Source organism: Pseudorasbora parva, chromosome 23 (genome assembly GCF_024679245.1).
Source record: "Pseudorasbora parva isolate DD20220531a chromosome 23, ASM2467924v1, whole genome shotgun sequence".
Taxonomy (NCBI): Eukaryota; Metazoa; Chordata; class Actinopteri; order Cypriniformes; family Gobionidae; genus Pseudorasbora; species Pseudorasbora parva.
The window spans coordinates 21,166,178-21,439,433 of NC_090194.1; the positions used below are offsets into that span (position 1 = coordinate 21,166,178).

At 39.0% G+C, this 273,256-nt stretch overlaps 2 protein-coding genes across 8 annotated transcripts; both read left to right on the forward strand.

Moving 5' to 3' along the window:
• Window positions 1-9,243: 9,243 nt before the first annotated feature.
• Window positions 9,244-198,272, forward strand: psd3l (pleckstrin and Sec7 domain containing 3, like). 5 transcript variants are annotated; one of them, XM_067432949.1, is made up of 16 exons: window positions 9,244-9,911; window positions 38,025-38,136; window positions 44,479-45,346; window positions 48,152-48,562; window positions 71,165-71,356; window positions 78,369-78,449; window positions 83,334-83,446; window positions 84,902-84,960; window positions 94,777-94,866; window positions 173,927-173,970; window positions 181,896-182,086; window positions 185,405-185,475; window positions 188,195-188,352; window positions 190,342-190,486; window positions 190,578-190,721; window positions 195,482-198,272. In XM_067432949.1, the coding sequence occupies exons 1-16, from the start codon at window positions 9,393-9,395 to the stop codon at window positions 195,680-195,682; spliced, it is 3,399 nt and encodes a 1,132-aa protein (XP_067289050.1). In that variant the 5' UTR covers window positions 9,244-9,392; the 3' UTR covers window positions 195,683-198,272. The 5 variants fall into 5 exon arrangements, with proteins under 5 accessions (XP_067289050.1, XP_067289051.1, XP_067289052.1 ...); XM_067432950.1 differs by lacking the exons at window positions 9,244-9,911; window positions 38,025-38,136 and adding an exon at window positions 14,852-14,971; XM_067432951.1 differs by lacking the exons at window positions 9,244-9,911; window positions 38,025-38,136; window positions 44,479-45,346; window positions 48,152-48,562 and adding an exon at window positions 53,398-53,642.
• A 23,561-nt stretch (window positions 198,273-221,833) lies between these two features.
• On the forward strand, window positions 221,834-230,990 carry fut10 (fucosyltransferase 10). Of its 3 annotated transcripts, XR_010901190.1 has the most exons (5): window positions 221,834-222,071; window positions 222,819-223,020; window positions 226,934-227,769; window positions 230,125-230,424; window positions 230,505-230,990. XR_010901190.1 is itself a non-coding variant. In XM_067432735.1 (4 exons), the coding sequence occupies exons 1-4, from the start codon at window positions 221,991-221,993 to the stop codon at window positions 230,347-230,349; spliced, it is 1,344 nt and encodes a 447-aa protein (XP_067288836.1). In that variant the 5' UTR covers window positions 221,834-221,990; the 3' UTR covers window positions 230,350-230,990. The 3 variants fall into 3 exon arrangements, 2 of the variants coding, with proteins under 2 accessions (XP_067288836.1, XP_067288837.1); XM_067432735.1 differs by having other exon boundaries at window positions 230,125-230,990; XM_067432736.1 differs by having other exon boundaries at window positions 221,854-221,964; window positions 230,125-230,990.
• The last annotated feature ends 42,266 nt before the right edge of the window (window positions 230,991-273,256 follow it).

The following is a 273,256-nucleotide window of genomic DNA, read 5'->3' on the forward strand; positions in this document are numbered from 1 at the left end:
GACACTTTAAGCAGAACATATCAAATGGAGATTTATAAAATGCAGCTTACTTGTATATTGGTGTTTTCAGATCATCCGCGCGCGAGAGAGAGCTTGCGTGCATATGGTTGCCAGATTGGACATGTTTAGGTAAAACACTGAATAGTATACAGGTTTTTTTCACAGAAAAGCTCTGTTTTGGAATGAATTACTGAAATCTGGCAACTGCTAACACGCGAGCTCTTTCTCGCGCACGGATCTGAAAACACCAAAGAAACAAGTAAGCTGCATTTTATCAATCTTCATTTGAGATGTTCTCCTTAAAGTGTCATTCAGTCGGTTTGTGTTCTGTCAGGACTCACGAGCTGAACAGCTGAACTGCTGTGAGCTGCTGAAATAAGCCAATCAGAGCAGAGCTCGACATTTATATTCATGACTCTTCCAAATAAGGCAAAAACAGAGCACTAGGGACAATTTATAGGGTTGCAAATGGACCTGTAAAACTGTATCTGGACAATTTTTGCCCTTAAATAAGTAAAATACCCTTTGGAGATGTAGATATCAGAGAACAATTTAACATATTGTTTCAAATCATTCTAGGGCACCTTTAACAGTCACCCATGGTTTGATCACTTGAGCCTATACATAACCCTAACCCATATCCTAATAATCTTCTTTCAGTAGAAGTTTTCATATATGCAACTTACACAATGTCACCACTCCGCAACAGAGCATTGGATCACATTATTGAGTTCCACCAGAAGGGAAGGAAGGTCAAAGCTGTTGACATAACTAACTGCTTTAGAGCACAGGGAGCGACTAGAAGAGATGGCAGTATCTCAGTGACTGAATGGATCCTCTGTGCGGGATTTGAGAGACTTCAATGTCAGACTCAGCTGGCCCTGAAATCCTAAAAAAAAATGAGTGCTTGTGTCTGTGTCCAAATAGAGAGTGTTTTGTCTTTATCAGACCATGTTTAATGGAACAGAGGTTGACTTATTCTTCACAGGTCAAAATCATTTTGTGCAGTTATAAAAGACATTTTCTCAGTTGGTCAGCAAGCACTGGGAGTGCCAGATGTCTCTAAGGCCAAGACTAGTGTTGGGCTGTCATTGAGATTCAGTTGACTTTGGTCATGTGTTGTGTTCCGCACCATTATGTGTTGTGTTCAGCTTTTCGGGCGATTGTGCAGGTTGAATTGGCGGCAGAACGAGAGAGATCAAGAGAGAGAGAGAGAGAGAGAGATAGAGAGAGAGAGAGAGAGAGAGAGAGAGAGAGAGAGAGAGAGAGAGAGAGAGAGAGAGAGAGAGACGTCTAACGAATTTGAACAAAATCTGTCTGTGATCTGTGATTTGTCTGAAAGCAAGTGCTGCTTTGCTCATGGCAGGGTTCCTCAAATTCTGTCCTGGAGGGCCATTTTCTTGCTGGTATTAGCTCCAACCCTGATCAAAAGCACCTGAGCAAGCTACTCAAGGTCTTCGGGAACACTAGAAAATCACAGGTGAGTTTGATAAGGGTTGGAGAGCTAAACTCTGCAGGCCAGTGGCCCTCCGGGACCGAGTTTGAGGAACCCTTGCTTACGGTTTGGTCCACATTATAGCTCTTTTGATTCCCTTTTTAATGATGAATACGGACTACTGCCACCTGCTGGTGTGGAGTTATTTCTTCTCACACACAGGCTACTTACTATTTGATCAGTGGATGTAGTCTTGTCAACTTTTTGGCCAAGTTTTAGGCGATGTAAGGTTACACCACAGTCGGCTTTCATCACCGCTAATGCTTTGATGATGTTTGGTGTGCTTGAGCATTTACATGGAACTGAGTTAAAGTATAGTATTGATCAGAGTTGAATCAGATGTGTTTGATTTAAGGAGACATATCAAATGTGCAGTGTTGGAGATACTCCAGGACCAGGGTTGGGAAACATTGGTAATTCCCAGGCCCAGGAGGAAAATATGAGTATCAGTGAGGTTAGCGTGTCCTGCTGTTCGAATCGATCCCGAAGGTGTTCCGTGAAGATCTGGTCTGGGATTTGAGCAAATCAGTCAAGTTCTTCCACTCATTTATATATGGACCTTGCTTTGCACACAGACTGATTGTCATGCTGCAAAAAAAACAAGGACATTTGTCTATATAATGTACAGTCATGGCCAAAAGTTTGTCAGAGATATACAATGTGTTTCGCAAGGTTTGCTGCTTTAGCTGTGGTGTTGATTCACATTGTTTTTAGATTATTGTGCAAAGTGTTCAGAGAAATTTTAAATAATTGCAAACGCTTCACTGGCCCAAAAATGGACCTTTATCACAAAAACCTATATTTCAATGTTTTTTTTTTGTGGCCCTGGCACATAATGACCAGCTAGCTAACATCGTTTCACTTTCATATTATCAGCTCATGGGAATGTGTAAATGAGTACTAGTCAGGTGAAATCATTGGCTTATAAATGTAAAAGGAGGGAAGAAGTCCTTCCCATCAATGTGTTCTTGTGTTAGCAATAGTTTCCTCCAAAGAAAGACATCCATCATTGCTTTGCTTCAAAATGGCCCCACAAGGAAGTTGCTGCAAAGAATATTGCACCCAAAATAACCAATCACTTGATGATCAAGAACTTCAAGGAGTGGTTTAACTGTGAAGTAGGCTTCAGGGTGGCCCAGAGTGTACAGCAAGCACCCAGAACCGTCCCCTCCTGAGGAGTCACTAAAGAATCATTCACCATCAGTGCAGAGCTGCTCGATATTGGCAGCAGATGGCATTTGCATGCCACAAGGCCAAGACTTTTGGACAATGACCATGGTGTCAAGAAGGGCAGCAAAGAAGCCACGTCTCTCCAAGAAAACATCAAGGACAGACTGAAAATCTGCAGGAAGTACAATGAAGACTAATGAAGCCCCCTTCTGACTGTTTGGGACATCTGGAAAATCCAGATGTTGATTTCACGAGTCCTGCTGTTTCGTGCCAACAGTGAAGCATCCTGAGATCATCCATCTGTAGGGTTGCTTTTCATTCAAATGAGCTCTCTCTTTTTTTTTTCCAGTATGGAAACGTGAAAGAAATGATCTACAATTACTGAAGCAGTAAGCTTTGTGAAACACAAAATTTATGTCACTGCCACGATGGCAACAAGCGTTCTGTGCCACAAAATTCAATCCGTCCAAACAAAAAATGAAGGTTTTTATTGGCATCTGTGGTTCCATGAAGAACCCTTAACATCCATGGAATCTTTCCATTGCACAAAAGTTTTTGCTGTTGTTTTTTTGTGTGGAAAAATGGTTCTTCTGATCAATAAAATGTTCTTCAAGCTAAGAAAAAAAATTCTATTAGGAACTGTTCACTGAAATGTTCTTTGGGGACCAATAGTGGATTTTACAGATACCGATAGCTAGGTTGGACCACGCTTGCCGATAACCGATTAATCGACCGATAGTTTTTAAAAAGATACTAGATTAAAATAATAATAATAATAATAGTAATAATAATAATAACAACAAATTATTCATATTAAATATGAATATATTAAAATTACAAGTTCTAACAGAAAAAAATCTACAGAAAATAACTAAAACATTAAAATATTACAAATAAATGTTTCTTTAGCTATAACCTAGAAACATGTAAGTGAATGTCAGGTAACAGACTGCAAGTCCCATTTGTTAACAAGGATTTATTAGCTTATTTAGCTAGCTTACATGAATGATATGCAATATACATTTTACACTGTGTAATAGTTGAGCAATACAATTGTATCTTAATCATTCATGTTAGTTGCATATGTGCATAAAAAAGGATAAAAAATAAAACTAACAATGAATAATACTTCTACAGCATTTATTAACCTTACTTAATGTTACAAATGGAATATTAGATATAATGTATTATAATGGATTACTGTATTATATTAAGTTTGCTTTTTTAGAACAGTTTGCTTTTTTAGAACACTTGACGGTTTTCTTATCAAAATAACAAAATATGTTTTGAAATCGTATGCGTTTCTGATGTGTTTATATTTCTGTCGGATGCATGACCATACAGTTCGGTTTCTTACATCACCTAGTAAGTGGTTACATCGCTTTAACTGCTTGAGGTAAATGTTACTGCTAATGTTAGCACATCCTCTCAGCCTCGACGACAAAGTAAAGTACATACATACTGCTGTTATTTCGCTGTTAAAGCATCTACTCACCCCCAAAAAAGAATACTTTATAATGATTTGGCAACATGGCAACTCTCGCGCTATATAATGCCAGCAGACCCTTCTCAGAGCTCTCGTAGGCTACTGTGTAATGACAGCACCCTTCTCAGCCACTCCCGCAATGGATGCAAACCAGAAAAACTATTGGTATTGATTTTTGACGATAACCGATTGTTCCACCAATCAGCTATCGGTGCCGATTAATCGGCAAATCCGATGAATCGGTCGACCTCTACCAAGAATTGTTCTTCCATCGCATCATTGCACTTTTATCACTTCTAAAGAGCATTAACACCACTAACTGAAGGGATGTAAATAACTGGATTCAGACAGCTGCAGATTTTGTCTGACTTTGTAAGGAAACAGTATGAAACTAGAGTGATATTCTGTGAACAGGAACTTTCAGACTGAGAGGCTCATTGTATTATCAGAGAAACAACATTTGCTAAAGTCAGCAGTGTCCTATCTGGAATGGAGCATGATGTCAGGTGCATTATGCAAATCTATTCTTAGTAGAACTAGTTCAAGTAATACGTCCTAGTACTCTTTTCACAGCTCAATCATAGTTTGACCCATTTATTTATTTTAAGACAGTCTGTTTCTCAAATAATCTTCGGCTTCTTATCCGTAGCAGGTTAATTTCAAAAGTAGAATGCCCTCATTTTCTGAACTGAAAGGTGACCCAGTTCACAATTTTAGACCTAATTTTGATCAACATTATCAGTCCTGTCTCCGTTCTACTTGACAGGAGGACTGCTTGAAACAAGGGTCAAGACAACACTGTAAACCTTTTCAGGTGACATACTAAACGCAGATTAAATGCGCTGTTTTCTGTCACGTAAAAAAGTATGCAAATATTTGTCCAAGACGTTTATCTGGAATCTCCTATACATTAACAGTGCCTGAAACACATAGCTCATAGTAACTGTATGAACACTGATTTAACATGATCAGAAAGGAAGATTCATCATTAGTACTGTGAGGGAAAACAAAGTACGATAGTCACATGAAATAGTCTTACAATACGTCCTGTTATACTATGCTAAATCAGAATTCTTAGTGAACAGAAGAAGACACCTTGATGATCTCAATGGACTCTGTGCAGTGAGATTCAGGTATGATCACTTTAATCCAATGTTTGTGTGTTTTAGATGTAAATTTGATTTGTCCTTTCAGTCATATGCCATCACTAAATATTGATGTAGCTACTGTAGGTTTATGTTGAATTTTCAGATTTACGTTGTCCAGGATTCCTTGCATTTCTGTTGTGTTTGTATTTATCCTTCATATATTGGATATCGATATTTTGCATGGCTGACTGTGTAGTTGACTGTTTTTAATATGTTTTAAGGCTGCAGTCAATGTTCCCTTTAAGTTTTGCTGTCATTTCCTGTACGTTCAAGATCAGTAATGGGTGTCATCTGACTTTGACAGGCTTTCTTCCCTTCTATAAATTCTCAGGTTTTTAACATTGTCGTAAAATGAAAATTCACTTTCTGTTTCTAAACGCATGTTATTTCTTATTGTGAATAAGGATTTTTTTTTTAATTAAAAGGTAAAAATCCCTCCAATTATTTGATTTGCTTAAAGGTGCACTATGTAGTATTTTTGCAGTAAAATATCCAAAAACCACTAGGCCAGTGTTATTTTGTTCAGTTGAGTACTTACAATATTCCAAATGTTTCCAACTATTTGTAAATTGTGAGAAAATTGCTATTTTAACCAATGAACCGAGACGTGTCAGCATAGCGTTTGAGGGAGTTGCCTGTCAATAGCGTCATATATGCATTTCCCTTGGTTTTATTGGGCATAAGCACTTTTCTCTTAGCAGTGTGAATATGTCACAGCAGCGCCGAGCAAACACACAGAGTAACGTCATAACATCATTTTCAACACACTTAAATGTATCTAATATGATAAACAGAGCTGCTTTACCTTATATTCATGACTGGAAAAGCGGAAATAGTGTGCATGCCTGGCGACTGCGTCCTGTCCCATCCCGTCATAATAAAAGTCCCGGTGTTCACGAGGCGGGTGTTTTTATAACAATCGCTTCAGCGGCTGTGCTCAGCTCCACAACACTCAGTCCTGCTCTGCTTTACACTACAGTAACTTTAAAGCTACACTGTGTAACTTTTTTAGTTTAATCTTAGCTAAAAACACTTAGTTCTTTCAAAAATATATGTGCTCATTAATGTATATTTACTTCTTTCAAGTAATAAAGTATTCTCGTAAGTTTATAATATGCCATTGAAAATACATACGGGTGAGGGGTTCGAATGCCGGTCGCCATGTTGCCCCTTCATCTTGAAAGTACATTAGCCAAAGAGGGACATACCCGTAAATTCAAGCTTTGCCTTTCGCGTTTTAACTCTCAATGGCACCCTGTCGAATGTGAAGAGGGGGATTGCCATGTTAATCTTGGACTAAATCGGCCACCGCAGGAGTTAAAACGAAATCAGAATCGAGAGGAACAGAAACTAACATTCACAATGGTCATATACCTTTACACTGCTAGATGGGGGAAAATATCACACAGTGTAGCTTTAATAACCGCATCCATGAACATGTTTTCTGCCCGAGTCTTATTTTCCACCAGATATGAGGTGAAGACCACATGTCCCTAGATGGTGTGCTCAACCTTGGCTTCATCAAACTATGACTTTTTTTTAAAATGGCGCCCTCAAGTGGACGGAAAGTTGCATAGTGCACCTTTAAAACCCTCCACCTTTCTTGCAATCCACTTCTTTGTGACTTAAGGTTGCTGAGATGATACAACAGATCAAAAATCACAGTCTTTACAATGGAGCAGACTCTTTTAGTCAAATATGTTACGATTTATGCTGATATATTTTGTTGTTTCATAATACAATAAACAGTGGAGGTCTTTGAGCAAGATATGTGAAATAAATATTGTTATGAACTGCTCTGACACACAGTTAGAAGATCAAAATGTAGCTTTTATTAGTGGCAAACCACAATCATAATCCATAGAGCAGGCATAGGGCCAAAACCACAGTGCAAACAATCCAGACATCAACAAAGTCCAAAACACAAGTAGATCAGAACATAACACAGAACATAACACAGAACATAACACAGGAAAACAAGATAGAGAGCACTCAGAAATGCAGTGTAACACTAACAAGACTTTGCAATGAGTGAGTGAAAACACAGAGCTCATAAAGGCAAACAAAAACAAGTTATTCACACACAGGTGGAAGTAATCAGATCATGGGTGCTTCATAGTTCTTATTTGTGCATCCTCGTTTCCTTTCCTAGCTTCCTTTCCTTGCTCCTTAGCTCCACCCCTTCAGGATACGAGGGAAGGACGCGAGGAAAAGATGCAAGGACGGAGGAATTGAATCAAATGAAATGATATATCCTCGCTCCCTTTAACGTCACTTTAAAGCGGCATCAGTTAATGATGACTCTGCACCGCTGGATTCAGTCGGGATTCTAGAACATTAGAGATAACTATTTATATTGTGAGCTTCAGCCTCAACAAAATATCACATTTGTCCATATTTTAATTAATATTACCAGTTATTAACAACGGATTCCAGTTATTAACTGCATTTTATTCATATTAGTTTCTATTAGTTTCTCTATTTGTTTTTTTCATTTTCTTGTGCTTTGATATAATTCTGCAACTGTCAGTTGTTGTTATTTGACAAACATTTGTGTCTTGTACATGTAAACACAACAATAATAATGAATAAACTGTGGCACAATATGAAGGGGGAGGAGAATTAATGCTTGCGTCACGTTTAGTCGATATAACACTTCCGCAAAGAATATTCCAGTGTATCCTTGCTCATGACTCCTCAGGAAGCCTCCTCACTCCTCCATCCTTGCCTCCTTGCGGTGCAATTAGAGAATTGAGATCTCCTACAAGATGGCTGAGCTCCATCATTTCCGAGTCATAGGATGGAAAACGGAGGAGCGAGGAAACGAGGAGGGATATTGAGAAGCACCCCAGGTGTAACAAACGTAGTCCAGTAAGAGCTGTGCCTGGAAACCTCACTCCCTTGGCCTCAAGAGGTGTGCTAGCAACTGACGCTAGAGGTTGCAGTCTTTAGCATCATTGTTAGTGCGCCTGCCTCCCACGCTGGAGACCAGAGTTTGAATCCCGCTCAGAGTGGGTGGAGTAGGACCGGTTACACAGGCAATGGAAATATAAGGGTAGTTTGTAATATAAGGCTATTTTATCAGATGGCAAAGGAGATGGGAGGAGTTAATTAAAGCTTTGCTGAAAAAGACACTTTCTACTTCTGTGAGAGATGAGGCATAATGAAAAATATCACAATACAATACAGAACCCTTTTATAATTTTTTTTTTTTTTTTTAACAAAGCTTAGTATATGAGTGCACAATTGATTTGCAAATTTATATGTTACCAGTCAAGCAAATGTCCCACCCTAATAACCATTTCCCAGACCTTCCTGAGAAATGCTTAAATACTCAACCGACATGCTTTAAAGCAGAGGTAGCTAACACTTTTCCTGGAGATCTATCTTCTTTCAGTGTCAACCCTGCTCCAACACACCTGCCTGCGATTTTCAAGTGACCTTGAAGCCACTTGAAGCCTAAAACCTTAACATTGTGTGCACTGTAAACATGATAAACATGCTCTCTGTTCTTCATAATCATGTTAAAATGTTATTCTTTGAAATAATACATTTCTCCAACTATATTTAAGTACTGTGTCTGCCTAGAGTGACAAAATGCAGTTTTTAGTTACCAACAATTAAAATCTTGGTGTACCAGTGCCTGGCCCTTATGATTCTGTGACATCTAAGCTTTCCAGAGCCCCTCGAACCCAACTCAAAAAGATTAGCTTCTCTTACAGGAAACTTGAGATCATCATCATGGTAAGACTTCCTTCCTCTGCGTCCAGCTACAGTCACCCTCCAGGGTCCATCAGCACCAGTCTCCTACCAGCTCACGGAAAGACCATCTGGAGAGCCTCTGCCAGGGGTCACCAAGACCCGTCTGTTCAAGGAGGTGCACCATCATATTAGAGTATCAAGAGGAATTTTGACATCAAGAGGAATTTTTTGATTATTGACACGTATAGCACCGTAGTATTGGATTACTGTGCTTCTCAAGAAGAAACTACAGAGCTGTTCACTGAGAATCAAAATTAGGACCGTCACAGTCGCCACTAGATGAGACACAGAATTTCCTAATTGGATTTTACGCCAAGGGAAATTTGAAAACATGAGCCAGATGAGTCCTGCTTCAGAGGGAAACTCTTCACTTTTACCGGTGTACCCCAAACTCACTTCAGCTGCTAGAGTGAGCTTCCTCCATCCAGGAGCAGGATCGGACACTACCGTCGGGACTCCAGGGATCAAACCTAAACTGAGCCCCAAACCTCTTGTTCTTCCACCAGTTCCTGCAATTCCAGTTGTAAACCCCAGCAAGCCGCGGCAGCCGCACACCAGCTGGGTGCACAGCGCCAAACAGAAAGAGGAAGCTGGTGCTCAGTACAGAGCAAAAGAGAGCAGGGGAGCCGATAGGATGTCCTTTCTGTCCGCTGTCATTGAGCGCACCTCAAAGCTTTATGGCGACAGATACACACCTATACTGCAACAGAGCTCCTCCAGGGAGACACCTGCCATGGATATGACATCACATCCTGATAAGGGCAGCGGCGAGACTTCACCAGTGACGGCAGAAACAACACAGATCACCATGGTGCCTTCGGCCAGAATTAGACCTGCAGTTCAAGTGAAGGTATATGTGCTTTTCACTAATGCTGCTTCTCTGTCTTATGTTGTATTATATTTCATTTACAACATATAACTGCTTTTGAGTGATTCATTTGCATGTCTTTAGACTGACAGCATCATCATAGATTGATCTAGTACTGTTTTAGACTGATTTGAGAAGCGCCTCTTTGGGATTTGAGCATTTTTGAGTATTGTTTGTCTCTCCACCCAGATGGGCTGATTATGGCTGATATCTGAATCCCATCTTTACCATACCTCACATTAAATGGACTAGAACCAATTTTCAACTTCCTCTTTTACTTTTTACACGTTGGAGAATTGTACAATCGCCCTAAAATGTATTTGGACATTTAGTTCATATTTAAAATGAGTGAATGTAATTGTATGGAGAAAATCAAAGTGCAATTTATCTTAAAACTATACTATGCAAAGGGTCTGTGGTGTGTGTGAACTTCCCTTCATTTTCTAATGTTATGCCATCAAGTGTGATTTAGGGTCAACATACTTTTTAGGGCAGTGAATCTCTCCTTTAAATTTCACTTCCTTAAATACAGCTAATAATATTCACAATAATTACTTTTTAAAGAATTTTTTGGTGTCACTTAAAAATAAAGATTTATGATTTAAATAATTCATTTTGCCTTTGAAACAATGTATCAGGTTTTTTATTCAAACATGATGTATCATGTGAAACTGAATTGAAACAGTTTAACAATGTTTTAGTTTAACAATGTTTTCATGTTAGGATATTGTTTCAATCAAGTAACTTGATTAAATATAGAAAACTCAATTACATAGATGAAAAATCTAGAGAAAAAAGAAAGACCTGCACTCTAAACCCGAATAAGTTGGGCTAACTCAAAAAAGTACTTTTGAGTTAGTACTCATGCATGTTAAAGAACAACTCCGGTGAAAAATGACCCTAGGTGTAATTAACAGATGGTTACAGAGTAGATGCGTTTTCATGGAAATCAAATGTAAAGAGTTTTATCTCTAAAAATATATTAGCTTATAACGCTAGTCTATGGGGCACATGGTAGTGAAATTAAATCGCTAGTTAATACCACTAACAAGGCTCAAAATAGCCTCACACTAACACTGTAGCATAATGAGGGTCCCCACATGTAAACTGAAGCATTGAGTACTTTGTAAGTGTACAAATAGTTTAATAAGAAGATATTTTATAAAGACAGTGCATTACGCGTTCACGGACAGGCACCATCTTGGAAAACAGTCTCGACTCGAGCCACTAAGTACATATACTTGAGTACTCTACTTAAAGGTAGGATAGGTAGGAATTGGTTAAAAAACTTTTTTTCCAAATTTGTTTAAACTTCTTTATATATCAATACATAATTAAAATGTAAGTACTCTGAAAAAGAAAGTATGAAAAATGAGTGTCTGTAGACCACTCACGACTGTTTTAAAGATTTCCATTCACTCCACCTTTCTCCCTTCTGGGCTCTTTCCAAAGCCACGCCACCAACATACATGAACACGCTACACCGGCAGCTCAGCTGGAAGACGCATTATTTACCTCAGACGAGCAGTGTGCATGTAGTGACATCATGTCAGAATCACAAGTAAAAAAAAATAAAAATAAAAAAATCGAACTTTATCGGTATGAATATAAACAAATAAGATGTCTTTTAGTACTCACTATCAAGCTAGAATACCGGTACTGGTAAAGTTTAAAATATATTTTTGTTTGATTTGGTAACGAGCTAGTTATATTTATAAGGCAAAGAAAACGGGTAGCATCATGCTTTTCCAATAACATCAGTTATACTGTAATGAAGATGAATTTCGTGTAAGATTCATAACATATACTGTGTTTTGCATGTAAGAGTTTCCATGATGAAAGCATTGTTGATCAGTAGTAGCTAAAGCTAACTTAGGGTGCGTTCACACTTGTCATGTTTGGTTCGATTAAAACGAACCCTGGTGCGATTGCTCGTTTAGTGCGGTTCATTTGAACATATGTGAACGCTGTCATCCAAACCCTGGTGCGCAACAAACAAGCGGACCGAGAACCCCTAAAACGATGGGTCTCGGTCCGCTTCCAAATGAACTCTGGTGCGGTTCGATTGATATATGAACGCAACACGGACCAAAGACATGTAAACGGACCAAAAACCGGACGTAATGTCAAGATGCGACGCATAGTCAGCTGATTTGAGGACGCGGAAAGATCGTGTATCCAAAATGAGTAACGTTAACGTTAGAGGCCAAACGTGGAGCAACGAGGAAGTGCCTCATCAATATTTGGTCCGACGAGTTCGAAAATGCTAGAAAAAACGCACAAAAAGCATACCTGGTTCTTCTCATCAAAGGACCTGTGTTGCCCATTATTAGCAGGGACAGACGACAGAACGGCCGTCTCTTTTCTGCACAACGGAGGAAATCCTGGTGCTGTTTTAAATTTTTTTAACATTTTATGAGCTCTTCATGAGTTCTCAACTGGTAAAAATAATTCCATATGTACACGCATAAAATGATCGCGTTTAATCCAGCACACAGCATCGTTTTTAATGTTCGGTAAGCAAGCTCCTACGTCATATAAGCCGACCAATCAGGTTATGACCGTCTCCATATGCCTTTGGTTCAGTAACTTTAGGTTCGCTGTTAAAAATGCCAGTGTGAACGCTAAGCGGACCAGGACTATATGTTTTGTTTTTGTTTTTTGGTCCGGACCAAACGAACCAAACTAACCGAACTACAAGTGTGAACTTGTACTTAGTTCTAAAAAAAAGTTCCTGGATGCGGTGTAGTAGCTTTTACACATGCATTTTGTTAAAAAGTTAAATTTTGCGAAATTCAACACAACAGCCATCAACTTGAGCTAAACATATTGAGTATTTATTATCCCTACTAATGGCTAAGTGTAAAACATTGTAACTTTATGCTAAATAATGTTATGTTAGCTATATAAGGCAGCTTCATGTGCTTTTGATACATGCTTCATGAAAACATAAACCAAAAAAAATTATAATCAAAATGAAAGATTACCTGTCCAGCAGAAATACAGTCAGCAAATAGTCGTTTTTCAGGTCCCTCAGTTCTCACCATCGTTGAAAAGCCACACAGATATTTACTTGCGTTTGATTTCTTTGTTTATCCAAAGACTTTCTGTGCATTGCCTTTTCTCGTACTGTTTTCCTTTTTTGCATCGTTTGCCTTCGCTGACTGTAAAACCCTGCACTGTGAATTTTGAATGCTCTTTCTCTGCCATTATTTTGCCTAGGTTTCTTGCCTCTTGAACTGCTCAAATCAAACAAGCGCGCGCATGTGGGCAGATCCTATAGCGAAAGTGGTGGTCGCCATGGTAGCGAGAGAGAGTGACAGTCGCCCAAGCCAATCATTTGTTTCGTCCCGAACGAAAATAATGAGCGGTGTTTATTGCAGATTAAAAAGTCTAGAGTCAATCGATTTTTATACTCTCCTTTTTTTTTTTTTTTTTTTTTTTTTACAGTACTTACATTTTAATTATGTATTGACATATAAAGAAAGTGTTTTAGATCAGTCCTACCTATCCCACCTATCAAGTACACTTTTTGAGTATCTGTATTTTACTTGAGTATAATTTTTTCTGAAAACTTATAACTTTAACTTCACTACATTTGAAAGACAAATATCATACTTTTTACTCCACTACATTTCTATTAAGATCCTCAAAGTCGAAAGTAGTTTCTGTAGCAGCTTTGAAAGTCAGTGGATTTTTTTCTTTTTAAAAGGTGTTTGGGGTTTTGCAGAATGCCTATCAGGAATAAGGAAGAAGCACAGCAATCCAATATTACGGTGCTATACGTGTCAATACAATTCCTCTTGATATTCTAATATGATGATGGTGTACTTCCTTGAACAGACGGAACAATGTCAAAATGCTCATTTTGTTGAGTATTCACATAAACAAAGTTGATTATGTCTTATGCTAGTATGTTGGATGGAGCATCACTGACTTAGCCTGACAAGCCAGACCCACATCAAGATGTTTGGTCTGGAAACTCACCATTGACAGGGCTCAATCAGAGGGGCGGGATAAACGGTTGTCTCAACTCCCTCTGCACGCAATAGGATAGTGCTACAACCTACCAGAGCAACGAAGGTGAAGCGGAGCTAGTTGACAGATTACATTTTCGCCGTATCCGGTCGGCAAAACTCCGAACACATCTTCACTTTTCAACCTCTGGCATGTTATCATGTTATACTAAAACTAAAATTAAAACTATATGGAAAAAAACCCTTAACCTGTAGAAAAAATAATAATACATTTTGACATCTCACAAGAGTATAAATGCTGTAATAATCATCAATAATTGTTTTGCTGTTCAGTAAACAAGAAGTTAATCCGGTCATTTAAATTTCTGATAAATGTGGCAAGTCAGTTTGTAAATTCTTTTCTCCATTAATGAAAAAGAAACCTATCGAATGTGGGCTTGAACATTGGGCCTTTTTAATAACAACAAGAGTGTATTCGAACCTCTTTTACATTGACATTTAATAATTTATCAGATGCTTTTACCGAAAGTGACTCACTAAATTGAATCATTGCAAGCAATTTATTAATAAGAAACAACAGTGTGTTTGCTACACTCCACGGCAAGTAGGATATAAAAGTATGACATAAGCTAGTAAAAAGTGAAAAGTTGAGAACAAGATAGGCTACGTGAAATGTGTAAGTCTTTGAGTAGGCCTAGCCTAGGCCTATGTATTTAATAATTACATTTTAAGTTGCTTAAAATGTATGCAGGCTCCTGCTATAATATTCATTTTACCACATTGACAAAACCTTAAAAAGGTACCATCAAAGAAAAGCCTCAGAAATCCTCATGAAGATTTAACATCTGGATTTCAAACAGTGCCATGCATGATGACGTCTGAACGCACACGCACGCACTCACACAGGACTGTACCAACGGACGCCAGACTGAGGGGACGCGGCGCGCAACAACAAGACACACACACAAGCCCACACCGCTGCTCTTATATTGAGCTGAAGTAAATCACTGTGATGCTCAACATCCAGCTTTAAATGACTGTTGCTGAATGTAAATCATTCTGTCGGTGAGTTTCGCTTTTTGTTTTACTGTTTCAATTCAGTGTTTTGCACGGTTACCCGATAACTCGATTCACGCGCTTTCACTTCTGTAATATTCCGTGTGTCACACACACATTCAGTTTCAATCTAAACGCGATCGTATGTGTTTTACAGAAAGCACATTTTAAACACGTTTACTGTTTATATGTGTGGCTGCAGCTGCCCGTTCAAATCTAGTAAGTTAGTGGAAATAGCAGACTTGAGCACAATGACACAAATTAGTGAAAAATAAATGAGAATCAAATAGTGATGAGGAGGAGGAAGAGGAGAAGCACACTGCGATTCCTGACTACATTCTATTTTTTCGTCTTTATTCAGGACGGAGCTTTATTGTTTGCTGGCTGGCGAGACGAACGATGATTTGTTTTCCATGTGACGATGCTTTGCATTTGACCTAAATGCGTGTTATAACAGTGTAAATATAGTGTAATTATAATAATAATATTTTAAATGAAACCAGCAGAGTTGAATTATCAGTGCTGGGTGAGAGTTATCATAGACCCTCAGTATAAACATCACTGTTCAGCCTTTGTGTTCATTGTCTGATGATGTTTGATCAAACCAGCCAATCAGCTGAGTGATTCATTGATATTTGGTCCTGTAGGTTTTGCTTCCAGAGCTACAGTCCTGTCACGTGTTATTACATCTTCAGTCCTGAGGGTTTGTGTTTTGGCATAGTGGTTATAGTTTGTGAATGGAATCTTTTGAGATTTGAAGCAGAAACCTTTTAGTTTCCATCTGTCATTACCCACAATACCCTCAGGTCACGATTCAATTTTAGGATACAATATTATCGCAATACTCCAAGACATAAAGTTAAAGGTTAACAAACCAATGTGCTGTTGATTAAAATGCTGAATTTGGTATTACACTGGTATTGGTATTACTTGGTGCTGGTAACCCAATGCACAGGGTTGGCTGACACCAGAATAAAAATATTCATGTTTCCGAAGCTGAAAATGCAGAATTATTTTAGAAGAATATGCTTGCATTCTGTCACTGACTAGATATATTTAAAATAATGAGGCCACTTTTTACTGTAAACATAAGACGTTTGGCATTATCAGGACCCACAAATATTCCCTCATTGAAATATTATGCATGCACGATTATGAGATTTTTTTTTTGATTATTTCCTTGAAATTGTAATAGCAATTGTTAAGTACAGCTATCAGAATTTACATTAAATGATTTTTTGAATATAGTATACCATTATTTGAAGCAACTGCATGCTATATTTTTTATGAAAATAAGACAATAAAGGTCTTCCTGAAAACTTTTGTTGCTTTTCTATAGCATTAAGCCTCAAATGTCAAGTATACATTGGTTTGATTTCTATAAATATGCATGGTATTATATTATACTATAACTCAAATTAAAACCTGAAAAAAACCTTAACCTGTAGAAAAACAAAACAAAAACACATCTTAAGCATGCAGAATATTGTATGAATAAAGATATAGAATAAAAATGAATACACTTTTGCAGAAACAATCAGTGAAAGGACAGGAACGCTGCGTGTAAGCGTCGGAGTTGTGCGTCTGGACTGCTCATAGTTCTGCCACAGTGCTTAATTGGGCTAGCTTTTGCTGCGTCAGAGAAATCGAGGGTTTGTAAGTTTTTTTTCCCTTTTCTTGTATTGCATCATGGTCTCTGCCTGGTTACATGCCACAGTTTCTCCCTGCATTTACATATTGGTCTTTTTCCCAGATGCTTTTACATCTACAAGCAATTGACAGTATCCTAATAAGAGGACAGACTCTATGGCGTAACCAGACGTTTCATGTCTTGTTCAGGCCAGGGCACAGTGGTGATAGACGAGCTTATGTGGTGCCAGTGCATGATTATCAAAATCATAATTGCTGATTTTTTTCCCTTGAGGTTGTAATTGCATTTAGTAATTTAGATGACTTGCGAATACTGGTCTATCAGGACCACTATTGTCTAATATGATTGACAGTTAGTATAATAGTTTGGATTGGCGGTATGGTTCTGTTCTGGGCAAGAACTCCCTGCGCATCCATGCAGTCTTGCATGGATGAAAGTAAGGGAGAGCAGTGATAAACCCCTAAGGGTAAACAGAACAGAAGCAACAATGTATTGCAGATATCATAAATGTCAATATTAAAATGTATAAACTAGGGATGGCGAAAACATTTTCTTGACTGACCACCGAGCCTCATTAGCCGATTGAAACCGGTTAACCGATTAGTTTAAAATATGCTGCGCTATTTGAAATAACAGCCGCGAGCCGCGCCTGCAATTTCGCAACTCTGTCGCATCTCTCTGCCGCTCTGCCTCCCGCTCTCACACACACACTGTCCCGGCGCCACCGCCTCCCTTCCACTCACTTCACTTTTTAAAAATCCCCTAGAGCGAAACATGAGTCCCGCAAACGCGGCGCCGAGGAGCTTGTTTGTAATCGGAGGACAAATGGCTCCTTAGTTTTGAAATGGTTTGGGTACAAGGTGATCGTGTTGAAAATAAAGGCATTTGTCTAGCGTTAGAAGCTCATTTGAAACATTGCCGCGGCTCATTTAAGAAAATGACAGCTGCGAAGAGAAGCCGCTTTAGTTCGAGGTAGTGCTTACAATAATAAAGAAAGATGATGACCAACACCTTATGTGTTAACACTGAAATGTAAATGTAACTTAATATATTTCCAAATGCAAGCCCATCTTATGCGGAATGCATGCTTCACAATGTCGTCTGCCCTGGCTCTAACCTCTAGTGTTTTAGGGTTAAATGTCTAGGGTTTTAGGGTTAAACGTCTCAACGTCTAGGGTTAACGTTGATACGGTCAACCATCGGTCAAACGGTCATCGGTTAACATCCCTAGTAAAAACATAATTCGGGAATTCAAGAGGAATCAGAATGCCAAATCCTGACTGACGAGTGGAGGAGCTGTGGATGGAGGAGGGTGATTAGCTCTGGAGAAATGCGACAGCTGCTGATAATACTGAAGGAGCTTGAGGCTGCGTCCGAAAACCTAGGCTGCTGACTCGTTGCCTCGCTGCCTTATCAGACAATGGCTTGTAAGGCAGCGTTTTGTGCACGAAGGAACCTCACAAAACTAATTTCGGACAGACTTCTAAGGCAGTGTAACAGTTTAATGATCTACAGCAAAATAGAGAAAGCTTTGTTTAAAAAGAATTAAACAAATTTAATTACTACATTAGTAATTTCTCGCTAGGAATGACATCAGAAGTGGAAAATGTTGGTAAAAAACGTACATTTACGCACAAATTGACCCTCAAACGCAACTTTTGGATGCCACCCCCCCAGCTCAACTCTCACAGAATGTAACTGACTAGCAAATGCAACTTTCGGATGCCATCTTTTTTCCCCCAGCTCAGATGTCACTGAATGGAACGCATAGGATTGTGGGATATCAAAGGCAGCGAAGGATACATATGTTGCCTTCAAAAATTGATCAGATGAATGTCTCTCAGGAGACGAGAAGTGAAGCTAACAATAGATTCGGACGTGCCTTGATGCCTTCCTGCCTTGAAATGTGTCCTCCGAAGCAAAGTCCTGCATAGGTCTCTTTTTGGAGACCCGCCCCCGCCCCCGCCCCTACCCGCAAAGTTCAGCACCAGATCCGATCCGTGACCCGCGAAAATATCAAAATTAAATACTCACCCGCTTCGTTAATATTTGGCCCGTTAGCGGAACCGTGCCCGCGATAAATCACACACACTAAAATCTTTCTAATTAAAGGGTCATGAAACCCCCCTGCTGCAGCGGTGTTTTTTCACACCTTCGATTTGAAAAGGCTTGTTAAAAGGGGAGTGGTCGACTGTGAAAAGGTGGGATGGTATTGTGTGGAAAGAGGGAATGGTTTGCATAAATAGGGGAGTGTCAGTAGGTGCATTAAGATTAGAGATACCAATAGCAGCAGTTACAGCTTCTGAGACATGTTCTTGGTTCACGTTGGCATAGTTTACCACAGTGAGATTAAATGAGGGATGAATACAGCGAATGAGAGAGCTATGAGTGGCGTGCAGCAGAGATCGCAAATCATTCAGCTCTTCAAACCAGCATAATTCAGTGAGAAATGAAAATAAATGTTATTCTGCATGACGAAATATTTTGCAAACGTGATAAAACTATATTTGTCCAAATATGCACGCTGTTTGGCAAGATGAACAACGCGCCGACGTGATCAGACAACGTGAACCACCCAACATGCGATGTGATAGAGATGTGTAATTCTAGATCGGGGTAAAAGCGAAGGGGTTTGAGGCTAGTCTTGACCTCGCATCTGAAGCACAGAGCGACGCGCACTGGGTTGCCGTGACGATCCGCGCTGTCTATCACTCGGCAGCTAAATCTATTTTTGTCCAAATATGCAGCACACTGTTTCACTAAGAGCCCGAACACATGCGGTTTAGTGCATGGCTGTGACCACAAATAAAACGGAGAGGACGTGGCTTTTGTTCATTATCCAACAGATTACAGATTGGTTATTTTGCACTCCTGACAAAAATTAGATAGTCAACGCTTGCAGGTTCGGCGTGCGATTGCTCAAGTTATTTTACTTTACCGAGCCTTTGTAGCAAAGGCTTCCACAGACGGCGCCGGTTACAGCTCGCTCGGCGCCCTTTACGTTACTTCGTATCAGCACAACGCCTAGCTTTCCTCCGTGACTTTTCCGCACGCTGCTTCCAAAACTTCCCTAACATATCTCTACAATAATGATGGAAGACGAGCCTGACAGAAGTGACTGTCTCATGCATATTAACTGAATTATCTTTTATGCATACAACAGCGCAGGGATTGGACTGAATGAGCTTTATGTCATGAATATATATTGAGAATCGCTCGGAGCGGTCGACGTCAGCATGTGCCCACCAGCCCATACATGGACCGAAAAGGCCGCGCCGACGTCAGCATTTGTGACGTTGCTCCGACTAAGCTTTTCAAACCGGAAGACAGAAATCGCTCTGAAAAATGCAAAAATAACTATTTTCACATATGAATACCATTAATGAGTACCCTTAGTGTTTTCAATGATGTGCAGCCTATACATATCTGTTTACATCTCAAAAAAAGTGTTTTGGGGTTTCATGACCCTTTAAAATGCTTTATTTTTTATCTTGTACCTCTCTCAACATCACAACAGCTTCATGAATGGGCTAATGAAACAGGCTAAAGTGCCTTTAAAAACTCGTTGTCAACAATTGTAAATGCACCACTCACAAACTTTACTTTTACTTCATCCATAGCTACTCCTGCAACGCTCGCTCCCACTTCGCAGTGGTGGTGACGTTAAGGGTGAAATCATGGCATATCGTTGTTGCGTATGTGTAGCGGTAATTTAGACATAGAAATATTACCCGCGGGTACACGACCCGTTGCAGAACTCTACTCTGAAGCAGAGGTGGAGGAAGTACTGAATCTCAGTAGTTAAGTAAAAGTACAAATAACCAGAGCCATATTTACTTAAGTAAAAGTAGAAGTACTACAACGACAATCCTACTTAAGTAAAAGTAAAAAAGTACTTGATTTTAAATGTAATTTAATTATTAAAAGTAAAAGTACTTGTATACAAATTTATTCTCTTAATGTCTATATTCTAATAATTAAAAAGAAGAAAACAGTATGGGCTGTGGCATTTTAATTAAGTTAGTTTTGGGTTAATGTATAGGATAATTAATATGCGTATCATCTGTTGCCCAGTTTACATTCTGACTCACAATATCAGGGTGATTTGCAGATTAATATCAATATTCAGAAGTAACATTTTCATCAGCTTTGATGTATTTAAATCTTCATATTTATGAGGATTAATCTTAAATATAGGATATGCTTCAGCTTTCCTTTTATATTCTTAAATTTGATCAATAAATTAAATTAGAATAACGCTATATGGTTGTTAAATTAAATAATTTACACTGACAAATTACAACTGCATTAAATAATGTTATGAGATTGTTTTAAATATATATATATATATATATATATTTTAAAACAATAAGAAACGTTGGAAAGAATGTTTAAAGGTCCCATTCTTCGCGTGTTTTTGAAGCTTTGATTATGTTTACAGTGTGCAATATAACATGAGTTCATGTTTCGCGTGTAAAAAAACACAGTATTTTTCACACAATTTACTTCTCTGTATACCGGTGTTTCCTCTGTCCTAAAAACGGCCTGATGATTTCCTTGTTCTATGAAGTCCCTCCTTCAGAAACACGTAACGAGTTCTGATTGGGCCAGCGCTTCCCGTGTTGTGATTGGACAGCAGCTTAGCGCACTTTGCCCGGAAAGGTCCCGCCTCTTACCATAATGGGGAGATGCAAGCGCTGAATGCGCGCTCTTCTCCACGTGGGAGAGCAACAAGACCACGCCCCCTTTTTTGCGTGTTCTTGTAGGCGGAGGGTTAGTCAACAAACGGTTCTAGTGACGTCATTACATCCCTGCACTTCCTGCTGTAGTCCAAACCGACCGTTCGCTGTTGGCTTTGAAAGGGAACTTCTGTTAAATAAAATATCTCGCTTGGCATTAAACTTTGAGCTTTATAATTTTACAGGTATTATTTATGCTCTAACAGCAACATTACACACTAACTAAAGTTTGAAAGATGGAATCGCGAAGAACGGGACCTTTAAACATGAAACTAAACTACCAGTAGGTGGCGACAGCGCAACCGTCAGTTCATATATTAGCCTATTATTATCCATTAATTATCCGAACAAACCTTAATCTCGAGCCCTGAAACTCATCAGAAAATGTAACGAAAATGTAATGGAACGTTGTAGAAATGTAGTGGAGTAGTAAGTAAAATATTTGCTGCAAAATGTAACGAAGTAAAAGTAAAAAGTATGCACTATTGATTCTACTTAAGTAAACTACAGATTTGTGAAAAATGTACTTAAGTAAAGTAACGAAGTATTTGTACTTCGTTACATTCCACCACTGCTCTGAAGGCAGCATTTTCCAGGTTTTGGACACAGGCTGTGTGTGCATGCTGATATAGGCATCGTATTCCAATAGGTAGACGTGATCAGCTGACAGTCAGCTGATGCGAGCTTTATTAACGTGACCTGCCATAACTAACGCTACGCTTGATTTATGTTAAGCAACTGCATGTTATAGGCTATTGTTTATGTAGCTACACTTTAAAAACAAACCAAGAACTCTTCCTGAATTAATTCTGTGTTGTTTTAAACATCACTCAAATCAGATAAGAAGCCATTGGCTCCTATAAGAAAGCAAATAGGTGCCAAATAGTTTTCTTTAAAGGGATAGTTCACCCAAAAATTTTAATTACCCCATGATTTATTCACCGTCAAGCCATCCTAGGTGTATTTGACTTTCTTCTTTCAGAGGAATACAATCAGAGTTATATTAAAACATGTCCCTTTTAGTGCAACATAAGAATATACATGTTTATTTTTTTAAACACTTAATTTGAGTCATCACATGTTTTCATCTGCAGCATCAAAATCACCTTTTTCATCCATTTTGTGGATGTCATGGTAACTAAGGTTCATTTAATGTGAGAACTGATTTGTTCTTTACACAGAATCTGAGCCAGTGTCACAGACCATTATGTCAGCATCACTTGGCCATTGAGTGTCGCTTGGCCTCCTCCTCAAGGCATCCTATAAACGTTGTCATATATCATGCACGCATCCAGTCTATTTTCTCCATTCATAATATCTGAGAGGTAAATTTGGTGAAATGCAGCTCTTCACATGCAATCATATAGGCGGCGCTGAATTATTTTTTTTAGCTCATACCATTCTTTTTCATCATGTAGACACAGGTTAAGTATAGGTTAAGTATAAATATAGTGCATATCTCTATATTTATTTTTTTCTAGCTAATTATTGAGTGTATAGTGACTGAATGGCTTTTCTGAGGTAAGAGTGGCGTTACGTGACATTGTTCTAAAGCTGTTTCATTGACGTCTTTCTGGGGATGAAATGCTGATTGAGTGATTACATAAGACATGATTCATTTTCTTTCATTCGTTTCTTTCAACATTCCGTCTGATGATCATTCATTTTTTATTTAGTGCTACAACAATCGCTCTGGTGGACATTCCTGCAGTAAGCATGCCAATAGCATGCTCCCTCAAACTTGCGACATCTGTGGCATTGTGCTTTGTAATAAAACTGCACATTTTAGAGTGGCCTTTTACTGTGGCCATGCTAAAGGCACAAATGCAATAATCATGCTGTCTAATCAGCATCTTTATATGCCACACCTGTGAGGTGGATGGATTATATTGGCAAAGGAGAAGTGCTCACTAAAACAGATTTAGACAGATTTGTGAACAATATTTGAAAGAAATGGGCCTTTTATGTAGTGTATATAGAAAAAGTCTTAGATCTTTGAGTTCAACTCATGAAAAATGGGGGCAAAAACAAAAGTGTTGCATTTATAATTTTGTTCAGTGTACATTGTTGCAGCTCCTCTCTTCCCAGTCTGTCAGTAATGCTCTGCTTTGTTCTTGTCCATATGAAGCCCCTCCTTCTGAAAAGCACAGTGTGCTCTGATTGGTTAGCTGGACCAGTGTACTGTGATTGGTCAACCACTTCAACTGTGTTTGGGAAATTTCCCGTGCCTTACCATAACCGCCAGTTTCAACATACTACTGTTTTTCCACTTTGTTTTGCGCAGGCCACTGGGAATTATATAAATGATGAATATTGTGACATGTTCATTCTTGGAAGACAAGACAAGACTACAATGGAGGCATTTCAGGGAGTTTAAAAAGTGCGCACTGATATAGAGAAAAACTTTGAACATAGTTGAACATGGAGAAAAGCATAATAGGACCCTTTGAAAAATCTCTTTTGATGAGTTTTCCTAGGCCGCATTCACACTGTTTTTGACCAATTCAGTATGACTATAAAATTAAATAATTATTACTTTTATTTTATTTATTATTATTAACTATAGTAAATAAAATAAGAAATATATTGTAGTAATACTATTGTACTAATTTTAATTTACTGTAAAATTACGATGCTAATATTTATCTATTGAATAATTCATTTTTCAAATGCTATATTATCAAGTTTTATAAATGTGTAAAAATAAATGTGCTGCTGGTTTCAGAGTGAAGGCAATATATGTTCATTTACATGCAGCTCAGCTTCTCAGAGTCGTTTTGAGATTCTCAAATACTTAATCATAACCTACACGTGTGTAAATATAAAATGCGCTTCACTCTGAAACCACACACGTTTACTCAATTAAATCGACAATCATATCACACGATACCGGTTTTATTTCAATATATTGTGCAATAAAACGCGGAAAACAATACCCTGGCTTTAATTATGCAGTCCTGCCCTCAGGTTTATGAATCAGCCATCAGGGTTTGAACATTTGACCTTTGGGTTACTGACCCTTCAACCGCTAACATACTACCATCACCCTACAGCCAAAGCATGTCCATGTTGCTGTTAGAACAGATCTACGAATTGAGTATTAATAGTGCTTTGAAATAAGCCTCAGCTCTTGCAGTTTTGCATATATGGCTTTTTATATCATGCATTTATACACCGATCAGGCATTCACTGAAGTAAATAGCGATGATTATCATCTTATCATGGCACCTGTTAGTGGGTGGGATATATTAGGCAGCAAGTGAACATTTTTGTACTCAAAGTGGAAAATGGGCAAGCGAAAGGATTTGAGCGAGCTTGACAAGGGCCAAATTGTGATGGCTAGATAACTGGGTCAGAGCATCTCCAAAACTGCAGCTCTTGTGGGGTGTTCCCGATCTGCAGGGGTCAGCATGTATCAAATGTGGTCAAAGGAAGGAACAGTGGTGAACTGGTGACAGGGTCATGCGTGGCCAAGGCTCATTGATGCATATGAGGAGGGAATGCTGACCCCTGTGGTCTGATCAAATAGACCAGCTATACTGTAGCTCAAATTGATCAAAATATTAATTTGGTTCAGATAGAAAGCTGTCAGAATACACAGTGCATCTCCGTTTGTTGTGTATGGGGCTGCATAACCGCAGACCAGTCAGGGTGCTCATTATGACCCCTGTCCACCGCCGAAAGCACCAACAGTGGGCACGTGAGCATCAGAACTGGACCACAGAGCAATGGAAGAAGGTGGCCTGGTCTAATAAATCACATTTTCTTTTACATCACATGGATGGCCGGGTGCGTGTGTTTCGCATACCTGGGAACACATGACACTAAGGAGGCACTATGGGAAAAAGGCAAGCCGGCGGAGGCAGTGTGACACTTAGGGCAATGTTCTGCTGAAACCTTTGAGCCTGCCATCCATGTGGATGTTACTTTGTACCTACCTAAGCATTGTTGCAGACCATTTACACCCTCTCATGGAAATGGTATTCCCTGGTGGCTGCGACCTCTTTTAGCAGGATAATGCGCCCTGTCACAAAGCTTAAATGGTTTGAGGAGCACAACAATAAATTTGAGGTGTTTACTTGGCCTCCAAATTCCCCAGATCTTAATCCAATCGAGCATCTGTGTGAAGTGCTGAACAAACAAGTCCGATCCATGGAGGCCCCACCTTGCAACTTCTAGGATTTAAAGGATCTGCTGCTAAAATCTTCAGGAGTCTAGTGGAGTCCTTGCCTCAAGTAAAAACGCTCTGTAAAATGGGAGCTAAGGCCAAGAGAGAATGGTGTTTCTTTTAACAAGCACTGCATCATGGTCTTCATAACAAAACACATACAGAAAACTCTCTTTGGCTGGCATGTAGAAAAATAGTAGTTTAAAAAAATAGTTTTCTTTGCCCTCTCTAATCCTCATGCTATCAGGCCAGGGTCAGGGCTGTTTTGCCAGCAAAAGGGGGACCAACACAATAATGGGTCATAATGTTATGCCTGATCGGTGTATATACAAGCAGATAAGTTCATCATTGCTGCGTTTGTCCTAGGCTGAGTCATTGGCAGTGTGTTGATCCTTTCCACCTTTTTCTTAGAAAATGCTTCCAGTAAGCATTAAGTATTAAAGTCAAATTGCTCCATTGCTTTTTAATGGAGCTCTTTTTGTTTGTCATCTGCAAAACCATGATATAAGAAGACAATTAAATGAGGCTGAGTTTGCTGTTTTTAAAAAATATTGATATTTCGATATGTACTGAAATATTTTGTACATAATTTCTACATTAGATACAGCGATACTAGCTGTTCTTTCTTGCTCTCCTCTCAGACCGGCAGTGAGTTGACATGAACCCTCTCATTCCCTCCGGTTATAGTGTTGGTGTGACTGAATTTTGTGGGTCTTAATACATTATATAGGCTACTCATCATTTACTAATGGTTTGATCATCATTTGTTCATGATTAACAATTTATTGAGATCATTTCAGTGATTAATAATATATTAACTAGTAACTTAACCATTTACTAAGGATCTGATTGATTATTTTATGAAATGCTATTTTTTTAAAGATAGGCCTAACTTATGACAGATTTGTAAATCGTTAGCATATTATTCATTTATGAATGTATAATCATGATTTGTAAATTATTAGCATTATCTACACTGTAAAAAATTATTTAGAAAAAAGTTACCTGGTTGCTTAAAATTTTGAGTTCATTGAAATTAAAATTTTGAGTTAATACAATGAACATTTTTTGAGCTTCGACAACCTTTATTCAAATATTATTAAAAGATTTTGTAAGCATATTGGGTAATTGTGTGTGTTTTATTTCTGATGATGCAGTGAAACATGCCAAATAGTGCTATTTTCACATATGTTTTATGTGGTTCGGATACAATAATATTTTGAGTTTCTATTTATTAAACAAATTTCCTTCATTGTATCAACTCAAATTTTTAATTTCAATAAACTCAAAATTTTAAGGCAACCAGGTTACTTACTTTTTTAAGTTAAACCAACAAAAAACAACCAACATTTATGAAATGCATTGTCATGTTTTGTAAATCATTAGTTCATCATTAACTAATCAATTGTAAATTACTTATAACTGAATCTACTAAATATATGTAAAATAATTAACAAATCACTCATTAATCATTAATAAACGCGTAGTCATGTTTCATAAATCATTAGTTAATTATTTACTAATCACTTGTAAATGACTTACAACTGAACGTTATTATAAAGTGTTACCGCATTTTTTTTCTCAGTGGTATCAAAAATTGTATCGAATAGCGATACTTTTCCAGGTATCGTATCGAAGTTAGAAATTCCAGTATTGTGACAACACTAGTTAGCTGTATTACATTCATTCATAAAAAACTAAAAACTGAAGGATCATAATCTCCTAAACATAAACGTCTTAATATAGTCATTTCGTAGAATCTCAAATGATGTCAAGTGTTTTAAAATGGTGATATGTAACTGATCAAATCATATAATGTATTATAAAGTGAAAATGGATCAAATCAAAAGTCATCCAATATAAAGTTGAGGATATTCTCTGAGGAATAATGACTGATTTGGTTATTTCATCCTTGGTGTATTGATTAGATGGTCATACGTGATAGATGGGTGGTTGGAGGGAATGGGTTGAAAAATAAGCAGTGATGTTTCAGAGGTTTCAAATTCTGAAGAATGATATCATGAATTTATTTTGATTTGTAAGCATCATAGACATAACTAGGTCATGTTTGATTCATGTGTCTGGTAGGGATTCACAATATGGAGGAAGAATCAATCAGTGTCAGTGATTTTAAGTTGATTTAAAACCAGAAAATGATGACATCCATTAACTTCCTGAGTATTAAAACCATCCTTATAGCTTATCTAGTGCAAAGTCTTTTACTGAAGGGACATTTTGTTAAAGTATGGTCTACTATTAATGACATTTTACTTGCAGATACTGAATCAGGACAACACATTTTTCTCTGGCACTCTTTACTTAAAGTGCCCCATTATGTTTTTTTTGAATATTTCCTTTCATGCGGTGCGTAATAGCTGTTTGTGACTGTAAACGTTCTGCAAAGTTGTAAAGCTGAAAGTGCACATAGTTATTGTCTTCCAAAAGAAAGAATTGACTCTGAACCGTCTTAATGAGTAGTTTTTAGTTCAGATCTTACTGCTTTACGGTTCTACATCACTAGAAGACACATTTGCATAATACCCGCCTATGATGTATGTTAAGCTTGCGAACAACTTGACCAGCCCTCAGACGTCATTTTACTGACTACTGCATCTTCATCATCAGAATAGCGCCTAGATTGATTTATCAATATGATATATCATATATGGTAAAATTTTCCCCCTTGTTGCTGTCTTTACAGTGTGTACAAATGCTGAGCTTTAGGAAGTCTTTGCAGTTGAAGTTGTTGGTAATGGACATTTATGGTTTTTGACACACGCTGTAAGCGGTAAACCTGTCACAACAGATTGAGCTGTCTGGCCAGTTAGAGCAGAATAGCTCGCGGAAAGGAGGGATCTAGAGAACTGATTCATCCATCGAATCGGTTGAAAATCATTGACCTTTGATGTATGTAAACCTTAGTCTAGAAATCTAGACGCACCCTAGCGGCAGCAAATCTAATCTGCCGCGAGTATCGTCTAGCAACTCTCAATACAGTTCTGAGCTGTACCAACCAAACTCTGGTCAGGCCAATCACATCGTGTATGGGGTCGGTGGGCGGGGCTTAACATAATAGCGGCCGAGTTGCGCTTGTGTGCTACTAGTAAACACAGTGGCTTTGACCGTGACTCTGGAAGACTTGGAGTTAAGCTTTTGTCTGAGAAAAGAACAAACAACGGCACTGAAATCATTCTTAAAAAGGGAAGATGTGTTCGGAGTTTTGCCGACGGGATACGGTGAATTTTTAATCTATCAATGAGCTCTGCTTCACATTGCTCTGGTTGGTTGTAGCGCTATCCTATCGTGTGCCGAGGGAGTTTGAAAGACAACCGTTTATCCCGCCTCTCGGATTGAGCCCTGTCAATAGTGAGTTTCCAGACCAAACATCTTGATGTGGGTCTGGCTTGTCAGGCTATGTAAACCTGTTTTAGGAGACCAAAACTAAACAAAATTAGGAGATTTTAAAATGACATAATAGAGGGGCAACTTTAAACTTAGAGCTGCAAGATTAATCAAGATGGTGATCTTGATTCAAACACCCACATGATTTCTAAATGACAACGATTTGCCTGTTTTTATTAAACCTTTGACAAGGAGAGCAATTGTCATGTATAAGTATGAAACTGCTTAAGTATCGTCTTTTCAGGTATCGTTATTTCTGTCTTACAAAAGCTCATATTATCACAGAAGCACTGGAATAAAAGTGTATAGATGTGATATAAACACTGATGTCTACAGTAGCGATCAAAATAGAGAAAATCACCTTTTGAAAGTAACATTACGCCACCAGGTTAGACTTTAAAGTAAACAGATGTATTTTTAATCGAATCATTCATTCAAGAAATGTGATCAAAAATGCTTATTCATCCAGTAATGAAACAAGTGAGGTATTTATGAGTGAGCCATTGAATCATTCATTCAAACAGATGAAACATTTTAAATAGACTGCAGCATTTAACATTTTGTTCAAACCTTTGGTAAATTACATACTGGTTTGTTTAGCTGATTCTCAGTTTATTTAGAATCATGCAGCTCTACTTAAACTGCGTTCAAAAAAATAAGTCTTGCATCAGAAAAACTGATATATAGAGAATATTTTTTGTTGTTGTTGCTGTTTCTTTTACTATGCACTCTGCTACCCACTCAAGTGGTTTTGCAACCCACCGATTGAGAAACACTGTTCTAAGCGAAGAGCCAGTTTAACTGGCTGCTTTAGTCCTGGTTTAGGAGTGTGAGATTTAACCATATTTGCAGACTATTTGCTGGACGCTGCTCTTATAGCTGGTTGTGCTTGAGCTGTTTGTTGTATTTTCCTTTTGAGGAAACACCCACAACCTGCATAATTGAGTGCACTCAGTTTAAAAGAAAAATACTCTCACAAGGTGCTTCCTCATTTTGACAGCAGGTTTGGCACTGCTTGGCCGTAATGACACGCTTTAGTGCACTTTAGGGGCCTTTCCCACAGTAGCAGCTGAACATTTATGCACCACTGATATTAAAAGTGCACTCAGTTGTTTAGAATTCTTGTTTTCTCTGGCTGACATGGCATTGGTCGTAGATTTAAAAATTATCCAGTATCATACAGACACAAAAGATGCCCTTGCAGAGATAGTCTTTTAAAAGGCACTTTGTTGCCCATGACCATGATTTATGCCACAACTAAAAGCATCTGAAAATGGGATAAAGTGAGTAGTATTGAGTCGTGAACAGGACAGTCACTATGATACAAACAAACACAAGTACATCTAATTTATTTTGGGGATTCTTTGCTACTTACTTTATCTTTAGGCTAAGTATTGCTAATAATGAGACTTGTGGCTAGTTTTACATATATATGCATTTTAAGTTGTAAGGAGTGTGACAATCTATATTCCATATATACAATATTTTTGTAATTCTTTTCTAATTTTTATACATGCAGTTTTCCTGAGCTCATTTTAAGTGACACATTGAAAAGAATATTTGTAATTTGTATTATGCCCTTTTATAAAGTCATAAAGCATATACTTTCATGCTTGATTGTTCAAAAAACATTATTTTTTCACATATCTGACATTACAGCACCGTGAGCTCTACTCAGATGTAAATATTAAGGATGGCGTAATTTTTAAAACCAATTCAAGGCTGATTCAGACTTCAGAATGTTAACAAACGAGGATCGTGCAGAATTGATTTCATGCACAGACTTTGCATCAGAATTTTCTTATGCATTTTAGATACGAAGTATCTGTCAGACCTGTCAGAAAACTATGGTGATACAAAGAGTAACTGATCACAAAGCCATGGTTAATTTGACCTCAACATTGACCTCTACTAAGGACAGTCTTAGCAAAGCGAGAGTTACAAAAGCTACAGTAAGCACTGTATCAACACTGTCGGATAGCAGTCGAGCGGAGCCAGGCAGCTTTTTGCTTTGTTTATATTGTAGCAACAACCTAAAACTTATAATTTGAACTGTTAATAATAGCGGAACTAGAAATAATAAGACATACTTACAATTTGTGATCCACAAACATCAGATTGTCCCGACAAAGTGGGAACTGCTCCATTTCAGGAGAAGCTTTTGTGTGTAGCCTGCATTGTACTCTCTCTTAGTTTCTGGAAGCTGTTCTCTGTAAATTGTGCAGCGCACAGATAAACTTTGAGGATATAATATTCAGGAACAGTGTTTAAAATTTATTTTAAAGAGTTTGTCAGCCTTAGGAAGGTCAAACAAATGATTTTTGGAAACAGGGTGGTCTTCTCTATTGGAGCTCAATCAGACCTTGCTTTTATGTGTATTCTGTGGCCAGACAAAAAGATAAAAAAAAATTGTGAGCAAAAATTGTGACCTTATAATAAATTTGGTGATCACAACAGTTATTTAAAGGTCCCGTTCTTTGCGTGTTTTCGAAGCTTTGATTATGTTTACAGTGTGCAATATAACATGAGTTCATGTTTCGCGTGTAAAAAAACAGTATTTTTCACACAATTTACTTATCTGTACAGCGCTGTTTCCTCTGTCCTAAAAACGGCCTGATGATTTCCTTGTTCTATGAAGTCCCTCCTTCAGAAACACGTAACGAGTTCTGATTGGGCCAGCGCTTCCCGTGTTGTGATTGGACAGCAGCTTAGTGCACTTTGCCCGGAAAGGTCCCGCCTCTTACCATAACGGGGAGATGCAAGCGCTGAATGCGCGCTCTTCTCCACGTGGGAGAGCAACAAGACCACGCCCCCTATTTTGCATGTTCTTGTGGGCGGAGGGTTAGTCAACAAACGGTTCTAGTGACGTCATTCCTGAAGGAAGTGCAGGGGTGTAGTCAAAACCGGTCGTTCGCTGTAGGCTTTGAAAGGGAATCTCTTAAAATAAAATATCTCGCTTGGCATTGAACTTTGAGCTTTATAATTTTACAGGTATTATTTATGCTCTAACAGCAACATTTCACACTAACTAAAGTTTGAAAGATGGAATCGCGTAGAACGGGACCTTTAAATTATATTTTGATTGTAAATTCCTATAAAATGCTGTACCATATTTAATGAAGTAGAAACATGAGCCTTGTTTAGCTGCAGCTCTTAAACATACTCAGAAATAGCGTGTTATTCCTGCTCAGAGAATAATTATTGTGTTAGAGGAGTGAAGATCACAGGCTGACATGCTGTCAATGTGTCTTAAATACATGTTTTACCCTGAGCTAAAAACATGTATCCTCAGTCTTTGCTCACTGTTGTGAAATATCTGGATTGTCAGAATTGGTTCATCCTCAGTTCACCCTTATTTTATGAACTTCTTGTCTTAAAGAAACACTGATTTTTTGGGACTTTAGCTTGCTCACTGACTGTATCCCCCAAAGTTAGATAAGTCCATACGTACCATTCTCATCTCCGTTCATGCCATAACTCTGTCTGACGCACCCACCGCTAGCCTAGCTTAGCACAAAGATTGGAGGTAAACGGCTCCAGCTAGCTTATTGCTTAATAAGTGACAAAATAACGGCAAGATTTTCCTATTTACATGTTGAGATGTGTATAGTTACATCGTGTACTAAGATTGACGGAATCTTATATGGCTAGGAACTATATTATCATTACTGCGTAATAATCCAGGAAATTTGCTGCCGTGCCATGGGTGCAGCGGCGCAATGATATTTTGCAGCGCGCATACATGAATGGTATGTATGGACTTATCTAACAATATTGTATATTTTGGTGCCTAACTTAAGCGTTTCTAATACTGTAGCACTTATAGGGACAAGAACATGAAACTTGTGTCCTTTTTACAAAAAAATAAAGGACACAAGTTTCATGTTTTTTTTCCTTGTAAGTGCTACAGTATAAGTCTAGTCACCTTTATTTCTATAGCGCGTTATACAATACAGATTGTTTCAAAGCAGCTTCATATTAACAAACAGGAAAATAACAATGAGTGATGCAAGCATTTTAAATGACAAGACAAGTCCAAACTCTGTTTTAAAGCTACTTTAAAAATACTCAAAGAATAGTGCCATTATTCAGCTAAAGTCAGTTTATAGTTGATTTCAGTTCAGTAACTGTAAAGTTCATCAGATATGTTCAACTCTATCTATTAGCAGCTCTACAAAAGACAATTTTTTTTTTTTTAAACTTTGAGTCAGTTCAATGTTGATTCAGTTCAGTTCAAAAACAGTGTCGATGTCGCAAAATTCAGTCAATTATAAAACAAGTTAAATCGACTATAAAGAAACTTTGCTAAAAACCATGATGTCTTTGTTCTGCTCAGTTCAGGATTTGTTCTCATCCAAAGCTCAGTGGGAAGACAAGTTCTCCTTTGATACCATCTCTATAAAATATAATGAACGCTGTGGTTTATGGGGAAGCACACTGGATGTGGCAGGTAGATGACATACAGCATCCTAAAATTCAACAAAATTATTACACTTATTTTTTTCTATGAAAGTACACATAGTGCCCAGCTATGAGGTACATCAATTTATTCCTCTCCATTTAGCTCCAATCACACATTATTTTGAATAACTTAATGTTTTCTCAAAACAAAGCTTTCAGACATTGTTACCAAGGGACACACATGATGTAGAATAAAAGATGCAATGTTTATAGGAGTCAAAATCTACTAAAAGAAATGTATTATTCAATAAAACAAATCATGTAAAAATATAGAAATTTAATACTGAAATATTAAAATTTGTATCAAACTTTTATAATTGCCTTAATCTTTTAAGAAACTGAGAAGATTCAAAATACATTATATAAAATTAATAATAATAATAATTTTGGCCAGAGGTACATCCCTACTCTTTTTCCGAAGGACATCCTGGGATTTTTAATGACCACAGAGAGTCAGGACCTCGGTTTAATGTCTCATCCGAAAGACGGAGGAGACGTTATTAAAATCTGAAATTAAAATTCATAATATGTAATACATCAGTCGAATTGGCCGATTACAGTGGCACATCTAAAGATCACTCATTTAACAGTTCATCTATTGCCAAAATTCTGGAAAAAAAATCTTTATAAAAAATAGAAAATCAGTGAAAATATTCAAATCAGGAATGTCAGAATCAGAAGGTGTAGTTTGTGCATAAAAATATTTCTGTCAAAACCAACACCTGTTTAGCTGCATTTTGAAGTTTCATTCAATTTCAGTGAGTGAAGTGCATTTGTAGTCTATTGAGTGAAGATGTATCACGTACTTTATGGTCTCTGACAGACTTGAAGCATCTCTGGCCACCATTTTCTCTCTCTTCTCGGAAAGTTATGATGGATTCAAAACATCCGAAAGTGCAGGTTTTCCAGGAATTGCGAATATTCCCTGGACTGCTGCTTTTCATAAAATACGGAAGGTAATAATTATTAATTTCTTGACCAGCAAGTATTCAGTTGAGTGATTGATGGCCATGCTTGAGTTGTGTCTGTTTCTACTTCTAATACTCCAACTGACAGCCAGCCTAAGTTTTTGACGGACATGATAGCATACACGTAAAGGGTGCGCAATGTTGGATTTTAAAACGTGTTATAGACATTATACATGCTTTATGCTTAGTTATTTTTTATTATCATTATACTTATTTCATGGAGTGATTTCGTGATTTTCGATATCACATGTTATTTAGAGACTGACATGTTTGGCTCTACAAAAAGATTACATTCAGCTGTTGCAAGTTCATTGACTTGGAAAAACAAGTTCCTTCCTTTTTTACCAGGAAAGGAGTGGTTTTGATGAAGTAGTCTCTTATAACAACAATCTTTTATTGAAACCCATGAAAATGCAGGTCCTGTTTAATAGTGAAAATCACATTTGTTGTTTCATTATTACCCCAGATTTTGACTCATAGGCAATGTGTCAGTATCAAGTTTGTTTGACAGCACAAGCAAAGCCTTGGCTGTATATACAGTTTCGTAATAAATGTCACCATTTATAATCTTTAATTTTGCACAGTTTCACCACCTTCAAGCTCCTCATTGTTCCATTGTTCTTTTTTGAAGAAGTGCAAAGACCTTTGTGAAACTTTATTCTGTATGAATGAAGTGTTGTGTTTGATACATGTGCCTTTACCTTCATATTGCATTTGAACAATCGGTTTTTAGGCTATATGGTTCTGAAAATATTTTACATTTAAAATATCTAAAAACATAATGTGTTGAAAGCATAATGTAATTAGTAAAAACATATTGGAAAAAATGTATATAGTATTTAAACTGTATATAGTATTTAAATGTAACTAAATGTAATAATTGTATCACATGACATTTTCCAACCTGATTATCAATCAATCAATCAATCAATCAATCAATCAATCAATCAATCAATCAATCAATCAATCAATCAATCAATCAATCAATCAATCAATCAATCAACTTTATTTAGAGCACTTTTACAATGACGATTGTTTCAAAGCAGCTTCACAGTGTTAAACAGGACAATATTTCAACAAAATTTAATTCGGCTGTACCGTTGTTCTGGAGAAAACCGTGATGTTATCATCTTATTTTAATTTATCATATAGCGACAATGTTGGCAGATACGTTTTATAGTTTATAGAATTAAATAAGACCTAATAAATGAATTTTATTTGTATATTTAGTTGAATAACTTAGATCATAATTTTAGTGTCCCCAACTGAGCAAGCCAAGCCAAAGGCGACAGTGGCAAGAAACCAAAACTCCATCAGGGCATGAGGGAGAAAAATAAACCTTGGGAGAATCCAGACTCAGTTGGGGTGCCAGTTCTCCTCTGGTCTATAATCAAACCGTGTATGATTATTTTTCTGGCAACCTTACAGGTCAGAAATCATATTAGATCGGAATATTAGAAATTTCTGGGTATCATGCAAGAGACGGGTTTATTGAGGATGCCGCGTCGATTACACAAGAATATAAATAATAGAAAGATCGTCACACCGTAGATGGGTTTATTGAGGATGACTTGCTGGATTATCCTTATTGACTAGGAGTGTAGGCATGTGCTATATAATATAATTTCCTGTTTTGTTTGTTTTTCTGCATGCTGTTCACAATGGATTGCACCTCAGGACATTTTGAGCAAGTCAAAGATGACAGCATTCATTCTATTCCTGAGTCTATGACTAAGAATGCTAAGTAACATCTTATGAGGTTTTGAGGTGCAGTCATAACGCAATAATGAAAGCTCAATGAGTGTTCTTCTAACTGCTCCTAGAACTTTGCGTTATTGTCACATGCCTGTCCTGTTTTGTGTGCACATGTGGGTTTTGTCATGTCTCCGGTCTACTGTCAACCCCGCCCTTCTTGTTATCTGATTATTGGTTAATTTTCTGTCACGTCACAAACAAGGGAAAATGGTGCGAGGACTCAAGTGCAGAAAATGATTAAATATTTATTTATAACAAATAAAACATAAATGCAAAACAAAACCCACGAGGGGGAAAACGTAACTAGAAAACACATAAACTGAAACTGAACACATACCACAAGGAAGTCACAGGGGAACGGAAGACGTAGACAGTACACAAGGATCCAACACAGACTGACAAACACAAGGAGCTTATAAGGGGAAGAAATCAAGAGGGAACAGGTGGGGCAAATTAACCAATAATCAGATAACAAGAAGGGCGGGGTTGACAGTAGACCGGAGACATGACAAAACCCACATGTGCACACAAAACAGGACAGGCATGTGACAGTTATGCTCAAAACTGTTTGAGTGGAATAACATTCAGTTTCATTTTCATGGCCATAAGGACATTTTGTACATCAGACAACTGAACAGAGATATCTCCAATCACAACTGACTGGAAAAGGTGACCTTTAAACAGATCGACTCAAGTCTTTTGTGGAGATCTTGGACTAGTCAATAACTGGATTTATCACTAGATTTTACTTCCTGACTCTTAGCTCAGGGAAGCTGCTGTTAATCTCAGTAATGGGTTTCCTCTGTCAGATCCGAAGCTGACGTTAAAAACACGCTCAGCTCTGAAGCTGACGTTAGACTTTGAGCTTGTTTTATAGATGGGGTCTGATAAAGATGTCTGAATCAGAAGGCACTGGTATTTCCACAGTCCGTGAACTCTGATCTTGACAAACAGGGGAAGACAGGCAAACCTAAACTCTGAGGTCAGACTTTCACTAAGACTGACTTCTCTTGTGAAATTGAAAGCGGAAACCGTTTTATTCCGCATGGAGTTCAGTTCCAGTAATTCCACATGCGCCGTCATGTGGCTAGATTGTGGTCAATTACTTGCCAGCTACAAAAGACACTGGTATTAAAAAATCAGCCCCGTTTCTGGAAAGAGAAACATTCCTGAGCCGCCTGGAGCAAGTCATAGCGACCGGCCTCCTGCGGGAGCGTCAGCGTGATGACAGGAACACTAGATTCACACAGACAGCCTTATACTCATGCCGCTGGCTGGATTTAAAGAAACAGTTTACTCTAGAATCAAAAAGGTTCATTTACTCACCATTGCCCCAATTCTGTATGACTGACTTTCTTCTGTGGAACTCTAGCAAATCTAGCACAATGTTCACTTTGCTCTTTTCCATACAGTGAAAGTGAAGTCCTCTGAAGGATATGTTTTCTGTGTGAGGTGCACATGAAAATAAAACTGTTCACAGAAATCTTTATTTGCATTTCTAAACTTAGTGCATTAGTTCGGCATCATTGTTGTGAAACCTGCTGCAACACGTTTTGCCTCAGCATATTTGAATATATACAACTGCAAACTGTGGAGGAGGGGAAAGACTTTCAAGTAAAATAAGTTAATTTTGCATGTTCTTTTTACAAGCTATCATATAACTCGGGAAGATCAATATAGCACACAAGACATATTTGTTTTGACCGCATCTATCATGTAAAACTGTACTTTGAGCACCACTGAATTTGGAAGAATTCCTCGCTTTGGTCAAATGCACAAATGACTCTTTGCAAAAACATATTTTGGGGCAACTCAGAATGAGCCTATATTGGAACCAGCCTTGTCTCCCTAAAAGCCAGTAAAGTTAATATTATATCAGTATAATGCATGGAAGTTTAACTGTGGTTTGTTCTTGCAGGGAGAAGCATTTGATCGTGTTGGCAGCTCCTCTGCACACGCACAGAGTGTTGCCAAAGCCAAGTACGAGTTTCTCTTTGGAAAGAAAGAAGACACAAGCTCATCAGATAGCGGTACTTTTATGTTTTTGCATATGTTTTCTTGCATGTGATTATTGTGTGTATTGTGTTACTGGTACATTGAAACTGTATGAAACACTTCACCATTTTCTCTATCACTTCTGTTTGTGATGCTATTTTTACTGCTGCTAATATTCTTCTCTTCTAAACGTGTGACATCTGTGTGGTTCCTTATGACGTAATCAATAAAAACACAGAAAAAAAATTATTCCATAGTTTTTTATTCCAAATACTACTTAAAGTAAATTAAACTAAATACATCCATTTATACCAACAAATTAATGTGTTAAATCAGATCATAGACCATAAAAAAGATGGATGACACTCATCTTTTTTTACTTTCTTACACTGAAGAAATGTCAAGTAGAGCCGCTATATTAGAACTTTGCTCAGAGAAACTGTCAATCATGACGTCACACTCGCAGTTTTTATTGCATCAAATAACAAACTAAAACCAAACTAATTGAACTAAAATGAACTAGCTAAAATGAGAGAAACCATCTTTGAAATATATATTATTTGAAATAATATTATTTGAAGTGTAATTTGATTGTTTCGTTTGTATCCCCTCCCTTTATATTACACGGAGAAGGCGGGTTTATGAGCTATACTGGGACCACCTGGGGGCGATCGAGACACTTTGGCTTCCCTTTTCAAGACTTGTGTGGCACGAGTAAGACAATACATAGGGTCAATAGGGTTATTTTTTATAGTAATAATAATACATAGTACCTTATACACAATGCACGTTTGAGAGTCAGTTCCAAAATTGCGATTTAATGTAGTGATAATTATAGCAACATTTAGGCTTTAGTTTAACCTGTTCGAAATCTGCTATTTTGATAGCCTTTTAAGCCAGACCCACATCAAGATTACCATGTCTGGAAACTCACCATAGACAGGGCTCAATCCGAGGGGCGGGATAAACAGTTGTCTTTCAAACTCCCTCTGCACACAATAGGATAGAGCTACAACCAACCAGAGCAATGAAGGTGAAGCGGAGCTTGTTGACAGATGAAAGTTTCGCCGTATCCGGTCAGCTAAACTCCGAACACATCTGCCTTTCTTAAGAATGACTTCAGCGCCGTTGTTTGTTCTTTTCTCAGAGAAAAGCTTAAAGGGGTACTTCAGCGCTGGGGAGATGAATCTGTATTTAAACTGGGTCATCAATGTAGCATATTTTTGAATTTGGTGCCTTCTAGTCTGAGAAAAGACAGAAAATGTATTTTTGTCTCATGAGGATGAAAGACTACAATTCCCAGAATGCTTCGCTGCCCTGTGAGGCCATTCCCAAAGCCACCTACTTGATTACTGTGACTGAGTTGGAGAAGACACTACAATTAAAAACTGAACGTGTCTGAGTGAGTCACCGTGCGAGTATCACAGCACTGAGCACTAACTGCAGGAGTCAGATAAATGAGCTGAATGAGCTCTCATGATGAGAGCTGAGGTAATCGCGACTACACTTGCGGCATACATTCACAACGCGAGTTCAGTCTGGCGCGTTTCAGTTCAGTTGAGCTGTGAGTGTAATCTCCCATCCCCCATGCGCGGATTCAAAACATGCGGAAAACTCTGCTGGCTGTAGTCTTTAGCCTTTGGCCAAACATTCCTCCTATGATGCTAATATCGTCAATTTGCATCATAGGAGGAATTTTTCCAGAAATAAAATGCATAAATCTGTTGTCTCAGGGGGATATGAGGGGGGAAAGCACAATCTTTTGAATATACTCAGGGTTTCTACTGATACAAAGCCATAAGCTAATCGCTGAAGTAACCTTTTAACTCCAAGCCTTCCAGAGTTGCGGCCAAAGCTGATTTGAAAGACCGCCGTTCGCCAGCTTCTGAGCTTACTAGTAGCATGCAAGCGCAACTCTGCTGTCATGTTAAGCCCCACCCACCGACTCTATACACGATGTGATTGGCCTGACCACACTTTGGTTGTTACAGTTCAGAACTGTATTGATACTCGCGGCAGATTAGATTTGCTGCCTCTAGGTTGCGTCTAGATTTCTAGGCTACTATTTTGACAATGCCAATGCAATTTTAAGTAAACCACTGACTCATGAAACTGCTTCTGTTAAACACTAGACAGCATATTTTCTTTCAGTGTTGCCATTATACTGTGTATTGTAAGTATCTTTGGCTTGTTTTTTCATGTAAGTTGTTTATAAAAATTCTGAAATACTATGGGTCTTATTTACAGAATACAGTAATGTATTTGGTTTCATTTTGGTCAGTGAAGTGGCTTATTTCGTCACACCCATTTTTTTTTTTAGCAAGATCTGGCAACACTGGTCTTTTGGGTGAGTAATGTATGGGATTTCCCTTAGACCACAGGGCTCATGAGAAACTTTGGTGAGAGAGACCGTATCAAAAAAAGATTCAGTGAAGAGATATACCTTTTGTTTTCTAGCATCTTATGTGTATTGGCATCCATTTTTGAGCTGCCTTTTTTTTGAAAAGAGAGTAAAGTCACTGCATTATCGATAAGTTGTTCCGATTTTATATAAATGTGATTGTCACTGGTATAATTCAGTTGTGTAATGTGGATATCACTGACCTCCACTGTATGAATGTGAGTAAACTCTCAGTAAAGGCATGGCAACTGTATTGAGCTGCTGTGTGTTTTAAGCACCACACACAAGACGCGCTCCTCCAAGATCTTAGTATTTCCTTATCACTGGTGTGTCATGCTTTCAGTGGCATTGGCGGTCATGATGAAACCTGTTTCAGAAGTGTAGATGAGTCACTAAGCTTATAGGCTCACAGTTTCCTTGTACTTCTATAAATGACACAGAAACCAACAGAGCACAGCAGTGACCTTACATCCCAGTTCATATAATCTACTGTGCACTTGAAGCAAAGCTTCTCGATCTGGACTCTAGGGACCCCCAGGGATTCTGCACAATATTTATGAAAATATATACTTCTGAAATATTTCTCACAAGTAATTTTAAGTCTTATAATGTTTGTCTTGATAGTAATTGTTAAGACAGTGAATTGGTAGACAAGCCCTGCTTTGTTGGCTGCTTTTAAAAAAGGTTAATTAAGAAACCAGTTTTTCAGATAGGGTTTTAAATGCTAAATCAAAATATGCTATCAGTGTCACTGTGCCAAAAATGCTGTCCAAAAAGCAGCATCATTCAGTTCTTTGAGAATTGCATCTGGTAGAAATTCTACTGATTGTACTCTAATAATCAGTGGTGTGAGTTTGGTGCAGGGCTACATTTCTGCCTGTCTATTTGTCTTTCTTCCTGTCTGCCTGTCTGTCTTATCTATCACTGTCTGCCTATCTTTCTGACCATCTCTCTTTCTGTCTGCCTGCTTGTCTGTCTGTCCGTCCATCTGTTTTCCTGCTTGCCTGTCTATCTATCTATCTATCTATCTATCTATCTATCTATCTATCTATCTATCTATCTATCTATCTATCTATCTATCTATCTATCTATCTATCTATCTATCTATCTATCTGTCTGTCTGTCTGTCTGTCTGTCTGTCTGTCTGTCTGTCTGTCTGTCTGTCTGTCTGTCTGTCTGTCTGTCTGCCTGCCTGCCTGCCTGCCTGCCTGCCTGCCTGCCTGCCTGCCTGCCTGCCTGTCTGTCTGTTTATATGTTTATCTGTCTGCCTGCCTGCCTGCCTGCCTGCCTGCCTGCCTATTTTAAATTAAATCTAAATTTTGTTCATTAGAGTCCATGGTTTTATCATTTCAAACCAGTCATCAAATGGCTTACTTATGCCTGTGAATTTTGTATCTCTTTTTTTTCTTCAATAAATGCCACTGGCTATAATATTTTATTTATTTTTACATTCAGACATTTCTAAGTGTGGCACAATTTGTATCTTAATCTTAATCTCACACACTGAACTGTATGAGCTGTATTGTAAACCTGATGCTCAGATTTTGATTATATTTTTATAGTCTGTTAAATCATCTTTAGTCAAATGCTGCCACCTGGTGAAGAGAGTTTCTGTTCTGAACAAATATGAATGATGCTTAAAGTTTCAGCAGGTTCACTGTTAGACAGTTAGATGTGTAATGTTTTATAGACCCTCACATTTAAACCGTTGCATTAAAAATACAAATCACACACATACATTGACTTGATTACACTTTTTTTCTGTATTGAGAGTTTAATTTCTGTATTAAAATTCATTTTTATTATTTTATCATAATCTTTCATTGTTAGTTCTTAGGGGTAAAAATGCTCATTGGTAAATTAAAAATGTCAGAAGTCTTTTAAAGGAGAATCATATGGTGTAACCCCCATGCAGATTGTCAAAGTCAATAAGTCTCTTAAAATAGCAAATAATTTGAATTAAATTATTATTGACCATTTCAGCAGGTTCTTAAAGGTGCAGTGTGTAATATTTAAGACAATCTATTGACAGAAATTTAATATCACATATAGACTGTAATATAGAGATAATCTATACAGATTATAATATCATATCAAAACTATGTTTTCAGTGGTTTAGACCTTACATAATGAACTGTTAGGTTTTTATTTCTTTAGAATGAGCCATTTCTATCTACAAACACTGCTGGTCCCCATACAGTGAAGTCACCATTTTGCACCGCCATGTTTCTACAGTAGCCCTAACAGACAAACTGCTCTACAGAGTGCTAGCTACTCTCTGCTGTTTCTTTATAAAATTGCTTTAAGCAATTTGTACAGCGCACCTTAAAAGGATTAGTTCACCCAATTACTCACCCTCGTGCCGTTCCAAAGCCATAAATATTTTGAAAATAAAATAATATTGATGATGAGTCTTTTGATATTAAAATTGTGTCTCACAAACTTTATTCAAATTGTCATTTCAGATGTGTTAGAACTTTTTCAGACTTGAGCATAGAAACGCTAGTTATTTATTTACAATTTTTACCTGACTACCAGATCTAGTGTGAGGAAATAAGCACAGAAAGGCCAGATACAGCTGCTGTGTGGTGTTAGCACATGATCACACTCCCCATCCTCCTCATCAAAGTAGCCGGTGTAACCCACATCTGGTAGCCGAGTGTTGTTCTTTGCTCAGGTTTTAAAGAAAAAGAAAAGTTTAAATCGCTTAAAACAGACGCGATAGTTGATTCGAACGAGTGATGTTCCACGGCGGTATCCATCTTTGTAATGTACAAAATTTGCTTTGTTTTTCTTCGTCTTCGCAAAATCTTGTAAAGCCCGCGCCAACGTTTCTGATTGGTGCCGCAATTTAGACGGATTAGAAATGGGCTTGAATGGGATCTTTGCCAGACTACTTGCAGAGTAAATCTAAATTTGCCAGAAGTTGTCTGGGTTTTACCAGGCTAGTTCCGAAGATGAACGAAAGTCTTACGGGTTTGGAACGACACGAGGGTGAGGAATTTAATGACAGAATTTTCATTTTTGGGTGAACTAACTCTTTAACATTCCACACCCAAACCATATGAATAGTAACTCTGAAAACGGCATGATTATGGCAAAATAATCGTGACCAATGTCAGAAGGGTTTCTGGCCTTGATCTAATTTCTTTCTAATTTGTCTGATTGATAACAGTATGATCTACCTAAAATGTCTGTTTTTCATTTGTATACATCAAATCCCATGCAAGTTTCTCTTTCTTTTGTTGTCCATTCTCTTTTACACTGGTTTTATATCAGGCAGACAGTCTTGCTCCACTTAAAGGTTTAGTTCGCCCAAAAATTCTGTCAATAATGACTTACCTAAATGTCGTTCCACACCCGTAAGACCTCCGTTCATCTTCAGAACACAGTTTAAGATATTTTATATGTAGTCCGAGAGCTTTCTGTTCCTCCATTAAATGTATGCTATGTACGGTATACTGTCCCTTTCCATAAAGGTAATAAAAACATCTTTAAAGTAGTCCATATGTGACATCAGTTGGTTAGTTAAAATCTCTTGAAGCATCGAAAATACATTTTAGTCCAAAAATTAAAAAAACTACGACTTTATTCAGCATTGTCTTCTCTTCCGTGTTTGTTTTTTAATCCGCAAACAAAGATTCGAACAGTTATGAATCAGCGGATTGATTCAGAATTCTTCAAGAGATTCTAACTAACCAACTGATGTCACATATGGACTACTTTGATGATGTTTTTATTACCTTTCTGGAAAGTGACATTATACTGTACATACATTCAATGGAAGAACAAAAAGCTCTCAGACTAAATATAAAATATCTTAAACTGTGTTCCGAAGATGTTCGGAGGTCTTACGGGTGTGGAACGACATTAGGGTGAGTCATCAATGACTATGGTGAACTAACCCTTTAACTTGATTTTATAGATTTGACTCCTGATGATCTCTATTCTTCATTTTTTTTGGTTTCTCAAACAGTCACCTCTCCGACCCAAGCGAAACAAGAAACCGGTTCAGGTCTTGAGGACGATGACATTGATGAGACGTCACTCTTCCAGGAGATTGACAGGGAGCTGGCGAACCTATTGAGCGGCCTGACCGCTCAGAATCAGTATGCTGCGGCCGAACAGGGCTCGACGTCAGGAGACGCCACCGCCTCACCCATGATTCCCTGCAACGGACAAAACGAAACCCCGCCGTCACAACTGGATATGGCCAAGCAGGGCCTAGACATTCAGAACGGCCAGTCTGAGTTAGCAGGAGACTCTGTCCTGACGTCTAGTCTGCTGTTCGACTCGTGGTGTGAGGCACTCATAAAGGATCCCAGCTCAGTTATGGCGGCCGCAAGCGAGCTGAGCTGCTTCAGTGCTGGGCCCGCTCGGGACCCCAGGAATGCACCGGCCAGCCAAAATAAACCTGACGCCAGCCCGACTCCAGCTGCACCGCACGTGGAGCCGTCAGTAGAGGTGCCCTCCCAAGAAAATACTGGAAAGGAGACGGAGGGCAAGAGGGCAGGGTCACCCTCCCCAAATACGTCGGACAACCCCTCGAAAGAACTCGTAGACGAGTCTCTGGAGGAATCCAATAAAATCCTGGCCGAGATCCCGGGCATCTTCAGCGGCTTTCTGGAAGGAGGCAAACTGCGGGACAAGCCACCGAAAAAGCTGCGGTTTGTGGAGAGCAAGGCAGAGAGTCTAGTGAACGGAGAGATGCAAAACGGAACACGCCAGAGCTGCAGCGTGAAAGGGGAAGTGAGTCAGGACACGCAAAGTTCAGAAGCCACAGGAGCGCCACAGGGGTGTTCGCTTAGACTCGATCACAGACCGACAGAAGACGCATCAGACAGGTACAGTACCTCTTCATCGCAATCCTTCACTTGCCAAAAGGACAGTAGAGAGTAGAGAGACAACTTATTTTCACACTTTTCTATTTAAATTCTAAAAAATAGTTAAACCTGTGTAGGTTCAACTGGAAACAACAGTGTTGGCAGGAAAACTAACATTTTTTTCTTATTATCAAGGTATTATTTTTGTTTTGTTTGCAAATTTTTTATGTAACGACTTTTTATTACTGCATTTTGATCTAATCATGTTTTTTTCATAGTAATCTTAAACTATTATTATGTGAGAAATTAGAAACAAAACTATAATTAAAAATCGGTTTTGCTAGGATGTCCACAGGTTTTCTGTGAAATCAGTCTCCTTTTAACGGTTGCCTCAGGTTGTTTTCTTTCCCGCAATTATTTGACATATTGCATAAATTGTATTTGACGGAAGTGTTTGTATTGAAATGTTTTACCCATTTTATACTCTACCAATGATAAAACTGTACTAGATTAGTTTGTTGAGAGAAAGACACTGGAAGGAAGCCTTTGATCTCCGGTGTGCTCCTTTATTTGCATTTGCATTTAATAATTTAGCAGACCCTTTTATCCAAAGCAAATTACAACAATAGAAGCCATCAACCAACAATTGGGAAACAATATGCAAGTGCTGTGACTCCTAGTTACTGCAACACAGTACTGTATTTTTATTGTTACTTTTTATAAATAGATTTATATAATGGTAAATGTTAGTATTAATGGGTCATGTGTTGAAGAAAAAGATATGTCTTCAGCCGTTTCTTGAAAATGGCTAAAGATTAAGCAGCTTGACTTGAGTTAGGCAGTTCAGTTTTGATATTTGGTATAGGTTCATTAGGCTAGTTTTGTTTTGCAGACCTAGCAACATTATTAATCATTAAAATATTCTACTCTATTTAAAAGCAATGTAACCATTCATTATTATTATTATTATACATGCATGTAATGTCTCATAGACAGCATCTTAAAGGGTTAGTTCACCCAAAAATGACAACTCTGTCATTAATTACTTGCCCTCTTGTCATTCCAAACCCGAAAGACCTTCGTCAATCATCGGAACACAAATGAAGATATTTTTGATGAAGTCCGCGAGCTCTCTGACCCTCCATAGACAGCAATTTAATTAATTAACACTTTCAAGGTCCAGAAAGGTAGTAGTAGTCCATGTGACTCAAGTGGTTCAACCTAATTTTATGAAGCGACGAGAATACTTTTTATGCACAAAAAAGAAACATAAATAATGACTTTATTAAAAAATCTCCTCTCTTCTGTGCCAGTCTCCTATGCTGTTGACAGAAAATACAGTGCAGCGTTTTCAAAATGCTTCGTCGGAACGGCGGCTTACCATTAGCAGATGCAGGAGCTAGCCAATGGTAAGCCGCCCGTTGAATTTTGAAGTCATTCGTTGTGTTTGTTTTTTGCACAAAAAAACTATTCTCGTCGAAGGTTTTACTGGTTTGGAATGTAGTTAAAGACAGAATTTTCATTTTGGGGTGAACTAAACCTTTAACTGCCATAAGTGCAACACTCTGCATAGGCAGCGACTCATGTTTGATGATTTTAGTTTTAAACTGACAAATTGATATTTTTATAATCTGAATTTTTCTTGACTTGTTTGCCATCTTGAAATTATTATTCCACTGACTGTCATATTGCATTTCGGTATTGCCACAATCTAGAAGGCAGTGTAATTTTGCTGTCTACCTTTAGGAATAGCTGTCACGTAAGAAGCACAGCTGTGACTCCTATGTAGGCAACTCACTGAGGACACTACAAGCCGTCTAGATAGAGAGACTCACAGCTGTACCTTACACAATACACAATACGGTTCAAGCATCCTATTCATCACTTCATCTACTTACTGGGTAACACTTTAGTATAGGGAACACCTTTTGCTTCATAAACTCCCAATGTAGTGCTTATTAATAGTTAGTAAGGTAGTTTTTGGAGCGTTTAAGTTAATGGGTATGATTAAGGGATGTAGAATAAGGTCATGCAGAATATGTGCTTTATAAGTAGTAATAAATATCCTAGTAATATGCATGATAATAAGCAACTTGTTAGTAGCGAGAATTGAACCCTAAAATAAAGTGCTACCAATTATTGTATATGCTCAGTTCTGTAATAAGTGTGATTATCTCTTTCACTTCCTTTGTCCTTTCTGCTTGGTCTTCATAAGAAATGATCTAGCACAATAGAGGAAGCGTTGTGTTCGCTTTCAGCTGCTAAGAGGAACAAGGCTTGTGGCTTGATAATGGAATCACGCATTTTTAACATCCTGTGGGTGACTCTCATGAAACATTTACAGATTATAAATAATATTTTGCGTAAAGAAAACAAAGCGTATTTTTTGCATTGTCATGGCAACTGACATTTTTGTTGTACGTCCTTTAAAATGTATAACAGTAATAAGAATCTAAATGTCTAAATGCTTTATGGGAATGATAGTTTGAGAGGAAATGTGCTTAATTGATGAATTAATGAAAAAAGGCTTTATTCTTTTTATGCAAAAACAATTTGATTCATTCTGGGGTGAGATGTGACCTACCCTGTGTTTGTGAGATTCAAAGATTCTTTGGGTGTTTGTTGTCAGATTAGCATATGCCGTAGTGCACGGTTGAGTTTTCTCTGACTTAAAAAGGGCTTAAAAGGGCTTAAATCATACTCCTTAAGCAGGACATGTAAACGTATGTCATAAAACCAACTTCTGTTTACATCTTCCTGTTTACATCTTCCTGTTTAGTCTCACACTGTGGTGTGCTGTTATTGAGATGCGTTTGTCTGTTTCAGGAGTCCTGAAGGTAAATCTGCCGCGGGTGAGTGTGACGCCACAGATGTCTTCAGCTGCCAGTTTGAGAACATCCTGGAGTCGGAGCGTTTGCGGGCGACTCTTTATAGTAGCATGGACTCGCTGGACACCCTCTCCACCCCTGCGCCTGAACCCAGTTCTCAAATCGCTCCGGAGCCCTCGTTTGCCTTTGACATTCCCCTCACTCCCATGATTCAGCAGCGGCTCAAAGACAGAAGCCTGTTCCTGGATTCCGCCGTGACAGACCTGAGCTCGGACTCTGAGGTGCTGAGCGTCACCACCACGAAGGAGAGCGGAAGGGCAGCTCTGGAGGTGACCTCGTCGTTTCTCTCAGCCGGAGCTGCACTAGCAAACGGTGTGAACCAGAGAGACTGGCTGCAGGGCTGTTTAAGGTAAGACCATACAGTTCACTTTCTAAAAAGGCTGCAAGAATGGACGGCAACAATTTGTCATGGTTGCTAAAATTGTAGATGTGTAGCATTTTAAGCACTAGGCATAGTTTCATTAATGTTGTTTTGCTGAAGAACTTGTGGGAGAGAGAAAACATGGAGGCTTAAGCTGATTATATGGCGCCCTCTGCTGAAAGTCTTATCAACTGCACTTACACTTTCAGACCAGGTTTATTAAAGTTAACTAAAACTAAAACCATCAAACACCTTCATTTTATTTCAGCTTGTTTCCTCTGTAGTTATTCTATGTCAATGTTTTATTGTTATGCCTGGGGGATAGCACGTCACTTTAATATCCCAGACTAGTGCTCCACTTGTGTGGTCATGTGTACAGAATTTGTGTATTTGTGTATGGCCCTGTTTATTATATATAATATTACTGCATGTCTGAGCCTCGTCACAATAATTTCAATGCCCAGTTTTGCCCAGCATTAACCGTGCAAATGACAAATAAATGCTTCTTGACTCTTGACATTTAAGGTTAACTTAATGTACTAAAATAAATAAAACTAAAACAGCTACATTAAAATAAATATAACTTAAAGGACATATTTTTAATAATAATAATAATAATAATAATGAAACACACAAAACTATTTTTTTTTTTAAATGAAAACAGAAAATATAGTATCTCAATGATGCTAAAATAACACTGGTTCAGAAAAAAAATTCTATACTTGAAATAAATCATTAAAAAAACTTATTTCAGCTAGTTGCCAAGGAAACATTTCTCATTTTTATTAAGATATACTAAAGTAACTCAAACTAAAATTGACTTATATTGAGTTCCTAAAGCATTTCCAGGTTTGGAAAAGTTTGAACATTTTTGTGTTTGCTTGAGTATTTCCCCATTGAGTTTTCTAAAATCCAAAATTAAGAATTACTAGTAAAAATAAATGTATCACACAAGCAAAATTGTTTTATTGCAAAAGTTTAGTTTAGTTTAGTCGAACCTTAATATGGAATTCAAGCCACACATTTTCTTCGTCTCTTCTGAACTTAAAGGGATAGTTCACCCAAAAATGAAAATGAACCTATTATCTACTCACCCTGAAGTGATTTACTCACCCTTAAGTCATCCTAGGTGTATATGACATTCTTTTTTCAGACAAATAAATTCAGTTATATTAAAAATGGAAGCTCTTGCAAGCTTTATAATGGCAGTGACTGTTGGGTCATTTTGGGTCATCAAGTCCAAAGCGTTTGTGTAAGAAAAATATCCATATTTAAAACTTTATAGAATAAAATAACTAGCTTCTGGTGGTCAGCGGTAGGCAAGTCAACTTCAGCAAAAGAGTAAACCCTGAAGCGATGTAATAAGAGCATCGCAAGCTTTGAAAAGTCACATTGATAGGGCTGCGCAACAAACTCTTGTCTTATTTTGAAATCCTCCACCATATCTCTTTAAAAATTCTTGTTTTAGACTCTAATTGATGTCCGGTGTTTTGTTTTGCTCTGCGATTTTGTGTTCGTTAGAAAGACTTTATTAACCCCCCGGAGCCGTGTGGAGCTAGCCTAGAAATCTAGACGCACCCTAGCGGCAGCAAATCTAATCTGCCCACGAGTGTCGTTTAGCAACTCTCTGAGCTGTAAATGCCAAACTCTAGTCGGGCCAAACATTGTGTATAGAGTCGGGCTTTAACATAATGACGACGGCTGAGTTGTGCTCGTGCTTCTAGTAAACATAGAAACTGCCGAACAGCGGTCTTTCTAATCAGCTTTGACCGTGACTCTGGAAGACTTGGGAGTTAAGCTTTTCTCTGAGAAAAGAACAAAGAACGGCATTAAAGTCATTCTTAAAAAGGGAAGATGTGTTCGAGTTTTGACCGGATACGGCAAATGTTTAATCTATCAACCATCTATGCTATCAACGAGCTCTGTTTCACCTTCGTTGCTCTGGTTGGTTGTAGCGCTATCCTATCGCTTGCAGAGGGAGTTTGAAAGACAACCGTTTATCCCGCCCCTCAGATTGAGCCCTGTCTATGGTGAGTTTTCAGACCAAACATCTTGATGTGGGTCTGGCTTTTCAGGCTAGTGTGGAGCAGTTATGTGACAGACAGATGCACTTTTATGGACTTCAAAAATGACCCAACATTCACTGCCATTGCAAAGCTTAGAAGAGCCAGGACATTTCTTATATAACTCTGATTGTGTTCATCTGAAAGAAGAATGTCATATACACCTAGGATGGCTTGAGGGTGAGTATATCATGGGGACATTTTTGGGTGAACTAACCCTTTAAACAAATATTTACTCAAATGCCACTCAAACCAGCAACCGCTAAAGAAGCAAACAATCATTTAATTCAGACTGCATTTTGTTGTTTGGTGTTTGTGCAACATCCGACCACACTTACAGTATCAAATCTGAGATGTAAGTCAGAGCTGAATATGTGCAGGCTGCAAAACATGACCTCACTTAAAAAAATAACTGAGAAAATGTTTACATATGATTGCACTATACAAAAAATATAATGCAATATAAATATAATATTATGTTAAATATTGCCTGAAAAATGTACAGAGAGGTTTGGAAATTTTAGTCTGGATTGGAAAAGTATAGAATTTTGAAAATGGCAACCCTGATTGCAGGGCATCATAAAGACGTACACTCACAAAAGCTGCATGTATTGGGTAAAATACAGTAAAATTTAGCCAGTAATATTGAGAAATTGTATGTGAATATATTGTAAAGTGTCATTTTCTGTGATCAAAGAGGAATTTTCAGCATCATTACTTCAGTCTTCAGTGTCACATGATCCTTCAGAATTCATTATATAATGATTTGATGTTCAAGACACCATTCTAATTATTATCAATGTTTATTATCATTTATTATCATCTGATTATTATCATTTCTGATTATTATCAAAGCTCAGAGCCAGCATTCTCAGCACCTTCAAAATAAAAGTCCCACTTCCAACACATGCCAATGCCGATATTCAAAAAAACCAAATATCGACCGATATATGAGCCAATGTCGACTACTTGTCAAGAGCTTTAGTAACTCCGCTAATACTAGAAAAGCTGTCTAGTACTGGAAAGACCTAAGCGGGCAGGCCTGAAAACAGACGGCAAGGTTGCATACTTTCTGTTCCATACGTGAGCAATATTGTTTTTGCTATGTTTCACAAAGCCAAGATATGCTGTTGTTGTAATGTTATCTATAGTAACAGGACAGACAGTCTCATGGTTTGTCTGGACCTGGTGTGCTTCTGTAGCCTGACAAGCCAGACCCACATCAAGATGTTTGGTCTGGAAACTCACCATTGACAGGGCTCAATCCGAGGGGCGGGATAAACGGTTGTCTTTCAAACTCCCTCTGCACGCGATAGGATAGCGCTACAACCAACCAGAGCAACGAAGGTGAAACAGAGCTTGTTGATAGATTAAACATTCGCCGTATCCGGTCAGCAAAACTCCGAACACATCTTCCCTTTTTAAGAATGACTTCAGTGCCGTTCATTGTTCTTTTCTCAGAGAAAATCTTAACTCCAAGTCTTCCAGAGTCGCGGTCAAAGCTAATTCGAAAGACTGCCGTTCGCCAGTTTCTGTGTTTACTAGAAGTACGCAAACGCAACTCGGCCGTCGTCATTATGGCCCCGCCCACCGACTCTATACACGATGTGATTGGTCCGGCAAGAGTTAGGGGAATACAGCTCAGAAGGGTATTGAGAGTTGCTAGACGACACTTGCGGGCAGATTAGATTTGCTGCCGCTAGGGTGGGTCTAGATTTCTAGGCTAGTGCTTCTGGTGACTAACAACCAAATCTTGTTTGTATACTCTTGTGTGTATGTACATTTTTTGTTCTTGCTTGGTTTTTGTTTGTCAACTTCGCTTTATTTTTCACTAAGGGTTATTTTGCTTCGCTGCAGCCATGATAAAGAGACATCCACACTTGCATTGTGTGTTTGTGCATTTCGGGGGCGGAGCAATGGAGGCAAAAGTGTGTTTGTTCAGGTTGATTTCAAACATCAACAGTGTTTCTTGGAAACCGCTTACTGCACCTTAAAGCATCTTTTTAAACATCTCACCACCCTGAGACTACAGGGCTGATGGGAAATGATGGTGAGTTTTCTCTGGTGTCAGAATGAGTGAGTCAAGACGTGATTTTAAAGAAGATAGTTTCTGAAAGAGAGTGACGTCACTGCATTAGATGCTATGGTTCTGTTCACATTATGTGAAGTGAATTCAGTTTTTGCAGATTTGGAATGAATGTTTTGCTCAACATGGTTGTAATTCCTGTACATAACCAATGTGTGTGTACAGTACAATATTAAACAGAGTTTAAACTGCACAGAATTGAAGGAGCTCATGTGTTTTATAGACGAGTGAATGCTGCTTATACACTTAATTAAACCTGATGTTTGTTGTGTTCATTCAACCTCTCGTGTATAATTGGATGAATCAGTGCTTATATATGGATATAATATAATTTGTAAAGCACCTTTGAGACCAACATGCAGCAAGAAAAACACACTGTACCCCACAGCATAACAATAGTGATCATAAACATGCATCCTCACCCGCACACTCGTCAGAATTCACGCTACATTTCCTCATCATCAGACCCATCAACCCTGCTGTTATTTATAGCTCCGGCGCAGCATCAAACCGCAGGCTGCAGCCTTGTGCCCTAGAGCATGATGGATGTAAATAAAGCACATCGCTCTATTGCTCCATTCACACACACACACGCATGTGTTTGGCCCAGCCCCCCTTCTATCCATCCGTCTGCCCGGCCGGCCCGCAGATGGAGTAAGACGCCGGAGTTGAGCGTAGCGGCTGTAGTGATGAGGCTTGCTACAGTAATGAATAAGCACAAACACACCGCCGTGTCCTAGCAGCCCGCAGGAAACCGCACGCGCCGTCTCCATGTAGGTCAGAGCCGAGCATCTGGCCCGGACGGAAGGACACATCAGGAGTTTGTCCACACGCACCGCCAGCCGACTGTCATGGGCTCCGTAGTGTCAGGCTGCTTTTCCCAGCCAGGCCTGTCCGACGCCGAGAGCGTGTCCGTCCAGTAAGTCTTGACCTTCGACTCGCATGACATGCTTCTTAAACGCTGTGGTGATTCACGCGTGCAGCAGCTCCCACTGCGCGTGTGAGTGTGTGTGAGTGTGTGTGACTGCAGTGACGTCTCAGCAGCAGCTCTCGCATCTGTCCGCTGTCAATGTCCTCTACAGCTGAAAGGTTGAAGCTTTCTGTCTTTGTGTGATTCTCCCCTCCCTCTTAACTCCAATGGGCTGATCCTGAAGCACATCATGAATGATAATAACTGTAAACACAGCTGATATGTAATAATCTATGTAAAGTTGCTTGTATTGTAATAGCATTACTCATCTACTGCTGAGTCATGGAACTTTTGCCTATATCCGCGGTTCATTTATTGCTGTGTAACTTTAAGAACTATTGAACAATTCTGCCTTGAGTGCAAATGCAGGCCATTTAATTGGGACTAAAAACAAACTCGTATTAGGGTAAAGGTTTTCCAAGTGAAATCCAGTTATTTCAATTGTGGTAATTTCATGCGAAGCCCAAAGATTTCCCCACATTCACGTAAAAAAAGGTCCATTGTCTATTGTCAGTAGTGTAGTGATTTATAAAGACAGCTCACACAGAAGTCACTTTCTTGTTGGTCATCATGACAAATTGTGTCGCCAACTTGAACCCGCTGCAAAATCTGTTGTAAAATCATGCAGATTTATACAATAAATGTGATCGCACCTTAAAGAGTTTGTTCTAAACTAAAGGCTTTGTCAAACCAACATTCAAAGCTTGTCTTGATAAACCGTTTTCTAATGATTTCATTAGTACAAGCAACTTCATTCATCATTAATGTAATGTAGTCTGCGACAGCCAGTCTAAATTTACATTAGGACTTTATAGTCTGCAGTATTTCAGTGAGATCTTTAAATGCACAAACATGCAGTCAATGCAAGTGATTATTTACTCCGGAGGAAGTAATGGTGCGTTTGTGGAATGGGGCCGTTTCTAAATCATCATGCTATTTATATTCATCAGCGCTTGTCCTCAGAACATAAGTGTTGTTCTCAGTAAGGCTGACTAAAGCAGTGATCAGCACTTTTGCTCTGTAAGGTGCCATCCTTTACTTCCACATGGTCACACACTCAGAGGTAAACAGTGTGTGTGGCAGGTGCTGATGTCATGTGACGGGGCATCGTGGGCTCTCAGCTGCTCTAGAGGAAGTGGCTCTCAGCAGCGCTCTGGGTTTGTTCCAGTGCTGGAGGTGTGAGTCAGCACCGGCGGACGGGTGCCAGGCGTCTGTCTGCCCACTGTCCTGCACACAGACCCGCTTCAGTTAACGACCCTTCATGTCTCCTCTCACAGGCTTTGCCTGTGGCTTGCCTTTCTCCATTCTCACATGCCTGTGAGTTTTTTTTAATTATGTATAGGTTGGAACAAAGTGGCCATTTCATGCATTTGTTTGATCGGATAGCTGTGCAAATGGCCTCTGAAATGTATTGTAGAAAATTCTAAAAATGTTCACCAGTGTTGATGCTGCTCTCTCTTATTGCAGTCTTTCACTATAAAATTACCTGATGGTAAAAAAAATTCTGCACATATATTCAGTTTTTGGTGATGCAAGCTCCAAATGATTTTGCATATACAGTGGGGCAAAATGTTTTTAGTCAGCCACCAATTGTGCAAGTTCTCCCAAGAGAGGCATGTAATTTTCATCATATGTACACTTCAACTATGAGAGACAAAATTAGAAGAAAAAAAAATGTATTTGCAAATTATGGTGGAAAATAAGTATTTGGTCACCTACAAAAAAGCACGATTTCTGGCTCCCACAGACCTGCAACTTTTTCTTTGAGAGGCTCCTTTGTCCTCCACTCATTACCTGTGTTACTGGTACCTGTTTGAACTCGTTATCAGTATAAAAGACACCTGTCCACAACCTCAAACAGTCAGACTCCAAACTCCACTATGGCCAAGACCAAAGAGCTGTCAAAGGACACCAGAAACAAAATTGTAGACCTGCACCAGGCTGGGAAGACTGGATCTGCAATAGGTAAGCAGCTTGGTGTGAACGAATCAACTGTGGGAGCAATTATTAGAAAATGGAAGACATACAAGACCACAGATAATCTCTCTCAATCTGGGGCTCTACGTAAAATCTCACCCCGTGGGGTCAAAATGATCACATGAACGTTGAGCAAAAATCCCAGAACTACACGGCCTAGTGAATGACCTGCAGAGAGCAGGGACCAAAGTAACAAAGGCTTCCATCAGCCAGGGACTCAAATCCTGCAGTGCCAGACGTGTCACTCTGCTTAAGCCAGTACATGTCTGGGCCTGTCTGAAGTTTGCTAGAGAGCATTTGGATAATCCAGAAGAGGATTGGGAGAATGTCATATGGTCAGATGAAACCAAAATAGAAGTTTTTGGTAAAAACACAACTTGTTGTATTTGGAGGAGCAAAAAATGCTGAGTTACCAAACCTACTGTAAAGCATGGGGTTGGAAACATCATGGGTCGGGGCAGTTTTTCTGCAAAGGGATCAGGATGACTGATCCATGTAAAGGAAAGAATATTTGGGGCCATATATTGTGAGATTTTGAGTAAACACCTCCTTCCATCAGCAAGGGCATTGAAGATGAAACGTAGCTGGGTGTTTCAGCATGACAATGATCCTCATGGAGGAACTGGCCAAACTACCAGCATCAGTGTGTAAAAACCTTGTGGTAACTTACAGAAAACGTTTGACCTCTGTCATTGCCAACAAATGGTATATAACAAAGTATTAAGATTAACTTTTGTTATTGACCAAATACTTATTTCCACCATAATTTGAGCTTTTTCCACTGTTAAAAACTTGGATTCAAATCCTAAAAATGGACAAAGTTTCAAAAACGAAGTTGTTTGATGGAGTATTTCTGTGTCAAAAATACTCCTTCCGGTTTCTCAAAATTTTCGGAGAGATTTTTTCGAGTATGGGTCCGCTTGACGTCAACAAGGCGGAATGTCCATGTATGGGCCGTACGGGCACTTCTCCCGGAAGGGTGCGCGCGACCAGAGCGAGAGAGCAAATTGCACGCCCATAAACACTGCTCTCAAGGTGCAGATCCACTTGTCCGTGCAACACTTCTGTGCTCCACTTTATTTCTATGGGTGATGTCAAGCGACTTTAACATGCCCGCATAACATTCCGGGAAGGCAGCGCTGCATTTGAACCGATCTGAACACAGAAATGACAGGAAGCGTCACAACATCATGCTTCAGTCGTGTCGCAAAAGTGTATCTCCACGGTCACTGCTGTCACCGGACTTCACAAAATCAACAATGTTACCAAAGAAGTGTGTTTTTGACGGAGCAGTCCCAACGATAAAGGTTCACGGTCCTGCTTTGGAAGCAGGTGGTGAGTAAAACTGCTTCAATTGTCTGTTGTTGGCTATCGTCACGTAAGTAAACATCAGTAAACAACACGATCGTGTATAGATAATTTATCAATGGAGCATGCGATCTGTGGTGTGTGTTTAAATACATTTGTTTAGCTGACCAATATAGGTGTCAGTTTGTTTATTGTAAAACCACCCAAACATAAACCTAGGGGACGCTCTCACAAAGCATGCTTCGTCATTCAAATGCGCTCCATTGTTGTTCTATGTATAATGTTACACTAGACTAGTCTGACAATTTTGGTGGAAACAGGGCTATAGTGTATGATTGCAGAAAAATATATATATTCATATTGAACATTGATGGAACAACAGATTTTGTGCGAACATACATCATAAAAGTGGTTAATTTTGTTTAAAAATCGTATAAATGTATGAGGTACTGAGAGGGGGCCTTTTATCCCACCCATTGGGATTAAAGGCTCACCAGCACGGGACAAAAGGCACACGGTATTAATATATATACTTAAGCTAAAATAATGTTTCTTGGTACTATTTTCTGTTTATTTCGATAAATAAAATATTTTTTTTTGTTCAATAAAAATACTGTCATTAAAATATGTCAGTATAAAAATATATTTTAAAAATACAGAAACAAAAATATTTTTAAAAGTAAAGATTCTAAAAAAGCATTGAATGAGATCCCATAATAATTTAATATGCATTTACAGTAGTAACAATAAATAATATTTTATTATATGATTTGATTAAATTTAAACAGTAAAAGCATTTGCTAACCCTTTATTTTAGTGTCATTGGTACGTTACATGCCGTTACTAAAATAATAACTCTAAAAAAAATGCATAATTACATGCAACTAACCCTAAACCAAACGAAAACCCTTATCATAACTCTATAGTAAGTACATGTAGTTACTTAATATTGCTCAATACTTAAATGCACTCAGAACTCTAATAATCATATCAACATTCATATCAATGTTCTAAAAACACCTTAAATCATACAGCAACCACAAAGAAGCAACCTCCACAACAATTATAAAATTATGTTAACCGAATTAGTAAAAATCTAGTTAAATGTAATCTTATAAACACATATATATCATCCCAGCCCATGAATGAGATCTAGAGACATTATGTAAAGCGCAAGAAGGGAACCCTAAAAGTATCAAAGGACACAGTGAGTTTTCTATTTATCAGGCTGATGGCTGATCTGTGCTGTTGGGATTGAATTAATCAGCACACACACCCTGCTAATCTACTGACCTGGGTGAGATCTGACCGGAGGAGGGATGCTGTGTGTGTGTGTGTTGGCTGACTCTAGCGAGTCTAAGTCATTGCTCATCAGCATCATATTTCACCAACCTGCCCTTCTGCTCAAGGCTGAGCATTTTACAGCCACCACATCATCTCATGATAAAGCATCACAAACACCCTTCGATATCCTAATGGAGGTCGACAACACGCGCGCACACACACATAGAAAGAAAGAAAGAAATACATACTGCTCACATGCTTTTACAGTGAATTTTGCTGCAAAAACTCTGGGAACTGTTCTTGTGGTAATCTGTTGGAAGAACAGGCTGTATCAGTTAGTGCGACGTCGTTTGCTGTTATTCCGGCATTCCATAGACGCCTGGGGAGAATCTGAGGTCAATCTAAGTGCTGTTGAAATGTGGGAGCAGTAATAGGGAAGTTAGAGAATGTTTGGAAAGGGTGGGAGGGCTTTTACTTCATACTTTCAGTGCGAGGGAATGAAGAAAAACTAACTTTGCTCAGTGCTGTTTGGCTCCACCACCATTCTGTAGTAAATGGAGGGAGGCGCTTTCAGACTTCAGTACTCTAGTCTGTTGCTATTGCAGAAGACTTTCTCTGGTCAACAAGTGTACAACCATTTTTCCCTTTTATCTTTTGGACAATAGTCTGTTCTCAGGTCAGTGCCTCAACTGTCTTCATTGGCGTGTCCTTTCCCTTACCCAGGGGCTGTTTGTACAGGTGATCTTCAGTATTTGTTCTGCGCGATCTGCTAGCTCTATCTCTCTTTTGTGCTGTTGTCTTTTTTGAGTGTTCTGTAACTGAATTAACTCTGTGGTCTGTTGTGGAAGACTTCCTGTTTGAGTAGTATCATGGGAGAGTAAATTATTTAATATTCCCACAATATAGATCCTGCTGTGATATTTGTAGAGGTCTGTGCAAAAAATGGTCCTCTAAATATATATTCTGAAACATGAAATAACTTTAAAAAGAATCAAAGTATGATTCTTGAAATTCTTGATTCTGATTGGTTGATTGCTGTAATTATATGTTTTTTGGGGGGGGGGGGTTAAAACACTCCTCCATCAGCCAATGCCAGTCAAATGCATCAATTTTAGTGAATTATTCAATTGGTAAAGTTTTATGAATTCAAATGATTCTTCAGTTGATTGTTTTTGATTAAAATTGAATCAATCCATTAAAATTGAATTCCAAAAGATTAAAATGGAAAACTTTCAGAATGCTTAATGCTTTATTTTATTAAATGAATATTCACCATCTAGTTTGTAAATTATTCATCCATAACATTTTTTACCTCTTAATTTTTAATCAGAGTGTCATAGCTCGATCTTCCAGTGAAAATGAAAGACAGTAGTGAGATAGTACTAGTGATGTAGTGATTCTGAAATTCTCCTGTAATTTAGACTGCTTAAACCCGCCCTGCCACAATTGACAGTAGGCCTTCATTAAGGTTTTAAACACAGTTTATAAAAAATTCACTCAACAACGATTGATAGAACCAAGTCCCTGTTCTACATGTAGGGGTGGAACAATTACTGGTTTTAAGAAAAGCCACAATAAAATGTACTGACGGTTAGTAATTTAATTTAAAATTAAAAATTATTTAAAATTATCATTAAAACAATGCTTGATTATATTGATCTTGAAAACTCGCAGTAAATCCTGTCCAGTCAGCATCAGTATGGTGCAGCGCGTAACATTGTTTTTTGAATGAGAAGAAATGGCAGAAGGCGGGACATTTTTCAGCCTTCCAATAGGACCAAATCTTAGCTGTTGGTCATATTTTGGCTTTTACAAAAGTCCTGAGGGAAACTTAATTGAGGATGGTCACCTTGTCTGCAGGACATGCACAAATAAAGTCACTGCTATAGGGGCAAACACTTCAAATCTGCCGTCGTCTGTCTTTGTGACCTCCCACTGTTGTATAGAGAATGTAAGGCAAGTGGACTTTGACCTCAATATCAAAACTTTGTCTGGAAACTAATTGAACACAAAGTTTTGAGTTTAAATATTTTCTCACACACTTGAAATTAACGTGAAGCTTCCACAAAGAAAAGTTTGCAGCAAGTGACTTTGAGCCAAATACGAACAAATAAGTTCAGACAAGACCAGGGCGACATTTAAAGGGTCCCCTCAGTGGAAATCACGCTCCGGGGGTGGGGGTCCCCCTCGGTAGAAATCGGGGTGGGAATCACGTTCGCGGGGGCACTGTAGTGCGATCGAAAAGGGCACTTTCACTTTCAACCCCCCTCCCCCCCCCGTGCATGCCACTGGTGCTACGTGGATGTGCGCTGTTATAATATGTTGCTATCGACGACGACCATTATAAGGAAGGAAATCCCACAGAATAGAATCATGCTTTAAAACGTGCATAGAGCCGCTTGTTTTATTTGTTATTTGTTGATTTGTTTTAACATAAAACTGTTCTTTTTGAACACTTTCATTTAATTGGAACAAAACCGTGATAATATTGATAATCGTGATACCGTAATTATCAAATAAAGACTAGGGCCTTTATTTACCTGAACTGCCGATGGGAACCGGCTTTTATTTGAAGCAGGCTTTTATTAGGGGCAGGCCTGTATTTCTAATTCCATCTGTTTAAAATATAACTGCTTTTAGTAAACCGTTTTCAATTTAAAGTGATCGTTCCAGTGGACAAATATCATTGATTTGTTTAAGAAACATTAGCAAAAATATCACCATACAATAAAATAATACGCATTTTTTGTAACTCCGCGCGCAGCTCCGCATCCGAAGATGAAAGAGTTCTCGGCGACTCTAGCTGAGCATGACGTCTCATCACACAAGCACCCAGTTTGCACATTAGGTGCTTATATTTACTGAATGAGCCTACAAAAGCAGAAATAAGCCATTTTAAATAAAGGTCCATGTTTAATCACATAAATAAATAAATCACGACACAAAAGGTTAGTGAAATTAGGAAATATTTAAAAGATCGTTAATTTAGTGCATATTTTGTTCTCATTTCACAAGTAGGCTAATAATATCAAGCCAAGGTTTACTGAAGGTTTTAAACGATTCTTTTGTGGTGTGTTTTTTGGTGAAATGTACTGAAATAAATATCATCACCTGTGTACATTAGCCCACTTCTTCTCGGACCCAGAAACGGCGTTCCTTACGTCACGACTTAACAAGCGGATTGAATATTACGATGAACTTGAATGCACATTAAATTAACGGCATTTAGGAGATTATCCACACCTTTGCCCCCGGCCTTTATTTGAGACCGACCTTTATTTGTTCGTGCTGACCACGCCCAGCTGACGCGCGAGTGCAGTCTCAAGCGCGTGTCATGTTTCTATGGCAACCCGAGCTTCCGCAGTGACTGTAATGACTTTAAAAATAATATGAATGAACCGTCTTGTTTAATCTTAAAGTTCTGCTAGTCAGACTCGGCTCAGAGAGATTATGGCAAATAAATAATGCTAACGTAAGCAGCCATGGCACTGAACGAGCAATAGTTATTAGTTCAAAAGGGCAAACAGTCAATGTTATTATGCGAGTTAACTCATAAATCCGTCACTGTGAAATAAAGTTGACTTTTACAGCTGAAATGATGAGTGAATTAAGCATGCTTGGAACAATTACAGAGGAATATTGTAATACATCACAATCAAGGTACAAGGAAGGGAGACAACGGCTATATATATCGTTAGGCAGGCTACGTAGGCTGACTGAGACAAAGTTATTTTTCGCAGCTTGTTTATTAACTTGTTAACAGCAGTTTATGGTGTAATATGAGACAATCGGGTCCAGTCGGGTCTGTTTCTTCCCGCCGGGTTCGGTTCTAGTTTTTGAAATAATAGACGGGTCCGGGTCGTTTCTGTGTAGAACATCGCAGGTCTCTTCGGGTTCGGGTACAAATTTTTGGACCCGTGAAAACCTCTAGTGTGTGGTTGTCTCTTATTAGCGATCGCTCCAGCAGCTTCATTACGCTCCATCGGCTTTCAGCCCCACCCTGCTTCATATGACAGTAATGTTAATAAATCTTTAATACATTAGCTCATCTGTTAATTGATTTCTACCCGAGTCCTGGATTCTTTTCCACCGGCTGTAAAGGATAAAGACAACAGCTCCCAAGATTCTGTGAAATTAAAGTGTCATCAAGCCTACGCCTTTGTTTTGAATAAGCGACCTCTAGCGGCAAAAATTACATATTGTGCCTTCAAGCTCATCCAGACAGAGCGAGTGTTTTGCAGTAAGGGAGGAGGAAATGTATTGTAATCTCAGACTCTTTTTTGACCCCCAAAATTATAAAAGTGCTCTCATCTCATGCAGCAGAAGTAGAAGTGGTACAGTCCAAATGCTGCATCTGTAACTGCATGCGAAGATAATATATGAGCCGTAAGTTTCCTGCTGACATGCAGCATTACTCTTCATCAGTTTTTAATGCTTTATATAACATCACAACCGACATAACAAATTAAATACTCTGAGTCAGATAAGTAAATGATTAAGTTTTCGATGTCACTACCAGGAAATAACCTAATTTATTAATACAGTCTTGTAAACGCTGTTTATTTGCGTTGTCAGGTTATTGGTTTGCATGCAAACCGAGACAGTGGGTTATTATTATTATAACGGGTTTGCTTTCAATTAAAATGACAACTTCAGCTGCACCTGTGGACTGCGTTCTTGTTTTTCCTCATGTCTGAGTGGACTGTACAGAAGAAATTAACCAGAGAAGGCAAAGCCTCAGGTTTGCACCCAGGTATAGAGTGGTGCAGGTGTGACATCATTTTGTAGGCAAAAAATGTGGACGTGAGTTCGCATTTTAGCACTTCCGGTTCCCTCGGCCCCGAAGTCAATCGTTTTTTTGAATGGGTTTTGTTTAAATGGCTGAAATAAGGTCTGTGGTGATCACAAGCTCATGGCACTTTCAAGTTTTCTTCTACGACATAAAATACACCAGTATTACTCCACTCGTTATTTTTTTAAGCTGTTACGTGTCTTGAAAAAGGCGGTTGCTAACAAGTGGCTAAATGGTACTACAGAGGCATCACGAGGCATCCGACTAAACATCACGCCGAACAGGTAAACTCAGTCTGCTTTTACTTTTGTTGATCACAGAGCTTGTTTTTAGCAATCATTAAAATATAGGAAAATTTAATTGTGTTTTTCTCAAGGGAACCGGTGTAATGCTAATTGCCGGTCGGCCTACAAAGTGATGTCATCCCTGCAACACTCTATTGTGTCATCACCACGGACCAATAGTAGTTTGAAGTAAAAAAAAAAAACATTCTCAAATTATTATGACAATACCATTCCTCTTGTTAAGCTTATTGTGGTATTATTTTTGCATAGCCCAACATTTTTAGCCCTGAATCTTACCAGTTGAAGTTCTGCAGAAGCTTCCTGAGGCCAGTAAGAAGGTAGACAGAAGCACAGCTGGCCAGACACTCCCTTCAGGGCCTCAGAAAAACCCAAAATGGTGTGGTCACTGGCTCCGACCATGAGAGATACACCACTGTTTCCCATCATGCATCATGTGTCTTAGCACAGAGCACTCTCTCTGCACTCTCTTTCTTTGAATTAATTGTTTAAATGAATATCTGTATTTCACATAGATCTTGAGTTAAGCTAAATACTGTCAGAGAAGCTTCCTTGTGTTTTCAATTTTGAATGAGAGGTGTGGTCACTTACAGTTTTTATAGTGCTTTTAAAATGAATGTAATGCTCTAGTTGTGGTTCTCACAGGCCAGAATGAAGTCACTTCTTTCATCCCAAAAAATGGCAAAATTAGCTTTTAAGTTTTTTTTTTTTTAACTTAATATTTCATACTGGTTAGCACCATAGACCGTAAAAAAATAGCACATGATCTCTGTAGTAAGTAGCATGGGCACAAGAAGAAGAAGAAGAAGAAGAAGAAGAAGAAGAAGAAGAAGAAGAAGAAGAAGAAGAAGAAGAAGAAGAAGAAGAAGAAGAAAAGTGCCAATTAATTTATCTACATTAATAACTGAAACAAAAAGAAATTATCTTAGTATAATGCCATATCTTCTATGTTTAAAGCTCCATCTGATCATGCATATATTGCACACACATTGGCATACTCCTTTCCTAGTAGCTGTAGAATCACACATTCATCTGTACTTAGTATTCTTTTAGTTGTTTGAAGAGTTTTGAGGAGGATGTTCCCGCTTTTCTTCTCCCTCCTCTGTGCGTTGAGGTCTGGCTGGGAGCAGCAAGGGCTTGTGGGAAATGCGCGAGAGATGGGAAGACAGACACTAGTATGCGCCGAACTTTAAACGGCGCTTTATTTTCGTACTTAAACCGGCGATGTTTGAACTTTGACGGCTGTTTGAGCTCGCGTCTCTGTCGGGATGTTAATGAAAGCGCTGTGTGAGAGTTGGAGGTTTGCGCTCTGGACGTGTACGTGAAATCTTCAGGTAAACAAAGACACTATTGAAAGTTTTGATAACAGCACGCGCGCGACGCGATACACCAGAACGCAACGCGCTCGTTATAATCGATAATGTTGTGAATAACTAAACGCCTATGCGCTTTTCATACAAACAACTTCGGTCATTTATAATGGGAGCGTTGCGTTCTATTGTGATTGGACGCGTCACGTCGCATGCAGGGTAAACGTTGGCGTGAAATGTAATTTTTCTCTTTTTAGTAAATTACATTGCACCACAACGCAGATATGAACTCGTGTCTTTAAAAAAACGTGATGTCAACGTTTTATGGATACGTATCACTACTATTTTATTGTGTCTGATCATGGCACAGTGAATTGTATACACACACATTTGTGTATGAGTCTCTCTCTCTCTCTCTCTCTCTCTCTCTCTCTCTCTCTCTCTCTCTCTCTCTCTCTCTCTCTCTCTCTCTCTCTCTCTCTCTCTCTCTCTCTCTCTCTCTCTCTCTCTCTCTCTCTCTCTCGACTCTCCATAGACGTAATGTTTTTTTATACTGTAGCCTACAAACTGTATATTCTATCTCTTACACTAACCCTTCCCCTAAACCTACGTCCATCACACAAAACTTTATTTAAATAACTCATTCTGAATGTTTTATACACACTGTAAAAAATAAAAATGTGAGTTAATACAATTAACATTTTTGAGAATCAACAACTTTATTCAAATATTATTCAAATATTTTGTAAGCATATTGTGTATAATTGTGTGTTTTAGTTGTGATGATGCAGTGAAACGTGCCAAATGATGCTATTTTCATGATTTAACAACATTACGTGGTGCAGATACAATAATATTTTGAGTTTATTTTTATTTAACCATTTTTCTTCATTGTATACACAATTATTATTATTATTTTTTAATAAACTCAAAATGTTAAGGCAACCAGGTTACTTACTTTTTTAAATTAAACCAACCAAAAATGTTTTACAGTGCACTTTTGTACCCATGGGTACCTCAATTTAGGTCCCCACAGTGACCTGAATTCCCATGAGTCAGGTTGAAGTCCCCAGCAGAATAGAAAAACATGTCCACACGTACACACGCAGTCTTGTTTGCTATCTTTGTGGGGACTTTCCATAGATGTAAAGTTTTTTTTATAATGTACAAACTGTATTCTATACCTTACACTCTACCTCTTAAACTTACCCATCACACAAAACTTTTGTATTTTATATTTACAGGGTGTTTACCTTTCGCTTTTTTGTGTCCTTTCTTTTTTCTTTTTACGTTTTAGTGATTTTAATGATAATGTAGTAATCATTTACAGAACTTTGCTCTACAATATTTGTAGTTTTGTAATGAAGATGCATACTGTGACATCAATATTAGAACAACATGCACTCATGTCTTCGAGAAATGCTGTTCATTTTCGAAAAGTCGTAAATAGAAACACGCTAATGTACTTTTAAGCACATCATGCACTTGTGCTCTAATTCTAGTTGCACTGCTGTGGCATTGTGTGCGATGTGAGAGATTAAACTGATACTGAGGGTGTAAAATACTCTGGTGAAATGTGAGGATCTGTCATTGTTTTCACATCTGCATTCATTTGTGCATGTTTTGATGTGCTGGTGTAGTGTGAAAACAGATGCTTTGCTGATCTATTATGCTTCTTTGACTGCCTCCCTGTGGTGAAACACTAGATTTACAACATCACCAATATCTGAATCCATTCTATATTTACTCTTTATGCAGCATTTGAGGAGTTTCCACTTTTAGAGTATTGATTTGCTATAGTTTTATAGTTTTGCATTTCCTGATACATACAGTATATTAGTTTAGCCTGAAGCCTATAATGGGGTTTTTCAGTTTATGAGTAAAATAAGGTCTGTGGTAAACAACTTAATGATACTTTGATGTTTTGTTCTACAAAGTAAATTACACACACCTATACTGAAGACGAGTTTTGAAGCAGTTATGTTTATTAAAAAAAAGAAGGTATGTTTCTAATAGGTAGCCTAACTAGATAACTATGTTTGGAGTGTAATTGGGTGCAGTTTACACTGTAGAACAAAACATCAAAGTGTCATCAAGTTATGTTTCCCACAGACCTCATTTTACTCTATAGGCTTTTTAGTATCAAAAATATCACTTCCTATATCTTCTGTTGTTAAAATCTATGTATAGAATGAGGCTGACAAAGACATAGTTTAATAAACTTTACATTAAGAAAAAAATACTGCTTGTTTCCTTTCTGGGTGGCTATTTTAAGTATTGTAGCTTGCGTAACTACCTGGCAACATTAAACAAAATAGTTCATAATAATAAGAGAGAGACATTTTAAATGCAAAAATAGGAGTTTTAAATAAGACTTTGCAATTGTCTACCTTTAAAAGAAAGCATAGTGAGACCGTAAAGAGAAGAAGAAATGTGATCGGGTCTTGAACCTGGGTCCACTATTATTATATTATATTTATAATTTTTTTTGGAATAAAAGTGTCAATAAACGTAAAAAAAAAAAAATATTAGCGATTGGCAACAACCTCATGTTACTGTACACACAATAGGTTTTGTGAATGTAAACTGGTAGGAGAAAAAGATCTAGGTCTTTTTTTGTTGTTGTCAAAAATACAATAAAATAGCAGTGTAATATATGCAGTTGCTGTTAATTATGACATTAATATTTGCAACAATATTGACTAAAGAAAGAGCAACACTGCATTAAATGCATTTCTTTGACTGTTTACTTGAAAAAAATACATTAAAAAGCTTGAAGCAATGTTAACTTCATTGAGAAACACTTGAAGGCGGAATAAATGTAAATGTGTTATTGATGGCAGTATTTAGACTGTATTTCACATTTACTTATGATATTATGAATAATTTTTGTTGCTGAAACATTTGTTGCATATTGAAGAAAACATTGCCTTCAGAAAGTGGAATTGAACAGCTAGTTCAAACAAACAGATGTACAGATATAGTGTGCTGCAACATCTGTTTCATAAGCCACTTTCACACATTAAACCTGCTAAATTGCTGTAAAATTGCCAAATTAGTAAAGGTATCACATTTGCTGTTTACACAAGCAACAGCTTTCGTTCTTTTACTGCTTTCACACATCAGCAGCAAAAAATGAGCACCAAACTATTTTTCAAATAATTTTTCATCCTCTTTAATGTTGGTGTTGTGTGTTTGTGTATGTTTTGTTGTGTATTGCTTCAGCTTTGAGTGCAAGGCAAATTACCTGAAAAGGACAGTAATGTACTCTAAATACTCGGAGACAACGGTAATTGGAAATTTTTTTAAATGCTGCAGTGTTTTCTTCATCCAGCCAGAAGTGCTTTAGTTTTCTGCCATCTGCTCAATTAAACACTTTTGGACTTCCAAGTCACAAGTGTTAGGAAGTGGTTCAGGATCACACATGTTGTTTGAAAATCGTATTTCTGGAAATCCGTTTCAGTCAGACTGCTCTGATCGGATTATGTGACTTTCTCACGCCACGTTAAGTGTATGGTCAGACGCTGTTATAGGACACGCGCTGAATGATGCTACAGAAACAAACTGGAAATGCAGAAAATGAAAATATAATGGAGACACTCCGCCTCACAAAACGCAGTAGTGCGGTGCATGTCGGCTGCACAATGTCATGTTGTAAATAAGATAACATCTGTATTGCAAACCCCTCTGTTTTGCAGTTGTTGTTGCTGTTTAATGCAACGTCATTGCTATAGAAACCAATGCAGATATCCCGGAAAACTTAAAATCTGCATGGACACACAAATCGGATCTGAATGGTTGCAATAATACGCAGTGTGGACAGCAATAATTTTAGATCAGATTCCAATCGGATGAACAAATAATAGGATTTGGACTGAGAGTGTGAACATAGCCAAAGTCTTGTGCAAGTGTCTCAGTCTTAAACTAATATAATTGTGTTTTGTAGGATATACCATTAAAGGGTTACTTCAGCGATTAGCTTATGGCTTTGTATCAGTAGAAACCCTGGAGTATATTCAAATGATTGTGCTTTCCCCCCTCATATCCCCCTGAGACAAGAGATTTATGCATTTTATTTCTGGAAAAATTCCTCCTTTGATGCAAATTGATGATATTTGCATCATAGGAGGAATGTTTGGCCAAAGGCTAAAGACTACAGCCAGCAGCTCGCAGCTACAGGCACTCATTTAAACGGAGCTATGGTGAGCAATGTAAGTCTTTTAACTTCTCAAATTAATTTCTATGAAAGTTAAGCTTGCAAAGGCATGAACTGAAATGCGCCAGACTGAACTCGCGTTGTGAATGTATGCCGCGAGTGTAGTCGCTATTACCTCAGCTTCAGCTCATTTATCTGACTCCTGCAGTTAGTGCTCAGTGCTGTGATACTCGCGCGGTGACTCAAACGTTATATTGAACAGACACGTTCAGTTTTTAATTGTAGTGTCTGCTCTAACTCAGTCACTGTAATCAAGTAGGTGGCTTTGGGAATGGCCTCACAGGGCAGCGAAGCATTCTGGGAATTGTAGTCTTTCATCCCCATGAGACAAAACATTTTTTTTGGTCTTTTCTCAGTCTAGAAGGCACCAAATTCAAAAATAATTTCACATTTCTACTACATTGATGACCCAGTTTCAATACAGATTCATCTTCCCAGTGCTGAAGTACCCCTTTAAGGTAAATTTAAATCCTGTCATTGTCTATTTTTATGTGCTATTACTATATTGGTATGCCCAGTATTTTCAATAATGAAAAAACTAGAATTATCTTATTGTCTAATTCTGTATTATGTATGGTACATTATTTGTGCAGTATAAGTTATGTTTCTTTTTTTAATGTTAAATATTAAACAGTTGGTCTACAAAGGTTTATAATGTTTCAAACTAAAATCATGGACAACTGTAAAAAAAACTACAACAAAAAACATTCTTCCCTAAAATAAAGCGATGAACGTTATTTGCTCTATTTTTTTCCCCTTCGTATTGTACTGTGGCCATGTTTCTAAACTAGGGAAACAGATTGTAGTGTAGGGAAATTTCTATTTGTTTTTGTGTCACTGTTTCTACCTTGAAGAATTGACAGCGCTCTTGTCCGATCAAAGTAGAGGAGCAGAAGGATCTGTTGCATAACTGCCTCCCCTGCCAATGAGCTGACCCAGTTTTTTTGTAATGTTTATTTTTTTATACAATATATCATGAACTTCTCTTTGTCTTTTTGTTGTCATTTGTTCAGGCACTCAACAGATGGCACTGTTAAACAGGAGGTGTGTGATGACTTGGGGATAACTGATACTGTACTAATACAGCAAATGAATAACAAACAAGATCTTCAGAAACCAACCCAAGTGAAGAGTACTATTAAATAAAGTTTTCATGGCCATTCATCTCCACCTGTGTTCAGAAGCATTTGTCTTATATCACATCTCTATGAAGTTCTGTGTGGATTATCATAACCTTCTTCATGACACAGCTAGTGTCTGTATTATCCTTCAGTGTCTAATGGCTCTGAAACCAGAATAAAACAGATTGGTCTCTGAGATCTTGGATGATGTTATTGATGTGGGAGGACAGCGGGTGATGGTTGTTACATTTGTCCGAGTTCTTTCTGGTGTAGTTTTGGCTTTCATCTCTATTGGCAGAGGCCTGTGGTGACATTGGCCTTCTGTATTGTCGTCCTGTGGATTTGGACTTTATGCAATTGTTTCTCTCTGGTGAAATGTGTCTGATGTTGCAGGCAGTGTGCGGTCTAGAGATATATTCAAATATGAATATGAGTCAGTAAAAGTCATCTACACAGAGTTTAATGGATGAACCGATTGAGATGTTTTGCTGGTCAGCGAATTGTTTAAAGGGGTAGTTCACCCAAAATGAAATTGATGTCATTAATGACTCACCCTTATGTTGTTCCAAACCCGTAAGACCTTTGTTCATCTTCGGAACACAGTTTAAGATATTTTATATTTTAGTCCCAGAGCATATGCAGTCTATACACACTTTACTGTCCATGTCCAGAAAGGGAATAAAAACATCATCAAAGTAGTCCATATGTGACATCAGTTGGTTGATTAGAATCTCTTGAAGCATCGAAAATACATTTTGGTCCAAAAATAACAAAAATTATGACTTTATTCAGCATCAGTTTTCTCTTCTGTGTTCCTCAAAAAAAGATTCAAACAGCAATGAATCGATCAATGATTCGGATCGCCAATGTCAAGTGATTTCAGTAGTTTGACACACGATCCAAGCTGCTGAAATCACGTGACATTGGCGATCCGAATCATTGATCGATTCATGGCCGTTTGAATCTTTTTTTGAGGAACACGGAAGAGAAGACAATGCTGAATAAAGTCATAGTTTTTGTTATTTTTGCATTGCCACTAAAATTAAATTAAAGCAGTGCCACTAAAAAATTTTATCCCTTGAAGGAAAAAAAATCTTTGAATAACTGACTAGCCGGTTGTTGTGTAATTGTAACTGTCTTTTGTGGTTGTGTGTTGTGTAGCAGCGATGCAGGGCTGAAGGACGTGCTGTCGGACTGGGACTCAGACATGGATGGTGTGGAATGTCTTAAGGACACAGATGTTCTCCACAATGGCAGCCGGAGCGACCAGGAAGCTGCCCGACGTCTGGCCAGGCGGCTTTACCACCTGGAGGGTTTCCGGCGCTCGGATGTCGCCAAACATCTGGGCAAGAAGTGAGTCCATTCAGCTATAAATTCAGTTTTGGGTTTTCTTCCTCTATTCTTTTTTTGATGTTGATTGGATACGTGTTATAACCACAAACCAGATTAATATTAGCTTCTAACTTGAACCTGAAGAAAGATTATTTTTATTATTAAAAATTATTTGCACTCAAAGCATGACTTCTGCTTTTTATAGCACAATTCAACATGGAATTACCATGAGAAAGGCAATCCTCTCTGTCATTGCACATAAAAACGTAGCAAACACAGCAATCTTTCTGTCTGTTTCAGTGTTGGGCCCAGTTGTCAATTTACACTAAAAGAGTGTGTATGCACAGTGTACATATTTGTGCAAGATTTAAAAAAAAATATTCCGACGTTTGTGTGAAAGTGGTGCATGAAAATTTCAATAACATTTTGTACATACAATTTCCAATTCAGGCCCCTGTAGTTTTACGTTGCTTGGCACAGTCAAGATTTTGACTTTCTAGCTGCTGACTTGGTGTTTACAGATAAACCCATTAATGCATAATTTTTATAATGATACTTTAAATTTAATTTAATTCCTTGTTACTGCAGTATTACTCTTTAAAGTTGCTTTGAAAAGAGCTTTATAAATGAATGGCAGAGGTGAGTCCAGTTGTAGATGGGGAAAACCTATTCCCACTTGTCCACGCCCTCAAAACAAATTTGACACCATATTTATGTTTTCATACCAAAGATCTTGTAACTACAAGTAGGTTTATAATGGACTTTATCAAAATAGCATCCTGTATAAAAGCACCCAAAACAACTCGATTTAAATTATCGTCTAGTTTACTATGGTGAACTGAGCTCATTGTTTTCTCAGATATGTTTATTTGCCTCTTTTAGATCTGTGTGTGACATTAGGTCAGTGACTGCACTAGAGCACTTAAACACCCTCAGTCCTCTTGAAGAACTGCCCTTAGCCCTTTAGCCCTTAGCCCCTTAGCCAAGTTCATCCCTCATATTCTCACACACAAAAATAAAGATTTGAACATACAGGCTTCATCCATATTCATAAGCACTCTCAGTGCCAGACACAGTACTCCAGAGGAGAGCATCATTACTCCAGTGTGCTCTCTAGCACCGCCTCCACAGCCCTGCACTCATCCTGTCTCACTCTCCTGCTGTCAAAAGACCATCACTGTCCACAGCCCTGCACTCATCCTGTCTCACTCTCCTGCTGTCAGAAGACCATCACTGTCCACAGCCCTGCACTCATCCTGTCTCACTCTCCTGCTGTCAGAAGACCATCACTGTCCACAGCCCTGCACTCATCCTGTCTAACTCTCCTGCTGTCAGAAGACCATCACTGTCCACAGCCCTGCACTCATCCTGTCTCACTCTCCTGCTGTTAGAAGACCATCACTGTCCACAGTCCTGCACTCATCCTGTCACACTCTCCTGCTGTCAGAAGACCATCACTGTCCACAGTCCTGCACTCATCCTGTCTCACTCTCCTGCTGTCAAAAACCATCACTGTCCACAGCATGTGCTCATCCTGTCTCACTCTCTTTCTGTCTGAAGATCATCACTGTCCACAGCATGTGCTCATCCTGTCTCACTCTCCTGCTGTCAAAAGACCATCACTGTCCACAGCATGTGCTCATCCTGTCTCCCTCTCCTGTTGTCTGAAGACCATCACTCATCACTGTCCACAGCATGTGCTCATCCTGTCTCACTCTCCTGTTGTCTGAAGACCATCACTCATCACTGTCCACAGCATGTACTCATCCTGTCTTACTCTCCTGCTGTCAGAAGACCATCACTGTCCACAGCATGTGCTCATCCTGTCTCACTCTCCTTCCGTCTGAAGATCATCACTGTCCACAGCATGTGCTCATACTGTCTCACTCTCCTGCTGTCAAAAGACCATCACTGTCCACAGCATGTGCTCATCCTGTCTCACTCTCCTGTTCTCTGAAGACCATCACTCATCACTGTCCCACAGCATGTGCTCATCCTGTCTCACTCTCCTGTTGTCAAAAGACCATCCCTGTCCACAGCATGTGCTCATCCTGTCTCACTCTCCCGTTGCCAAAAGACCATCACTGTCCACAGCATGTGCTCATCCTGTCTCACTCTCCTGCTGTCAAAAGACCATCACTGTCCACAGCATGTGCTCATCCTGTCTCACTCTCCTGCTGTCAAAAGACCATCACTGTCCACAGCATGGGCTCATCCTGTCTCACTCTCCTTCTGTCTGAAGATCATCACTGTCCACAGCATGTGCTCATCCTGTCTCACTCTCCTGTTGTCAAAAGACCATCACTGTCCACAGCACGTGCTCATCCTGTCTTACTCTCCTGCTGTCAAAAGACCATCACTGTCCACATCATGTGATCATCCCGTCTCCCTCTCCTGTTGTCTGAAGACCATCACTGTCCACAGCCCTGCACTCATCCTGTCTCACTCTCCTGCTGTCTGAAGATCATCACTGTCCACAGCATGTGCTCATCCTGTCTTACTCTCCTGCTGTCAAAAGACCATCACTGTCCACAGCATGTGCTCATCCTGTCTCACTCTCCTGCTGTCAAAAGACCATCACTGTCCACAGCATGTGCTCATCCTGTCTCACTCTCCTGTTGTCAAAAGACCATCACTGTCCACAGCATGTGCTCATCCTGTCTTACTCTCCTGCTGTCAAAAGACCATCACTGTCCACAGCATGTGCTCATCCTGTCTCCCTCTCCTGTTGTCTGAAGACCATTACTGTCCACAGCCCTGCACTCATCCTGTCTCACTCTCCTGCTGTCTGAAGATCATCACTGTCCACAGCATGTGCTCATCCTGTCTCACTCTCCTTCTGTCTGAAGATCATCACTGTTCACAGCATGTGCTCATCCTGTCTCACTCTCCTGCTGTCAAAAACCATCACTGTCCACAGCATGTGCTCATCCTGTCTCACTCTCCTGTTGTCTGAAGACCATCACTCATCATTGTCCACAGCATGTGCTCATCCTGTCTCACTCTCCTATTGTCAAAAGACCAACACTGTCCACAGCATGTGCTCATCCTGTCTCACTCTCCTACTGTCTGAAGACCATCACTGTACACAGCATGTGCTCATCCTGTCTCACTCTCTTTCTGTCTGAAGACCGTCACTGTCCACAGCCCTGCACTCATCCTGTCTCACTCTCCTGCTGTCTGAAGATCATCACTGTCCACAGCATGTGCTCATCCTGTCTCCCTCTCCTGTTGTCTGAAGACCATCACTGTCCACAGCCCTGCACTCATCCTGTCTCACTCTCCTGCTGTCTGAAGATCATCACTGTCCACAGCATGTGCTCATCCTGTCTCACTCTCCTTCTGTCTGAAGATCATCACTGTTCACAGCATGTGCTCATCCTGTCTCACTCTCCTGCTGTCAAAAACCATCACTGTCCACAGCATGTGCTCATCCTGTCTCACTCTCCTGTTGTCTGAAGACCATCACTCATCACTGTCCACAGCATGTGCTCATCCTGTCTCACTCTCCTATTGTCAAAAGACCATCACTGTCCACAGCATGTGCTCCTCCTGTCTCACTCTCCTACTGTCGAAAGACCATCACTGTACACAGCATGTGCTCATCCTGTCTCCCTCTCCTGTTGTCTGAAGACCATTACTGTCCACAGCCCTGCACTCATCCTGTCTCACTCTCCTGCTGTCTGAAGATCATCACTGTCCACAGCATGTGCTCATCCTGTCTCACTCTCCTTCTGTCTGAAGATCATCACTGTTCACAGCATGTGCTCATCCTGTCTCACTCTCCTGCTGTCAAAAACCATCACTGTCCACAGCATGTGCTCATCCTGTCTCACTCTCCTGTTGTCTCAAGACCATCACTCATCATTGTCCACAGCATGTGCTCATCCTGTCTCACTCTCCTATTGTCAAAAGACCATCACTGTCCACAGCATGTGCTCATCCTGTCTCCCTCTCCTGTTGTCTGAAGACCATTACTGTCCACAGCCCTGCACTCATCCTGTCTCACTCTCCTGCTGTCTGAAGATCATCACTGTCCACAGCATGTGCTCATCCTGTCTCACTCTCCTTCTGTCTGAAGATCATCACTGTTCACAGCATGTGCTCATCCTGTCTCACTCTCCTGCTGTCAAAAACCATCACTGTCCACAGCATGTGCTCATCCTGTCTCACTCTCCTGTTGTCTGAAGACCATCACTCATCATTGTCCACAGCATGTGCTCATCCTGTCTCACTCTCCTATTGTCAAAAGACCATCACTGTCCACAGCATGTGCTCATCCTGTCTCACTCTCCTACTGTCTGAAGACCATCACTGTACACAGCATGTGCTCATCCTGTCTCACTCTCTTTCTGTCTGAAGACCGTCACTGTCCACAGCCCTGCACTCATCCTGTCTCACTCTCCTGCTGTCTGAAGATCATCACTGTCCACAGCATGTGCTCATCCTGTCTCCCTCTCCTGTTGTCTGAAGACCATCACTGTCCACAGCCCTGCACTCATCCTGTCTCACTCTCCTGCTGTCTGAAGATCATCACTGTCCACAGCATGTGCTCATCCTGTCTCACTCTCCTTCTGTCTGAAGATCATCACTGTTCACAGCATGTGCTCATCCTGTCTCACTCTCCTGCTGTCAAAAACCATCACTGTCCACAGCATGTGCTCATCCTGTCTCACTCTCCTGTTGTCTGAAGACCATCACTCATCATTGTCCACAGCATGTGCTCATCCTGTCTCACTCTCCTGTTGTCTGAAGACCATCACTCATCACAGTCCACAGCATGTGCTCATCCTGTCTCACTCTCCTATTGTCAAAAGACCATCACTGTCCACAGCATGTGCTCCTCCTGTCTCACTCTCCTACTGTCGAAAGACCATCACTGTACACAGCATGTGCTCATCCTGTCTCCCTCTCCTGTTGTCTGAAGACCATTACTGTCCACAGCCCTGCACTCATCCTGTCTCACTCTCCTGCTGTCTGAAGATCATCACTGTCCACAGCATGTGCTTATCCTGTCTCACTCTCCTATTGTCAAAAGACCACCATTGTCCACAGTCCTGCACTCATCCTGTCTCACTCTCTTTCTGTCTGAAGACCATCACTGTCCACAGCATGTGCTCATCCTGTCTCATTCTACTGTTGTCAGAAGACCATCACTGTCCACAGCATGTGCTCATCCTGTCTCACTCTTCTGTTGCCTGAAGACCATCACTTATCACTGTACACAGCATGTGCTCATCCTGTCTCACTCTCCTGCTGTCTGAAGACCATCACTGTCCAAAGCATGTGCTCTGTCTCACTCTCCTGCTTTCTGGAGACCATCACTCTCTGGAGCTTGTGCTTATCCTGTCTCACTCTCCTGCTGTCTGAAGACCATCACTGTTCACAGTTTGTGGTCATCCTGTCTCACTCTCCTGCGGGTCAGTTGAGTGGTTCATGTAGGTTGTCTACAAACTGGAAAGGTTGGTGGTTCGATCCCCGGTTCCACCCGAGGTGTCCATAGACACCTAACCCCAGCTGCTCCCGATGAGCTCGATGGTGCCTTGCATGGCTGACACCGCCGTCGGTGTATGTGAGGCAAGATGTAAAATGGCTTTGGATGGCCATGGGTCTGTTGAAAGCACTATATGCAGTCCATTTACTATTTACTATCCTTCTGTCTAAAGATCATCACTGTCTGCAGCTCATCACGCAGATCTTCACACAAGTCTTTTCAAGCAGCCATTGACAAATAGCATGAGATCCTGTCTTTTAATACAGCAAAAAACAGCTGCCTCTGCTAAATGATCATGAGCCGATAATATGATTTACAATCAAAATTCTAGATAAACTAATCAAATCTATTTTCTAGCAGTCCTGTATTTGTGCCGCTTTTGAAAATTCATAGTAAATAAAAGTCATAGTAAATAATTTTTGGTTATACAAAAATTGTCGTCATTTACTAATTGCCTCATGTTGTTAAGAAGCTGTATTACCTTTTTCCTCTGTGTAACACATCATATATTTAAATTGCACATTTTTATCCAAAGCACAAAGCGCATTTTTATCATGCGTTTACTAGGAATTGAACCCATTATCTCTCTGCTAGCCTAACCATGTTCCAACTAAATGGCAGCAAAACTGCTTTGAAATGCAACATGAACACAAGTACACCTACAATTTGTACAAGAGAAAGCATAAGTATATAGTACTTAAAACGCCTAATATAAAGTGAGGCCATATCAACATAATTCTCAAGCCTATCCAGGAGAATGTCATTGTCTTTAGTGTCAAAGGCAGCACTAACGTCTAATATCAGTAGAAAGGAGATGTGGCTTTGGTCAGATGAAAGGAGCAAGTCAAAGGCAGTATAATTGCAACAATTTGCACTGGAAAGTAAATTAAAGGTAAAGTGTTTTAGTAGAGAAGGTAAAGTGTTTTAGTAGAGAAATAAATGGAGAATGAATACAATAGTAGGTATACGAACTACACGCCAACTGCAGTCCAAGCTTTACAGTTTCCTCAATTCTCTCTCTCATTCAATTCTATCTGTGTGTGTGTGTGTGTGTGTGTCCCTCCCCCATTGAAGTATCATGTTCGAATATATGAATACCAATGCTTAATAATTGCCTCTATATTAAAATTCATTGGTCAAATGGTGTGGGAGCCCTGAATGTCAAATCTCAAGCATATAGCATCACCACTGCAAAATGTCTGTCTGGCAATGTATGTAATTTTCTTTATAGTGCTATGTTTTCTCTTGTGCAACCCTCTCCATTATAGAGTCGTGTCAGGGTATATTAGTGTCTGTTCAGGGTTGTTCATCATAAACTAGTGAAACACTCTGAATTTCACTTTATTCAATCCCTGTCACTGATATTTCACTCGTACAGTCAGTGAGTATAAAAAGATTTGATGTGCTGTTATAATGCACAAATTTGATTGTCAGATTTCACAGAATGGAGGTCATGTCCAGTTGAACTGCTGCTAATGTGAATATCTTAGAGAATATCTCTTTAATAATGTAGTATATTTCTTGTGTTTGCATTTACAGTAATGACTTCAGTAAGATGGTTGCAGAAGAGTACCTCACATTCTTTGAGTTTACAGACCAGACATTGGACCAATCGCTCAGGTACTTCTCATGTCATCATGTTAGTGATGTGTGGCTCTGATGTGTGATTGACTATAGGGTTGACGCAGTTCAGAAATTTGGCTCAACGCGATATGTGGTATTACAAACATAATTTATCCTGATTTTACTGCATAAAAAGCAGTAACTGACAGAGAGACACGTTTTAAAACATTTATTTATTGTTAAATGCAAGACAGAAACATTCCTATTTAAAATATTTAACCACTTCAGCTCTGCAGCACAATTAGCATTTTTTAGAGAATTAGGCATATCCAAATTTAAAAGAGTGCCCTAACCACATTAGGGATGAAATGGTATGGAAATTTCACATCACAGTTACAGTGACCCAAATTATCACGGTTATCAATATTATCACGGTTTTGTTCAAATGAGATCAAGTGTTCAAAAAGAACCAATGCACACACTGAAAACATTTAAACAAGTTTTATATTTGAAAATCAACAAACAACAAATAAATCAAGCAGCTCTATGCACTTTTTAAAAGCAAGATTGTATTCTGTGGGATTTCCTTCTTTATATTGGCCGTCGTCAATAGCACCACATAATGCATAAATAATAATTTGATGTAAATATAATCTCTAACATTATCTCTATAAATATGTTCAAGCAGTATTCTCTTCAGTGTCCTATCAGCTGACACATTTAAATCTAGCATATGATACATTGAGCCCAAACAGTATCCCAGTAAAATAAATCATCCATATTTTCATATGATTTGACAGTTTATTTTATTAAATATCAAAAATCCAAAAGTGTGCATTATACCCGACACCTATGATCACTTTACAGTCAGTTTTATACAAAAGCGCATACCTATGTTGTACGAAGCGAGGCATTGTCAAATGTCAACAGAGCTCAACTGCACTGTGTTGCCAAGTCCGCGTTTTTTTCCGCGGGTTGTTTTCTATGTCCGCGGGTTGAAGCTATTATTATGTGATATATAGACCCATGAGTGCGAATTTTAGCAGACAACCTTGCCAAAATAACACACATTTTACCCCTCAAACACCATTTTTTTCCGGAGAACCCCCCCCCGAGAAGCTAATGTTTTGGGCTAGTAGTTGGCGGGTTTTGTTGTAAAAACTTGGCAACCCTGTCTGCACGTGCGCTGGAATAAACGATATTTCCCGATGTTGTAAAAAAAAATAAAAAAATCTTTTTTTGATACACAGAGTACTTACCCAACATGATCATAATTTTTGAGAGAAATTGTGAAGGTGAATGCATATACAAACAAGCTCTCCGTTTAGGATTCGAAAAAATATAACCCAAGCGCCTTTGATGACGTGCATGATTACGTTACTGTTTATCATCTGTTCATCATCGTCTAAAGCCCGCCCTGATGATTTCATTGGTCCGAACAGTTCCTGTTCGGAGATAATTACTCCTCTATGGATCGAGTCCAGACCGAACCGCCGGACCTAAACTTTTTGTGGGCGGGGCTAAGTTCGGCTGGCATCCAGACTATGAATCTCCTGCATACATCGCACATTCATCTCTGCTTTGAGTGCAGATTTCAATGAGTGAGAGTGCACTCTGAACAAAACTCTGGCTAATCTGAACGCATCTGATTATTAGACATTGCATTCACAAACTCAATAGAAACACGTGTGATATGTTATAATGCGCAAAGCGATTATAACAGATAGCTTTTGAGAAGCCTATAATAAATAGGTGACTCGAGCAACAGCAACGTGAGTGACTGTGTTACACGCCACAGCCGAAATACACCAAACAAACAGCGGGTGTTGTGTCAAGCCCTGATTATTATTCCTTAAATGTCACCCTAGTCATGCCTGAACGTGTTCGTTCGTCTTTGGCTTAAGCTTCACGTTATTATTTCCCATAAAACGTAGGTTTGGTATTAAGGAACAAATTCAGACTGTATTATTTTCTTCTATGTTTATAAATGCAGAAGTTATTGGGTTATTAAGAAAGTTGAGGTTCTAATCTTTCAAATGATACCATGTATGTCTAGTTTTGTTGTGCTCGAGTTATAGATTTTTAAAAATGATGAAATTTTGGACCCACGGTTCTTGTTTTTGTTTTTTCTTTTAATCGTTAACACTCTAGAAATTTACTTCAGCATATGATATATAACTTAATTATCAACAATTTAGGATACAGCATAAAAAAAAAGTTAAATCTTGTAATCATGCACAAACGACTTGACTTGACCATCTCTGAGAAAAGCTAGGTGAGATTTTGATACAGCAAGAGAGAAGACATTGATGACATGCTTTTCATTTATTTGGGAAAAAAAGGAGAATGTGTATTGCTATCTCTACAGGAACTTATGTGCCTTTTTTAGCACACAAAGATTGAACTAAAGAATTAACTTGCATTTAACAAACTGCCAACTTCAGTGTAGCTTTAAACCTCATTTATACTCGACGCGACCGCACGAGCGTGAGGGTGCACGCGGCAAAAATGACATCAACGCAGAGTGCTCGAGACCCCATTTGACTTGGTGCTGTGCACGTCAAATTTTGTAACTTTGCTGGCGGCTCTGGAACCGTCTCATTACGCCAGCCCCCGGTCTGCACGTCGGAATATAAACCTCCCCAAACGAGGCATGCGCGCGCAGTCAGCGAGAGTGACGAGAAAAACGAACAATCATGCAAATGGAAATTATCGCGGCCGGAAAAATTATCGAGCTAAATTTTTTTTTATCGTGAGATTAATTGATTTATTTACTGTAGCGACAGGCCTATTAATACTGTAATATCCGTCTACAGCAGTGGCTTGTAGTCAACAGCATGACATAGTGTGCAGATGCTGCTCAGTGTTCCTCACCAAATTAATGAGAAGGGTTTTTAATCTAAATAAAGGGCCATAGGATTGTAAAATGTGTCCGTGTGATTGATCATTTCATTATATTACGTTTTTAATAATCAAATAGGCTAACTAACAGAACGTGTCACCAATGCCACCTCAGATCTGTTATTCAGAATGTGTGGACGCACTCTTCTTGGAACAATGCGCTGAACACTACAACTAAACCCATTGAATTCACAACGATTTATTAAAATAGTGTTCTCAAAGTAAAATGATGTAATATGACAGTCCCAATCATAGTTATTATTAGCTGCGCATTGCTGTTTGAGCTGCACACGCTGAAGCGCTGAATGAACATCGGTAAACTGGAGCACTTTGCTAGCGCATTATTTGCTTGCTATTCAGAATGTATGTTTTTCAGTCATGTTGTGGAGCAATGCACTGAAACATGGCAGTTAAACCCAAATAATTCACTATGTTTTATAATAATATTGTTCTCTTTCTAATTTTATGTAATATGACCGTCCCAATCATAGTCATTATTAGTCATGCATTGCTGATTGAGCTGCCCGCTTTGAAGATAATCACTGGTTATTTATGTGCTGATTAATAAAAAAAAATCTTCATAATTTATGAAATGTATTTTTGTTGTCTGTACTGTAATATGTCAGAAGCAGGGTTGGGTACTGAAACCCGGTGCCTCTATAACCGGTATGTAACGCAAATTTCGGTGCCACAAAAATTCAAATGTGCTTTCATACTTTGCCTGGAGCCAAGCCAGAGACAGACATGCTCAGCGATACAACTAAATGATACATCTATGGCCTTTTTTGTGATTATTTCACATTGAATATATACATTTTTAAAGGTGTTAACTGTAATCTTACATCAAAAAATTATAACCTCATAGAGGATCAAAATTAGTCAAACATTTTGCCCTAAAACAGACAGTTAATCATCATAATCGTCAAAGTCCTTAAAACTGGCAATTAATCAGCATAACCACCATTATTTTTTGGACAATTAATCGTCAGCCATATTTCTTAATTGTGACAGTCCTAGTGCCAAATGCTATAACTTTTGATTACTTTATGCTATCACCATAAAATGTGATCCATATGCAACTCACATGTAGGGGGATTTCACCAAAAAAGACTTGTCCGGGTTTCCTTCATGCCAAAAAATAAATAAAATTATATATATATCAGACATGAATGAGAACTTGCGCGCGCTGTGAGAATATTTCTCTGTGCACTCATCTGAAAGAACACGCACGTCTCAAAGCGGAAATATTCTCTTTCAAGTCTCTTGTCGCTTGAACGGACAAACTCACACACAAAGTATGTCAACATGTCCATCCTGATGATTATCCAAGCAGACATATTCTGTAGGCTATATATGCCTTAAGATACCTTTATAGATTCAAGAAAGACTTAAAGGGGCAGTAACCCCTTTTGTTAATGTCAACAAATCACTCACTGATCTTGATCTTGATTGAATAGCTTTTGTAAGTTTAATAAGGATTAATCTTTCATTTAAACAGTTAAATATGCAGTTATTTTACATTTGATTACTTTATTCAATTTCTCTACCTAAAAACTAACGTTAGACTTACTTGAAAAACCTGAAAAGCATTGTTTATTTTATAAATATCTTTGCTCAATAGTATTTATTTGGGCTGCTGCTTGTATTTAAGTTATTTGTTCTTATTTTCTTTATTTTTATTTGACAGTAGTCCTTTTTTCCCTGAACATAGTAAATACAGAACCGTACTGAAACCGTGAACCTAAAACCGTGATACAAACCAAACCGTGAGCAATCTGTACCGTTACACCCCTAGCGTAATGTATGTGAGGGGGTGCCACAAAATGTTGAAAATTTTCAAGGGTGCCATGACTGAAAAAAGGTTAGGAAACACTCATCTAGGCAACGAAAGAATGATAAATATGTTTTTTAAATGAGTCTAAGCATATATGACGTGTGTGTGTTTATTATACATTTTCTGTGATTGTCTCTATAAACAAGAGGCATCATGTTCATGTGTCTTGTGATGGCCATGTTTATATTGCTGTTTTTCTGTTGCAGATGTTTTCTGAAAGCTTTCTCACTAATGGGTGAGACTCAGGAGAGGGAACGGGTGTTAATTCATTTCTCTAATCGGTACTATCAGTGTAACCCCACCGTCATCACTGCACAAGGTACTAGTGCATGTCAACCTCACACAACCTTTCTCGGTCACTCATTAATTACAAGATTAGTATTTTCCATCATTAAAAGAATATGTGATAGAGACTTTGCTCAGCTTTGTGTTTGCATCCTGATAACCCAGCTGGAGTTCATTTTACTATATTGACCATATGACTGTACGTTATTCTGCTTATTGTATGGCTATTTACCAAATAATACATAAATGTATAAGGTATCGATTTGATTTCGCCCTGCAACTCAGTCTGGAAACCTGAAAATTAATTTCCACTGCTTTTGTTACACTTTTGCGGGAACCAATCACAGACTGGCTTATCCACCTGGTGTGCTATTGGTTGGTAGAGAAGCGATGGGTCGTTGTCTGTTGATCACGCCTCTTGTGGTCTTATTGTTTGAAGGACCATCCAGTTGCATACGAAATCATTAAAATAATGCTCGTTTATCACACTTCTTGTGCTGTAGAAAATACATCCCAGACCAATGTTCAATTTTAAATTGAGCTTGTTCAGGTGATAACCAGACAATGATATATTGATACTCGTTGAAATTAATAATGCAAGAATAGGAGAGGGTTCAAATGTTAAACAGATTTTGATGAAGTTCTTTCCTGTCAATGTTCATTGATAAATAACATCTACATTTTCAATTTCAACTATTGCATTTCCATAAAACTGTGTATTTTATGATATATATTGTTATCAACCAAAATCTTATGAATAGTATGATACATGCGTATTTGGTTACACTTTTTAGGGTTCATTCTCACTATTAAATCGTTGCTTATTAGAATGCATATTACTAGGATATTGTCTGTTTATTAGTACTTATAAAGCACATATTAATGCCTCATTCTGCACGACTTTATTCTACATCTCTTAATAATCCTACCTAATATCCAAACTTAACAGCTACACTACTAACTATTAATTAGGAGTAATTAGTAGTTTATTTAGTTTATATAGTCTATTTAATAGTGAGAAATATAAAGTGTGACCATATATATATTTCTTTTTTATGAAAAGTAATACAAAAGACATACATCTGGCACAGCTAATACTGTCTGAAAGTTGCCTGAGGACTATTTTAGTGTTAACTGCTTTGAAATATAGAACTCGCTCCAAATGAAATATTGTGGTATTGCACAAAATTAGTTATCTCTTTGATCAGTTCAAATCCTTTCTTCACTAATTCTCATAAATCATGATTGTGTCTAATCGCTCATTCAGTATCACAGCATTTCCTTTCTTCCATAGCAACCATCTTAGTAACAGCTATGACCAGTATATGGGTAAAAAGCTAAACCATCTCCTTGTTGCTAAGACTGTTGCCATGGAAGTGATGTTAAATTTTCTCCTGATGCAGAGATGAATGTGTGTGTGATATCAGAATTTATGATGTTCTCTGTTTGACCTCTATGTGTGTTCATAATGTTTCATTGATATTTGCAGATGGAGTTCATTGCCTTACCTGTGCGCTAATGCTGCTCAACACTGACCTTCATGGCCATGTAAGTGACCTCTGATCATCTAGTAGAGTTGCTCGTATTAGCAGCTAAATGAAAAATGACGTTTTGTTCTCTCTTTGCCACAAGCACATAAAATCAGACGCCGTTTGACTTTATCGGAGCCTGTTATCTGCAAATTTAAAAATCTTGCTGGAGGAGGATATGTCTTGGTCAAATTCACTCTAAAATCAAAAGACAAAAAAAGGATGTCTGATTGATTTGTGTTTGATTTTTTTGTGATTTATTTAATAGTGGATATTATCTGATCAAATATTAAACCTGTCAAATCTGCAGCTGGTTTTAACCACAGGAAGAAAACAAAAAATAAACAATTCAGATATGCGCTGTCAATAACTACAGTGAAGAAAGAATAAAGTCCCCCCCACCCCCACCACCACCACCGTTTCCTAAGTGAAAAGTGTGGTGCATTCTGGGTTCTCTAAGAATAGCTCCTCTCATTGGTCTCCATGGAGTTTGATCATGTGTCTTGGAACTTTAAACAGGAGTTTGACACATTCAGTAGAACGCATGTGCCATGGAGACGTAGAGATTTCATGCCCACGCCACAGCACTTCTCTAGACGCTTTCATTTCAAACATTGTTTAGTTTCATGTCATGTGGGTGAATACAGCTGAAAGTTGCGCAGCCATGGATCCTTTCAGAAATGTATGCCAGACACCCACACACAGATGCATGGCTGCGTATATGTGGAGGGAAGCGTTATGTATATCCCACAGGTCATATGGAGACAGAGCAGGTGCAGATGAGGGAATCTCCTCAAAGCCTGTCCAGGGCCCATTTCACCTCAAAAAGACAAAATTCGAAAGACTCAAAAAGACATTTGTGCTTTACATTAAGAAAACAAAACTTTTTTTGTAGAACAATTTTTAGCCTTTTGTAATAACAGTGTTAACAACACAAACCACATGGAATCTGATCTTTTCAATTCTGATTTGGGCCACTTCCAAATGTGATAATGTCACTTATTACGTAAAAAAATCATAATCTATAAACTAAAGGCATTTTTCCTACCCTATTTTTAGCCTGCTGATTTGAATGCTCTGTTTGAAGGGGCATGGGGCATTGCTGTGGTTGTCTAACATCTTTGCATATGAAATAGCTAGTATTACATGTGGCACTCTCAAAAACTTATAGCACATTTTAACTATAGACTATTTTACTATATAGCTCTCAAGGTTAACTAATCGTGTAAAGTGTTGTTTTATAGCATCATATTTAGATTTATGACATTTATATTTAGATCATGGCATGAAAAGTTGCATTGATGTGCGTTGTAGCCGATCACATACATGTTAAGCGCATGAATGCAGTGAGCTTGTCATTGCAACTCATTTTCTGCACTCACAAATGCTTTCACCATAACTAACAGTGCAGTCACACTCTCAATAAGAGATTCCCTGATTATAACCAAAGACCATCGATAAAAGGGACTCAAAAGGGTGAGAGTCAGTCACTGATAAACTGATGGATTGACAGCCCCAGTGATTGTTAAGGGATATAATTTAATCACAGTGTTAGAAACAATGTGAAGTTGACCATTTATCCACTGGTTTGATTTACTGACACAGACAAAGAACCTTTGACTGTACATGAATCATTACATGTCACTGGTCTCAGATCAGACATTAGAATTAACATGTTTACTTACATTTCGCATTACTGTTGAGTAGGGGTGACCCCGAATAGTCGAAGATTCGATGCATCGATATGCGGAGCCTGATTCGACCACCGATCTCACGGTCGAATCTTTGCGGGTGTTATGAAACGAGGATCATACCATTTTGGCAATATGGGGGTGCTCAATATTTTAGGCACAATCGGCTTAAGAACGTGCATGTAAACGCACCCAAAGTGTTCTTTTCCTCACTAGGCAGGTATTTTATGTAGGTTTAATTATCAAAATGTTATTTTATATATTTGTGTGATGTTCTGTATTTCGATCGTGGCTTTAACATGTTATGAGAAAACGGTTTATGAATGTTTATCCACCACATTACCTTTTAGGCTATCTAAACCTAAATAAGAAAGCCATTGTCAGTTCGTCTGTCAGTTGGCAGGCAGTTTTGGTCGCTTTATTAAAAGTTGTTGCTGTGTGCAGTGTGTAAAGGAAAATAAAAATAGTTTTACCCTTCTGCTGACTAGTGTTGTGCCCCTCCCAACCCATTCACACACACTTTCAACTATCGGTCGACCATAGAGAGATTCGACAATTCTGGCTTGAATGTCTAAATCCTTAGTCGAGGACAGCCCTACTGTTGAGTCTTTATTATAAAAAGTCTGTTTGCAAAGCCTGCACCAGAATTGTAACTTCTTTACTAAAGAATCCAAAGTACAATGTACCAAATACAAATAAATAATGTTCAACCGAGACATTCACATTATTAAAAATAAATAATTACATGTTATTTTAGTGGAGTGATCCTGCATCTTTCTTCTCTTTTCGTCATCTCACTAACATGCCAGTGGGTGGGGCCAAAGTTGCAAAGGTGAAGTAGGCATTGATTTTCTTCTACAGAGGCGGTCTTTCACCTAAAGATAGGCACATTCCATAATTTGCTGGTAGTTGTGAAGTTTAGGTATTGGGTAGGATTAAAGGATGTAGAATACGGTTGTTTTCGCTGGGCTGGTTGTTTTTTTTTGTTAAAATTGTCCATGTGACTCCAGTTCAACCATAATTTTAGGAAGCGACAAGAATACTTTTTGTGCGGTACAGTGCAGCACATCCAGGACGCTGGCTTACTATTGACCGAAGCTGTTCATGTGAGCACCATGACGCATGCACATGAGGAAGCACTACACTGTTTACACTGTAAACAGTATAAGAGTCTGACAAAAGCTAGATATACTCGTCACATGGACTATTTTAACAGTATTTTTACCATCTTTCTGGTCCTTGAAAGTGTTCATTAAATTGCTCTCTATCGGTGTCAGAGAGCTCTCGGATTTAATCAAAAATATCTTAATTTGAGTTCTGAAGATGAAGAGGGTCTTACGGGTTTGGAATGGCATGAGGGTAATTAATGACAGAATTTTTGATTTTGTGTGTACCAAACATTTAAGTAAAATTAACAAAGAAAATAAGTAATGTTGACATGGCCAGTTAAAGTTTGTTGAGTAACTTTTACTTAGCTTAAGTTGACTTTGCAGTACTGTTTTTTAACACTGAATTAAGCCATGCTTTTAAAGTGTATGCTTTACTCTTAGAACATCTAAGTAAATAATACAGTAGATATTGTATAGACAACATATCTACATAATAGAAGTAATGTGGTACGTACTAAACACAGAGACCTCAATACTTGGTATGATACGCAATAACGGTAACATTTGTTGGATCATTTTTGAGTATGAATGTCATTTTGAGTGAAAAACAAACTCCAATTTCCCAAAACAGCAAGTTACTTTTAAAACTTAACAACAAAAACAATGATAAAATGGTATAAATAAAGCTGCAAAATAGTGAAAAATGCAATTATTCATGCCTCAGGGCATGATCTATGTAGGCCTTTGTCATGTCAGGTATGAGTCAGGGGGCGGGGCTACAGAATCAGGCATTGTTCATCTTATGTTGAGGCGGTGTTTCACCATACGATGACGTCAAGGCGTGGCATATTCTGAGATCGATCGTTTTCTGGGCCTGGTGTCAATAAAAGTTTTCTTTGATAAACAAGAACGTTTTCAGCTCTGAAACTTACAGGATATTCTTGTGTTACCATGACCTTTTATATATCAAAAGCTCAAGGGAAAGTTGATTTCTCAATTAATCAGCCCTTTATTCTTGCCTGAACTAACTTGCTTAGGTAGAAATTACATTTGTGTTTTCTGAAGTATTTAATTGTGTTAAGAGAAAGCTGTTATTTTTGGCTTGCTCAGTTGGGGACACTAACATTTCGATCTAAGCTTTCAACTAAATATCCAAATAAAATTAATTACTGTATGAACTGTATCAACTACAGATCTGCCCACATTTTCGCTATATGATAAATTGAAATGAACTGATAACATCACTGTTTTCACCAGAAGGATGTACAGCAGAATCAAATTTTGTTGCAATATTTTCCTGTTTAACACTGTGAAGCTGATTTGAAACAGTGTCATTGTAAAAGTGTTATATAAATAAAGCTGACTTTTCATTTGTAATAATATTTCACAATATTCTTAATGTATTTCTTGATCACATAAATGCAGTCTTGATGAGCAGAGGAGAGGCGGCAGTGTACATCAGTACAGGAAAACAAAACTGCACTCATCAAAAAATATCATGTACATTTATTTTTATTAGGGCATTGTTTGTGACAGTAAAATTAACTATATTCCCCCATAATGCAATTTCATTATACTTAGTGTAAAACATAATGGAAATACTTTTTTAGTAGCATAAATTATATTCAGTATAACAAATGCTAACATGATTCATTCAGAATGATATAAAATATGAAAATCCTTTCTTGCATTACAGTAATGAAGATAAAACATTGTGAACACACATTTCATAATGAACACATATTTGCCTTGTATTTATGAGTATGATGTCTGGTTACTGAGCAAGTTTAAATGTTTCTTTTAAGAATGATTTATTGTCCTTGCAAAATAGCGACTTTGCTGACTTTGTGATCTGTGTGCATTGCAGATCCATGTCAAATCATACAAAAAGAGAAAATTTGCTGGTAAAGTGATGGATGACGCAAGGCTATATCATCATTTTGCGATGAAACTGCAGTGTGAGATCTTGTGGAATCGTGTATTTGGAAGCAGATTGTGTCTCTCTTTGATTTCTTGTGCCAGTCTGAACATTTGTCAGTGCCATCCACCTACAAACTCGGCTGGTGCTGGCAGGAACAGTAAAGTCAGTGGAACAAACACCGTCTGCGCTTTATTTTAGAATGCAAGTGCCTGCTCCTTCAGTCTTTGTTATGACATTATAAAAGCAGCAATCTGATGCTGTGAAGGAGAAATCAAGGTTTAGACGGAGTAATTGTAGACGATGCTTAATAGCAGTCCATGTGTGTGCTTACTGTAGGTGCTTTTAAAAAGCTTAAAGCTCACTGTAAATCTTGAATTATATTGCAGATCTTGCAATCTTGCAGCGGGCTTCAGCAGGTTACAGTATTGTTCATATGGTGCGATTAGGGCTGTCAATCGATTTAAAATATTTAATCACGATTAATCGCATATTGTCATGAGTTAACTTGCAATTAATCGCACATATTTATCAGTTCTAAATGTACCTTAAAGTAATATTTTTCAAGTTTTTAATACTCTAATCAACAAGGGTATTGACAAAAATGCATGCATATTTATGCAAATGTACATTTATTATTAGTGAAACCATACTCAACAGAGCATGAAGACTAGACATGTATCAAAGGTCACAGATGTTTTTCATAGAACTAGTTAATTTCTCTTAAGCCTAAGCTTAAAAATTCAGAATAAGCAGTGATTTCTCTCATTTTAAGAATATAAATAAAGGGAGTTTTTACACTGGCAGTTTACTTCAGAACAGGGCACAGTTCGTATGAAAAATTGGAAATGTGAAAGCTGTCATGTAGACCTAAGAGAGCAGCAGTAAATGGACTGAATTTATATAGCGCTTTAACAGACCCTATGGCCATCCAAAGCGCTTTACATTTTTGCATCGCATTCACCCATTCACACACCAACGGCGATGTCAGCCATGTAAGGCGCCATCCAGCTCGTCAGGAGCAGCTGGGGTTAGGTGTCTTGCTCATGGACACTTCGACACTTGGTCAGATGGAACCGGGGATCGAAACCCCAACCTTTGTAGACAACCTACATGAACCACTGAGCCACTGCCGCCCGTAGTACCACACCATACCTGGAGGAGGTGCATATTCCACGAGTAGGAATTTAGTGTGGCCGCTCTAAGAAATGCGCATTCCCTATTAAACTGACAGTATTTTGTGTATGTGCGCCGTACTGTGCCATGATTCACGCAAACTGTGATAAACGCAGACTCGGGAGTACTCTTCTTCAGGAAAGTAACCTGCATATTCAGCCAGTTGTAATGTATTTAGTTCAATAAAACACGTACTGGAAGTGTTGATGGTGTTAATGATTTACCTCAGACATGAGCGAGAGTGAGCTTGTGGTGCATTGCACTTGGACTGCACTGAATGTGCTCGGTGAAAAAACACACTTTCGACCTGGAGTCTACTAAAAGTTAAGCAGAATTTATGTAGGCTATAACTACACTTGTTTCAGAGTAATGTTATTGTTACAGATATGAAAATGGTTCAGTGCATTTTTCCTCCACATTTATTTTGGTACTTTTGCTTTCTCACAGAACAAGAACAAAAAAAACCAAAAAAAACTATTGTGACCAAAACAAAAGAAAATATTGTAGAACGGGACAAATGCACACAAAGGTACTGTTCACACAGGAGAGAATAGTCCTGTATTTGAGTCCTTAATACGATAACATTCACTCACAGTTCAGTTATTTAATGGAGTGAGAACCACATTCTATATCTGCACTCACAACTGTACATTTTCAGGACTCACAACCACATTCTAGGAAAACCCGTGTTGTGTGAACGTAACCGAACTGGACATCTAGCCTAGTTTTCTGTCATGTCATACAGTCGAGAGAGTCGCTTTGTGCTGCAGAAGCGCCTTCAGAATAGCTCAAGAAAAGTGCATAGAGAGCTTCATGGAATGGGTTTCCATGGCCAATCAGCTGCATCCAAGCCTTACACCACCAAATGCAATGCAAAATGTGGTGTAAAGCACACCGCCATTGGACTCTGGACACTGGGGAAGAGTGGAGACGTGTTCTCTGAAGAGATGAATCACGTTTCTCTGGCAATTCGATGGACGAGTCTGGGTTTGCCGGTTGCCAGGAGAACAGTACTTGCCTGTCTGTTTTGTGCCAAGTGTTATGTTTGCTGGAGGAGGGTTTATGGTATGGGGTTGTTTTTCAGGGGTTGGGCTTTGTCCCTTAGTTCCAGTGAAAGGAACTCTTAATGCTTCAGCATACTTTGTGGAACAATTTGGGAATGGACCTTTCCTGTTCCAACATGACTGCGCACCAGTACACAATGTCCATAAAGACATGGATGAGCGAGTTTAATGTGAAGGAACTTGATTGGCCCGAGTCCTGACCTCAACCTGATAGAACACCTTTGGGATGGATTAGAGCGGAGACTGCGTGTCAGGCCTTCTTGTCCAACATCAGTGCCTGACCTCACAAATGCGATTCTAGAAGAATGGTCAAAAATCCCCATAAACAGACTCCTAAGCCTTGTGGAAAGCCTTCCCAGAGGAGTTGAAGTTATTGCACATTCATACAGGGAGTTTCCGAGATGCTGCTGTAAGTTACTGTGTTAATGGGATATTTCAAGACACCTGTGAGTAAATGCAGTTGTCAATTCCAAAAACTTAGATCAATTTTCATTGGATAATTAATGCTCTAACAAAATGCAAACTATTTTAGGTATTCATTGAAAAGTTACATTTTATTATTAAATGTTTTATATTGAAACATAAAAATGTATTTTATGAAAAAAATAGCTTAGAGCAAATGTTCATGGGCCATCAGTAATGAGTCATTAGTGAGTAATTACACACTACATTTAATCAGTTACAGTGTTGTAATTGATATCCTTAATCCTGTACATTTAGTTAAAGACATCGCCTCCTCAGCAATTTAATCAACTGCATCTGTCTGTGAATTATTACATGTGCTTGGTATTATATGATGTCAAATATATTAATTTATAAATAATCATTTGCTTTGCATCGAACAAGTTACACGTGTAAAGAGAAAGCAATCAAGTAATATGAAGTACTTTGCATTTGCCAAGTTATTTGTTGGATTATCCAAAAAGAGTTATTAATAAATACACACTACCATTCAAAAGTTTGGGGGTCTATATTTTTTCTCTTAATGTTTTTGAAAGAAGTCTCTTCCATTCACCAAGTCTGCATTTATTTGATCAAAAATACAGTAAAAACTTAATATTGTGAAATATTACAATTTAAAATATCTGTTTCTATGTGAATATAATGTAAAATGTTATACATTTATTCCTATGGTCAATGCTGTGGTATGTATTTTTCTTTAATTTTCAGCATCATTACTTGATTATTCAGTGTCACATGATCCTTTAGAAATCATTCTAATATGACGATTTGATGATCAGGGAACATTTCTGATTATTATCAGTTTTGAAAACTGGCTGATTTTTGTGGACACCTACTTTGTTCAGGTCAGGTACTTTGTTTGTGACGCGCTGCAGTACTTACACTGGCCTCACGGTTCAGTACGATTGCGATTATCATGTCATCGATTCGGTTCAATTCGATATCACGATGCATCACAGTGCATTGACAGTTCACTGCATCCTCATGTATAACATTCAGTCAGTTATATGAACTGAATCTTTAATTTCACCTGTTCAAAGAAAACACGCTTCTTGAATGTATCAAACAAAACTCAAGTCTGGGCACAGAAGACAACAGGAGCATTTAGAACAAATACAAAAAATACTAAAAGCCACTTCAGGAGGTGGTCTGGGTCACATAACAGTCAGTGCTAAAGTCTTAAAACATCTGGTTATTGAAACCACATATGAAAATTTGTGTACTTTGGGTAAAATGTAAAACTACTGCAAATTAAACCGAAAGTAAAGTCGTAGCTGCTCAACATACAATCATCGTCATTAAAAGTAAAGAAACAGAATGATCTTACCAGTGCTGTGTCCGTGCTCGCTCACATTGCGGTCTTTAATTGTGAAATTGGCTGATGATTAATAAAACGCAGCTCATATGTTGTTTAGACATTATGTGAACTCCATTAAATCGGCATGTAGTTTGGGAAATGAAGATCGGATTTATATCCGTTTTTCAGAGGCACATTTACGTGCCCAAGTGTAAATGAAATCGTTTTGATAAATCAGATAGCTTTGTTTTACACACAGCGCATGTGTTCTCCGGGTCGTGCTTACTGGGTTGTTCATAAAAGCCGAAAGATATCGGCTTTTAAAAGTAGTTAGTGCATTTTTAATCACTCTCACACGTCTCTCGCCTCCCTCTCCCTGTATGCTACCGCGACAAAGCACGTGACAAATAACATTGTACGTGACATCAGTAACATTATAATTGGTTATGGTCTATTACCGAACCAATACCGAATCTGCATTGCGATGCATCGAATAAACTATTAATTTCGACACCCCTACTGACAAGTGCTTCAGATTTGTTGTGTTATCGGTCTTGGCAGCAATGATCTTGTCGCAAATATTGCATTGTTCACTTTTGGCATCGAGCCTGTGGGTTAGGACGCTTGCCCCCTATTTACACTGCAAACGTCTGCTGTGCGTCATGGCTCCGACAATGTTTTGTTCCATCCTCCTAATATAAACAGAAGCATTGACTAGAGTGCTAGTCTAGCTGGTGGCCGTATCAGAGCTGTAATGCATAAGTACTAAAAAGTATCAAACTCGATACCCAGCCCTATATGTTACTGTCCCTTTGCTGAGTTTAATAGATTCTTACTGAATAATTACATTGAACTTTCAGCAAAGACAACTACATAGTGATAAATAATGTGATATAAGTGATATGGCTATTTTTAACGGCAGGTTCTGTTTAGTCTGTAAATCTGATGAGAACACAGAACTGACTGATTTACAGCCATCGCTGGGATGTCGGCAAGAATTCATTAGAGATCTGCTGTCAGTGGCGTCAGGTCGCTTTGGGCTCCCAGGGTTAAATCAGGGAGATGCAGTGCCATCCTGTCCCATTAACAGCCCAATAAATGTTTCCTATGCCCCACAGAATATTGGGAAGAAGATGACGTGCCAGGAATTCATCAATAACCTAGACGGACTCAATGGAGGACAAGATTTCCCCCGGGAGCTGCTAAAGGTAAGACTCAAACGAATCTCCCAGCATTCCTCTGTGAGATCACGTGTGAAAGTATACATTGTATTAAAAACTGGCATGATGGATACAGAAAGCTCAAAATGGAAATCAGCTGCTCCAGGTCTGTGGAGTCTATAATAGTCTATAACACACAATACCATCTACTTTCCCCCGTTTTCATAAGATCATCTGATCCTTATTAATCAATCACCATCAACCTGATATTTGTACACCTGATACAAGTTTAGGACAAAAGCACTATTGACTTGGATTCATTAGTAATAGATGCTGTTATTGGAGACCGGTATTGGAGGCCTGAACTAATGCAGCAGAATCCTGACAATGGTTAAAAGTGGAAACTAAAATAAAAATACTAATATATCTTGTGGTAATACTAAAAATGCAGAATGCAAAAATGTTATCTCAAACTTGTGTGGCTAGAAGCATCTGCATTCACATACAAAAGACAAAACAAGATCGAGAGCTGGAGAGAAATAATTTGTTTCATGGCAAGTGGACATGTTTTTTACTATAATTTTCCTCTTAATATGGAGTTAATTGTTTATGTAAATATTTAGGTCTTGAGTTATTTGAGATCATACATGATGCTCACACAGATTTAAATATATGCATGTGGAAGGTGCCAATCTAAAGCTTACATTGTTATTTGAGCTTGTTATTTAAGCTTTATATTAGATTGTCCCCACGATGTCATATAAACCCACACACACACACACACACACATACATTTAGGTTTGCCACTTATACCGCAATTGTCATATAATGAAAAAACTGCACTGTCACTGAATCAATATGTGAAATTATTGCTAGGGACAAATCAGTTTCACTGGATATTAGTAGGGACATGTCCCTAGCATCCATACTAAATTCTATGCCCCTGCCAAGGATGCCTCTGAAATGTCCGGTGCTGGCACGATCACTGCAGTCGAGCTCAATCAGCAACAGACCAAAACAGCCCCCCATGGACTCGAGCTCAAATGAGTGTGATCTGACAAAATCAGTGGACATAAATAATTCCCCCCAAACTACCACCTCTTCCGGATTGTGCACCTCCCGCCCCTTTCTGTCCCGCTTTATTAAAATGAATACGCATACTATCAGGTTGCGTATTGCATGCTTAATAACTTGGCAGTAAGTTCAATGAGCACTTTATATGACGTTATATAAAGCTGCACCAAAACCGAGTGCCCTTGCCGAGCGTCTGTCGTCTGTCCTCTGCCAGCTCCATGAGCTGCCTGCTTTTTATGAGCTTTTTATGGCCTTCTCACAGGTATCACAGTGCTGAATGACTCACTGGCTACTTGGCTTAATGAGGGAAGTGAAGAGTGCTGCATACTTGGTTCTTCAAGTTAATTTTGGTGTCAAATATGTCTTTTGGATGTTAGGTTAGGCCACTAGAATTCTTGTAATGGACACAGATAATCTTGTCTATGTTTAGTTAGTTCTGAGTTGTGGAATGAAGCAGGTTGCATCTTTTACAGATGTGCCTTAGACATCTAGCGAAACAATCAGACAAGTTAATTAAGATCTGAGACGGCAAAGACAGAATCATTTAAAGTTGTTCTCAGCCCATTTCAATGAAAAATTCGACAAGGTCATGTGAGTCACCGTCTTGTTTTCTGCAGTGAAATAAACCTGCCAAAGCCCAAAATATATTGATGGATTATTTTGTTCTGTCATATTTCTTGGCTGGCATCTGAAGTAACTAGGCGCTGCATAATATCATTGCGCCGCTGCACCCATGGTACAGCAGCAAAGTTCCTTGATTACGCAGGAATGATAATATAGTTCCTAGCTAGCTTGGTCTAGAAAATTGCAACTTTAATTTTCCGTTTAAAAACTTTAATTTTTCGTCACAACATGTAAATATAAAAATGTTGGCATTATTTTGTCACTTATTAAGCAATAGGCTAGATGGAGTTGTTTACTACCAGTCTTTGTGCTAAGCTAGGCTAGCGGTGGGTGCGTCAGACAGGGTTATGGCAAGCACAGAGACGAGAATGGTATGTATGGACTTATCTAATTCGGGGGGGGGGGGGGGGGGGGTATATGGTATATGGTTAATAAGCTTAAGTCATTCTACTATAAAAATTACTGCATGCTTTCCAAAAATAGCAAGCTGCTAAAATAACTCGTTTTCTACTTCCTCCACATCACGATGTCCCACTATGGAAGATATTTACTATCTTACTTTTACTTTTTTTTCACTTACTAAACCATTACCTTCCTGTTGCTACTTGTCTTTGCTACGATAGTCAGTGTTATTGGTGTTGCACGCCATGGTGTTCATCTGCTCACCGATTAGATCACTTTTATGGCGCCGCTGCCATAAATATTAGAATAAATCTTTTTATGGATTAACCATTTTGTAAATGCAATAAGCTCCATGTCGTGGTTTACAGTGAATTTAGAACAGCTAAGGAGGTTTTACTCCGCTTTTCTTCATGCTTAATATGCCCCTTAGCTGTTCTAAATTCATTGTAAACCTCAGCTTCACAGGGCTTATTGCTTTATTAAGCACTGAAACTGTTTTGTTAAAGGTCCCGTTCTTCGCGTGTTTTCGAAGCTTTGATTATGTTTACAGTGTGCAATATAACATGAGTTCATGTTTTGTGTGTAAAAAAAACACAGTATTTTTCACACAACTTACTTCTCTGTATACCGGTGTTTCCTCTGTCCTAAAAACGGCCTGTCCTTGTTCTATGAAGTCCCTCCTTCAGAAACACATAACGAGTTCTGATTAGGCCAGCGCTTCCCGTGCTGTGATTGGACAGCAGCTTAGCACGTTGCCCGTAAAGGTCCTGCCTCTTATCATAACAGGTAGATACGCGCGCTCAATGTTATTGCAAAAATGTCTATATTGCCATATCAATTTGAGCGGAATCAGACCCGGAGAATATCAAAGAGGATCGATTACAACCTGCTCAGGAAAGACTTTTGCTGAATGTTTCAGAATGGTAAGCTGTCTATTCAGTAGTTTAAACTGATCATTACAAACACCAACAATCGATGGTGTCTGAATGAATTACTACACTTTTATATGCTAAGTTTTTCGGATTAGTTTCAATTACCATCATCTAATGTTAGTTAACAAAGCTAAACAGCGTTGCACTTTGTGTAATGAGTTACATAAACTGTTAAATGGACAAACTTAAATAATACACTTACCGGTTGTGGTCCATAACAACGCCTTCTCCAGACAAAGAGGGAACTGCTTCATCTTTTAAGAATAATCTTTCTGCGAATCCGGCATTAAACTGATTGAGATTGAGGAAGCAGTCCTCAGCAAAATGTGCTGCACATAGTTTTAAATTGTGATTATAATTTTCCGGAACCGAGTTAACCATAAACTGTAGCCATTGATCTCTACGTACAGCGTCCGTGGGAAGGCCAAACAAAGGTGATTTGACTCTGGGATGAAAATAACAGCATTTCAATGGCATGGCGACAAACACACTCTACAAAAACAACGCTTCCTATTCTCGACCTGTGAGAGCAAAAGGACAACGCCCCCGAATTTGCGTGTTCATGTGGGCGGAGGGATCGTCAACAAACGGTTTTAGTTGCGTCATTAAAACAGGAAGTGCAGGGGTGTAGTCAAAACCGACCATTGGCTGTAGGCTTTGAAAGGGAACTTCTGTTAAATAAAATATCTCGCTTGGCATTGAACTTTGAGCTTTATAATTTTACAGGTATTATTTATGCTTTAACAGCAACATTTCACACTAACTAAAGTTTGAAAGATGGAATCGCAAAGAATGGGACCTTTAAAGTTTCTTCCTTTAAAACTGTAGAAGAACATGCCAAACTACTTTATACGGTTTTTCTTTCAAGAATTCTTGTAATGAGGCTTTTTCAATGTGATACAATGATTATTTGTGGAAAGTGTTATAACCCCGAGAAACATTGTGGCTTGTTAAGAGCATCTTTTCAAAAGGGCTATGGCGACAGACACAGATAGACTTGAAAGCATCAGTGTCTGTAACTGAGGGGTCGTGTGTGACTGTGTGTCCATTTGATTGCCAAACACTGTACACATGGGACAATTTGTCACATATCTCTTGCAGTCTGCTTTGATGTATCAAATATATCAGAGTATTCATATATAATGTATAATAGTTCAATGTTGCTGTTTTTATGACTATAGCCTTGATCAGCTGTGTATGTCACAAGTGAACTAAAGAGTTTTTTACTGGTAGTCTTTGACCCTAGTCAACCATAACAGCCTGGTTTGCTGATGGAACACACATTAGTGTTGCATTATTACAGCTGCTCATACTTAACTCTAAGGGTTTGTTCTCTAACTCAAAATAATACAGGGCGTTCACACTGACAGCAGTGTGTTAAGGTCTGTAAAGGTCTCTATCATCCTTGAGTGGATTTATTATGCAAGCTCAGCTTTATACTTCACCATGTAAGGAGGGACCTGAGCCACATCTAGAGATACAGACCAGAATATCACAGACTCTTCAACCGCCCACAACACCCTATACCACCATGAACACCCTAGCAACTGCATAGTGACACAACTGCCTAGCATCAATTCGGTGAAATTTACATAGGCAAATTTCATTTAAATTCTTCAGGAAATGTAAAAATCTTTTTATTGTTTTTATAATAATTGTTTTAAAAGTTTTAATAAAAGTTTTTTTGACTATATATTTCTCTACTCTTTTTGCAGTCACATTAGTTCTGTCAGCATCCTTTTTTTTACTTTTCACTCTTTTACTAGCATTATATGATCACACTCTTACTCTATTTATTCTTATTCACTTACACCATTCTGGTAGCCTGACAAGCCAGACCCACATCAAGATGTTTGGTCTGGAAACTCACCATTGACAGGGCTCAATCAGAGGGGCGGGATAAACGGTTGTCTTTCAAACTCCCTCTGCACGCAATTGGATATTGCTACAACCAACCAGAGCAACGAAGGTGAAGTGGAGCTCATTGACAGATTAAACATTCACTGTATCTGGTCGGCAAAACTGAACACATCTTCCCTTCTTAAGAATGACTTCAGTGCCGTTGTTTGTTCTTTTCTCAGAGAAAAGCTTAACTCCAAGTCTTCCAGAGTCGCAGTCAAAGCTGATTCGAAAGACCGCCGTTCGCCGGTTTCTGTGTTTACTAGAAGCACGAGCACAACTCGGCCGTCCTTATGTTAAGCCCCGCCCACCGACTCTATACACAATGTGATTGGCGCGACCAGACTTTGGGGTTTACAGCTCAGAAGTAAATTGAGAGTTGCTAGACGACACTCGCGGCAAATTAGATTTGCTGCCACTAGGGTGCGTCTAGATTTCTAGGCTACCATTCTAGCACAACAAGACACAAAAGAGAATGCAGTGCAGTACTGGTGCATCTGTGAATCTCCTGTATGTGACACACACACACACACACACACACACACACACACACACACACACACACACACACACACACACACACACACACACACACACACACACACACACACACTCACACATGAAGTCTTAAATGAATGTAAATAATTTTGATAAAATGTCTTGACCATAATCTGCGTCATGTGCAGCAGGTCTTAAAGTGACAGCAGTGCAATAAACCTTCTGCTGTGATGTCTTTCATTAAATGATAATCAAAGAACAAAAGAAAAAGCGAAAAATCACTCCTCTTGACTGAATAACTTATAGCTTTAATAAGGATTAATCTATATTCAATTTATAAATTTTGCAGTGAAGACTGAGAAGTGTTTGACAACTTAATTTAGTTTCATAATTTTAATTTCATAATTTTTTTTTCTGTATATATCCTACATGTTTTTAAATCTTAAAGCACTGTTTACAAGATTACATGGATCAAAAACAGTGAAAACTGTAACTTTCTGTGCATTTTGACAGAGCAAGTAAAAATCTGAATCTTACTGGGCCAATGGGAAAAAAATAGCCCTTTAGGTTTATATGAAGATTGTTTTAAGTTCACTTAAATTTAAAACTGGTTATATTTTTTAAAGCTTAATACATTTGAACGTGTTTAGTTATACTGTAATGCTGCTGTAATGCTGAATGGCTATAATTAATAGCTAAAATTAAGAAAAAAACTATTATTTAAAATATAGGCTACTGTCATTGTTTTGACAATAATTTTGAGATTAAATGTGAAATTACTGCAATATAAAAATATATTGTTTTTAAAAGGTAAAAAAAAAATTTATATATTTATATTATATTATATATATATATAAATAATATATATGGGTAAATCTCAACCATTGACCAGTTGACGGGGATTAATGACAGTAATGTTTGAATGTTCAAGTCCCAGCTCTTGTCCTGGTATGTCGAAAATCCTCGGATCTTTGGATTTGCTGGAAGTCTGGCCTTTGAAACAGAGACATGATTGACATCACGCCTCCGTGTAATCAGACACCGTAGCACTTATGACGCTTCTATTCTTATCAGACCTATTTTTGCTGAACTTAACGCACATAATGCTGAAGGTGTTCGCCAAGCTCTTGGGTAAGACACAGTGACCTGTGATGAATTCAGTAGAAATATAAACCTTTTCAACTCAACACCTATTGTATTTTTCTGCCTTATTTAACTGTCTCTACTGCAATACTTACATTTCAGTTTAATGTCTTGTTAGAATCTTTAATACACACATTGATTTGGTCCAGAAGTGTTTCATTCAATAGATATTGTTTGTCTTCATGGCAGGTTTTAAAATGCAGGCGATGTGACGCAGCTCTTCTGTCTGAAAATAAAGTGTTAAATCAAAGGTCAAAAGATTAATAACTGTATATTAGATGGAAAATCTCAGTGACTATCTTTAGACAACTGTTGCTTTACACAAGCAGAGGAGAATCCTTTCAGCTTATTCTTCAGTATCCCAGAACACAATGTTGTGATACTTTTATTTTACTGCTGAATGAGTTCAGAGGTATGAACCATGCATAGAAGGTATTCATGCTTTTTTACAGCATTTAATTGGATTTATATACAGTATCAGCAGATAAAGCAAACTTCTATAAAAGTAGATCAAATAATTCTCCCCAAGTTGTAAGTGATTTGAAGACTACATAAGAGTTCACTGTTTGCTGCATTTATTCTACCTTTACAAGCCCTCCAGATGAGAATGATGTGGTTACTGGCAACTGGTCAGTCACTTTTTTTGTTATTCACGTTTGGCACTTGATGCCTTTTGCTTTTGTCCGGTGGTAGGACTGATGGCTAGCCTCACGTGGTCATACTCAATTCTAGTCAGAATATGAGTCTGAAACTGCTCCATTGGGCTGTGATTATGGGGCCTGTTTCAACCGAATCAGGAAAGACCTCAATTGGATAGACCTACAACCAATCAGAGCAACAAAGCAACGTCAACAGAGCTCAACTGCACTGTGTTGCCAAGTCCGCGTTTTTTCCCCACGGGTTGTTTTCTATGTCTGCGGGTTGAATCGACTATTATGTGATATATAGACCCATGAGTGTGAATTTTAGCAGACAACCGTGCCAAAATTACACACATTTTACCCCTCAAACACCATTTTTTCTTCCCGGAGAACCCCCCTGAGAAGCTGTTGTTTAGGGCTAGTAGTTGGCGGGTTTTATTGTAAAAACTTGGCAACCCTGTCTGCACGTGCTGAAATAAACGATCTTTGCAGGCGTTGTAAAAAAATAAAATAATTTAATGATACACAGAGTACTTACCCAACATGATCATCATTTTTGAGAGAAATTGTGAAGGTGAATGCATATACAAACAAGCTCTCCGCTTAAGATTTGAACAAATATAATCCAATCCCCTTTGATGACGTGCATGATTACGTTACTGTTTATCATCTGTCCGTCATCATCTAAAACCCGCCCTGATGATTTCATTGGTCCGAACAGTTTCTGTTCGGGGATAATTACTCCTCTATGGAGCGAGGCCAGACCGAACTGCCCGACCTAAAAATGTTGTGGGCGGGGCTAAGTTCGGCTGGCATCCAGGTACATTCAGTGGAAGTGGTAATCTATTATTACCCCTGCTTTGTTCTTTTCAGTGTCATTTTCAGGGTTTTGCTTGGAGTGTTCTTATGTGGCCATGTAAGTGCATACTGTATGCATAGTTTGTGTAAATATGAACATAGCATTCACATCTTTTCTCACAGTAAATTACTTTCTGCTTTGCATGTAAACGTGCTGACTGTCTTCAGGAGGTTCCTCAAGGAGAATGGTGCTAAATCTGCTAAATGTTTTCCTGAGAAATCTAAATTGTATCTTTAGCCTAGTTGTAAAAGGTAACTGTCTCCAGAGAAGAATGATACTGAAATACTGTCAGTAATAAAGCTCACATTACTTGCATCTTAACCTGTCTAAGAACCAATGAATCGCTCATTAAACCATGTAATTGAAAGCAGTTTTTACTGAATACCCAAAGATTCTGGATCATTAAAAAATAAAATAAAAATTGGCTTCACATGAGGGAGACGATGCAGCATTTGACGTTAACATTTATTTTTAAATTTACATTATCCAGTCAGGTATAACATTATGACCAACTTCCTAATATTGTGTTGGTCCCCCTTTTACTGCCAAAACAGCCTTGACCTGTCAAGCCATGGACTCCTCTAGACCCTTGAAAGTGTTCTGTGGTATCTTTAGTATCAGATCCTTTGAGTCTTATAAGATGCGAGGTGGGGCCTTCATGGATTGCAGGGCTCGACATTAACACTTGTCAAGTGGATTTTTTGAAGGGACATGTGAAAGAATTTTATTTGCCTGACGAACAAGTTGATTAAAAAGCCAATAACCAAAAATAACTAAGGAATCACCAAAATACAAAAATAATTCTGCATTAATTTAGTGTAAGTGGTGATCGATAGTGTATAAATTATAATGATAAGTAATGAATTTAAAGTAACAATATTGCGCTGTTGACGCTTGTGCAGCCCCTCAAGGAATTTCTTTTTGAAGTTTTATATTTATAACATATGATGCAGTTAAACAACATCACATAACCAAGTGTGCTGTTTTCCTGAATACCATCATAACTGAACATGGCACTGATTTTATATGACAGTTCCATAAACAATTAATCGTAAGTCACTTACTTTTTAGATGCAATATTAACTGTTTTGGTTCAATTTCAGCAGCAAAATTAGTTCCAAACAAAGTTTCCAAGCAATAAAGTTCCAAACAGCAGAACCATAACACGTCTCACAGCAACAGTGTATGTTACTCATGTCATTCAGTGTTTGAATTAATCAATTGAGTCAAACATTTGCATATCTGTTCATAAGACTAAGACTTCGTAAGTTCATAATGTCCTTTATAAAATATGCAGATTTAAATATGGCAAAGCTGATTGAAAACTGGTGAGAATACAGCTTCAGAATAAATAATATTTACAACACATAAAATAAATAAAATTAAAATAAAAAATAAACCTTTTTTCCGGACAATCACATTTTTTACTCGGGCAAGTGAATGGATTTTCTTATCCGAAGGACAAGCACATGAACATGCTTAATGTCGAGCCCTGGATTGGAATTGTTTGCTTAGCACATCTCACAGATGACCCCACATTTGCCTGTTTTTCCTGCTTCTAACACTTCAACTTTAAGGATAAAATGTTCCGGCGGTGGGTATGTTATGCCTGATCGATATGTTTATATACAGCTCTGGAAAAAATTAAGAGCCACTTAACATTGATTTCTCTTTAATTTTTTCAGTTAATGCATTCCCTGGGAACTGAACCAATGACCTTGGCTTTGTTAGCGCACTTACAGGAAGGCCTCATCTGACATGATGGTAGTTTTTTGATTCTTTATGATGTTTCTTGTGAGAAATGACAGCAGCTGTGACATTCACAAAACTGCATCGGTTTTTATTGTGTTATGTGTGCTGCGAGAGGAATGCATCATACAGTGCTGTATGGCATGTACCCGGCACTATATATTGGTTGAAGCGAATGGTGGTTTATTCTGAGCAGCAGTGAATTGACCTATCTGTGTGTTCTCTGGCGTGTGACGCGCGGCACTGAGACGGGCTCAACTGCTGCCAGCGTGTCATCCTACACACCTGCATGTCCATACCATTTCACAGTTGCGCATAGAAAGTGCATGTTTTATTTGTATAGATTATACAGATGCTAAAATGTTTTCCTGTAGATTTTTGATAACCATTGTGTTTTCTATATGTATTTGTCATCTATACATTTAGCAACAGTGGTATGCTATCACCTGATGTCTAATAAAACCAGTTCTATGGTGGCATTCTGAAAGTGGTCAATATGTTGTTTAGAGTAAATCTTTCTCAATGCATGAGTGATCAAGTAGAAACAGAGATCTGAATTGCATGTGCGCTGCCCATTAACCTGTAGGTCACACTGAGCTGTTCCACTTTAATGAGGGTATAAAATAAGGTGAGTTTAATGGTCAGCAGGCAAATAAACAGACCCTATAAAGAGTTCATTCAATTAGAGTGCATAAGCTGTAAAGTGCTTTAATTCAGTATATAAGATGCTCTTAAAGGCACAATATGTATGATTTTTGGATAAAAACATCCAACAACCTCTAGAACAATGTTATATATTTTGTTGACTTGTGTAAATTTACATTATCCTAAATGTTTCATTTAGATGAAAATAATGTTTGAATCTAGTGAAATAAGCTATTTTAACCAGGATACGGACTGTGTCTGTGCGTCACCATATATTTTTCTGTTTGATGATTAGTCTACCATCAAAGCATGAATTTGAAGTATACAATAGATCTACATAATATTCACATATGCAGTTCAGAGGGCATGATGTATTAGCCCTACAGTTACAGCATGGAGTAATATTTAAACATATAACATTTACATGGATAAGATTTAAACCTGTAACACATTTTTATCTTTCCATTCTGACTTTATAACTCGCAACTGCCAGTATATCACAATTCTGACGAAAACATACAGAATAATGAGTTTAGATCTTACAATTCTGATATTTCTTCTCTTATTTGAGATATAAACCCAGAATTGTGAGGGGGAAAATATTAGAAAATTAAGAGATATAAACTTTGTGCCATGTGCCATGTGCCATTTTAAACTTAACTCTTTTATTGCGTGGCTTCCAGGTAGGCTCCGCCCACAAAACTCCTCATCACTGTTTGTAAACGCGCGCAAGCAGGAAAGATGAATCTGTATTTAAACTGGGTCATTAATGTTGTAGAAATGTGAAAATATTTTTGAATTTGGTGCCTTCTAGAATGTGAAAAGACAGAAAATGTATTTTTGTCTCATGGGGATAAAAGACTACAATTCCCAGAATGCTTCGCTGCCCTGTGAGGCCATTCCCAAAGCCACCGCTACTGGATTACTGTGACTGAGTTAGAGAACAGACACTACAATTAAATACTGAATGTATGTTCAATATAATGATCGAGTCGCCGTGTGAGTCTCACAGCACAACGGTGCAGGAGTCAGATTACATTTAAAGGGTAAGTTCACACAAAAATGAAAATTATTTCATTAATTACTCACCCTCATGTCGTTGGACACCTGTAAGACCTTCGTTCATCTTCGGAACACAAATGAAGATATTTTTGTTGAAAGCTGATGGCTGAGAAAGGCTTCAGAAAGGCCTCCATTGGCATTCAGTATGTTTCCACTGACCCACTCACAAGATCCATAAAAGGCGCTAAAAACATTGATACAAAGTCCATCTCACTACAGTGGCTGTACAATAATTTTACAAAGCGACGAAAATAGTTGTGCGCACAAAAATCAAAATAACTACTTTATCCACCAAGTTATTGACATGAACTTGACGCATGCGCGAGAATATGACGCAGCTCCACCGTTCAAATACATGACCCGGAAGAGGAGGAGCGCCGCTATCGCGTGAGTTCACGTCCGAGACCTACACGGAAGACAATAACTTGGCGAAGAAGTCATTATTCCGAATTTTTCTGTGCACAAAATCTATTTTGTTGCTTCATAGAAATATTGTACAGCCACTGTAGTGAGATGGACTTTGTAATGATGGACTTTGTAACGACGTCTTTTGTGCCTTTTGTGGGTCAGTGGAAATGTACTGAATGCTAATGGAGGCCTTTCTGGGGAAGCAAAGTCACTTGAATATACTCCAGGGTTTCTAGTGATACAAAGCCATATGCTAATAGCTGAAGTAACCCTTTAATTTTAAACTATGCTGCAATATATCCAGTTTTCCACTATATCATATTCATGTCATATTTACCGTGTATACAATTAGGATTACCTGGTCCTAATTTGAGAAAATAGGATGTTGGTGTTACAGTGTCTACTTGATTTTTATTCATGTTTTTATCATTTTTTTTATTTGTGAAAAATACTACAATAGGATTACACAATCAGGTATATTTTTCTATTTCTAATTTAGTAAATATTATGTGAAATAAATATAAATTCCATAGCAGCATGGGTTATTTAAAGATCTATATCAGCTTTATTTATTCATTGATGTCTTAAAAAAAACGAAACCATCGGTTTCTGCGAGAAACCGAACAGTATTTTTTTTTTTCATCATAGCAGGCGAATCTCTTCTAATATTCCCAATCCCATTACTTCCGCCAGAGAAGGTCAAAATTCTTCGCGATCATAGATATGTGTACATAGGTTCCTCATTCAAGCGATCCGCGCAGGCACTAATGATCAATGATCGTGCCAGATTTTGACCTTCTCCACCAGAAGTAATGGGGTTGGGAATACGAGATGAGATTCGCCTGCTATAAGGTAAAAAAAAAAAAAAAAACTGCATTTGAAAATAACAAATACTGAAACAGTACGTGTTTTAAGACATCAATGTATCATCACAAGCCACAGTGTTTAATATGGATTTGTATGTATGCGTTTTTTACTCTCGTAGTGGCATTATGCATTATACAGCAACAGTTGGATTTAAAAATCTTTATTTGTGTTCTACTTAAGAAACAAACACACCTACATCTTGGATGCCCTGGGGGTAAGCAGATAAACATTTTTGGGTGAACTATCCCTTTAAAATATTGGTATCGGCCATCAAAAAATGTATATCTTTCGACCACCAATTTTCGCGCATCAATTATCATAGCGAGGTATAAAAAGACGGATCAAGAGAGTGATCACTTGTTGTGCTGGTCGTGCCTATTTAGTACACAGTGTAATTTTGTCTCCGCACTGACAGCAATTAAATCATTCTACATTCATCTGCAGTGTCCAATTGCATAAGCTCCACTGTCTTCACCCACACTGGTGGCAGATGCTGTATAACCATGTAGCTCTACTCCTACATGTATTTATAGGTAAAATCATAACACTTAGGATCCCGCCTGTAGTCCCAAATTACATTTAAATGTCAAGTTGTTGTTGTTTTTTAAAAATAGAATGTGCATTAGCTGATCTGGCCTTTTGTTTTTGTTTTCTGTACAAGTTAATATTAAGCACAAAAGATTATGCCATTGTTATCTTAGGAAATAGCTGACCAAGGTCATTATGAATATGGACACTGAGTGAAATGACTTGATGTTCATCGCCACATCACTGCTCATTAGAAAGTTCATATAACTTAACTTTGTTGCATTGCCAGAGGTCGTTGTTGCTCATTTCAGCTCAAAACACAGACTTCCTTTGCTTTGTTTCTGTAGATCAGTATCAGTATGAACACCCCTTTAATGAGATTGCATGAATGCGGATGCTTTGCGTGACGTGGCATCAGTACTAACATAGTCTAAAATGTACACTTGCCAGGCACTTAATGCATTTATTAGATAAAATTATCCCGTTGAGCTTATCAATTTTTTTTTTCTAGGGCTGTCAAAATTAGCGTCTTAACACATGCGTTTCATTTGTTCAATTTAACGCAATTAACCCAGCATCAGTTTTTTCTATCGTCCTTCAGCTGTGCTACAGTACACGATCATGCATCATTCATTCAAGTGCTAATAAACCATTGATGCGCAATAAAATGCAAAACAATAAGGACACACAAAAGTGTGGCAAAATGTTGGGCATCGGTTGAATTTAAACAATTCAGATTCTGCAAAGCATTTCATTCTGGCTGAACAAAAATGAACAGGCTAAAGAACACTTTTGCCTATGGTTTAAAAATACTATAGCTAAAGAAGCCTTTAGCCCTGTTTCCACTGAAGTTACCTGGAAAAATTTGTACCAGGAACTTTTTTACAGGAACCTATTCCCCCTAGACCTGCTACTGTCTGCGTTTCCACTGCGGTCTAAAGTAACGTGAAGATGATGTACGACTGCTCCTCCCAGTCAGCGACGGACAGTAGTCATTTTGTGCGACGCTTTGACAGAATTTGGCGTAAAAAGAATGAGAACATAGATCCATCATGCCTTGTTACCACTGTGCAGGCTGGTTGTGGTGTAATGGTGTGGGGGATGTTTTTTTGGCACACTTAAGGCGGGCGTACACGATGTGATTTTTGAGGTCGTACGAACTCGCAGATGATTTTTTTTTCTCGGGAGAAATCGCGTGGACATCGTGGATGCTCGTATGGTCGCGGCTCGGCCCGATTTTTACCAGCATATGACTGTCCCCTATGAGTATTATTAGCTCAGTGGCTGCAAACATACAGCGTTCACACACACACACACACTCACACACACTTTCTCTCTCTCACGCGCACCCTTCTATCTCCCTCTGGTTGTTTCGCTACTGTTCTCTCTGCATTTCAACAAATCATTTGCATACATTTTTTATTTTATTTTTTGTATCTGAAGCTATAGCAGCAACATTGAAAGCTCCGGTTACTGTGTTTAACACGAAAGCTCGTGTGATCGCGGCCAGCTCAAGGAGCAAACAGTCGTGCCGTGTACCAGCGCGTCTGCAATATCTCACGACCTCCAGAGTGTCCGAATTCGCACAGTGTACACCCGCCTTTAAGGCCCAATATAGTGCCAATTGGGCATTGTTTAAATGCCACGGCCTACCTGAGAATTGTTTCTGACCATGTCCATCCCTTTATGACCACCATGTATCCATCCTCTGATGGCTACTTTCAGCAGCATAATGCACCATGTCACAAAGCTTGAATCATTTAAAATCGGTTTCTTGAACATGACGATAAGTTCACTGTACTAAAATGGCCCCCACAGTCACCAGATCTCAACCCACAAGAGCATCTTTGGGAAGTGGTGGAACGGGAGCTTCGTGCCAGGGATGTGCATCCCACAAATCTCCATCAACTGCAAGATGTTATCCTATCAATGTAGACCAACATTTCTAAATAGTGCTTTCAGCACCTTTTTGAATCAGTGCCATGTAGAATTAATGCAGTTCTGAAGGCGAAAGGGGGTCAAACACAGTATTAGTATGGTGTTCCTAATAATCCTTCAGGTGAGTGTATGTCATTATCAGCAATTATGGACATTGGCCTGTGAGATGGCTGAGACGAACGTGCGCCATCAGATGAAAGAGAAAGACTGAACGTAGAACAAACCTCGCAGAAGATTTTAAAAATGCCGGTTGAAATAAAATGCTGCGTGAGCTCAACCAGTAAGCATGTTCAGCGCCCCAGTCCCACCCTCAAAAGTTCCTGAACTTTGAAAAAGTACTACCTCGCGAGCAGGGCCGTTTGGAGGGGGGAAATATTTACCCGGAACTTCATTTAGACCCTGGTTCCTGCGGTCAAAACACAAAGAGTACCACCCCAAAGTTCCTAGTTCCTGCGGAAAGTTCTTGCAGTGGAAAGTAGTAAACAGTAGGCTGAGAGGCGGCTTTTGGTGCGCAGATTGTTTTGGATGTGTGCTTAGCACAGAAAATCACATTAAATCTCTTTTTCTCTTGGAGTGCATTATGGATGTGTGTGCAACACCAGTAAGCGAGTCTGTGCGCTTGAAAGTTTAAAATCATATTTTCTGTGAGCACAGAAGTATTATTGTTGTTCTTATTATTATTTAGATGCAAAACAAATACACTATTAAAGCAAAGCAGTAAGATTAGCTCCTTCCATTTTGTAAGAGTTACATGAGTGCTGTTGGCTGTAAAGCAGTGGATGCTGTTGCTTGAGGAGACACAGGCACTCTGCAGCTCACTGTAGGGAACAGATGGACATGATGATGCATCAGCCCATTGGCTCTCTCGTCACATTAAGGCATATTGTCTGGCAAGTGACCATGCCGTCTTAAGCAACCTGATGAGAAACCTGCAGAGAATAAAATTAATAAAACCTTCATCAAAAGTGTTCGAAAGTGCTCAGTCTTTTGTAACAGCAAAATCTTGGGATCTGGTTGTCATAACAATTTCAAACAGGAACTTTCAAAGTCAAGTTACTAAAAACATAAATGGGCTCTTATGATTAATTTACTAAAATTTGGCTTGTAATCTGCACATCAAAGCAGTCAGAGCTGTAGCGCAGAGGGCAGTGCACTACAAAACTACATAATCTGTTCTGCAGAATACTGTAGGGCTAAAATAATGCTGCAGAGCACATTGAAGAGTGAACCATATCAAAACATATATACAGTATTATCCCCTCACAATGTACCTGTACTGTATGTTTCTATAGAAATAATGATGCTAAGACATGTTTACTTACAATGCATTTGTGTTGTAAGCATCACTCCAGAACTGACATCACTGCCTTCTGTTCATGATCTGTACAAGCTGTACGTTTGTTGCGTTTTGAGTGATGTAACCCTTCTTTGTGTGACAGCGTTGGCTGCCTGTGCTTTTTTGAGCATCGGCCATTTCTCCATAATCATTTCTCCAGTAGTATTTTCTAAGTGGTCACATAATGCACAAACTCTCGTTTTGATCACAGATCTATAATGTGTAAAGTGTAGCATGGAGTTTGGCCACATTCATTCCTGTCTTCCAGCTTTTTTTGTTGTTGTTGTTGTTTTTTTAAGTAGAATTGACTCCTTCAATGTCATGTGACTGAATCAGGCATAGTGAAAATAAATGTACATGCTAGTTGCTGGATTGAAACCATGAAATGAAGTATACAAATATTAATTCTGCTCGTTTAGGATGGCATTATTGTCTCTACAGATCCACTGCTCCTCTGAAGAGCTGGTGTTAGGCTCTCAGAAGATGAGCCAGCCACCATGTGCCACCTACTTTGGTGGGCATGAGTAGGTTTTGGCTGCCATGCATACTTTGAATGCAACTTTCCCTGTTGAGGGGGAACTGATAACGGCTTCAACTCAAAGTGAAAGTGTTGTTTTTTGGACTTCATCCTTGTATGAAAGCTGCAGTCTGTGGACATGCAGAATACACACATGATCCTCAGCGTCGGATACAACAATACTCTTTATGCTGCATTGTCAGTGGATCTTCCATTCTTTGTTCCTCACTTGAGTGCAGACACCATCCATCATGGCACGGATACTGTAGCTTTGGTCATCGATCAATCAACTTTATTTATATAGCGCTTTTACAATCACGATTGTTTCATACATTTTGGACATTTTGCAGGTTTACAGTGTCAAACAGGACAATATTGCAACAAAATTAGATTTTGCTGTACAGTTGTTCTGGAGAATACAGCTTATTTTAATTTATCATATAGCGACGATGTCATCTTGACTTATGCTACTCATTATGATGCTCTACAAGTGCGTACTTTAAAGTAATTCTTGTGCCTCCACACCACAGTCAACAGAGCCAATCGACATGAACAAGAATAACTTTCAACCTGTCTGAGTCTTTCTCTAAGCCTTTCCTTTCATCAACCTTATCTAACAGAAAACATAGATTTGCATTTCTTTATAGGGAAGCAATATTTTTTCCATCTTTAGCTAGTGCTCTCAAAGTGTGAATTTTAACCTTAAAATGAGCTACCCTTATATTACACTCTTGAAAGTAAAGGTTGTTTATTGGTGTTTTTAGTTCCATAAAGAACCTTTAACGTCCATGGAATCTTTCCATTGCACAAAAGGGTCTTTATGGTGGAAAAAGTTTATTCTGATAATTAAAATCTTATTCACAATGTTGGTTGGGGAATCAAACATGGTTCTTTTATGGCATTGCTTTGAAAACCTCTGTCCCTCCAACCTATGGGGCTAGAAATATGACAAATATGACATTTTACATAGTTCTGAATTAAATGAACCTTGCTGAAAGCATTGATTCACATCATTAACTAGAAAAAGTAGAGTTATTTACTTACACAAGTAAATAAGTTATCGTTATCTTCTCTAAATTTGTATTTTTCATTAAATTCTATTTTTTTATTCTCTTACACATTTTCTCACCAGAATCCAGTTGTTTCTTTTTTTCAGTGGTTTAATTCCTAAAAAAATCTTTCCAAAGTGTCCACATTGTCCATCATTAACTTTATTTTAGTTCACAAAATAAAGATTAGTTTACACAAAAATTAAATTTTGTTGCAGGTCTATCAACTAGCTATTAGATAAAGCAGACGTGCGTTTTTTAGCTAAATGCAAAACAACTTCCAACTTAAAGTAAACTACAGTCAGCAGAAGTAACATTAACATTAGGGGTAAAATATTTTCCTCTAAAAGAATCGGAAATATATGGCGGGTGGCAATTCCCCCTTCCCCCTCAGACAGTTCACCCCCATTTGACAGGTGACGGTTGCTTATTAGGGGCCAAGCACCGAAGGTGCGGAGGCACCTATTGAAACCGTTAGCGTTCTTATTATTATTATTAGGGGCCAAGCACCGAAGGTGCGGAGGCACCTATTAAAATCGTTAGTGTTCCTATTATTATTATTAGGGGCCAAGCACCGAAGGTGCGGAGGCACCTATTGAAACCGTTGTCGCACTTTCTTCTTCCGCCATGGAGGTCTATGGCAGCCCATAGAACCGTTTGCGGGAAAGTTGTAACGATTTGACATTCTGATAGAGGGCAGTCCCAACATTAAATACACCAATTTTGGTGTCTCCAACTCAATCCCTCTAGCGCCACCACCTGTCCAAAGTTGCACTCATGTTTATGCTAATAACTTTTGAACCTTAAGGGCTAGAAACAAAATTCTTGTTTCCTCAGATTTCTGAGCTCCTGCCAATCCGAAAGCACCCTATGACGTCATTTCCGACATTATATGTTTCCCGCCATTTTGAATTTCCCCAAAATCCTACTTTTGCGAACTCGTCCTAGACTGTTCGTCTGATTTGCACGAAAATTGAACCAGATCATCTGCAGCCAGTGTCGACAAAAAGTTATGGAATTCAAGTTGATTCGTCAAATCTTTTCCGTTAAACGCGCAAACAAATTTTACGTAGCGCTTGCGAAAACAGACGTATGGCTGTATCTCCGCAACGCTTTATCGTATTCAGACCAAACTTGGTACATGTTGGCACAAGCATGTCTTGAGGCAACCTGCTGCGTTTCGGCGCAGCGCCACCTACTGGCCCGGAGATAGGAAAAATGGCTATTTTTGCTTTTTTTTGCTGAACCGTTTGCCCAAAAATCACAAAAGTGGTCTCGTCAGATTCGAGACGTCATGCCGAGTCGACTGATGTCCAATTTTACCATGTCGGCCATTTTGGCTGTCGGCCATCTTGAATTATGTGCCAAAATGCTGTATTTTATGAACGCATGAACGGATTGTTACGGAACTCGGCATGGGTCATCACCACGATGCCCTGAAGTAGCCTGAGAAGTTTCAAAACAGCGCCACCTAGTTGAGATTTTTTTTTTAAAGTGCTTATAACTTTGGGTGTGGTTGACTTAGTTTCACGCGACTCATCTCCTTAGACTCCTGAATCGTTGCAGAGTCCAACGATACCACTCTTGCCAGGTTTCGGCGTATGGTTTGTGCACCGTTGTAATTTAGCGCTTTAAGAAAATTAGCCGATATCTTCGAAACCACTGGTCCGATCGAGACGAAACCAGCGTCAGAAGTTCGGAAACATAGGTCGCTAGGCACAGTCGTGAGGCCAAATCTCAAAATTTTGATAGTAAGGGGTAGTAAAATCCAATCAAAGTCAAGCGTCAGGCTGAAACCCTATTGGAACTGTTCATTTCCCCATGATGCATCATTTTCCAGCTAAAACTGCTCGGGCAGACCAAACCGTAAGTCGTAGAGACTTGAAACTTTCAGGGCCGGTAGTACTCACAACCACTGCAGACGTCACCGAAGCCCGCCCCGATCGGCCTGACGGGGGCGCTACAGCGATCAAAAGTGCGAAACGGCGACCAAAAGTACGAAACGGCTCATAACTCCTCAACCGTAAGGCTTAGCCTCGAGTGTCTTATATTGCTGGAATCCTTGGCTCGAGACGGACAAAATGCATGCCCCGGATTGGCTCGGAATAGTGGGAAAAAATTCGGGTATTTCGGGTTTTTTGCAAAACCTACTTTTGCCAACTAGTCCTAGGTTTTTGGCCCAACCGGAACCAAACCAGCGCAGCGAGATTCTCTGGAGTCTAATTGTCAAAAGTCATTTAAAAAAAACGGAAATTTGGGTTCCTGGACCCTAAAGGCAGCCAAAACGTTGGAAGGGGGAGTAGCCCCTTTTACTAAATTGGCTAAAACTCGTGAACGGAATGAGGTATTTTCACCAAACTCAGCACGCCTATGTAAGAGCTCATTCTGTGGCCAAGTGAAAAAGGACGTGGGGACCGGCCACTTGGTGGCGCTATAATGGTTAAAAAGGGGTCAAAATGATGTATTTCTATGGAAAATCCCATTAAAGGCCTGAAAGCGGCCCTCTTCCTGCCTGATTGGCATACAGCTTTACGAAATCACGCGTGCGCATGCGTCACGTGACCCTAAAGAGGCTTGCAGGCTTTTATGGCCGCCGGGGCGCTTTAACTGTTAAATTGGTGAAAACAAATGCCCTATTATTATCCTATGCAAATTGACATTTAAATGACTAAAAATTGCCTGCTCTGCGCAGAACTTCACCAAATCGGCTGGGCATGTGCGCCGCATTATTGTAAAGACGCGTGCAAACTTTGGCGGAGATCGGGCCCTCCAACTGTTAAACTGGTGAAAAACAAATGCCCTATATTATCCTATGCAAAATGACATTTAAATGACTAAAAATTGCCTGCTTTGCGCAGAACTTCACCAAATCGGCTGAGCATGTGCGCCGCATTATTGTAAAGACGCGTGCAAACTTTGGCGGAGATCGGGCCATCAGTAGAGGCATACCAGTTTAAAAGGTAAAAAAATAAATAAATAAAAACACCCCATTTTCATGATAAATGAGCTGAAAATGCAAAAATTGACCTTTGACCTCTGCAATGCACATGTCACCAGGCTTGATAAAGTTTTAGCAACCAGCAGCTCAAAACTCAAGTGCTCAAACCCTATGGTCTATTTTTTATATGCCTTTTTATACCCTTTTTATTGCCTTTTTATTAGGGGCCAAGCACCGAAGGTGCGGAGGCACCTATTGAAACCGTTGTCGCACTTTCTTCTTCCGCCATGGAGGTCTATGGCAGCCCATAGAACCGTTTGCGGGAAAGTTGTAACGATTTGACATTCTGATAGAGGGCAGTCCCAACATTAAATACACCAATTTTGGTGTCTCCAACTCAATCCCTCTAGCGCCACCACCTGTCCAAAGTTGCACTCATGTTTATGCTAATAACTTTTGAACCTTAAGGGCTAGAAACAAAATTCTTGTTTCCTCAGATTTCTGAGCTCCTGCCAATCCGAAAGCACCCTATGACGTCATTTCCGACATTATATGTTTCCCGCCATTTTGAATTTCCCCAAAATCCTACTTTTGCGAACTCGTCCTAGACTGTTCGTCTGATTTGCACGAAAATTGAACCAGATCATCTGCAGCCAGTGTCGACAAAAAGTTATGGAATTCAAGTTGATTCGTCAAATCTTTTCCGTTAAACGCGCAAACAAATTTTACGTAGCGCTTGCGAAAACAGACGTATGGCTGTATCTCCGCAACGCTTTATCGTATTCAGACCAAACTTGGTACATGTTGGCACAAGCATGTCTTGAGGCAACCTGCTGCGTTTCGGCGCAGCGCCACCTACTGGCCCGGAGATAGGAAAAATGGCTATTTTTGCTTTTTTTTGCTGAACCGTTTGCCCAAAAATCACAAAAGTGGTCTCGTCAGATTCGAGACGTCATGCCGAGTCGACTGATGTCCAATTTTACCATGTCGGCCATTTTGGCTGTCGGCCATCTTGAATTATGTGCCAAAATGCTGTATTTTATGAACGCATGAACGGATTGTTACGGAACTCGGCATGGGTCATCACCACGATGCCCTGAAGTAGCCTGAGAAGTTTCAAAACAGCGCCACCTAGTTGAGATTTTTTTTTTAAAGTGCTTATAACTTTGGGTGTGGTTGACTTAGTTTCACGCGACTCATCTCCTTAGACTCCTGAATCGTTGCAGAGTCCAACGATACCACTCTTGCCAGGTTTCGGCGTATGGTTTGTGCACCGTTGTAATTTAGCGCTTTAAGAAAATTAGCCGATATCTTCGAAACCACTGGTCCGATCGAGACGAAACCAGCGTCAGAAGTTCGGAAACATAGGTCGCTAGGCACAGTCGTGAGGCCAAATCTCAAAATTTTGATAGTAAGGGGTAGTAAAATCCAATCAAAGTCAAGCGTCAGGCTGAAACCCTATTGGAACTGTTCATTTCCCCATGATGCATCATTTTCCAGCTAAAACTGCTCGGGCAGACCAAACCGTAAGTCGTAGAGACTTGAAACTTTCAGGGCCGGTAGTACTCACAACCACTGCAGACGTCACCGAAGCCCGCCCCGATCGGCCTGACGGGGGCGCTACAGCGATCAAAAGTGCGAAACGGCGACCAAAAGTACGAAACGGCTCATAACTCCTCAACCGTAAGGCTTAGCCTCGAGTGTCTTATATTGCTGGAATCCTTGGCTCGAGACGGACAAAATGCATGCCCCGGATTGGCTCGGAATAGTGGGAAAAAATTCGGGTATTTCGGGTTTTTTGCAAAACCTACTTTTGCCAACTAGTCCTAGGTTTTTGGCCCAACCGGAACCAAACCAGCGCAGCGAGATTCTCTGGAGTCTAATTGTCAAAAGTCATTTAAAAAAAACGGAAATTTGGGTTCCTGGACCCTAAAGGCAGCCAAAACGTTGGAAGGGGGAGTAGCCCCTTTTACTAAATTGGCTAAAACTCGTGAACGGAATGAGGTATTTTCACCAAACTCAGCACGCCTATGTAAGAGCTCATTCTGTGGCCAAGTGAAAAAGGACGTGGGGACCGGCCACTTGGTGGCGCTATAATGGTTAAAAAGGGGTCAAAATGATGTATTTCTATGGAAAATCCCATTAAAGGCCTGAAAGCGGCCCTCTTCCTGCCTGATTGGCATACAGCTTTACGAAATCACGCGTGCGCATGCGTCACGTGACCCTAAAGAGGCTTGCAGGCTTTTATGGCCGCCGGGGCGCTTTAACTGTTAAATTGGTGAAAACAAATGCCCTATTATTATCCTATGCAAATTGACATTTAAATGACTAAAAATTGCCTGCTCTGCGCAGAACTTCACCAAATCGGCTGGGCATGTGCGCCGCATTATTGTAAAGACGCGTGCAAACTTTGGCGGAGATCGGGCCCTCCAACTGTTAAACTGGTGAAAAACAAATGCCCTATATTATCCTATGCAAAATGACATTTAAATGACTAAAAATTGCCTGCTTTGCGCAGAACTTCACCAAATCGGCTGAGCATGTGCGCCGCATTATTGTAAAGACGCGTGCAAACTTTGGCGGAGATCGGGCCATCAGTAGAGGCATACCAGTTTAAAAGGTAAAAAAATAAATAAATAAAAACACCCCATTTTCATGATAAATGAGCTGAAAATGCAAAAATTGACCTTTGACCTCTGCAATGCACATGTCACCAGGCTTGATAAAGTTTTAGCAACCAGCAGCTCAAAACTCAAGTGCTCAAACCCTATGGTCTATTTTTTATATGCCTTTTTATACCCTTTTTATTGCCTTTTTATTAGGGGCCAAGCACCGAAGGTGCGGAGGCACCTATTGAAACCGTTGTCGCACTTTCTTCTTCCGCCATGGAGGTCTATGGCAGCCCATAGAACCGTTTGCGGGAAAGTTGTAACGATTTGACATTCTGATAGAGGGCAGTCCCAACATTAAATACACCAATTTTGGTGTCTCCAACTCAATCCCTCTAGCGCCACCACCTGTCCAAAGTTGCACTCATGTTTATGCTAATAACTTTTGAACCTTAAGGGCTAGAAACAAAATTCTTGTTTCCTCAGATTTCTGAGCTCCTGCCAATCCGAAAGCACCCTATGACGTCATTTCCGACATTATATGTTTCCCGCCATTTTGAATTTCCCCAAAATCCTACTTTTGCGAACTCGTCCTAGACTGTTCGTCTGATTTGCACGAAAATTGAACCAGATCATCTGCAGCCAGTGTCGACAAAAAGTTATGGAATTCAAGTTGATTCGTCAAATCTTTTCCGTTAAACGCGCAAACAAATTTTACGTAGCGCTTGCGAAAACAGACGTATGGCTGTATCTCCGCAACGCTTTATCGTATTCAGACCAAACTTGGTACATGTTGGCACAAGCATGTCTTGAGGCAACCTGCTGCGTTTCGGCGCAGCGCCACCTACTGGCCCGGAGATAGGAAAAATGGCTATTTTTGCTTTTTTTTGCTGAACCGTTTGCCCAAAAATCACAAAAGTGGTCTCGTCAGATTCGAGATGTCATGCCGAGTCGACTGATGTCCAATTTTACCATGTCGGCCATTTTGGCTGTCGGCCATCTTGAATTATGTGCCAAAATGCTGTATTTTATGAACGCATGAACGGATTGTTACGGAACTCGGCATGGGTCATCACCACGATGCCCTGAAGTAGCCTGAGAAGTTTCAAAACAGCGCCACCTAGTTGAGATTTTTTTTTTAAAGTGCTTATAACTTTGGGTGTGGTTGACTTAGTTTCACGCGACTCATCTCCTTAGACTCCTGAATCGTTGCAGAGTCCAACGATACCACTCTTGCCAGGTTTCGGCGTATGGTTTGTGCACCGTTGTAATTTAGCGCTTTAAGAAAATTAGCCGATATCTTCGAAACCACTGGTCCGATCGAGACGAAACCAGCGTCAGAAGTTCGGAAACATAGGTCGCTAGGCACAGTCGTGAGGCCAAATCTCAAAATTTTGATAGTAAGGGGTAGTAAAATCCAATCAAAGTCAAGCGTCAGGCTGAAACCCTATTGGAACTGTTCATTTCCCCATGATGCATCATTTTCCAGCTAAAACTGCTCGGGCAGACCAAACCGTAAGTCGTAGAGACTTGAAACTTTCAGGGCCGGTAGTACTCACAACCACTGCAGACGTCACCGAAGCCCGCCCCGATCGGCCTGACGGGGGCGCTACAGCGATCAAAAGTGCGAAACGGCGACCAAAAGTACGAAACGGCTCATAACTCCTCAACCGTAAGGCTTAGCCTCGAGTGTCTTATATTGCTGGAATCCTTGGCTCGAGACGGACAAAATGCATGCCCCGGATTGGCTCGGAATAGTGGGAAAAAATTCGGGTATTTCGGGTTTTTTGCAAAACCTACTTTTGCCAACTAGTCCTAGGTTTTTGGCCCAACCGGAACCAAACCAGCGCAGCGAGATTCTCTGGAGTCTAATTGTCAAAAGTCATTTAAAAAAAACGGAAATTTGGGTTCCTGGACCCTAAAGGCAGCCAAAACGTTGGAAGGGGGAGTAGCCCCTTTTACTAAATTGGCTAAAACTCGTGAACGGAATGAGGTATTTTCACCAAACTCAGCACGCCTATGTAAGAGCTCATTCTGTGGCCAAGTGAAAAAGGACGTGGGGACCGGCCACTTGGTGGCGCTATAATGGTTAAAAAGGGGTCAAAATGATGTATTTCTATGGAAAATCCCATTAAAGGCCTGAAAGCGGCCCTCTTCCTGCCTGATTGGCATACAGCTTTACGAAATCACGCGTGCGCATGCGTCACGTGACCCTAAAGAGGCTTGCAGGCTTTTATGGCCGCCGGGGCGCTTTAACTGTTAAATTGGTGAAAACAAATGCCCTATTATTATCCTATGCAAATTGACATTTAAATGACTAAAAATTGCCTGCTCTGCGCAGAACTTCACCAAATCGGCTGGGCATGTGCGCCGCATTATTGTAAAGACGCGTGCAAACTTTGGCGGAGATCGGGCCCTCCAACTGTTAAACTGGTGAAAAACAAATGCCCTATATTATCCTATGCAAAATGACATTTAAATGACTAAAAATTGCCTGCTTTGCGCAGAACTTCACCAAATCGGCTGAGCATGTGCGCCGCATTATTGTAAAGACGCGTGCAAACTTTGGCGGAGATCGGGCCATCAGTAGAGGCATACCAGTTTAAAAGGTAAAAAAATAAATAAATAAAAACACCCCATTTTCATGATAAATGAGCTGAAAATGCAAAAATTGACCTTTGACCTCTGCAATGCACATGTCACCAGGCTTGATAAAGTTTTAGCAACCAGCAGCTCAAAACTCAAGTGCTCAAACCCTATGGTCTATTTTTTATATGCCTTTTTATACCCTTTTTATTGCCTTTTTATTAGGGGCCAAGCACCGAAGGTGCGGAGGCACCTATTGAAACCGTTGTCGCACTTTCTTCTTCCGCCATGGAGGTCTATGGCAGCCCATAGAACCGTTTGCGGGAAAGTTGTAACGATTTGACATTCTGATAGAGGGCAGTCCCAACATTAAATACACCAATTTTGGTGTCTCCAACTCAATCCCTCTAGCGCCACCACCTGTCCAAAGTTGCACTCATGTTTATGCTAATAACTTTTGAACCTTAAGGGCTAGAAACAAAATTCTTGTTTCCTCAGATTTCTGAGCTCCTGCCAATCCGAAAGCACCCTATGACGTCATTTCCGACATTATATGTTTCCCGCCATTTTGAATTTCCCCAAAATCCTACTTTTGCGAACTCGTCCTAGACTGTTCGTCTGATTTGCACGAAAATTGAACCAGATCATCTGCAGCCAGTGTCGACAAAAAGTTATGGAATTCAAGTTGATTCGTCAAATCTTTTCCGTTAAACGCGCAAACAAATTTTACGTAGCGCTTGCGAAAACAGACGTATGGCTGTATCTCCGCAACGCTTTATCGTATTCAGACCAAACTTGGTACATGTTGGCACAAGCATGTCTTGAGGCAACCTGCTGCGTTTCGGCGCAGCGCCACCTACTGGCCCGGAGATAGGAAAAATGGCTATTTTTGCTTTTTTTTGCTGAACCGTTTGCCCAAAAATCACAAAAGTGGTCTCGTCAGATTCGAGACGTCATGCCGAGTCGACTGATGTCCAATTTTACCATGTCGGCCATTTTGGCTGTCGGCCATCTTGAATTATGTGCCAAAATGCTGTATTTTATGAACGCATGAACGGATTGTTACGGAACTCGGCATGGGTCATCACCACGATGCCCTGAAGTAGCCTGAGAAGTTTCAAAACAGCGCCACCTAGTTGAGATTTTTTTTTTAAAGTGCTTATAACTTTGGGTGTGGTTGACTTAGTTTCACGCGACTCATCTCCTTAGACTCCTGAATCGTTGCAGAGTCCAACGATACCACTCTTGCCAGGTTTCGGCGTATGGTTTGTGCACCGTTGTAATTTAGCGCTTTAAGAAAATTAGCCGATATCTTCGAAACCACTGGTCCGATCGAGACGAAACCAGCGTCAGAAGTTCGGAAACATAGGTCGCTAGGCACAGTCGTGAGGCCAAATCTCAAAATTTTGATAGTAAGGGGTAGTAAAATCCAATCAAAGTCAAGCGTCAGGCTGAAACCCTATTGGAACTGTTCATTTCCCCATGATGCATCATTTTCCAGCTAAAACTGCTCGGGCAGACCAAACCGTAAGTCGTAGAGACTTGAAACTTTCAGGGCCGGTAGTACTCACAACCACTGCAGACGTCACCGAAGCCCGCCCCGATCGGCCTGACGGGGGCGCTACAGCGATCAAAAGTGCGAAACGGCGACCAAAAGTACGAAACGGCTCATAACTCCTCAACCGTAAGGCTTAGCCTCGAGTGTCTTATATTGCTGGAATCCTTGGCTCGAGACGGACAAAATGCATATCTCGGATTTGCTCGCCCTTCAGGCGCCAATTTCGAGATATTTTAGGTTTTTTGTAAAACCTACTTTTGCAAATTACTCCCAGCTTATTTGACTGATCGGAACCAAACCACTGCAGAAATGTTCTCTGGAGAGAGACTATCAATAATTATAAAAAAAAAAAAAAACATTTTGATTTATGGTTGCTAAGGGGAGCCAAAATGTTTGATGTGACCGGGACCTTATTTAATAAAATGGCTATAACTTGTGAACAGAACGAGATATTTCCACCAAATTAAGGTCACGTGTGAGTGAGATCAGTCTGAGATCACATGAAAAAAATTGCAACGATTGATCACTTGGTGGCGCTATAACAGGCGAAAAACTCATGAAACTGGCAATATACGCACCCAAACATTAGTCAGATGAAAATGGGCATTCATTGTCTTTATCCTTGGTGCCATGATAGTCTATGAGGACAATGGCGTATCACAAACAAAGCATACTTCATTGGCGCAATGCACTGAAGGAGCCTGAGAATTTTCAAGCCAGTGTTTTTCACAGTATTCACCTCATTAGACTCCTGAATCCTTGCCGAGTCCAATAATACCAAACATTCCTGGTTTCACCTTATGGTTTGTAAAAAGGTGTACTTTAGCACCTAAAAAACCTTTGCGAATGTAGGAAACAGTTAGTCCAATTAAAACAAAACCACAATAGGAAATTCTGAATACTTACATAGGTCAATAGCTAAACAATAATGACCAAAACAAAGCCAAAATTTTGGAAGAAAAAAAAAATCCAATCAATGCAGCCCATGCTCTCAAATATATTTTGCTATAACTTTAAAAGAAAATTAGATATTTACAACAAATTTGACATATATTTATGGACCCCTTTGAGGACACCTAAAAAAGCTATGATATTATATTTTTCCTTAGTTAATTTACCCATGAATGCTCTATCCCATCTATGATCTAAGTTTATTTGTTTATTTGGATCCCCATTAGCCAATACCTAGGCAGTGACTACCCTTCCTGAGGTCCCAAAAAGTAAAAAATACAAAACTACATTGAAGCTGCAAGAGGAATAAAAGGGTCCTCGCAACTGTGCCACCACTACCTTGTGGTTGTAGGAACACAGAGCACGGTGGGCAATATGCATTTAAGTATATAAAAATAGGAGGACTATATCAATCATTTGTATTTGCCACACTTCCTGCTACTGGGCTGTACTCTGATCAGAGGGTGGACCTGTGCCAGGACATGACCAATGCATCCCTGAAATGTCTGAAGAGAGTGTGTCAATTAAACTCTGCCCTGTAAATGCAGACTCGAAAAGACATCCTTATAAACCTGTCTCCGGCACGACAACTCCAATCTATCAAATGATCTTACGAATATCTATTTATCTAATATGACTTCTGAACTGTAATGTTGCCAGTTTAAAAGGTAAAAAATAATCATACACTGTTATACGCAAAATAATAATCATACACTGTTTGTTCGTCGGCCAGAGGAGAACTGGCACCCCGACTTAGCCTGGTTTCTCCCAAGATTTTTTTATCTCCATCCTGGCCCTGAAGGAATTTTGGTTCCTTGCCACCGTTGCCTTTGGCTTGGCTTGCTCAGTTGGGGACACCTAAATTTCAACTATATTACTGATCTGCCCGCATTGACACTACATGATAATTTAAATTAGCTGGATGACATCACCATTTTCAACAGAGCAGTTGTACAAAATCTGTTGCATTATTTTCCTGTTAAAACTGTGAAGCTGCTTTGAAACTGGACTTGTTAAAAGTGCTATATATATAAAGGCGACTTGACCAGCTAGTGGCACTATGAATAACTAAAATTTTGCTGAAACATCAGACTTTGTCAGGATACCACGGACATGTTCAACAAAACTCAAGATCTTTGAAATTTAACATCATTAAGTCTATTAACTATTAGACTGACCAAATATGATGTTGTTTTGGTTCAATCTTAATTAGTAGTTAATCACAATTTACTCTTGCCCACAGGTGACAATATAACTGACTAAATATTGACATGTAGACCACCATCAGTGCTCGGGCCCTAATTAAATCCACAACAATAAAATGAAACATACAAATTCCATTAAATGTCCCTTCCTTTTAAAACTCATTTTACTTCTTAAAATATGTAATATCTAATAGTAGTTCATTGTATATTTTCATTCCGATCAAGACGAAACCAGCGCCGGAAGTTCGGAAACATAGGTCGAAAGCTATACACTAATTCCCAAATGTCAAAATATTGATAGTAAGGGGTAGTAAAATCCAATCAAAGTCAGGTGTCAGTCATTTTTTACGTGTTTTTTTCATACAACTGTTTATAACTCCAAAACAAAATGAGATATTTTCACCAAACTCGACACACATATGTATGGGCTCATTCTGAGGACATATAAAAAATGGTGGGATTCTGCCTCTTGGTGGCGCTATAATAGAACAAAACATGAAATTCCCATTGACTTCAATGCAGTATTAGGGTATATAATGCATATGCTATACTTTACGAATGCATTAGTGTATAATTACAAAACTCAGTATGTGTCTTCCGCTCTATGTCCTGAAGGTACTCAAAAAGTTTTCGGGCAACGCCACCTTGTGGTCAAAAGTTGTAATAAAGTGTACAAAAATGCTAATAACTTTTGATTAAATTAGCCTATTGCAATGAGACTGGTTATAAATCATTCTATGGCTCATGCCGAGAATATAGATACCAATTTTTCCCATATTTGGCAAACCTCTCTCCCCTCTATCTTGTCAAACTTTTTCAAACTCGTCCTAGACCGTTTGTCCAATTTTCACCAAAATTAAATCGTATTGTCTTCAGACCATGTGAACAAATAATTATGGATTTTGTGTTGATAGACAAAACAGTTGTCATACCACAGCAACGCAGTTGAGCTCTGATGCAAAAATGACTCTTGAGGCTGTATCTCTGCAATGCTTTGACATATTGACACCAAACTTTGCATGTGTCATTGTCTCCTCAATCTGACTACACCACATCAGTTTAGTAACAGTGCCACCTATTGGTCGAAAATGATATACCATTAAATCATTATTATTGACTGTATTTAGGGGCCAAGCACCGAAGGTGCGGAGGCACCTATTGAAATCGTTAGTGTTCCTATTATTATTATTCTGCTTCTTCTTCTTCTTCTTCTTCTTCTTCTTCTTCTTCTTCTTCCGCCATAGGAGTCTCTGGCAGCCCATAGAACCGTATGGTAAAAAGTTGTGAAATTTGGCACACTCATAGAGGCCAGTCTGAGCTGTCACTATAGCAAATTTGGTGCCTCTAACTCAATCCCTCTAGCGCCACCACCTGTCCAAAGTTTCACTCATATTTATGCTTATAACTTTTGACCCCTAAGGGCTAGAAACAAAATTATTTTTTCATCGGATTCCTTGGCTCAAGCCGATTCGATTTCACCCTATGATGTCATTTTCCGGTATGCAAATTTTCCCGCCATTTTGAATTTTCTGAAAAACCTACTTTTTCGAACTCCTCCTAGGCCGTTGCTCCGATTTTCACGAAAATTGAAACAGATCATCTTCAGAGCATGTTGACAAAAAGTTATGGAATTCAAGTTGATTCGTCCAATCGTTTTCAATAAACGCACAAACAAATTTTACGTGGAGGTTGCAAAAACACACTAAAGGCTATATCTCCGCAACGCTTTATCGTATTCAAACCAACCTTGGTACATGTCATCACAAGCATGACTTGAAGCAACATGCAGCGTTTCGGCGCAGCGCCACCTACCTGTCCGGAGATACGAAAAATGCCTATTTTGGCTTATAACTTCTGAACCGTTTATCCAAAAATCATAAAATTGGTCTCATTAGATTCAGGGCGTCATGCCGAGTCGACTGATATCCAATTTTACCATGTCGGCCATTTTGGATGTCGGCCATTTTGAATTATGTGCAAAAATGCTGTATTTTATGAACGCATGAACAGATTGTTATGAAACTTGGTATGGGTCATCACCACGATGCCCTGAAGTAGCCTGAGAAGTTTCGAAACAGCGCCACCTAGTGGAGAATTTTTTTTTTCAAACGCTTATAACTTTGGGTGTGGTTGACATATTTTGATGGGAGTGTGTTTTTTGGTCTCCTGAATCCTTGCCGACTCCAACGATACCAGACTTGCCAGGTTTCGGCATATGGTTTGCGCAGAGTTGTAATTTAGTGCTTAAAAAACATTTGCTGATATCTTCGAAACCGCTAGTCCGATCGAGACGAAACCAGCCTCAGAAGTTCGAAAACATAGGTCGATAGCTATACGCTAATGCCCAAATCTCAAAATATTGATAGTAAGGGGTAGTAAAATCCAATCAAAGTCAGGTGTCAGTCCTTTTTTACGTGTTTTTTCATATAAATGTCTATAACTCCAAAACAAAATGAGATATTTTCACCAAACTTGACACACATATGTATGGGCTCACTATGAGGACACATAAAAAAATTGGTGGGATTGTGCCTCTTGGTGGCGCTATAATAAAACAAAACATGAAATTCCCATTGACTTCAATGCAGTATTATGGTTTAAAATGCTAATGCTATAATTTAAGAATGCATTAGCGTATCGTTACAAAACTCGGTATGTGTCTTCCGCTCCATGTCCTGAAGATACTCAAAAAGTTTCGGGGTAGCGCCACCTTGTGGTCAAAAGTTGTAATAAAATGTACAGAAATGCGAATAACTTTTGATTAAATTAACCCATTGTAATGAAACTGGTCATAATACAGTCAATGGCTCATGCCGAGAACATGGATACCAATTGTGCCATATTTTGCAAACCTATCTGTCCTCCGTCTTGTTATTTGTTAAAAACCTACTTTTTCAAACTCATCCTAGACCGTTTGTCCGATTTTCACCAAAATTGATCCGTATCGTCTTCAGACCATGCTGACAAATAGTTATGGATTTCGGATTGATAGACAAAACAGTTTTCATATACCACTGCAACAGAGTTGAGCCATGATGCAAAAATTACTCTTGAGGCTGTATCTCTGCAATGCTTTGACATATTGACACCAAACTTTGCATGTGTCATTGTCATCTCAATCTGACTAAACCACATCAGTTTCGTAACAGTGACACCTATTGGTCGAAAGTGATAAACCATTAAACCATTATTATTGACTGTATTTAAAATTTGACTGCTATTTTGCCTAAAATCAACTTAATAGGTCCTTAATGGCTCATTGTTGCAGTTGGCTTGAGACTTCCAGCCATGCTGGCATGTCTTGTCTTCTTCTTTGCGCTTGGCCCCGATAATGGCTGCTTGCAGCTATATTTATTATTCTGCTTCTTCTTCTTCTTCTTCTTCTTTTTCTTCCGCCATAGGAGTCTCTGGCAGCCCATAGAACCGTATGGTAAAAAGTTGTGAAATTTGGCACACTCATAGAGGCCAGTCTGAGCTGTCACTATAGCAAATTTGGTGCCTCTAACTCAATCCCTCTAGCGCCACCACCTGTCCAAAGTTTCACTCATATTTATGCTTATAACTTTTGACCCCTAAGGGCTAGAAACAAAATTCTTTTTTCATCGGATTCCTTGGCTCAAGCCGATTCGATTTCACCCTATGATGTCATTTTCCGGTATGCAAATTTTCCCGCCATTTTGAATTTTCTGAAAAACCTACTTTTTCGAACTCCTCCTAGGCCGTTGCTCCGATTTTCACGAAAATTGAAACAGATCATCTTCAGAGCATGTTGACAAAAAGTTATGGAATTCAAGTTGATTCGTCCAATCGTTTTCAATAAACGCACAAACAAATTTTACGTGGAGGTTGCAAAAACACACTAAAGGCTATATCTCCGCAACGCTTTATCGTATTCAAACCAACCTTGGTACATGTCATCACAAGCATGACTTGAAGCAACATGCAGCGTTTCGGCGCAGCGCCACCTACCTGTCCGGAGATACGAAAAATGCCTATTTTGGCTTATAACTTCTGAACCGTTTATCCAAAAATCATAAAATTGGTCTCATTAGATTCAGGGCGTCATGCCGAGTCGACTGATATCCAATTTTACCATGTCGGCCATTTTGGATGTCGGCCATTTTGAATTATGTGCAAAAATGCTGTATTTTATGAACGCATGAACAGATTGTTATGAAACTTGGTATGGGTCATCACCACGATGCCCTGAAGTAGCCTGAGAAGTTTCGAAACAGCGCCACCTAGTGGAGAATTTTTTTTTTCAAACGCTTATAACTTTGGGTGTGGTTGACATATTTTGATGGGAGTGTGTTTTTTGGTCTCCTGAATCCTTGCCGACTCCAACGATACCAGACTTGCCAGGTTTCGGCATATGGTTTGCGCAGAGTTGTAATTTAGTGCTTAAAAAACATTTGCTGATATCTTCGAAACCGCTAGTCCGATCGAGACGAAACCAGCCTCAGAAGTTCGGAAACATAGGTCGATAGCTATACGCTAATGCCCAAATCTCAAAATATTGATAGTAAGGGGTAGTAAAATCCAATCAAAGTCAGGTGTCAGTCATTTTTTACGTGTTTTTTCATATAAATGTCTATAACTCCAAAACAAAATGAAATATTTTCACCAAACTTGACACACATATGTATGGGCTCACTACGAGGACACATAAAAAAATTGGTGGGATTGTGCCTCTTGGTGGCGCTATAATAAAACAAAACATGAAATTCCCATTGACTTCAATGCAGTATTACGGTTTAAAATGCTAATGCTATAATTTAAGAATGCACTAGTGTATCATTACAAAACTCGGTATGTGTCTTCCGCTCTATGTCCCGAAGATATTCAAAAAGTTTCGGGGCAGCGCCACCTTGTGGTCAAAAGTTGTAATAAAATGTACAAAAATGCTAATAACTTTTGATTAAATTAGCCTATTGTAATGAGACTGGTCATAATACATTCATTGGCTCATGCCGAGAAGATAGATACCAATTTTGCCATATTTTGCAAACATATCTGTGCTCCATCTTGTTATTTGTTAAAAATCTACTTTTTCAAACTCATCCTAGACCGTTTGTCCGATTTTCACCAAAATTGATCCGTATCGTCTTCAGACCATGCTGACAAATACTTATGGATTTCGGATTGATAGACAAAACAGTTTTCATATACCACTGCAACAGAGTTGAGCCATGATGCAAAAATTACTCTTGAGGCTGTATCTCTGCAATGCTTTGACATATTGACACCAAACTTTGCATGTGTCATTGTCATCTCAATCTGACTAAACCACATCAGTTTCGTAACAGTGACACCTATTGGTCGAAAGTGATAAACCATTAAACCATTATTATTGACTGTATTTAAAATTTGACTGCTATTTTGCCTAAAATCAACTTAATAGGTCCTTAATGGCTCATTGTTGCAGTTGGCTTGAGACTTCCAGCCATGCTGGCATGTCTTGTCTTCTTCTTTGCGCTTGGCCCCGATAATGGCTGCTTGCAGCTATATTTCTGCTTCTTCTTCTTCTTCTTCTTCTTCCGCCATAGGAGTCTCTGGCAGCCCATAGAACCATATGGTAAAAAGTTGTGAAATTTGGCACACTCATAGAGGCCAGTCTGAGCTGTCACTATAGCAAATTTGGTGCCTCTAACTCAATCCCTCTAGCGCCACCACCTGTCCAAAGTTTCACTCATATTTATGCTTATAACTTTTGACCCCTAAGGGCTAGAAACAAAATTCTTTTTTCATCGGATTCCTTGGCTCAAGCCGATTCGATTTCACCCTATGATGTCATTTTCCGGTATGCAAATTTTCCCGCCATTTTGAATTTTCTGAAAAACCTACTTTTTCGAACTCCTCCTAGGCCGTTGCTCCGATTTTCACGAAAATTGAAACAGATCATCTTCAGAGCATGTTGACAAAAAGTTATGGAATTCAAGTTGATTCGTCCAATCGTTTTCAATAAACGCACAAACAAATTTTACGTGGAGGTTGCAAAAACACACTAAAGGCTATATCTCCGCAACGCTTTATCGTATTCAAACCAACCTTGGTACATGTCATCACAAGCATGACTTGAAGCAACATGCAGCGTTTCGGCGCAGCGCCACCTACCTGTCCGGAGATACGAAAAATGCCTATTTTGGCTTATAACTTCTGAACCGTTTATCCAAAAATCATAAAATTGGTCTCATTAGATTCAGGGCGTCATGCCGAGTCGACTGATATCCAATTTTACCATGTCGGCCATTTTGGATGTCGGCCATTTTGAATTATGTGCAAAAATGCTGTATTTTATGAACGCATGAACAGATTGTTATGAAACTTGGTATGGGTCATCACCACGATGCCCTGAAGTAGCCTGAGAAGTTTCGAAACAGCGCCACCTAGTGGAGAATTTTTTTTTTCAAACGCTTATAACTTTGGGTGTGGTTGACATATTTTGATGGGAGTGTGTTTTTTGGTCTCCTGAATCCTTGCCGACTCCAACGATACCAGACTTGCCAGGTTTCGGCATATGGTTTGCGCAGAGTTGTAATTTAGTGCTTAAAAAACATTTGCTGATATCTTCGAAACCGCTAGTCCGATCGAGACGAAACCAGCCTCAGAAGTTCGGAAACATAGGTCGATAGCTATACGCTAATGCCCAAATGTCAAAATATTGATAGTAAGGGGTAGTAAAATCCAATCAAAGTCAGGTGTCAGTCATTTTTTACGTGTTTTTTCATATAAATGTCTATAACTCCAAAACAAAATGAAATATTTTCACCAAACTTGACACACATATGTATGGGCTCACTACGAGGACACATAAAAAAATTGGTGGGATTGTGCCTCTTGGTGGCGCTATAATAAAACAAAACATGAAATTCCCATTGACTTCAATGCAGTATTACGGTTTAAAATGCTAATGCTATAATTTAAGAATGCACTAGTGTATCATTACAAAACTCGGTATGTGTCTTCCGCTCTATGTCCTGAAGATATTCAAAAAGTTTCGGGGCAGCGCCACCTTGTGGTCAAAAGTTGTAATAAAATGTACAAAAATGCTAATAACTTTTGATTAAATTAGCCTATTGTAATGAGACTGGTCATAATACATTCATTGGCTCATGCCGAGAAGATAGATACCAATTTTGCCATATTTTGCAAACATATCTGTGCTCCATCTTGTTATTTGTTAAAAATCTACTTTTTCAAACTCATCCTAGACCGTTTGTCCGATTTTCACCAAAATTGATCCGTATCGTCTTCAGACCATGCTGACAAATACTTATGGATTTCGGATTGATAGACAAAACAGTTTTCATATACCACTGCAACAGAGTTGAGCCATGATGCAAAAATTACTCTTGAGGCTGTATCTCTGCAATGCTTTGACATATTGACACCAAACTTTGCATGTGTCATTGTCATCTCAATCTGACTAAACCACATCAGTTTCGTAACAGTGACACCTATTGGTCGAAAGTGATAAACCATTAAACCATTATTATTGACTGTATTTAAAATTTGACTGCTATTTTGCCTAAAATCAACTTAATAGGTCCTTAATGGCTCATTGTTGCAGTTGGCTTGAGACTTCCAGCCATGCTGGCATGTCTTGTCTTCTTCTTTGCGCTTGGCCCCGATAATGGCTGCTTGTTCTGCTTCTTCTTCTTCTTCTTCCGCCATAGGAGTCTCTGGCAGCCCATAGAACCGTATGGTAAAAAGTTGTGAAATTTGGCACACTCATAGAGGCCAGTCTGAGCTGTCACTATAGCAAATTTGGTGCCTCTAACTCAATCCCTCTAGCGCCACCACCTGTCCAAAGTTTCACTCATATTTATGCTTATAACTTTTGACCCCTAAGGGCTAGAAACAAAATTCTTTTTTCATCGGATTCCTTGGCTCAAGCCGATTCGATTTCACCCTATGATGTCATTTTCCGGTATGCAAATTTTCCCGCCATTTTGAATTTTCTGAAAAACCTACTTTTTCGAACTCCTCCTAGGCCGTTGCTCCGATTTTCACGAAAATTGAAACAGATCATCTTCAGAGCATGTTGACAAAAAGTTATGGAATTCAAGTTGATTCGTCCAATCGTTTTCAATAAACGCACAAACAAATTTTACGTGGAGGTTGCAAAAACACACTAAAGGCTATATCTCCGCAACGCTTTATCGTATTCAAACCAACCTTGGTACATGTCATCACAAGCATGACTTGAAGCAACATGCAGCGTTTCGGCGCAGCGCCACCTACCTGTCCGGAGATACGAAAAATGCCTATTTTGGCTTATAACTTCTGAACCGTTTATCCAAAAATCATAAAATTGGTCTCATTAGATTCAGGGCGTCATGCCGAGTCGACTGATATCCAATTTTACCATGTCGGCCATTTTGGATGTCGGCCATTTTGAATTATGTGCAAAAATGCTGTATTTTATGAACGCATGAACAGATTGTTATGAAACTTGGTATGGGTCATCACCACGATGCCCTGAAGTAGCCTGAGAAGTTTCGAAACAGCGCCACCTAGTGGAGAATTTTTTTTTTCAAACGCTTATAACTTTGGGTGTGGTTGACATATTTTGATGGGAGTGTGTTTTTTGGTCTCCTGAATCCTTGCCGACTCCAACGATACCAGACTTGCCAGGTTTCGGCATATGGTTTGCGCAGAGTTGTAATTTAGTGCTTAAAAAACATTTGCTGATATCTTCGAAACCGCTAGTCCGATCGAGACGAAACCAGCCTCAGAAGTTCGGAAACATAGGTCGATAGCTATACGCTAATGCCCAAATCTCAAAATATTGATAGTAAGGGGTAGTAAAATCCAATCAAAGTCAGGTGTCAGTCCTTTTTTACGTGTTTTTTCATATAAATGTCTATAACTCCAAAACAAAATGAGATATTTTCACCAAACTTGACACACATATGTATGGGCTCACTATGAGGACACATAAAAAAATTGGTGGGATTGTGCCTCTTGGTGGCGCTATAATAAAACAAAACATGAAATTCCCATTGACTTCAATGCAGTATTATGGTTTAAAATGCTAATGCTATAATTTACGAATGCATTAGCGTATCGTTACAAAACTCGGTATGTGTCTTCCGCTCCATGTCCTGAAGATACTCAAAAAGTTTCGGGGTAGCGCCACCTTGTGGTCAAAAGTTGTAATAAAATGTACAAAAATGCTAATAACTTTTGATTAAATTAGCCTATTGTAATGAGACTGGTCATAATACATTCATTGGCTCATGCCGAGAAGATAGATACCAATTTTGCCATATTTTGCAAACATATCTGTGCTCCATCTTGTTATTTGTTAAAAATTTACTTTTTCAAACTCATCCTAGACCGTTTGTCCGATTTTCACCAAAATTGATCCGTATCGTCTTCAGACCATGCTGACAAATAGTTATGGATTTCGGATTGATAGACAAAACAGTTTTCATATACCACTGCAACAGAGTTGAGCCATGATGCAAAAATTACTCTTGAGGCTGTATCTCTGCAATGCTTTGACATATTGACACCAAACTTTGCATGTGTCATTGTCATCTCAATCTGACTAAACCACATCAGTTTCGTAACAGTGACACCTATTGGTCGAAAGTGATAAACCATTAAACCATTATTATTGACTGTATTTAAAATTTGACTGCTATTTTGCCTAAAATCAACTTAATAGGTCCTTAATGGCTCATTGTTGCAGTTGGCTTGAGACTTCCAGCCATGCTGGCATGTCTTGTCTTCTTCTTTGCGCTTGGCCCCGATAATGGCTGCTTGTTATTATTAGGGGCCAAGCACCGAAGGTGCGGAGGCACCTATTGAAATCGTTAGTGTTCCTATTATTATTATTAGGGGCCAAGCACCGAAGGTGCGGAGGCACCTATTGAAATCGTTAGTGTTCCTATTATTAGGGGCCAAGCACCGAAGGTGCGGAGGCACCTATTGAAATTGTTAGTGTTCCTATTATTATTATTCTGCTTCTTCTTCTTCTTCTTCTTCTTCTTCCGCCATAGGAGTCTCTGGCAGCCCATAGAACCGTATGGTAAAAAGTTGTGAAATTTGGCACACTCATAGAGGCCAGTCTGAGCTGTCACTATAGCAAATTTGGTGCCTCTAACTCAATCCCTCTAGCGCCACCACCTGTCCAAAGTTTCACTCATATTTATGCTTATAACTTTTGACCCCTAAGGGCTAGAAACAAAATTCTTTTTTCATCGGATTCCTTGGCTCAAGCCGATTCGATTTCACCCTATGATGTCATTTTCCGGTATGCAAATTTTCCCGCCATTTTGAATTTTCTGAAAAACCTACTTTTTCGAACTCCTCCTAGGCCGTTGCTCCGATTTTCACGAAAATTGAAACAGATCATCTTCAGAGCATGTTGACAAAAAGTTATGGAATTCAAGTTGATTCGTCCAATCGTTTTCAATAAACGCACAAACAAATTTTACGTGGAGGTTGCAAAAACACACTAAAGGCTATATCTCCGCAACGCTTTATCGTATTCAAACCAACCTTGGTACATGTCATCACAAGCATGACTTGAAGCAACATGCAGCGTTTCGGCGCAGCGCCACCTACCTGTCCGGAGATACGAAAAATGCCTATTTTGGCTTATAACTTCTGAACCGTTTATCCAAAAGTCATAAAATTGGTCTCATTAGATTCAGGGCGTCATGCCGAGTCGACTGATATCCAATTTTACCATGTCGGCCATTTTGGATGTCGGCCATTTTGAATTATGTGCAAAAATGCTGTATTTTATGAACGCATGAACAGATTGTTATGAAACTTGGTATGGGTCATCACCACGATGCCCTGAAGTAGCCTGAGAAGTTTCGAAACAGCGCCACCTAGTGGAGAATTTTTTTTTTCAAACGCTTATAACTTTGGGTGTGGTTGACATATTTTGATGGGAGTGTGTTTTTTGGTCTCCTGAATCCTTGCCGACTCCAACGATACCAGACTTGCCAGGTTTCGGCATATGGTTTGCGCAGAGTTGTAATTTAGTGCTTAAAAAACATTTGCTGATATCTTCAAAACCGCTAGTCCGATCGAGACGAAACCAGCCTCAGAAGTTCGGAAACATAGGTCGATAGCTATACGCTAATGCCCAAATCTCAAAATATTGATAGTAAGGGGTAGTAAAATCCAATCAAAGTCAGGTGTCAGTCCTTTTTTACGTGTTTTTTCATATAAATGTCTATAACTCCAAAACAAAATGAGATATTTTCACCAAACTTGACACACATATGTATGGGCTCACTATGAGGACACATAAAAAAATTGGTGGGATTGTGCCTCTTGGTGGCGCTATAATAAAACAAAACATGAAATTCCCATTGACTTCAATGCAGTATTATGGTTTAAAATGCTAATGCTATAATTTACGAATGCATTAGCGTATCGTTACAAAACTCGGTATGTGTCTTCCGCTCCATGTCCTGAAGATACTCAAAAAGTTTCGGGGTAGCGCCACCTTGTGGTCAAAAGTTGTAATAAAATGTACAAAAATGCTAATAACTTTTGATTAAATTAGCCTATTGTAATGAGACTGGTCATAATACATTCATTGGCTCATGCCGAGAAGATAGATACCAATTTTGCCATATTTTGCAAACATATCTGTGCTCCATCTTGTTATTTGTTAAAAATCTACTTTTTCAAACTCATCCTAGACCGTTTGTCCGATTTTCACCAAAATTGATCCGTATCGTCTTCAGACCATGCTGACAAATAGTTATGGATTTCGGATTGATAGACAAAACAGTTTTCATATACCACTGCAACAGAGTTGAGCCATGATGCAAAAATTACTCTTGAGGCTGTATCTCTGCAATGCTTTGACATATTGACACCAAACTTTGCATGTGTCATTGTCATCTCAATCTGACTAAACCACATCAGTTTCGTAACAGTGACACCTATTGGTCGAAAGTGATAAACCATTAAACCATTATTATTGACTGTATTTAAAATTTGACTGCTATTTTGCCTAAAATCAACTTAATAGGTCCTTAATGGCTCATTGTTGCAGTTGGCTTGAGACTTCCAGCCATGCTGGCATGTCTTGTCTTCTTCTTTGCGCTTGGCCCCGATAATGGCTGCTTGCAGCTATATTTATTATTCTTCTTCTTTTTCCGCCATAGGAGTCTCTGGCAGCCCATAGAACCGTATGGTAAAAAGTTGTGAAATTTGGCACACTCATAGAGGCCAGTCTGAGCTGTCACTATAGCAAATTTGGTGCCTCTAACTCAATCCCTCTAGCGCCACCACCTGTCCAAAGTTTCACTCATATTTATGCTTATAACTTTTGACCCCTAAGGGCTAGAAACAAAATTCTTTTTTCATCGGATTCCTTGGCTCAAGCCGATTCGATTTCACCCTATGATGTCATTTTCCGGTATGCAAATTTTCCCGCCATTTTGAATTTTCTGAAAAACCTACTTTTTCGAACTCCTCCTAGGCCGTTGCTCCGATTTTCACGAAAATTGAAACAGATCATCTTCAGAGCATGTTGACAAAAAGTTATGGAATTCAAGTTGATTCGTCCAATCGTTTTCAATAAACGCACAAACAAATTTTACGTGGAGGTTGCAAAAACACACTAAAGGCTATATCTCCGCAACGCTTTATCGTATTCAAACCAACCTTGGTACATGTCATCACAAGCATGACTTGAAGCAACATGCAGCGTTTCGGCGCAGCGCCACCTACCTGTCCGGAGATACGAAAAATGCCTATTTTGGCTTATAACTTCTGAACCGTTTATCCAAAAATCATAAAATTGGTCTCATTAGATTCAGGGCGTCATGCCGAGTCGACTGATATCCAATTTTACCATGTCGGCCATTTTGGATGTCGGCCATTTTGAATTATGTGCAAAAATGCTGTATTTTATGAACGCATGAACAGATTGTTATGAAACTTGGTATGGGTCATCACCACGATGCCCTGAAGTAGCCTGAGAAGTTTCGAAACAGCGCCACCTAGTGGAGAATTTTTTTTTTCAAACGCTTATAACTTTGGGTGTGGTTGACATATTTTGATGGGAGTGTGTTTTTTGGTCTCCTGAATCCTTGCCGACTCCAACGATACCAGACTTGCCAGGTTTCGGCATATGGTTTGCGCAGAGTTGTAATTTAGTGCTTAAAAAACATTTGCTGATATCTTCGAAACCGCTAGTCCGATCGAGACGAAACCAGCCTCAGAAGTTCGGAAACATAGGTCGATAGCTATACGCTAATGCCCAAATCTCAAAATATTGATAGTAAGGGGTAGTAAAATCCAATCAAAGTCATGTGTCAGTCATTTTTTACGTGTTTTTTCATATAAATGTCTATAACTCCAAAACAAAATGAGATATTTTCACCAAACTTGACACACATATGTATGGGCTCACTACGAGGACACATAAAAAAATTGGTGGGATTGTGCCTCTTGGTGGCGCTATAATAAAACAAAACATGAAATTCCCATTGACTTCAATGCAGTATTACGGTTTAAAATGCTAATGCTATAATTTAAGAATGCACTAGTGTATCATTACAAAACTCGGTATGTGTCTTCCGCTCTATGTCCCGAACATATTCAAAAAGTTTCGGGGCAGCGCCACCTTGTGGTCAAAAGTTGTAATAAAATGTACAAAAATGCTAATAACTTTTGATTAAATTAGCCTATTGTAATGAGACTGGTCATAATACATTCATTGGCTCATGCCGAGAAGATAGATACCAATTTTGCCATATTTTGCAAACATATCTGTGCTCCATCTTGTTATTTGTTAAAAATCTACTTTTTCAAACTCATCCTAGACCGTTTGTCCGATTTTCACCAAAATTGATCCGTATCGTCTTCAGACCATGCTGACAAATAGTTATGGATTTCGGATTGATAGACAAAACAGTTTTCATATACCACTGCAACAGAGTTGAGCCATGATGCAAAAATTACTCTTGAGGCTGTATCTCTGCAATGCTTTGACATATTGACACCAAACTTTGCATGTGTCATTGTCATCTCAATCTGACTAAACCACATCAGTTTCGTAACAGTGACACCTATTGGTCGAAAGTGATAAACCATTAAACCATTATTATTGACTGTATTTAAAATTTGACTGCTATTTTGCCTAAAATCAACTTAATAGGTCCTTAATGGCTCATTGTTGCAGTTGGCTTGAGACTTCCAGCCATGCTGGCATGTCTTGTCTTCTTCTTTGCGCTTGGCCCCGATAATGGCTGCTTGCAGCTATATTTATTATTCTGCTTCTTCCGCCATAGGAGTCTCTGGCAGCCCATAGAACCGTATGGTAAAAAGTTGTGAAATTTGGCACACTCATAGAGGCCAGTCTGAGCTGTCACTATAGCAAATTTGGTGCCTCTAACTCAATCCCTCTAGCGCCACCACCTGTCCAAAGTTTCACTCATATTTACGCTTATAACTTTTGACCCCTAAGGGCTAGAAACAAAATTCTTTTTTCATCGGATTCCTTGGCTCAAGCCGATTCGATTTCACCCTATGATGTCATTTTCCGGTATGCAAATTTTCCCGCCATTTTGAATTTTCTGAAAAACCTACTTTTTCGAACTCCTCCTAGGCCGTTGCTCCGATTTTCACGAAAATTGAAACAGATCATCTTCAGAGCATGTTGACAAAAAGTTATGGAATTCAAGTTGATTCGTCCAATCGTTTTCAATAAACGCACAAACAAATTTTACGTGGAGGTTGCAAAAACACACTAAAGGCTATATCTCCGCAACGCTTTATCGTATTCAAACCAACCTTGGTACATGTCATCACAAGCATGACTTGAAGCAACATGCAGCGTTTCGGCGCAGCGCCACCTACCTGTCCGGAGATACGAAAAATGCCTATTTTGGCTTATAACTTCTGAACCGTTTATCCAAAAATCATAAAATTGGTCTCATTAGATTCAGGGCGTCATGCCGAGTCGACTGATATCCAATTTTACCATGTCGGCCATTTTGGATGTCGGCCATTTTGAATTATGTGCAAAAATGCTGTATTTTATGAACGCATGAACAGATTGTTATGAAACTTGGTATGGGTCATCACCACGATGCCCTGAAGTAGCCTGAGAAGTTTCGAAACAGCGCCACCTAGTGGAGAATTTTTTTTTTCAAACGCTTATAACTTTGGGTGTGGTTGACATATTTTGATGGGAGTGTGTTTTTTGGTCTCCTGAATCCTTGCCGACTCCAACGATACCAGACTTGCCAGGTTTCGGCATATGGTTTGCGCAGAGTTGTAATTTAGTGCTTAAAAAACATTTGCTGATATCTTCGAAACCGCTAGTCCGATCGAGACGAAACCAGCCTCAGAAGTTCGGAAACATAGGTCGATAGCTATACGCTAATGCCCAAATCTCAAAATATTGATAGTAAGGGGTAGTAAAATCCAATCAAAGTCAGGTGTCAGTCATTTTTTACGTGTTTTTTCATATAAATGTCTATAACTCCAAAACAAAATGAAATATTTTCACCAAACTTGACACACATATGTATGGGCTCACTACGAGGACACATAAAAAAATTGGTGGGATTGTGCCTCTTGGTGGCGCTATAATAAAACAAAACATGAAATTCCCATTGACTTCAATGCAGTATTACGGTTTAAAATGCTAATGCTATAATTTAAGAATGCACTAGTGTATCATTACAAAACTCGGTATGTGTCTTCCGCTCTATGTCCCGAAGATATTCAAAAAGTTTCGGGGCAGCGCCACCTTGTGGTCAAAAGTTGTAATAAAATGTACAAAAATGCTAATAACTTTTGATTAAATTAGCCTATTGTAATGAGACTGGTCATAATACATTCATTGGCTCATGCCGAGAAGATAGATACCAATTTTGCCATATTTTGCAAACATATCTGTGCTCCATCTTGTTATTTGTTAAAAATCTACTTTTTCAAACTCATCCTAGACCGTTTGTCCGATTTTCACCAAAATTGATCCGTATCGTCTTCAGACCATGCTGACAAATACTTATGGATTTCGGATTGATAGACAAAACAGTTTTCATATACCACTGCAACAGAGTTGAGCCATGATGCAAAAATTACTCTTGAGGCTGTATCTCTGCAATGCTTTGACATATTGACACCAAACTTTGCATGTGTCATTGTCATCTCAATCTGACTAAACCACATCAGTTTCGTAACAGTGACACCTATTGGTCGAAAGTGATAAACCATTAAACCATTATTATTGACTGTATTTAAAATTTGACTGCTATTTTGCCTAAAATCAACTTAATAGGTCCTTAATGGCTCATTGTTGCAGTTGGCTTGAGACTTCCAGCCATGCTGGCATGTCTTGTCTTCTTCTTTGCGCTTGGCCCCGATAATGGCTGCTTGCAGCTATATTTCTGCTTCTTCTTCTTCTTCTTCTTTTTCTTCCGCCATAGGAGTCTCTGGCAGCCCATAGAACCGTATGGTAAAAAGTTGTGAAATTTGGCACACTCATAGAGGCCAGTCTGAGCTGTCACTATAGCAAATTTGGTGCCTCTAACTCAATCCCTCTAGCGCCACCACCTGTCCAAAGTTTCACTCATATTTATGCTTATAACTTTTGACCCCTAAGGGCTAGAAACAAAATTCTTTTTTCATCGGATTCCTTGGCTCAAGCCGATTCGATTTCACCCTATGATGTCATTTTCCGGTATGCAAATTTTCCCGCCATTTTGAATTTTCTGAAAAACCTACTTTTTCGAACTCCTCCTAGGCCGTTGCTCCGATTTTCACGAAAATTGAAACAGATCATCTTCAGAGCATGTTGACAAAAAGTTATGGAATTCAAGTTGATTCGTCCAATCGTTTTCAATAAACGCACAAACAAATTTTACGTGGAGGTTGCAAAAACACACTAAAGGCTATATCTCCACAACGCTTTATCGTATTCAAACCAAACTTGGTACATGTCATCACAAGCATGACCTGAAGCAACATGCAGCGTTTCGGCGCAGCGCCACCTACTGGTCCGGAGATACGAAAAATGCATATTTTGGCTTATAACTTCTGAACCGTTTATCCAAAAATCATAAAATTGGTCTCATTAGATTCAGGGCGTCATGCTGAGTCGACTGATATCCAATTTTACCATGTCGGCCATTTTGGATGTCGGCCATTTTGAATTATGTGCAAAAATGCTGTATTTTATGAACGCATGAACGGATTGTTACGAAACTTGGTATGGGTCATCACCACGATGCCCTGAAGTAGCCTGAGAAGTTTCGAAACAGCGCCACCTAGTGGAGAATTTTTTTTTTCAAACGCTTATAACTTTGGGTGTGGTTGACATATTTTGATGGGAGTGTGTTTTTTGGTCTCCTGAATCCTTGCCGACTCCAACGATACCAGACTTGCCAGGTTTCGGCATATGGTTTGCGCAGAGTTGTAATTTAGTGCTTAAAAAACATTTGCTGATATCTTCGAAACCGCTAGTCCGATCGAGACGAAACCAGCCTCAGAAGTTCGGAAACATAGGTCGATAGCTATACGCTAATGCCCAAATCTCAAAATATTGATAGTAAGGGGTAGTAAAATCCAATCAAAGTCAGGTGTCAGTCATTTTTTTACGTGTTTTTTCATATAAATGTCTATAACTCCAAAACAAAATGAAATATTTTCACCAAACTTGACACACATATGTATGGGCTCACTACGAGGACACATAAAAAAATTGGTGGGATTGTGCCTCTTGGTGGCGCTATAATAAAACAAAACATGAAATTCACATTGACTTCAATGCAGTATTACGGTTTAAAATGCTAATGCTATAATTTAAGAATGCACTAGTGTATCGTTACAAAACTCGGTATGTGTCTTCCGCTCTATGTCCCGAAGATATTCAAAAAGTTTCGGGGCAGCGCCACCTTGTGCTCAAAAGTTGTAATAAAATGTACAAAAATGCTAATAACTTTTGATTAAATTAGCCTATTGTAATGAGACTGGTCATAATACATTCATTGGCTCATGCCGAGAAGATAGATACCAATTTTGCCATATTTTGCAAACATATCTGTGCTCCGTCTTGTTATTTGTTAAAAATCTACTTTTTCAAACTCATCCTAGACCGTTTGTCCGATTTTCACCAAAATTGATCCGTATCGTCTTCAGACCATGCTGACAAATACTTATGGATTTCGGATTGATAGACAAAACAGTTTTCATATACCACTGCAACAGAGTTGAGCCATGATGCAAAAATGACTCTTGAGGCTGTATCTCTGCAATGCTTTGACATATTGACACCAAACTTTGCATGTGTCATTGTCATCTCATTCTGACTAAACCACATAAGTTTCGTAACAGTGACACCTATTGGTCGAAAGTGATAAACCATTAAACCATTATTATTGACTGTATTTAAAATTTTACTGCTATTTTGCCTAAAATCAACTTAATAGGTCCTTAATGGCTCATTGTTGCAGTTGGCTTGAGACTTCCAGCCATGCTGGCATGTCTTGTCTTCTTCTTTGCGCTTGGCCCCGATAATGGCTGCTTGCAGCTATATTTCTGCTTCTTCTTCTTCTTCTTCCGCCATAGGAGTCTCTGGCAGCCCATAGAACCGTATGGTAAAAAGTTGTGAAATTTGGCACACTCATAGAGGCCAGTCTGAGCTGTCACTATAGCAAATTTGGTGCCTCTAACTCAATCTCTCTAGCGCCACCACCTGTCCAAAGTTTCACTCATATTTATGCTTATAACTTTTGACCCCTAAGGGCTAGAAACAAAATTCTTTTTTCATCGGATTCCTTGGCTCAAGCCGATTCGATTTCACCCTATGATGTCATTTTCCGGTATGCAAATTTTCCCGCCATTTTGAATTTTCTGAAAAACCTACTTTTTCTAACTCCTCCTAGGCCGTTGCTCCGATTTTCATGAAAATTGAAACAGATCATCTTCATAGCATGCTGACAAAAAGTTATGGAATTTAAGTTGATTCGTCCAATCATTTTCAATAAACGCACAAACAAATTTTACGTAGAGGTTGCAAAAACACACTAAAGGCTATATCTCCACAACGCTTTATCGTATTCAAACCAAACTTGGTACATGTCATCACAAGCATGACCTGAAGCAACATGCAGCGTTTCGGCGCAGCGCCACCTACTGGTCCGGAGATACGAAAAATGCATATTTTGGCTTATAACTTCTGAACCGTTTATCCAAAAATCATAAAATTGGTCTCATTAGATTCAGGGCGTCATGCCGAGTCGACTGATATCCAATTTTACCATGTCGGCCATTTTGGATGTCGGCCATTTTGAATTATGTGCAAAAATGCTGTATTTTATGAACGCATGAACGGATTGTTACGAAACTTGGTATGGGTCATCACCACGATGCCCTGAAGTAGCCTGAGAAGTTTCGAAACAGCGCCACCTAGTGGATAATTCTTTTTTTTCAAACGCTTATAACTTTGGGTGTGAGTGAAAAATTTTGATGGGAGTAGCTTTTTTGGGCTCCTGAATCCTTGCCGAGTCCAACGATACAAGACATGCCCAGTTTCGGCATATGGTTTGCGCAGCGTTGTAATTTAGCGCTTAAAAAACATTTGCTGATATCTTCAAAACCGCTAGTCCGATCGAGACGAAACCAGCCTCAGAAGTTCGGAAACATAGGTCGATAGCTATATGCTAATGCCCAAATGTCAAAATATTGATAGTAAGGGGTAGTAAAATCCAATCAAAGTCAGGTGTCAGTCATTTTTTACGTGTTTTTTCATATAAATGTCTATAACTCCAAAACAAAATGAAATATTTTCACCAAACTTGACACACATATGTATGGGCTCACTACGAGGACACATAAAAAAATTGGTGGGATTGTGCCTCTTGGTGGCGCTATAATAAAACAAAACATGAAATTCCCATTGACTTCAATGCAGTATTACGGTTTAAAATGCTAATGCTATAATTTAAGAATGCACTAGTGTATCATTACAAAACTCGGTATGTGTCTTCCGCTCTATGTCCCGAAGATATTCAAAAAGTTTCGGGGCAGCGCCACCTTGTGGTCAAAAGTTGTAATAAAATGTACAAAAATGCTAATAACTTTTGATTAAATTAGCCTATTGTAATGAGACTGGTCATAATACATTCATTGGCTCATGCCGAGAAGATAGATACCAATTTTGCCATATTTTGCAAACATATCTGTGCTCCATCTTGTTATTTGTTAAAAATCTACTTTTTCAAACTCATCCTAGACCGTTTGTCCGATTTTCACCAAAATTGATCCGTATCGTCTTCAGACCATGCTGACAAATACTTATGGATTTCGGATTGATAGACAAAACAGTTTTCATATACCACTGCAACAGAGTTGAGCCATGATGCAAAAATTACTCTTGAGGCTGTATCTCTGCAATGCTTTGACATATTGACACCAAACTTTGCATGTGTCATTGTCATCTCAATCTGACTAAACCACATCAGTTTCGTAACAGTGACACCTATTGGTCGAAAGTGATAAACCATTAAACCATTATTATTGACTGTATTTAAAATTTGACTGCTATTTTGCCTAAAATCAACTTAATAGGTCCTTAATGGCTCATTGTTGCAGTTGGCTTGAGACTTCCAGCCATGCTGGCATGTCTTGTCTTCTTCTTTGCGCTTGGCCCCGATAATGGCTGCTTGCAGCTATATTTAGGGGCCAAGCACCGAAGGTGCGGAGGCACCTATTGAAATCGTTAGTGTTCCTATTATTAGGGGCCAAGCACCGAAGGTGCGGAGGCACCTATTGAAATCGTTAGTGTTCCTATTATTAGGGGCCAAGCACCGAAGGTGCGGAGGCACCTATTGAAATTGTTAGTGTTCCTATTATTATTATTCTGCTTCTTCTTCTTCTTCTTCTTCTTCTTCTTCTTTTTCTTTTTCTTCCGCCATAGGAGTCTCTGGCAGCCCATAGAACCGTATGGTAAAAAGTTGTGAAATTTGGCACACTCATAGAGGCCAGTCTGAGCTGTCACTATAGCAAATTTGGTGCCTCTAACTCAATCCCTCTAGCGCCACCACCTGTCCAAAGTTTCACTCATATTTATGCTTATAACTTTTGACCCCTAAGGGCTAGAAACAAAATTCTTTTTTCATCGGATTCCTTGGCTCAAGCCGATTCGATTTCACCCTATGATGTCATTTTCCGGTATGCAAATTTTCCCGCCATTTTGAATTTTCTGAAAAACCTACTTTTTCGAACTCCTCCTAGGCCGTTGCTCCGATTTTCACGAAAATTGAAACAGATCATCTTCAGAGCATGTTGACAAAAAGTTATGGAATTCAAGTTGATTCGTCCAATCGTTTCCAATAAACGCACAAACAAATTTTACGTGGAGGTTGCAAAAACACACTAAAGGCTATATCTCCGCAACGCTTTATCGTATTCAAACCAACCTTGGTACATGTCATCACAAGCATGACTTGAAGCAACATGCAGCGTTTCGGCGCAGCGCCACCTACCTGTCCGGAGATACGAAAAATGCCTATTTTGGCTTATAACTTCTGAACCGTTTATCCAAAAATCATAAAATTGGTCTCATTAGATTCAGGGCGTCATGCCGAGTCGACTGATATCCAATTTTACCATGTCGGCCATTTTGGATGTCGGCCATTTTGAATTATGTGCAAAAATGCTGTATTTTATGAACGCATGAACAGATTGTTATGAAACTTGGTATGGGTCATCACCACGATGCCCTGAAGTAGCCTGAGAAGTTTCGAAACAGCGCCACCTAGTGGAGAATTTTTTTTTTCAAACGCTTATAACTTTGGGTGTGGTTGACATATTTTGATGGGAGTGTGTTTTTTGGTCTCCTGAATCCTTGCCGACTCCAACGATACCAGACTTGCCAGGTTTCGGCATATGGTTTGCGCAGAGTTGTAATTTAGTGCTTAAAAAACATTTGCTGATATCTTCGAAACCGCTAGTCCGATCGAGACGAAACCAGCCTCAGAAGTTCGGAAACATAGGTCGATAGCTATACGCTAATGCCCAAATCTCAAAATATTGATAGTAAGGGGTAGTAAAATCCAATCAAAGTCAGGTGTCAGTCCTTTTTTACGTGTTTTTTCATATAAATGTCTATAACTCCAAAACAAAATGAGATATTTTCACCAAACTTGACACACATATGTATGGGCTCACTATGAGGACACATAAAAAAATTGGTGGGATTGTGCCTCTTGGTGGCGCTATAATAAAACAAAACATGAAATTCCCATTGACTTCAATGCAGTATTATGGTTTAAAATGCTAATGCTATAATTTAAGAATGCATTAGCGTATCGTTACAAAACTCGGTATGTGTCTTCCGCTCCATGTCCTGAAGATACTCAAAATGTTTCGGGGTAGCGCCACCTTGTGGTCAAAAGTTGTAATAAAATGTACAGAAATGCGAATAACTTTTGATTAAATTAACCCATTGTAATGAAACTGGTCATAATACAGTCAATGGCTCATGCCGAGAACATGGATACCAATTGTGCCATATTTTGCAAACCTATCTGTCCTCCGTCTTGTTATTTGTTAAAAACCTACTTTTTCAAACTCATCCTAGACCGTTTGTCCGATTTTCACCAAAATTGATCCGTATCGTCTTCAGACCATGCTGACAAATAGTTATGGATTTCGGATTGATAGACAAAACAGTTTTCATATACCACTGCAACAGAGTTGAGCCATGATGCAAAAATTACTCTTGAGGCTGTATCTCTGCAATGCTTTGACATATTGACACCAAACTTTGCATGTGTCATTGTCATCTCAATCTGACTAAACCACATCAGTTTCGTAACAGTGACACCTATTGGTCGAAAGTGATAAACCATTAAACCATTATTATTGACTGTATTTAAAATTTGACTGCTATTTTGCCTAAAATCAACTTAATAGGTCCTTAATGGCTCATTGTTGCAGTTGGCTTGAGACTTCCAGCCATGCTGGCATGTCTTGTCTTCTTCTTTGCGCTTGGCCCCGATAATGGCTGCTTGCAGCTATATTTATTATTCTGCTTCTTCTTCTTCTTCTTCTTCTTCTTCTTCCGCCATAGGAGTCTCTGGCAGCCCATAGAACCGTATGGTAAAAAGTTGTGAAATTTGGCACACTCATAGAGGCCAGTCTGAGCTGTCACTATAGCAAATTTGGTGCCTCTAACTCAATCCCTCTAGCGCCACCACCTGTCCAAAGTTTCACTCATATTTATGCTTATAACTTTTGACCCCTAAGGGCTAGAAACAAAATTCTTTTTTCATCGGATTCCTTGGCTCAAGCCGATTCGATTTCACCCTATGATGTCATTTTCCGGTATGCAAATTTTCCCGCCATTTTGAATTTTCTGAAAAACCTACTTTTTCGAACTCCTCCTAGGCCGTTGCTCCGATTTTCACGAAAATTGAAACAGATCATCTTCAGAGCATGTTGACAAAAAGTTATGGAATTCAAGTTGATTCGTCCAATCGTTTTCAATAAACGCACAAACAAATTTTACGTGGAGGTTGCAAAAACACACTAAAGGCTATATCTCCGCAACGCTTTATCGTATTCAAACCAACCTTGGTACATGTCATCACAAGCATGACTTGAAGCAACATGCAGCGTTTCGGCGCAGCGCCACCTACCTGTCCGGAGATACGAAAAATGCCTATTTTGGCTTATAACTTCTGAACCGTTTATCCAAAAATCATAAAATTGGTCTCATTAGATTCAGAGCGTCATGCCGAGTCGACTGATATCCAATTTTACCATGTCGGCCATTTTGGATGTCGGCCATTTTGAATTATGTGCAAAAATGCTGTATTTTATGAACGCATGAACAGATTGTTATGAAACTTGGTATGGGTCATCACCACGATGCCCTGAAGTAGCCTGAGAAGTTTCGAAACAGCGCCACCTAGTGGAGAATTTTTTTTTTCAAACGCTTATAACTTTGGGTGTGGTTGACATATTTTGATGGGAGTGTGTTTTTTGGTCTCCTGAATCCTTGCCGACTCCAACGATACCAGACTTGCCAGGTTTCGGCATATGGTTTGCGCAGAGTTGTAATTTAGTGCTTAAAAAACATTTGCTGATATCTTCGAAACCGCTAGTCCGATCGAGACGAAACCAGCCTCAGAAGTTCGGAAACATAGGTCGATAGCTATACGCTAATGCCCAAATCTCAAAATATTGATAGTAAGGGGTAGTAAAATCCAATCAAAGTCAGGTGTCAGTCATTTTTTACGTGTTTTTTCATATAAATGTCTATAACTCCAAAACAAAATGAAATATTTTCACCAAACTTGACACACATATGTATGGGCTCACTACGAGGACACATAAAAAAATTGGTGGGATTGTGCCTCTTGGTGGCGCTATAATAAAACAAAACATGAAATTCCCATTGACTTCAATGCAGTATTACGGTTTAAAATGCTAATGCTATAATTTAAGAATGCACTAGTGTATCGTTACAAAACTCGGTATGTGTCTTCCGCTCTATGTCCCGAAGATATTCAAAAAGTTTCGGGGCAGCGCCACCTTGTGGTCAAAAGTTGTAATAAAATGTACAAAAATGCTAATAACTTTTGATTAAATTAGCCTATTGTAATGAGACTGGTCATAATACATTCATTGGCTCATGCCGAGAAGATAGATACCAATTTTGCCATATTTTGCAAACATATCTGTGCTCCATCTTGTTATTTGTTAAAAATCTACTTTTTCAAACTCATCCTAGACCGTTTGTCCGATTTTCACCAAAATTGATCCGTATCGTCTTCAGACCATGCTGACAAATAGTTATGGATTTCGGATTGATAGACAAAACAGTTTTCATATACCACTGCAACAGAGTTGAGCCATGATGCAAAAATTACTCTTGAGGCTGTATCTCTGCAATGCTTTGACATATTGACACCAAACTTTGCATGTGTCATTGTCATCTCAATCTGACTAAACCACATCAGTTTCGTAACAGTGACACCTATTGGTCGAAAGTGATAAACCATTAAACCATTATTATTGACTGTATTTAAAATTTGACTGCTATTTTGCCTAAAATCAACTTAATAGGTCCTTAACCTGATAACCGTCACGAGGACGAGGACGCACTGAAGGTCTCTTTGTTTAAATTAGCTCAAAATTACTATCAGATGTAAGTAATTACCTTGACAAACTATACATCATTAAAAAGATCTAAGACTAAAGTTTAATTTTTTTACCTCTGTTTTATTCTCAAAGTCTTATAGTGACCGTAATGTGTTAATATGTTCCAGGAGTTATGAATATGATCTTGGGCGTCGCTACCTTTTGATTGTAATATGCGCGTCATTTGCTCCCATTCATAAAAAAATCCTCCTTGGTCGTCATGAAGACACTCGACAAAACAACTTCCCTCAGGGCTTTTACTTCAAAAGTGTGCAGATGTGGAGAAATATTGATAGATTCTCACACGTTTGAGTCAAATTTCTATACAGAGAAGTATTATTTATTCAATCTTTATCCAAAATCCGCGGATGTGTGATTATGAGAGCAGTAGGCTGTGATATGCTGTGTTTTCAATTCATTCTGGCAGCCGGAGGGCGCTGGAAAGCTGTACTACTGAAAATTCACCCCATGGGGAACACATGAAGAACAGACACACCATGTGACATTCAGGAAGTATCTGACATATGGACATATCCACACAGCTCCCTGGGATCGTCAGATCGCTATTTTATGCAGATAAACACGTTTTAAGACAATAAACACACAATCGCGGCAATATATGGTTGGTCTGTGTTCTTTATGCCATGTTGGGTGGTTTCATAATAGATGATATTTATAATGCAATGCTATTCCACATAGCTTTTAGCATTGTATATTTTCTGTCAGATTTTTTGACCCGAAGCTATATGAGATCACATATTGTTATATAAAACACTCGACTTATAAATTATAAAGTGATATGAAGCAAGTTTTGAATAAAACATGATTTTAATCGTATAAATTGTTGTTTTGCTGGTGTGCTAAGCTAACATGCTAGCTTGCCCTAGATGCACCTGCCACTGAGTAAATACTTTATTTTTATGAACATTTTCTAAATGTAAAACTACTGAAATGCTTATTTGGACGAAATGCATTCAATAGAGCCTCAGTGAGGGTAAAGTGAGAGGTTTGATTTAGAAATGAGGTTTGAATAGAACAGTTTGAATAGAGAATCGTTAGTAATTATAATGCAGACAAAAGAATAATAATTGGAGCCATAACCAGTCCGCAGAAGTGTGAATGCCGGGGAGACAAACTGAATGGGGCAGTTTGCACCTCTAAACAATAGAGGCAATACAGCGACTGAAAGCTGAGAAGATGTGGCAATAAACATCAGTTGATATTTCAGCGATATCTCAAAATAAAATCACATGAAACGATCTTGTAAAACGTTTAATAAAATGCAGAGTTTTAGACTGATCATCTTCAGATCTGAAATATAACATGGTCAGACTTGTGGCTTTAGCTGTAGTGCATTTCTAGATTTCTCCAAGGCCCACTTCAATTTTATTTTCATAAAGATATATCATACAAATAAATTTCTAATAACTTTACAAAACTTTGAAGCTTATTATAGCTTTTTTTTATTATAAAAAATATTATCATTTTGACTTTACAGTAAACTGCCAGGTGTCTGCTTTCAAATGAGACCATAATTATGCTTTTAGTGCAAAGGATTCACAAACTGTATTTGTTTTAGTCTGAGTATACATTTCTTAGGATTTTTTCAAAATTTAGAAATCAGCTTAACAGGTTAATGGCTCATTGTTGCAGTTGGCTTGAGACTTCCAGCCATGCTGGCATGTCTTGTCTTCTTCTTTGCGCTTGGCCCCGATAATGGCTGCTTGCAGCTATATTTAGGGGCCAAGCACCGAAGGTGCGGAGGCACCTATTGAAATCGTTAGTGTTCCTATTATTAGGGGCCAAGCACCGAAGGTGCGGAGGCACCTATTGAAATCGTTAGTGTTCCTATTATTAGGGGCCAAGCACCGAAGGTGCGGAGGCACCTATTGAAATTGTTAGTGTTCCTATTATTAGGGGCCAAGCACCGAAGGTGCGGAGGCACCTATTGAAATCGTTAGTGTTCCTATTATTAGGGGCCAAGCACCGAAGGTGCGGAGGCACCTATTGAAATCGTTAGTGTTCCTATTATTATTATTCTGCTTCTTCTTCTTCTTCTTCTTCTTCCGCCATAGGAGTCTCTGGCAGCCCATAGAACCGTATGGTAAAAAGTTGTGAAATTTGGCACACTCATAGAGGCCAGTCTGAGCTGTCACTATAGCAAATTTGGTGCCTCTAACTCAATCCCTCTAGCGCCACCACCTGTCCAAAGTTTCACTCATATTTATGCTTATAACTTTTGACCCCTAAGGGCTAGAAACAAAATTCTTTTTTCATCGGATTCCTTGGCTCAAGCCGATTCGATTTCACCCTATGATGTCATTTTCCGGTATGCAAATTTTCCCGCCATTTTGAATTTTCTGAAAAACCTACTTTTTCGAACTCCTCCTAGGCCGTTGCTCCGATTTTCACGAAAATTGAAACAGATCATCTTCAGAGCATGTTGACAAAAAGTTATGGAATTCAAGTTGATTCGTCCAATCGTTTTCAATAAACGCACAAACAAATTTTACGTGGAGGTTGCAAAAACACACTAAAGGCTATATCTCCGCAACGCTTTATCGTATTCAAACCAACCTTGGTACATGTCATCACAAGCATGACTTGAAGCAACATGCAGCGTTTCGGCGCAGCGCCACCTACCTGTCCGGAGATACGAAAAATGCCTATTTTGGCTTTTAACTTCTGAACCGTTTATCCAAAAATCATAAAATTGGTCTCATTAGATTCAGGGCGTCATGCCGAGTCGACTGATATCCAATTTTACCATGTCGGCCATTTTGGATGTCGGCCATTTTGAATTATGTGCAAAAATGCTGTATTTTATGAACGCATGAACAGATTGTTATGAAACTTGGTATGGGTCATCACCACGATGCCCTGAAGTAGCCTGAGAAGTTTCGAAACAGCGCCACCTAGTGGAGATTTTTTTTTTCAAACGCTTATAACTTTGGGTGTGGTTGACATATTTTGATGGGAGTGTGTTTTTTGGTCTCCTGAATCCTTGCCGACTCCAACGATACCAGACTTGCCAGGTTTCGGCATATGGTTTGCGCAGAGTTGTAATTTAGTGCTTAAAAAACATTTGCTGATATCTTCGAAACCGCTAGTCCGATCGAGACGAAACCAGCCTCAGAAGTTCGGAAACATAGGTCGATAGCTATACGCTAATGCCCAAATCTCAAAATATTGATAGTAAGGGGTAGTAAAATCCAATCAAAGTCAGGTGTCAGTCATTTTTTACGTGTTTTTTCATATAAATGTCTATAACTCCAAAACAAAATGAAATATTTTCACCAAACTTGACACACATATGTATGGGCTCACTACGAGGACACATAAAAAAATTGGTGGGATTGTGCCTCTTGGTGGCGCTATAATAAAACAAAACATGAAATTCCCATTGACTTCAATGCAGTATTACGGTTTAAAATGCTAATGCTATAATTTAAGAATGCACTAGTGTATCATTACAAAACTCGGTATGTGTCTTCCGCTCTATGTCCCGAAGATATTCAAAAAGTTTCGGGGCAGCGCCACCTTGTGCTCAAAAGTTGTAATAAAATGTACAAAAATGCTAATAACTTTTGATTAAATTAGCCTATTGTAATGAGACTGGTCATAATACATACATTGGCTCATGCCGAGAAGATAGATACCAATTTTGCCATATTTTGCAAACATATCTGTGCTCCATCTTGTTATTTGTTAAAAATCTACTTTTTCAAACTCATCCTAGACCGTTTGTCCGATTTTCACCAAAATTGATCCGTATCGTCTTCAGACCATGCTGACAAATACTTATGGATTTCGGATTGATAGACAAAACAGTTTTCATATACCACTGCAACAGAGTTGAGCCATGATGCAAAAATTACTCTTGAGGCTGTATCTCTGCAATGCTTTGACATATTGACACCAAACTTTGCATGTGTCATTGTCATCTCAATCTGACTAAACCACATCAGTTTCGTAACAGTGACACCTATTGGTCGAAAGTGATAAACCATTAAACCATTATTATTGACTGTATTTAAAATTTGACTGCTATTTTGCCTAAAATCAACTTAATAGGTCCTTAATGGCTCATTGTTGCAGTTGGCTTGAGACTTCCAGCCATGCTGGCATGTCTTGTCTTCTTCTTTGCGCTTGGCCCCGATAATGGCTGCTTGCAGCTATATTTATTATTCTGCTTCTTCTTCTTCTTCTTCTTCTTCTTCTTCTTCTTCCGCCATAGGAGTCTCTGGCAGCCCATAGAACCGTATGGTAAAAAGTTGTGAAATTTGGCACACTCATAGAGGCCAGTCTGAGCTGTCACTATAGCAAATTTGGTGCCTCTAACTCAATCCCTCTAGCGCCACCACCTGTCCAAAGTTTCACTCATATTTATGCTTATAACTTTTGACCCCTAAGGGCTAGAAACAAAATTCTTTTTTCATCGGATTCCTTGGCTCAAGCCGATTCGATGTCACCCTATGATGTCATTTTCCGGTATGCAAATTTTCCCGCCATTTTGAATTTTCTGAAAAACCTACTTTTTCGAACTCCTCCTAGGCCGTTGCTCCGATTTTCACGAAAATTGAAACAGATCATCTTCAGAGCATGTTGACAAAAAGTTATGGAATTCAAGTTGATTCGTCCAATCGTTTTCAATAAACGCACAAACAAATTTTACGTGGAGGTTGCAAAAACACACTAAAGGCTATATCTCCGCAACGCTTTATCGTATTCAAACCAACCTTGGTACATGTCATCACAAGCATGACTTGAAGCAACATGCAGCGTTTCGGCGCAGCGCCACCTACCTGTCCGGAGATACGAAAAATGCCTATTTTGGCTTATAACTTCTGAACCGTTTATCCAAAAATCATAAAATTGGTCTCATTAGATTCAGGGCGTCATGCCGAGTCGACTGATATCCAATTTTACCATGTCGGCCATTTTGGATGTCGGCCATTTTGAATTATGTGCAAAAATGCTGTATTTTATGAACGCATGAACAGATTGTTATGAAACTTGGTATGGGTCATCACCACGATGCCCTGAAGTAGCCTGAGAAGTTTCGAAACAGCGCCACCTAGTGGAGAATTTTTTTTTTCAAACGCTTATAACTTTGGGTGTGGTTGACATATTTTGATGGGAGTGTGTTTTTTGGTCTCCTGAATCCTTGCCGACTCCAACGATACCAGACTTGCCAGGTTTCGGCATATGGTTTGCGCAGAGTTGTAATTTAGTGCTTAAAAAACATTTGCTGATATCTTCGAAACCGCTAGTCCGATCGAGACGAAACCAGCCTCAGAAGTTCGGAAACATAGGTCGATAGCTATACGCTAATGCCCAAATCTCAAAATATTGATAGTAAGGGGTAGTAAAATCCAATCAAAGTCAGGTGTCAGTCATTTTTTACGTGTTTTTTCATATAAATGTCTATAACTCCAAAACAAAATGAAATATTTTCACCAAACTTGACACACATATGTATGGGCTCACTACGAGGACACATAAAAAAATTGGTGGGATTGTGCCTCTTGGTGGCGCTATAATAAAACAAAACATGAAATTCCCATTGACTTCAATGCAGTATTACGGTTTAAAATGCTAATGCTATAATTTAAGAATGCACTAGTGTATCATTACAAAACTCGGTATGTGTCTTCCGCTCTATGTCCCGAAGATATTCAAAAAGTTTCGGGGCAGCGCCACCTTGTGGTCAAAAGTTGTAATAAAATGTACAAAAATGCTAATAACTTTTGATTAAATTAGCCTATTGTAATTAGACTGGTCATAATACATTCATTGGCTCATGCCGAGAAGATAGATACCAATTTTGCCATATTTTGCAAACATATCTGTGCTCCATCTTGTTATTTGTTAAAAATCTACTTTTTCAAACTCATCCTAGACCGTTTGTCCGATTTTCACCAAAATTGATCCGTATCGTCTTCAGACCATGCTGACAAATAGTTATGGATTTCGGATTGATAGACAAAACAGTTTTCATATACCACTGCAACAGAGTTGAGCCATGATGCAAAAATGACTCTTGAGGCTGTATCTCTGCAATGCTTTGACATATTGACACCAAACTTTGCATGTGTCATTGTCATCTCAATCTGACTAAACCACATCAGTTTCGTAACAGTGACACCTATTGGTCGAAAGTGATAAACCATTAAACCATTATTATTGACTGTATTTAAAATTTGACTGCTATTTTGCCTAAAATCAACTTAATAGGTCCTTAATGGCTCATTGTTGCAGTTGGCTTGAGACTTCCAGCCATGCTGGCATGTCTTGTCTTCTTCTTTGCGCTTGGCCCCGATAATGGCTGCTTGCAGCTATATTTATTATTCTGCTTCTTCTTCTTCTTCTTCTTCTTCTTCTTTTTCTTCCGCCATAGGAGTCTCTGGCAGCCCATAGAACCGTATGGTAAAAAGTTGTGAAATTTGGCACACTCATAGAGGCCAGTCTGAGCTGTCGCTATAGCAAATTTGGTGCCTCTAACTCAATCCCTCTAGCGCCACCACCTGTCCAAAGTTTCACTCATATTTATGCTTATAACTTTTGACCCCTAAGGGCTAGAAACAAAATTCTTTTTTCATCGGATTCCTTGGCTCAAGCCGATTCGATTTCACCCTATGATGTCATTTTCCGGTATGCAAATTTTCCCGCCATTTTGAATTTTCTGAAAAACCTACTTTTTCGAACTCCTCCTAGGCCGTTGCTCCGATTTTCACGAAAATTGAAACAGATCATCTTCAGAGCATGTTGACAAAAAGTTATGGAATTCAAGTTGATTCGTCCAATCGTTTTCAATAAACGCACAAACAAATTTTACGTGGAGGTTGCAAAAACACACTAAAGGCTATATCTCCGCAACGCTTTATCGTATTCAAACCAACCTTGGTACATGTCATCACAAGCATGACTTGAAGCAACATGCAGCGTTTCGGCGCAGCGCCACCTACTGGTCCGGAGATACGAAAAATGCCTATTTTGGCTTATAACTTCTGAACCGTTTATCCAAAAATCATAAAATTGGTCTCATTAGATTCAGGGCGTCATGCCGAGTCGACTGATATCCAATTTTACCATGTCGGCCATTTTGGATGTCGGCCATTTTGAATTATGTGCAAAAATGCTGTATTTTATGAACGCATGAACAGATTGTTATGAAACTTGGTATGGGTCATCACCACGATGCCCTGAAGTAGCCTGAGAAGTTTCGAAACAGCGCCACCTAGTGGAGAATTTTTTTTTTCAAACGCTTATAACTTTGGGTGTGGTTGACATATTTTGATGGGAGTGTGTTTTTTGGTCTCCTGAATCCTTGCCGACTCCAACGATACCAGACTTGCCAGGTTTCGGCATATGGTTTGCGCAGAGTTGTAATTTAGTGCTTAAAAAACATTTGCTGATATCTTCGAAACCGCTAGTCCGATCGAGACGAAACCAGCCTCAGAAGTTCGGAAACATAGGTCGATAGCTATACGCTAATGCCCAAATCTCAAAATATTGATAGTAAGGGGTAGTAAAATCCAATCAAAGTCAGGTGTCAGTCCTTTTTTACGTGTTTTTTCATATAAATGTCTATAACTCCAAAACAAAATGAGATATTTTCACCAAACTTGACACACATATGTATGGGCTCACTATGAGGACACATAAAAAAATTGGTGGGATTGTGCCTCTTGGTGGCGCTATAATAAAACAAAACATGAAATTCCCATTGACTTCAATGCAGTATTATGGTTTAAAATGCTAATGCTATAATTTAAGAATGCATTAGCGTATCGTTACAAAACTCGGTATGTGTCTTCCGCTCCATGTCCTGAAGATACTCAAAATGTTTCGGGGTAGCGCCACCTTGTGGTCAAAAGTTGTAATAAAATGTACAGAAATGCGAATAACTTTTGATTAAATTAACCCATTGTAATGAAACTGGTCATAATACAGTCAATGGCTCATGCCGAGAACATGGATACCAATTGTGCCATATTTTGCAAACCTATCTGTCCTCCGTCTTGTTATTTGTTAAAAACCTACTTTTTCAAACTCATCCTAGACCGTTTGTCCGATTTTCACCAAAATTGATCCGTATCGTCTTCAGACCATGCTGACAAATAGTTATGGATTTCGGATTGATAGACAAAACAGTTTTCATATACCACTGCAACAGAGTTGAGCCATGATGCAAAAATTACTCTTGAGGCTGTATCTCTGCAATGCTTTGACATATTGACACCAAACTTTGCATGTGTCATTGTCATCTCAATCTGACTAAACCACATCAGTTTCGTAACAGTGACACCTATTGGTCGAAAGTGATAAACCATTAAACCATTATTATTGACTGTATTTAAAATTTGACTGCTATTTTGCCTAAAATCAACTTAATAGGTCCTTAATGGCTCATTGTTGCAGTTGGCTTGAGACTTCCAGCCATGCTGGCATGTCTTGTCTTCTTCTTTGCGCTTGGCCCCGATAATGGCTGCTTGCAGCTATATTTATTATTCTGCTTCTTCTTCTTCTTCCGCCATAGGAGTCTCTGGCAGCCCATAGAACCGTATGGTAAAAAGTTGTGAAATTTGGCACACTCATAGAGGCCAGTCTGAGCTGTCACTATAGCAAATTTGGTGCCTCTAACTCAATCCCTCTAGCGCCACCACCTGTCCAAAGTTTCACTCATATTTATGCTTATAACTTTTGACCCCTAAGGGCTAGAAACAAAATTCTTTTTTCATCGGATTCCTTGGCTCAAGCCGATTCGATTTCACCCTATGATGTCATTTTCCGGTATGCAAATTTTCCCGCCATTTTGAATTTTCTGAAAAACCTACTTTTTCGAACTCCTCCTAGGCCGTTGCTCCGATTTTCACGAAAATTGAAACAGATCATCTTCAGAGCATGTTGACAAAAAGTTATGGAATTCAAGTTGATTCGTCCAATCGTTTTCAATAAACGCACAAACAAATTTTACGTGGAGGTTGCAAAAACACACTAAAGGCTATATCTCCGCAACACTTTATCGTATTCAAACCAACCTTGGTACATGTCATCACAAGCATGACTTGAAGCAACATGCAGCGTTTCGGCGCAGCGCCACCTACCTGTCCGGAGATACGAAAAATGCCTATTTTGGCTTATAACTTCTGAACCGTTTATCCAAAAATCATAAAATTGGTCTCATTAGATTCAGGGCGTCATGCCGAGTCGACTGATATCCAATTTTACCATGTCGGCCATTTTGGATGTCGGCCATTTTGAATTATGTGCAAAAATGCTGTATTTTATGAACGCATGAACAGATTGTTATGAAACTTGGTATGGGTCATCACCACGATGCCCTGAAGTAGCCTGAGAAGTTTCGAAACAGCGCCACCTAGTGGAGAATTTTTTTTTTCAAACGCTTATAACTTTGGGTGTGGTTGACATATTTTGATGGGAGTGTGTTTTTTGGTCTCCTGAATCCTTGCCGACTCCAACGATACCAGACTTGCCAGGTTTCGGCATATGGTTTGCGCAGAGTTGTAATTTAGTGCTTAAAAAACATTTGCTGATATCTTCGAAACCGCTAGTCCGATCGAGACGAAACCAGCCTCAGAAGTTCGGAAACATAGGTCGATAGCTATACGCTAATGCCCAAATCTCAAAATATTGATAGTAAGGGGTAGTAAAATCCAATCAAAGTCAGGTGTCAGTCCTTTTTTACGTGTTTTTTCATATAAATGTCTATAACTCCAAAACAAAATGAGATATTTTCACCAAACTTGACACACATATGTATGGGCTCACTATGAGGACACATAAAAAAATTGGTGGGATTGTGCCTCTTGGTGGCGCTATAATAAAACAAAACATGAAATTCCCATTGACTTCAATGCAGTATTATGGTTTAAAATGCTAATGCTATAATTTAAGAATGCATTAGCGTATCGTTACAAAACTCGGTATGTGTCTTCCGCTCCATGTCCTGAAGATACTCAAAAAGTTTCGGGGTAGCGCCACCTTGTGGTCAAAAGTTGTAATAAAATGTACAGAAATGCGAATAACTTTTGATTAAATTAACCCATTGTAATGAAACTGGTCATAATACAGTCAATGGCTCATGCCGAGAACATGGATACCAATTGTGCCATATTTTGCAAACCTATCTGTCCTCCGTCTTGTTATTTGTTAAAAACCTACTTTTTCAAACTCATCCTAGACCGTTTGTCCGATTTTCACCAAAATTGATCCGTATCGTCTTCAGACCATGCTGACAAATAGTTATGGATTTCGGATTGATAGACAAAACAGTTTTCATATACCACTGCAACAGAGTTGAGCCATGATGCAAAAATTACTCTTGAGGCTGTATCTCTGCAATGCTTTGACATATTGACACCAAACTTTGCATGTGTCATTGTCATCTCAATCTGACTAAACCACATCAGTTTCGTAACAGTGACACCTATTGGTCGAAAGTGATAAACCATTAAACCATTATTATTGACTGTATTTAAAATTTGACTGCTATTTTGCCTAAAATCAACTTAATAGGTCCTTAATGGCTCATTGTTGCAGTTGGCTTGAGACTTCCAGCCATGCTGGCATGTCTTGTCTTCTTCTTTGCGCTTGGCCCCGATAATGGCTGCTTGCAGCTATATTTCTGCTTCTTCTTCTTCCGCCATAGGAGTCTCTGGCAGCCCATAGAACCGTATGGTAAAAAGTTGTGAAATTTGGCACACTCATAGAGGCCAGTCTGAGCTGTCACTATAGCAAATTTGGTGCCTCTAACTCAATCCCTCTAGCGCCACCACCTGTCCAAAGTTTCACTCATATTTATGCTTATAACTTTTGACCCCTAAGGGCTAGAAACAAAATTCTTTTTTCATCGGATTCCTTGGCTCAAGCCGATTCGATTTCACCCTATGATGTCATTTTCCGGTATGCAAATTTTCCCGCCATTTTGAATTTTCTGAAAAACCTACTTTTTCGAACTCCTCCTAGGCCGTTGCTCCGATTTTCACGAAAATTGAAACAGATCATCTTCAGAGCATGTTGACAAAAAGTTATGGAATTCAAGTTGATTCGTCCAATCGTTTTCAATAAACGCACAAACAAATTTTACGTGGAGGTTGCAAAAACACACTAAAGGCTATATCTCCGCAACGCTTTATCGTATTCAAACCAACCTTGGTACATGTCATCACAAGCATGACTTGAAGCAACATGCAGCGTTTCGGCGCAGCGCCACCTACCTGTCCGGAGATACGAAAAATGCCTATTTTGGCTTATAACTTCTGAACCGTTTATCCAAAAATCATAAAATTGGTCTCATTAGATTCAGGGCGTCATGCCGAGTCGACTGATATCCAATTTTACCATGTCGGCCATTTTGGATGTCGGCCATTTTGAATTATGTGCAAAAATGCTGTATTTTATGAACGCATGAACAGATTGTTATGAAACTTGGTATGGGTCATCACCACGATGCCCTGAAGTAGCCTGAGAAGTTTCGAAACAGCGCCACCTAGTGGAGAATTTTTTTTTTCAAACGCTTATAACTTTGGGTGTGGTTGACATATTTTGATGGGAGTATGTTTTTTGGTCTCCTGAATCCTTGCCGACTCCAACGATACCAGACTTGCCAGGTTTCGGCATATGGTTTGCGCAGAGTTGTAATTTAGTGCTTAAAAAACATTTGCTGATATCTTCGAAACCGCTAGTCCGATCGAGACGAAACCAGCCTCAGAAGTTCGGAAACATAGGTCGATAGCTATACGCTAATGCCCAAATCTCAAAATATTGATAGTAAGGGGTAGTAAAATCCAATCAAAGTCAGGTGTCAGTCCTTTTTTACGTGTTTTTTCATATAAATGTCTATAACTCCAAAACAAAATGAGATATTTTCACCAAACTTGACACACATATGTATGGGCTCACTATGAGGACACATAAAAAAATTGGTGGGATTGTGCCTCTTGGTGGCGCTATAATAAAACAAAACATGAAATTCCCATTGACTTCAATGCAGTATTATGGTTTAAAATGCTAATGCTATAATTTACGAATGCATTAGCGTATCGTTACAAAACTCGGTATGTGTCTTCCGCTCCATGTCCTGAAGATACTCAAAAAGTTTCGGGGTAGCGCCACCTTGTGGTCAAAAGTTGTAATAAAATGTACAAAAATGCTAATAATTTTTGATTAAATTAGCCTATTGTAATGAGACTGGTCATAATACATTCATTGGCTCATGCCGAGAAGATAGATACCAATTTTGCCATATTTTGCAAACATATCTGTGCTCCATCTTGTTATTTGTTAAAAATCTACTTTTTCAAACTCATCCTAGACCGTTTGTCCGATTTTCACCAAAATTGATCCGTATCGTCTTCAGACCATGCTGACAAATACTTATGGATTTCGGATTGATAGACAAAACAGTTTTCATATACCACTGCAACAGAGTTGAGCCATGATGCAAAAATTACTCTTGAGGCTGTATCTCTGCAATGCTTTGACATATTGACACCAAACTTTGCATGTGTCATTGTCATCTCAATCTGACTAAACCACATCAGTTTCGTAACAGTGACACCTATTGGTCGAAAGTGATAAACCATTAAACCATTATTATTGACTGTATTTAAAATTTGACTGCTATTTTGCCTAAAATCAACTTAATAGGTCCTTAATGGCTCATTGTTGCAGTTGGCTTGAGACTTCCAGCCATGCTGGCATGTCTTGTCTTCTTCTTTGCGCTTGGCCCCGATAATGGCTGCTTGCAGCTATATTTATTATTATTATTATTATTATTCCGCTCACAAGTCAATGGCAGCCCATAGAACCGCTTGCGGGAACATGATGAAATCTGGCACACATATAAAGGACAGTCACAACTGTCAATATAGCAAATTTTGAGTTTCTAACTCAATCCCTCTAGCGCCACCAACAGTCCAAAGTTGCACTCATGTTTATGCTAATAACTCCTGAACTAAAAGGGCTAGAAACAAAATCCAAATTTCCTCTGACTCCTTGGCTCAAGCCGATTCGTTTGCACCCTATGACGTCGTTTTGCGTCATAAAAATTACCCGCCATTTTTAATTTTCCAAAAAAACTACTTTTTCGAACTCGTCCTAGACGGTTCGTCTGATTTGCACGAAAATTGAACCAGATCATCTTCAGACCATGGTGACAAAAAGTTATGGAATTCAAGTTGATTCTTCAAATCGTTTACGATACATGTGCGAACAAATTTTACGTAGAGCGTTGCAAAAGCACACTAAAGGCTATATCTCCACAACGCTTTATCGTATTCAAACCAAACTTGGTACATGTCATCACAAGCATGACCTGAGGCAACATGCAGTGTTTCGGCGCAGTGCACCCTACTGGTCCGGAGATTCAAAAAAGGGCTATTTTGGCTTATAACTTCTAAACCGTTTATCCAAAAATCATAAAATGTATCTCCTTAGATACAGGGAGTCATGTCGAGTCAACTGATATCCAAGTTTACTAGGTCTGCCTTTTTGGCTGTCGGCCATTTTGAATTATGTGCTAAAATGCTGTATTTTATGAACGCATGAACGGATTGTTACGAAACTTGGTATGTATCATCAGCACCATGCCCTGAAGTAGCCTGAGAAGTTTCGAAACAGCGCCACCTAGTGGAGAATTTTTTTCCCCAAAAGCTTATATCTTTGGGTGTGGTTGACATATTTGGATGGGAGTAACTTTTTTTGTCTCCTGAATCCTTGCCGAGTCCAACAATACCAGACTTGCCAGGTTTCGGCATATGGTTTGCACAGCGTTGTAATTTAGTGCTTAAAAAACATTAGCTGATATCTTCAAAACCGCTAGTCCGATCGAGACGAAACCAGCCTCAGAAGTTCGGAAACATAGGTCGATAGCTATATACTAATGCCCAAATGTCAAAATATTGATAGTAAGGGGTAGTAAAATCCAATCAAAGTCAGGTGTCAGTCATTTTTTTCGTGTTTTTTCATGTAAATGTTTATAACTCCAAAACAAAATGAGATATTTTCACCAAACTCGACACGTATATGTATGGGCTCATACTGAGGAAAAATTAAAAAAATGGTGGGATTGTGCCTCTTGGTGGCGCTATAATAGAACAAAACATGAAATACCCATTGACTTCAATGCAGTATTTGGGTATAAAATGCTAATGTTACACTTAACGAATGCATTAGTGTATCATTACAAAACTCAGTATGTGTCTTCTGCTCCATGCCCTGAAGGTACTCAAAAAGTTTTCGGCCAGCGCCACCTTGTGGTCAAAAGTTGTAATAAGGTGTACAAAATGTTAATAACTTTTGATTAAATTAGCCTATTGTAATGAGACTGGTCACATTCATTGGCTCCTGCCGAGAACATGGATACCAATTTTGTCCATATTTGGCAAACCTCTCTGCCCTCTATCTTGTTATTGGTTAAAAACATACTTTTTCAAACTCGTCCTAGACCGTTTGTCCAATTTTCACCAAAATTGAATCGTATCGTCTTCAGACCATGTGAACAAATAATTATGGATTTCGTGTTGATAAACAAAAGAGTTGTCATATACCACTGCAACAGAGTTGAGCTATGATGCAAAAATGACTCTTGAGGCTGTATCTCTGCAATGCTTTGACATATTGACACCAAACTTTGCATGTGTCATTTCCACCTCAGTTTGACTACGCCACATCAGTTTCGTAACAGTGCAACCTTTTGGTCGAAAATGATAAACCATTAAATCATTATTATTGACTTTATTTAAAATTGTACTGCTTTTTTGCCTAAAATCAACTTAAGTCTTTAATGGCTCATTGTTGCAGTTGGTCTTACACTCCCAGCTAGCTATGCTGGCATGTCTTAGGGTCTTCTTTTCGCTTGGCCCCGACAATTGCTGCTTGCAGCTATATTTTCATACTGTTCTTGATGCGACAGCAACCTTTGATTATGACATTTCTCATTTTACATGGAAACAGGTTAGCCAGTCATGACAGTCATTTACATATCTTTACATCTTAAAGTTGCAAAAGCAGCCTGTGTAATTGTCAGAGAGAGGGTGGAAAACGATCATGAAAAACTAAATTGCAACATTTTGATGCATGAATCCATACATAACATTATAGTGTGTGTGTGTGTTTGTGTTGGGGGGGGGGGGGGGTATTATTATGCTAACATAATAATAAAACTCCACGTTCACATAATGGCTGTTTCACAACCTAGGAAGCATGTGTGAATAGCATAGGCTAGTTTCAAATGCTACTCCTTTTTGCTTTTTTCCAGTGGGATGTTTTGTTGATGTAAGTAAACTGAAAACAGACATTCTGAGAATGGAAAATGTATGAGATATAACCCACAGTAAATACCGTGGCACTGTCATGGCGTAGCAAACGCCCCCTCCCCCAATCTTCCCTTGCTCAGAAATCCTCTCTTTTACTTGCATTTTTTCGATCCGATAAAAAGCACAAATAAATGGCATCCTATCGGCATTCTAAACAAATGCGCTGCATTATAGCACACAAACACACATACAGACAGTAGTTTGCTCATCAAGTGCAGATTATAGGCACATGGAAAGATTCAGGAGCAGTTATCTTTGTTTATACCATCTGGATACTCAGTATTGAGCAGGTAATTGCATGTTTTACACAGCTTACACTAACACTAGCACACTAACTAAAATACAAACAGTAGTTCTAAATGCAGTTAATTTAGGCATTAGGGTTGGGCGATGTCCCCTAAAAATTGGCAGTTGACAATGTTTACAGTAAAACATCTCGATGGACGATGATATCGTCTGAGGGGGCCGGGGGTTCTATTTTACTATATCTCTTTACATAATATAATTTTCTACTTCAAAACTATAATTTCATTATTTTACTAACCCAACTAATGACTCATCCACACTTCCCATAGGTTGCGCGTGAAGGGGGAAAACTTGGCTTTCTTCCACTTAAGAAAATTTGTGCACTTTTAAGCCATTTTTATTTTACTATATTTCTTTACATAAATATTTTTTTCTGCTTAGTAAAATAATGAAATTATAATTTTTAAGCCAACTAATTACTCATCAGGGCTTTCCGATAGGTTGCACGCACTTTTCACTTAAGGAGCTGTTAAGTGCGAGGTGCACTTTTATCTGTTAAGGAGCTATTCAATTTTGATTTTGCATATTGTTTTTTAAAATGTTCATTTGTGTAGTTCAAATGACCACCCTACAATATTTCAATAACATAATTAATACTTAATGTCTTTAAAAGTATTAAACAGACAAAAGTTATTTGACATCCGCTGCAGTCTGGGTTTATCCTAAACTGCCACTTCAGTGCCATAGCCACAGTTGAGCTAGGTCAAGTCAAGTCTATTTATTTATATAGCACTTCTACAATGAAGATTGTTTCAAAGCAGCTTCACAGTGTTAAACAGGACAATATTGCAACAAAATTTGATGTCATCAGCTCATTTCAATTTATCATATAGCGACAATGTGGGCAGATCAGTCATGTAGTTGATATAGTTCATTGAGTAATTAATTTTATTTGGATATTGAGTTGAATAACTTACACCGAAATTTTGGTGTCTCAGACTGAGCAAGCCAAGCCAAAGGCGACAGTGGCAAGAAACCAAAACTCCATCAGGGCATGATGGAGAAAAATAAACCTTGGGAGAAACCAGACTCAGTCGGGGTGATTAATATTCTGCCAACCTTACAGGTCAGTAATCATATTAGATTGGAATATTCGAAAGTTCGAGGTATCACGCCAGAGACGAGTTTATTGACGATGCCGCGTTGATTAAACAAAAATATGAATATTTGAAGGATCGGAGTCATCACGCCGGAGATGGGTTTATTTAGGATAACTTGGCGAGAAAACAATTATTAAATCTGAATATTCGAAAGATCGGAGTCGTCACGCTGGAGTAGGGATGGGTATCGTTAAGGTTTTAACGGTATTACTACTCTTAACGATACTGCTTATCGGTCCGGTACTTTAACGGTATTCTTATCTGTACTTTTTGAGATTTACTATATATATATATATATATATATATATATATATATATATATATATATATATATATATATATATATATATATATATATATACACACACACACACACACACACACACACCCCTCCCACACACACACATACAAAATTAACAAAGATATACATTATATAGGCCATAGTGCTTTAATTTCAGGAAGAATTCTATAATCAAATGTAAAGTAACACTGCATAGTTTATCATAGATAGGATAAATTAATGCTTATTAAAGCTGAAGTTATTCATTCAAGAGCTGCGAGTGATTTTCTCTTTGCATTTGGTTGTTTAATTCGCAGGTATTCGTCAGCATGTTTATTTACACCGCTGCCTCTTTAAGACAGATGTTCAGATCTATAGGCGACTGATAATAGGCAGATGGACTACATTTTCTCCCAACTATCCATAATAACTACGTCCATTTTAGACACAAACTGTGTTTAAGAGACTCTCCAAGCCGGTCATTTTGACATAGATGTTTGTACATTTGATCGTTTAGACGCGAGTGTGAAACTTGCTCGTCTCGTGGTGGGCTGTTTCGGAGCGCGCGCCGACTTGGGAACAATCTCTTGCGCACATTTTTGTGCTTTTAATCGCTCTTTTTATTATTAAACGCATCCCACAATTTACCAGCAGTTGCTAGACTGTATTTCACAACAATCACCGATCGTGCTGATTCTGTCATTACGTTTGAGTTATAGAGAGAAATGACAGCGTAGGCTACCGCTGCAAAGGGTAGACATAAAGTTGCGCTAGACATAAATATTAAAATTATATTCTTTGCCAAAATCTAAAGCCAAAATGTTTGCCAAAGAAGCCAAAATCTAAAATAAAAGCACATTATCACAATCTAGTGTAAAGTATAACCAGGCTATGTTTGAATGTTTAGTTCTGTCCTCCGTCTGTCATCACTCATTAGGGCTGTCGTTTGCGCTCTCTCTCTCTCTCTCTCTCTCTCTCTCTCTCTCTCTCTCTCTCTCTCTCTCGTCACGTGTATTTTCAAAAGTACCGAAAGCAGAACCGATAACGGCCGAGCTTATCGATACAACGGTCTTTCAAAATTCAGCCCCGGGGCCCGTTTAATACCGGGTTTCGGTACCCATCCCTACGCTGGAGACGGGTTTATTTATGATGATGTGACTGTAAGGCACATTCAGAGGAGACACTAATTCACACTGTCTCAGCAGACACTTCATGGATGCTCTGGTCATGTCTGGGTGCAGGTCCACCATCTGATCTGGATCCGGCTGACTGCAATACACCTCGGGATAAACAGAGAGACATTAGCGTAGATGCCACTCTTTTTTATGATGTAAAGAGTTCATCAGGCGTTATGGGAAGTGTTCCCGGTTCCGGCTGACCTAGTTATTGCAGCCTAACAATCAGTCAATTGATTTTAATAATATAAGTTAAAAATGTTTTATGTGTATGCCATTGTAAATAGATGTGTTTTAGTCTAGATTTAAACTGACACAGTGTTTCTGCTTACTGAACAATGCTAGGAAGACTGTTCCAGAGTTTAGGTGCTAAAAAGGGAAAAGGATCAACCTGCAGTTGATTTAGATATCCTAGGTATTATCAACTGGACAGAATTTTAACGTAAAGTATTAAGTACTTTCTCCAAAGTGTTAATTGTAGTGTTTTGTTTCGCTACTTTTTGAGACGGTCCATGACTCTGCTGCATTGAGATTATAATTACATTTTCACATCTGAAATTTAAATGATTAAACCTGCCTGCTTGTTTTTTGTTTTATTTCAGCCAGTCATAGTGTGTTTATAGAGCATCAGTATGCGCTTTGAATTATAGATTCAGTTGAAATCATGCTGAGGTGATGGATTTCTCACAGGAGATCTTTGAATTACTGCCTCGAGCCAGGCATGTTTGGAAGACTCTCCCTCATTATTCCAGAGCTGTTATTATTATTATTATTATTATTATTATCATAAACCACCTCAAGACAGCCAGAGTTGAGCTTGAAAGTCTTATTGCATTCAAAAGTAGAATCTTATTTGGCCGTTTCTCCAATAATCTTCAATATTACCATGCATAGTGTATGCATGCCTCAGGGGCAGCGCTGCATTGTTATTTGGTTCTTGATCATGTAAACGAGAGTTTATCTGCAGCTAGTTCTTCTGGTTAACATCCTTTGAGCACCAGACCAGAGCTGTGAGTTGGCCAGGATGCCCTGTGTTCTCTGTGCAGACGTGAGTGAGTCTGTTGGGCAGCTGACATCGGCTGTGTGAAATGTAAATGAATCGATCTCAACATTGGCTCACTTCAGAGTGGGAGGAGCACGCCCTCTCCTCTGCTCTCTCTCTCTCTCTCTCTCTCTCTCTCTTTCTCTGTCTCTCTCTGACTCTACCAGTCACTGACGTGTTGCTTCCAGGGAAACTATCATTCTGTATCCAAACACTCCAGCGAGCGATGCGGGAGAGAGCAGTGGCGCTCGTTTCTTGAAGGCAGGGACATTTGCGTGCCATTCAGCTTTGCTCGTCTATTCCTTTTCACACTTCTCCTTTCCTGTGGCTCACCACTGCCTCCTCACACGTCCCTCCTGTTGTGCAGACATTCGGGGGCTCCGGATCAAGCTTGATCTCCTGTCTCACGCCGTGTGCATGTGAAAGGGCTTTAATTAGAGGAGATGATCGGGGTAAACAGCGTTCAGGGGACCGGGAAGGTCCGCATGCGGGCTGGCGGCTCCGTCAAGTACGGCAGGGAGGAGTCGGTCAGGCGTCAGCCCCAGCACCGCTCCAAGTCCCTCAAAGTGTCCAATTCTGCTGAATTCAACACCGGACTGCCCAAAAAGGAAAAGGTAATGAGCCTGACATTTGCTGTGGTGTTTGTGTGTGTGGAATGGAGATGATTCCTTTGGCATTGTGATGCTGTTTTAACATAATCTGCAATTTTTGGACTCTGGGATTTTTGGATGTAATCGATGATATGCTGCTGTTCTCTTGCATGCACACACTAAAGCTCTTCAGATAACACTGTTATTAAGTGCAGCTCTGGTGTTGTAGTTGAGTGTGATGTGATTGTGCCTGCAGCACTGGGCGCAATACTTGCACTCAACAAAATGCTGCAATTCCCACTGGATTAGACATATCTGTGTCCTTACACTGGATTTATGTCTGTACCTGAAGCCAACAGGCAGCAGTGATGGATGGTTTGATGACTGCTTTTTTGCCATTTGCGCCGGTTATTGAGTGACATGCATGCTGTTGATAACATGTGTTATTGTGACGGCATTAATGTGTCACCTTGACCCGGGTTAACAGTATCGCTCTGCTTCACTGGCCACTGTGTTTGATTTATGATTCACATATAGTGTAACTCGTCTTTCACACCCTTGTGTTTTCTGTTGTGCCGTTAACACGGCCAGTCTAATGTGTGTGCTGTCCTGCGGGCGGCATCCCGCTGCCACTGACACGCATCCCATGTGAGAGGAACATGGCTTTGTGTTTGTACACATATGAACATTGACACTTCTCACTTTGGGCAAACTAACATGGGAAAATGACTGTACACACACATAGTAAACGACACTGGATCCTTGTGAAATTGTTTGTGCATTGGTGCGATTCCTTTAAAGAAAACTGATGATTTAGCTGGATTCAGAGACTTACATGATATGACTTGGAGAACATTGTAGTTTATTGTTATATTTGACCATTTTTAACCTTTTGTACTGTATAGCTTTTGTTAAATAATCACTGATTCAGATTAGTTTGACTGTATGTATGTATATGTGTGTATATGCACACAATATTTTATATTATTGTAATGTCATTAATTATATTTAAGATTTTTTAATTTTATTTATTTTAATTGAGAATGTATTTATTTATTTATTTTGGCATTGTACATCATTATACATATAGTACAGTATAGAAGAAGGAATGTGGGAGACGGAGAGAGGGCGATGAGATCGGAAACTACCGTGAGCCGAGAATCCGCTGAAGCACAACCATGCTAAGTGTTGGAGCGATGCCCAGGGCAGATTTTTTTAAGCATTGTTGTACTATTTTTTACATGAATCACATAAAAAAAATTCAATATTTTTTTTAGCTGAAGGATTTAATTCATACGGCACTAGCTCTAAACAGAAAGACAAAATAATCATTTTAAACAGGCTTGAATTCCACAGGCCAGTTTGTCATTCAAACAGATGTCAGTCCCGCCCCAAACTCACGCCATTGGTTGGGTCGGTAGCTGACGTGCATCCAAAGGAAACATTGGTTTTACTATTTTAAATATAAAATATAGCTGGGACTATTTGCTCATTTTGCAGATTAACTTATCTACAGTTCCTTACAACACTATATATACTAACCTTTGCAACTTAAAACCTTCCAGTTAGCAGACTAGATTATTACCACTAGGCCACATCACCCCCTATTGACACATTGCAACATGGGTAAAGCTGGGTTCACACTGTATGATTTTGTCCATGATTTGGCTGCCTGAGGCAAATTTTGTGAATCCTGAAAGATTCCTTTGGATTTTTGGCCAAAATCTGATCCACGTTCACAGACAGCCGATTTTATCAGCTACAAATTTCTGTCACTGTCCTAAGTTTGAGGCACAGTCTTGCAGTGTGTCTTCTCCTACGACAACCATAAAATCAAAAACCAATAGGGGCGCAGAACCTGATGTTATTGTATAAGTGTGGTAACAACAAACCACAGCTTGCTTCAAACGAGAAGATGATCAAAATTAGCACTAGAGACCATTTCAATCCTGCTTGTAAATGCAGCTCACATGACTGAATGTGTCTGATGATCAGACTGATGATGTTAAACTCTTGTGTGTGTCTGTTTTTACTGTCTTGAATGCTGTACAGACTGACACGTGTGACAACTGAAATTTTGCAGTTTGACATGGTTTACAGCGGTGATCATGTTCGTAAAGTCTGACAAGCAACAGTCCTAAAGAACTATTATAAATCCTACATTGTGAACCCGGCCAGTGAAACCAGTGAAAATTCTCATTTAAATACCTTACAATTTATATAGTTTTGAGCACACTCCTTTTGTAAAGTGAAATATCAATATTGAATAATAAAATTAACTAATTGAATTTAAACCATGGCTTGAGTGTAGCTTCAGGTATTTGTCAGTGATGTAAACACTGCTTCAGATTTTTCAAAGAAACAGTTGTAACGAAAAAATTAATATGTAATGAGTGTTCTATTTCTCTTGCAAGTATTGTTTGATAAATGTTAAAGTGTTAGTTCACCCAAAAATGTTAGTATTAAAGGGTTAGTTCACCCAAAAATGAAATTGATGTCATTAAAGGGTTAGTTCACCCTAAAATGAAATTGATGTCATTAATGACTCACCCTAATGTCGTTCCACACCCGTAAGACATAATGCAGTATATGCCCACTTCACTGTCAATGTCCAGAAAGCTAATAAAAACATCATCAAAGTAGTCCATATGTGACATCAGTTGGTTGATTAGAGTCTCTTGAAGCATCGAAAATACATTTTGGTCCAAAAATATCAAAAACTTCGATTTTATTCAGCATTGTCTTCTCCTCCATGTGCCTCCAAAAAGAATCAAACGGTTAATGAATCAGTGAAACGATCAAAGATTCGGGTCGCCAATATCACGTGATTTGCGCACAAAAAGTATTCTCAACGCTTCATAAAATTAGGATTAACCACTGGAGTCCCATGCACTATTTTATTGATGTCTTTATTGATGCCTTGAAAGTGTTAAACTGCTGTCTATGGAGGGGCCTGAGAGATCTCGGATTTCATCAAAAATATCTTAATTTGTGCTAGATGAAACACAAACGAAGGTCTTACGGATTGACATGAAGCTGAGTGACAGAATTTAGATTTTTGGGTGAACTAACCCTTCAATGTTAGATATATCTAATGCAGAGATTGATTATTGTGACGCATTACATTATCTAAGACATTGAACTGGGTTGGCTTTGGAACCTCGCCATGACTGATTGTTTTGACCTAGAAGTGCATTTGATCGTTCACATGCACACTTAGTGTTCACAGATCATGTGTGCGCTTAGACACACAGTCAGAAAGCACAGACTGGTATTGTGACTTTCTTTCCTCATTTTTGCACCAGTACTTGAAGGGAGTGTGTTACAGACCACAAACATACGGTCCATGATCCATCCATGTGTCGTCTAGCTGCTTCATGTAACATTAGCTGACGTGTGTTTAGTGTTATGAGATGGTGACTGTTATGCGATATCAGCCCCTTGAGTGTCTACTGAGGGTCACATCAGGGTTATGGTGAGGTTACCTTATGTGAAATGTGTATCAGATGGCAGTCTGCCTGTTTTATCTTGCATGCTCATGAATGTAGTGAAGCCCTTTTTGTCATTTGACCCCTGCACGGATGTATGCCGTGGTTCTGATCGTTTGCATGCGGCCCGATGAAGCAACTAGTGACTATTCATGTTAACAAATGAGATATCTGCAGCATTTTGAGGTTTAGCTTGACCTTTTCGCTCAAACTTCACCCAGGAATCTGGGTGTGCATTTGCATAAATACTGCAAATGAATTGTGTGACATTTTTACAATGAAATTTCACTGATGGCATTGCATGAGAAAGATCCATTAGGGTCCAGAGGAGACAGTGTTTCATTATAACGGATTCTACAGTGGCTGATTTCATAATAACTCAGCGAGATGGTATATTAAATAGAAGACCACAAGCATGGTTCTGGTACATTTTACACAACCATGATGTTACAGTTACACAGATCACACGTACCATGGGACATTACCATGACCATTTCAGATCTCACATTTTAAGCACAGTTATTTCGGTCTTCTACTTCAGGTGAATATGAATTCTATTAAAATTGAATGCATACCGTACTAAGCCTTTTTCCTTTTTCTGTTTTTTTCCATGCAGTCGTTGTATAACTCCATCAAGAATGAGAAGCTGGAATGGGCCGTGTAAGTACTTGCATATTCACCACCACCATTTCTGATTTTATAGAAGTAATTGAAATAATAAACAGGAAATTGTAGAGAAAAATCTATGAGTTGTCCTTTATAGGATTTGGGAAACATGCAGGCTGGATTCATTCTGGAGTTCATTCCCTTGAGCACATGCAATATTCACCACCACCTTTCTAAAGAATCCTTGCAAGGGGTGAAAACAAATGAGTGGTTTTATTTTTATCTTGATCATTGCTAGCTCTAGTGCCTGCAACACACGAATACACATCAAATGCATGCTCCAATTAAGGTCCAAAAAGTGTGTGATAGTGTGCGTTTGAGTCAAATGATTAGATCGGTGGCATTTGAGGCATGACCTGTAATTATGATCTTGAAAACATGACATTAGAATGACAGTGTGCCTCACTGATAACAGTCATAGAGCGAGACACTGTCCCATTGTGCCAAATTACATCCAGCCCTCGCCAACTCTCTGCTTTAACCACAAACCAGATATCACTCTGCCTGAGCCGGAGGATACGATTTGAACCTTTAAACCAACCTCTTGCTGGAACATGTAGTATTCAGTAGTTATTTGCTGATTAAATATGAAGTGCTATCATGTTTGAATATATTATGTGTATTGAAACAAACCCCAAGAAACTATTGTTTATAGCAAGAGTCTTCAACTGGGGCCCGCAGCAGTACTGCAGGGAGAGGTCTGCCAATTAATGTTTCATCACAAATATTATCATTTTGTGTCAAACTTTATTTGTCATTAACTTTATTTGTCATTATTTTGTTTTGTGACAAACAAAAAAAGACAAAAAAAGAAACCTATTTTTCTGCAGGAATCAACATAATGCCAATTATGCTGATATTATTGAATTATTATTGAACCTGGAATATTTCTTTAAATCGACTCTACTGCCAAGCTGTGTTTAGCAGAACACACAGACAGTGGTCCAGTAATAATGCTGTTATGATAGATAGATAGATAAGAGATAGATAGATGACTTGCGTTACTTATGAGTCACAGGTGTGTGTTCATAGAGTATTTTACAATGCTGCAAACGTGGCTCAGCCTACAATCAAGTCTGATGTGTGAATTGACATTAGTGACTATGAGTAGAAAGATATTATTAGCAGATTTTTCTCTGTAAAAGTTTACTGTCCAGCCAGATCACACCAAATATTTAGCAAAAAGGGAATTTTGTTAAAAATGGAAAATGTAGAAAAGAGCATTATTTATCAATGGATAGTTCTCTCAAAAATTAAAACTCAAAACTCTTGAGAAAGAATAAAAAGCACACAAACTGAATTTCATTGTATGGACAAAAAAGTCTGACACACTTGAAGCAAGGCCAGTAAATTATAACAGAATTTTTATTTTTGGATGAACTATCCCTTTCTATTTTTTTGTTTATTCAAACAAAATGTAACAGTTTTTGTAACAGAGATTTAGAAATTTGCTCTATTGATTGGAAAGGGTCTGAGCATGTCTCACTTTAGTGTAGATTTCGTTTTTCTGTGATTTCTCAAATTTGGCTCAAAGGTTCCATAGCCCAAACCTTACAGATAGTTACAAAAGTTACAGATTGTATTTTATGTTTTCAAACTATAACATATTCATGAACAGGATGAGAAGCATATTGAAATGGTACTTAGTAAATATTAGTGCCATCTTCCTCTGAATGTACCTGAACAGTCATGGTACACCACCACATACTGCCCCAGAAATCTCAGTAAAGATGATTAAAACGTGAATAATTACAGTAGGCATGTCAAGTTGGGAGAGTGGTCTCTTTAGATTTCTATAGCCCCGTTTTCCAAGTTAATTCACTAATGAAGTCGACCGTAAAGACAAGTGCTTCTGTATCTTAGCAATACTTTTACATAATAAGACATTGGGACAGTGCCATGAGGGCCACTATGCCCTCTTAGAACCGTCAGACAGCGTTACAAGTAATGTGAGTTAAGTAATGAGATTACTTTTTTAAGTAACTAGTAAAGTAATGCATTACTTTTAAATGTACAAAAATATCTGACTTATACATGTAAGTAACGCAAGTCACTTTGTTTTCCCATTTATTGACTGACAGCAATCTTGCTCGATGCTGAGAGAAATCGTGAGTGCAGAGGTGTTGTGTAAAGATGATGGATATGTGGTTTTGTAGTTCTAGAATAAATGTAAGCAGGCACTTACTCATCTCACTTGTACAAAAAAAAATCAGTTTTCTTCAAAATTAGTAAAAACAGTGAAGTGCAAACTCACAATATTATGCAAACCTGCAATAGCTAAATATTTTAAATGTTAAATATATTTTAAATTTTAAATATTTTAAATTTTAAGCTGTGCCCTCTACTGTTCCGACGTGAATTTACATTTCATCAGCAATGTAATATTGTAACATATTTAAAAAATATCTTTCTCCAACATTGCCGGCAGAACAACGGGAAAATAATGTAATTGACTGTTCCTAAATAACCAACAGCACACTGTGATGGAAAGTTAAACCCAAAGTATACTTAAAGACATAATTTTCGCCATCACTTGGGTCCGCAGATGTCCACACACTAGTGCAGACCAATTTTTGTGTCCGTGCAGATGGTGAGTGACTTGAGTGCTTGAAAACACGCTCCCGGCCATAGAAGTATGCTTTGAAAATCTTGCGAATTCAACTGTGCAAAGAGCAGAACAAGGTAAATGAAGTATACCCTGGCCTTAAGGATGCTTTTAAGGGATGGAACAAAAAGGGCCCAAACAAGGGCGCATATTGTCCTTCACCCACAATCCAATGCAGATGTCTCTACATCTCACCCCAATCGCAGCCATTCATCTGGATCTATAAGGGGGTGCAATGGGACCAAGAGCAATATAGTCACAAGGCCCATAATTTCTAGCGAATACCCTGCTGCCAACAAATAAACATGGCTTGCTGCTAAGTTTTGAGAATATATTTTAAAATTATCTAAAATAATTCCATTACAATTTCATATTGTCTTGAGGTAAAATAGACACAAAGGCATCTTTCATTTCTTTGGCATTAAAGGTTACAATTATGCAGTCTTGTGAAATAGCCATTGCCCTTTAACAATAGTGCAACCAAATTTGGTTTCTCGAAAACTCTTTCTGATTTCTTTGCTTTACAAGCAGCTCTTATTTGGTTTGGTCCTGTCCTGTGTAAATCAGAGTGAAAGAGCCAGTGGAAACCTGTGAATTTTTTGCCACTGGTCAATAGCGGTAAATAATTGACTCATTTATAAAATGCCTGCTGCTGTATTTGATATTTTATTCGAAAATCATAAACTAATGCAAATTAAATAGCTATTGTGTAAAATGCTATGTATGAAATGTATAATCATCATCATTTCTCATCTGGTGGTGGTTTAATATTGTAAAGTATTTCTTTGTGTATGTTGCATAGATGTTTCCAGCCCTATTTCATTAGATGTTTTTATTTAAACGTGGAAAAGTGCGGCCAATTCACATAAACTGCAGTCATTTAAATCTAACTCTGTTTATTTGTCATCTTGCTGAAATAATCTGCCTCCATCATCATATTTATCTGGGTTTTTATAGCATTTCCTAGAGGACATTGAGAGGAAAAATGAAATGATCTGTTGTAATGAGAAGTTGAAATGAGGGTGAAATTAATTGTTTTCTGATTTGAAGTATGTTCATGGTTTATTTTGTGAATAGGTAAATCACATCTGGCGGCACATCTGGTGTGATTCAGCTTGAGTAAGGGTATGGAAACTTCCAAAAGAGTAATTTATATACCGAGACAAGGGACACTGCTGGGAGTCTGTCTGCGGGTTGTGCCTACATTGACTCGTTGCCTAAATCACTATTAATGTCAGCTTCTCTTTTGAAGAATATTTTGTGTGATCCTTCATTATGTAAAGAGTATCTTTGAGCATTTATAATGCCCCCTGACACTCGACTAGTGTCACAAAGGAAATAGTGGTCTCGAGCTTCAAACATATTATTGCAAGCCGAGGCAAATGGCTACAATTGGGATTGTTAGTTTCCTAGCAACGTGACTGACAGACGCTCCAACCTTCAGGACAGAGTCCGGCAGAGTGTTTGCATTTAATTGAAAACCAAGCAGCGCAACTGTAGTCTTTGTCCCTTCATGCATCTTCTCAGACAATATGACATGCAGTAGTGAAGTGTCAGTTTAGTAGCATGTGGCCATTTACAGACCCACTTCAAATGATCTGTTAAAGTTGTGACCTCTGATGGTAATGCTGCTGTCACATGATTAAAGCTGTCTTGTCTAGTGTGAACGCTGCCATTCCAACCCTGGTGCCCGCCAAACAAGCGGACAGAGGCCACTGAAAGGATGGGTTTGGTCCACTTCCAAATGAACTCTGGTGCGGTTCGAATGAAATATAAACGCAACATGGGCCAAAGACATGTAAACAAAACAAAAACGCAACATTATGTCACAAGATGAGACCCTTAAAAGGACAGAATGCACAATGTATTTCTATTGGGGGTATTTCTATTTGTCACTTTAAGGGTGCGTTCACGCTTGTCATGTTTGGTTCGATTAAAACGAACCCTGGTGCAATTGCTCGTATAGTGCGGTTCATTTGAACATATGTGAATGCTGCCATCCAAACCCAGGTGCGCACCAAACAAGTGGACCAAGTCCGCTAAAAAGATGGGTCTCGGTCCACTTCCAAACGAACTCTGGTGCAGTTCGAATGATATATGAACGCAACACGGACCAAAGACATGTAAACGAACCAAAAAAAGGACGTAATGTCACAAGATGCGACGCATAGTCAGCTGATTTGACGACGCGGAAAGATTGGTGTATCCAAAATGAATAACGTACGTTAGAGGGCAAACGTAGAGCAACGAGGAAGTGCCTCATCAATATTTGGTCCGACGAGCATGTTTCGAAAATGCTAGAAAAAATGCACAAAAAGCATACCTGGTTCTTCTCATCAAAGGACCCGTGTTGCCCATTATTATCCGGTACAGACGACGGAACTGCCGTCTCTTTTCTGCATACAACGGAGGAAATCCTGGTGCTGTTTTAAACATTTTATGAGCTCTTCATGAGTTCTCAGCTGGTAAAAATAATTCCATATGTACACGCATAAAATGATCGCGTTTAATCCAGCACACCGCATTGTTTTGAATGTTCGGTAAGCAAGCTCCTACGTCATATAAGCCGACCAATCAGGTTGTGACCGTCTCCCTGTGCCTTTGGTTCAGTAACTTTAGGTTCGCTGTTAAAAATGCCAGTGTGAACACTAAACGGCCCAGGACTATGTTATGTTTTGTTTTTGTTTTTTGGTCCGGACCAAATGACCAAACTAACCGAACTACAAGTGTGAACGAAATGACTAAATGACCCCTCTATTGATCAGACAAATCTCAGGTCATAAAAAGACCAAAAACCTGCCAAGACTCCTTCGAGGTGGACAGGAGAATAGGTAGATTTCTAGGAGCCCTGCCATCCATAGATCCATAGATAAGCCAGCAGTCTTGGATGACACTCGTGGATGGAGTGACAGTGAAACACTAATTTCCATATCGGCAGCATCACAGAAGTGAAGACTAATAGTTGCATATAGTGCAGTTATATGCATGTTGTGGAGAAACATTTATGTGGCCTGGTATAAATTGGACTTTACATACCAAATCAGACCCATGAATTTTCTATTTATGTTTTGCTGTCATATAAATGCATGCAAAAGAGACATTTAGATGCAGTCATCTGAATTTCCCTGCAAATGACAGATGGCCGTATAATAGCAGATGTGCAGTACGAGTCAGTGGTCAGTGTGTTTATGTGGGGATTCCTGCAGTGATGTTAAATGACTGCAGACTCTCCCACGCATTAGCCCATCAGTCTCTTACATAAATGCACACAAGTTGTATTTCCACACGAACATTGTCAGGGCTCCAGACTAAAATTTGAGAGCAGTAGAACTCTTTAAGTTCTACAGATGGTGGCAACAGCATCTGATTTAGGAACGATGAGAGGATTTTTAATCATAAAATTACTATTGTTTTTCATTATTAAGTGCAGTTATTAATATAACGTTTTTGACAGTAAAGTACTGAAATTGAATTGATATGCAAATTAAATTAACTTTTATTAACATAGTAGCATGCAAAAAAAAAAATTTTTTAGGGAAAATTTGACATTAGATCTGACACAGGGTCAAATTTACTCATGGCTGTTTTTCAAATGTACATAACATATTTTCAATAAAAGTCCAAGACCCGCTAGCAGGTCAAATTTACCCATATATATAATTCCTCTGTTTTCAAGCTGGGTTTGAGCAACGTGTAGGCTTACTGTAAAGATGTTTTAGCCTATTCATACATGCTCAAACTTTTGGATTAATTATACATTTTTGTTTTGCAATGTTTATCGTGTATTGTTACTCTGTTGCTATTTATTAAAGTCTGCCCATTTCCTGAAAAATAATATTTCCGCTCTGTCTAAAACTATTTTCATAATTACCACAAGTTTTATTGGTGGTGTTCTCTTATTCAAATTATAAATAATATAACCTAACAAATTAATAATTAATTAGGTAAAACTGTGCGCTTGAATTTGTCATTGCACATGTCATGCGGTGAATAATTGCTCTATTTATGGTATTTTATTAACTTAAATAACATGGGTTATCTTTGTTATTAATTATTATTACAATATTACACCACCCATATATTTATTTATTTCCTTCTAATTCTCCTTTGTCATTGCAGACTGGTTTAGCCGCATATATATAATTATTATTTTTTATTATTATTTTTTTATCAACAAGTGATTAGTATAGCCTGCTTAAAACAGTGGCATAATACAGTGACATAATAGGAGCATGGGTAAATTGTACCCGTTGGCGTTTTTAGGTATATACCAACCCTCTGCAGTTCTAGTGTTAAACATTCTAGTTATTTTTCCTGTAAAAAAAAAATGATATACTGCATTATATTGCATACTTTTAATCGTTATTATTCTGTATTATTGTCAATATCATAATCATAAACACTACTTTGTAGTGTAAACAGTTTAACAGGTTACAACACTGTTATTCTTCTAATCATTTTCCCATAGGCAAGAAGTCTTGCACACTTTAAAAAAACGAGTTTACTTTATCATTGCAAAATAAGGTGGATAGTATCATACTAAACTGACCAATGATTCTGTGATTATTAAAGGAGTCATTTAGTCACAAAAAAGACTTCTTACCAACCCCCTCTCCCCTTCCACCCCCTGTATTAGGGAATGGAAATGGCTGAGTAAATAAGTGCTTCTTTAACAGCATTCACTGTTTATAGTGGTCATTTTGGTGTCTTTTTTAAGTGTTTGTTTGCCACAAAGTTTTAGTTTTCCTACATCTTTAAACTTTTAGATTTTACAAAAAAAAACATTAACATTTTAATAGATTTAGAACTTTGAAGTGCTGGATGAATATTGCAAAAAACAATGACATTATGCCATAATACCATGGTTACAGTTAGCATTGCTATATTAAATCCTTGCTGAATGTTGGTGATGTGTGCCTCTATTGTGTTCATTCATGGCACAATGTTTCTTTCTGGTTTCTCTGTCAGTGCTGTTTGATCTGATTTGGTTTATAAAGAGAATTTACTTTAAATGCTTCTACTGGGTCTTCCTGGGATGTTATTAATTCATCTGTGAATCCAAACGCTTTTTTCATTGGATCTCCCGGTGCTGTGTAGTAATTGTATGCCGTTTGAGGTTTCCCATGTGCAATATGAAAGGCAGCTCTTTACAGTGAGGGAACGTGGTAGTGGCACCCGTGTGACCTCTAACAGCCTTAATTGTTCAAAATCTCACTACAGAACATTTATACATGGTCAGGGCTATGGAAGAGTTGTCATGCATGAAGGTGTTTGAAGGGAAAGAATTGATGGGATGTGTGTGTGTGTGTTCTAGTGATGGAGATGAGCTGAAGAAGTCTCTGTCTGAGTTGGCCGATAAGAACCATCACTCTCACACTAAGAGCATCAGTCGCATCAGCAGTGGCAGTAACCCGTTCCTGGACATCGCCCATGACCCCAATGCTGCCGTCTACAAAACTGGCTTTCTGACCCGCAAAATCCACGCCGACATGGACGGGAAGAAAAGTAAGATTTAATCCAGAGTCCAGGTTTTAGCTTCTTTCGTAATGCTCATTTCATTTGAGACATCTCCAATACACAACTGTATCTAAAATGTATATGATCCATGCAGCATTAATTTGATATAGTAATTTCATTAAAATACTGATTGATTTAAGACTTTAAGCTAAAATACCATGATTTATTTTTGGTAAAATATGATGAAGGCAGTTTTTTTAACTAAACATTTCTTTTGTTAAAAAGCAGGGCAGGTCATTTGAATGACTTTTACTTAGGAAGCATTTCGATGTAATAATTCTTTGTGTAATTAAAAGCCTTTTTCATAAGCAGGTTGTATTTATGACTCTTCAAAAGTAAAGCTTCTGGGTATGCAGTGAATGATGGGAAAGAGCATTAAATAAATGCTGTGTAATGTGAACGAGGATAAAGCAGGTGTGATTCAGTGCTTTGGCAAGCACACGTGGTGAAATGGGATTTTGGCCGTAGTCTCTCATATATTATGTCCACTAATTTTTCCTTCCTAATGAGATTCTAGAGTCACTTGAAAACCTGCTGAGCTGTTTGTGTCTGTTCGAAGAGACGTACTGATTTCAAAACAGATGTGATAATTAAATCATTTAAGATGATGCTTTCAAATATTGTAAATATTTATGTTTTTGTATTGTATACACTACCAATCCAAATTTTGGGATCAGTAATTTTTTTAGAACTTCCTGTATTCAGCAAGTATAAATGGAATTAATCAAAAGTGACAAAGAACACTGAAATTTATAACATTTTAGTATATAAAACCTGTTCTTTTTAACTTTCTATTCAACAAAGAATCCTAAAAAAAAAAGCATGACATTTTCCACTAAAATATGAAGCAGCACAACGGCTTTCAACATTGATAAGATTTTTCTTGATCATCATATTAGAATGATTTCTAAAGGATCATGTGACTGAATTTTCAGCATTATTACTCCAGTCTTCAGTTTTGAACACAGCTATTTTAAATTGTAATCATATTTCAACTTTTTTTTTATCAAATAAATACAGATTTAGTGAGAAGAAGAGAAAACGACTTTCTGATCCCAAATTTCTGAACAGTAGTCCGTGTTGGAAAATGGGTGAACTGAGGTGGTTACATTCTGCCCTCCACTGCTTTGTGATTTACTGCCCAGCTCTGGCAGAAGATATGAGTTTAGTGGGCACGCCACGCTCCAATACCAGCCATACCAGTGTGGTCTAATCTCTAATGTGGTCTAAGCGCGTCTATGGACGTATTACAACAAGGATAAAAACAGCAGGGCTTTAGTGATCTGATGCATCACATGCTGAGAGCATTTAGGCCATGGTCCCAGAGGTGCCATCAGTAAGATGCGGCGCACTTCTGAGAACTCAGGGTGTGTGTGGTGTAAAAGATTTGGATGCTTCCCAAAGCTCCTATAGCACTGCCGTAAATAAAGCTGTTCCATAGAGATACTATCACGGGAATCATTTGACAGTAAAAATTTAAGTAATGCCCTTCAGAGGTGGAACAAAGCACTAAAATGTTTCATTCCAAAGGAAAACATTCATCCCATGTTTGACCCTTTCTAACACAACGGTATGGAAAATACTGGACTACTAACGGTATGGAAAATAAAGGAACTATTCGCAAAAAAAAAATTATATTCACCCTCTTGTCATTCCAAACCCATGTGAATTGTGTGCTTTAGTGGAACACAAAGTGAATGAGAACAGATGCAGTTGAGCCAAAAGCACTACAAAGGTAGTGCATGCTACTTCTGTCTTTGTTACTGATTGTGATTAGTATGCAGAAGCACAAATTAAATGTTTCTGCATACAACATTGATTATCAGTGAATAGCAACTTAAATTTGGGTTTGTTCCTCACACAAAGCATATTCAGGAGACTTGAAATATAGAGCATGAGTCATTACACCACCACACACAACACTGAGTTCTCAGAAAGTGCCCCGGACCACTTAAGATACGTTTCTGATATATTTTGTCATTTTTGGAGTTTAAATGGTTACCATGAAATGTCATTGAACAGAAAAGAGTAGCATATCCAGAGGATTTAAAAAGTCTACACAACCCTGCAAAAACACATTTTTGTGATGCAAATCATCTGATCAATAAATCTGAACATATCAGATCTTTTGCATGTTGCAATGTAAAATTACAATCTGAGCAATGCCACTGAAAACCAAAGTCATAAATTTCACAAAACTCCTAACTAACTGCATAAGTGTTCACACCTCTGACCTAATACTTAGTAGAAGCACTCTTTGATTTTATTACAGCACTCAGTTTGGCACATCTTGACTTTGGAATATATTTTCACTGGTCTTTGCTAAAACCGTTCCAGATCCTGTGTATAGCCCTCTCTAGGTCGCTCCATAGGTTTGGGCTCTGGCTGGGTCATAACAAAACATTCATCTTTCTTTACTGAAGTCATTCTGTTGTTGGTTTAGATGAGTGTTTTAGACTATTGTCATGCCGAAAGGTGAAAGTTCTCTTGATTTTCAACTTTCTATCAGATGCTATGTTTTCTACATGATTTTGGGAGACAGGATAAATGTTTTTGCAAAGTTTAGTCAGGCTTGGGTTTATTATTTATTTATTTTTGTCATAAAAGGCTTGCGTCTTGCCACTCAGAACACGGAAGATAATCGTCACATGTAGAGAGCAACCAGTACTTGCCAGATTGGTCTGCAACTCTTTTAATGTAGGCCTCTTGAGAGACTGCCTGATCAATTTTGGCCCTGTTCTTAATAATGTGACTGTTGTGCTGTACTTTCTCCACTCATTGATGACTTGTCGTCACTGTCTTCCGTGGTTTTTATCGAATGCCTTGGAAAGTTTTTTGTAGCCCTAACCTGAGCAATACCTTTCAACAATGAGATCCCGTTGATGCTCCATAAGCTCTTTGTGATCCATGGCTCTTGTAGTATCGTGCAACCAAGAAGATGCCAGAAAAATCTTACAAGAACATCTGACATTTATTTGGAGTTAATCAGAGTCCTTTTAGCTGAAGGTTTGGACTATTTCAAGAGCTTGAGGATTTGTTCATTCTGAACACAGCCATTACACAGTTATAAAAGGGTGTGCACACTTATGCATTAGGTTATTGAGGGATTTTTTTTTGTTGTTGTCTGAAATGTCACTGGTTTTCAGTGGCATTGCATAGGCTTGTACATTTTACATTAACAGAGCAAAAGTTTAAACGTCTTACATCACAAAAAACAGATGGTGTGGAGACTTTTTATGTTCACTGTAATAATTTTGCAAAATATTATCATCATGTTTAATATTTGTATTTATTTCTATTCTCTAGCACCAAGAGGAAAGCGAGGGTGGAAAACCTTTTATGCTGTTCTCAAAGGCATGATCCTTTATTTGCAGAAGGTTTGTTTTTTCACTCTCTCATTTTCCCTCCACGCTCTGCTGATTAATCAAATTTCCATCATTTCCCACAAACATTATCAATAATAATTACATTTCTTCTCCATGAGATTCATACAGTGAGAGGTAATCACATTCACACATTTATTTCAGGTCTGACAAACCTTTTCAGAGCCCATCAAAGAAAGATGCGCCCCAGTGCCACCCATTCTCCATTACAATAGTTTATTTATGTGCTCCATTTGAACTTACATTCGTTGCTAAGCTGTCGTCATGCTAATGTCATATTCATGAAATATTGTCATGGAAGCAGGCCGTACCTGTTTATACATTTCTGCTGGTGACTGATTGTAGCCGCAGTCACAGGTTTTCAGGCATTATCAGCTAATGATGTGCCATTTACCTATGTGCAGCAATCACACCGAATGAATCTCATCAGAGGAACAGGAAATGCGTTGGATGGCTTTCTCATTATCATATCAAACAGACCCTTTACTGTGGAGGAAGAATATACTTTAAAATATTATAATTGTAGTGGTTTCCTTTTGTCTGTAGCCACTTCCATATAGTTTGAACAAAAGTAAAAACTTGAAAACAAACTGTGAATGAAGGTAGTTGCAATAGAAGTAAAAAAACAAACAAACAAAAAACATTCAATTCATCCCATTTACCACATGGAGCGTTCTGAAAACTAAGACAATGAATCAAGTAATAGACCATAATTAAGACATTGTGTAACTATATTATATTCGGTCTTTGTAACTTTATAGCTCCAACATAACATCCTGGTCTCTTAATGGACGGTAATTTAATATATATATATATATATATATATATATATATATATATATATATATATATATATATATACACACACACACTCACCTAAAGGATTATTAGGAACACCTGTTCAATTTCTCATTAATGCAATTATTTAATCAACTAATCACATGGCAGTTGCTTCAATGCATTTAGGGGTGTGGTCCAGGTCGAAACAATCTCCTGAACTCCAAACTGAATTTTGAGAATGGCATGGTTGTTGGTGCCAGACGGGTCGGTCTGAGTATTTCACAATCTGCTCAGTTACTGGGATTTTTACGCACAACCATTTCTAGGGTTTACAAAGAATGGTGTGAAAAGGGAAAAACATCCAGTATGCGGCAGTCCTGTGGGGGCGAAAATGCCTAGTTAATGCTAGAGGTCAGAGGAGAATGGGCCGACAGATTCAAGCTGATAGAAGAGCAACTTTGACTGAAATAACCGCTTGTTACAACCGAGGTATGCAGCAAAGCATTTGTGAAGCCACAACACACACAACCTTGAGGCGGATGGGCTACAACAGCAGAGGACCCCACCGGGTACCCCTCATCTTCACTACACATAAGAAAAAGAGGCTACAATTTGCACAAGCTCACCAAAATTGTACAGTTGAAGACTGGAAAAAATGTTGCCTGGTCTGATGAGTCTAGATTTCTGTTGAGACATTCAGATGGTAGAGTCAGTATTTGGCGTAAACAGAATGAGAGCATTGATCCATCATGCCTTGTTACCACCGTGCAGGCTGGTGGGGGAGGTGTAATGGTGGGGTGGATGTTTTTTGGCACACTTTAGGCCCCTTAGTGCTAATTGGGCATCGTTTAAATGCCACTCCCTACCTGAGCATTGTTTCTGACCATGGCCATCCCTTTATGACCACCATGTACCCATCCTCTGATGGCTACTTCCAGCAGGATAATGCGCCATGTCACAAAGCTCGAATCTTTTTAAATTAGTTTCTTGAACATGACAATGAGTTCAGTGTACTAAAATGGCCCCCACAGTCACCAGATCTCAACCCAAAAGATCATCTTTGGGATGTGGTGGAACGGGAGCTTCGTGCCTTGGATGTGCATCTGACAAATCTCCATCAATTGGAAGACGCTATCCTATCAATGTGGGCCAACATTTCTAAAGAATGCTTTCAGCATCTTGTTGAATCAATGCCACGTAGAATTAAGGCAGTTCTGAAGTCGAAAGGGGGTTAAACACAGCATTAGTATGGTGTTCCTAATAATCCTTTTGTGTGTGTGTATATATATATATATATATATATATATATATACAGTGAGGAAAATAAGTATTTGAACGCCCTGCTATTTTGCATGTTCTCCCACTTGGTAATCATGGAGGGATCTGAAATTGTCATTGTAGGTGCATGTCCACTGTGAGAGACATAATCTTTAAAAAAAATCCAGAAATCACAATATATGATTTTTTTAAAAACTATTTATTTGTATGATACAGCTGCAAGTAAGTATTTGAACACCTGTCTATCAGCTATAATTCTGACCCTCAAAGACCTCTCTGTGTCTATCATAGTGGCCATGCACATATGATGACAATTTCAGACCTCTCCAGGATTTCTAAGTGGGAGAACTTGCAAAATAGCAAGGTGTTCAAATACTTATTTTCCTCACTGTATATATAGGAACCATGAAAAATACATAGTGCAATGTATTTTTGTAGTTTAAAGATCCTCAGATACATAGTCCATAAACACAGGAAAATAGTACAATGGGAAAACTTGCAAAAAGGTTTCACGGTAATCTAAAAAGTATTTAAAAAATTGTCCTTGCAAAAAACAAAACTGGAACTTAAATCTGAACCAGATTAGTTGAATGTGATTAGTTCCCTGTGCCTATCCATTAATCATCATTTGTCTTGTGTGTGATTTCTTCTGCAGGACGAGTATAAGCCAGAGAAGGCCCTATCAGAGGACGATCTGAAGAATGCCATCAGTGTGCATCACGCTCTCGCAATTAAGGCTATGGACTACGAGAAGAAGCCCAATGTTCTCAAGCTCAAGACTGCTGACTGGAGAGTTTTCCTCTTCCAGGCCCAGTAAGATCCGCTCGCAGACACCAGCACATCTACACACTAGGGATGTGACGGTGAGGAAATTTTCCCACCGGCTAATCGACGTGTGACAACACCGGTAATACTGTTATCACTGACGGGGATTTAAATCGCTAATTATAAACTGACAGTCAAATCCGCATGGCTGCTCGAGCATTCATGACGGAGCGGAGCAAAGCGAGTGTTTTCAAATAATTCTGTGGACATGTACCGTGAATGACAGTGTGGCTGTAAATGTGTGCAGTGCGCTTTTTACTTTTGGTTTACAATTAACACCAATTCGGGGGCGGGTCGCTTGAATGGTGGGTTCTACACAGCCTATTATTCTTAATGAAAAACACTACAACAAAACGGTACAATGTACAAACGGTAAACTCCCTTAAATGGGCTCTTTTACATTTCAGATGCATTTAGTTTTTATGTGTAATGTGTCTTCTCTAACTAAAAAAAAAAAAAATTAATGGGAGTAGTGCCACAGTGGGCAAGTGATCATCAGTAACACCGGCAACAAGGACTATCGCAGCAAGCCTACTACACACTGCTTGAAGTGAGGAAAAACATTTCTAGGCTAGCAACCTACACATTTAGAAACTATACAACATGCCACAGTTGTATTGTAAATCTTTAGTGACATTTTTTTCCCTTAAAGGAGTACTTCAGTGCTGGGAAGATGAATCTGTATTTAAACTGGGTCATTAATGTAGTCGAAATGCAAACTTATTTTTTAATATGGTGCTTTCTAGACTGAGAAAAGACAGACAATGTACTTTTGTCTCATGGGGATGAAAGACAACAATTCCCAGAATGCTTTGCTGCCCTACGAGGCCACTTCCAAAGCCACCGGTACTAGAGTACTGAATCACTTTAACTTTCCCACCACGACCGTGTTCATTTTCATAAAATCAGTTCAGATAGAGAACAGACACTACAATTAAAAACTGAACATGTCTGTTCAATTTAATGTGATTTAGCCGCTGAGAGAGTGTCACAGCCCAAACGCTTCATTACATTGGCAGTCATGGATGAGCTCATGATGAGAGCTGAGGTAAACGTGACCACGCTTGCGGCATAGATTCACAGCGCATGTTCAGTCTAGCGCGTTTTCAGTTAATGCCTTTGGAAGCTTAACTTTTAATAGGAATGAATTTGATTACAATCATTCGAATATACTCCAGGGTTTCTACTGATAGAAAGCCTTATGCTAATTGCTGAGGTTATCTATTATAAATCCTACAAAAAGTTTTACCACAATAAATACAATAGAATGTGATAAATTCTAGTAAAGGTGATCATAAGTAGTTTAAAAAGCTTTCTAATTTATGTTGGTGCAGGATGATGTTTTCCCCCACTTTTCATTAATGTTTTTAGTGGCTGTTTTAGATAATGTTCGACTTTATAGCTTTTTACTACATTCTCAGTAGAAATGAGTTGAAATGGGTCGCACATTTTATCTTTAGCGTTGCAGTAGGAATGACTTGTGCAAATCTTATCACACTTTTGCAGCACGCTGGTGAACGCGCCTACGATGATTCACACGCCACTCATATTGCACATGATAAATTGATCTGTTCAGTTCATACAGCTTATACATGCAGATGTATACACCCAATTAATTAATAGTCTGATTCAATGTTTTGGTGTGGGTGGTCAGAGTACCGGCAACATGTGAGAAGTGCTGGTACGCAAGAAAATGTGAGGGAATACTTCAGATTAAAATATAGAAGTACTGCGTCCGGCCCACTTCGAGCACTGCCTCTACTGAGAAACAGGCCTAAAACACTGCTGATGCCTTCCCTGAACTCCAAATCTAATTTCATGCTTCAGTTCAAGCTCAATTAAACCTAAATTATCTCTTCCATTGGTCTGCTCGCAGCTCTTTTATTTCTTCGTAAGTCTGACTGGGCTCATCTTGTGAGTTTCCACAACTGTAGCATGGCCTTCCTCATATGTACATGTGAAATGTCTTCTTTATAGGAGCCCAGAGGAAATGGAGTCCTGGATTGGTATAGTCAACTCAGTGGCGGCCATGTTTTCAGCCCCATCCTTCCCCGCCGCCATTGGCTCTCAGAAAAAATTCAGTCGCCCGCTGCTGCCGGCGACCACCACCCGCATGTCTCAGGTGTGTCTAAGAAGTAGGGTGAGGCACTGCTCATGTGACTTGCTGAAGTCTTTGACAACCAGTGATCGTTTGATGTGCTGTTGTATTACAGGAAGAGCAGCTCAAGTCCCACGAGGCCAAGTTGAAGCACGTCTCTACAGAGTTAGCCGAGCACAGATCCTACCCTCCAGATAAGAAGGTCAAAGCCAAAGAGATCGATGAGTACCGCTTGAAAGAGCACTACCTAGAATTTGAGGTAGGTGCCTTTGCCTTTTTATGATGCAAGAGATGCAATCAAGCACCTTGTTCGCTCAGGTTTACCTCGGCCATATTTTCTTCCTGGCCTCGGCGTAGGGGACTCGCATTCATAGTCTTTGACGTTTCCTCATCTAGACTGTCAAGGATGAACTCGTCTAGAATTGATGGAAATGCATTTGCTGAACCTGTTTCATCTTCTGGCTTTGATTGATTGTTAAAGTCAGAGGAAGAGACTCAAACAGCACTCTTGCTTCTACATTAAACAAGAGGCTGTGTAAATACTTGTTCTCACCTGTAATGAATTTAAACCAGCGCTTTTTGATGTAGTCCTCATTATTCTGTAAATAGTAGTAAACCGTCTTAATACATAAATAACAATTGTTTACAGATTGTTTAAAACATCTCTTAAAATCTAATAATCTTTAATTTTAGAATCATAGAGGTCAAAGAGAAGTAGCCTTGACACCATCCCAAACATATCATTTTCTGCAGCAATAGTTAAAACGTTATTATTTACTCTCCTGCATGTTATTCCAGTCCTGTATGAATTTCTTTCTTCAGTGGAACACAAAAGAAGATGAATGTTGGTAACCAAGAGTTTCAGTTCCCATTGACTTCCGTCATATTTTTTCTCCATTTAATGGAAGTCAATGGGAACCAAAACTGTCTGGTTACCAACATTCATCTTTTTTGTGTTCCACTGAAGAAAGAAAGTCATACTGATTTGGATAGACATGAGGGTGAGTAAATGATGACAATGTTCATTTAGTCAGTTGAACAGATGGAAAATGGCTCGTGATCAAGCGCAGGGGAGGTGCAATGTGTGCGATAAATAATACAAAACTGAGAAACAAATATATACACATGTAGATTATACTATAATGGTGAACCCAGTGGAATGATGTAATTGGTTAAAGTGAACTTGGTTTTATTAGTTCTATTGGAACTTGCTTAGCCTGACAAGCCAGACCCACATCAAGATGTTTGGTCTGGAAACTCACCATTGACAGGGCTCAATCCAAGGGGCGGGATAAACGGTTGTCTTTCAAACTCCCTCTGCACGCGATAGGATAGCGCTACAACCAGCCAGAGCAACGAAGGTGAAGCGGAGCTCGTTGACAGATTAAACATTCGCTGTATTCGGTCGGCAAAACTCCGAACACACTTCCCTTTTTAAGAATGACTTCAGTGCCGTTCTTTTCTCAGAGAAAAGCTTAACTCCAAGTCTTCCAGAGTTGCGGCCAAAGCCGAATCGAAAGACCGCTGTTCGCCAGCTTCTGTGTTTAGTAGTAGCACGCAAGTGCAACTCAGCCGTCATTATGTAAAGCCCCGCCCACCGACTCTATGCACGATGTGATTGGCCTGACCAGAGTTTGGTTTTTACAGCTCAGAAGGTATTGAGAGTGGCTAGACGACACTCGCGGCAGATTAGATTTGCTGCTGCCTCTAGATTTCTAGGCTAGAACTCGCTGGTATTGCAGTGTATTAACCCTTTCTAATAAACTGGACCAATCACACATTGATGTAACACACATCCAGCTACAATTAACAAACACCTATGTGGGAAGAAAAAAACCTATTTAAAATACTTTGCCAGACATCAGGATCAATATTCCAGTCAGTGTTTTACAGTTGAAGGGTAAAAGACTCCCCTGAATGTGGATCTTTATTGAATCTCTCCTTTTAACTGTCTGGACCACCCTGAGAAATCTGTCCCTTAATCAGCATGATGTGAGATATATTTTGCACTTTTGCAAGTTAATGTTTATTTACACTGTATTTAAAGCTTAACTCTGTTCCAGATATTAGTGATTGGTGTGTTTAGGCAACAAGTTCTATACAGCATTACATATGTCTTTCCCAGATAAGCCAATCCCAGAATGCACTGCTTAGTGAATCAAATTGATTCCAAATGGTAGACACAGAGGAAAATGATAAAAGATTTATAATAAATTAGGGCTGTAAATTTTGCAAAACGCAAATTAACTTTAATGGCACTAAATGTATTAACGCGCATTTTCTGTTTGGTCCGTAGTTGGAGAAATCGAGATAAGCCATAGACGTATAGGATGCAGCAGCAAACATTACTAGGAAAAGAAATATTCTAATCCAACAGTTATTGCCTATAAGCTACCATATTTTCTGTTTAACCATATTAGACACCAGATCGAAAGAAAAGTCTGTTTACATTGAGAACATTCTCTGCAGTCCAAGTGCGATGCACTGAAGCTCACTCTCGCTCATGTCAGAGTTAAATCATTGACACATCACCACTTACAGTACATGTGTTGTACAGTACATTCTCACCCACACGTCATCCTCAATACACCCGTCTCCGGCGTGACGACTCCAATCTTTCGAATATTCCTATTCAATAATTGTTTTCTCAACAAGTCATCCTAAATAAGCCAGTCTCTGGCATGATAACTGATCCTTCAAATATTCATATTTTTGTTTAATCAACACGTCATCGTCAATAAACTTGTCTCTGGCGTAATACCTCGAACTTTCGAATATTCTGATCTAATATGATTTCTAACCTGTGAGGTTGCCAGAATAATAATCATACACTGTTTGATAATAGGCCAGAGGAGAACTGGCACCCCGACTGAGTCTGGTTTCTCCCAAGGTTTATTTTTCTCCATCATGCCCTGATGGAGTTTTGGTTCCTTGCCACTGTCGCCTTTGGCTTGGCTTGCTCAGTTGGAGACAACATTTTCGATCTAAGTTTCGATCTAACTGAATATTCAAATAAAATGAATTACTAAATTAACTATATCAACTATATGACTGATCTGCCCACATTGTCGCTATATGATAAAATAAAATGAGCTGTTAATTTCACTGTTTTCTCCAGAGCGACTGTACAGCCGAATCAAATTTTGTTACAATATTTTGCTGTTTAAAGGGTTAGTTTACCCAAAAATGAAATTGATGTCATTAATGACTCACCCTAATGTCGTTCCACACCCATAAGACCTCCGTTCATCATCGGAACACAGTTTAAGATATTTTAGTCCCAGAGCATAATGCTCTGCATTGCCCACTTTACTATCCATGTCCAGAAAGCTAATAAAAACATAATCAAAGTAGTCCATTTGTGACATCAGTTGGTTGATTAGAGTCTCTTGAAGCATCGAAAATACATTTTGGTCCAAAAATATCAAAAACTACGATTTTATTCAGCATTGTCTTCTCCTCCATGTGCCTCCAAAAAGAATCAAATGGTTAATGAATCAGTGAATCGATCAATGATTCGGGTCGCCAATATCACATGATTTCAGCAATTTGGCACCGAACTGCTGAAATCATGTGACATTGGCGACCCGAATCATTGATCGAATGTATTGTATTTTCGATGCTTCAAGAGACTCTAATCAACTAACTGATGTCACATATGGACTACTTTGATTATGTTTTTATTAGCTTTCTGGACATGGACAGTAAAGTGGGCATTGACTGCATTATGCTCTGGGACTAAAATATAAAATATCTTAAACTGTGTTCCGATGATGAACGGAGGTCTTATGGGTGTGGAACGACATTAGGGTGAGTCATTAATGACATCAATTTCATTTTTGGGTGAACTAACTAACCCTTTAACACTGTAAAGCTGCTTTTAAACAATTGTCTTTGTAAAAGCGCTATATAAATAAAGTTGACTTGACTTGTTAGAATAGCCACATGCTGCTGATATCAGTGCTGTTTGTGTGCCTTAAAGCAAGACATCGCCGGTGAAGAGCATAGACAAAAAAAAACTGCTATTTCACCATAATTCCCCAGCTGATTGATCAAATTGCACTAATTACTGTCAACAACCAGAAAATTTATATATTTTTTCACCATGTTTTTAGGATTATACAGTGCCCTCCTGATATTGGCCCCCTTGGTAAATATGAGCAAAGTGTGAAAATAAATCTGCATTGTTTATCCATTTGATTCTTCTTTCAAAATTCTAACCTTTCATTGAAGTAAAACAACTGAAAGTAATTCACATTATGAAATACTTATTTTTCTCCTATGGATGTTGGCCACAGTTATTGTCCCCCCTAAAAATTGTTTTGAGTAAAATCTCTCTAAAGTATATTTACTATTCATATTTAATTTTTTTTAGCGCACCAGGGTGAATAGGAACATGAAATTGTCCAGCCATGACTTCCTGTATCACAGGAGTGTAAATATGAGGAAACACAAAGGCCAAATCCCCTTAATCATTCATCACAATAAGTAAAACTAAAGAATATAGTTCTGATGTGCAGCAAAAGATTATTGAGCTTCACAAAATAGAAAGTGGCCGTAAAACGATAACTAAAGCATTGGAAATCCCCATTTCCCTCATCAGGACATTAACTACTAAGAAGTTCCAATCAACTAAAGATGTTACAAATCTGCCTGGAAGAGGACATATCTAAATCATCCTAATGCATGGGGGGGAGAATTTGAGTAGCCAACGACTCTGAGTCTTAGGGTGCCAAGTGTGAAAGCATCCTTAAATGTGTATTTTGAGTATTCTCTATCCACTAGTCTGAAAGAAGACATGTTATGAAAGCAAAATAGCTCAATATCACAAAATTGGCCAGTGCATGAAATTGCCTTAATTTGTAAGGTGCCGTTTGACTTGAGAGGCTGCCTTTAAAGGTACAGTATCTGCCTGTGTCAACAGCCAGGGTTTGGAGCAGAGCTATTGTTAGAACTCTTGTGTCATTGCCTGATGACATGATAATGGAGTCTAATGGATTTTCTGAATTCTCTCTGAAGGAGAGCCGTTACGAGATGTACGTCAAGCTTCTGAAGGAGGGGGTGAAAGAGATCCTGATGGCCAGGGACGGTGACACAGCACTGAAGAAGTCTCAGTCCAGCCCCTCTCTCAACCAAGAATCCCAGCCGGCCACCGCCAAAGTCAAGCGCAACACATCCGAGCGGAAGGATTACCGGCCCGAAACGCCCAAGGTTACATAGGCAGTCCTCTGCTTCCTGTCGGAGAGCCATTGTATATCACGCGTGACTGTATTTTGATGTAATTTATTTACCTGCCGACAGTTGTATCAGATAACATTTGTGTAAAATGTAAATTGATCAATTGATTGGAAGTTGTAAATCTCTAGGTCTCCCTTGACCAGCTGGTGCTTGTGGAGCAAATAGTGTGGTTTTCTTTTCATTTGTTAGCGTGTAAAGATTTCATGGTTGCATTTTATTTTACAGTATGTGTGCATACACAAGAAATGACTGCGTAAAATTAGGTAACTAAATGGGGTATGGTTAAGTTTAGGGGTAGGTTAAGGGTTAGTACCTGGTTATTACCCAGTTAGTGCATGCGGAACAGGACTGTAAAATAAAGTGCTACCGGTTTCATTTCAGAGAACATGACTCCCTTGATTGTGCTGTCCCCTAATTTGCTTTTCTTTCAAGAGAAGTATTTTCTTCAAGTTAGTGGAAATGTCCACATACATATTCTAGGCAGTAGATATAGTCTCAGAGCGTTAACTGTTATTTTAATATACAAATAAGCGGCGACTGATGAAATGCGGAAAGAGTTTTAAGGGGTCGTTTCAAGGATCCTCAAGGATTGCGGCGCATGGTTATGATACGGAATTTATCGCGAAAGCCTTTCGTTGTCATCACTGATGTTACCGATGTACTAACCACCTAACTAACAAGTTCAACCCGCCAAATTCTCAATATAATATCTACTCTCACGCGTTAATGTATTGTTACCAGCATGTCGCAGCAATGGACCGAAACTCTACATAGATTATTTTCTAATGATGATTTGGAGGTACTTGCTGAGTTACGGCGTTTCAGACTGCGAGATGATGTTGATCTTGACGTCATCGACTGTGCAGTTTGTGCCATTTATTTTTTTATCTGTTTGTTGAAGTAAAGAGTATACTTCTGCTTTTTCAGTAGTGTAAATGCCAATGCTCCTTTTGTGTATTTTATAATCTTATATATTTGAATTTTTAATTCTCAGTTCAGAACATTATTGTTGTAAAGATGACAGTAGTATTTATAGTGCACTTTATTAGTTATTTTGACTCTTTTAGAGAGCTTTATAAAGGGTAGTGAGTGATGTTACTCTATTATATCACAGGTTTTCAAGCATAACCAAATTGCTGGTTGATTTTATTGAAGGTACACAGCCGAAGGTACATTTTCACTCGTGTAAAGTGGTGTTAGATTGTCTGTGCTTATGTATTTTGCTGTCATGTTTAGGTTGTTCAGAGACACGTTTTCTAAAAGAGTTTAGAACATTTAGGTTTGGAACTGTTGCTTTACGTGATGCTGACCTTGAATTTACGATGTCATTTTCATTACAGACAGAACTGACGTGAACACTATATGAATGAACCAACAAAGATCATCAATGCCGGATCTACTTATTTGAACTTTTGAGGTTTTAAAAGGAATCTTTATGAAAAGCTATTCACATTTACAGATATTAGTCTATAAGTCCCTGGAGTCTATGACATTTGTTTACTTGAAATATTTTTAAGGACACTTTATTTTTTGTTAGAATTTGACAAATAGAAAGGATTCGTTCATATCTACAGTGTTTTTGTTATTACTAGCTCTTTTAACAGACTTTATATTGTTGCTCACACAGAAGCACTTAGATAATGTTTGTTTTTATTATTTATTTGTTGTTGTTTAGAACAAAAAAATTGCAATTACTTTTGAGCAGTATATACACACTTAGTAATGAATGCTACAAAGCTGTCATCAGTATGAATGGTGATATGAAGAGGTCGACTCTTCCTTTTATGTGCTACTCTGTTTTATGTTGTTTAATGTTCACCGCTTCTCCAGACCAAATAGTTTCCTGTGAGCTGTAACTCTGGCACTAACCCTTTAACAGTGCATGTTGTACACAGATTTAGTACTTTTAAATAGTAATTCCATTTATTAATATTTTACATAGGATGTAGGGAACTATAAAAGAAAATCAGAAGAGGTGTAACATAAAGATGGTGGCTTGCAAGTGCACTTAAGGGTTTCAAAAGAAAAACAATAATAACACAAATGAAAAACCACATAAAAGTGTGACTTGCATAATTAGAAGCAGTGACGAGGTTGGAAATAATAAGTGGAATATCTTTCTTTCATTATGATTATATTTTGACTGGAACCACTCTGTTTGTGATTTGTAATCTCCTGGGTGCAAATGCTCATGTTTACCATGATGTACGGCACAACGCTTTATTTTTCCAGGGATGTCATCTTTGTCCGTTTACTCTATCAAATCCTGTAATGTATGATCTCCTCTCAAAATGCAATTGTGTCAGTATTGAAGGAGAGCTGCTGGTTTTAATGCGCCTTAGCCATCAGTTGGGCCGTTTGTCCAAACTCGGAGAGAGTGATATACCTTTTATAGCTGTGATCCTGTACCACTCCTTTCAATCTGTAAATGTTGTTAAATATGCCTGTTGCCCTGTGTTCAGAAGATTGGATTTGTTGGTTGTGCTCTCTTGGCATGCGTGTCTTACGCCTGCCCACTAAGATCGGGGACACAATGTTGGCTTCAGTGAATAAAATACTGTATTTAATCGTTCATTGCATCTGCACTCATTTTTCATATAGTATATGCAGTACAAATTCAATAGCTTATTATAAACCGATTTCCTCAAATAAAAGTTGCCAACATATTGTAAGTCAACACACATTGAAATAGCAGGTGATGTTTATATAAAATGTAGCTGTGAGGCGGCAAGATCACATTAAAATCTTGACCAGCAACTATACATTATTTAAAGCTATTGTTGATATAGCAACTGTGTTTGTGCTCATCTTCTACCCTATTGTGACATATATCTGAGTGAAATGGCTCATGGAACGAGAACAAATGTTGGGCGGGGCTTGATTTTGTCTGTGGGGAACTGATTGGATGATTGTGGTTTGTTATTGGTGGATCTTAAGTTACAGGTTGCCCCGCCCTCATCATCAGAGAAAAGATGAGCTGCAAGAGGGAGAAGTTATTCTGATTCAACATCATGGATATAGATATATATCATCACATGTCCATGATGTTGAATATATATATAAACACTGTAATATTCCATGGAAATTTATAAGAATTGTCCATTTTTATTCTTTATGTAATTGTTATCCATAATGTTCTTGTTTTCTGAGTGACAAGGAGAAAACACATGCAAGGTCTGATGTGAAATTAAATTTTCTTTTCAAAATGATGTTTTTTTAAATATTTTAATTATCATGACGGTAATTTAACTAGCCTTTATATATATATATATATATATATATATATATATATATATATATAGGGCTGTAAGATATTGAAGAAAAATGAGATATGCGATACGATATTGCTATTAGTGTTTAAAATCTATTTAAATTATATTTCTAAAAAGTATTTAAAATAGGAGAATTATACCATTTATGCGTTTCACATTCTTTCTGGTAAAGGAAAGCATCGCTACAACCTCTAAAAGTGACCAGCTGTGTGTTAGCAAAAATTTGTCATGAATCTGACAATATAATTTTAACATCAATGTAAACAAACAAAAAATGTAATGCAAATATTTAAATACCAAAAACTCTTCGCTTGACTTGATAATATATAGTTATATCAACCTAAAACTGAACATCAAGAACATAGACAAAGACACCTGAAATAGGGGTGTACGATTATTTTTAGGTTTTTTTATCTTTATTAAAAATAAGAACTAAAAAATATAGTCTTCATATGAATTAAATATTCACTGATACATGATAAAGCTACAAAGGTTATTCAGCCAAGAGCACTGAGTGAATTTCTCTTTTTATTTAGTTGTTTGACAGACAGTGGCAGGTTTACTGTATTAGCCGTCTGTCACTTTAAGAGCTAATAAACGGATCCCATTGACTCGCATTCAGTTTCTTTCCTCAACTGATATCCCTTCACTTAAAGCATAATTGACTGGGTTTACATTAATACTCCTCAAGACAGCCATTTTGACATAACCAAGTGTGTATTTGACAGTTTTAGTGTAACAAGAAACGCTACAGAACTGAAGAGATCACACACTTTCAGAGCGGCGGCTTGTGTGTCTCGGTCTATGTCAGGAGTTGTCTATGTCAGGAGTCAGGCCAAAAGTTTGTACACATTACTAGTTGTAATGTTTTTGAAAGAAGTTTCTTCTGCTCATCAAACCTGCAGTTATTTGATCAAAAATACAGAAAAAAATAATATTGTGATATATTACAATTTAAAATATATGGTTTTCAATTTATTGTACTTTAAATGATCATTTATTTCTGTGATGCAAAGCTGAATTTTCAGGATCGTTACTCCAGTAAGTGCTCTATTAAAATGCCGGTTATGATTTTTTTTTAAATTACCTTTCATGTAATGTTTAACAGTTCTAAGTGAATGAAAACCATAAGTCATGTTTTTGTCAACAACATAAACAAATGATTGTTGCCCTCAGATAAGACAACACCAACTTTTGGAGTGAGCAGCAGCTATACTACACATCAACAGCTGTGATTGGTGTATATATATATATATATATATACTCACCTAAAGGATTATTAGAAACACCATATACTGTGTTTGTATTTAAGGGGGGGGGGGGGTTGAAATATGAGGCGCCACGTAGGATTTAAATCAAACTTGGCTTATCAATACATACATAACACACGTGCATATACACCTATACATTACTCGCATATACATGTATACTATTGGATGTTCAAAATACATATATGAAATGCACGTGCACACTAATATGAAATCCATACCAATACATATAATGTTAGTAATGAATGCATACACACTTGTGAATAACTTGCATATACATATAAACTTGGCGCACGCATAGACCTATAAATACTCGCATATACATATAAACTACCATGCATATACACCTATAAATACTCGCATACACATAAACTTCCATGCATATACACCTATAAATACTCGCATACACATAAAAACTTTCATGCATATACACCTATAAATACTCGCATACACATATAAACCTCCATGCATATACACCTATAAATACTCGCATACACATAAACTTCCATGCATATACACCTATAAATACTCGCATACACATAAAAACTTTCATGCATATACACCTATAAATACTCGCATACACATAAAAACTTTCATGCATATACACCTATAAATACTCGCATACACATAAAAACTTCCATGCATATACACCTATAAATACTCGCATACACATAAAAACTTCCATGCATATACACCTATAAATACTCGCATATACATATAAACTTCCATGCATATACACCTATAAATACTCGCAAATATGAAAACTTCAACGCTTCAGCACAGCATTCCGGGAAGGCAGCGCTGCATTTGAACCGATTTGAACGCAGAAATGATGGGAAGCTTCACAACATCGCTTCAGTCGCATCGCAGAGTGGATCTCCACGGTCACTGCTGTCACAGGACTTCACCAAATCATACCAAAGAAGTGTGTTTTTGACGGAGTGGTCCCAGCGATAAAGGTTCGGTCCTGCTTTGGAAGCAGCCGGTGAGTAAAACTGCTTCAAATGTCTCTGCTGTTGGCTATCGTCACATGAGTAAACATCAGTAAACGACACGATCGTGTGCTTCATCATTGAAATGCGTTCTATGTATAACGTTACACTAGTTTGACGTGCAAAACCGTTTTGCTTGCTAAGGTTTAGTCGCATACAATAGTCCATAAACCGAATCATGTCCTCATAAACTGCGAGTAAACACACACAAATGTTGACAGGCCACTAAATACAGTACATACCACAGAGACGGACGTCCTGCTGTTGCTGTTTCTCCTGTTCAATTTATTTCAGCCTCCGAATGATTCTGGATCATATATCTATTAGCTGAGATAGATAGCCATGGGTTTCTCCGCGCTTGAGGAAGTCACTGCTTTGTTCGCGATCGTCATTCTTTAGCTCCACCCACACGATACGCCTCCAGGCGCTCGGTTTTTTTTCCGGAAAGACTCGGTACAGCCCATATTTCTTTTATAAATATAATAAAACTAAAGACTTTTCGGAGATATGAAGGATGTAATACTACTCTATAGGTACTTGACATGAGATTGACTGAAACCTGAAACTGAGTGTTTAACCCCCCCCCCCCCCCCCCCCCGCCCCCCCAAACACCCTTTCGCCTTCAGAACTGCCTTAATTCTACGTGGCATTGATTCAACAAGGTGCTGAAAGCATTCTTTAGAAATGTTGGCCCACATTGATAGGATAACATCTTGCAGTTGATGGAGATTTGTCAGATGCACATCCAGGGCATGAAGCTCCCGTTCCACCTGTTGGAAACTCAGAAGTGAAGACCAGGAGAGCTTGGGTATATCTTTCGGGCAGGCGTTCCTCTTTATTGAGAAACACACGTGCCGTCTGTGGCTGCAGTCGTCCAAGTCTAATTCTAAACAGTATACATTGTAATTTTTCCACATTTCAGGGGGAGGGATTTACACAGTAGAGGAGGAGACAATCTAAACAAAGGAATGCACATGTTGTTTAGGTAAAAAGGGACACACCTCATACATTTCCATGCCACCAGTCCTAATCCTATCAGCATAACAGTACCAATCAGACGAATAGATGTAAATGTGATCACTCTGACAATGTTGCTTATAGATCAGGAAGTGCATAAAGACAAAAGACTGATTAGCTTGATCTCCCTAGAATGTAGTCAGACTGTAACTCCAAACTGTAAAGAATTATGTACATATAAACTGTTAGTATACTATTACATTGGAACCTTGATATAACAATTTATAAATTTGTAATCCCACAGTCCCCCCTTTGAGAGTTCTAATAACTCTCACATAATACAAATTTAAACCTTTATAAGTCCATTCTATAGCTTATGTTTGTTAGCATAAGCCCCATCTTCTATTCATGTAACTTGAAAAAGTTACAGGCACATATCACTTGCTCTGTGTTGATTGTCTGTAGTGACGAATGACATGCTGACACAGAAACAAACATGCCACTAGGGTCCGTGTAGTTCTTACGGGTAATGTTCTTTTGTGGTTGGAACAGTCCTTGGGAGTCATTTGTTGACCTTACAGGTTTCCGAACCATGAAGAATTATCTTCAGTCATCTGATGTAATTTTGCTGAAAGATCAAGAATGTCTTGTTGGATTTTGTAGCCATCTTCTGGTTTGTGGTTGGAGCTGAATTATGTAGGAACCAGGGTGCAACTGCCATTGAATTGGCTGGGTAGGATGTTGTAGACAGAAGTTCCTCCCATCATGTGCCACCCATGGGATTCTTGCTTCTCCTGAAGCGGGTGTGGCATGCAAACGTTCTTTCTAGCAAACATGGTGTTTCTTAACATATTCATAAGCTCTAAGAATATGTTGTTTCTGGAGTCTACACTTTGTGCAATGTCCATGATGATTAGTAGTACGGCAATCTTGATCATGTTGATGGATGACTAGGTAAGGATGGACTAGTGGGTAGGGGAAGGCCTATGAGGGAATCTTCACCGCAGGATTGGCCCCCGATGCCTGTTGCATTCGGTTCTTTCCTGGGCTCCTCACTGGTCCGTGTGTCCTAACCTATCCCTGTCGGTGGAGGAACAACTTTACAGTGTGACACATGCGTCCAAGCTTTCCTTCCCTGACACAACACTGCAGCTGCTGTAATCAACATCACTTGATGTGGTCCATGCCACTTAGGCTCTAAGGGCTTGCTTTTGAATGACTTTATCATCACCCAATGACCTGGGATGATCGTGTGTCCACCTTCTGGTGGCGTCTGCCAACATGACTCAACTCTCTCTCTGGCACTCTGTACTGCCTTTGTGAGGTTTTCACAGTAAGTGATCAGGGCATCTGAGGCAATGTGAACATCAGCATTTCTAAGATCAATCACGCCTGGCATCTGCATTGGCCGTCCTGTAATAATCTCATGAGGGCTCAGTCCTACGGATCTGTTAGGTGATGCTCTCATACTACACAGAACTGCTGGCAGCGCCTCAACCCATGATACTCCTTCCTGATGCATTTTGCTTAGTCTGGTTTTGATTGTTCTGTTGGCACGTTCAACCTGTCCTGATGCTTGTGGCCTGTAGGGGCAGTGAAGATTCCACTTAACTTTCAACATTTTAGACACTTCCTTGACTACCTGTCCTGTGAAGTGTGTACCTTGATCTGAGTCAATGGAATCTGGTAATCCCCATCTAGGAATGAAATCAGTGACAAGACATTTAGCGGTATGTGCAGCTGTAGCACGCCCTGTTGGATAAGCTTCTATCCATCTTGAGAACTTGTCTATCACAACCAAAACGTCAGTTTTACCCTTACAAGGAGGCAACGATATGTAATCAACTTGCAGGTGACGAAATGGTCCTGGTGGAGCTGGGGTATGTGTTGCTGCTGTAATTGCTGCTGGCACATCATTATTTTTCTGACATGTAACGCATCTTTTGACTGTTTCGTTAGCTACATTTCTGAATTTTGAATTCCACCATTGATTTGAGAACCTGTGATTCATTGCTGCTGGACCACTGTGACCCAAATTGTGTATTTGTTGAGCCAAATATGGAAGCAGTGATTCTGGGGCAACATACTTTCCCCCCTTGGTCCAGCAGCCAGGTGAATCCACTGTGGCTCCTTTGTCTATCCATGTCCATGCTTCATATAGAGGAACATCTTTGTACAGGTCAATTATTGATTCAGGAGGCAGAATCGTCTTCTGTGCTGTACTACCTGAACATACTTGTACAGTTGCATAGGAACAAGCTTGTTTAGCAGCTACATCAGCAAGAGCATTACCTTTAGCTTCCATAGTATTAGTTGTGAGATGTGCTTTCACTTTGATCACCGCTAATTTCTTTGGAAGTTTCATGGCAAACATTAGATCTTTTACTAATCCAGCATGCTTAATGGGGGATCCAGCAGAAGTTAGAAACTGTCTACTTTGCCAAATGACACCAAAATCATGAATTACCCCAAAAGCATACCTGGAATCAGTGTAGATATTTGCAACCGATCCTGAAGCTAGCGTGCATGCCCTAGTTAAGGCTACTAGTTCTGCAGCTTGAGCTGAAAAATGATCTGGAAGACGTCCTGACGCTACCACTTCAGTGGTGGAAGTGACTGCATAACCTGCTCTTCTGTTACCTACAATCACTTGAGCTGAACCATCAACAAACAACTCCAAATCTGCATTCTCAATGGGAGTTTCTGCTATTTCACTTGTAGCTGCGTATGTAAGCGTAACACAATCGTGAGTCATTTCTCCTTCATCCTCTAACAAAACTTCAGTCATTGCAGACATCATACATGAGGATGGGTTTGTGACAGGTGCACGCTGTAAAACAATGTTCGGGGCTGTGAGGGTTGTTAACCAATTTCCCCAACGAGAAGAGGTGACAGAGGTGACTTTTGCTTGATTCAATAGTGCGGACACTGCATGAGGGCATCTTACATTTACAGTCTGTCCTAACACCATTCCTGATGAAGCCTGAAGGGCCAAATGAACTGCCTGCACTGCTCTAAGACAAGGGCCCATCCCTTGAGCGACTATGTCCAGTTTACCAGAATAGTAATGAATTGGGCGCAAAATGCCCCCATGATCTTGCATTAGACATGCAGTCATGAAGCCTAAGTGTTCATGGACATAAAGCACAAAGGGCCTGTCAGATTGGGCAATTCCTAATGCTGGTGCTTGACATAGTGCTCTCTTCAAATCATTGAAAGCTTTGAGCTGAATTTCTTCCATACAAACAGTATCAGAATCTTTAACTTGGCCTTTCAACAAGTCATAGAGAGGTTGTGCAATTGAGGCATATTCTTCAATCCAAGGTCTACAGTAACCTGCTATTCCTAAAAAGGATCGGAGTGATTTAATAGTGTTAGGTGGAGGTATAGCTTTGACAGAAGCGGCTCGATCCTGTGTAATAGATCTATTTCCTGCACCAATTGTTTGACCCAGAAATGTGACTTGGTTTTTAGCAATTTGAGCTTTGTGAAAGCTACATTTGTGTCCTTTTCTCTGCAAATAGTCCAACAATGCTTTCAAGTCAGTTTGATGTACCTTGTGATCGGTAGAGGCAATCAAAATATCATCAACATATTGAATCATGGTGGACTGTTTGACTGGACATTCTGGGTCACACAAATCACGTCTGACAGCCTGATGGTATATGGTTGGGGAATTCTGAAATCCCTGTGGCAACCATGTCCACTTGAATTGTTCATAGTCAACTGTGAAAGCTAACCATGCCTGGCTGTCAGAGTGCAAGGGTACAGAAAAGAATCCATTAGACATATCAATTACTGAAAAAACTTTACAATCTAATGGTAAGCCATTACAAATTGTAGATGGATCTGCTACAAGAGGGGTGATTTTATCAATATGTTTATTGGCTACTCTGTAGTCTATGGTGAGTCTCCATGTCCCATTGGATTTTTTTATGGGCCATACAGGTGAGTTACAGGGACTGTTGGTTTTAGCTAGCACTCCTTGCTGCAACAACTTTTCTACAATAGGTTTGATTCCCTGTATAGCCTCCTTATTGATTGGATATTGTTTGGTTACAGGAGGTGGAGTTCCTGTCAATTTGACTGGTTCTACGCCTGTCCAAAACCCACAATCATCCTTATCTTTAGCCCAAATTGGGTGATTCTGTAAGAAAGCATACTCAGGAGGGGTTGAACCATTGGTAGAAACTTGTGCTGAGGAAATTTTTATGCTAGTAGATTCTGAGGACATGTCTAAAGTTAGATGTACTTGTCTGAGTAGATCCATGCCTAGAATTGCACCTGTATTTAATGGAGCACATAGCAATTTTGTAGTCAGAGTCTTTGGGCCGAACTGTACCTCTATGGATGGTGTTTCATACAAAACCGAATCTTCACCTATTACACCAGTTAAACAAAGTTTAGTTTTCTTGTACGGAATGTTTAAACCTTTAGCCAATTTTGTAGGAATTACTGTAATTTCTGCACCTGTATCAAGCAAAAAGTCAATCTCTTTCTCTTTTATGCTACCTTTCACAAATATTCTCTTGTCATTGTGATGGATTACAGGGGAAAGGTAGCTACTCACAGCCCCAACAATTCGTTTTTTGCCTGTTCTTTTTGTGCTTTTAGAAGAGCCTGAGCAAGCTGTCCTAAAGTTTCAGTGTACCCTGGCGGAACTACTTCAGGATTGTAGGCTGGCTGAGAAGGAACAGAATTATGCATAGCATTTCTTTTACTATCTTGCAACTTCTTCCTACACTCTTTCTCCCAGTGACCTGATTTTTCACAGTAGTTACATTTGCCTTCTCTCTTAGGCCATCTGTTGTCTTGATTTCTTGTGCTAAACGTAGCTGCTGCTACTCTTACTTTTGCCTTAACATCCGCATCTCTTTCCCATGTAGCTAACCTTTCTAGGTTACTTCTGAGAGTATTGTTAGACCAAGTTAGATCTAGGAATGGCAATGCTTTTCTGTACTCGGCTAAAAGACCATCTGACCAGACACGAACAAAAGCTCCCTGGTCATCTAAAACACATTCAGAATCATCAACTATTCCACTGTAAGTTACAGCTGACTGACAAAATCTTTCAGTGTATTCGCTGACAGTTTCTTCTTTCCTTTGCACACAGTTAGTGATTTTGGACCAGTCTACTTTGGGTCCCATGATATTCTTTAGAATTTTCAAAACACCTTCTCTCATATCGCCTTTACTGACATGTTGTAGTTCAGAAGTAACAGCAGACTCAAAACTGTTGAATTCAGATTCAGTTAGAATTTGTGACATCAGCTGTGTGACTTCTGTTAACGACATGTCGTAGAGACGCATTTTGCATAACAATGTCCTTCTAAATTCAGAAAAATGTGTGCGTGCTGAGGGTAAGCTCTGGGATAATCTTTCTATGTCTTTAGGTGCTAGTCCTTTAGCTATAGTTTGTACTTGTTCAACAGAGTTATGAGGAACACTTTCAATCCCAGATCTTTTCCTTGCACCACATACCTTCACTGAATTGTCAGGCACATCAGTTACTGTTTGGATAGCTACATCTGTTTCAAACAAAGTTTGTAAGTCAGGATAAGTGTTATCAGTCTGACTAACTTCATTCACATCAGTTTTCTCTGCAGCTTTGTTGCGGTTCAATTTCTTTGTCAAAGATGCTACCCTACCACTGAACTCTTTGTTCTGTTTCTCTAGCTCTGAGATACGCTGAGACTGTTGTCTAGCTAGCGCTAAACCAAATTCTCTATGACAACAAATAATGCCTTTCACATTGTTCTTGCGAATACATGCTCCTAAAACTTTTTTACATTCATCAATTGACCAAGTCTTGTCTGGATGGATCTCATATTTCTTTGTCAAATACAATCTGACTGACTCAGTCACAATTGAGTCCATGTGCTCTCCTAACAATGACTTAAATTCACTATCTGACCACAAAGGCGTCGCAAGAGCACCTTTTTCAATTGTGGAGAACAGTCTAGCATTCTTTCTAAACATGTTTCTTTGTAACCACACAATCAAAACACTAAAACTCTAGTTAACAGAGGGTATACTTGTTAACATAGATCAACTACTGTTAACCCTCCTTGGTAAAACAGAGGACAACACAAATATTAGCCTGCAATGCTAATCTTCCCTGCTGAAAAACAGAGGCTGAACAACTATTAGCTGGTGATGCTAATTCTTCCCTGTCTGGAACAGAGGCAAACCAATTCTTCCCTGCCTGAGAAACAGAGGCAAAACAATTCTTCCCTGCTTGAAAAACAGAGGCTTAAACAATTCTTCCCTGCCTGAAACAGAGGCTTATAAACTATTCTTCCCTGCCGAAACAGAGGCTTACAAACTATTAGCTTGTGCTGCTAACCTTCCCTGCCTGGAAAACAGAGGATAACTTTCATCTCTAAAACACATTTTTTAGAGGATAACTTAGTTAATCAAACCCTACAGCTGTCTGATAACTCTTCTCTGGCTGTACAGAGGATAACAAATTTGTACTGGTCTTAATGGTTCTTTTGGATAGAGTGACTCACCAACCCTTGGTTGTACAGAACAATTCAGCTGGATTCAGTCTGGAATGAAGTCAGAATCTTTACTGAGCTGGATTCAGTCTGGAACGAAGTCAGAATCTTTGCTGAGCTGGATTCAGTCTGGAACGTGGTCAGAATCTTTATTGAGCTGGATTCAGGTGGAACGAAGTCAGAATCTTTGTTGAGCTGGATTCAGGTGAGGATCTCTATCCGGGTCACGGCACCAAAACTGTTGGAAACTCAGAAGTGAAGACCAGGAGAGCTTGGGTATATCTTTCGGGCAGGCGTTCCTCTTTATTGAGAAACACACGTGCCGTCTGTGGCTGCAGTCGTCCAAGTCTAATTCTAAACAGTATACATTGTAATTTATCCACATTTCAGGGGGAGGGATTTACACAGTAGAGGAGGAGACAATCTAAACAAAGGAATGCACATGTTGTTTAGGTAAAAAGGGACACACCTCATACATTTCCATGCCACCAGTCCTAATCCTATCAGCATAACAGTACCAATCAGACGAATAGATGTAAATGTGATCACTCTGACAATGTTGCTTATAGATCAGGAAGTGCATAAAGACAAAAGACTGATTAGCTTGATCTCCCTAGAATGTAGTCAGACTGTAACTCCAAACTGTAAAGAATTATGTACATATAAACTGTTAGTATACTATTACATTGGAACCTTGATATAACAATTTATAAATTTGTAATCCCACACACCACATCCCAAAGATGCTCTATTGGGTTGAGATCTGGTGACTGTGGGGGCCATTTTAGTACAGTGAACTCATTGTCATGTTCAAGAAACTAATTTGAAATGATTTGAGCTTCATGACATGATGCATTATCCTGCTGGAAGTAGTCATCAGAGGATAGGTACATGGTTGCCATTAAAGGGATGGAAACGGTCAGAAACAATGCTCAGGTTGGCCTAGAAATCTAGACGCACCCTAGCGGCAGCAAATCTAATCTGCCCGCGAGTGTCGTCTAGCAACTCTCAATACCCTTCTGAGCTGTATTCCCCTATAACTCTTGCCGGGCCAATCACATCGTTCGTGTATAGACTCGGTGGGCGGCGGGGCCATAATGACGACGGCCGAGTTGCGTTTGCGTGCTTCTAGTAAACACAGAAACTGGCGAACGGCGGTCTTTCGAATCAGCTTTGACCGCGACTCTGGAAGACTTGGAGTTAAGCTTTTCTCTGAGAAAAGAACAAAGAACGGCACTGAAGTCATTCTTAAGAAGGGAAGATGTGTTCAGAGTTTTGCTGACCGGATACGGCGAATGTTTAATCTCACAACAAGCTCTGCTTCACCTTCGTTGCTCTGGTTGGTGGTAGTGCTATCCTATCGCGTGCAGAGGGAGTTTGAAAGACAACCGTTTATCCCGCTTCTCGGATTGAGCCCTGTCTATGGTGAGTTTTCAGACCAAACATCTTGATGTGGGTCTGGCTTGTCAGGCTATGCTCAGGTAGGCCGTGGTTTTAAACGATGCCCAATTGGCACTAAGGGGCCTAAAGTGTGCCAAGAAAACATCCTCCACACCATTACACCTCCCCCACCAGCCTTATTGCGGTGGTAACAAGACATGATGGATCCATGCTATCATTCTGTTTATGCCAAATTCTGACTCTACTACTTAAATGTCTCAACAGAAATCGAGACTCATCTTCAACTGTCCAATTTTTGGACAACTGTCCGTCTTCAACTGTACAATTTTGGTGAGCTTGTGCAAATTGTAGCCTCTTTTTCTTATTTGTAGTGAAGATGAGGGGTATCCGGTGGGGTCCTCTGCTGTTGTAGCCCATCCGCCTCAAGGTTGTGTGTGTTGTGGCTTCACAAATGCTTTGCTGCATACCTCGGTTGTAACAAGTGGTTATTTCAGTCAAAGTTGCTCTTCTATCAGCTTGAATCTGTCGGCCCATTCTCCTCTGACCTCTAGCATTAACTAGGCATTTTTGCCCACAGGATGTTTTTCCCTTTTCACACCATTCTTTGTAAACCCTAGAAATGGTTGTGCTTGAAAATTCCAGTAAATGAGCAGATTGTGAAATACTCAGACCGACCCGTCTGGCAACAACAACCATGCCACGTTCAAAATTGCTTAAATCACTTTTCTTTCCCATTGTAAAATTCAGTTTGGAGTTCAGGAGATTGTCTTGACCAGGACCACACCCCTAAATGCACTGAAGCAACTGCTATGTGATTGGTTGATTAGATAATTGCATGCATATATCTGGTACCTTCACAAATTGAATGTAATGGAGCCTGATTGCTTCTAATGAACGTGTTGAGGCTGATTACACAACATAGGTTGGACACTCACATGGATAAGGTAAGGTTTTTCAGGAAAACAGGAAATTAACTTTCCTGACTATGTGGCTGGGAAAACAAAGCACAGATTTAACTGCAGCACATCCTCTACATAGCCATTTAAAAAAATGATATAAGCTGCTGTACACAACAATGTGTTCAACCATTTAGCATCGTGTTTGGCACAATGCCTGTATTCATTTGAAGCGTTTAGGGATAATGTAAGAGTTAAAGGGATAATTAGTTCACCCAAAAATGAAAATGATCCCATTATTTACTCGCCCTCAAGCCATCCTAGGTGTATATGACATTCTTCTTTCAGATGAATACAATCAGAGTTTGTATGGGACAAATTTGAAGCTCAAGAAAGTGCATCCATCCATTATAAAAGTTCTCCACAAGTCTCTAGGAGGTTAATAAAGGCCTTCTGAGGTGAATCAATGGGGTTGTGTAAGAAAATATGCACATTTAACAAAAAGAAAAGAAAATATCTAGCTTAAGCCAGACCGCCTTCTGAACTGAGCTTGCGAAGGAAGTGTAAGGTCTCTCACAGTTCAAAATGTTTACTGTCTTCATGCTTACTGTCTTTGTGAGTTACAGTTTTTTCAGTTAAATATGGATATTTTTCTTACACAAACCCATCTATTCCCTCTTTCAAGCTCCCTCTGCACGGCATGCACGCAATAGGATAGCGCTACAACAAACCAGAGCAACGAAGGGGAAGCAGAGCTCGTTGACAGATTAAACTTTCGCCGTATCCGGCAAAACTCCGAACATATCTTCCCTTTTTAAGAATTACTTCAGTGCCGTTCTTTGTTCTTTTCTCACACTGTAAAAAATGTTTTCGAAAAAAAGTTACCTGGTTGCCTTAAAATTTTGAGCTCATTGAAATTAAAATTTTGAGTTAATACAATGAACATTTTTTGAGATTCAACAACCTTTATTAAAATATTATTAAAAGATTTTGTAAGCATATTGGGTAATTGTGTGTGTTTTATGTGTTTCACTGACTCAGAATAAATAGTGCTATTTTCATGATTTATCAAATTTTTTGTCGTTCAGATACAATAATATTTTGAGTTTCTATTTATTAAACAAATTTTCTTCGTTGTATCAACTCAAATTTTTAATTTCAATCAACTCAAAATTTTAAGGCAACCAGGTTACTTACTTTTTTATTAAACCAACAAAAAACCAACCTTGTTTTTTTTACAGTGCAGAGAAAAGCTTAACTCCATGTTTTCCAGAGTCGCGGCCAAAGCCGAATTGAAAGACCAGCTTCTGTGTTTACTAGTAGCACGCAAGTGCAACTCAGCCGTTATTAAGCCCCACCCACCGACTCTATACACGATGTGACGATTGGTGTAGTTTCAGTATAACTTTTATTTTTCAATTTTTTAAGTTTCAATTTTTCTGCTTAAGCTTGATACATTTTTTGAGTAGCTTTCCCAACTCTGTGGACTAGAGTGAAGAAGGGGAGAGGGAATATGAGAAACAGATAAAGAAAAAAGGGGGGAAATAGAGGAGTAAGTAGAAAGATAATTAAGAAGAATATTGGAGAGGATGTAGGAGAGAGCAAGTCCAATGTGAGCACTTCAACAATCTCTACCAGAAAAGAGAGGAGAGTGGAATGTCATTGGTCTGTGACAAGGTTCTGTTAGGGGTTAACAGTTTATCACCCAAGACCAGTAGTGAAAAATGAAGACCAAGAGTCTGGAATGCAATTAATTAAATCTTTTTTTTACTGAAGAATAGTTTGCAGTTTCATCAGCAGAAGCCAGCTTCAAGTCTCACAAGGAGTTCACCCCGTCTCGTCCTGCCGTCTATCGTACATACAACAGTCCCAACAGTTATACTGTTTTCAAGGTCTATCCATGTCATTACTGCAAGATGGATGATTCTGATTGGCTCAGAGAAAATGCACAGTCATGGTAAATTACCACACATTGTCATTTAATCAGATGCACGAGCCGGATCTCACGAAAATGCGTATAAATAGTACGAGTTTGCAATCTCGTGGAATATATATGCCAAAATGAGTTTTGGCGTGCGTATGGTGCGCGGTTTTTCGCGTGCATATGATACGCACTTTATGGCGTATTATACATACGAACCCCCCACCCCACCACCCTAAACCTACCCAAGAGCGTGTCATATGCACGCCATAAAGTGCGTATCATATGCACGCGAAAGATCTCACGTGTTGAAACTTTCACCCCGGAATTAGACCCGTAGTGACCTTCCAGGTCTGGAGCAGGCCAGAACAAGTCTACCCATCTCCCATTGCACATGTTCCCAGCACTAATCTGTAACACAGAATATTGCACATACACAAATACACAATCTCTCCAAGGTTGGAGTTGATCGAGCTCCAGTTCTATGTTAAATCTGTTCTAACCTAAAAAATCCAAACATACGACACCTTGTTGCTATCAAGTGTTTAATGACACATCACATAGGTCCGACCTTCAGTCACGCCTCCAAATATACACTTTAGAAAACAAGAAAGACTCATAACTGGAAAGAATCATTATAATAATATAGGAAGATAAATATTGAATAAAGTTTTAATTATGAATTTAAATAGGCTATATACAGGTATACTAAAGTGGCAGTGGATTTCAGAATCCCCTTTCAGTTCACACAGAACACATTTTCCATTCCACTGTTCTACTTTTAAATTTAGTGTTTCAGTGTCCAAAATTATTCACTCGATCCCATTCAGTCCTTTTGGTGGAAAGTGTGCTGGAAGGGCTGCTGCTTTTGCATAGTTTGTGCTTGCTGTTTAATAAACATTTGAAACATAGTAAACTGGCAGTTCCTGTAATGAAAAGATTTATTTTGGACTCTGTCATGGAAACCCATATTAAACCTTAATTAAACGATTTAACAATCAATCAAAAGGGGGTTGATACCTGTATGATATTACACTGTAGTTACATAACTTAAACTAACTAACTAAAAACACGTCTCTAGACCTTTTTTTCTCGTTCTACTGACCTGTGTCTCATTTTTAACAGCAAAACATGTTCCTTACTCTTATTATGAACTTTAGCAGAAAGGTGTTTTAAGTACAATTTTTGCAGCCAACCCAGTAACATATGTGTCGACAGCTGAATGCTTACGTAATAGAGAACAGGTCTTATAGTTGGAAGGCAGTATTTGATTTTAACACAAAGATTTTATGGGCTACTTCATTATGAAGTCATACTGAACTTGTAACTGAGACGTTTTGAATTTCTGAAGTTTTAAAGACATTTTTTTTTTTTTGAGTTGTTTTGAGAAAAGAGTTTGTCTTCATTGTTAATCATGGCAGATATGTGAGAATCATGCAGTTACTACAGCATATCATTCACTTTAAACCCTGAATGTATCATTAGGTTTCCAGTATTAAAGGTTATTTTATGCCAAAATAGCTTAATAATCCCATTGTACACAATTATTATATGCTTTTTTGGCGTATTATTTTACATAAAAATACACCAAGTGCCATTGCCATTTCTTACAAAACCTCAAATAATCACACCATTAAACACCCAGAAGTGGTGAACAAAAGGTGAAGGATTGTTACAAAAGGTACAAAAAGAAGCTCTGGGTGTTAAAATCCCATCCACTTTCAACTTCAACATTAAACGGCACTTAGGCAGAAGCCTCATGTGAATGGATCCTCATGTACCTCATTGAATCAAAAGATTCAAGAGAAATAAAGCACTAAATCTTCCCTTTTACATCACCTGATGTGGTCAGAACAGCTTCGCTCTTTCTTTAAATGGGTGAGTGAGAGTTTTATGAAAATGTTGATTGGAAACAGTTGCTTGGAAACCAGATTGCTGAGATGCTCTTCAGATGATGGAGACGCAGTCGAGGAGCTAATGGACAGGAAGGACATCTGTGTGGGTTTACTTCATTCCACAAGCACTTTGACATTTATGTACTGGAAAGTCACCGTATGTCTGTATACCACAAAGTACTATTAAAGGGTTTCTGACCTCAGGACAATTTCGGGTTTTCGTGATTTATGAATGAAACTTACACAAAATATCTCTTAATGTGATTCTTGACACAGTATTCTTAATGGCTAATGTTTTATTTTAAACTTTTAAAAAGTAATATGTATACCTGTGATGCTAATATGCACTGGTTAGGTTTACAAAGATGTAACTTTTCAAAGGGTACCGTCCCAGTGACTTTTTTTCTTTTCTTCTGAAAGTATATTTAGGATTGTGTATTTACTGTAGGGTTGAAACAATCATATAAAACGGTATATAAATAAAGGTGAATTGACTTATCTTGATTGTAATTCAATCAAACCTGGCCAATATTATAACTGAACACTCTTAGCTTTGTTCTAATCATTTGTGCAATGTTAGATACTAGCCATTAAAATCAAGGCAGTTTTTAATGTGTGATTAATGTGTGTCAATAGCAGACACGCTATTAAAGTCAAGCAGAGCGCTGGTTTTCATATAAGTGCCCAATTGTGCTTCTCATAATTAGACTCTTGTGTCTTTCTTCAGTGTATGAATTTGTGGCCACCTACACATGTTGCCACTAGCAACCAAATCCAAACCATGCATTTGCTCTAGTTATAATTAGCAGCTCTAAACTTTCCAGAGAATAACATTTTACGCTGCTTTTTCTTTTGCTGTTTCTCGGATAACTGTTTTGTTACTTTTGTTGTTTCTGATCACAATGAATTTGTGCTGAGCAGCTTTCAAACTCTATATAAACCAAATAGTAACCCAAATAAAATAAAAGCCAAAGGCAAAAGAGGTGACGGTGGCAAGGAACGAAAACTCAATCAGGTGACATAATGGAGAAAAAACCTTGGTAGAAACCAGGCTAAGTAGGGGTTCCAGTTCTTCTCTGGCTAATGAACAAACAGTGTATGGTTCTTCAGGCAAATATTACAAGACAGAAGTCAAATGAAGTCAGAACATTCAGAATAGTTGTCCAGTTCCATCTTATTGAAGATCGGAGTCAACACACAGGAAACTATTTTGTTGAGGATCAGTGCCACTGGATGTTGTGGCAATGACTCCTTCACAGGAGAGTCTAGTTGACATAGTCATTGCATACACTTAAAGGGTTCAAAGCTCAACCAAAAATTAAATGTATGGTATAATGATTGTTATATATTAATGTTGTTCCACACCCGTAAGACCTCTGTTAGGGGTTAACAGCTTATGACCCAGGACCAGTAGTGAAGAAATGAAGACAGAGTCAGGATTGCAATTAATTAAAAGAAAAATGTACTTAAGAATAATTTGCAGTTTCAAAAGCAGAAGCCAGTCTCACAAGGAGTTCGTAGGCCGCGTTCCCTCTCTCACCGTCTCGTTGCCTCGCCCTATCGTACATACAATTGTCCCAACAGTTATACCGTTTTCAAGGTCTATCCACGTCATTCTGATTGGCTCAGATAAAATGCAATGTAAGCAACTTTCAGATAGGAGTACATATCGCCAAACTAGGTAGACAAATCGTCGCCCCATAACCAGAATTACATCACAGTGACCTCATAGGCCACCGAAAAGCGTCTTCAACGGTGTGTGATGCCTCAAAAATCCAAACACACAACCTTGTGGCAAGTGTTTAGTGACACATCACACATCTCTAGGCCAGACCCTCAGTCACTCCTCAGAGACTAAATATACACTTTAGAAAACAAGAAACCAAAAGCAAAATCATAAGTGGATAGAATCATTATAATAATTATAATAATATAGGATAAATATTGATTAAAGTTTTGATTATGAAGTTAATTAGATGTACTATATACAGATATACTGAAGCGGCAGTGGATTTCAGAATCCCCCTTCACCTCCGTTCATCTTCGGAACACAGTTTAAGATATTTTATATTTAGTCTGAGAGTGTATGAAAGTGTATGCACACTATACTGTCCATGTCCAGAAAGCTAATAAAAACATCGTCAAAGTAGTCCATATGTGACATCAGTTAGTTAATTGGAATCTCTTGAAGCATCGAAAATACATTTTGGTCCAAAAATATCAAAAACTACAACTTTATTCAGCATTCGCTTGTCTTCCTTGTTTGTGTTCAATCCTCAAATAACAATTCAAATGGTTATAAATCAGTGGATTGAGTCATGATTCGGATCGCCAATGTCACGTGATTTCAGCAGTTTGACACATTATCCGAATCATGAATCAATACACTGAATCAATACGCTATAACCATTTGAATCTTTATTTGAGGATTGAACACAAACAAGGAAGAGGAGACAATGCTGAATAAAGAGATTCTAATTAACCCACTGATGTCACATATGAACTACTTTGACGATGTTTTTATTCCCTTTCTGGACATGGACAGTATAGTGTGCATACACTTGCATACACTCTCTGACTAAATATAAAATATCTTAAACTGTGTTCCGAAGAAGAACGGAGGTCTTACGGGTGTGGAACGATATTATGGTCATTAATTACATTTCATTTTTGGGTGAACTAACCGGAGTTTAATGGATTCGTGGAAAAAAGCAATTGTGGAAAAAAAAACTGTAATGTTACAAAAGAGTTATTTTTCAAATCAATGCTGTTAATTTAAACGTTCTGTTTTTCAGAGAATTCTTCCACAAAAATATGAAGCAGCACAACTGTTTTCAGCATTGATAATAATCAGAAATGTTTATTGAGCATCAAATCATCATAGTAGAATGATTTCTGAAGGATCATGTGACACTGAAAAGTGAGGTACAATGCTAAAAATTCAGCTTTGATCATTGAAATACATTTAAATATAGAAAACGTCTATTTTAAAATTTTCACTGTTTTATTGTACTTCTACAGCCTTGGTGAGCAGAAGAGACTTTATGGCCAGTTGATAATATCTGAAGAAACTGCAGGCGGTCGATCCTTTTCCTATTTAGCACCTAAGCTCGGAATAGTCTTCCTAGCATTGTTCGGGAAGCTCTGTCGATCAGTTTAAATCTAAAAACACTTATCTTTACTATGGCATTCACAGAACATTATCAATTATTCAGATCATTTAAATGACTGTTTTAGGTTGCATTAGCCTATAGGTCCGGAACCGGGAACACTTCCTGTAACACCTGAAGTAGGCTACTCGTTACATCATAAGAAGAATGGCATCTACGTTAATATTATATAATATATCTGTCTGTTTATCTGAGGTTTATTGCAATTAGCCGGATCCAGATCAGATGGTGGACCTGCGCGTGTGCGTTGCGTATTTTTTTCCGTATCCATGTTAACGGATGACAGCTTTCACACTGCACGCGGATGCAGTCCGTCAGTCCGTTCCAGGAGCGTTGCGTCTGCAGCAGTGCACGGATCGTTTTCGTACCGAGTCTATTTTTTGCTGCGCTGCGTTGCGTTGCTGCATTAAAGTGATAGAACATTGTTCGCATTAAAATAAACATGTACTGACGCGAAAATCTAGTAATTTCAACACGGATGCATATCATTTAAAATATACTCTTGTTTCAAAGTCAACACATGGCTTTTTTTCTCAAGTAAAGCAACAAAACGACACCTTACCTGGTATTGAGGTAAAAAATGTGCCATAATGGAGAGCACTCTTGGAGGTGAAATGCAAAGTTATTTTTGACCTGCAGGATTTCTTTTCAAAGGGTTTAAAAACGAAAGAAAAGACGAGAGTCGGCTGTTTTTGAATAGACTATTCTAAGTTTCTAATTTAAAATGTTTATGATTTTAGGCTATAAACTATGTTTAAATGTTTTGCCTTTTGTGTGAGCTAAATCTAAAGTATATTAATATATAAATATGAATTAATGAATTGAAAAAATGTTGTTTAAATGTAGTGCTTGTAGCCTAGGTTAAAAGATTAAACAAAGAGAATTGCAATTCTGATGAGCCAAGATCAGTAACAACTTCTGGATTTTAAATTAAAAAATCATTAATAAATGCTGTGTTTGTGGTATGTAAAAGCGGATCAGTTGCGGACTGCAAACGCAGCATATGTGAAAGGACTACAGGGTGTGGGGCTCCTGCAACGCACACACAACGCAACACGCACCGCACACGCACTGCAGACGGAGTATGTGTGAAACGGGCGTTAGAGTTAGACGTTTAACGTTAAACACTAAACTCTGAACCAAATACTCCTAAACCAATTTGTTGAATAAATCACTCTTTCTGTAAAACCTTAAACAAGTGCAGGCAGACACTGTTTGCAAATCTTACACACCCTTTTTGCAAAACTAAACATTCTCACTCACTAACATTTCACATTTCAGACTATATGCACTTGTGTTGCAAAACGCTAAACACAGGCAGGCAAAAGTTAAACATAACTAGAACACAGTTGTCATCGTTTATCCAATGACTCAAAATTGAGATGATCAAAACAAGATTTGTTTTTTCCCATCATTGCCTTAAGGTGGACAGTCCTCAGGATGGACCCAACATGAAGACGTGATACTGAGGCACAATGAGTCTCTCACTGACTTTGATTTTGCAGTTTCACAACTCTTTTCAGTGTAACATGCGTTTTATATATATATATATATATATATATATATATATATATATATATATATATATATATATATATATATATATATATATATATATATAAAGGAGAATGCAGTTGCAACTGCAAAAGCCAAAAAGGTATATATATATATACCTGGCTATACCTATACTTTGGCTTTTGCAGTTGCAACTGCGTTCTCCATTTTTTAATGTAGTGTAACGAATGATCTGTAGTGTTTAAAATATTGACTCACTGTGCATATGATCTGAACGCATCATTTGATTTTGACCACAAAGATAAAATGGTTTTAAGGCAATTGTTTGATTTTGCCAGAAGAGTCATAGGTTTTCTGAATGTAGTTTGAAGATTTGGTTTTGAGTTTTAGCAATTAAGAAAAACTGTAACGTATGATGGTTAATATGTAAAGGATTTCAAGAAATGCATGAAAAACTATAAAAGAGTCTTTTTTCATCATTGTTCACCATTAAGGATTATAGTGAGAACTGTATGAGTATCTCATCTGTGGATTGTTTAAAGTCTACAGCACATAAACATCCTCTGTCCATGAATCAGTAGGTCTGAATGAGAAGCGGTGGGATGTGAACAGCAGTTGTTGTGTTTCTGAAGGGCTCTTCACTTTGACTATATGGGACGTAATGTTGAGCGATCAGTTCACTTTCCTGCCTACCAGTTTGAAAAAACTACACATTTATTAATTAAAGACATGAAATATCGAACAACAGACAGTCAGAATATATGTAAAAAACACTTAAAAGCATTTCTATTTTGTAGCCTAAACTCTTTACAAAAAAAGAAAAAGAAAACAAAAAGAATTTGCTTTTCGTTTTTGGTTTTATGTGAAGTAATGTGTTTGTCATCTGCTGCATGAGAGGACGCTGGGAAATAAGGATTTCTCCTCTCAAACATAAAGGAGAATGGCCACTCAAAGTATTTTTGTTGTTGCCATGGCAGCAAACAGGTATGACTCACTGTTTGCCCTGGTGAACTTCATCTATTAATGCAGACAGAATTAATACAGTCCATTCTGTGTGTGTGTGTGTGTGTGTGTGTGTGTGTGTGTGTGTGTGTGTGTCTGTACAGTATACACTAATCAGACATAACATTATGACCACCTAATAGGGGAGAGTGGGGTGCAACCTCTTTTTGACTTTCTCAGTTTGTGTAAATCCACTTGGGGTTCAGAGTATTTTTTTTTTCAACATTAATTTTACACGTCTAGTACAATTATGTGGTTTTGTTGGATTAATACAGTGTATAGCCTACTGTTTTCTTGATTTACCCCAAAAGAATGGAAGTGAAATTTGACAACATGCCCCATAGTACATACACATAGTACATCTAAAGCAATGTAACAGTTTAATGATCTACAGCAAAATAGATTTGGTGAGCACTAAACAAATATTGAATTACAACATTAGTCATTTCTTGTTAGAAATGATATCAGAAGTGGAAAATGTTGGTAAACACATAGCCTACATTTACCTACAAACTGACCGGTAAACGCAACTTTTGCTCACCATCTTTTTTTCTAACTCAACTGTCACAGAATAGAACGCACAGGATTGTGGGATATCAAAGGAAGCGAATGATACATTTATGCTGCATTCAAAATCAAAACTCTCAAAAGTGAAGCTAACATTAGATTCGGACGTGCCTTGCCTTCCTACCTTGAAATGTGTCCTCCAAAGGCAGCATTTCCCAGGATACGGATGCAGCCTCAGTGTTTCTCAAATGAAACAGATTAGCTGTTAGTTTTCTATGATGTGTGTAATGTAGAGAAATGTATTAAATATTTTGTTTTACAATTGCAAAGCAGATAATGTGCTTTCAGTTTTGGCAAACTTGGTCTGAAGAGATTAGGCATATGAGCGAATGTATACATTGCATAACATTTATTTTTTAAGGACAAAATCTATTCAAAATACTACTGCGGCTGCTCAGACTGTGATTGTGCTTCATATTTACAGTGATATCATACTTATATTGCTATACACACATGGTTTAGGCCTCAGTGTATCTTCAGAAGGACATCTGCAGCTTCCATGAGTAATTTTTTTTTTTGTAAACATCATGCTATTACACATTGTAGGCTATATACCATTGCTAAACATTTGCAATGTGTCTTTTTCTCCAGACACTATCACACAGCAAATAGCAAAACTATTTCTTTGCTGACCCAGTGATTTAAAAAAAAAGATCAAACAAAACCTGAACCCTTCGACTTCACTCGCCTCAAAGTATGTGTTTCCATGGTAACACAGTTGTAACTTCCTTTCTGTTGTTTAAAGTGTCTATGGTTTAAAGGGGCGCATAACGGAAGTGACGATGCAGTTACGGAAAGACTCGGACAGCAGCTATGGGATCAATAAATAAACAGGAATGAATCATGCAGATAGGCCTATTCGAAAAACATACAATCAAAATAAATAAGCATAGTATTAACTTTTAATGGTACGCTCACGGACAGCGTGTTTGATATGTGGCGAATCTCAGTTAAAAAACTTTGTGCTTTTTGTCTCTGCGCGTGTGCGTTTGTGTTTGTAATCATGACATTTCAGGTAAAACATTAACTTTATCATTTTAACAGAAGCTTCAAATAGTCGGCAAAGTTTGGCACACTTAACATCAAATGTTTCACGTTGTTTTATACCGAGAGGCTGTCTCTACACTCAGTAAGCATCTCTTTTAGACCGTGCATGCGCTCGAGATCAGTCGCATGAACGCGCTTAATGGAAGCAGCTCACTATGGTTTGAGGCTATGTAGTGCAATTCTAAACTTAACAGAAAAGAGCCATAAGTGTGCTCGCTTTCAAGTGTCTCTTGTTTACAGGTGTGTCCGCTGGCTCTTGGGATCTGCTCGAGTCTCACTAACAGTTGGATAAATCTCTGTCCTTTTCCTCATCCTTGGTATTTCCTTTTTACTAAAACCTCCCCCTTTCCATCCTTGTAACCTTACATATAAAACAATAAATGCTGATTATTGTTTGATGTTTTAACTATTAGATGCATTGCATTTCACATATAGGAGTTTTTATGACAGCTTTTAAAAGAGAACTCTTGTGTTTCTGCAGGCAGTATTACACTTATGAATATTAACCATGGTTTTATTGTAAAAGTGTTAAACTATGGTTGAGTAGTAAAGCCATAGTTAATTTGTGGTTACCATGGTTTAACTATAATAACCATATTTTTTTGGTTTTATTTGTAGTAAAACCATGGTTCATTTTCGTAAAGTCTCCCCTCATGTCTGCAGTAGTAAGCTATCAGTTGTCCCGTATTCACACTCAGGCTTGTCTCTCTTGTAGGTTATTGTGCAGTTGGGACGGTTTGAGCAGGACGCTCACGGACAGCAGGTCACACGGGCAACAGAGATCCCTGTCATCGTGTGGTGGTCTCCTCTGACAGGGGAACTGGGACGCCTCGGACATTGTGGCCGTAACAGATGCTTCTTCACTGTTAACAAGTCCTATCATTCCCATCCACAGACAAAAGCTTTTCTTTTCTATGGTGAGTGTAATTGTGGCATAAACATTTATTTTATACCCTCATTCATAAGCATTTGGTATATACTTATTGAGGATGCACTAATGTTAAAATTCTGTCCATCTAATATAAACAAGCCGATAATAACATTTTGTCTAAATAAATGAAAAATAAAACGCTCGAAAGTAATATCAATAGTTTTAAGTGTTACAAATTAAGCCACCACAACATTATATCCAGTATGAAAATGGATATTTATTCAGAAAATTTGCTAAAGATTACATTTAATAATGTTATTCAATTATTAGTGATTAAGTTCTACGTAATTGTTAAATGACAGCAAAGGTAATCTACATGTAAAAATGTCAAACATTCAAACATAAACGTATTAATGACAGACCATTATTCTAAAGTGTTACCGCCAAACATTCATAATACATCTCATAACCTTGTAACCTAAATAACTGTTATGTAGAAACATTCATTTTTTTGTAAAGCTGATTTGAAACAGTATGTATTGTGAGAAGTGTTGTACAAATGAATGTAAATTGAATTGAATTCCTATTATACAGAACAACCATTTAAGTTTTTTAGCTCTCGCAAAGCAATTACTTATATATATAAAAAAAAAGTATGTGATTTCAGACAGCCTCTGATTTGGTCTCGTTTTATCGCTCCTTGTTCTGTTCCTAGTTTGCTGTAGTTTTTCTAATGTATGATAATGGCTGCGTCCGAAACCTGGAAAATGCTGCCTTCGGAGGACAAATTTCAAGGAAGGAAGGCATCGAGCCACGTCCGAATCTAATGTTTGCTCTACTTCCTGTCTCCTGAGATACCTTCATCTGATCGATTTTTAAAGGCATCATTCATGTATCCTTGGCTGCCTTTGATATCCCACAATCCTGTGCTTTCCATTCAGTGACAGTTGAGCTGGGGGGAATAGATGGCGTCCAGAAGTTGCGTTTGATGTCAGTTTGTGTGTAAATGTACATTTTTTACCAACATATTACATTTCTGATATCATTTCTAGCGAGAAATCACTACTGTAGTAATTGAATATGTGTTTAGTTCTCACCAAAGCTCTTTCTATTTTGCTGTAGATCATTAAACTGTTACACTGCCTTAGAAGTCTGTTTGAAATTGGTCCCGTGTGGTGCCTTCGTGCACAAACGCTGCCTGCAGTCATTAGCTGTGTTTCATTTCGTTAAATTTCGAAGGCTGCATCCTCCGGAGGACACGTCCTGTGTAGGATGCAGTGTACGAAGTGTCCTCAATCAGAATTAAACGAGACGTCCTTTGTAGGACACACAGGCAGGAAGTATCATGTTGCTATGCCAACACATTCAGCCTCGTTGCGCTCTCACGCCAGTTTATATGAATGAAAATTATTTAGAACTTGAAAATTACAATGAAATGTTTCTTGTCTTGACAGCAATGTACTGTTCTAAATGTTTAAAAAGCACTAAAGCGTTGTAATCATGTTAACCACAACTATCTGTTTGAGGTAATAGAACTTAAAAATAAAAACAAGCTTGCATGTATATCTGGCAGTGGTGCAGTTTTTTCATATAATATAAAAAAATATATATGACGGTTGTTAACAGCGACGCAAATAATTATGGGTTATCTCCAGCCGCGAAGGCTACACCTCATGCACACTCCGAAATCCTGTGAAAGGAGGACGCATTCGAAGGCCGCATTTGGAGTGTCCTTCTCAATTTTTTTGAAATGAGACGGCCTTATGACGTATGCACCCTTCAAATGCGACCTCCGGAGGAAGCAGCCTTCTGAAATGAGACACAGCTATTGTCTGATGAGGCAGCGAGTCAACCAGTCAGCTGCCTAGGTTTTCGGATGCAGCCAATGTGTGTCTATAGCCACCCATTGTGTTCACCTGTTCCTCGTTTATTCTCTCATTTAGACTTGTCAAGTCGCCTTCATTTATATAGTGCTTTTTACATTATAGGTTAAGATTGTTTCAAAGCAGCTTGGTAATAGGAAATTAATGGAAGAGGGATTGGTTTGGCTGTACATCAGCTCTAGAAAAAAGTTATTGACCAGCTAATCATCTTCATGTAAACTTAAAAAAAATTAATCTGTGAGAACGATGAATAAATGAATAAATATGAATAAATAATCACCAGTTCATCCACCTAGAACAGTATTTCCATTACACTGTAAAAAAAATATTTAGAAAAAAAGTTACCTGGTTACCTTAAAATTTTGAGTTCATTGAAATTAAAATTTTGAGTTAATACAATGAGCATTTTTTGAGATTCGATAACCTTTATTAAAATATTATTTAAAGATTTTGTAAGCACATTGTGTAATTGTGTGTGTTTTATTTCTGATGACGCAGTGAAACATGGCAAATAGTGCTATTTTCATGATTTATCAATTTTTTTATGTACTTATGATACAATAATATTTTGAGTTTCTATTTATTAAACAAATTTCCTTCATTGTATCAACTCAAAGTTTTAATTTCAATTAACTCATAATTTTAAGGCAACCAGGTTACTTACTTTTTTAAGTTAAACCAACAAAAAACAAAAAAATTTTTTTACAGTGTATAGGGATGCACCGATACCATTTTTTCAGAACCGATTTGGTCCGATATTAAAAATTCTGAGTATCGGCCGATACCGATACTAAACCGATCCGATACCAATGCAGTTTTGTTTAAAAAATCTATGTAGAATTTCTAAACCTTTGTCTGTTGAATTGAAAATCAATCTTTTTTGAGTTAAACATAATCAACTAAATACTGACTTCATTATAAAGAAAAACAGCAAATAACAAAAATATAAAATCACAATTTATGACAATAAATAGCCTACTACTATAGATGGTGAATAAATTAGATTAGTGAATAATTCAGCAGCAAAGGTTACAAAATCAAGAATGCACAATAAGTGTATAAAATCTAAACATTTAGTGGGGGGGGGGGGGGGGAAATAAAGGAAACCACAAAAGTGAATAAGTAATATATTCAAGTAATATAACAAGTATAACAGGTATATATATTTGTAGAAACAGGGCCTATATTCGAAGAAATTACATTTATTTTAAATGTATAGTGCATCTTTTTAATGAGGCAGCAATATATTATAGATAGGGCAGAACAAGGAAGGCTATTAATAGGGCTTTCATAGCGCAAAAGTATTATAATATAGAGAGGCTCAAAGTGCAGGATGATGCGCTTCAAGCTACAAGGAGTCACATGCTCACAGCACGCTGCGCTCTGTGCCTCCGTCCACATCGAGAAGTTCAAAGCAAGATATAGACGCGTCGTGTATCTATGCAGTATTCTTATAAGCCATTTATTTTAACAGTTTAACATTTCAGTTACTGTGTGTGAAGAACAATATAATAACTAGTCCAGTGTTGTGATCTAACAGACCCGGTAGACAGTAGCATGATTTACAGCAATAAACGCCAGCAAGATAAAGTCATTTTATTAGAAACCATAGAGCGATATCTACAGATCAAGCATAATAACAGAAACAATAAATAATCTTGTAGAGAGTTTCATCGCATTGACAGTCATAACCGAACGTGACACAGTTTGAAAGCTGAATGGAGAACGACTGACAGCCACTGCGGAGGGAAGCATGCATTCACGTGAACTTAAATTTAATGACTTAAACTATGGAATGGCTTCAGAAAACTTATAATATAGTGCATGAATCATTGATGATGCTTTATAATGTTTTTGAGCCTTTTGTGGGGCACTGGGGCTTAACAGTAACAGAATATTATATGCACAGTATCAGATTTTGATCGGTCCTGTCTGATCAATACCGATCCTGGGGTATCGGATCAGTGCATCCCTAATTTCCATGTTTATTTATTAAATCATAATATTAATTTTTATTTTATTTACAATAGCATGTTGACAGACCTAGTACTGAACACTACTTTTTTTTTAAATTAGGTACAGATTTCAGCATTGAAAGTCTCCCTCTTCCGAGACATGAGTTGCACCATTGGGCACTGTTTCATGAGGAGTCACCCAAGAATAACTACAAGCTTTTCCATGAGCCGCTCATTACCCTTTTCAACCACACAGCGAGCTTCAGCCGCCATGCTCATCTGCCCCTCACAACGCAACACCTGGAGGGCATCCACACACTCACTGCACAAACACACCTGCTTCCTCTTGCCTACAAAAACCACCTGAGGAAAACCCTAGCGCCTGTGGTGTACGTCCAGTCTGACTGCGACCCGCCGTCTGATAGAGATGTTTACGTTCAAGAGCTGATGCAGCACATTCAAGTGGACTCGTACGGACAGTGTCTTCATAATAAAGACCTACCACCCCACCTAAGAGACTCAACTGCAATGGACGATCAGGATTTCTACCAGATCCTCACCCAGTACAAGTTCATCCTGGCCTTTGAGAATGCCATCTGTGAAGACTATATCACTGAGAAACTGTGGAGGCCGCTTAAGCTAGGTGTAGTGCCAGTGTACTACGGAGCACCTAACGTACACATGTGGTTGCCAGATAACAGGAGCGCAGTCGTGGTCGACCCCAAAGAGCCGCCGAAGAAGCTGGCTCAGTATTTAAAGAGACTGGACAAGAATGATTGGGAATATCTGAAATACCTTGAGTGGAAGCACAAGCGTAAAATCTCAAATGTGAATCTGGTGACAGAACTGAAGGAACGTCCGTGGGGTGTTCAGGACATCGGTCAAGATAACTTTATTGACGTCTTTGAGTGTATGGTATGCAACAGGGTCTGGGAGAATATCCACAGGCAGGAAAAGGTAATGACAATTTAGATACCAGATCTGCAAGATGTCTGTTCATCTGGAAAGCATCTGTGGTGTACAAAACATCTTTAAGATGTCAGTTTTACATATACAGTTGGTACGGAAAGTATTCAGACCCCCTTAAATTGTTCACTATTTGTTATATTGCAGCCATTTGCTAAAATCATTTAAGTTAATTTTTTCTCTCTCATTAATGTATACACAGCATCCCATATTGACAAAAAAACACAGAATTGTTGACATTTTTGCAGATTTATTCAAAAAGAAAAACTGAAATATCACATGGTCCTAAGTATTCAGACCCTTTGCTCAGTATTTAGTATAAGCACCTTTTTGATCTAATACAGCCATGAGTATTTTTGGGAAAGATGCAACAAGTTTTTCACACCTGAATTTGGGGATTCTCTGCCATTCCTCCTGGCAGATCCTCTCCAGTTCTGTCAGGTTGGATGGTAAACGTTGATGGACAGCCATTTTCAGGTCTCTCCAGAGATGCTTAATTGGGTTTAAGTCAGGGCTCTGGCTGGGCCATTCAAGAACAGTCACTGAGTTTTTGTGAAAGCTGTGTGCTTAGGGTCATTGTCTTGTTGGAAGGTGAACCTTTGGCCCAGTTTGAGGTGTTGAGCACTCTGGAGAAGGTTTTCGTCCAGGATATCTCTGTACTTGGCCTTGTATTAATCTTTCCCTTAATTGCAACCAGTTGTCCTGTTCCTGTAGCTGAAAAACATCCCCACAGCATGATGCTGCCACCACCATGCTTCACTGTTGGGACTGTATTGGACAGGTGATGAGCGGTGCCTGGTTTTCTCAATCAATCAATCAATCAATCAATCAATCAATCAATCAATCAATCAATCAATCAATCAATCAATCAATCAATCAACTTTATTTATATAGCGCTTTTACAATCGCAATTGTGTCAAAGCAGCTTCACAGTGTCACACAGGACAATATTGCAAAAAAATTAGATTTGGCTGTACAGTCATTCTGGAGAAAACAGTGATGTTATCAACTTATTTTAATTTATTATATAGCGACAATGTTGGCAGATCAGTATTATAGTTTATAGAATTAATTAAAACCTAATTCATAAATTGTATTTGTATATTTAGTTGAATAACTTTGATCATAATTTTAGTGTCCCCAACTGAGCAAGCCAAGCCAAAGGCGACAGCTCCACCACACATACCGCTTAGAATTAAGGCCCAAAAGTTCTATCTTGGTCTCATCAGATCAAAGAATCTTATTTCTCACCATCTTGGAGTCCCTCAGGTGTTTTTTTTAGCAAACTTTCATGTGTCTTGCACTGAGGAGAGGCTTTCATCGGGCCACTCTGTCATAAAGCCTCGACTGATGGAGGGCTGCAGTGATGGTTGACTTTCTACAACTTTCTCCTATCTCCCGACTGTATCTCTGGACCTCAGCCACAGTGATCTTTGGGTTCTTCTTTACCTCTCACCAAGACTCTTCTCTTCTGATAGCTCAGTTTGGCCAGACGGCCAGCTCTAGGAAGGGTCCTGTTCATCCCAAACGTCAACCATTTGAGGATTATGGAGGCCACTGTGCTCTTAAGAATCACAAGTGCAGCAGGTTTTGTTTGTAACCGTGGCCAGATCTGTGCATTGCCACAATTCTGTCTCTGAGCTCTTCAGGCAGTTCCTTTGACCTCCTGATTCTCATTTGCTCTGACATGCACTGTGAACTATAAGGTCTTTTATAGACAGGTGTGTGGCTTTCCTAATCAAGTCCAATCAGTATAATCAAACACAGCTGGACTCAAATGAAGGCGTAGAACCATCTCAAGGATGATCAGAAGAAATGGACAGCACCTGAGTTAAATATATGAGCACCACAGCAAAGGGTCTGAATAATTAGGATCATGTGATATTTCAGTTTTTCTTTTTTAATAAATCTGCAAAATGTCAACAATTCTGTATTTTTCTGTCAATATTGGGTGCTGTGTGTACATTAATGAGAAAAAAACAAACTTAAATGATTTAAGAAAATTGCTGCAATATAAAAGATTTACAAATTTAAAGGGGTCTGAATACTTTCCGTACCTACTGTATTCTAAATCATAAACATCTTAAAGCCATTTTCTAAATGTCTATTTAACGTCTGACAGGAAACGTCCAAGAGACACTGTAAAAAACATGCCTTCCAGATGTAAACGCGCACATCAAATAGACATCTCTGAGATGCACATGAGATGTATCCCTGACAGGATATGTACAGTTGGAATGTCCGCCTCATTCACCTGTGCTTTTCTCACATCATTTACAAGTTGAGCTGATTTTGAAAGACTTAATTAAACAAAACGTTTTGTCTCTTTTACTATGTCAATGACAGAAGCTGCCATCTAAAGTCTGGCGGGCTGAAGAAAGCCACCTCAAGTGCCCATCTCCAAAACTGTTTGATTTTGCCGTGACCTCAAGCTCGTCTCTTCGGCATATGTGGAGAGTCAGTTATGAGCAGTCCAAGAGAGAAGCCAGAGCGCTCGGACTGATGCTCCTCAGGAACAGAAACTTCACTGTGACGCAGTTCTGGAGAGAAGTCTTCCGAGAGGAAACATAACTGAACTGTAGTCATCATGTTTATGTGGATGGTGAACCTGTGGGCTGCATTTCAGGAGGAGAAAGGAACTTTAAGGTAATGTGTAATTCATAGGTCTGTTTTCATGTTATGTGGAAAGTTAAGCAATTTCATTTGTAACATTATCTTTATCACAGATAATCTTTATGTGGACATGACGTTGAAATTCAAGCATGTTGCTGTTCGTCTGCGTCATTACGTAATGTCTATAGACATAAAGGAGGAGTCCAGCAAGTAGTGGTATCTCATATACATTTATAGCCTTTTCTCACAGCAGCTGGAATAATTCAATGTATCATTTTGATGGTGGATCATAGTCCAGAAAGTTCCAAATGACAATCATCACTGACAACTGGAGATTCACTCCAAGTCAAAAGCAAAAGATTAGACTACAGAAATTGAAATCTACAGGTAACACTAATACATACTAGACACATAGTCACGCAATAGGATGTTGTTAACATTAACAATTTGAGAACAAATTGTAACAATAATAATCATTTGCACGGTTTGATGTGATATGAGCCACGCGATCGTTAGATTTGGCAGGATTGGACACCTATCACCTCACACTGGGAGCTGTAATAAAAATCTGTAATCTGTAATAAAAAACATAAAAGATGTGTGTCATTGTGTTTTTGTTTATGGACTGTGACATTCATAGATTTATTCATAGATTCTGGTTGAAGTTCTGCAACAATTACGTTTTTTGTGTGTTTCCTGAGCATCTCACTTGTGTTCACATGAGATTATTGCAGAAGGTGGAACAGGTCTCGTGTGTTTTCATCTGCCTGTGTTGTCAGTGTTTATTGTTAAATACTTAAGGCAGTAGATGTTGCCTAATATTCATTAAACAAATTACAACTTTACACATTCTAGTATGATTATGAATTTTGTATAAAAAGGCTTCTCGAAAAATAAAATCCCCTTTTTTATTGCCGTGTAGTCTAGTTAGAATTGCTTCCTCTTCACTTTTTTTGACACTAGATGGAGACAAACATCCACAATGTATGAACATAGGAGCCATTACAGACAGTATTTTGTGTCTATGTAGACAAATAGCGATGTAATGGTGAGTGGCATGTTGATCATATTCTATATTTTATATATATTCTGTATTTTATATATATATATTTTAGATCATATTACATGCTGCTCAATGTACTACTGTTTATTTTTGTACCTGAGAGGTTGTCAAACTAGAATAAGCTTTTGGCATTTAGCTTACTGAGAAGTAATGTTTACAATTAGTTATTCAGAGGTTGTTTTAATCATAATCTCATGTATTACGGGGTATGGGGGTATATAATTGCAACCATGAATATATATAATCATGGCTGCCGAGGTATGGACAAGCCCTGAAGGTATGTCTACATGAATGGCCGAATCAGGGTTTCCCAACAGAATATTCGACCAGAGTGTCACACTCCTTCCACTGGCTCGTCATCCCCACAGGGCATCCTGGTGCCGTCACTGACCCGTTCCGACGCTTGTTTGCCCATTGTTGGCTCTTTTGGCGGTGGACAGGGGGTCATTATAGGCACTCTTATTTGTTATGCGGCTATACATACACAGCGGTGTAGTGACCCTTTCCTCCCATAATATCATAAATATTTTGTGACTTGTACCACAGTAGACCTGTTTGCTTGGACCAGACGGGATAGCCCTTGTGAATCGATGAGCCTTGGGCGGCCAGCATCCTGTCGCTGGTTTGTGGTTTGTCCCTCCTTGGACCACTGTTGGTAAATTCTCACCACTGCTGACTGAGAACAACACAAGCCCTGCCGTTTCAAAGATACCCTGACCCAGTCGCCTTGCCATTACAAGTTGGCCCTTGTCAAAGTTGCTCAGATCTTTATTCTTGACCATTTCTCCTGTATCCAGACCTTAATATGTGGCCATGAGATGATCAATGATATTCGCTTCACCTATGACTGATTATAATGTTTTGGCTCATTTGATACTGAAGTTGATTCTACAGTAGGTTTAAAATGAAATCTATGTACAATAAGTGTGGTTGAAATCCATGTAAATTTCTTTTAATCTGCTACAAAACTTAGGAATTCAAATGTTTTAATAATGAGTTAAAACTTCAACAGCAACAAGGCATTGCTTCACATTTACCAGTCTATCAAATTATTTTGATAGTCTCTAGTGTGACATTTCAGACAAAAATACTCTAGATACATAAAACTTGCTGGAATTACAGATAAGTTTCAAGTGAGTACTTATCTCTGCTGCAGAGCTGAACAATGTAGACAGTATGAATCATTGCATTCTTTTCTTTGGTTAAGTCCAGAAATCATCATTCTGGAACAGCACATTTAGTACTGTTGGCAAGTTCTGTTGTCTTACATGTAATACAGAGATACATTTCTGATAAGTTGCTAGCCAACTGAAAGGAATGTTAAAATGATGCAAAGATAGCAATGACTGACAGTGGGAAGCATTTGAGATGTTGCAGTAGTGCGTATCAGTCTGGAGATTAGCATGTTCAGATAGGATGAATGGCAGGCTGTTTTATGAAAAGAAGCTCTGATAAGTGTCACGTTTAACAAGATCTGTGACTCAATGGCCGGGGTAAGCCAGAATACTTGGTCACAAGTTTTTGGATCTGGCTGTTTCCCCACATCAGGATCATTAACTAGCTAGCCTAACCAGAAAGACATCCTTGCTCAGCTGGCTTCAGCAGAATGACTATTTTTTCATAAAAAATCATGCTGGTCAATGCAGGTCTTTACTGCAAAGTCATGGTGGTGCCTTCACCAGCTATCAAATTTTAACTGCAAGTTAAAAAGTCTGGAAACAACAAACAATACTAAGTCGAAGTATCTTCATAATTGACAGGAGGAAGTTAAAGGAAAGAAAGAAAAACAGAAGAGATTTCTCTAGCTGTGGTACAGTCTCTTGAGAAGGGGTAAACAGCAGACCAACAGATGCCTATCAGTAAAACAGAAAGTACAACTGTAATGTCTATATTTGAGATAATTGCAGATCAAAAGGACTCTTCATTAGTCCTTCCAAGCTGTTCTTCCTCAGTGGAAACACACAGATAAACCTCACTACTTTGTCCAGCAAGGCTGGTCCTCTAGCACAGATGCTCTGAGAACACATGCTGCTGATGATAACGGTTGTGAGAGAAACAGCCTGTTTAACCACTGTTATCACAAAGACACACCCTCATGCAGGTTCGTTCATGGTAAGCAAAGCAGACGAACAGAAAACAACACTCATGCTTGCAAAATGCTAAACTTCAGATGGATAGGTAAAGCAGCAGCAGAAACAAGCAAAAATATTATGGACATTAAAAAACTAGATTTTCTTAGCCTTTTGTTCAAAATGTTTTTTTTTTTTTTTTTAAACGCACCCTCATTCAACATACATCGATCAGTCATAACATTATGACCACTGACAGGTGAAGTGAATAACACTGATTATCTCTTCATCACGGTAACTGTTGGATGGGATATATTAGGCAGCAAGTGAACATTTTGTCCTCAAAGTTGTGTGTTAGAGGCAGATAAAATGGGCAATCATAAGGATTTGAGCAAGTTTGACCAGGGCCAAATGGTGATGGCTAGACGACTGGGTCAGAGTATCTCCAAAACTGCAGCTCTTGTGGGGTGTTCCCAGTCTGCAGTGGTCAGTATCCAGCAAAAGTGGTCCAAGGAAGAAACAGTGGTGAACCAGTGACAGGTGAAGGTGGTCGTATTGTTATGCCTGATCAGTGTATATTGCATATTGCAACAAAATATCCTGGGGGCCATGAAAGTTTTGTGAAAATTATAAAAAAAAATACTGGCAGTGGCTGGCAATTTAAAAAAGAAAAGAAGAAGAAAAGAAGGCTGGGGGAGAGTTAAATACTTTGGTTCAGTGTTCACCGTAAGCAAGTCTCCCCCAGCTCCACCCGTATAGATCTAGTATGGGTAATATAATGTGTTATTTATGCAGCAGCAGCATGTTTTGCACGTATTGTATGTATTTACATTTACAGTAGCAAGTCTCAGTATTACAGCAGCACCTGTGTGGTACAAAACCAAGTAGGCTCCAAGAAGAAATTGCTTTATTATGTTTTGCTATGGACCAGTCACATGCCAGAGACAACATGTGCTAGGATTTTTTTTTTTTACCACCACGGTGGTAAGGGCTGTGTAGGTAAACGTGACAACCACATCACCGAGTAGAACTGAGTAGTAGAACCTTTTTGTATGTGAATGCTGCTTTACATAAATATTTTCACATGAGTTAATGGGATAGTTAACCCAAAAATTTTATGTTTATCTGCTTACAATGCTCGTATAATGTCAATGGGGTGTATTTGAGAGCCTAGCCTCACGTGGTCATACTCAATTCTAGTATGGGGCGTGTTTCAATTGAACCAGGAAAGAATAGCCTGACAAGCCAGACCAACATCAAGATGTTTGGTCTGGAAACTCACCATTGATAGCTCAATCCGAGGGGCGGGATAAATGGTTGTCTTTCAAACTCCCTCTGCAAACAATAGGATAGAGCTACAACCAACCAGAGCAATGAAGGTGAAGCGGAGCACATTGACAGATTAAACTTTCGCCGTGTCCGGTCAGCAAAACTCCAAACACATCTTCCCTTCTTAAGAATGACGTCAGTGCGGTTCTTTGTTCTTTTCTCAGAGAAAAGCTTACTTTAAGTCTTCCAGAGTCGCGGTCAAAGCTGATTCGAAAGGCCGCCGTTCGCCAGCTTCTGTGTTTAGTAGTAGCATGCAAGCATGCAACTCGGCTGTCACTATGTTAAGACCCACCCACTGACTCTATACACAATGGCCCTCATTTATCAATCTTGCGTAGAAACGGGCGTATATGTTGGCGTAAGATTATGCTTACACTCCTCTCACCGCCTGATTTATGAAGCTGTGCGCACCTCTGCAATCCAGGTGTACGCAATACCTGCCCCTGATAAATGCCGCAGCTGAAAACGATCGTCATTAGAATAACACGCCCCTATATATTCAAGTCTCCGCCTCTCCCACGCCCTCATTTTACGCCATGGACACACGGAAGACGGCAAAGAAGCGAAACTTCTCCGACGTGGAGATCGGGCGCGTTCAATCATCTCACTAGACCACTAGTCAGGGCATGTGATTAGGACATAAGTCAATGGGCTGACTCCCTGATCAGTGCTCTGACTACTGAACTAGTGAGATGATTGTTGAAGCCCATCGAGACCATCACCAGGGAAGTGGGAAAAAACCGAAATTGTTTTATTTGGGAGTTTAAAGAGTGGAATTAAAGGCACCTACAAAAACAAAATATGGACACAAATAACGAGTACTGTTAATAGTGTGGAGATTGAGAAGCGCACTCCAGCAGTTTAAATAGCCTAGCTGTTTGGATGATAAATTACCATCACTGCATTATTTTACAGCACGTTTTGAAACAATTAGCATTTAATTTCGTATCACGGCACATGTATTGGGGTGTACAATAGTGATGATGATGTGATGTGGAGTAAGATTCATTCACATTAATAATTAGGCTACATGACGATTTGTAAGATTCTTCTTATTATTATGCTTATTATTCTTAATGACGCTTGTTATTTAGAAGAAGAATGTCGTTTTTATTGATTTTATTATTATTTAAAAGAAGAAGGTCATTTTTATTATTTTGTCAGTCTGAATTATTTTAGTCCCAGTCCGTGCGCAGCTGCCGGGCCAGGCGGGCATGAACCGTCAGATAAAGCGCACAGGCTCGCGACTGGAGGAATAGGCCTACAAATCAAACGCTTTGGTAAAGTCACACAAATTAAACATTGACGTTCATGTTGCACAAAAATAAACACTGAATGTTGTTGTTGTGGTTTTTAACAGTGGGTAATAATATAGCATATCTTGTCAGTACGGCAAAACTTCATTACTATTTTTTTTTTTTACTAGCAAAGATTAATAAATGCTGTAATGTAGCTATTGCTCATAGTTAATAAATACATTAATGTTAAATGAAACCTAAACCTAAATGAAAGTGTTACCCTTAAAACAATGTTTTGCCTGATATATGAAATATGGCTGATAAAATAAAAAAATAAAAAAATAGATAGTAAATTTAGTAAACTCTGTTAAGTGACTAACCAATTTATGAAAAAAGACAAAGCTTTACCCACTAAACCTTTAATTTAGTTTTCAATTCAATTTGTCAAGGGCTTGGGTTCGTTCATGAGTCAAAAAAGAAAAAGAAAAAGAAGAACATGAAGAGAAAAACCCACAGAAATGTATTTTCATTCATTCATTCATTCATTGTTATGTCTCACAGTAACGTGTCTGTTTCACAAAAATTAAGTAGTTACTAAAGCTGCAAGACATACCCGAAAAAGAAATAAGTGTATTTTAACAAGCAATTGTAATATAGGTTTATCATATCATGTCAAACCATGTAAATTATACGTTGTTTTCAAATGGTTAATGTTAACATCAGCAATGCATCTTCTTCTTCTTCTTTTTCTTTCGACTGTTCCATTCAGGGGTCGCCACAGTAAATCATCTGCCTCCATCTATTCCTATCCTCTGTATCCTCTTCTCTGAGACCGATTACCTTCATGTCCTCCTTCACTATATCCATAAACCTCCTCTTTGGTCTTCCTCTCTACCTCCTGTCTGGCAGCTCTAACCTCAGCATCCTTTTATCGATATATTCACTCTCCCTCCTCTGAACATGTCCAAACCATCTCAACCTGGCCTCTCTAACTTTCTCCAAAACATCTCCCATGTGCTGTCCCTCTGATGTACTCATTCCTGATCCTATCCATCCTCGTCACTCCCAAAGAGAACCTCATATCTTCAGCTCTGGTACCTCTAGCTCTTCCTCCTGTCTTTTCCTCAGTGCAACTGTCTCCAAACCATACAACATCGCTGCTCTCACTACTGTCCTGTACACCTTTCATTCTTGCTGGTACAATTTTATCACACAACTTATCCTGAGACTTTTCTCCACCCATTCCAACCTGCCTGCACACGCTTCTTCACCTCTTTTCCATACTCCCAATTGCTCTGGACTGTTGACCCTAAGTACTTAAAATCCTTCACCTTCTCCCTGTAACCTCACTGTTCCACGTGGTTCTCTCTCATTCACACACGTATTCTGTCTTGCTGCGACTAACCTTCATTCCTCTTCTCTCCAGAACAAACCTCCACCTCTCTAGACTTTCCTCCACCTGCTCCCTGCTCTCACTACAGATCACAATGTCATCCGCAAACATCATAGTCCATGGAGATTCCTGTCTGACCTCATCTGTCAGCCTGTCCTTCACCACCGCAAACAAGAAGGGGCTCAGAGCCGATCCTTGATGAGTCCCACCTTCACCTTGAAGTCCTCTGTCTCACCTACGGCACACCTTACCACTGTCCTACTGCTCTCATACATATCCTGTACCACTCTAACATACTTCTCTGCCACTCCAGACCTCCTCATACAATACCACAGCTCCTCTCTTGGCACTCTGTCATATGCTTTCTCTAAATCTACAAAGACACAATGCAGCTCTTTCTGACCTTCTCTGTACTTCTCCATTAACATTCTCAAAGCAAATAATGCATCTGTAGTGCTTTTTCTTGGCATGAAACCATACTGCCCCTCACAAATGTCCACTTCTCCCCTTAGCCTTGCTTCCTCTACTCTTTCCCACAACTTCATTGTATGGCTCATCAGCTTAATACATCTGTAGTTTCCTCATCTCTGCACATCTCCCTTATTCTTAAAAATAGGCACCAAAACACTTCTCCTCCATTCCTCAGGCATCCTCTCACTCTCTAAAACCTCATTGAACAACCTAGTTAAAAACTCTACTGGCATTTCTGCTAGACACTTCCATACCTCCACTGGTATTTCATGAGGACCAACTGCCTTTCCTCTCTTCATCCTCTTCAAAGATCTCCTAACTTCACCCTTGCTAATATTTTCTACTTCCTGGTCAAAAATATTTGCCTCTACAACTCTTCTCTCCGTCATTTTCCTCATTCATCAGTTCCTCAAAGTACTCACTCCATCTTTCCCTCACCCTCCTGTCACCTGTCAAAACATTTCCATCTCTATCTTTAATCGCTCTAACCTGCTGCACATCCTTTCCATCTCTATCCCTCTGCCTCGCCAACCAATACACATCCCTCTCACCTTCTTTACTATCTAACCTTGCGTACGTCCTCATACACTTTCTGTTTGGCCTTTGCCACCTCTATCTTAACCTCACGCTGCATCACCCTATATTCCTGGCTACTTTCCTCTGTCTTCTCACTGTCCCACTTCTTTCTAGCTAACCTCTTCCTCTGGATACTCTCCTGGACTTCCTTATTCCACCACCAAGTCTCCTTATCTTCCTTCTTCCTTCCAGATGACACACCTAACACCTTTCTACCTGTCTCCCTAATCACTTTGGCTGTAGTAGTCCAGTCATCTGGAAGCCCTTCTTGACCACCTAAAGCTTATCTCAGCTCCTCCCTGAAAACCACACAGCACTCTTCCTTTTTCAGCTTCCATCACTTTGCCTTCTGCTCTGCCTTTACTCTCTTCATCTTCCTCACCACCAGATTCATCTTACACACCACCATCCTATGCTGTCGAACTACAGTCTCACCTACCACTACTCTACAATCACTAATTTCCATCAGATTACAGCGTCTACATAAGATATAGTCCACTTGTGTGCTCCTGCCACCATGTCACCCTGTGTTAGACCCCAAAGTCTACCAACCTCTGTCCTTCTGGGTTCCTTTCCTGAAGACCAAACCTGCCCATCACTTCCTCATCCCCATTATTCCCTTTCCCAACATGTCCATTCAAATCTGCCCCTTTCACTACTCTCTCACCTCTGGGAACAGTCTGTATCACTTTCTCCAACTCACTTCAGAATCTGTCTTTCTTATCTTGCTTACAACCTACTTGTGGAGCATAGGCACTAACAAAATTCAACATCACACCTTCAATATCCAGCTTCAGACTCATCAACCTGACAGTCTCTTTACCTCCAGAACATTCTTCACAAACTCCTCCTTCAGGATCACTCCAACTCCATTTTTCTTCCTGTCCACACCATTATACAACTGTTTAAAGTAAGTTGCTCCAATGCGTCTAGTCTTGCTCCCTTTCCACCTGGTCTCCTGGACACACAGAATGTCAACTTTCCTCCTCTGCATCATATCTACCAGTTCTCTGCCTTTACCTGTTTATGTTTTTACATTCAAAGTCCCTACTTTCAGTCCTAAACTCCTGCCTGTCCTCTTTTCTCTCTCCCTAAGGACACGCCTACCTCCTCTAACACACTTTTTTCCTGGGTCAGGCTTTCTGGGATGGCCCTCAAATGGTTCAGGTCATACTTAGAAGGGAGAGGTTATTATGTGAGTATAGGAGACCATAAGTCTGAGTGGACATCCATGACATGTGGAGTCCCACAAGGGTCAATTCTTGCACCACTCCTATTTAACCTGTATATGCTGCCACTGAGCCAAATAATGAAAAATAACAATATTGCTTACCACAGCTATGCTGACGATACCGAGCTCTACTTAGCACTGTCACCTAATTATTACAGCCCCATTGACTCCCTGTGCAAATGCATTGATGAAGTTAACAACTGGATGTGCCAAAACTATCTTCAGTTAAACAAAGACAAAACCCAAATCACTACATTTGGAAACAAAGATGAAATTCTCAAGGTGAACGCATATCTTGAAGCTAAAGGCCTGATAACAAAAAATCAAGTCAGGAATCTTGGAGTGATTTTGGAGTCAGACTTGAGTTTCAGAAGTCATGTCAAAGCAATAACTAAATCAGCTTACTATCATCTGAAAAATATTGCCAGAATTAGATGTTTTGTTTCCAGGCAAGACTTAGAGAAACTCGATCATGCTTTCATCACCAGTAGGGTGGACTATTGTAATGGCCTTCTCACCGGCCTTTCCAAAAAGACCATTAGACAGCTTCAGCTCATACAGAACGCTGCTGCCAGGATTCTGAGCAGAACCAGAAAATATGACCATATCACACCAGTCCTCAGGTCTTTACACTGGCTTCCAGTTACATCTAGGATCGATTTTAAAGTACTATTACTTCTTTATAAATCACTCAATGAGCTAGGACCTCAATACATCGCAGATATGCTGATTAAATACAAACCCAACAGATCACTCAGATCAGCAGGATCAAGTCAGTTAGAAATACCAAGAGTTCACTCAAAGCAACGAGAGTCTGCTTTTAGCTATTATGCCAGCCGCAGTTGGAACCAGCTTCCTGAACAGATCAGATGTGCTCCAACAGTAGCCACATTCAAATCCAGACACAAAACACATCTGTTCAGCTGTGCATTTACTGAATGAGCTCTGAGCACTGTACGTCCGACTGATTGCACCCTATCTTATCTCTTTATTCATTTTTAAAATTGTTTTAGTTTACCTTTGTTCTTATCTCTGGTTATTGTTATTTTATATGTTCTTTTGAGTTAAATATGATGAGTGAAAACTGGGTTTGATGGAAATAGTAAGTTTGACAATAAGGTTTGAGTATGTGTAAATCTGTGGAGGGTATGATGAGTGAGAATGGGTTTAACAAGAAGGTTCCTGAGTAAAAATCAGGGAATAGTGATTAAAATGGATGTTATGAACGTGTTTGAGAAAGAAATGAATGAGAGGTTCTCTAATAAAGATGGTACAAGTATGTAGGCTGTAAACTGAAGAATGTTTTATTTTTATATCAGACCATTATTGTGGATCTGACCATTTTATTTTATTAGGGCCCAAGCCCTGAAAGGGCGCAGAGCCCTATTGTTCTTCTAAGGATTATTTGTTATTAGGGCCCAAGCCCTGAAAGGGCGCAGAGCCCTATTGTTCTTCTAAGGATTATTATTATTATTATTAGGGCCCAAGCCCTGAAAGGGCGCAGAGCCCTATTGTTCTTCTAAGGATTCTTTTTTTTTGTTATTAGGGCCCAAGCCCTGAAAGGGCGCAGAGCCCTATTGTTCTTCTAAGGATTATTAGGGCCCAAGCCCTGAAAGGGCGCAGAGCCCTATTGTTCTTCTAAGGGTTTTTATTATTATTATTATATATTATTATTTTTTTTACCGACTATTTGGGCATTTTTGGGGCCTTTCCCGTGCTCGAAAACTCTTGAAACTTTGCACACGCATCAGAATGCGCGGCCATCAGGGCCGGGCTGAGGCTGGGACCCGGGCGTGGCAGGGGGGCTCGACAGCGCCCCCTAAAGTGGGGTCTGAAAACGGGCTCTATAAATCAAACACACTTGCACGTACATATATGAAACTCGGTACACATATAGAGCTCATCGGGCTGAACAACTTTCGTGCTCTAAGTTATGCGTCAGCCCAACAGGAAGTGAGCTATTATGGGTTGTTCGGAAAACGCATGCTGTGGAATTTGCGGTACTCCTCCTAGACGATTGACCCGATCAGCACCAAACTCGGTCAGCATGAAGTCAAGACACTGAGGATGCTAAATTGCGAGCAACTTTTTGATATCTCAAACGGTTTGGCCGTGGCGAAGAGACGAATTTATGGCGAGAAAAGGGAAACAGGAAGTGTGTTATAACTTTTGCATACATTAATTCATTTTGATGAAACTTCAGCTGTGTGTTCGTTGTAAGAGGACGATCACATGGATATGACTTTTGTGAGTCAAAGTTATAGCGCCACCAACTGGCAGCAGGAAGTGTGTCACTTTCAAAATTGCTTTAAATCCCCATCTTATTTTCACCCAATTTACTTCAAACTTCATCAATATTATGTCAAAACATGGCAGATATAGACATATAAATGGATTCCTGATTCTAGAAAAACTGTTGTCATGGCAACGTGTCAAAGTCTAATAATCTTTTTTGGTGTTTTTGAGACTCTTCACATGCTTGAAATTGCATGAAACTCAACACACACATCTGACATGCTGTCCAGAAGATGCAAGCAAAGATTCAGAAACGGGCGTGGTAGAGGGGCTCAGTAGCGCCATCTTTTGTCAAAAGTGGGGGGTTAGTTTTATCTACATTCACCAAACTCGGTATATATATTATACATTTCGAGCCGGACAACTTTCTAATTTACAGTCATTAGCTGTGACCGACAGGAAGTCAGATAATTTGGTTGGAAGATAACAAGAAGTCGAAAGCGAGCTCTGAGTTTTTACCCTCTCCTCAAAAGCGATTCATTCAATCTCCTCCAAACTCGGACAACATAAAGTAAATATACAGAAGATGCTAAAATGCGAACGGTTATTGGATATCTCAAACGGTGTTCCCGTAGCAAAAGCCTAAAAAAGACAAAATAAGCACACAAGTGCCTGGTTCATAAATAAGGCTATACTCCCACCTGCTGGTTATTCTATATAGCACACAGTTTTTTTTTTTTTTTTTTTTGTTCAACACTTATGCTCTCACTTAAATGACCAGTAGAGGGCAATATTGTATAAGTTTTCAAGCAAAAAACCTTGCCTCTGTGTGTGTGTGAGAATGGTTTTCTAACCTGGTGGGGACTTAAACCTGAATGCACACAGACTCATGGGGACGTCCCAATGGGTACAAAAGCTTATAAATCAGACAGAATGAGTTACTTTGAAAATGTGAAAATGCAGAAAGTTTCCTGTGATGGGCAGGGGCAGTGTAGGACAGAATATATGGTTTGTACAGCATAAAAACCATTATATCTATGCTGAGTCCCCAAAAAGATGGTGAACCAGACGCGTGTGTGTGTGTGTGTGTGTGTGTGTGTGTGTGTGTGTGTGTGTGTGTGTGTGTGTGTGTGTGTGCTTGTTTTTGTGACATATCAGGACAAAAATGTGTATAATAACATGTGTATGACACAGGTATTACAGAAAATGGTGACATATCAGGACATTACCCCATGTCCCCACTTTTCAAAATGCTTATAAATCACACAGGAGGAGTTTTTTTGAAAAAGTAAAAATGCAGAATGTTTCCTGTGATGGGTAGGTTTAGGGGCAGGGGCAGTGTAAGGGGATAGACAATACGGTTTGTACAGTATAAAACACATTACGCCTATGGAATGTCCCCACAATTCACAAAAACAAACGTGTGTGTGTGTCTGTGTGTGTGTGTGTGTGTGTGTGTGTGTGTGTGTGTGTGTGTGTGTGTGTGTGTGTGTGTTGGGAGGGGGGGGATGGGCTGAGCTTAGCTGATAAGGGTTGCCTGCAGCATACTTCAGCATTACTACTGTGTGTGTGTGTGTGTGTGTGTGTGTGTGTGTGTGTGTGTGTGTGTGTGTGTGTGTGTGTGTGTGTGTGTGTGTGTGTGTGTGTGTGTGTGTGTGTGTGTGTGTGTGTGTGTGTTATTTTTTCTAGCCTGGTGGGGACTTCAACCTGAATGCACACAGACTCATGGGGACACATGTCACTGATTTCTACTGTGTGTGTGTGTGTGTGTGTGTGTGTGTGTGTGTGTGTGTGTGTGTGTGTGTGTGTGTGTGTGTGTGTGTGTGTGTGTGTGTGTGTGTGTGTGAGCCACTCTTCTGTCTAAAACAATTACCTGTCAATGCTGTGCTTTGGCCTGCATTAAAGGATTAAACATATTATTCTGGGTTTGAATAAAAAAAATAAATGTATAAAACCAGTTTATTTGTAGGGCATTGACAATATTGTTTTATATAATTAGTTACCCCCCCCCCTCCTCAGGATCACTCTGTGTGTGTGTGTGTGTGTGTGTGTGTGTGTGTGTGTGTGTGTGTGTGTGGAGGGGGTCTCTCTCACTCTGTGTGTCACCTTGTCTCTTGTTTTTTTAATAATTTAACCCTTTCATATCATAGGCTATCACAAATATCTATCACTTTATTGTGAAAAATAAGTAAAACAAAAACATATATTATATCTTTAATTAAATACTGGTCTTTTGAACTTACAAAATTTTGAGCTGCAAAAAATACATTTGCACATAATTGAAAGTGATATCCTAATACTTTTAATTGTTTTCTATAACATGGGCTTTAAAGAAGGTCATGTGCTGTGTTTGCAAAGATCACGTATGACACCTCTTTAACCTAATTATTTATTGATAGAATTCAAATGAATAAAAAAATTAAATTTCACATGAATTTATAAAAGTGGCTGTTTATAATAAACTTCCATAAATTTTATGCACGCATATTACTCTTCCCTGACACTGATATTAAAATCATTGTTGCGGTCTCTGTGATTTGGCTTAATTTATTTTTAAGAGAAGTGTAAGGATAATACAACTTCAGCATTTGGACAGTATTCTGCACTCATTTTGAAATTGACATTTGAAATCATCTGACATAAAATTAATGAATAAAATGTAATTGATCTCAGAGATGTGACTGTTGTGGTTCCTGGTCATAGCAGCACCAGTTGCTGCAGTTAATGAGGTGAATTCAAATGACTTTGACATAGTCCCTTTATTTATTTTTTCCCATATTAAATGCCTATTGGCCTGCTGTGCACAGTTAAGCTGATGCCACCGGGGTGGCGGTGCCCCCGGCTTGGGCCCGTCATCGCTGCTCGCAGCTTTAATTTGTTATTATTATTATTTATTATTATTTTTTTACGCGACTATTTGGGCATTTTTGGGGCCCTTCCCATGCTCGAAAACTCTTGAAACTTTGCACACGCATCAGAATGCGCGGCCATCAGGGCCGGGCTGAGGCTGGGACCCGGGCGTGGCAGGGGGGCTCGACAGCGCCCCCTAAAGTGGGCTCTGAAAACGTGGTCTATAAATCAAACCAACTTCCACGTATATATATGAAACTCGGTACACATATAGAGCTCATCGGGCCGAACAACTTTCGTGCTCTAAGTTATGCGTCAGCCCAACAGGAAGTGAGCTATTATGGGTTGTTCGGAAAACGCATGCTGTGGAATTTGCGATACTCCTCCTAGACGATTCACCCGATCAGCACCAAACTCGGTCAGCCTGAAGTCAAGACACTGAGGATGCTAAATTGCGAGCGACTTTTTAATATCTCAAACGGTTTGGCCGTGGCGAAGAGACGAATTTATGGCGAGAAAAAGGAAACAGGAAGTGTGTTATAACTTTTGCATACATTAATTCATTTTGATGAAACTTCAGCTGTGTGTTCGTTGTAAGAGGCCGATCACATGGATATGACTTTTGTGAGACAAAGTTATAGCGCCACCAACTGGCAGCAGGAAGTGTGTCACTTTCAAAATTGCTTTAAATCCCCATCTTATTTTCACCCGATTTACTTCAAACTTCATCAGTATTATGTCAAAACATAGCAGATATAGACATATGAATGGATTCCTGATTCTAGAAAAACTGTTGTCATGGCAACGTGTCAAAGTCTAATAATCTTTTTTGGTGTTTTTGAGACTCTTCACATGCTTGAAATTGCATGAAACTCAACACACACATCAGACATGCTGTCCAGAAGATGCAAGCAAAGATTCAGAAACGGGCGTGGTAGAGGGGCTCAGTAGCGCCATCTTTTGTCCAAAGCGGGGGGTTAGTTTTATCTACATTCACCAAACTCGGTATATATATTGTACATTTCGAGCCGGACAACTTTCTAATTTACAGTCATTAGCTCTGACCAACAGGAAGTCAGATAATTTGGTTGGAAGATAACAAGAAGTGGAAAGCGAGCTCTTAGTTTTTACCTTCTCCTCAAAAGCGATTCATTCAATCTTCTCCAAACTCGGACAACATGAAGTAAATATACAGAAGATGCTAAAATGTGAACGGTTATTGGATATCTCAAACGGTGTTCCCGTAGCAAAAGCCTAAAAAACACAAAATAAGCACACAAGTGCCTGGTTCATAAATAAGGCTATACTCCCACCTGCTGGTTATTCTCTATATCACACTGGCTGTTTTTCTGTTTTTTTCCCCCTGTTTTTTCAACACTTATGCACTCCCTTAAATGACCAGTAGAGGGCAATATTGTATAAGTTTTCAAGCAAAAAACCTTGCCTCTGTGTGTGTGTGTGAATGGTTTTCTAGCCTGGTGGGGGCTTAAACCTGAATGCACACAGACTCATGGGGACTTCCCAATGGGTACAAAAGCTTATAAATCAGACAGAATGAGTTCTTTTGAAGAAAGTTTTGTGTGATGGGTAGGTTTAGGGGCAGGAGCAGTGTAGGATGACAGAATATATGGTTTGTACAGCATAAAAACCATTACGTCTATGAGTCCCCAGAAAGATAGTGAACCAGACATGAGTGTGTGTGTATGTGTGTGTGTTTGTGGGTGGGTGTGTGTGTTGCGGATGGGGGATGGTGGATGGGCTTAACTGATAAGAGTTGCCTGCAGCATACTTCAGCATTACTACTGTGTGTGTGTGTGTGTGTGTGTGTGTGTGTGTGTGTGTGTGTGTGCGTGTGTGTTCTTTTTTCTAGCCTGGTGGGGACTTCAACCTGAATGCACACAGACTCATGGGGACACGTGTCACTGATTTCTACAGTGTGTGTGTGTGTGTGTGTGTGTGTGTGTGTGTGTGTGAGCCACTCTTCTGTCTAAAAAGATTACCTCTCAATGCTGTGCTTTGGCCTGCATTAAAGCATAAAACATTTTATTCTGGGTTTGAATAAAAAAAAAAAATGTATAAAACCAGTTTATTTGTAGGGCATTGACAATATTGTTTTATATAATTAGTTAAATAATTGTGTTAATACAAATAATTATTAATAAAAAAATATAAATATAAAAAAACACTACTAACAAAAGAAAAAAAACACATTTAATTGTCTTTAAAAAAAAAAAGAAAAAAAGTAGTGTGTGTAACTTAAAAAATGAGAAGATTAATGCCTTTTGTTTAAATATAAATATAGAATAACTAAATATAGAATAACCAGAAGGTGGGAGTGTAGCCTTATTTAGTAACCAGGTGGGATATGTCCTAGAGAACACTGTTTTGAAGATAAAACTATATTGTTGATATATTAAAACAGTGTTTTCAGACAGTGAAATAAAAACAATGTTCTCTCACTGTTTAGATTTTGTGTCTGTCATTCCCCTCCCCCTCACTCTCCCTCTCTCAGGATCACTCTGTGTGTGTGTGTGTGTGTGTGTGTGTGTGTGTGTGTGTGTGTGTGTGTGTGTGTGTGTGTGTGTGTGTGTGTGTGTGTGTGTGTGTGTGTGTGTGTGTGTGTGTGTGTGTGTGTGTGTGTGTGTGTGTGTGTGTGTGGAGGGGGTCTCTCTCACTGTGTGTGTGTGTGTGTGTGTGTGTGTGTGTGTGTGTGTGTGTGTGTGGAGGGGGTCTCTCTCACTGTGTGTGTGTGTGTGTGTGTGTGTGTGTGTGTGTGTGTGTGTGTGTGTGTGTGTGTGTGTGTGTGTGTGGAGGGGGTCTCTCTCACTCTGTCTGTGTCACCTTGTCTCTTGTTTTTTCATAATTTAACCCTTTCATATCATAATTGCTATCAGAAATATCTATCACTTTATTGTGAAAAATAAGTTTAAAAAAATGTATTATATATATATATAATACTGGTCTTCTGAACTTACAATATTTTGAGCTGCAAAAAATACATTTGTACATAATTGAAAGTGATATCCTAATACTTTTAATTGTTTTCTATAACATGGGCTTTAAAGAAGGTCATGTGCTGTGTTTGCAAAGATTACGTATGACACCTCTTTAAACTAATTATTTATTGATAGAATTCAAATGGATAAAAAAATTAAATTTCACATGAATTTATAAAAGTGGCTGTTTATAATAAACTTCCTTAAATTATATGCACGCATATTACTCTTACCTGACACTGATATTAAAATCATAGTTGCGGTCTCTGTGATTTGGCTTAATTAATTAATTTATTTATTTATATTTAAAAAAAATATTGAATGCCACACATATTGAAATAAAAACAAGCATGCTTTTTGTAGCATAAGACTTGTGAACAATCACAAGCTACAGTAGGTCAAAAACACATAAAGAGAAGTGTAAGGATAATACAACTTCAGCATTTGGACAGTATTCTGCACTCATTTTGAAATTGACATTTGACATCATCTGACATAAAATTAATGAATAAAATGTAATTGATCTCAGAGATATGACTGTTGTGGTTCCTGGTCATAGCAGCACCAGTTGCTGCAGTTAATGAGGTGAATTCAAATGACTTTGACATAGTCCCTTTATTTATTTTTTCCCATATTAAATGCCTATTGGCCTGCTGTGCACAGGTAAGCTGATGCCACCGGGGTGGCGGTGCCACCGGCTTGGGCCCGTCATCGCTGCTCGCAGCTTTAATTATTATTTATTATTTTTTTACGCGACTATTTGGGCATTTTTGGGGCCCTTCCCATGCTCGAAAACTCTTGAAACTTTGCACACGCATCAGAATGCGCGGCCATCAGGGCCAGGCTGAGGCTGGGACCCGGGCGTGGCAGGGGGGCTCGACAGCGCCCCCTAAAGTGGGGTCTGAAAACGTGGTCTATAAATCAAACCAACTTGCACGTACATATATGAAACTCGGTACACATATAGAGCTCATCGGGCCGAACAACTTTCGTGCTCTAAGTTATGCGTCAGCCCAACAGGAAGTGAGCTATTATGGGTTGTTCGGAAAACGCACGCTCTGGAATTTGCGATACTCCTCCTAGACGATTCACCCGATCAGCACCAAACTCGGTCAGCATGAAGTCAAGACACTGAGGATACTAAATTGCGAGCAACTTTTTGATATCTCAAACGGTTTGGCCGTGGCGAAGAGACGAATTTATGGCGAGAAAAGGGAAACAGGAAGTGTGTTATAACTTTTGCATACATTAATTCATTTTGATGAAACTTCAGCTGTGTGTTCGTTGTAAGTGGCCGATCACATGGATATGACTTTTGTGAGTCAAAGTTATAGCGCCACCAACTGGCAGCAGGAAGTGTCACTTTTGTCCAAAGTGTGGGGTTAGTTTTATCTACATTCACCAAACTCGGTATGTATATTGTACTTTTCGAGCCGGACAACTTTCTCATTTACAGTCATTAGCTCTGACCAACAGAAAGTCAGATAATTTGGTTTCAATCTTGAAAAATCATAAAAACAAGCTCTGAGTTTTTACCATCTCCTCAAAAGCGATTCATTCAATCTCCTCCAAACTCGGACAACATGAAGTAAATATACGGAAGATGCTAAAATGCGAATGGTTATTGGATATCTCAAATGGTCTTCCTGTAGCAAAAGCCTAAAAAAGACAAAATAAGCACACAAGTGCCTGGTTCATAAATAAGGCTATACTCCCACCTGCTGGTTATTCTTTAGATCACACTGGCTGTTTTGTTTTTTGTTTTTCAACACTTATGCTCTCACTTAAATGACCAGTAGAGGGCAATATTGTATAAGTTTTCAAGCAAAAAACCTTGCCTCTGTGTGTGTGTGTGAATGGTTTTCTAGCCTGGTGGGGACTTAAACCTGAATGCACACAGACTCATGGGGACTTCTCAATGGGTACAAAAGCTTATAAATCAGACAGAATGAGTACTTTTGAAAAGGTGAAAATGCAGAAAGTTGTGTGATGGGTAGGTTTAGGGGTAGGAGCAGTGTAGGAGGACAGAATGTATGGTTGTTACAGCATAAAAAACATTACATCTATGCTGAGTCCCCAAAAAGATAGTGAACCAGACGTGTGTGTGTGTGTGTGTGTGTGTGTGTGGAGAGAGAGGGAGGGGGGCTGATTTCTACCTGCAGCTTACAACTGTGTGTGTGTGTGTGTGTGTGTGTGTGTGTGTGTGTGTGTGTGTGTGTGTGTGTGTGTGTGTATGTGTGTGTGTGTGTGTGTGTGTGTGGAGAGAGAGGGAGGGGGGCTGATTTCTACCTGCAGCTTACAACTGTGTGTGTGTGTGTGTGTGTCTGTGTGTGTGTGTGTGTGTGTGTGTGTGTGTGTGTGTGTGTGTGTGTGTGGAGAGGTGTGGGGGGGCTGATTTCTACCTTTAGCTTACTACAGTGTGTCTGTATTGTATAAGTTCTGAAGCAAAATAAACTTGCCTGTGTGTGTGTGTGTGTGTGTGTGTGTGTGTGTGTGTGTGTGTGTGTGTGTGTGTGTGTGTGTGTGCGTGTGTGTGTGCGTGTGTGTGTGCGTGTGTGTGTGTGTGTGTGTGTGTGTGTGTGTGTGTGTGTGTGTGTGTGTGAGTGAGTGGTTTTCTAGCCTGTTGGGGACTTCAACCTGAATGCACACAGACTCATTGGGACTCGTGTCACTGTAGGGACCTAAACTGAGGTCCCAATGGGTACAGAAGCTTATAAATCATACAGAATTAGTTCTTTTGAAAATGTAAAAATGCAGAAAGTTGTGTGATGGGTAGGATTAGGGTCAGGGGGAGTGTAGGAGGACAGAATATATGGTTTGTACAGCATAAAAACCATTACGTCTATGAGTCCCCAGAAAGATAGTGAACCAGACATGAGTGTACGTATGCAAGTGTGTGTGTATGTGTGTGTGTGTGTGGAGGGGGGGATGGGCTGAGCTGATAAGGGCTGCCTGCAGCATTACTACTGTGTGTGTGTGTGTGTGTGTGTGTGTGTGTGTGTGTGTGTGTGTGTGTGTGTGTGTGTGTGTGTGGAGAGAGAGGGAGGGGGGCTAATTTCTACCTGCAGCTTACTACTGTGTGTGTGTGTGTGTGTGTGTGTGTGTGTGTGTGTGTGTGTGTGTGTGTGTGTGTGTGTGTGTGTGTGTGTGTGTGTGTGGAGAGGTGGGGGGGTGTTGATTTCTACCTTCAGCTTACTACAGTGTGTCTGTATTGTATAAGTTTTGAAGCAAAATAAACTTGCCTGTGTGTGTGTGTGTGTGTGTGTGTGTGTGTGTGTTGTGGATGGGGGATGGGCTGAGCTGATTTGAGCTTGCTCATAATTGAAAGTGACCTATTATATCCTAATACTTTTAATTGTTTTCTATAACATGGGCTTTAAAGAAGGTCATGTGCTGTGTTTGCAAAGATCACGTATGACACCTCTTTAAACTAATTATTTCACTGTAAAAAATTATTTAGAAAAAAAAGTTATCTGGTTGCCTTAAAATGTTGAGTTCATTGAAATTGAAATTTTGAGTTAATATAATGAAATTTTTTTGAGATTCGACAACCTTTATTAAAAGATTATTAAAAGATTTTTTAAGCATATTGGGTAATTGTGTGTGTTTTATTTCTGATGACGCAGTGAAACATGCCAAATAGTGCTATTTTCATGATTTATCACATTTTTTTATGTGGTTCAGATACAATAATATTTTGAGTTTCTATTTATTAAACAAATTTCCTTCATTGTATCAACTCACATTTTTAATTTCAATAAACTTAAAATTTCAAGGCAACCAAGTTACTTAGTTTTTTAATGTAAACCAACAAAAAACAACCAACATTTTTTACAGTGTTGTTGATAAAATTCAAATGGATAAAAAAAAAAAAAAATTCACATGATTTTATAAAAGTGGCTGTTAATAATAAACTTCCATAAATTATATGCACGCATATTACTCTTACCTGACACTGATATTAAAATCATTGTTGCGGTCTCTGTGATTTGGCTTAATTTATTTTTAAGAGAAGTGTAAGGATAATACAACTTCAGCATTTGGACAGTATTCTGCACTCATTTTGAAATTGACATTTGACATCATCTGACATAAAATTAATGAATAAAATGTAATTGATCTCAGAGATGTGACTGTTGTGGTTCCTGGTCATAGCAGCACCAGTTGCTGCAGTTAATGAGGTGAATTCAAATGACTTTGACATAGTCCCTTTATTTATTTCCCCATATTAAATGCCTATTGCCTGCTGTGCACAGTTAAGCTGATGCCACCGGGGTGGCGGTGCCCCCGGCTTGGGCCCGTCATCGCTGCTCGCAGCTTTAATTATTATTATTATTATTATTATCTTTTCGCCTTTTGGGCATTTTTGGGGCACTTAACGTGCTCAAAAACTCTTGAAACTTTGCACACGCATCGGAATGCGCGGCCAACAGGGTCTGGCAGAGGCCTTTGACCCGGGCGTGGCAGGGGGGCTCAACAGCGCCCCCTTGAAAAACAGGGTCTATATATTAAACACACTTGCACGTACATGTATGAAACTCGGTACACTAATAGATCTCATCGGGCCAAACAACTTCCGCACTCATAGTCATAAGCTTCGCCCAACAGGAAGTGAGCTATAATGGGTTGTTCGGAAAACGCATGCTCTGGAATTTGCGGTACTCCTCCTAGACGATTGACCCGATCAGCACCAAACTCGGTCAGCCTGAAGTCAAGACATTGAGGATGCCAAATTGCGAGCGACTTTCTGATATCTCGAACGGTTTGGCCGTGGCGAAGAGACAAATTTATGGCGAGAAAAGGGAAACAGGAAGTGTGTTATAACTTTTGCATACATTAATTCATTTTGATGAAACTTCAGCTGTGTGTTCGTTGTAAGAGGCCGATCACATGGATATGACTTTTGTGAGTCAAAGTTATAGCGCCACCAACTGGCAGCAGGAAGTGTGTCACTTTTGTCCAAAGTGGGGGGGTTAGTTTTATCTACATTCACCAAACTCGGTATATATATTGTACATTTCGAGCCGGACAACTTTCTAATTTACAGTCATTAGCTCTGACCAACAGGAAGTCAGATAATTTGGTTGGAAGATAACAAGAAGTGGCAAAGCGAGCTCTGAGTTTTTACCATCTCCTCAAAAGCGATTCATTCAATCTCCTCCAAACTCAGACAACATGAAGTAAATATACAGAAGATGCTAAAATGCGAACGGTTATTGGATATCTCAAACGGTGCTCCCGTAGCAAAAGCCTAAAAAACACAAAATAAGAACACAAGTGCCTGGTTCATAAATAAGGCTATACTCCCACCTGCTGGTTATTCTCTATATCACACTGTTTTTTTTTTTTTTTTTTTTTTTTCACTTATGCTCTCACTTAAATGACCAGTAGAGGGCAATATTGTATAAGTTTTCAAGCAAAAAAACCTTACCTCTGTGTGTGTGTGTGTGTGAATGGTTTTCTAGCCTGGTGGGGACTTAAACCTGAATGCACACAGACTCATGGGGACTTCCCAATGGGTACAAAAGCTTATAAATCAAACAGAATGAGTTACTTTGAAAAGGTGAAAATGCAGAAAGTTGTGTGATGGGTAGGTTTAGGGGTAGGAGCAGTGTAGGAGGACAGAATATATGGTTTGTACAGCATAAAAACCATTACATCTATGGTGAGTCCCCAGAAAAAGATAGTGAACCAGACATGTGTGTGTGTGTGTGTGTGTGTGTGTGTGTGTGTGTGTGTGTGTGTGTGTGTGTGTGTGTGTGTGTGTGTGTGTGTGTGTGTGTGTGTGTGTGAGGGGCAGGGGCAGGGGCAGGGGTGGGGGGTGAAGGGGGGTGTTGTGGATGGGGGGATGGGCTGAGCTGATTTGAGTTGCCTGCAGCATACTACAGCATTACTACTGTGTGTGTGTGTGTGTGTGTGTGTGTGTGTGTGTGTGTGTGTGTGTGTGTGTGTGTGTGTGTGTGTGTGTTCTTTTTTCTAGCCTGGTGGGGACTTCAACCTGAATGCACACAAACTCATAGGGACACGTGTCACTGATTTCTACAGTGTGTGTGTGTGTGTGTGTGTGTGTGTGTGTGTGTGTGTGTGTGTGTGTGTGTGTGTGTGTGTGTGTGTGTGTGTGCGCGCGCGCGCGCGCGCGCGTGTGTTCTTTTTTCTAGCCTGGTGGGGACTTCAACCTGAATACTCACAGACTCATGGGGACACGTGTCACTGATTTCTACAGTGTGTGTGTGTGTGTGTGTGTGTGCGTGCGTGTGTTCTTTTTTCTAGCCTGGTGGGGACTTCAACCTGAATACTCACAGACTCATGGGGACACGTGTCACTGATTTCTACAGTGTGTGTGTGTGTGTGTGTGTGTGCGTGCGTGTGTTCTTTTTTCTAGCCTGGTGGGGACTTCAACCTGAATGCACACAGACTCATGGGGACACGTGTCACTGATTTCTACAGTGTGTGTGTGTGAGCCACTCTTCTGTCTAAAATGATTACCTCTCAATGCTGTGCTTTGGCCTGCATTAAAGGATAAAACATTTTATTCTGGGTTTGAATAAAAAAAAATAATGTATAAAACCAGTTTATTTGTAGGGCATTGACAATATTGTTTTATATAATTAGTTAAATAATTGTGTTAATACAAATAATTATTAATAAAAAATATAAATATAAAAAAAATTACTAACAAAAGAAAAAAACACATTTAATTGTCTTTTTAAAAAAAAAAAGTAGTGTGTGTAACTTAAAAAATGAGAAGATTAATGCCTTATGTTTAAATATAAATATAGAATAACTAAATATAGAATAACCAGAAGGTGGGAGTGTAGCCTTATTTAGTAACCAGGTTGGATATGTCCTAGGGAACACTGTTTTGAAGATAAAACTATTGTTGTTATTGCAAAACAGTGTTTTCAGACAGTGAAATAAAAACAATGTTCGCTCACTGTTTAGATTTTGTGTCTGTCATTCCCCTTCCCCCTCCCTCTCTCTCTCAGGATCACTCTGTGTGTGTGTGTGTGTGTGTGTGTGTGTGTGTGTGTGTGTGTGTGTGTGTGTGTGTGTGTGTGTGTGTGTGTGTGTGTGTGTGTGTGGAGGGGGTCTCTCTCACTCTGTGTGTGTGTGTGTGTGTGTGTGTGTGTGTGTGTGTGTGTGTGTGTGTGGAGGGGGTCTCTCTCACTCTGTGTGTGTGTGTGTGTGTGTGTGTGTGTGTGTGTGTGTGTGTGTGTGTGTGTGTGTGTGTATGTGTGTGTGGAGGGGGTCTCTCTCACTCTGTCTGTGTCGCCTTGTCTCTTGTCTTTTCCTAATTTAACCCTTTCATATCATAATTGCTATCAGCAATATCTATCACTTTATTGTGAAAAATAAGTTAAAAAAAAGTATTATATATATAATACTGGTCTTCTGAACTTACAATATTTTGAGCTGCAAAAAATACATTTGCACATTATTGAAAGTGATATCCTAATACTTTTAATTGTTTTCTATAACATGGGCTTTAAAGAAGGTCATGTGCTGTGTTTGCAAAGATCACGTATGACACCTCTTTAAACTAATTATTTATTGATAGAATTCAAATGGATAAAAAAATTAAATTTCGCATGAATTTATAAAAGTGGCTGTTTATAATAAACTTCCATAAATTATATGCACGCTTATTACTCTTATCTGACACTGATATTAAAATCATTGTTGCGGTTTCTGTGATTTGGCTTAATTTATTTATTTATTTATATTAAAAAAAAAATATTGAATGCCACACATATTGAAATAAAAACAAGCATGCTTTTGCAGCATAAGACTGGTGAACAATCACAAGCTACGGTAGGTCAAAAACACACGAAGAGAAGTGCTGCAGTTAATGAGGTGAATTCAAATGACTTTGACATAGTCCCTTTATTTATTTATTTCCATATTAAATGCCTATTGGCCTGCTGTGCACAGTTAAGCTGATGCCACCGGGGTGGCGGTGCCACCGGCTTGGGCCCGTCATCGCTGCTCGCAGCTTTAATTATTATTATTATTATTATTATTATTATTTTTTTACGCGACTATTTGGGCATTTTTGGGGCCCTTCCCATGCTCGAAAACTCTTGAAACTTTGCACACGCATCAGAATGCGCGGCCATCAGGGCCGGGCTGAGGCTGGGACCCGGGCGTGGCAGGGGGGCTCCACAGCGCCCCCTAAAGTGGGGTCTGAAAACATGGTCTATAAATCAAACCAACTTGCACGTACATATATGAAACTCGGTACACATATAGAGCTCATCGGGCCGAACAACTTTCGTGCTCTAAGTTATGCGTCAGCCCAACAGGAAGTGAGCTATTATGGGTTGTTCGGAAAACGCATGCTGTGGAATTTGCGATACTCCTCCTAGACGATTCACCCGATCAGCACCAAACTCAGTCAGCATGAAGTCAAGACACTGAGAATGCCAAATTGCGAGCAACTTTCTGATTTCTCAAACGGTTTGGCCGTGGCGAAGAGACAAATTTATGGCGAGAAAAAGGAAACAGGAAGTGTGTTATAACTTTTGCATACATTCATTCATTTTGATGAAACTTCAGCTGTGTGTTCGTTGTAAGAGGCCGATCACATGGATATGACTTTTGTGAGACAAAGTTATAGCGCCACCAACTGGCAGCAGGAAGTGTGTCACTTTCAAAATTGCTTTAAATCCCCATCTTATTTTCACCCGATTTACTTCAAACTTCATCAGTATAATGTCAAAACATGGCAGATATAGACATATGAATGGATTCCTGATTCTAGAAAAACTGTTGTCATGGCAATGTGTCAAATTCCAATAATCTTTTTTGGTGTTTTTGAGACTCTTCACATGCTTGAAATTGCATGAAACTCAACACACACATCAGACATGCTGTCCAGAAGATGCAAGCAAAGATTCAGAAACGGGCGTGGTAGAGGGGCTCAGTAGCGCCATCTTTTGTCCAAAGCGGGGGGTTAGTTTTATCTACATTCACCAAACTCGGTATATATATTGTACATTTCGAGCCGGACAACTTTCTAATTTACTGTCATTAGCTCTGACCAACAGGAAGTCAGATAATTTGGTTGGAAGATAACAAGAAGTCGAAAGCGAGCTCTGAGTTTTTACCTTCTCCTCAAAAGCGATTCATTCAATCTCCTCCAAACTCGGACAACATGAAGTAAATATACAGAAGATGCTAAAATGTGAACGGTTATTGGATATCTCAAACGGTTTTCCCGTAGCAAAAGCCTAAAAAACACAAAATAAGCACACAAGTGCCTGGTTCATAAATAAGGCTATACTCCCACCTGCTGGTTATTCTATAAAGCACACTGTTTTTTTTTTTTTTCCAACACTTATGCTCTCACTTAAATGACCAATAGAGGGCAATATTGTATAAGTTTTCAAGCAAAAAAAACCTTACCTCTGTGTGTGTGTGTGAATGGTTTTCTAGCCTGGTGGGGACTTAAACCTGAATGCACACAGACTCATGGGGACTTCCCAATGGGTACAAAAGCTTATAAATCAAACAGAATGAGTTACTTTGAAAAGGTGAAAATGCAGAAAGTTGTGTGATGGGTAGGTTTAGGGGTAGGAGCAGTGTATGAGGACAGAATATATGGTTTGTACAGCATAAAAACCATTACATCTATGGTGAGTCCCCAGAAAAAGATAGTGAACCAGACATGAGTGTGTGTGTGTGTGTGTGTGTGTGTGAGGGGCAGGGGCGGGGGGGTGAAGGGGGGTGTTGTTGATGGGGGGATGGGCTGAGCTGATTTGAGTTGCCTGCAGCATACTTCAGCATTACTACTGTGTGTGTGTGTGTGTGTGTGTGTGTGTGTGTGTGTGTGTGTGTGTGTGTGTGTGTGTGTGTGTGTGTGTGTGTGTGTGTGTGTGTGTGTGTGTGTGTGTGTGTGTGTTGTTCTAGCCTGGTGGGGACTTCAACCTGAATGCACACAGACTCATGGGGACACATGTCACTGTAGGGGCCTAAATTGAGGTCCCAATGGGTACAAAAGCTTATAAATCATACAGAATGAGTTATTTTGAAAATGTAAAAATGCAGAAAGTTTTGTGAAATGGGTAGGTTTAGGGGTAGGGGCAGGAGGACAGAATATATGGTTTGTAAAGCATAAAAACCATTACGTCTATGAGTCCCCAGAAAGATAGTGAACCAGACATGAGTGTGTGTGTGTGTGTGTGTGTGTGTGTGTGTGTGCGTGTGCGCTAAAAAGATTACCTCTCAATGCTGTGCTTTGGCCTGCATTAAATGTTAAAACATATTATTCTGGGTTTGAATAAAAAAATAAATGTATAAAACCAGTTTATTTGTAGGGCATTGACAATATTGTTTTATATAATTAGTTAAATAATTGTGTTAATACAAATAATTATTAATAAAACATAAATATTTAAAAAAAAATACTAACAAAGGAAAAAACACATTTAATTGTCTTTTTCAACAAAAAGTAATTGGTGTGTGTAACTTAAAAATGAGAAGATTAATGTTTAAGGACAAAAATGATAACCAATGAGCTACCGGTATATAGAATAACCAGAAGTTGGAAGTGTAGCCTTATTTAGTAACCAGGTTGGATATGTCCTAGGGAACACTGTTTTGAAGATAAAACTATTGTTGTTATTGCAAAACAGTGTTTTCAGACAGTGAAATAAAAACAATGTTCTCTCACTGTTTAGATTTTGTGTCTGTCATTCCCCCTCCCCCCTCCCTCACCCTCTCTTAGGATCACTGTGTGTGTGTGTGTGTGTGTGTGGAGGGGGTCTCTCTCACTCTGTGTGTGTCACCTTTTCTCTTGTGTTTTCATAATTTAACCCTTTCATATCATAGGCTATCACAAATATCTATCACTTTATTGTGAAAAATAAGTAAAAAACTAAAACATATATTATATCTTTAATTAAATACTGGTCTTCTGAACTTACAAAATTTTGAGCTGCAAAAAATATATTTGCACATAATTGAAAGTGATGTCCCAATACTTTTAATTGTTTTCTATAACATGGGCTTTAAAGAAGGTCGTGCTGTGTTTGCAAAGATCACGTATGACACCTCTTTAAACTAATTATTTATTGATAGAATTCAAATGGATAAAAAAAGTTAATTTCACATGATCTTATTAAAGTGCCTGTTTATAATAAACTTCCATAAATTATATGCACGCATATTACTCTTACCTGACACTGATATTAAAATCATTGTTGCGGTCTCTGTGATTTGGCTTAATTTATTTTTAAGAGAAGTGTAAGGATAATACAACTTCAGCATTTGGACAGTATTCTGCACTAATTTGAAATTGACATTTGACATCATCTGACATAAAATTAAAGAATAAAATGTAATTGATCTCAGAGATGTGAGTGTTGTGGTTCCTGGTCATAGCAGCACCAGTTGCTGCAGTTAATGAGGTGAATTCAATTGACTTTGACATAGTCCCTTTATTTTTTTTTTTCCCATATTAAATGCCTATTGGCCTGCTGTGCACAGTTAAGCTGATGCCACCGGGGTGGCGGTGCCCCCGGCTTGGGCCCGTCATCGCTGCTCGCAGCTTTAATTTTATCTTATTTTTTTATTATTATTATTTTTTATTTTATTATTATTATCTTTACAACTGTTTTAACTATGCTTGTTTTACATTTTTTATTCGTCCATATGGTATTCTTTTTTCTCATGCATTTGTTACCACTGTTTTAATTAATTTCTATGTGAAGCACTTTGAATTGCCATTGGGTATGACATGTGCTATACAAATAAACTTGCCTTGCCTTGCCTTGCCTAGATAGAAATGTAGTGGAGTAAAAAGTACGATATTTGTCTTTCAAATGTAGTGAAGTAAAAGTAAAAGTATCCAGAAAAAATTATACTCCAGTAAAGTACAGATACTCAAAAAGTGTACTTAAGTACAGTACTCAAGTAAATGTACTTAGTTACTGTCCACCTCTGAAATCCAGTTCACTGCTGTTGGTTCAGTACTGGAGTTTATGCAATAAAAGTTTTCCTCAGGGTTATCCCCTTCAACTTTAAAGGTGTATGTGGTGGCTATATCAGCCTACCACAGCCCTTTGGAAAATGCATTGGTAGGGAGACACCCATTCGTAACTCGTTTCCTCCGTGGGACACTGAGGCTGAGGTCTGCGGCATGCTACAGGGTGCCTACCTGGGACTTGGCCATAGTACTAGAAGGCCTAATGTTAGCCCCGTTTGAGCCTATTGAAGAGGTACCAGAGAAGTTTCTCACATTGAAAAATGTGTTTCTTCTGGCCATCTCGTCCCTAAAGAGAATAGGGGACCTGCAGGCTCTTTTGGTAGCTCCCTCTTGCCTTGAGTTCGCACCTGGAGTGGTGAAAGCATTCTTATTCCAAGGGTAGGTTATGTTCCTAAGGTCCCCACTAATGTGGTGGGCCCTGTGATGCTGCAGGCATTCTCTCCGCCTCCATTCCTTAACCAAGACCAGGAGAGATTAAATCTGGTTTGCCCGGTAAAGGCTTTAGCTGCATATGTCCACAGAGCTGCCCTGTGGCGAAAAACTGATCAGTTGTTTGTGTGTTTCGGGTCCCCGAGTAAGGGAAAATCAGTATCTAAGCAGACGTTGAGTAAATGGATAGTTGAGGCTATTTCTCTCGCATATGAGTCGGCTGGACAGCCTTCACCTTTGAAAGTCTGAGCCCATTCGACTAGGAGTATGGCGGCCTCTATGGCTCAAGTATCAGGAGTTTCGCTTAAAGAGGTATGTGATGCTGCAGGGTGGTCCTCTCCGCACACTTTTGTGAGGTTTTACAACTTAGATGTAGCCTCTACCCCAGGTTCCCGGATGTTTGTGGGTTGATTATTTCACATATCAGACACTTGGGACTATGGCGACGTGGGCATTTCGTCTACGTCGCGTTTCGATGCAGCTCGAGTTCCCTCGGAAAGGGAACGTCTCAGGTTACGTATGTAACCATGGTTCCCTGAGAAGGGAACAAGACGCTGCGTCGCTATGCCATACTCACGGCATGCCTGTGACCGACTTGTTCGACTTTTTCAGAAGCTGACGCTGTTTGGTCCGGGTGTGCTTTATAGCTTCCTGGTCAACACATTCTCACACCCAACTCGTCACATATGGACGCTTGACCAGGACCCCTTGTCGTCACTTTTCAACGAACTGGGCGTACCTTTATCGTCAATTTTCGATGGGCTGGGTGCTCCATTCATTTCAATGAGAAACCTTTGGCGTCATACACAGACGCACTGGGAATGGGAATATTATCGTCATGGTGAAATTTATTTTTTGATTTATTTATTGAAATTATTTATTGGTTTATAATTTTGCCATTATGACATGTTGGAGTGTGCTTCTCAATTAAATCAGCAAGCATAATTTCATTTACATTTATTTTATTTACGCTATTTAGACACATTTTAACATGATTTCATTTACATTTATTTTATTTACGCTATTTAGACACATTTTAACATGTAACCCAACCCCACCCCATCCCTAAACCTACCCATTTGTGTGAACATTATAAAACACAGGATATAACATACGACTGCATCCACGAGTTATTCAAAAAAGTTAAATAATCCGTTTTCCGAGGCCAAACGATTGATTTGCATGAAGAAAATCCCCAAAAGCGATCAGCATCATCCGCCGAAGATCATGAACAAACACATCAAATTTCAAATAAAACCGCCCGTACTTCAGATTTCATAGTGAAATTGCATTGGCTCTCGTATGTCTTGTGACCAATTGCGTCATTACGTCAGCATTGATTGTAAAATGTCATTGGCTCTCGTGTGTCTTGTGACTGATCGCGTCAGGCTCAGGAGTCTTTTGAATTATTTGAATGAGATATGAATGAGTTCGTTCACGGGGCAGCGGGATCATCATTTCAGTGATTAAAACATCAAGATCAACTCTGTTCTTCACATGAAGACATCGTATGACTTCAGAAGACTTGGAATGCAACATGAGCTAATACTTTTATACTGTTTTGGTTAGATTTTGCAACAAATACTTGTGACTGTACATTTATTTGCCTGGTATGTGTTTTATATTGTTAATATGTGGGTAGGTTTAGGGTAGGAGTTGGGTTAGTTGCTCCAAAATATAAAAGTAGCCTTTAAATATTAATAAAATCATGTCTGCTTTTACAAACGCAAAGAATTAAAGGCGTCTGTGTATGACGCCAAAGGTTTCTCATTGAAATGAATGGAGCACCCAGCGCGTCGAAAATTGACGATAAAGGTACGCCCAGTTCGTTGAAAAGTGACGACAAGGGGTCCTGGTCAAGCGTCCATATGTGACGAGTTGGGTGTGAGAATGTGTTGGCCTATGACGTATCACCACGCTATTGGACAGATTTCACGAGTGCTTCATGACGCAATCACGCAGAGGCGTTCCTGTAGCGTTTTGACACAGCGTCTCGTTCCCTCTCAGGGAACCATGGTTACATACGTAACCTGAGACGTTTCCTGCTACGATCTACTGACTAGCCAATAAAAATTAAACATGAAATGGTGCTAAACATTACCTCCATTTGCAACATTGACATGCAAAGCTGGCCGCTTTTCCCTAGCCATGACCACGTCCATATCATTCGCTTCCTCTTTTTTTCCCCAGCTCACATAAAAACCCCAATTGCCAAAGCACGATTCATTTTGCTGATTGTTTTTTTACTAGCACATGCTGATGTTATATTCTTCTATACTAACTTGCGTTGTAGCCTACAATTCAATTGGTATCATCATCTTACTGTCTACATACATGTCATACCCAAGTTTATTAGAGCCATGTCATACAGTGTGATTTGTAATGATCTTATATGATTGTCTGTAGTCAGTCCTGCTCTTGGAAATCCATTGTCCGGAAGAGTTTAGCTTTAGTGTCCAGTTATTTTCATCCTTGCAATTTATAAAAATTCTGCTTGATAAAAAGTGAGTACCTCATTTATCACAATATGTTATGAGATGCTTGACTTTAGAGAATATGTTTTCAGCATCTATAAAAAGAGCACAGTCTGAATCAGCCATGGAAAGTTCAGTCCATTCCACCTCCAAGGGAGTTTTCCCAGTAATTTTGCAACAGCTGTGGCAGTAGAGCAGTGTGAAAAGTTTGACTGGGCTCTGGAGAGTTACTCACTTGCTCCAATCAAGAGCTCAGGACACCAGCGGTGCCATGGGGCCCCTCCACCAGACACACTCAATGACATTTCTGAAGGCAGATGCTTCTCTGGGAATTTCTCTCTATCATAAAACAAAGTTGTGCTTGTTCATGGAGCTTAGTGCGTGGAAAAGTTAAACCAGAGCATTTCCTAAGGATAAAGACATTTTTAGTGGCATAAAGTGCCATGTTCAGTGTTTATGGAGAATGCTTGTGGCCATGTTATTGAGATGGAAGAAGTCTGTGTTGGTACTGTGTTGTCTAACACCCAGGTTATATCTGTAGTAGATAAAGAAACAATACATACTTTTAAATGCAAATTGTATTCCAAGATCTTGGCCATTTTTACGAACCCGATTCCAAAAAAGTTGGGACACTATACAAATTGTAAATAAAAAAGAAATGCAATAATTTACAAATATCATAAACTTATATTCATAATAAAATATATAGATAACATATCAAATGTTGATATGTGAGAGAAAAGTGAGACATTTTGAAACGTCATGCCAAATATTGGCTCATTTTGGATTTTATTAGAGCTACATATTTCAAAAAATGTGGGACAGGTAGCAATAAGGGGCCGGAAAAGTTAAATGTACATTTAAGGAACAGATGGAGGACCAATTTGCAACTTATTAAGTCAACTGGCAGCATGATTGGGTATAAAAAGAGCCTCTCAGAGTGGCAGTGTCTCTCAGAAGTCAAGAGGATTCCCCAATGCTGCGGCAAAAAAATAGTGGAACAATATCAGAAAAGAGTTTCTCAGATAAAAATTGCAGAGTTTGAGGTTATCATCATCTACAGTGCATAATATCATCCAAAGAGTCAGAGACTCTGGAACAATCTCTGTGAGTAAGGGTCAAGGCTGGAAAACCATACTTGATGCCCGTGAGCTTCGGGCCCTTAGACGGCACTGTCACAAAAAGGAATGCTACGGTTATGGAAATCACAACATGGGGTCAGGAATACTTGCAGAAAATATTGTCGGTGTACACAATCCACCAGGCCATTCACTGTTGCCGGCTAAAACTCTATAGGTAAAAAAAAGACATATCTAAACAAGATCCAGAAGCGCAGGCATTTTCTCTGGGCCAAGGCTCATTTAAAATGGACCATGGCAAAGTGGAAAACTGTTCTGTGGGGAGACAAATTCAAATTTGAAGTTCTTTTTGGAAAACTGGGACGCCATGTCATCCAGACTAAAGAGGACAAGGACAACCCAAGTTGTTATCAGTGATCAGTTCAGAAGCCTGCATCTCTGATGGTATGGGGTTGCATGAGTGTGTGTGGCAATGGCAGCTTACACATCTGTAAAGGCACCATCAATGCTGAAAGATATATCCAAGTTCTAGAACAACATATGCTACTCCCATCCAGATGCCATCTCTTTCAGGGAATACCTTGCGTTTTCCAACATGACATTGCCAGACCACATACTGCATCAATTAAACATTATGGCTTACTGAAATGGCCAGCCTGCAGTTCAGATCTTTCACCCATAATAAACATTTGGCCCATCATAAAGAGGAAGATGCGACAAAGAAGACCTAAGACAGTTGAGCAACTAGAAGCCTCTATTAGACAAGACTGGGACAATAAGCTTATAACATCACAGTTTTCTCCAGAACGACTGTACAGCCAAATCTATTTTTGTTGCAATATTGCCCTGTTTGACACTGTGAAGCTGCTTTGACACAATCGTGATTGTAAAAGCGCTATATAAATAGTCGATTGATTGATAGATTGATTTATGCCATACAGTGGTAAACATGGTCTTGTCCCAACTTTTTGGAAATGTTTTGATGCCATGAAATTTAAAATCAATTAACTTAAAATATACTTATTTTCCCCTTAAAATGATCAATTTTCTCAGTTAATGAGTTCAATATGTCATCTATGTTGTATTCTGAATAAAATATTGAAATTTGAAACTTCCACATCTTTGCATTCATTTTTTATTTACAATTTGTTCACTGTCCCAACTTTTTTGGAATCGGGTTTGTATGAAATGTTGCATAGAAACCAGTTCTTTTTGATTGAAGATCAATTCATCACGCCGTTATGGAGCCGAAGCTGGTCAATGGGGTCTGTTCAGAAGACCTGTCTGGTTCTGTGGCCTCTGCTGAGTATTTATGCTGATGGCTGTCATGTCAACAAGGCCTTCACAGGGGATTGTCTAGTTAGTAGACAGTCTCTGCTGACATTCAGGGCCACGTTTTGGTGCAGGTTAGGGCTGCACGATTAATCGAAATCGAACCGCAATCGCGATTTGGCTTGTGTGCGATTATGAAAGCTCAAAGGCGGCGATTTTAAATGAAATAAATAAATGCCCTGTGTGTTAGCGAAGAGCGGCTCTGTGATCAGGAGTAACGCTGCTCCGTCTCCATCATAATTTACAAAATTTACATAATTTACATAAATTAACGTCATTACTTCTCTGAGGCAAATGTAGAGTTTTCCGCTCAAGGGGAACATAAACTCAAAACAACAACCCACGAGGGGGAAAAACACATAATAGGATAATAAAAATACAAACTTAAACAAACCAACAGAGATCACGGGGAACCAGGAGATGTAGACAATACATACAAGGATCCAACCCAAACTGACAAACACAAGGAACTTATAAAGGGAAGAAATCAAGTGGGAACAGGTGGGAGAAATCAACACTAATCAGATAACAAGGGGGAGGGATCTGACAATTACAGGAGCACATGCTAGACATGACAAAACCCACATGTGCACACAAGACAGGACAGGCATGTGACATGGACTGGGACTTTGCCTGAAGTGAACTGAGAGAGCTGAGAGCTTGTGAGACAGAAAGGAGTTGAAAGGAGCGATCCATATCGCGTTGATAGAGTGAAACGCCACGGAGCGTAATTTGTTTATCTTTTTGAAGAAACTGAATAAAGAGTGCATGTCCCAGTCACGCCAACCCCTGTCTTCTTCCTTTCACACATACGAACCACATCACACTTGTGCTGAAACCCGGGAGGGAGAAGACTGCCGCCGGCATGCAAACTCCGCCAAAGACCCCACTTGCGGACATAGTCCAGTTGCTCGCCGGTCTACACCAGGGCGGACGGGTTCCGGGAATGGCCCAAAGTGGACTGGCCAATGCGGCTACTTCCCTTGCTGTCAGGAGAAGAGCAGGTAGTCGCCCACCAACTGCCAGTCCAGAATATCCTGGTCTGCGACGACCTGAAGCGCGCCATTCTTCAGAGGGTCGGCCGGACCCCAGAACAACACCACCAACGTTTCAGGACTCTGACCCTGGATGAGTTCGGCCGGCCCTTCATGTTCGCGCACCAGCTCCGGCACTCGTGCCGCAAGTGGCGGGAGTGACATTGAGGGAATCATCGACAGTGTGGCACTGGAGCAGTTCGTCGCATGACTACCGAGGAAGACTGCTCAGTGGGTCCAGTGCCACCGCCCGACGTCGCTAGACCAGGCCACCCAGTTGGCGGAGGATGAGATGGTGGCGTGCCGTGGGGTCAACGAGCCCTTACCAGCGGCTTCTCTCTCTCTCGCTCTCTCTCTCTCTATCTCTCTCTCTCCTTCTTCCTCCTCCCCTTCTCTCTCTAAACCTGTCCCTCTACCCAGGTCACGAGGTGGTTTACTTCCCCGGGTGGCACCAAGGACACTTTATCGACCAGTGTCCAGTGATAGAGGTGGGGACACTTATCCTGGTCCCCGACGCGCCGCACACCACCCCCGATCAAGCTGGCCTGTACCAAATACCCGTGAGTATTAAGGGGGGTACTAAGGATTCAGGTTTTAACCAGACCTCCATCCATCAAAGTCTGATTCAGCCCGAGTCATGGGGTAATAGCCGTGTGGTTAAGGTACGGTGTGTACACGGGGAGGTGGTGGAATATCCCTTAGTGCCCGTGGATATTCAATTCCAAGGTCAAAAGCATCGGATGGAGGTGGCAGTTAACCAGCACCTCCGGCCTCCGCTAATTCTGGGTACCAATTGGCCGAATTTTAATCAATTATTGAAGCATTTGTGTGTGGATGCCTCTTGGGAGAAACAAGAGAGCGGGAAGGTGGCGGTCGCTCAGGCGGGGGAGGTGGAGCCGAGACTGCTGGGCGCTGTTCCAGGGGAACAGAGCGCTCTGGAAAATCCCATATTTTCAGAGCGCGATAACTTCCCCTTGGAACAGTCCCAGGATGAGATGCTCACACGCGCGTTTAATCAGGTCTTTTCCATCGACGGCCACTTCCTTCATCCTGAACAGCCGCTCACCTATCCTTATTTTTCTCTAATAAAAGACGGTGACCCAAGACGTTCAAACCAAACATATTACAACCCAGTTGTTAGTGCCTAAAAGTTAGTGACTCATTTTAATCCAATGGCCGGGCATTTGTGGAAAACGGCAACACTAAACCATCTCATGGCCCGGTTCATCTGGCCAGGCATTCACAAGACTGTACGCCGTTGGTGTGTGTCTTGTTGTGAATGTCAGTTGGTGAATCCACAGGCCAATCCAAAAGCACCATTGTGCCCTCTTCCACTGATGCAGGTCCCCTTCGAAACAATTGGTATGGACCTCATCGGGCCATTAGAACGGTCAGTGCGCGGACATCGCTTTGCTTTAGTTCTAGTGGATTATGCAACGCGATATCCGGAAGCAGTGCCACTATGCAATATTTCGGCAAAAAGTGTTGCGAGTGCGCTGTTTTTGTTAATATCCTGGGTGGGAATCCCGAAAGAGATTCTCACCAATCAAGGCACGGCGTTCATGTCATGGACAATCTGCGAACTGTACGAATTGTTGGGCATTAAATCTATTCGCACCAGCGTCTATCACCCACAAACAGACGGGCTGGTGGAAAGATTTAATAGCACGTTGAAAACGATAATTTGGAAGTTCGTTCACGAGGATGACAAAAATTGGGATAAATGGCTAGAACCTCTCTTATTCGCTGTCCGCGAGGTCCCCTAAGCCTCCACGGGGTTTTCCACCTTTGAGCTTCTCTATGGCCGCCAGGGGCCTGCAGGCCGGATGGCTCCCAGGCCTGAGTCGGGCAGTGGGTGGTATGTGGCAGAGGGGGCGTGGTTCTGCGAGGTCTGCAGCGGGAGAGAAAGAGCAGAGCGGCAGGTAAGTAGGTCACGGGTCACGCACAGATGACGAACACCTGTTTCTGATTGCAGTAATTGCCGTGGAGAGACCGCTTATAAGCCGCTGCCGGGAGAGAGAGAGGAGAGAGAGACTTGGGCTGGGACTTTGCCTGAAGTGAACTGAGAGAGCTGAGACCCAGTGAGACCGAAAGGAGTTGAAAGGAGCGATCCATATCGTGTTGATAGAGTGAAACGCCACGGAGCATATTTTGTTTATCTTTTTGAAGAAACTGAATAAAGAGTGCAAGTCCCAGTCACGCTGACCTCTGACTTCTTCCTTCCACACACACGAATCACATCACAGTCATTGTTACTAACTGACAACGAGGGCTTGACCGAGCAGCCATCAAATGTGAGACAGTATTCTAGGTTATTTCTTGCATAGGTTTTTGGTACAATAATTAGAATCTTAGTTTTTTTATTTTTCAGAATTAAGTAATAGGAAATACTAATCGTCCAAATTTTTTATATCAACTATATATTCTGATAGTTTTGTGACTTGGTAAGTTTCATCAAGGCGTGAAGAAATATAGAGCTGACTATCATTAGCATAACAGTGAAAACTAACACCATGCTTCCTAATTAGTGTTGGGCATCATTTTGATTTGGAAGATTCAGATTCTTACTTTCGATTTCTTTTTTTTCAATTCATGATTCAGATTCTTTGAGGGGTGGAGTCAAAACATGTCACATCGATATTTAATGCTATTTTTGATACCATGGGGAAAAAACGCTGCATATACTGTTAAATAGAACTTTTTTTGTGTGGAAAAAAACAAAACAAAATTGAATTCTATTGAAAGTCTAGGCAATAAAACATTTCTTGTAAAGAGATAACTTTATATGATAAAGATTTAAAGCTTTTTCTCATATATAAACATTGATCAATTACTTTTAAAATTATCTCACAAATATTTGTTAACTCAATTTATTTATTACAACGGGGTAATTATGTTGCAATAGATTAAACAGCACAAGGAAGCTTGATTTCGAATGGTAAATTGAATTTATAAAGATGAGCAAACAGTAATAAAATAAGAACAAATAAACAGATTACAAACAACAGCACAAATAAATACAATAGAATAAAATATACAAATTAAATAGACTTCTTTATTTTTTCAGGTAGGTCTAACATTCAGGTAAGAAACTGAATTAAAAAAATGCAAAGTAATTAATTAATTAAAACAATTAGTATTTAAAACAACATTGGATAATGTTCTTTGTAAAAAATTAAATAGCCTACAGATGAAACCATTAAAGGCAAAGATCGTTTGTCTTTTTATAGCTTGAATAACAAATAACTGCTGTCGCTTTAAGACCTTATGGATGGATCCTAAACACAGTTCCTGTTTCTTATTCTTCCTGAACTGTTTGTTTACATTAATACTCCACAAGATGTGCACTGAGAATTTTTTTGAGTGTATTTGACCAACAATAAGTTGGAAAGAGAAGCAAATGTTTGCACTTGTATGTCACAGCGGCTTTATTATGATATGTGTGCGTGTGCTTCAGATGTGTGCGGTAGTTCTAATTATGTGCAATCCCACGGAAAATTAGACCAATCACACACTAACACGCTGTCAAGAGGAATCAAGCAGAACGCGCGTTTGCCGTGTTCAGAGGGTTAACCGGGCTGAGTGTGAATATGTGGGTGCGTGTCAACTCACTGTTGGTCGGAGAGAGCGCAGCTCAAGCTTCGCAGAGTAGAAACTGAGTAAATACCGTAGAAACGTTCAGATATTTAAGTATTGATATTTTTGGCAACACTTGCACTGTGCCGGCCCAGGCTTTTTAAAAGTGAAATAAATCCACTCTTTAGAGCGCGGCTTACCATGCCCCATGGCTGAAAGAACAAGCGTGCACGGCAAGCACTTCCGGAAATCAGGTGGCCACAATGGAAACCAAAACTTGCGCGCTTTGGTGCTTGGAACCAATGATCAGAATCGAAAACAAATTTTCTAAACGATTTCGATGGCATCGTTATTTTTTAATCTCGATGCCCAACCCTATTCCTAATATTATCTCCCAGTGGTAGCATGTACATGTGAAAAGCAACGGTCCTAGTACTGAGCCTTGCGGTACTCCACAGTGAAAATGTAATTAATATGATACCTCTTCACTAACTGCTACAAGCTGGTAACAGTCAGATAAGTGTGATTTGAACCATGCCGCATTTCCACTGATGCCAACATAATGTTTAGGAACCTAAATTTACAATAATTTTTGTTCACTTATTTTGCTGTCTTCATGGTTTAATCGCAATCAGATTTTACAGACCATGAGACATGCAATCAGTATTATGTTAAAGTGTACTTATTCACAAGGGTAGAGACTGTGGCAATGCCTTGTACAGTGAAGTAAATTATTAGTCTGTTTTCACCCCAAACCGATTAGATCTCTTTAGATGTCATGGATTAAACCCCTGGAGTTGAATGGATTACTATGCTGCCTTTAGGTGCAGAGTCACAGAGAGGTTGTTTGTGTTCTGAGATTATCTGGTATGACATGAAGGTCAATAAATGAGTAAACTTTCATTTTTGGGAGTATTCCTCACTATTCTTTTAAATGAATGGAATCCTGGCAGACCAGTTACAGGTTGAAAGAAAAGCATTTCAATAATTTTAGATATGTGATAGCACATTCCGTATGGTATTAAAGAGTTTCTATCCCATGAGTTGAAACCTAATAAGTGTAGCAGGTACATTCCAGTGTTGCAGAACCTTTAAACTGTATGACTTTTAAAGCAATGATTAAGATTGTGTTGTACTTTAAGGAAATACTTCTATATCAGCCTTTCAGAAAGCTGTTCAGGTCAGTAAATATTTCAATAAAAAGTTTTTTTATTAGGCTATAAAATGACTGAAGTTACTTTATTGCTTAGTGGGATTGGTTAACTTACATGAGGCTGTCAACTTTAAGGTCTTTTTCATATTTTTAAATATCTTGTGCTATTTTTATGTGTGACTGTGACAAAACTAAATGCATCCAATTGCTAATATATACTGATGTTTGTGCTGTTGTTTTGACACCAAAAATGATGGTGTTTTTGCACCACTTGCATCACCAAACACAATGCCAAAATAACGAATGCTTTCAAACAGGTTTCCAAATCAATCCCCTCGTCGTGGGTTTAACAGATAGGCCAAACGTTTGATATCACAGGGTGCAAATTGTTCTCATCATCATCTTCTATAAGTACCTTAAAAAATTGCAAGAGTGACAGCAAAAGCATAAGTGATGAGAGAAATAAGCCTGAACAATCCAACTGAAGCACAAGTGTCATGTAATATATACAGCTCAAACGCTAGGCTACAGTATGCTTGATACTGTACATTGATTTTCTTTTAGTTTCTGACCTGTGGACAGACGTTCACACACTGCATGTATGGCCTGTGTCTGCTAACATTTTTTGTTTGAAATTGGTTAGGTTTCATTAACTGCAGATTGCACAATAAACCTGTCAGCTGTCAACAACACAAGTGAAAACACACTCATTTCACTCACTAATCAAAGTAACTGCTGACATTATGAAAGTGTCGTGGAGGAACAGTAGATTGCAGAGCTTCATATTCATATTCAAACTTGCCATTATATATAAAAGTCTTTATGTAAACTATTTATCTTGGCCTATGATCAATTGTGGACAAAATCGTATTGTCTCTGGGAATTTTTGGGTTGTTCCAGTTTCTGGCAAACTGGATTGTTCTTGTAAATGCCAAACGTGCCAGACATACCATTCACAATTTTTTTTTTTTTTTTTTGCTGGGGGGTGTATCAACATCACTATTAGTCAGGGAACCTGCAAAACTTTTAATCGATTTAACTGCATTAGGAACATTCTGAAAGACAGACTATGTAGCAGACTATAACTAGTCCACCCAGCTAACAGGGAATGTTCCCATAACTCTCACTAACGTTCTTTAAAAGTTACGTAAATTAAAATCTTAAAATAATGTTTATGGATTGGTCTTATATTGTTATTAATAGTTAATATACGTTATTGTAATGTTGAGATAATCTTTTTAGGATAACATTCTCCAAGTGTCCTTTTAATGTTATTATTATTTGCTGAATATTTTCATAATGCTATCATAAAACATTCTGAGTACGTTCATGGAACATCCTTATACGATGAAGAAAAGATTGATCTTGAACTCTGTCTAGCATGTATCAACCTTAAATAAACAATATAATAATCATTTAAAATGATTGTATAACTGATATTATTCTCTAGCCACACTGGACCAGCGGTTTGGAAAATGGATGGATAGATGATTGAACTGCATATGCGACTCTCACATTGCATTATGGGTATTCTCTGCCCGTTGAGTGTACATCAGTTATACACACATAATTGTGTAATTGAATGAGTGCACTCAATAATGCCCACTATAGTTTCGGACACCACTATGGCTGTGGCTTCAGTCAGTGCCCTATTTACACACAGCCATGGTGTGCCTCCAGGAACAGGGTTAGGAAACATAGATTAAGTTTAAAATGATTTGTCTCCAGCTTCCAGTCACCATATTACCAATAGGTGGCGTTGCCACCAAATCTCGGAAGCTCAGGGTATTGTGATGACACGTACCACACTTTATGTCAATATGCCGAAGCATTGTGAAGTCTTTACTTCCGGTTCACCATCCTTACCTTAACACAGTTTGGTACATCAGAATAACTTTTGAACAGCATTATCTGACACAAGAGTAAGAAACCCCCTAAAACTGTCACTAGCAGAACTGATACCTGCTCCAGTATAATCCAAATTTCATGGCGTTTGGACCAGAGGTCTATGAGCAGCCAGAGAGCACAGAATACACAATACCAGATAAATCCATGCAAGGGAAAAATAAATCAAATCCCGGTTTCACAGACAATGCTCAAGCCTAGTACCAGAAAAGGTACTAACTCCAAGTCTTCCAGAGTCGCGGTCAAAGCTGATTCAAAAGACCGCCGTTCGCCAGTTTCTGTGTTTCCTAGAAGCACGCAAGCGCAACTCGGCCGTCATCATTATGGCCCCGCCCACCGACTCTATACACAATGTGATTGGCCCGGCAAGAGTTAGGGGAATACAGCTCAGAAGGGTATTGAGAGTTGCTAGACGACACTCGTGGGCAGATTAGATTTGCTGCCGC

What these genes read in the sequence shown, in the direction of transcription:
- psd3l (XM_067432949.1), top strand. Translation starts at nt 9,393, where the DNA reads ATGAGCCAGATGAGTCCTGCTTCAGAGGGAAACTCTTCACTTTTACCG. An exon ending in GACCTGCAGTTCAAGTGAAG is followed by an intron (nt 9,912 to 38,024) that starts GTATATGTGCTT and finishes TTGTTCTTGCAG; the next exon opens with GGAGAAGCATTTGATCGTGT. An exon ending in CACCGTCATCACTGCACAAG is followed by an intron (nt 83,447 to 84,901) that starts GTACTAGTGCAT and finishes TGATATTTGCAG; the next exon opens with ATGGAGTTCATTGCCTTACC.
- fut10 (XM_067432735.1), top strand. Translation starts at nt 221,991, where the DNA reads ATGTGGCGAATCTCAGTTAAAAAACTTTGTGCTTTTTGTCTCTGCGCG. An exon ending in AAAAGCTTTTCTTTTCTATG is followed by an intron (nt 223,021 to 226,933) that starts GTGAGTGTAATT and finishes TTTTTAAATTAG; the next exon opens with GTACAGATTTCAGCATTGAA. An exon ending in ATATCCACAGGCAGGAAAAG is followed by an intron (nt 227,770 to 230,124) that starts GTAATGACAATT and finishes TGTCAATGACAG; the next exon opens with AAGCTGCCATCTAAAGTCTG.